Source organism: Pezoporus flaviventris, unplaced genomic scaffold, assembly GCF_033815535.1.
Source record: "Pezoporus flaviventris isolate CSIRO_AGI_PZ_B2104156 unplaced genomic scaffold, CSIRO_AGI_Pfla_v1 ptg000013l, whole genome shotgun sequence".
In the NCBI taxonomy this organism is placed as follows: domain Eukaryota; kingdom Metazoa; phylum Chordata; class Aves; order Psittaciformes; family Psittacidae; genus Pezoporus; species Pezoporus flaviventris.
This window is the reverse complement of record NW_026892561.1, coordinates 27,586,114-27,814,666: the sequence shown is the minus strand read 5'-3', so window position 1 is coordinate 27,814,666 and position 228,553 is coordinate 27,586,114. Positions and strand designations below refer to the sequence as shown.

Genomic DNA, 228,553 nt, shown 5'->3' with positions numbered 1-228,553 from the left:
CATCATCTTTTGTATTTGCCTTTTTATCTCTTTTTTTTTTTTCTGTACTTGAGGCATACTCCAGCATCTTTAGTTCTGCAGACAGCAAAGGCCTGTACACTATCATTTACTCAGTGGATGATGAATTTGACAGCCTAATCTTAACTTCTTAACAGCTGTGTTTATTTACTAAAGTAGTAAATTGTTTCCTCTAAAGCACAGAAGGGTTGGTTTGAACAAACTAACATCTCTGCAATTTGGTGAGATTTGGTACTCGCACATGCTTTCTCTTGAAACTATACATTTTTCTATCACCGAAGTATCTGAATTATAGGCAATCTTGGGATCCAATCTTTATTTTAATGACTGCTCTGGCTGCTGTATCGCACAGAGAAGGAAGGGTGGAAGTAGAGTAAATTGGCTTACAGGAAATGTAAGAACTTCTGTTCTGAATCTTACTAACTACATTTGCCCCCATTCCAAGACTTTCTGTTTCCTATTTGTAGTTTGGTTCAGATTACACAAGTCATTGCAGCACCACACTGCTCTTTTATCCTGTCTCCACACTTACACAAACTGGACACTGGATAGTTGCATGCAAGCAGCAATGCTCTAGGTCAGAAAAGACGTTAGGATACCCTAATGTGTCTCACACCTGCCCCCTGAAACTTAAACCCCAGCCCTATTAGCCCAGACCAGCTTGGGTTTTGAGTTTCTGGAAATGGCTTTCAATAAGAGGCGAGCCTTGCTGTGACTCCCTGCAGCAGCCTCTGAGCTGTTGGGCTTCCCATGGTGTCTGGCTTGCTCCATGATGCTGCATGCTCCTTCTCTTGCCCCAGGATTGTGACTGCTTAGGAGCCTGTGCAAAGCACAGCTACTGCCCTAACAGCGGGGAAAGGAAAGCAAAATCTTGCAGCTTATCATGAGCTAAGTATAGCTTTGCTGCAGCAAATCCAGCTAGAACAGCAGGTTTTGGAAGACGGTGGAGATGCACAAATCTAGTGGGAATACAGCACATCCTTCTTGTTCAGTGGACAGTTCAGTGATAAAACAATGCTAAAACCTCCTTTTCTAGTTTCCACTTTTCCTTGGGGGTATGGAAGCAGCTGAGAATACAGTACACACCCCCTCCACAACCAGTGGGACCGTTGGATCCTTAAAATCCCTCTCTCAATCAGGGCCGATAGAGGAGATGTCTTTTCTTCCGACTTACTTCCTCTGGTGCCAGCAGCAGGCAAACCAAGACCCCAGTAGGAAGGGTTCAAGTGGCTCCCCAGTACAGGAAAGAGCAGAGCGGGTCATAACCCAGAACTAGAAGTGATCTGCATACTGAAAGAACAGTTTATACCTCCCATGCCCCTCCTTTTTCTGTCATTCCCCACATACCCATAGACGAGAAAGCATTTGCTCAAGAATGCATCCAGATATCTTAGCACGTATCAGGCTTTTGCAGTGGGTGCAGGTAGATGTGGCAGCTGCACCCACCCTGCTGCTGGGTGATCCTACTGCCTCCACCTCTGCTGTTCCCTCCCCTATAAAAACCAGACAGTTTTTGCTGGGTCAGCAGGCTGAAGCAGCACAGAGATAGGAACCTTGTCTCTCCTTGTGGGAGATCTTAACTGCTCTTCTACCAAGGAACACACGCTGGATGCTGTCTTAGCTGGGATGGCGGGTGCCATGTAAGCAGTATGCCTGGAACTGGTTGCTCTGGTGGCCTGTCACAGGCTGTTTCACAGTGACCAGGGCTGCAGCCAGCTGTGACTGCTAAGCAGAGTACTTGAGAGACACTTGAGAGGTTTGATTCTTACAACTTGCGCTTTGTCCTTCAAAATTCCATTTCGATCGAAATGACTTGCACATGGTGTCAGTTGAGAATTACCTCTGCATGAGTTTGCAGATGTTTTGGGGTTTTCCAGTTTTAAAAGGCAATATGTGTTTAAAAGCTTTTTGTTTACAATAGATTTGGTTATTTTTGAAGCCCTGTGATGTCTATTTAAAAGAAGCTCCTTGGGAGACATGACAGCTATGTGGTCAGAAATCAGGAATATGTGGGTCTCCCTGAGACAGAAGCAGCTCTGACTGAAATATATTTTTATCACTTTAAAAAAGTGATACGTTTATTGCCTGAAAACGTATTTGATATAAAGCAGCAAAATTTCTCTCCTTCTTAGTACTCTTACCAAGCATATTAGCATATCACTGGAGCATTTCATGAATTCATTCTGTCTCAATGCAGGCACCATGTACATCTCCAGCCCTCAGGGCGCCCTTCCCCATTCTCATTGTTTCTGGAACATTTCTGTTGCAGTGTTGGTTTGGGAGGGTTGTCCCAGGTGGAAGCCATGGGCAGATACAATCCTCAGCCTGGTCTTTTGTCCTATTTTGGGGGAAATACAGAGTTTTATTTCTACCTCTGCTATAGACTTGCTTGGCAACTCTGGACAAAACTGTCACTAGCTGAAAACCAGGAAGGGGGAATAGTGCAAAGGCTTCTAGGAGAGAAAAAAGGTGTTTATGTAAAACTTCCAAGAACAATGGGGTCCCATCTTTTTTGGGACATCAGTAATGCAAACCCATTAATTACTGAGCCATTGTTCATATTTGTTATAGCAGAATTGCAAAACTAGGAGTCTTATTTCGTTTTCAGGGCCCCCCTTCCTCTCTCATGACCATATTTCTTACAAACAAGATTCTTGTTTCAGTATTCATTAGATTGTTTGTCAAGAAGAGCAGCTGGTGTTGATGAACTGATTAAGATGCACTGAAGAGGGTTCAGCTTAAACAAGAAAAGACACAATAACAGATTTCAAACATGCAAAAGGCTGCTGTGAACAATAAACAGCTTTGTTCTTTCCCCCACATTTAGTGTGGAAAAAATAGTAAGATTTTAACTGCAACAGAGAAGATACAGATTAGACAGAAGTGCTTTGACATTAAGGCTATCACAGTATTGGAAGAGGTAGCTCAAGACAGCCTTTAAGGCCAGACTGGCAGCTGTCTGTCAGAAACAGGTGCCTGCTGCCTGCATGCCTGCCGAGTTCTCTTTTAGACCTACAATTGCAGTCATTTCCCCTTGCCTCCCTAATTATTTGATGACCCCATTATTTTCAGACACTCCAAACCCAAAAGTATTCCATTTGGTCCTGCTTTTTAAAAAATCCTCCTAAAGTAGAAAGTTGAGAAGCTGGAGAGACAGAACCTCCAAATTCCTGTATCCATGCCTGTAAAGCGAGATCCAGCTGCAAACGATGCAGAAAGCCATGCAATGGGCTGATGTTCAAACTAACAGAGTACTATGGGCACATATTTCTTATCCTTATTATTTCTTATAATTGTTTCTTATTATTTCTTGTCCAATTCAGAGGCATAACTTACCTGCAATGAGAAAAGCATCTGCTGGAAACACCGAGTTGATTTATCCACCCAGCCAAGCAAACTGCAATAAGCCAGGAGATAAATAAATAAGTGGGTCAACAAGTATTTCACACTTGAGTGCTCTAGATAAGAAATCATATACCTAAGCCCCAAACTCAGAGGCATACCCACTGTCCAGAAACCAGCAACAAACGATACCTCTATTTAACTGACATTTCAAATTGGTACCAAACAGGAAATTTCCCCTTTTTTAACAACACATGGTGCAAAGTTACAATTTGTTTGCTATGAAAACTCTATTGAGCGATTTCTTGTAAAATTAGCTGCAGGAAATGAACTGAAATAGAATATCCAATAGAATAAAATAATAGAATATTTAATTCAGCACACACAGCAAGATTTACTGATTTGAGCATGAGATGGTAAACAATGCAATTGCAACAAATACACACGCTCCTTTGCCTTGGAACTGGCTTCTGGCTTCAAATTACTTACTGCTAGAAAGCAGTCTGTTGCCATCCACCTAATCAGCATCTGACTTTGCGGCAGTATTCAAACTGAAGATAGATGAGATGTGGCAATAGAAAGTGAAAGAACAGCAAAACTTTCAAAAAACAATTTAAAAAGTAAACTAAGCATCAGTAATTGCATTTTTTCACTATTTTCCTGAGGAAGGAATTCTCTATCTTAAAAATGATTCACTTCAAAGAAATTAAGGGATATATGTCAGAATCCACTGTGGCTCCCAATTTAAATATTAGGAATGCATGGTTATTAGATCGTAAGATCATACCTTCACAGAACAGTTTAGGTTGGAAGAGGACTTAAATACCATCTAGTTTCAACCCCCTGCCATGGGCAGGAACACCTTCCACTAGACCAGGTTGCTCCAAGCCCCATCCAACCTTGAACACTGCCAAGGATGGGGCAACCACAACTTCCTTGGGCAGTCTGTTCCAGTGCATTGCCACTCTCACAGTAAAGCACTTCTTCCCAATATCTAACCTAAATTCACCCTCTTTCAGTCTAAATTCTCCCTTGTCCTGACACTAAAAATGTCTTTTTCCATATTCACGGAATGTAAGGCCTCAATGCAGTTCAAGTGTAGCAGACATTACGCTCCTAGCAGCTTTTGTAATTGCAAATGACGCAGCACTGCAACTCTGTAAGCAAGAGAGAGATTTTAACGACCCAATGCAGCTTTGGAGAACCAACAGCCACATTCAGATGACTTACACCCTCCTTGTGCCTGGCATTTACTGCAGGTTGACCCTTACACCTTCAGATATTCTTGTCAATAGAAGACATTTGAAGCAGGGACAAAGGTAGCAATTAAACTAAATGGAGCCTGCAGATTTAATGTTTTCTATCAAGGCTGATAGAAAACATAAAGAATACCTTAGATTTGTTGTATGTGCACTTCAACACAGTGGAATGGGAAATACAATCCTTAATAGATGGATTTTTGTCAGAAAAAAACCCTCATCTCACCGACATTTCTTTTCAGAAGTGCTGCCCTAGGTCTGCTCATACTGAAGTAACTGGAAATTTCCCTTCAGCATCACTGCAAACAGTGGCCTTTCATTTTCTGACGGAAAAGGGAGAACACTCAATCTGAGCTGTCATCAGTGCAGTGAAGAAGTCTTGAAATGTTCAAGAACATGTAATTCAGAAAGCTCAAAATGCAGCTCTCTCAAGGTGAAAATCAGGGTTCTCTGCATATAGAGCATGTCAGAAAAATCTCTGTGGAAACAACAAAACATTCAGCTGAAATTACTTAACCTGTACTGAGACTTCTTGACATCTTGAAACTAAAACTTTGACTTGGTGTCAGAAGAATGACTCCAGGAGCTGCGCATTTTTGCATTCCATCTAGCAAGAAAATCTTTTTTATTCCTTCAAATAATCCTTTATGGTACCAATTTTCAGTTAGTCAGATAAATGCACACATAGCAACTCCTGGGTCAGCATTCCTTAAGAACAAATTGTACTAAGTGGGACATCATTGTTCTCTACAGAATGATCAATAACTTACTCCTGAATTATTATTCTGTTACAGCTGCTCTGTGCTGCCATCAGTGAACCAAAGATGCTGCTTAGACGGTCATTAAGTCATTTCCCTACAAGGTAGGGAACATGGATTTTATGAATCTGTGAGTTGCTAGAGAACTGCAAACCCCAGGTTGTCACAGCATGAGGGTAACTAACCTTTCACAGGGAATATTTGGGCAGTAATGGCATGAGGCACCTACCTGGGATCCTGTCCTCCTCCCAGGATGGAAGTAGGCATCATTACCGTACAAGCATAGTATCTGGGTACCACAACACTGTTCTGGGGTTCCTGCATCTCATGGTGGCCATATTCTGGAGGGCAACATTTCAGACACACAGATTTTTGTATCATGACATTAGTTAGTACAGTCTATCTCAAACCCATGAAATTGCTTCAATATTGCTCTCTCAAAATTCAAACGGCAATGGAGAAATACTCAAGTGAACTCAGACTTCAGGAGAAGGGAATCCAAGAGTGGTTTTACACTTGTAAAATACAGTCTTGCCTCTGTTTTCAATCCATTATAAACGCTTTCAACAGCAAGTTTCAACATACTAAAATTGATTTTGATAATATTATTGAAATAAGAAAGCTTACTACTTTTGAACATTTTATAGCAAATAAAAAACCTACATGAAAAAGCAGTATTTCACCATAAAGTTCAAGCGACATTAAAAATAAGCCATCCAGGCTCTCTCTCTTGGATTATGACATGACCCACAATTTTAAAGGAATTAAACCATCATTAAGTGTAGATGGATGCATGTTATGGCACGTGTCATCTAAATGCTTTCAAGTACCTGAAATACAGTAATGCAAATGACATTCCTTTGCATAATCAAACTGAATCACTCCATAAGAACAGATCTCTGATGTGACCACAGAGGAGCCTGCTCCCACACCTCTGATGCCTTCAGCTGGAGTGGAGCTGCAAGTATCACTAGACTCAGCTTTGCTTCCACAATTGCATGGGTAAAGAGAAGATGAAGCACATAAAATGCACACAGGAGAATTCAGTTCACCTAAATCAGATGCACAGCGGTAAATGGTGGCAGAGGATAGCTCCATTGTTTCAGAGGATCTATTGTGTGTGCACAAAGAGTACATAGCTATACAAGGTATTGTCTCCCACTGCTTCTTACATATCCTCGTAGGTGGAAATGTGCCAAACTAAATATTAAAACTGGTGTTTTAGTCAGTCACTTCTCCAGCTTGATCTGTAGATCTTCTGTACCAAGCATTTAAAGTTACTGGTATATAACATACAGGCAAGGTAATATCAAAATATATTTTATTCTGGACCTCTTTCAGATCTGATTCAAATTACAGTTGTCAAAGCAATACAATGCAAAGGGAAACTGCAACAGAAAATGTGCCTAGAAAGGATATAAGGGCCTTGGGGACAAATCATTGTGATGTAGAACCAAAATACATCATAAAGTGTAATTAACATGGTCCAGGACAGTATAGAACATCTATATCAGTCTTCTTTAGACAATAATCATGAAAACTGAACAATAAAAGTCCTTTAAACAAGTACAAAAAACTGTCATGGGCTGGTTTACACTTTTACAACAGTTGTAATTTAACTGGATAACTGAAGAAATGATGCAGACATTTTAATCCAGTGCTATAGGTAGGCTCACAGAATTAGACCCAAAGGATTTGTAACTCCAAATGAAACCATTACAACTACAATGTCAATGTCAGGAGAGAGAGAAAATTACTTCTGTATTCTAGAATTACTGTTCTGCACACTGCAGTCTGTTGGGGACAAGATTGCAAAAGTACACTGGACTAGCAACAACATGCAGACTGGTTTCTTGTATTTACCCACAAATGTCAAAAAACATTATGAAATAAAAATGAATGATTATTTAAAAAAAAAAACCAAAAACGTGCCTCAAGTTATTGTCAAGCTTCAAACTTAAAGGCTGAGAGAGTGAATTATGTACTCAAAACTACTGATCTGAAGCACTATTAACACTAAACCTGCAATCCACAAGAAAAGGCAGATTTTCCTGGTTCACCTGCCTTCCATCGGACTGACAGCAAAGACAGTCACACCTTCACAGAATGTGGTATTTCAGAGCTTCCCCTAGAAGGAGAGGCAAGGATTATGCCACTGCTCTCCCCCTACGGAACATGTTAGGGATCTTGATGGAGCTTTACTGCTGTCTCCCAAAGCCGTATTTGCTTCTAACATGCCACAATGTTGCTTCTGCTTTCTTCAGACTTCTGGAAGTGTGAAACTGCTCCCACAGGGTAATAGCTCTACAGGACTTTGTGAAGGGAGAAGCACTCATGCTTCTCAATGAAAAAGGAACACTGGGCTGAATCTGGCAGGCCCTGCTGTGGCAAAACGCTCACCTAAGCCAAGGGGAGTCCTGGCTCAAGCGAGATGGGGCTCTCTTTACCTATGCAGCACGCTGTGTGGTGTTACACAGACCCAACGCCTCCAATGCCGATTGTGGCAAGGTTTTCTCATGAGGTGAAAGACAGTGGCATTTCTGGTTATGTAAAGACTGGAAAAAATTGGGTCCCAAGGCTCCTCTTTGCTAAACAGACAAAAACATACAACCTCTTATTTACAAGCTGAAAACTCCAGTTTGCAATTTGTATGAAATTCCTTCATTCAGCAGAACTGAACGCATCAGCTGCTAAGACTGCTCTGTAGGCAAACTGGCACAACCGCCCTATGCCACCTACTATTCTTCCTAAACACAAAGAACACTGCGAAAGTGCAATGTCCCATTAAATACCCTAGCATGAGGTAAGCAGTGTAAGGAAAAAGGAGTGCTTTTCAAAATGAAATTTAATTAAAATTGGTAGAAATCTTTGGCCTTTCTCTCAAGATGCATTAAAGTGTCATGAAATCAAGAAACATGCTTCAAAATGCCATGTCATTCTAACTCTGGTAACTGTTACCTCCCTCCACCCAACCCAGAAAAAGAGGCACTTTTAGTGTTTCATATAAGATTTCCAATCATCTAGTAGACATGCTAAATAACCCTGCACAATTGTAGCCCCAGAATAAACCGAGTTTATCAACATTACAAAGAGTCTAAAAAAGCTTTTATGAGGACCTAGATATTCTCTTAACTACACTAAAAAGTCCACTGGTTGGGAATCTTTACATCAATTTAAAAATGCAAAAAAAGGTAAAGTAAAAATAGAAAAAGAGGAACTCTACAGAAACCTGGACCTAATTATGCAGAAATGAGAAATGGGATTCTGAGATGAATGCACAGAAAGACACAGAACTTGAGTACAGTTCATTTCTTATTCCATCATTAATTCTGAGCCCAGTTTTCCCCCTTCCTTTTATCCTCTATTTAGATGTTTGCCCATTAATGACTCGAACAGGAAAGAATAGGAACTATAACGTATGCAAAGGCTTATGCTCATGTTTGCCTATATATTTGGGAAACAGGCAAGACAGAATTACTCAGTATATAAGACTAAGCATGTGCATACATTCATACAAAGTCAGGGTCTCACTGGCATTTGGCGTACCCAATTTATAGGAACAATTTGGACAGTCCACCTCACTACTGAAGACGAGGTCGTTGTGCTATAAAAGATAAGAATTAATGTCATGGTTTGCTTTTTTTTTTCTTTTTGCTTCATGTAATCACAGAACCTAGCGCACCTTGCATGCATGCATTTAGCAATGTATAAAACAAGAGGCGAGAAGAGGTGTGAGCAGGAGCAGCACTGTGGCATGCTAGTAAAGGACAACAATAAAATGCCAATTGGCCAGATCCTTTGCTAGTGGAAACTGGCATCATTCCACTACTGTGGATTAACACCAGGTTGGGGGTCACTGCCTGCACATCCAGAGCACTCAAGTCAACAGATTTGACGTTCCTGCTGGACTGTGCTTCAAGCACCTGAAAACCCCGGACCTGTGAGACTGAAGCTCTTGTTTTTCCTATTTCTGAATACGTGATTCTATGCTTAAGCAACCAGAATTACAACCAAAACAGCTGATGATTGAGAAAGAGGAAAATGGCAATACCCTAAAACATGGCTGTGTGATTTTGCAGCTATGTCACAGAATTCCACAATTGTTTAGATTGGCTGAAAGAATCATCCAATAACTTGTATGAAAAAGAATAAATTGTCCATATTAAAATACAAAAGTACTATCAAGAATCACTTCTGACTTTCAAATTTAAATTCAGTGCAATTGACAAATGCATTGCTAAACGAAAAATGCAGCTTAAACATACTCAAAACATTTGTGTCTATTCCTGGGAGCACAGTTTAAAATTATTGCACAGATTTTTTTTTTTATTTTTTTTTTCATTAAATGACAGAGGTCAGCCACAGTCATGGACCTCCAGCAACAAAAGCAATATTTCAAGTGCCAGACACTCAATATATTAAATTACCTACATACTGTAACTCACAGGGTAATTGCTCTAAGCATTCGTAATATGTTCCAAACCCCTAAATATAGCTGGCACTGAATCACTGCAGATGACCATCTTTATGGATATGACTTTTCATTGGTTTTAAACGTTGTATATGATAGTATTATAATCCTGGGGTATATATAAAAGAATGTGTTTTCTTGACTTCTCTATACCACTGGCAAATTGCTACCCTACCTTAACCAAACTCAGACTTGCTTCAAGTCATATTTATTCCATGAAATAGCAGAAATCAATGCCTAAAGAACAATGGTTAAAATGTCAAAGCTGCATTACCTCAATTAAATCAATTTGTACCTAACTTGAAGGGAGGAAAAACCGAAACAAAACCAAAACAAATAGGTTAGAGACTAGCAATCATAAGCCACAAAATCATTTGTGATTGAAATAGTGTTATAAAACTGGTAACTTTGCAAAGCTCTGTAATATAAACCATTCCATAAGTAAAATTCCTGTGACATAAATTTGACAACCTCTCTTTTTATAAATTTACACTCTTGGAATCTTACGCAAGACATGATGCAACCTTTTCAACTACACGTACTTGTAAACACAACCTCATGCTATCATTTACAAATAAAATCACTATCAGTATACTTTTAATCACATGAGCAGAAAAAGGTTTGCCATATACATCTGTCATTGTAAGAAAAATACTTGATATTGTAAACAGAGTAAAAGACGCTATATAGTAGTGATTATTAAAAAAATAGCAGCTTACATCTACCCTATATTTGGAAAAAAATGTAGTCACAAGATACAATAAACTGCAGGACTGGAGCAGCAGGGGAATTAGTGCAAGTATTCATCTTTTAAATAAGCTGAATCACTGCTATTAAAATAAACTTGAAGCAAGTCCTCTGTTTAAGGTTTGTGGGGTTTTTTAAATCTAAGGTAGTAAACATTTTGCCTCTTAATGGCAGTGTTATCAAATATATGCCAAAGATTTTATTTTAATAAAGAAAATTACATGAGATACTTTTAATATTGGAGTTTGATTACAATTATACATCTAAGCTCCTACAAATAATGATGGGCAACTCTCAAAGAAGCTGTGGCATGAACCCTTGTCCAGAAAGATCTTAGACTCTGAAAAACAATCCCCCAGCTACACTTTGCTCCTTCTCACAATAGTGCACAGTTCAACCATACTTCGGCTATGGTCTGAAAGCCACAGAAGATGCATTTTTCCTTTTTTTTTTTCTTTTTTTTTTTTCCCCTGCATCCCTGTATTTTTCTTTTCTGTATTTTTGTGGCCTTCTACTCTTAAATTTGGCAGAATTATGTCTCAAATAAGAAACTACTGCATTTCAGCCATGTCACCAGAAAATAAAACATAGCATTACACCCATTACTGTCATACTTTGTAGATGAGCAGGACGTGAAACATCACGCCCTCAAGCAGGATTTTTTTCTTCTTCTTTTTTTATTTCTGTCTCCAAAATCCCTTTTCCACCCTCCCTCTGTTCACAAAATTGTGCTCTGGGAGCCACAAAATGTACCGAACAGCATCAGGTTCAATCTACCTCTTCAAAGAATGCACTAAATATCTTTCAAAGAAACACTTTTTTCCAAGGTAAAAAAAACATAAACAAGAAACTAATTCACTCCCTTACTTCATGCATCCGTAAACTTAACCAAAACAAAACAGAAAACCCAATGTTTAAAAGCAAAGAAAAAACTACTGCTGCAAATTTCTGTAAGTTCATTTTCTCTGTACACACAAATTGCTCAACTACTAAGAAGGAAAACAAAAATACCCCACAATCCATTGTCATAATGGATTTAAAGGGAGGAAGGGGTAATGAAGGCTGCCATTAATATCTCCTGAATTTGGTATGTATATGGGTCTGCTCTTGTATATGGTATTATTTCTCTCTCTCTCTCTTCTGTTTTTCATATCCAAAACCTTTAAATGTTATTTCGGGGCACAGCAGATTCCAGCACTTGGTGAACAGGATTCACAAGCTGTGACAAAACTCTGTCATCCTCTTCAGGGTGTCTTTTTATTATTTTTTCCCCTCTTTTTTTTTTTTTTATATACAGTATATGTATATATTTCTTTTACGTTTGGCTGTAGTGGACTGGCCATGGTTCAATTGGGACTATAGCAGTACATGGGTCAGGGACAGTCATTTTGGCTATGTACACATTCATAGTCGGTCCATGGCTTCCAACTAATAGCGCTATTTCCGTAGGTCTAATACACAAACCTGCAAGAAAAAAAACAGATACAGAAATTGCACATGGCACAATATTACATAATTATGCAATAATGTGTGAAGTATCAGAGCAAAACCTACAAAACAGATTGTGTAAGCTTAATCTTGTATCTATTAAAAACAGACTGGGCAGAAAAAAAAGTCACCAGGTGAACAATCTGTCTTACAGTCAGACCCAGGTACTGCTGCCTAATGAATTACTATAAGAACATTAACAACATCTTCTGTAAGTGGTTTGCCTGTTATTTGATATTAAGGAGCTGAGAACTTACTTGAATCTAGGCTATAAAATACAGTAAAATGAAATTAAAAATTTGTGGGTGAATCTAGAATTGATCAGAACAATTCTGAATAAACAGTTAATGGTACATAAATTCCAGCTTTTGTCTTCACAAAACCTTCACCAACTAGTGCTTCTAGTTCTGTCAGATATAGAAATCTACAAAAGCTATGCTTTTAGTCATCAAACAGTTCAAAAGTGCCTGTATTTGCTTAGTTGTTACCAGCTATAAATATATTTAAAACAGGAGAGAAGAAGGGCTTTTGCTAGTAAATATAAAACAAAATAAGCTGAACAGTTTTAGAAGAGCAGAAACTAAACGAAAGTAAGTCTGCTGCAAGTACAATCAGCCTCTTGGGACAAATTAACTGGAGGACTGGAAAGGTTTCACAGCATATATATAAAAGGGGCATCGGGAGAGAGTGATAATTAATTTCTACTCAGGGTATGCCTTGAGCTTTTTCTCTATGTATGATATTGCCTATACTTGCAGGACTAAAATGATATAAAAGACAAATCAAAATCAATTCTCTAGAATTTAACCTACCTAAAATCTAGAACTTCCTATTTTCTGTTCTTAACTGTAACAATGTGATCTTGCTTACCAGCATGGAGCATGCACAACAGGAGAATGCTTTGGCACATTTGTCAGGATACTGAGACTGAACTATACAAAGCTACCAGGATTGCCACTTACTGACATCTGTTAATTTAAGCTACAGAGCTTCAAAATATGATCCCTTTATGACTCTTATTTTATTTTAATTTTGCTTTTCCTTAGACTCTCTTCTCCTTTTTTTAAAAACCATGGCAAAAGAAGGAGGGGCAAGCAAAAAAGAAAAACCAAGCATTGTCCTTGTTTTGAAGAACTGCATGTTAATATCTTACTGCATTACTTTGTAGAACAATGTCAGAAGAGGAAGGAGGTGATGCTACAGTACACTAGTATCAGATGATAGGGGGTGCATTCACGATTAGTTAGACATGAATTAATATCCTGCTTTTTCTAAGCACAGTAAGCAGACTGGTATTTACATATAGCTCCTATCATTTTTAGTACCTTTAATGACGAGCATTCAGAAATTTGTACTTTGTTTTGCTGTACGTTTTGCTGAATGCAATGTAGAAGATATTTCATTCCTATTATGCACTGTAATAATATCTCCTACATTGAATATTTTCACTCAGAAAGATTAAAATTAATTTGTTTCCAGGCTACAATGAAAAGACCAGTCACACTGAATACATTTCCATAGTAAGCTCCCATAGGGACAGAAAGTCTAAATTAGAGGCATCTTCACCTTCTGAGATTTTTGGAGGATTTAGAACAGTAATGCATTAAGCTGGAATAAAGACATTCTCCTTATAACATTACTGAACTCTAACAGGCAAAATCTACAGGTGAGCTGACTGCATTCAAACTTCAGCTACAGAAGAAAATTTTGTCTCCATTGTTAGTCAAAAGATTTCCAGAAGATGCTGGTTGTTAGAATGTCAGCCAAGTCAAGCAACACTTACTGAACCATCTGAAGCACTTGCTCCAACTTTGTCTCCTGCTGCATTCCAGCAAACCTCAAAAATCCCTCCTGTTCCCCGGTAACTGTGAACTAGGGCGCCTGTCTAAAAAGGGACAAAACATGTAATTATTATAATGAATAAAATCCAAGCAAACAATTAAGATTTGTATAAAATGTAAAACTTTCCCACAGCTTTTAAAGGCTGAAATTCTCAGAGGAAATGATTCAGATGAGACTTGTGGATAATCTCAGCACTGTGTTAAAGGACACAACAAACAGTTATTGTACCTTGATCTCATGTTTGACAGGCAAAACTGGGGATGGCCATGACTACTTGAAATTACTAAGCCTCTTAAAAATTAATATCCAATTAATTCCCAGTAGCCAGAGATCACATGTTCTGATACAAAGGTCTTTAGACTTTCATTTGCAATCAGCCTTTTTTTATTTGCCGGTAGTAGTGTCCTTTCTTAGAATGTCACATTGTGTCATCATCTTCTCTCACTTTACATTCTCTTATTTTTAGTGAAATTCAATGAAATAGCTATCAGATTTGTATGTCTACACCTAGTCATCACTTTTCAAAGTGAAACTCTTATCAGGAGTTTAAAGTTCAGAGTTAACAAAGACAATTTTTGGGTGCAACATGCTATTGGAAACACTGTTGAATGTATTTTGTTGGAAGTGGTGTGGTTTTGGTTGGTTGTTGGGGGTTTTTTGTTTGTTTGGGTTGGGATTTTGTGGGGTTTGTTTTATTCTTGTTTTTATTTCTAAGTAAAGACAATGTAAATACAGTTATTGCTTCACCCTAGCCAAGAACTCAAAGAGATAAATTAAGTGTACATCCAGTAACAGAAATAACATTAGACCAAAGAGAAAGCGAAGCAGGGTGTTAGGAATGGCAAAGCAATTTGTGGCCAAAACATGGTGGAAGGGTGCTGATGGAAAAGACCAAAACACAAACTTCTAAACAGACAGAAGAGCTATACCTGTGTATTCCAGATGTGTACACATTTATCAAACGAGCCACTGGCCAGGTACCTGCCATCAGGACTGAAAGCTACACTGTACACAGGTTCTTGATGTTTTGTCAGAGTATGAATACAAATTCCTCTATCTACATCCCATAACCTAACAGTAGAATCAAAGGATGCACTGCCAAGGAAAAAACACAGATTAATTAACATCTTGATTTGACATATTTTTGTTACTAATACAAACACAATATGATAAAGTATCTTACATGCTTCAAAACATTCTGTGAACCTACATATATAAAGAGTGAAGTAAAAATTATGTTTAACAGGTATTTAAAATCAGGATTAAATACTACCTGGCTAACATAAGATTGGCATTTGGATTATTTGTTCCTGGTCCTGTAGGACTCCATTTGATAGTATAAATTTCTTTGTTGTGTGCTTGTAAATCGTGGACACAGCTGTCTTGTTTCATACTCCAGATCTACAATAAAAATGAAAGAGAACACAAAGAGACTTAGCACAATATTGTACTAAAATACTTTCTTCTTTATCATTTGCAGCTTTTAGGCCACTCAAAACATTTGCTATGACTATTGGGTTTCTTAAGTAATTATGACAAATATTATTCCAGTACCCTCCATTCTTTGAGTTGTAAGTACCTGATGGAGTTAATGAGTAATAAAGGTACTGTCTACAGAAAGCAATCTACAAGTGTTAACTTTCAAAACACCTTTTAAAAAAATGTTAACTTTCAAGCCTCTTGAAAAGTGCACGGATGAGAAAAGATGCTAAAATGAGAAGAGCAATGCGTATATATTCATGTCTGAATTGACAAGCATCACAGTCCTGTTTTAAATGAACTTTTTGCTACACAGACCGAGTGACATAAAGGCATAGGAAGTAAATGTTCTGCCTCTATACAAGCATTTTCCTGGCTTATTTGGATTTGCATTTCTAGGTGTTTGTTCACTACTTCACTCAGTTCCTTAGGAAAACAACTCTTTCATGATAACCTTTGATAAGCAAAATAACTTTATTCTATTAAGTGTTTACATTGCCACTACACAGGAGATTTTGGAAGGCTCTTGTACCTTTGCTAAATGTGAAACATCATATGGTAGCTAATCATCTAAATGCTTTTTTTTTTGATGATATCTGATTCAGTAGTGCTTGTAGCTCACCTTTTGCTCAAAAAAAATAAGAGAGGCATGTTTAAGCCCAACTGTATTTAAGATATAATTGAGGTGTATGTTTAAATGAATAATGCTCTTCAGAACTAGTGCCTCACTGAAGGGGAAGTTGATTTTCAATGTGCAGACAGAATAAAATTGTGTTTCCAGTTTAAATTGATGGGATCAAAATCTAGTGTCTCCAAAACTAGTAGAGATAGGAGTCCATATTAGCTGCCCTAGAGAGCATCAAGTTGGCATCACAAGAGAGAAAAATATATAAATCAGTCAATCAATCGTCTTCCATATGCTTCAAACCCTGACATTCATTGCTACTGCCATTGAGAAGTAAGTGGTCCACAAGAGATTAGTGATGTGTAAACTTATCTACAAACAATTAGTCTTCCAGATAATCCCAAATAAAAAAAATAAAATTCTTTCCAGTCTGGGCTGAATTCAAAAAAGCAACCAAGTGAATTGCCTGAGCCCACAAATAGTGACATGTTCCCAATTGTCACCTCTCTACCCACTGAGAAGCAGCAGCAACACCTTGAGCTCTAGACTAGAATTTATCTCACCTGAGTTTCAGCTGTCTAAGTATTAAATAGCTTGCTTAAGCTGGCTATTTTGACTCCATCCACTGCCAGTGGAGAACAACTGATGCTCTCAGGGGTTTACTCATCACACTTGACTTAGACACTTAACTTAGGAAAAGATGAATTATTTTCCAGTGGTTCTAGACACTCTGTGGACTAAAGATGTCTAGACATCAAGCTTTGTATTTAGATAAGGTGACTTCCATTGCAAAAGCCTGACCATGTGCCAGCAGAGGAGGGAACATCTGGCTACTCATTCAGCCATTCCCTATCTCTGATTAAACAATGGTGAGGTTGATGGAAATAACTGTCCCAAGGGCTACTAGCATGACAGCACTGTCAACATAAAATACAATATCCTGAAACTTGACCTAACATAGTGCTAAAACACCTACTAAATGTAAAGCAGTATGGGAGTAATAGGAAAGCATCTGTACCATGGAAACAGCACAGCCCTCTTAGGCATGAATCCTCTCATTTCTTCTAGTGTATCTAACCTGGTGGGATTCTTCTATGGTTCTCTAATGGATTTTGAAGTCATATGTGTAAGTTACAGTATGCTCTACGTTCATGAGTTTGCTTCAGTTCTACAAACAAGCATGTTGCTATGAATTATTTGGAGGAAAAGAACCCAGGACAATGGGCAACTAAAAACTTACATTGGGAGTAAAATTACACCCAAAGAACTCGAAAAAAACAAAAGAGAACTGTCTTTTTTTAAGACACAATATGCCAAAGATTTTAGCTTAGAAGAAGGGGAAAATAAAGGAAAACCAGGAAAAGGGCTAGTCACCCATTCTTGTATGTGGTACACAACTTGTATGCATTCCAACTCTTCCTTTTAACCAAAAGCAGCCATCAAGTGTGACAGTTTAATGATTAATGACCCAATTCTGTAAACAGCTAAAAGCACCTAATAAATCATGCCTCAAGTCTCAGGGTGGCAGCCTGTAACAAGTTCTCTGGACCAAAGCTTGGCTCTGATTAACAAGGATTTGCTAGGACTGCCTAACTTTGCTGTATTAAAAAAGAGCAAATATTAGACGACACAGCAAGAACAGTGGTACTGCTAGATTCCCCAAGTTAACGCTGGGCATTTCGGAGTCCTGCAAAGACAAGAGCCAGTACCAGAACTCCCGTTACCTTTAGAGTCATATCATCAGAGCAGGATGCTAGAAGATTACCAGTTGGATCCCATTTGATTGCGTTTACTTCATTCTAAAATTGAACAGTAAGAATAAGTTGGAGTCTTCACTTTCATTACAAATGACAGCTTACAAAAGATAAAGTTGAACAGTAGTTCGTATAACTTAATATTCTAACATTTAATTTTCATTCCTAGCTTTGCCTGCAATAACAACAACTGTTATTAAAGTTCATCATAGTATTAGCATCATTATCCCGTTCATGCTCTTACACAACACTGGCTGTGCATAACAAAGTCTTAAAGTATTTCTTCTTCTGAAGCTAATTTTTGCTATGCCATCCTGGCACTGGGAAAGAAAGCTATACATGGGAGTCAGAATTCTTCTAATAATGACAGAGACTACAGTTAACATATTACCTTAACTATAGCTACCTGCACATGGGTATCCACTGCCTGTTGCCACAGACCCACCATTACACGAGTGCTGTATACTAGCAAGTATATATGGCCCCCAATCTCTTATTAATAAAAATATATAGCACCCCCTAATTTTCAGTACTTACTGTGTGACCCTGGAAGGTTTTGATGGGCCTATCTTGTCCTAGTTTACAGACATGAATACACATGTCTGTACTGCAAGAGGCAAATGTGTTGTTACTCTGCCAATCGACATCTAATGCTGGTGCTAAAAGAAAAACAAAGATATTTAAAATTATAGTATGCATTCTGCAGGAGTCTGATTTACAAATTTAGCACAGACCACCTTAGAACAAATGCCAACAGGAAGCAATCGTTACTTTTACAGCAGTTCCAAAGATAATCAAACACTATGAACAGTGAGAAATGCAGTCAAAACCAGTCCTACACAAAGAAATTGAACAAAATTTAATAGAAGTCACTAAAACATGGAATATATCTGAAATGAAAAGTCACTAAAACATGGAATATATCTGAAATGAAACAGTCATACAGAAGACAGTATAACAGGACAACAAGATGTAGTTAAGTCACCTATGAATAAATCTCAAGAGTCAGCAATAGGAACAGGTTCCCACAACTTAACACATCATCATGCATGACCTTATCTCCACCAACAGCCTATGATTGTGCTGACAGATGGCAGCCAGTGAAAGGTAACCATTTATTTCCTTTCTTAATTCCAGCACTATAAGTTGTGGTAACTTGAAGCTTAATCGTGGGCAACATACTCCATTTGATCAGGCCAAGATATTTATGGCAGATAACACACAGAACTGCTTGGCATATATCAAGAATTGATGTTTTTGACTGTTGTCATACCACTGAAAATGTAGTGTGAGTGGAATAAAAAGTGAAAATGAGACGCATCCCTTGAAGGCCCTTCAATAATGTGTTCATCATCCTCTCCATTCTATTTACCAGCTGATTCTGGCAGGCTTGCACAGCATGCAGCCCACAGAGCAATTTGTCTGACCTCCTGAGGTGCTGCGCTCTTATCCCAGCTGGCCAATGAACAGCCTTTCAGCTGGTTTGCGGCCAAACAAATTGGGGGCAGCACAGCAGGCAGCACAGAACAATGGGATGCGGAGCTGGGATTATTATAGCAGGAAGATGACAAATGCAGTCCTCATCTGATAAACACAAATCCGTTTTGGCCCACCCACTTAATTTGTCTGCCACTGTACTACAAAAAGTCAGTAATATTTGGGTTCTCTCTTGACTTTCACAGAACTGTAATAAAATCATGAGCTACAAAATTATAAAATCAGAAAAATTCGACATTTACATTCTCAAAATTCCTAAGATTATTAATATAGGAGTCAGTATCCAAAGACTGCCTGTAAGACTTCAAAAGGGTGTAAATAATCACCATCAATGTCATTTATTTCATATTTTTAGATGATAATCCTGAATGATCAAAATCAAGACTTACCAGAATGAAAAGGAAACTGCTGCTTGGCTTCACCAGTGTGGGCATCCCAAATAATTGTGGTCTGTATTAAACAGATAAATAATAAACAAACTTATACAAATTGCTAATATCCCTGCAACTACCACCATTCACATGTATAAGACTACCTAGCCTACTTCCTATTGCCCATATCTGCTCCTATCCTCCCTATTATGTGTTTCTAGTGTTTTACCCAGTACTTAAGGAAATGGTAGTAGAGGTACAGACAGGAGTAGAAAATCTTAGTATAATGCAGTGTTAGAAAGGTGTTTAATCACATTTTGGGGTCTAGAGGGAAGAAGGGGATTGTGTTGGTTTTGATTTTTTATTTCATTTAATAAACAAAAATGAAACAGATTCATTTCACTGTGGAGTAATCCATTCCACACACCTATTTTAATTTCAAATACCTGCATATTCAAATTATAATTTCAAATACTCATTTCCTAAGGAGATCTTTACATAAACAGTCTCATACTTATGAATCTGAAAGATTTAGGGTTGAATTTTGTTCTGACTTGTTCTCTGCTAATACTTCTCATATCTTTCTGATGAAAGAAATTTTACATGACAAAATTAGTACTTTATAATCACTACATTATATGCCAATAATCCTGACCTACCTCAACAGTCAATGAGAATTTTGACACGGGAAGCATGAACACAAATTATTCATGGAAAAGCAGCATAAGGTTGGGTCAATCTTTTTTTGCTAATGCAGAATATTTCTCAAAGCATAATCTCAGTTGCTTTGTCCAAGTTTTAGTGACTGAAACAAGGCTTCTACCTCCTCCAGAATACCTCCACAAAGATCTAAAAATTGGCATAAGATATCACAGCTGCCAAAAGAAGAAAACCATCCTTTTTATGCTTTGAGACATTTACTTTTCCTTCCTTTGTGCCAGCACTAGCATTTATAAAGCTGGCACTAAAGTAAATCACATTAAATGTTTGCAGGAAAAAACTAATAAATAAAGGAGAAAATCTACTACTTTACAGTGACACTGCCAGTTTTATGTATTGTGGGCCTGTGGTTTTACTGAGCTTGTAGCTTGCCAGTCTCACTAAGAGAAAGCCTGTGTTTACTTCTGCACTTTAAAAGGGAAAACGAAACTCTCCTTACTGTTTGAATAGTCTGTTCTATCCTTTGAATTCATCTTAAGTCTATTCTTCATCACTAGGTGCTTTTCCTACCTTTCATAAAATTTCCCTCACTAACAAAGGCTTTGAATTTAAAGACCGTGCGAGTCTAAGTTTGTTTAGAGATATGAAATAAAACTGAGTTGTCAGTATATATTGACTTTTCTTATGTTACAGCTCTAACCTTTTTAATCATTGTCAGGCTTGACTGATACCCAGATCAGTGTCAAACTATTCCTTCAGTACAATTGCTTTTCTGCAGCTTTCATAAAGTGCTTCAACAAATTTTAGATGATTTGGTTTTACAAAGGTTTAATGTTCCTGCGTTCAATGCACTTACTTAGGCTAACCTAATTGGGAAGAGATCTAGGGACACTGAACTCTAATAAATTAAAATATCTCAATAAACTACTACATAACACAAGGATGCCTTACATTACAAGTTCTTTGTAAGCATATATTTACATCCCCTGCCTTTAGTTTCATTTACTTACTTTCTATTGCTTTGCTATTACGTTTACAATTAGATTATAAAGGTGAAGGAAAGAATTTTAACTTTACCAAAGATTATCTCACCTTGTCCACTCCTGCACTTAAAATGAAGTTTCCTTTCTTGTTCCATTTTAACGCAAATATAGGACCTTTATGTTGCCCTAAGGTGCTGGCAAGATTACCTGAAAATTTATATTGATATGAATACATTAAAAAAAATAAAAAACTATGCTGTGAGCCACAATACAGGAAAATATACTGGAAATGAAAACTACTTAACTTACCATCTTTAGTCCATATCCTTGCAAAGCCATCGTAAGACCCAGTTGCTAGAAGTGTACCTTCACTCTGTCAGCAAAAAGGTTATTTTACTTATTTTTACTATATGACACAAAGTAAATGCGCAAGATTTACTTACAATATTTATTCCACTGACTACAACTTACTAAAAAGTCCCCAAAACATAATACAAGAAATTACAATGCAACTCAAAAATAGAAATATTTCAGGAACTGTAGCAGACGATGCACAGTTGCTGTCACTTAAAATTTGACTGTGCAAAATTACAGACACCATTTTCTTGGAGTATTTTGAGCACTGCCATTTCTACTTACGTTCCAATCCAGCGATGTCACATCTTTGTTGCTGGGTACATCCTGCCCTCCTTCTCGTATACAGTGTCGAAGTACCAGCTGCGTAGAGCCGCTCGTGCTGTTTTCACTGAGGTTCCATATCCGTGCCGTTGAATCTCCAGATCTACAAAAAAGTTACTGAGAATATAACTCTCCCAATTAATTCAATTTTTAAAAGCACTATTTTTAGAGCAGCAAGCATTGTGGTATTTGACGTAGAGATTTTTAAGGCAGGTATTATTTTAACTTGTTACCATCAACATACAGAAGTATGCCAGTGAGCACTGATATTATGTACAAACATGGTTAATGCACATACCCTGAGGCCAAAAGGTCACTAACGGGATTCCAGGCACAAATGAATACTTCAGATTCATGGCCACGCAGCACCACTGCCTTGTTGGAAGGAATTTCAACATCACCATCTACTTCCATCATATCTGTATGATTATCTGCATTATGGGAAACAACAGCATAGAAAGGTGGATTTTAATATTTTGGGACAGTACACTGTAACTACTGTATGCTTCATATTCTTCCAGCATGAACATAACAATTAATTCACAATTTATGAAGAACAAAAGTTGACAAATCTGTAATGTTCCTTTTAGTACTATAAACAGATGGGATGTTTCAAAAAGGTGAGAAAGCTCTTAACCCTTTTAAACATCAGCATCTAAATGGATCTAATTTTGAAACTTTAAATTGATGCCAAAAGTTAATTCTTTGCTATGTGAAAAAATAAACGCTGATGTTGAAAGTATTGACAGTTTTTCAGGCACAATACTGCACAGTACAATATGTTACTAGTCTATGTTGTGCTTTAAAAATACGTTTATGACACATACATTTTCAAAATTCTCTCTTTTCACCAACTGCAGTCAAACAGGTTTTAAATCAACATCTCAGACACTTCATTTACAAAATGGCTTTAATTAATATAATAACATTTGGTGATATGGTAAACTGATAACAGAGCTTTTTAAACTGCATCGGCAATTACAGTGGAATTGTGGCAATACATAGCTTTCTGTGTGGAAGTGATGTTGAATCCATATTGTTCTGCAAAACGTACTGGAGGTAATTCAACTGACAAAACAGTTTTCTTGGCAGCTACCATCAATAATTTTCTTTTAAAATAAATTCACACTAGTGTAAATGCAAAATATAAAAAATGCTGAGGAGTTCACCTGCTCTGTATTCACTGTGGTTAAAGAAACCATTTCACATCTATTACTTAATTTAACATTAAGGGTTTCTGTTGCTGTTTGTATGCATGAGAGAACAGAAAAGGCTAAGAGAACATGCATATTTTAAAGAAAGAGCACCATATAAAAACCATTGCTTCAGCTTAAGAGAATCAGTGCCAGTATAATTTGCTGCAGCAGCCAGTAGGGGTTGCTGGAATCACATTTAAGGGTGGCTAAGATCTGAAATTTACACCTACTCTATCCAGTTCACAGTTAACAAGTAAATATTCCTTTGAGATTTTTAAATGAAAACATCAAAGTAAAGAGCTTATTTTTTTAAGACAAGGATTATTTTTCCAGTTTATTTATAATACAGAATAAGGAAAAAATATCTTCTGAAATCCAGCTGTAAAATGCAAAACTTGGATGTGGCTTGATACTAATATTCTCTCAAAAATATCTCTTTTCCCCATGTGCTTTTACAGCAAAAGCTGTAGCTTCTCTCAAAAATGTAATTCAATAACTTCCAGAACAATATTTTTAAAATCACATTTTAATGCCTGACCAGAACTTTTCTGTACTAAGCTTGATTGTAAGATATGTTCCTTTGACCGGTGATGACAAATCTTGTTTCAGGAATCACAATTAAAATGGAACCAATGAATAACCCAAACCTGCAAGCAGTTGCATTGAGTAATTATGAATAGTAAATCATGAAAACTGATACCCATACAGGAGACAAATGACACAGGATTTGTCTCAGCAGCCATGATGATCTCAGCTTGACAAGGAAGTCTGTCCTACAGAGAGCCAGTTACAGCTCTCCGATGCACAGGGTTAGCAGAACCCATCAGAAGTAAGTTTGCAGAGCTTCACAAGAAATGCTCAGTGTGGATTAGAAAACTCTTCTTATTCCTTGTAGAGCCAAAGCTGAGAAGATGCAATATTTAAAGAGCTGTCTCTGATTCCTCCCCTCTCTCCACACCCCTTTATGCAAAGGCTCTCAGAGAGTCCTGTGAAAAACCTTCAGATAATGAGAAAGAAGCAGTACTGGAAGCGATACTGGTCAAAGGAATATTGTGAATTAGTGAATTCAGAAGTCTGCATCTCCTCCTGCCGTATGTCAAACTGGGGACAGTCAAAGGTGAGACACCATCTGTTAAAAGTATCACCTGTGAAGAAGCATTCTCTGCAAGATGAAGTGTTACTAGTACCTCTACACATTTACCTCTCTCTACTAGCTCATAGTATGAGCCTGCACTATGACAAATGATAAGGAAATGATGTTAACATAGGTTAAGGTCATGTCTGTCTCAACTTACTTGCTATAGTATGTGCTCCATTCTCTTCTCCATTTGCAGTATTTTCTCCATTTTTTGCTGATCCCTGTTGGTTAGTTGCTGCTGCAGCTGCAGCAGCTGCTGCCTGCTGTTGTGCAAGTTTATCTCTGTAGGCCTGTTGTCTTGTCTGTACCACATCAGGCATTACTGCATCTATCAGTGAGAGAGACTCTATCGGCCTACCATCAAACAAGGTACCATCCTAAATAGCAGCAGAAGGAGAAGACAAAAAAACACAAGACCAAGTACAAATTAACATTATGGGAATAAATTCCAAGAAAAAAAAATTAATTTGAAGTTTTGATTTAATAGACTAATCCAGTTTACAAACGGTGATATTCCATCACTGTTGTGTTTAGGATTGGAATTTTAGTCTAAAGTCGCCACCATGAATATGCAAAAAAGGCACCGCAGGCCTCTGGCAGAACTTCTGGAGTCAAAAGTTACATGCTTCAAGTTTGCTAAGTAGTCTGCTAAAGCAAAATTTCTGTAAGCTCTCCATGAGTATGATTTCAAACACGAGTGGCCGCAACAAAATCTAATGGTTTGTTTGAAGAGCTGCCAAGCATTGCAAGCCTGGTCACTGGCTTGTGAAGTTATTCTATCTATTAGACTAATAGTTTCCATAAACATATTATCTGGAGAGTCGACTAGTTTTCTTCCTTTTTTTCAAACTGTGCTGGCATGCTTTCAAATAACAAGAAAGAATTTTATCCTGAAATGGACAAGACCCAGTTAAAAATACCATGATACATATGCTAGGGCTTTGTAAGGATCTATTTTTAGGAGCTAGAAGGATTACTTGCAATAAATACAGAGTCCCCTTCTATTCCAATCACTTGCTTTATTTTTCTGAGGCTTCCTAAGGGAAAGGATATGCTTCACTGGGACTGTGAAAACTACACATACACAGCAGATATAAAGGAGACTGGAAAGAGAGCAAAATTAGTAAAAAACCCACTTTCCTTCTGTAATATAACTGACATACAAATGCTGCTAACCTTCCAGGCATAAATGAGAATGGAAACTGAGGGTGAGGATCTACACCATCAGGCAGGAAGACACATAGCTTTCTGTACTGCTGGAATAACCACTTAAACATCAAATTTAATAGATCCTACTACAGATGAATTAGCCAGCAGAGGCAAACAAGTAAACTGGCATATACCTTCATCCTTCCTGCCACAAATTAACCCCCCCTCTCTTCTCTATCTGGAAACCTTGCCTTTGACCTCTCATTACTTCATTATAATGACACATCACCTAAATGAGAGGTGCATAGTGCTCTCCCACCTCCCTAGTGCAAGTCTACAAAAATAAAAATTAAGAGGTTACTTGTCTCAATGATTATCTTATCGCACTTGTATGGATTTACTAAAACAATATATTAGGGTAAAAACTCTACAGACAACGGACCTTTAAGCAATGAGCCAGAACACCATGCCTGGTGTTGTGTGGCTGCACTGGGCAGAACCCCTACCCAGTTATGTCAGTCCATTCTGGTTCCACCACTGGAGTCATGGTGAACACCAGCAGTAAGGAATCTGAAGTAAAAGTAAATAAATAGGATACAAGAAAGTTAAGAAAAAATACTAACATTCAAACTTACTGCAAGCAAGGACATAATGCTGCCGCAGGCAAAGCCTCCTTACCTCATTAATACTGACTTCTGCCTCTACATACTGCAGACCTTTCTGGATGATGGATATCAAAGCAGCTGGTGGCACCAGAGCACCATTTATATTAGACTGGCTGATATGGCTCTCTATACCAAAGGTAAATGCTGAATGGGAAAACCCTAAAGACAAGGCAAAGACATCATAATTGATTTATCGGCAATGCTACTTGCCACACCACTGCAGGATCTTCTGTTTACAAACCTATGCAAATTATACAAAGTTATAGCATGTTTATGAACTACAAAAAAACTCATCAAAACACCTCTGTTGTTTCTCTTGTTTTTAGCTTAAATGTACAAAAAAGAGAAAAACAAAGTTTATATATAAACACAGAAGTCATTAATTACAGTATCATTGGCAAAACATTTCTGAGTGACTAAATACAAAAACATAAAATGCACAATTTGCAATAGCATTTACATATACTTACATATTCTCAAACTATATATATGTATTGTATCACACACAACATATAATAAAATATCTCTCTCCAATACACCAAGACTCACTTGTTATTTACACTCACTGACTTGCTACCCATGAAAGTGAAATGGATCTGTATGCAGAACAGAATTCCATTCATGGTACAGTTCTGTCATAATTGTATATGTTTTGGCACTTTGAACTACATTAGTATTGTTCACTGATTAAGGAGCAAGAGTGCTGTGGTGCAGCACTCCTAGTGGCTTGCTATTTATTTGATCATCCTGAAAAGGAAAATTAAACCAAGAGAAAAATAGTTGTTTTAGCAAATTAACTTTACTGACACAGAATTTTTTTCTTAAACTCCTTTGATGTGCTTTTTTTTGTTTTGGTTTGGTTGTTATTTTTTTCTATCAGGTAACTGAGAAGCTGACTGCAAACTCAAACGATGATAAAGTAATTTTGTAAGTTTGGCTTCTGTAACAAAAGCAATAAGAACATGTAAGTTTTCAGTAAATTCAGGTGGAACAATGAGCTTCTGCTTTTTTCTGACAAGCAGAGACCGAAAAACTCTGCTGCCCACCATTGCTACTCATGCTGCTTTGTCTCAGTTTGAGAAATCCATGAGCAGTGGACATAAGCAGTGCGCAGATGTTACATCAGTCAAAAGCATTTTCAAGAACCCTGAAGCCACCCATCAATCACTGAACAAAACTAAGAAACAGTAGCTGTTGAAACAACAAGGTAACATATACATTAAAGCTGGTCCTTACATTGTTACCTTAAGATTGGGATTGGGGGGGGGAGGGGGGTTGCTTTAATATACTGGCTTTTTTTTTTTTATGTATTGCTAAGGTCATATTTCCTCCTGCCAACTGATAATTATTGCTTGTTCATTTCCTGGGGCATGCCCTGATTTCCAGCCAAATCCACCTGTTCTAAATGTAGGCTGCTTTAGGCAACTGGTATCATAGCTGTAAGTAAAAGATAATGTCTTTTACGTAGCTTCAAGACCAAAAAGCACTGCAAACCCCTCTGCAACCATATGGCTACATCTAGAAACCCAAATATGCAACACAAACTGCTAATCCAACAGGGTTTGGGAAGTTTTAAAAATAAACTGTCAAGGGAACACTACTGCATTCTATCTTGTATTTTCCAGACACAGTCAGTTTGGACAAATATGACAGGAAAAAAGTTCAAGTTTGACAGTATTCAACCATCTCTGGCTCTTATTCCCAAGAAGCAAGAAGCTTTGGCTAGCCTGATACTAAAGGACAAAATCCTCCAAGAAAGTCTCCTGCAGGGAGGAAGGATTTTCAGAACGCAGGAGTCACTCCTGTAAGAAAAATCTGTGATCTGTACTTCAAATGATACAAGTTACACCGGCACAGTTGCCACTTCTTCCTTTGAAATACAGAAACATCTGCCCTCCCCCAGTCACATTCGGGTAAAGAATTCAGCCATGTAAGAGCAGCTCACAGGAGCACCATCACTCCAAGACAGAACAGGAAAAAACAGTATTTTGATGGTCATCCTTTTTTCTTCTTCATGCAGCCCCAATGAAAATGGTGTGAAGTATCATCATCATCCTGCAGATAAGGGATCTCTAGGAAAGTGCATTTCTAGCAATCCTTAGTTGGTTGGTTGACTGCCATCTGAAGATTCCAAATGACTAAATCTTATTAAGTTACAAAAGGTAACTTGGCAGAAATTCATTCTCTTGTAGAGAAAAAACACTAAGAAACAGTTCAGACAGAAGCACATGCCTACTGGCAAAATAATTAAATGAGTCCACGTTTGCTAAAGCCAGTTGCAGATGAATACCAAGTAAATAATGCATTATTTAATGACCAAAATTGTAAGAACTCACCTGACTCTTGCAAGTATCTATATACCAGGAAGTTAACCTCATCACTGCTTATACTCATCTTTATTCCCAGTTAAACCATGAGGTCACGACAAAGGACACAACCCTGAAAACAAAGAAGTAGGTCAATTAAATATTTTTAATTCTTAATATGTATTTCTCAACAAACACTGTATTTATAAAGTAAGTAGCTCCCTGGCAGCATAAACAATGGTTTTATTTTATAATGCAAATAAGTCTAGTCATGAAAAAGTAATTTCTCTCACCACAACATAAAGGTCAGGAAATTAAATATTGAAGGGACAGATTCTCAAGTGACACAAATTGGTAAGGACTGGGGAACTATGCCGCTTAATACCAGTACTAAAAAGGCCTCATTTCATGGATTTTAAAAAAATAATCAAGTGAGTTTCATCTAATCAACAATACTGCTATAGAACACATTTTTCAAAATGTGGATTTCTCTCTACCTGTATAACAAAGACCTAGACCTTGGTTTCACATCGGTATCCAGACAAGTTCCCACTTTTACTTTCTCATCCTCTTCAACTTTTAGGTACTCCTGCTCTAGTAAAAAGGTGCAATATGGGTTGTACCATGTATCTGTTCAAAGAAAGCCCAGATAGTTCCACTAAAAATTTGAAAACATCTCAGCCATACACTTAGGCTTTGCAAAAGGAATTCTCAAAATTAGAAACAAACTTTAACCAGACCATTTTCAGTAACATTTCTCTAGGCTTTCAGTCAATGCTTTAAAATATGGATGGACATATACACACAATTTTCCCTTGATTTTATTAACAGTAAATATTCAGCATGACAAATACTGTATCAGATGACACATGCTTCTGGATGACAAATTTTCAAAATATGACGCAACAGCAGTCTTTAAAACACAAAAGATAGCAGAGACGGAAAACATTTTTTTCCTAGCTTTAAGCCTTATTTTTGAGAACATTCTCAAGACTTCTGACATTTGATAATCCTCATCTTTCTATGTCATCTAGTAAACAATAAAAATATCAGATCCACAACATAGTATGAAATAAGGTCCATCTCCTGTTCCTAGTATCCACCCAACACTTTTCATTAGTAGACCATCAAGGTTTTTACTCAGCCACCCACCACTATCACTTTCTCCTATGGAACTGCAGTCTGAGAAGATGAAGGACTTTCCTACTTTTATTTGACAGTTCAACCTGGAACTGATATAAAAAATGGGAACCACAGAACAGGTTTTCCTGTTCCATTTGAAATAAAAAGTTCTTGCTACGTGGCTGCATGGTCAAGCAACTCACCACTGTTCCCCAAAGTGGGAAACCAGTGAACACAGCAATAAGCAACAACTATGAGATTATGATTGAACGAGATTATGATTTTAGAAGGCATAAAAGGAAGAAATTCTTTACTGTGAGGGTGGTGAGGCACTCGAATGGGTTGCCCAGGGAAGTTGTGAACGCTCCATCCCTGGCAGTGTTCAAGGCCAGGTTGGACAGAGCCTTGGGTGGCATGGTTTAGTGGGAAGTGTTCCTGCCCATGGCAGGGGGGCTGGAACTAGATGATTTTAAGGTCCTTTCCAACCCTAACTATTCTACAATTCGCATTACAAGGCTGCCATACATATTCTTTCTAGGTACCTATTCCTAGCAAGATTTCCCAAGGGAATAGGAGAAAATGACCACACTCTCTTTCTTATCTTCTAACTTCTGAATTTTAACAGTCAATTGCAAACAAATTTGATAGTGGGAAGAGCCCTTCAAGATGTGACTTTCTACAAGTCCCATAATGTTGTAGAAGAAAGACACAATTAAACTCCTCGAGAATAAGAGAGGCTACAGGATGCATCTGGACATCAAAAGGAGTGTGTTTCGTCAAAACACACCAACACTGGTGAGTCAATGAGCGCATGGACACCCCCAAACCCATCACAGCCACGTGGCCACTTCCCAGCTAATAGCCAGGAGTAAGAGGGAGGGCAGCAAACACTGCCCGCTTTGTTTGGAGCAGGACCAGGAAAAGTAACACAGCCCAAGAGCTGCACAGGGAGGGCTCAGACCCAGTAGGGGCCGGTGGGAGAGCTAGGGTTATCCTGCAGGGAAAAATCAGGGGTTGTAAACGATGCTGGATGTTTTCACAGAAACCCAGGTTTCATGCTTACAAAGCAGTTTGAGCATACTGTGCTGCCAAAGGTAAGAAAGATGGGTTTAGTTGACTAAAGAAATAAATATAAATACAGAGCTACTTGAATCCATCTCATTTCTACATGAAAAAATAATTGATGAAGTGCAATAGCTTCTAGACAGTGCAACACAACTTGCAAAGAAAGGTGCTTTGATACTCTAGCCACCCCACCCCTCCACAGCCCCAGTGTTGTCTGACGTACAAGGTATACCTGCCAAACTACAACATACCTTGATGGCTTGTTTATTGAGCAGTGTGTGAAATGAATGTAATTTTTAGTCATTTCATGTATTAGCAACCGATTCTGCCATGTGCAGGACCAAACATTTTATTTAGCAATGTTTTCTTGTCACACCTGGCGTAAACTATCTTCAAGACTGCTTCTTAGAGAAGTTCTGTATGAAGAGAAACAATATTCTTCTTAGGAAGAAAAAAAGGTAACTGTATTTCAGAAGACTTGTAAAGAAGCCTTTTTATATTACATATGTGCACAAACAGTGTATTTCATAGATCTGTTACTGATTTTTGAAATCTTGCTGCATCATTGAAAAGGTAGATCAAAATGCAGAAATCAGATGAAAATGCCATTTGGTACACAGAGATGACCTGAGTTTTTAATATAAAATGGGCCCCCCCACTCAAAGCAGAATTGTGGAGATGCCACGTAATTTCACCCATTATGTAGCTGGATAGCTAAAAAGCTAACATTTTGCTTGTCTGTCAAAAGCGTTATTCAACCTGTCCAAGTCAAATGAGTACCACTTTTCAAGGCAAGCTCACAGTGTTTTCCAGAAGATGCTTTGGTAAGGCAAGGAGTACTGCCACATGCCGTCCTGCCCGGCTATCAAGAGGTGGCAGTGCAACACTGGCTTTGGTACCCTAAAGGCCAGAAAATAGAAATGTGGTCAATAAATACACAGCTTGCCTGATGAGGACATGAAACCAAAAAGGCCTCAAAGGCTCCAGTTTTTTACCACGATATTGCTTTATCCATTATTTTTTATGCATATTTAAATTTTGTGAAAATATTTCTGTATTTATCCCTCATCACAGGCCCAGTCATTCAGCCCTGGAGACAACCATCACTCAGCTATCACGCAGTCAAGGGAAGTGAGGAATTGCGAAGAGATCAAGCAAGCAACACCAAACCACCTTCCTGCCCATCCCGAAAGTAAACTATCACATTAAAGAGAAAATAGAGCAAAAATACAGATAGCAGAGGATACAATAATTATTTCTGCTTGACAAACTTTGAATTGATACCAGGCTTGATTCTGGCTGCTGGGCTTATGCTGCCAACCCTTGAAAGCAAGGGCTGAGCCAAATACCCCAACAAAGGGCTCTGCAACATAGCCACCTCCAGCCTCAGGACAGACTTTGCAGACAGATGAAGAAGCAGGTCGGAGCTGCATGAACCCCATCACATATTATGGGGAAGCTGCTGCTGCTTCTAGCCCTGGGAACCATGCTGCCTTCTTCTTCGTTCACAACTTCCTGGGATGTAACCAGCAGGAACAACCTGAGACCGTGGCAGCAAGAGGATGATGGAGAAATGGAGCAGAGGCAGGATGGGGAAGGGACCCACTGACCCCAAGGCCACCAGCCATGTTGCTCTCAGTGCTCAACACGCATAGCCTCCCCTTCATGCTGAAGTTACAACTTACCAAGGATGTCTGCCAAATTAAAAACAGTAATGGGAAAGAAAATAAAACCGCTAACCTATGAACCACGTGAACAACAGTTTCCCTAATGCCCCAACGCAGCCCCAGGCTTTGTTTGGGAGGTGACAGAGAAGATTTCTTCGTGGTGTCATGTAAATGGAAACATAAACACGAACAGAGGAGGAAAGGCTGAAAATAAGTAGAGAAGAAAAAAAAAAAATTTACCTTTATGTATGCACCCATGCATGTACACACTCCACGTACTAAAAAATCTACTTCATTAATGTTGGTTTATTTTCCCTAACTCCCCTATTTATATGTGCAATCAAGTACTTATTTTTGGTACTTAATAGATATTAATATTGCTTTTTATTTTAGATACAAGAACTAAATAACCAAAAGGACAGAAAAATAAGCCAAAAATAACTAGATGTGACACATGATTCCTATCAGTCTTAAATTTCTAGCCTAATTTGCAAAGCCCATTAAAAATATCTCATAATATCTCTATGCCCCAAATCCATCCTGAAAATAAAACAAGATCCTTGAGGACCTTTTTTCTGGCCCTTATAAAAATTCCAAGTCTTCATCCAAACATTCCATGAATTTACAGGAAACACAGAAAAGTATGATGCACCCACACTACTAGCTCCAAGCATGCTTTTAAAGGAAATCTCTCCCACTTGCCGCTACTTTTGTTTTGCACATTGGAGCAGTCACAGTGCATGTGAAGTAGATTCTTTATCAGTACAAGTAGGATTAAAACAAACAAGCAGAATTAAAACATGGGTTAAAAAAGGATGTGCACACAGGCTTACAAATCATACCCATATTGGTCTCAGGCTTCCAGTCCCTAGGACCACACCAGGATCGATATTAATTGCTCAAAACAGAGCCCACTTCCACACACCTCAGTCTCTCAATCCACACATGTCACTGCAACATTCAGCAATGCCACAGTGCCAATGAAACTGTATTACAGCATAGCTAACCCATCACCCTGTTCTCCCTCAGTCATCTGAAACCACTGATTATTTGTAGGATCCCCAGCCAAACCCAGCACAATCCCCTTCCTAAGCCTGTGGTTTGTAACACCACTGTTCAATTAGAATCAGCATAGTACCGAGATACTCCAGGTAATTTTTAATGTTGCAATAGAAAGTCTCTGAACTCCCAAAATTTATCAGGCATAAAACGTATCAGCCATAAAAGTCAATTGTCTATACAGATGCTGGCCTCAACATCTACTCAAGAACTAGATGTACCACAGGACAGAACAGACTAGATGCACGTCTCTGCTTTAGACAAACCAACCCACCCATTCCAACTCTGAATACATTTCAGAAATCCTACAAGAAGTCATTTAGAAACTATTTTTTTTCAAACGAAATGAAGTTTCTTGTCCCAAAGCCAACATACCAACTCTGACTTAGCTTCTTTAGATGCAGAGCAGTCCTGTGGAGAAGGACTTGGGGGTGCTGCTCAATGAGAAAATGAACATCAGCCGGCTTTAGTGTGCACTCGCAGCCCAGAAAGCCAACCATATCCTGGGCTCCATCAAAAGGAGCGTGACCAGCAGGTCGAAGGAGGTGATCCTGCCACTCTACTCTGCTCTTATGAGACCTCACCTGAAGTATTGTGTGCAGTTCTGGTGTCCTCAACATAAAAAGGACATGGAACTGTTGGAACAAGTCCAGAGGAGGGCCACGAGGATGATCAGGGGACTGGAGCACCTCCCGTATGAAGACGGGCTGAGAAAGTTGGGGCTGTTCAGCCTGGAGAAGAGAAGGCTGCGTGGAGATCTCATAGCAGCCTTCCAGTATCTGAAGGGGCCTATAGGGATGCTGGGGAGGGACTCTTCATTAGGGACTGTAGTGACAGGACAAGGGGTAACAGGTTAAAACTTAAACAGGGGAAGTTTAGATTGGATATAAGGAGGAAATTCTTTCCTGTTAGGGTGGTGAGGCACTGGAATAGGTTGCCCAGGGAGGTTGTGAATGCTCCATCCCTGGCAGTGTTCAAGACCGGGTTGGACAAAGCCTTGGGTGGCATGGTTTAGTGTGAGGTGTCCCTGCCCATGGCAGGGGGGTTGGAACTTGGAACTAGATGATCTTAAGGTCCTTTCCAACCCTAACCATTCTATAATACTATGATTCTATGATTCCACAGAGCAAAAATGCACCTATGTATTTCTATAATAAGCCTACTGTAACTCAGACACATAGGTGTCGCAGAGACTTCTCCATCCCTTGAGAACCATTCTACACTTTCATACCTGGGATAAAATTTACAAGTAAAATCCATTATAATGAGATTAGGTTGCACTATCACAAGCACTGGCTCTGCAGACTAATGGAAGCCCAACAGTACAAAAATGATTGCGTTTCTGACAAATTATTATTCTACTCTGCAAGCTCATGCTAGCTTTGTACTCTTCTTCCAGGTTCACGCCAAATGCTGGAGAACAGATGCCACCTGATATGGCTCTTGGCCTAATAGATGTTTTGTTTCTTTCTTTTTTTTTGTTTTTTTTTAAATAAACAAACCTGAACTAGCAGAAAAAGTTCGTACATCAGATTAGTGCCCTGTATCTCTCAATCATGGTTTTATAACATATAATAAATCTAACTGTAGCAAATCTATTATATCATCAAACAACAGCTTAAGAAAGTAATACTTCTGCAGTTTTAGGTGGGCTTTAACAGGTTCTAATTAGGTAGGATAACAGAAAAAACAGGCAGGCTGCTGTGAATCATACTTCTCTGAAACACACCAATCATTAGCTTGATATCAAATGTGGTAAGTTAAAGGGAACAGATAATGCTCTGGGCAGCTCTGAAAAATGTTCAGTGTTCAGATATAAACAGAAGTGTGGCTACAGAAACAGCAAATCCCCTACAACAGAAATTTTGCCGCTAGTCCTTTTATTTTTCCTTCTTTCACAAAAAATCCAGATAAATAAAAAAGCAAGTTACATGACCCAACCTCCCCAACCCCCTGAAATTGTGTACATGTTCTCTGGAAAGTTTTATTACAATTCTGCTTTACATCTGTATTACCTCTCTCAAAAATAAAAATGAAGTCCTGCACGTGATACACAATTCCTGTTCATTACACTTTGTAACTAACACTGGATCCCCTCAGCCTGGCAAATCTACCTGCCGAGTTGAACAGCTAAGTGCTTGCTGTCATGGTGACTCAGGAGACAGACAATACACCATAGCTCAGGAAAGTGCTGATAAAACTGCATCCAGGTTGATTAAGACTGTGAGGCAGCAATGCCAAGTCTGCTTGGATTTATCAAATCAGAGGTGCTGAATAAAGTGAAAAGGGTGCTATTTAAGTCCAGCCACTCAGACCAGGTGAACTCCTGGATGCGTGAGGTTTCAAAAGGACTTAATTTGGGTACCAAATCTACCAAGTGAGTACCTTACAGAAGTGGAGTTTTAAACCAGGACTCCACAAAACACTGCTGTTGGTGGCTGATGCTGTCCGAAAGCGTTCTCCAAAGACTCTTCCCAAGATGTGATGTGTCTACCCCAAATAGCTGCTGAACTCAGTAAGACTATATTCAAAGTAGAGTTATGCATAGCCCTTTAGAAATAGTTTATAAAAGAAAACTCGTAAAATAACTTGGTGGTTCCTGTATGCCAAGCAGACAGTGTATGACCAATGTTGTATGTCCTTCTGTGTAAGAATTTATTAGACATCCATTTCAATCAAAAGAACATTTTCTCATACTTTAAAAAGAAGGAAAAAAAAAAAGTTGAGTTTTCTTTAACCACTTCAACTGATTGCTCTAAACACTCCTATTTCACATCTTCACTTTAGAGATAAGGTGTGATACTGCATTGGGCACAATACAAATGAGCCTTTATTAAAGTTCTACTATCCGACAATCTGCAATTAGTTCTTTCTAACCTTCTGAATTTAAAGGAAAATGATTTTTAACTTAAATGTACAAGCTTTGCTGTAATATATCTCAAAATGAAAGTTATCTTATTTTCTGCATTTTTACCTATATCTAAATTGCTATTACTTAAATGTGCCTTTTTTTATTTTAAGATTCAATAATCTCTGTCAAAAGTGAACTTGCAAAAAAAATAAAAAAATAAAAAATCTGTACTTCTACCTAGTGAACCTTCTTACTGATTTCCCCAATGATCAAGCTTTACTAGTTTTCCTTCTAGCAATTTAAACTACAGGATGCTTCTCATTTTCTAAATACTACTTTGCTTTTAATCTCAAAATACAGCTCCATTTCCAAATACTAAAAAAAATACTTTTTCCTCTCCTCATCTGAATTGTTTTCCTTAGCTCAGGCGATAAATATTTGTATTCTGTACTTCAGCTTTAGTGACCCAATTTATGGCAACAGCCTCTGTCTTTCTGTGCCAATTTGAGAGTATGAAGCATACAAGATGACAAAGTCAGTCTGAAATTTTCTGAAGAACAAGAATTACAGCCCTGAAAGAAAGAAAAAAAAAAAAATTGCCCAAACCACCCAAAACCTTAGCTAAATATACTGCCTACTTATCTGAGTACTCAAGTCCCCAGAAATGCCAAGTGCAGTCCTGAGTACTATTACAAAATAAGCTGCAGATGAAGCCCATTTGTTAGTTTTGCCTAGAGCAAAGTAGTATTTAATTACTGAACTATGAATCTCCTCCCCAAAGTCATATGCTGCATGACCCAGGAGACCGGGATTCCGGATGTTTCTGTAGAGAAACAAGCCACAGTATATTCGGTATCATATTTCCAGGGCTATGGCTACAAAGCTGCAAAGTTCTATGCTTTCTAGAGTCTTCCTGGACAGCTATATGGTATTTTGCAGTGATTCCTGGCTGCCATATTCTGTAAATGCCTAAACTGACTAAAGAAGACTAAAGGATATTTCTGGTACCGACACTTTATTCAGCACTCTCTAGCTTCTTAAACATCTTTTTTATCTTGTTATAGTGCAACACAAAGAGAAATGAAGTGCTTAGGGGAGACATTTTTCTCCTTATTTCCTGTATTTGAATAGCAAATGGTTACTGTATATTAGTATTTTAAAGACCTTACAAAAGTTTGGGGAACAATGAAAACAGACATCTCTTTCCAGACACAACTCTTCTGCATGACAATTACAACCCTATTGAAATGGAGGTAGTAGGGATACATCTTTCTTGAGAAGCAAATATGCTGTTCCTCAAAATTTAAAAGACAAACCTATCTGCTCAGCACATGAACCCATATTCCAGTAAAATCACCAGCAGAAGAAAATCCTGCCTCAATTTTGACTACTTCATCAAAGCCACTCTTCCCCAAATTCCCACAAGATCCCAAGCCCAAGCATCGCATCTCATCTCACTCCCCTGGGGGCAGCTAAGGGGTCTGTAAGCAGAGCCTGTTAATCACAGACTCACTGATGCAGGCAAATTAGGATTAAATTAAAACTGTTCAAAAGTAGTAGTTAAAAAGCTAAATCACCACCCTCTTTCAATACTTGAATAATTTTTAGAGTGCTCCAGGAAATATAACCAAATGCTATGATATTCTCCTTAATAAAACACCTCATCCAGGCTAAAGGCATTTTGTTGGAAAGAAGGAAGCCACAGCTTGATGGGATGACCTACAGGGTTAGACTGTCCTACCTGCACAGAAGTTGGGCAGATGTCCACAGCAGAAAAACTGGAAATGCAACATTTGTGAAACTGATCAGAAACAGATAGCTTCTGATCGATGACCAGAATTAGCACAGCTACCTGGGAAAGCAGCAGTACAGGTTCAGCCAGTACTCATTATTTCACAAGATGTCCTGCAAAGTCAACATTCTAGGCTCTGTATGCTAAATATACTTAAGTCTGTAATGGAGAGGGAAATACCAAACAAATGCTTGTTGTTACTCCAGGGAGAGGCATCTGTTCCCCCAAAAGGAAGAATTTTCTTATTGGTGGGGTCATCAAAGAAACAGTGGCAATGTCAAGCAGGCTGTAGTTTCCATTCTTAGGTCATTAGAAAGTTGTCCCTTTAGACAGAATCCTTCAGGAACACCTAATTTAAAATTGTTAACTGGTGCTTAATAACTGGTGTTATTTATGTGCTAAAATAACGGCATACTAATATTCTCTGGACCTAGATACAGAATAACAGTAGGTTGCTGGAATCAAATACAAGAAAGACAAAAACTGGAAGAAGAATTATCGCTATGTTGTTTAAAATCCCATGCAATGTACCTCTTTGGCAAGCACCCAGTTCTAAGCATACAACTATATGACTTCTAATTTCCCATGCTGCATTAAAGCCTTAGCAAAAAAATTAATTATGGATGAATGTGGGAACACACCCATTAATCGTTGCTTGGATCAAACTGTGTAAAAATTTCAGAGAAAATAACGGATTGAGAAGAGCTCTTGAGTCAGTCAAAATGAGCCCTATCAAGAGCTTCTGCTGAGATTAAGGTAGGGGAGCAGCAATGTCCCAGAAATGCCTTCTATTTGTGACCATGCACCACTGAAAATAAGTATAAGAATTATGTTTTGAGCTTTCTGATCAAAAATGTGTAGAAATTAAACTGTTAAACAGAGTTAAAGATCGCCACACTGTGCTAAGTTTCTGCTCTTAGCTGATTTATTCTCATTTTCACTGCTGGAAAACCCGCCAAATAACACGGCCTGTAAGCCTGATCAAGAACATAGCATTTTTCCAATACATTGTTCCTGATGTTCCCACAATAGATCATTCAAGGCTCTAAGGGACTGCGTCAATTAAATTGAATGATGTCGTCGCCTGCTGGTACATAAATGCAAAGGCAAAGCTGAGGGGGTTTATTTTCAAAACAGGAGACATTGATCCTGTGACAATGTTCCATTACCCTGACTTTATTTCTGTTAGAGACAGTGATTACATCTACATCAATTGCTCTAGCTGATGGATACTGGTGCACTAACAGTGACACAGTTTTTCACTATGCTGCTGCTTCTGACCTGCATACTGATGGCTTACAAAAAATGATTCATTCTGAGCTTGGACTGATGCTACTTACTTATCAGTGGAAAACTACTGAAGATTGGGCAGACTTTCATAATTAGTCAGTTTTCAACTATTTGTGGTTTTGGCTTGGTTGGTATGTGTATTCTGGAAATCTCATTGTGGAACAGTGATTAGTGACCATGTAGCCTGGCCTGATTATGTTTGTTATGATTAAAAAGTTTATATTGCTACCTGATGGTAATAAAACAGCATAGGTAGTTTTATAAGCATCTGTGGAAAGATATCTCTGCACACCTACAATAGCATCTCTATTTTGACTGGGGACTTTTTCATACGGATGTATAGACTCTTCTTCCATTTCCCCATACCGTTACCCTTTTACAGTTTCTATCCACTGTACCTACCATCTTTCCCAAGCTGGTAATCCATCTTCTGGGCTTTCATCTCAATTTGACATACGATCTTCAGCCTGTGGTCACACACTTGCCCTGGTTTTCACCTCTTCACTATGCACTGCCTACATGTACTCTGCGCTCCTGAATTCATCTCTCCAACCACATTCAAGAGTGCTGCCTTTATCTGTACAACCTTCAGGCACTTCTTTTCTACATTCTTCTTTCACCACTTCTCCATTGCTACACAAGTTGCTAACATTTTGCACAAATAAACTCTGATGGTTGAAAAAAATTCAATTAATCTTTAGAACAGTGATTTCTATTCCAACTAAGCCCTGTTCATTTTATTTGTCCGTGTTTGTTTAGCCTTGTGCCCTCAGTCATGTCCTGAAGTGCTTGCAAGAGAAAGGCCTTTGCCAGACTCGCTTCAGTGTATTTACCACAATGGGTTCCCTCTTTCTTGGTTTGCAAGGTTTTTTAATGCTGCCATAACAACAACAAATTGAGGTTATACCTACATAGAATAACAGCACAGCGGAGGTTGGAGTTAGCAGCATCAGATCGAGTGCAGAAACCGGAACAGCAGCACGCCTGCCAGAGCCAACCAACATCTTCTCATGGCACCCCTCTGCACCATGCTAACACCTATAACTCACATTAAACACACGGCTGGGTACCTCTTTGGTGAAGCCCATTCCACACTGCACATCTGTAGTTTTTTCCATAACCAAAAGTAAGACAAAAAGACCCCAAGTCTTCCTCTGCAGTATGCCCTGGTGCTCACGAGGCTGAGCATGTGGGGAACCAAGCAGCCTCTGCCTAGGAGAACCAACTGCATTCAAATGAACAGCAATGAATTTTGGTAGAGTCTAAGTTTTTAAGCACTCTTTAGAGGCCACCACTGCCTCATGGCTTTGAATTGTGTCTTTTTGGTGAAATGAGAGGTTTTAATGTTTTATTAAGGTTGCTATCATTATTTAGGCAATTATCCTGAATTTCTGCATGTCTCTGGGACCTCATTTGTCTTTCCAGTGAACACCCTAAATCAAAACTAGGACCAAATGCACTTAGATCAGTCTGGCCACAGACAGCTACACGAACAGGACATTTTCCAACAAAGGGATCCACTCATTCACTTGCCCTGCCCTTGGCATATGAGCCTGAACACTCTCACCTCAGGTTTTTTAGCACCTACAAAGCTAGTATTAAGTGCAGATTTTATTTTCAGCACAGAAGTTGACAAAACTACCCTATAAATAATACTAACTATAGAAAAAGAGCAAGAGAAGCATTTCCTGCAGTGGAAGATCCAAGGGAAGGGGTTGCTCTCTGGGTGTGAGCATCTTCCCTAACTCCTACATTATTTTAGAAAAGATCTTGGATTGTCTGACACAGCACGTAACTTCTGTAGTGCTGGGGATATAAGCATGTGATTTGATTAGGGGGAAAAAAAAAAAAAAGAGACACAGTAACAAGGTGTTCTGTTCACAGAGCAGGTGAAGAGGGTTTGATCTATTCTAAACAGAAATAAACCTATCTTATTTCCCCATTGTTAAGCCTAGTCTTATATGGCTTTCCTGTGAGAAAAGAAGTTCTGGAATTATGTACTCTGACAGCATCTAGTTTGGGGATAACAAATAATTCTTCTGAAATTCCTATGTGAGCATAGGAAAGCTGCCATCTTTTTCCTAAGGCAGATGTTCTGTTGAATACTAACAGCTCCAAGTCTGCTGCTTCTGAAAAAATGAATGATGAAATGTAAAACCCCTGTGAGGAAATACCATCATGGGGTCAAAAAAAGAAACCCAAGCAACCTCACAAGACACAGAGATGATCCTTCAGTTGCAATTCATTACAATTTCAAGTCAAGAAAATATAAACTCTTAACAAGGAAGGATATCTCCAGTTTTAGTGGCCAGTAATCAAAGCACCTACATCAGAATTTGCTACTTACTGAAAAGAAGGCCATATATATTCATTTATTTTTTAATCTGGGATGAAGAAAAAGCAAACAGCACCCTTCAGATAGGGAAGGCAATGAATTAATTGTATTAAGAATGCAGGGGGTTGTTGTGATTTTTGTTTTTATTAAAAGCATCTGATTACTTCTGACTACTTGGGACAAGGCAAACTTAGTCATGAGTTACGGACTCACGGCAAACAGGTAGAATAGCACTTATAAATGTTAACAGTAGAAATGCTTTGTACTTTAGACATGGTTTTCTCTATTAACAGATATTAAACATGTGAGAATCTAACTGCAGTTGGTCAGCAGAACTTGGTATTGAAAATATGTGCTAACATTCATCATATTTAGTGCTTGTAGTTCTCTACAGCTATGAAAAATATCCTAAAGTCTCAAATAAATTTAATATAAACTGACAAGTTCTTTCTAGCCCCAAGATGTTCACCTCAAAAGATTTAAGGACACATAACTCCTGACTGTCTGCAGCATTATGCATGAACGGAGAGTTTTAAAGAAAGCTTAAGAAAGTTTACCCTCAGATTAAAAATTCAACTCCTTCCTTTACCCAAGCATTTTCACATCCAGCCCTGTTTACTAAAGCTGCCTGAAATGAGCCCGTGGGACTCTGCAGGTGAATAACCATTATGAGTTCAGGACCTTTACAAATAAAAATTAAAGGTCATCCCCCCCACACACACACGCACAAAACCAAAAGTAGACAACATGCTTCTGCAATTGGTCATATGAATGTAAAAAACCTGTGAATCTACATTAGGTATGTCTACTCCCACACACCTCACTATCCCTGCCTTATTAGATTGCCAATCTGCAAAATCAGGCATCCATTCTTTCCTTACAACTACTCTGATACCACCTACAACACAACTTTCTTTTATTCCCAAATAAAACCCAAATGCAACAACAGTATTAAAAAGGCAAACAACAGCTCTGAATCTTTGAAAGGTGTCTGAACATCTTTGCTCAAGAATAATCAAATTGCAGTGCCTGAACTTAAATGACAGAAACTAGTTACCAAACAAGATCAAGTGCAAAAAGGTTGTATGAAACCATTTTCACCCCAGCTTTTTTTTTTTTTAATTAAAGACTAATTAGCAGGAAGAAATTATTAAATCAGACCATACCTCACAAAAGAGATGTATTAATTAAGATTTAATGCTTACAAATTAATTTTAGAAAAAGGACGGGTAAAGTGGATCCAGGAATTAACCACTTACTTTGGCACCTAAAGATTTAACCTCAGATGGACTTTGAAATTGGGTAGCTAAATTTACCAGAAGCACCTAAATCACTTAGAAGCCTTATTGGAATTGACTTCTAACGAAGAGCAGGATGTGAAGTGTCTGCCTCTTCTAGCAAGTTGATGTGCCTCTCAAAACCCATGAAATAAATTAAAACACAAACACTGTCTGACAAACATGATTTCTGGTATGCAAAGAGTCAAAGCTGCTCTTATCTGCTCAATTTAAATCATGTATTACTCAAGTAAGAGTTTAATATCCATGATCTTAGCTCTCCTTAAGGAGACCAGGCACAGCCACTCCAGAACATGACTGATTGCAGCCACAGACAATATGTAATAATTCATTTGTCTTCAGTTGTGACACAGCGTGATCAAGTACTTGTCCTATTTTCTATTTACAACCTAAAATAACAAAAATGTGAGAGCAGTGTAAAATTCTCAATTCTTCTTTTATTGCCATATATACCAATCTGCAATACACATACAATCTGTTAAGATGTTATCAAAAAATAAAGCAACAACAACCCAAGCAACATCTCAGAGATGTTGTACCAGCCAATGCAGCTGGTCAAGCAGGTGTGTGCCTGAGGCAGCTCTGGAAATGAGCAGCCTAGAGGCAGGTTAAAAAGGGTGCTGGTATAGGTTGTAAGGGCAAAATACTGCTTTACTTCTACTGAAATAAATGACTGGGAAGATTGGGCATTCCCGGTCCACCGTTCTGTCATTGCTGGCCTCTCACGGCTGTCACTGCCTCTGCCACAAACTGTCCAGGAGGCAACGAGACAATAACCAAAGAATGAGAGAGGCAATGAATTGACTTGCATAACCCCTGCCTCAGATTCCACTGGACACTCAACTACACAAGAAGTTGAGCTGCAGACCTGAGACCCTTGCCAGGACAGAGGTAAACAAAACCACCTCTGCTATGTTAATTGCTTTCGATGTGGACATTCAATCACCGTATCTTTATCGTGCCTCCAAAGGTTTGTCTAGGCATTAAGCTGCTGCCCCTTCCTGCTTCCAGCAGCTGCTTTTTTTTTTTTCTCTAAATGAAGCTGTATCAAGGGTCTTTTGGCAGAATATTAAGAACAGCATATGTGCTGGGGCGATATGCCTGTAATACATGGAAGAGACATGCAATACAGTCATCATCCTTGATCAGATCTTCCATACCCTGCAATATATCCTTTTTTTTTTTTTTTTTACTGAGAGCTGTTCCAATATCTAAATCACCAAGAATAGTCTTTTACAGAATGCCCTGAAAAAAAAAAGCTTCTTTGCTTGCTAGCTGAAAATGGAATATTTTAACTCCATTGAGCTAACTAACTCGAACTAAGTGACTAAGGACAACTCTAAATGAATGCCAAGTTCTGATACTTCATCAGAGTTTAAGCCTACAAGCATATTTATACTACTGCGAAGAAAAAATTCCCAGAGCTCCAATGAACATGCCTGCCATAAGACAGCCCCAGACTGCTCCTGAACATTGTAGTCATCTGTATCTGTGGAAGCAACTGCACTGATGTTCTTAGAAGATTAAAGAAGCGTGATGTTCTTATTGCTAATTTAGCACTGTGCAGACAGTCTGACTAGTAAAAGAAACCTGAACACACCTGTAGAGGGATGTACAACGAGACTGAAAAAAAAGTATTAAAAGACAGTTTAAAAGAACACTATTTTTGTTTTTCTGTATAGAACATGGGATATAGAAAAGCTATACCGAGGCAGCCTGCTGTATATAAAGTTTCTGTTCTGGAGGGAAGCATCCTTTGAAGCTGTATGCAAATGCTTGCATGAATGCCTAGACACATGCATAAAACCCTTAAAATTTAAAACTGTTGGCTTTATACAGCAGAAGTAGAGTCTGCTGAAGAAACCCTTATCAAATGGGCTGAGAGTCACAAAGGATCCAATTAAGATAAGAAGTTCAAACCCAGGACATTTCCTCTTCTTTCTGACTGCTCAGGACAACATCAGACATCTGCTCTCACTAATTTTTTAATTAATGCCCTTTGAAGCAAACTATTCAAAACCTGAGGATACATCATCTGCGTAATAGGATAACTCCCTCTCCCCCACTAGAAGGGTCTATTTTGAATTAAACAGTCTTCTCTACTGGTGCAGCTGGAAAAATGATCATAGTTTTGTGTAGAGAAAAGTTTTGCTTAGTCAAGTTAAAACATCAGCAGATGGAAATACACCGTGTCTTATAACTGCAGGCTACCATTACATAGGCAGCTGCACTGAAATGGTCTTCAAATTGTCCCACAAATGACCTTTACTGTATCTTTTGCAGAATTAAGCAATCACAGGAACTAATTCTGCTAGTTCAGATTTAAACAAATTAGATAGGATGGCTTTTCACAAAAAGAAATGTGCCATATTAGGTTATCTTTACTTTACCTCAAACACCGGAATAACAGGTTCCACACATGGAAAATTCTGCTAACCCATTTCCAGTAATAGAAGCATTATTTGAAAATAAGGTAGAGAGGAAGAAGTCCATGACTTCTCCACATGACATTATACTTTAATAAGCACTGCACAAATTGCTCATAACATTCTGAAAAATTTTCAGCATTTCTCAGACTCCAAAGAGCTCCGATCATCTTTCTTTTCTTACAATATTTATAAAGCTGTGATGTCTTGTCTTTGCAGAATTGCCGTTTAACATTCTTGAGTAATGGTTCTCAAAACTTCACTATGCCATTTCTCTCACCTAAACCTGAAAGCTTATTTTCTTCCACTCCAAGATTTAGAAACTCTAATGTAAGCCTACATGCATGATTTGTGCATGCTCAAGGTATAATGTACCTACAGAGCAGGAAACCATATAATGTGAATAGTACAGTGCCCAAGCACTTTAGATAGACCAATCTAATGCAATGACAGCAGGGAAAATGGCTTCAGTCTTTACAGCAATTCACTTGCATCTTCAAATAGCACCTTTTGCTTCCCTAATTTATCAGCCTCCAGAGGCTCCTCAAGCAAGCCCCCCTCCCACCCAAATCTCCAACACAGAAAGACATACTACCAGCTTCTTAGGTTGAATAGAGAATCCCATTAAGAATTTCTTGCGAACCCCACCTCGTTTTTAGGAAACAGTAAAGAGCTTGTGAAAGTATACATAGATACTGATCAACCCAGAAGATTATTTAAACATATTCTAGTCCCATTGACTTCAATTGCTTAAGTGATTTGTTGGAGCAGAGCCAGTACAACAGTTACCTACAAGAGGAAGGACATAAAGTACAGTCAGCAATATCCTTCTCTACCTTGTGAGGGGTCTACTTGCAATATAAGGTTTGTTAAAACAAATTGCCTTTGAGTACCTTCTATAGACCTAAGATAGTACACTAATAGAGCTTGCCAAAAACCTTAAGGAAATGTGATTAAAAAAAAAAAAAGGAAGAAAAAAGAAAGAAAAGACATCTGCTACACCCACAAGACATTTGTTAAATTACAGTATATATTAAAGATTCTACAGATACAAATGTAATTATCAGTTATCCACTGCTGAAAGAACAAATACTCAATTGTGCTCTTGCAAAATACCTAAGCATGGCTGTCTATAGACTGGTTCAGAACCAATCTTGCCTTTATTAGAAAAAGTAACTCTGGCCATTTGGAGAAGAGACAAGAAAATACGCTTAAGGAAAGTGTGCAAAATCAAAAGAAACCATAGAGAGACTGCAGATACATACATTTAAAGAAAACAATCACAAAGTCGTACATTAAATTTAAGACAAGGAGACTAGTCACAGCTCATGGTCTGGGTATTTGCCCTCTGAACCACATATTCAAATTTTCCTTTAGGAAGCCAAGCTTTTAGTACTCGAAAATAAAAAAGGACTATGATCAAAACACAGTATTTCCCCCCCCCCCCCAATTTTTAAAACCTAATACACACTAAGGCAATAGTGACTCCACATTTCAAGCAGACAGTAAGACTTTTACAAGGTGCTTTGTCAAAAGGTCCATTTATTAATATCTCCATGCTGTGAATTGATGTGTTATACCACAACAACTCTCAACAAAATGAATATGGATTTACACCAGACAGTAACAGCTCCAAAAGGAGCTGTTAATGACCACTGAATAAAAGAATACTTAATGTAAAGATTCAGAGGACTGCAGAAACTGAAACCTAACAAATACTGTAAATGCATGTAATTGCAATTACTAATACTAAATTGTACCAAACTATCAGTCCACTTTTATGACAAATAAATAGATAAATCATTGAGTGTCCTTACCAGAACTACTCTCTGAAACCCCACAAAATTGTGATGTGGCAGCAGTACAGCCCTTGGTATTACACCACCTGTAACACAAACCATATTATGATAGTTTCTATCAATATTTATTTTAAAGGATGAAAAAAGGATAAAAGCTATTTTTCTACTAGTCTTTTTATTGAAAGCATTAAAACAACATTCAGTTTCCTACTGATTACAATACACACTTAGCTAAGAAAATAATTGAACAAAAATTAAAGACTATCTTTTGATTAGTTACATTAAATTTATGTAAAAAAAAAAAATAGAGGCACAGTTTCAACTCTACCCTCTTCTCATTCTTTTAGTTGAAAACAAAACCCTAGTACAGAATACAACAGTAGCTTTAAAGGAATTTCTGTTGGTTTTGGCTGCCCATATTGACAAAGGGGATCTTTATGAGAATTTCGACTAAAGTTTACAGATGGCTAAGTATTGATGCGGTAGCTTATTTTAATGTTAGCTAAAGTATAAAACTAAAATTCAATAGCCAGATTAAAAAAAAAAACCAACACAAAACACAAGGCTATGATCAAACCACCCAGCGTTTTCAAAACTGACCATTTTGGATCTGAATTTAACACCAACAAATTACAAAGAACATGTGATATGAAAAAATCCTTGAAATATCCTCATGGAATTAACTTCCACAAGCAACTTAAAAATTTAAACACTCCCTATGTGATAAGAACAATTACTGATCCTATATTTGTATAACAGTGATTATTCCTACCACCAATATTCATTACAGATTAAATCATTAAAGAGCAATTTTACATAAACTAAGGGATTAAGGAGAAATCTTTGAATGTAGAGGCACAGGAATGCTATCAGGGCACCCCAAGAAAAGAATCCACACATCAAGAGAAAGTATGGCCTGCTTCAAACAACATACTGGTAAAATATATAACCCTGCCCAAAATGAAGAGGATCATGAAAACAGCAAACTATTTCCTGAATACTGAACTCTAGCCACAAAGGCTCACAAAATACATTACAAATAAGACTGAAACATCCCAAACACCTCCTTAAAACAAGGACTAAGATCAGGGAAGGCAACACATGCCTAAATAGCACATAGCATTTCAGAATTTCCATTATCTTAAAAATAATCATTGACCTCTAAGAAACCTTTCGCTATTTAGTCTGTTACTAAGCTGAATAAGACTTGAAAATGTTTCTTCCTTGTTTTGATTGAGGAACTAGAGAGTATTTTGGTCAGCAATCCTTTTCCATGTTTAAATTCCAAAGAGATTCAAATAAACTTCTTCCTCATTCCTGCAGAGCCCCTGACAGCTGAGTGGACATTAGCCTCCAAAACTACAGGAAGTGTCCTAGGCAAGAAAAGGGAGAATGCCATGAAAACTGATGGCAATAGCCTCCACAACATATAAGGAAACTCAACATTTGTTTAATTAATATTTACATATTAATTGTTCCCCTTTTCAGAATGAGAGATATCAATACTACAACCTAGAGATGTGAGAAGTAAATGCTACATAGCATCAGGTGGAGATCATCAGTTTCCTCATAATAAAAGTCAGTTTATTCATTACTGCATTCCTGAGAAAAACACTCCAGTACCACCACCCTAGCTTTAAAGTGTTCTGGTCCTCCTCTTTAACACCACTTCCTCAGAGTAGCTCACAAGATAAGTGAAAAGGGCCTGACCCTGTATGAATGTAATTTTAGTTTTCTACTAGGCTATTATGTACTGTATTTCTATGAACCTAACTCTATATATCAACTGGTTTGATAAAATTTAATTAAAAAAAAATATCAGAAGCAAAATTTAACACACTTATACAATATTAACACTAAATGAATGATAGTGCAAAAGGCCATGGAAAGGCTATGCGGATCATGCTGGCTGAACAAACAAGAGGGAGCAATTTCAACAATTAAAACATAAAAGCTTCAAAGGATGTAAGTTTACACTAAATATTTTTCATTCATTTAAACTCTATTTCAAGCAAATAATTGATTTTGCCCCCAAAATGATGCCTAACAGGAGAAAGAACCAGAATGAGAGTGATGTAGCACACACCCCCCCCCCAAGAGAAGCTGCTGTAACAGGAATTTCTTTCCTCTCCACAACTCTCCACTGAGCATACACAAATACGCAACACACCCAAAACACCAGAAATTCATCATTACACTAGCCTCCCTATAACAGCAACAGGAAACCTGTTTACAGTTAACTAACTTGCCATGGGATGGAGAGAGCTGAGAGCTAAGCAAGAATTCAATGCACAGACAAACTTAACAGGTCTTTTAAGAATGACTGACAAAAGTAATTTGTCAAATGGATCCCAACTGCCATCTACTTCTGAAGACACTTACACCACATAATGTTACCATCAAAGAATCCACCAACTTAAATTCTTTTATCCTTCAAATTAATAAATAACATTTACGGCATGTGCCACAAAGAGTTACAGATTACATGTAAGGAATATGTTCACTTTTTTTTGTTTTAGTGACGTTAACAAAATTCGAAGCATGTAGGATAAAACCCTCACATTTAATTATATTTCTATCAGGCAATGTGATGAAATGAACAACATCACAGGGTGCCTACCTACAATCATAGGGTAGAATTTCCCTTACTACATCCAAACTTGAAACTTTCATTCTGTGGTAATGCTCTGGGTTGCTTCATAGTTACATGCTTAGTCTTTTATTTCTCTTTCTTACAAGATGCATGCCTATCTACACGTTTCAGAGAATCTGAAAAGAATCAAACTGCAAACCTGCAGTCTCATTAAAGGGAAAACAAAAACAAAAAAAAGTCAAGCAGGAGGGGAAGGGCTGAAAAGATTTACAAGCCTCAGGGAGACAACAAAACCAGATAACACTGCAAAGATGGGTTCTCAAAATCATCCACAACATTTTACATGACGCTAACTGGCAAGCTTAGCAATTGTATCTGTTACTAAAATGCTCACACTCCATATGAATTTGTGCATTGTGAGCATGGAATCTTTCCCTCTGCAGCTTAAAATATCTGTGTGTATGAAAATACACATTACTTTCCCATTTCAAAATTAATTACAGAGCAGGAACTTTATCATGCTACCACCAATACCTGTGATGATGTCACATTTACACATATCACACTTATTTTGGCACACACTAGAAATAGTGATGGCAAAATTAAAAAGATTCTGTGAAAATGTCACTCTTCTCCTTGTAGTACTAGATCGGTATCGGTGAGCTTGGAGGGCTGGATACCCGAGAAGGCCACACTGGATTCACCTGCCACTAGGGCATGCTCCTTGATCAGCACGCAGTCCTATTTACCCATTTTGTGGGTGCGTTTTTTTCCACAACCTTTTTCATTTTGCTAACTGTAAGAAACACAGGGAAGAGTGTGTCTTGTACTTCTCTAAATTAAAGGAATATAACTATTCAAAAGAGACTGACTTAATCTCTTAAAACCTTCCCATGCTTTTAGCCAGCAGTTTTCATTATAGATTCTTCTCTTCCATGACTTGTAACTGAAATCTTTACTACTATTAGACTGGGACTTCTTAAGTCAATGCAAGTTTTTAAAAATAATCAAAAATTTATTTCCAACAAACAAGTAACATTTCTTTCTTGAGTGACTGTCCAGGGTTTTTGCTTATTTTGATATTAAATCACATGTAGTTAGGGGAAAAAAGACAAAAAAGTAAATTATATGTTCATTAAAAAAGTACCGATGTGCATTTTATAAATTGAAAATTGGCCCATTAGGGAGATAGAAATTACCTACTTTTAGGAACTATTGTTTACTGCTGCCTTCCCCACCAGAACACCTATTAATGGTATTTGATGTTGTTTTCTTTCCATATTACTATAACAAAGGCTGCTACTAAGGCGATGAAATGTGCATGTAGAGAAAAAGAATTCAGTACAAACTGACATTATATAAAAATGTCTTTCTCTTGAACTTAAAGAAATGCATACATTTGGATCTTCAGAGAGCTCAAAGCATGAATAAGGCCTTATTTTCAGTCTGTCCTATGAGTGCAGCATAATTTCTGGTCTGCTTCTCATTCTTCATTTGCATAAACCCAAATGTTATCAGCGAGATATTTGATCTGCTTGCTACAACTTATTCCTTCTAATCCCTCTATTTCAAAGACCATCCAACCAACAAATGTCACCAGCAGAGAAACTGAAATCCAAGCAATGTGTTAACAAAATAAGGGTTGGTTCACATACAAAAAACATTTGCCTTCCCATTTTGACTCTGTAAACAGCACCACAGATCCCTTTTTTGCCACACCAGAGAAAAACACACACGCAACTAACAGGAGCAGCAGCTTAGAGAAAACCAAAGTCTTGGGTTGAAAAATTCATGTCAGCCTCTTAGAGCTGCTTTATGAAATGTAAGCAAATCTATTTAATTTTCAAGTAGGACTGCATTGATTGCTAAGTATTTTGTTATAATTTGAAGCTTACACACAGCACAACCAAACGTAACATCAGAAGTTAAACTGACAATAAAGCATTTATCGCATGCAAAGTTTAAGATTGCAACTCACTGAATAATACTTATGATCACAAAGTAAACATGATAAAAGTGGTATTTCCTTGATAATAGCAGACACAGTAATTTCAGAACACATCACAGAAGCAGACTCCAAAACTGCTAACAGCCCTAATCCCAATAAAAGAGACTCACCCATGAGAGAATCTGCTCAGATCCTGAAAAAAGTATGCATGGATTAAAATGCTACAGACAAGCAAAGCTTCAGCGTTATTGCATCTTCAAATGTTACTGTACTATTAAAACATTACTTGTTAGCAAAACGGTTATTTCAGGTTCTGAAAATGAAACTATGAAGTTTAAGATCTTTATCTGTAAAACATTACTGTTCTACCTTGACTACCTATAGGCAATATCAATTCCCCAAGTGAACGCATGTTTTCTCTTCCTTTTCCACTGTCATTTCCATAATTCATCTTTTAACGATTTAAGAAGTGCAGAGAGTATTTTCAGAGGACATTGATGGTGCTCAGAAAGTCGTATATTTGACTAGCTGCTGAGGGGCACACCAAGGAAGCACTACTGTGTACATCTGGATGAGCTTTGATGGTACATTGAGCGGACAGGTTTTTGAGCTTTATAGTGTTGGGTATTTGCAAACAGAAAGGTTCACCCACACTACAAACAGAACAAGCAGCCTTCATCTTTCCATTTACCCCCACTGAGTCAGTGCCACCATGTTCTCCCAGGAAAAAAGTGTGAGAGATGAAACACTGCAAGCAACTACAGCTAAGGACATTCAGAGATAAGGTCTGCACTTGCTGCTTTTGGACTGTGACAGGGGAAGAGACGATCTGCCAGGCAGTGACCATGTCTTGCAGGAGCCTCAGTTCCTTTGGAATAAATATCAAGTGGCACTTCTGGGATGGAGTCCACTTCAAACTGGACTTTAATTTGCTTGTCTATGCATGTTAAAGATAGTGGGACTTGGTCCTAAACTGGACCAAAAGCAGGTTACATCATAATTACGTCATACGTAATTAAAGTACGTACCACTAAAATACAGACTTGTCCATGTACACACAAGCATCATTTGACAGCCACAATACATCTCAAGCCTGCAGCTGGAACATAGCTCAGGACCTGAAACCGTAAGAAAGCTACAGAGTGAGTAGCCTGATTTCCAGAATTTAAATAGATTTTGCTTTCGCTTATAGCATTGCAGTAACACTTTACTAGAGGGAAAGACAGGTTCTTCTATTTCGAAGTTGCAATTCAATAGGTATATGGAGTCACAACACACATATCTCTTGCATACTCTCAGGAGACTCGAGTTAAACTCTTGGCTCAGGTTTGTAGTGAAAATAAACAGACAGCATTAATTTAGTCATGATTTTTTCATAAATTACATTGAAAAAAAACCCAAACCCAAAAGACTGAATGCTTCCATCAGACTAACAGCAAAAAAAAATGTGCCTGACAAGGTCTTTGAAGTAGCTCTTGTAATCTATCATCTATTTACTGAGACAAAAATCATCTTGGGACAGACAGATTCACAAAGTCAACCAAACAACTCAAACCAGGCTTACCAGGGCCTGCAGTCCTGCTCTATGGAAAAGACTTTGACAAGGAAATAGAAGTCTGGTTTTCTCCAATTTTGGAAGCACTGCAGCTGTGTATTGCTTAATAATTTAGTTTATTAAAGGCAACAACTGTCAAAATCTATACAAACTAATTTATCGTGCAGCAATTTTACATTATTGGAACTTTGTTATAATTTGACTAATGCATGCTATCGCTTTCTAACCATGCCTATAATTGGTTTCTTGGCTGTATAGGCCTAAAGACAGTAATTCTAAACATCTTCCAATTACACTAAAAATATGCATGTTTGCAGAAAGTTGCATTACTCAATTTTCAGACTCAAAGGGCTTTTAATAATATGAGACAAAAAAATACGTGCAAAAGGACACTAATTTTTGGTGCTTTTCTGAAAGTTATGTGTTTGTGTACAAAAATACCATCTTAAGACCTGTAAATGCTGAAGCAGCACATACTGAGATATTTATGCAACACCAGACAAACTAGAGGAAAAAAGTTCAAAAATCGATTCAGATGGAAGAATAGATTCCAAGTCAGTATCCAAACTAAACAAGAAATCCAGCCATTGAAAGCCCCAGATCTCAAAACTTAGGTAGGTGTGACAGTTACTCAGTAACTTGTTTACTTCCAACAAATGGGACTGTCTATTGCCATTGCCTGCAATTCTTCACAGGGCATTGGAAATTCCTTAAATGTGTTGGTAGATCAGCAGAAGTTCAAAATATGAGCACTTTGCACAGGAGTAGTATTTCCAGTGCACAGTGTTTGACAGACATTTTCACTGCAGTAGCAGGATTGGCATACAGGTTTTTAAGGCGTTTAAAGTGTTGTGGCTTGATATATTAATACTTTGCAAAAATGGTTTACTATTTTTGATAGAAAATATTAAGCGAGTAAATATTGCAAGGACAAGTGGGATTGCCCAGATGCAGACATGATTCTTAGCAGAAGAAAAACCTTTGGAAATGCCACCTGAAAGGAAAAAGAAGGTTTGTAAAATTATCTTTTTTTAAACTACTACAGAATCTTCAAATTTGTCTATAAATCTTGGCAGATTAAGTGTGCACCTTATGATGGATTCTCATGATTACAGTGAAATCAACAGAGCTACATTACATACAGGAAAACATGCAATAAGCACATGCATGAATATTATATTCCCAGAGTCTGGAACTAAAAACCAAGTACAGTCATGCAAGAAGAGTGAGAAAAATACACGAGGAAGGGTCAAAAGCTGCAAAACAACCCCATGACAGTCACTCCCAACATGCCTCAAGCTGATTGTGAAACGAGAGAAATCATGCTTCAAGGGCCCTGCAGAGTTTAAACATGGGCATCATTATCTGACTTCACAGACAACTCTCATCACCAGAGTAGGTGTGTGCTTTCGTGGTGTCAGTTCTTCCTTGGACCACTGTGAATTGGACAAACACTACCAGCTGAATTTTATCAATGGAGAATAACTGAACCTTAAGCAGTTGAAATGGCCTGGATCCCACGTAATGCCTCAAACACCAATCTCTCCAGCTAAGCTCTCTGTATCAGTAACACAACAAATTGTTTTGGGTTGGTTCTCTGCCCAGAGCTGTATCATGCACAGTGAAGTACGTAAGAGCCAAAAAAAAAAAAATCAAAAAAACCTTAAAATTGAAATCTTTGGATATCTGCAATAAAATGGAAGGAAGCCGCTTGCTGCACAGAGTCTGCATATCCACAGTTGTTTCTTTCATAACAATGACAATATAAACTACACTTAAACAAAGGCAGAGACACAGCTTTGGGCAGATAGGCAGAAGAAATAAAATACAAAGAGCTCATCAGTTTTGGAAGGACATTGGCAGTTGCCAGGAGAACTATGAAAGCTCAAAGCCCCGTGCTATGCTTCCTCTACCACTGATAACCATGCCCTCCAACAAGCAAACAGCTGTAGCATGCTGCCCTCCGAAGTACACCTGTGTGTTGTTAGATCTTTGGAACTAATATGGGCCTTTCCTCACACAACAGACGCAGAAGATGCAGCATGTGGTTGAAGGTACTGCTGATGCTTCCACTGACAGGCGAGTTTCACAGATAACAGCCTGCAGGGTTTTCATCCAGCAAACACCTTCTAGTACACAGCTTAAACCTCCTAAGGCAGCTAATTAAATGAATGACAAACTCTACAGATAGTGGGGAAACAATTTTTGTTTCCCTTGAGTTGAGCACTTATAGCAAAGTTACTTGCACAAGAGGGAAAAGATGCAAAGACAACACACACAAATTCTGCAGTCAGCAGTCACAGCCTGGAGTACCGCAGCACTCCTCTATCAAGTTCAGTGGAATGCATCTGAAAATGTTTGGGTATGTGACAAAACAAAGATTTAAAAATTATTAAGTATAATGCATCTCTCACATAATCCTCCTGCCTTATTATAAATTCATTTAAGAATTCATTAAAAGGACAAGGACAAGCATCACACATGCTTATTAAGTTACAGATGAGTATAACTGCAAGAACGAAGGCAGGAGGTAAGGTGAGTAGGTAGAAGAGATATGAACCTACATGGAAATTTGTCCCATCAGAGGAAACCAGAACATAACGTCTCTTTGGTATAGTAACATGTGCTATGAGAAGTGATGTGCACTTGAATGCACATTTTACTCTAATCCCAAGGGATCAAGCTTCTTTGACATGCTCCTTCTTATTTTATTCCTCTTCAGTTTGCCTATGAGCTACCCACTTCCACTGGATGCTTAAAAATTGCCCTATGTCTTAATTTACACACAGGAAAACATATAGTATTAATGCTGCTTTGACTCTCAAATTAAGGCAAGATGTAGACAATGCACTGTTGGCTTTCCTCTCAGGCCTTACGTCAGAAGCAAGGCTTTTCTTAAAACAGTTTAAGTGCCATTACTTTGAAAACATCATACTCAAAGTGATTTTGAGAAATATAACCAAATTACTTTTAAGCTTTTGATTCAAAGGCACATAAGCATGAATGTTACTAAAGCAAAAGTTTCAGAATTAAACATATATGCAAAGACGGCTACACAGTACAGATGAATGATATATACCTATAAATAAGTAGAAAAATAGACTTAAAATATCCACATAGCTATTAAGTTATTAATATTAGATCTCTGGTCTAGTTCCCTTCAAATTAGCCACCCACTAGCAAAATGTCAATTGCAAAACAAGAGACTATATTTATAGTACAACCTACTTGGGAATTTTGAAAGACATGTCAGCCACTGCTAAATTACAATACCCCTATTGTGCACCTTCCCAAATTAAAGCATAACTTTCATTATAGGCAACTATATGTACAGAAGTCGCATTAGTTTTTAATAGTTTTTATTACACCACATAAGCTGGTGCAAACGTTTTTCCATATAGACATCTACATAGAGAGAAAGAAAAAGTAGTACTAAGTTATTCATTGGTATGAAGCTGGGTCAGACGCTGGCAGAGCCATTATCTTAAATTGGTCCTGTGCAGCAGTGAGGCTGGGAGGAGCGAGTATCAAGGAGATCATAAGTAATTCTTGGATCCGATTTTATTATTTCCCATCCTGAGACTTTGATTGTCAGTACTACAAGTGATGCATCATGAAATGCAATACAACATACTACTCCATCTTTAAACTGTATTTATATGGAAGAGTCACCAGCAAAGGGGAAACAACTGCTCCTGGTGACTGCCAGCTCAGCAAGATGGAAAATGCACAGTATACATGGCTACCTACTGAAATGCAGAGGTCCCTCTATGGCCTCTCCGGCTTCTCTTCTATCATGGAGAAATCAAGTAGAGTACAATCAGCATGGGGCTCCTCTTCTCTGCACCTTTTGCAAACAATGTAATTCATGGACTCCTCTGGCAAAACTAGACCATGTTGGGGATTTCAAAGGAGGTTGAAAGTCACTGCAGAGAACTACATTTTTAAAGAATATGGCCTAATCCACTGAGTTTGCTTTTGGTTTGTGTTTTGTGATTTACCTTGAAACCAGTTGTCCTCCCCTTCTCTCTCCAGATGCCTGACACTCTCTGCAAAAAAAGCAGAAAAGAGTATCCTGCAGAGGTTCACTGAAGATGGAGAGCTGGCAGGAGAAACCCTGGCAATACACACTAAATTGCCTCAAGCCTTCTCCTGAGAGAGAAGTGCGACTCATTGCTTTGGGTATGTCTGCCACAGAGAGGAAACAGAAATAAGAGAACTACATAGAAACAGTTCTCTAAATAAACACTTAAGACTAAGGAACACCATCCCCTCAAGAGGTGACCTGTGCTCACATTTTGGTGGATAATAGTTTATTTTATAGTTTTAGGGCAGATTAATTTGGAACATTCAGAAAAGTCTGAAAGATAGACTTGAAGGGAAACAGTAACCACTGCTGCTTGTCTTTACTCTTGGTATAAAATCACTTCACTTTCCATCAGCTTGCAGAAGCACACTCTCCTAATAGCACATTTTACAGAACTTCCTTCTAGAGCTAGCTCTTATTCTTGTAAATAAATAGATAAAATCATATTCCTAGCCTTAAGATTTGGACAAAACCAGAGACCCTGTGCCAGCTGTTTAATTTCTTACATATTTATGCATACCAAAGTATTTGTACAAAGAAATCAACTTTAGCTGCAACTGATTTTGCATGTTGTCTATTTACCTTTAAATCCATCAGGACTGAAGAGAATACTGAATTATTAAGAACATCATTTGCTATCTGGTAACAGCATTGTCTATGTTTTTCTATTTCCTAAATTTTCATTTTATCTTAAAATTCACTTTAACACTGCAACTATTAAAAACTAGAGGATTCAAAATTGAGAAAAAGAAACAAGAGCTGGAAGAAGAAACAAAATACAAAGCCAGCTGGGATCCAAAGCCACTTTCATTACATGGGATATTTTTATATCCATTGTACAATTTATTTTTTCTAATAACTGTCACATTTAGCAGGAAAGCTAAAAGGTACTTAAAAAGGAGGTAAAAAAGATGAACACATCCCTATCCATCCCTTGCTGTGCTTTTGCTTTATATGTGCTGAAAACATTTAAACATTAAGGAGATTATCTCAAAATTGTCAGGATTAGGGTGGGCTTGACGAGCTAAGTGAAAGTCTCCACTATCAGTAATTTTCACTCAAACAGTGAATGCGGAGATCCACATATCTTATACCTATGAATAATAACAGGAGCCCAGCTATCAATAAGCAAATTTGCCTCTGTAGCTAGAACACTGCAATCAATCTCACACTGCCTGCTTTGTATCAAACCAGAATCAAGTCAAGAACTAGTTCCTATCTTTGATTTTTCTCCTATTCCAATAAGTTTAATGCAACAGCTTATCTTAAAACATGCAAAGAGTATCAGCAGAAGGAAAATACTATTTTCATTTTATAATTATGTTTTAGTTACACTTACCCTAGGCAAAGCTGGCATTACAGAGGGAAGGACATCTGATACAATTTTTAAGGTTTAATTAGTCTTAATAGAAATAGGGATAGAATTTTAGGTTTGGGTATGTTACGGACATGAAGGCAAGTGGTTTTCTGAGAAGTCCTGGCTCAGACAGACCACACAAAAATCCACAACAAAAATTTCTTCAAACCACAGAACAAGCCAATAACAGACACTTAACCCCTCCTGCTGGCAGATTAACACCCATTTCTACATGCTTTTTCTTCAGATGACTACTGCGTAACCCACAGGTTCCTTGCTGCTGCTGAGAGCTGCCTTCCACCAGACAAAACCACAGGCTTCATGGTCAATCTGGTCCATCTCCTGGTAAGAGTATTCCCCCTCAGAGAAACCAGGGAAGCTGCCTTTCCACTGACTTTAACAACATTAATCATTTAATATATTACCTGAATTGAAATTATTATAACTGAATATGCTATTAAATAACCACAGAAACAATAAGTACTCTGCCATCATATCCTTCACCTGAACTGCAATTAAGAGAGCCAAATCCGATGAAACTACGCAGTTAAGCAAGAAAAGCAGACACTGTTACTCACTTACGCAACCTCTGTGGATAAAGATCAGGGCAAAAGCCTGATTCAGGCTATGTAAGGCAGCCTGAGGTGGAAGAACGAGGCAGCATTGTCAAGTGATCATTGACTTGAACTTCGGCTCCTAAAGCTGCTAGACTCTTAAACATATAATTCAAAGTATATAAAAGTTATTTTCTGCCTCAGGTGAAGCAAACTCATCTGTCTATTCAGAAGAGCAACAACCAGATGAGAAGGAGGTTCACTGCAGATATGCCATAACATGTATTACTGAAAGGGAAAAAAGCTCATTTTGTCAAAAGAAAACTGAGAGCACTTGCAAGTAGTTAAAGGTTTGTAGGGCTTTCTAGACCCATTATACTTTACATTTATACATACAGAATATACTTTTGTTAGTGCCAGAAAAAGATAACTGCAGATCCTTTTTTTGTCCCTTTTTATACTGAGAGGGAAACTATTCAAGCGCTAGCTATCCTCACGCCGCAATTAAAACCTGACCCAATTTCTAGACATAAACAAGCTGCATTTTTCACAGAGTAGCCATATGTAACCAAGTTCATCCCTATTTACCATGCCCCTCAATTCCACTTGTAACATTGAAAGATCAGGAAAAAACCAAGGCTACTACAAATCAGTGCCTCAGAGGAAAATGAGCAGGTATGCATGCAGAGGAGTGGGTGGCAGCCCATGCAGCTGTGCTTTGATGACTTGTAAAGAAGAAAAAGCCAGACAAGTCTGTGTGCAGAGTTTATATCGCTTCTCTGCACTGCAAAACAGACAGCAAATGAATTACAGTGCTGCAAAGCCAGGATTATATAAAACCAAAAGAATTCTGGTAGTCACGAGCACTACTATCAGAGCACAAATCACAATATGCGCTGATACAAACTTTTGTAAAAACTCTGACCTTGTTATATACATTTGGATAAAATGGCACTATACAAAAAGAACTACAAAATACACACACAATTATGAAGCAACACAACAGATCACAGGGATTTTTTGCATTTTACTTAATTTTTCTATTCTGCTATTTCAGGTATTTCTCTTTTTGCTGAAGGAACCTTCTCTGCAATTAAAACTAGATATTATGAACATTACCGCTATTTATCTGTGGTAATAGCAGCATCCCAAGACCCTTTTTCCAAGATGGGGGCCCTATTATGCTAACATTGCACAAACATGTGAGACTTTGTTCCTGTGCTTGGAGAGATCATAATACAAGCAGTCAAGGTCAACAAGAAAAACCATAAAATGTCAACAACAACAAAATTTCCCTTATAGGACTTTGTTGTTTTATCTTAATACATGTTCTTCATACCACTTGCTACTCCTCTTACCAATCAAGGTGCTCCACATAGTCTGCACCACTGCTGCTGCTGCTTCTGTCTTCCTAGCACAACCCATAAAAAAAACACCTGCCTCTTCTGTGGGAGATAAAAACACCGAATTGTATTTAAAGATAATGAAAGTGCCAAGATGCAACATAGCTTTTCTAGTCATCCCTGAAAGTGTTAGCTGTTTCTGAGTTAGGATAAACACGATGTTAAATATTGCCATCTTCATCTACATTCAGTAGCTCCTCTGGGCAGTGAAATGAAGTACTTATAGCATTAAACAAGGATTAAGTGCTGGCCCTTGGTTTATACAAAACAAAAAAAACCAAAACAATAAATAGCTATGTAAGAAGTCTACTGGACATTTGGAAAAAAACCAATCTATATACAGCCTGTAGTGAGAGAATTTTTTAACTATATAGCAAGCAGCCTCCTACAGATAGGTCCTTGCTGAGCCCCAGTGAACACAGCAGAAATACAAGCACTGACCTAGCTTAGAACCTAGCGAGCAGGGAAGCATTCTGAGGGAACAGGCTGAGACAGGAAAGGAAGAAGGATCATGGGAACAGGCACTTTTCTGTTCTTGGCTCCCGCTGTTGGGAATGCCTTATTAAACAGCTGAAGCTCAAGAAATTTGCAGCCATTATCCCAGTGTGAGGCAAAATGTTACACATACGCTTCTGTCTAGGATTCTTTCTTCATTCAGCAAATATTTAGTAGATTTAAGTTTCCCAAAACAAATGATTTTCTAGGTGTTATTAAAAAAAAAAACAAAAAAACAACCATACAGCTCACCTAGATTGGGCTGCAAGTGACAGAGATGTACTTCCTACACTGAAGTCCACGCTTTGCGGATCCTACAGTCGCTTCTCCCATTGCAACTTTGCATAGCAGAAAGGAAGCAAAACCCTTTCTTCAAAATCCTTCGTTTGGGAGGATTTTTTCACCTATTTTTACAGAAACAATTGTCCTCCTCCCCCTTTCAATATATCCCTGCTTTTTGACAGCATCACTCTTTTCATTTAACCCAAGATGTCTATTAGGAAATTCTTCTAAGAATATATAGCAAGTAAAGGAACACTTTACCTTTTGACAAATCAACTGTATTTGAAGAATGTGTTTTACAAAGAAGTGTCTCCCCACCCAATTCTTCAACTCAGCTTCCCAATTACACACTCTTATCACAGGATTTTAACATACAAAAACAGAAGCACAGTATAACACAATGAATTTAAAAAACAAGATAGCCAAAAATTTCTCTTCAAACACCCTAAAACCACGCACATGGTAACAGCATACTCTCGTTTCTCAACCCTTACACAGTGCGCAGCAAGTTGCTTGTGTAAACAAGCCACAGTGTTACCTTCCAAATCTTCCTAAGTGACACTCAGGTCCTATAAACCATGCAAGGAAGGGCTACATACACCTCTCACTGGGCAGCCATGTTTCACTCACTTCTGTTCCAAACTGGCCCTTTTAGTTCAATTCTAGGCAATTTTCATGGGTGTAGCCAGCAGAGATAGGAGAGGCAAGGCTAGATTTATTGGTTTTTTTAATATGTAACTACTCCAACAAGCATTAGTTTTCCAGTGAAAGATTCCCAGGGAGGCAGCACTGTTCAAAACACAAACGACGTGCTGCCAGGGCAAGAGAATAAGGAAATCAGTGTATTATTCTGCAACCTAGATCTCCGAGCTCCTTCCCTACCCAGAGCACTGTGCCTACAAACCATTGTGGATTTTCCAGATTGTGGGTTTCCAGGTGAGTTATAAGTCACAAAAAAGTACATGAAACAATTAACTTTGCTAAAACTGCAATGCTTTTTCTTCAAAAGCAAGCACTGGGGTTCCTAACTTAGAGTCCTGCACAGTTGAAATCTTTTTTAAGTAGATGTCACCCGCTGCAGCTGTAACTTGGCACTTCTAGTAACCCTGATCAAACTCTGCCTTTGCTGCTGTTTCTCCACTCACGTATTGTGCAGAAGGTCCCAGATCAATCTTGGGGTAATAACATTAGGAATACTCAAAATTAGTATTTTTTTTCCATAGGTTTGCTATGTACAGATGTCACAAGTCCTCTTTGGAAGGCTTAACAAGTCACATACATAACACTCCTTTTCAAAGCATAACTCTAAAGATATTTACATAACAGACTGAACTGTTTTCCAAATCAGACAAAAATTAGTCTAAGAACTTTCAACATACTACTGAATTTGCTGAACTGTCATGTTCATATTCAGTATATTATTTTCTCCCAGGCAACATTTTTTTGTCCCATGTTCCTAAAAGGACGCAGTTTACTTCTATACACATCAAACTTGCTAATCTGTCAAAAGAACATAGCTGAGAGATGGCTGATGTTCTCTCCAGGTTACAAAAAATTAAGCTTTCTTATATTTCAAAACCAAGAATCTGTTATTCCGCAAACAAATTGTGCTTGCCAGAAAGACCATGGGACTCCCCTTTTGAGCACAGTTTGTGTAACATGAGTACATCTTAAAACTAGCGAGGATTTCTTGCCTCCCATTATATTTTGGGAAGCTTATCGAAAAATCTTACTCCCCTGGTGGATGAGATCTGATTTCTAATTTCCAACATGAATGTACTCCTTGCCAAGATGCACACATTTCTTCTCTTTCCAGTGCTGTCTTGAATCTAACTTAGAAAATAGTTACACTCATTTTTATCAACCCCACATGTATTTGGAGAAAGCAATCATATCCCCTCTCAGACTTCACTTTTACTGAGATAAACCAACCAATCTCACAGTTGGCCTCCTGAAAGACAGACTCAGCTCTGCCTTTGCCCTTTCCACAGTCCTCTTCTGCACCTACTCCACTTCATACTCACCTTTCTTGAACATGATTTATCAGAGTAGTTTGGTTTTATATACGGGGATTTATTGGTACTACCTTGCACATGAGCAGCATTAACACTCTCCTGTTCCTACTAGAAGTACCTCTTCACCTCACACATTTTATGACTACATTTTTCACAGCTTTGATTTTACTGGCTAACATACTGAGGTCTTCCTGTTCCTCCTCCATTTTCAAGTGATAAGCACCCAAGGTTAGGGTTAACTTACCATCTGTCCAGAGGTGCACAACCATGCATCCTATACTGCGAAATTTCAGTCCACTTTTCCTACTCAAGTCCTGCAGGCCATCCAGCTGTTCCTGTAGAATACTCATGTATACTGACAGCATCTCCCAACTATACACTACTGGCAAATTTTATTGCACACTCCTACTTTTGGTGCTGAATTCATTAGTGAATACATTAATATCAGCCCAAGACCAGTTCTTAAGACAACTAACTTCCTTTAGCCCCAGACATCCCCATGAGCAAAAATGATGTGACCTTCCTTTAACAGGCTCCTTATTCACCTCACAATTCTTCTACAACATCTCATTAGTATTTTAACAAATAATTTCCCACGTATTGCTGGAGCAAGCATCATACCACAGTCTAGACAGATTAGCTCCAGCACATTCTTTTGTCTGAAACCAAAACCAAACAACTTTATGAAAGAAAGAGAACATAGATGCTATACAGGTATCCATGAAGACCAAGTGCTTAAATCTTGTCTATTGTGATTATAAAAGTGTACACACACACACACTGCAGAGTAGTGACCCTTCCTCAGTTCCCTCTCAGTGCAAAACCAGAGTTCCCATGAACTCCAGACACTGAGACCTTAGGACCAGAGGATCGCAGTTATGTTACGCCATGTAACATTCACTTCTCTTCCAAATAAGCTACAATCCACATCTGACTGTGGATGACTGAAAAACAGTCCAATGGGAATTAGAAGCATTAACAGCAGCAGTCCAAGGGGTACTGTCAACCTCAGTAGGGTAATCCCTGTAACTGCCGTGACACAGTCCTATTGCAAGACAAAAATCAATAGTTTAGTTTGCATTCAGAGAAAAAGGAAATACACGGACCGCCACAGAGACAGTCAAAGCATGTTTGAATAACGCTAGGCCATGAGAAGATAACTATAATGAAAAAACTTGAGTCGGCTTTGGCAAAAACAACAGTGGTACAAAACTGGAGGGGTCAATGAAAGCAACTTGGCTCAACAGCCTATTCACCACAACTTCCACCTTGAGCCAAAACCTCAGACATGAAAGAGTCCTGATCTTTCATGACTGGGGTGGACTATCAACCACAACTCTAGTAAATTACAACAGCATAAGAAGCATCTTAGTAATAACCAGAATTGAACAATTCAGGACAAAAGGATTTTGGTTTTAGAAGTTCAATACAAAGAAAACTAGGAATTAGGGTAGCAGGAAGGTATGCCAACAATCTGTTCTACGCTGCGCTCACATTCACAAACTCAAACATACCAGTTATTTGCTTTTCCTAAAAATCATGAAATCTGTAGGAGACAAGGTGATCTTGCCTAGACATCTCTATAGAGCAGAGCATCACCTCAGGGATGCCAATACTAGGAAATAATAACTTGCATTGTATCTTCTATTTCAAACAAAACCCCAGCATCCCTAATGTATTTAACAGTCACCTCCTCACAGTGTTCCCTTCTGTTCAAATACCCTTACCTGCTCCTCCAGTTACTTCCCATTTCCCAGATGGTAGGTCTCTAGAAAAAAAGTCTTCTGCACCTCAGTCGCTTCTTAGTTAAATCCATTCTGACGGCTCATTAGTAGAATAATTTCTCAACTGTTGTAAGAATAGCTGTTATAAATTTGTTTTCTCTGTAAATCAGGCTCCATGCAACTAGGATGGGATTCCAGCCTTTTCAAATGCATTTTAATGTGAAATGCTGACATCAAGTCTTAAGTCCATTTGATTATTTTTCTGTTTATATTATTAGTAATCAGTTTTTCTGGCACTCTTTTCTGTTCCAGTTCAATCATTCAGTTGAATTACTTGAACTCCTGCTGAACTGCACCAAAAAAAGGAAAATTAACTAATGCCTCATTTGATCTTGTGACCATAAAACTTGTGTTTTCATCCCCTCTTTAACCTTTGACCATCTATTTTCCCCCTTAATATGTGTGTTATGTACCTGATAGTTTTAAATTTGTTCCATTTATTCATGAAAAAATAATCTGCTGACAGCTGATCTGCCCTCTATTCATTTTAACTACTGCTGGCTTAATTCTAAAATCTCATTAAGAAACAAACACTTAAAATCCTTTCTTCACAATTCTTATGTTACAGCTTTTTTTGTGTGTTTTGTTTTGTTTTGTTTTGTGATATAGCATATTATTTGACTTACTGTATGCTCTTTACCAGAAGTGCATGACTGTTTTCACAAAAAAATGTTGACTACGTTAATAGAGAAAACAAGCTTGCAAAAGAGTGAAATAGCTGTATTTTTAAAAGCTTTTTTGCCAGTTTATTACATTAACAAAGTCATCTCCTTTTCATATTGTTGGACTTGAATTTAATTTAATTTATGCTAGTGAATTAGTATTTAAAAAACAAAAAAAGACAGATGTCAAACACCTGAACACATGATAAAACATTCTTACAACACACGTAGACCATAATAAAATATAGCCCATCTACAGCCAAAATAAATTAAATGAAAGGGAAAGATTTCATTATCATTGAGTACAAGTGCTGCAACTGCAGCTCACATTTGACATCAATACCATTCATTTGTGTGACTCTATAGGTAATGGTCAGTATTAACTTCAGGAGGATCTAGATCCCTTGTCTTGAATAGCTTTTTAATATTTTTTATAAAATCACAATCAGAACACCACACATGACCTTCATTTACAAATACAGGTCCATTAACCCAGTGACTATCTTTATTTCTATTCCCATGGTGAACTAGAAGCTTGGTATGCAGGTGCAGGCTTCTAGATCTGGCATCCATGCTGACGGCCATGTCAACACAGGGTCTTTGGTGGCCAGGTCTCTGTTTCTCCAGAGTAACAGCAGTATATTCAGTGTCATTCTTCTCAGCCTACAGACATTCTGTTGCTCTGCAGCAATATTCATTATCTCCCAGCATCAATACCACTGAAACTAAGGGCAGCTTTTACTTTTGTTGACTTGAGCTACTAGCAACTTTCTGTTGACAAGAAGGAAACCAGGATCATGACCTGATGATACAAGTGACATATTAACATGGTTTTCTCCAGACAGTAACATTAACGTGCTCAGATACAAAACAGCCTGTCCTTGGGTTTTCTTCACAACATCCTACTTCACTCACACCTAATACCCAGTTTTGTTTTTTAAATTTGCAGCAAACCTAGTCATTGTCAAGAACATTTAACATTGTATTGCTAATTCTTTCATATAATAGAGCAGGAAAAGGGTTATTTCAGGTTATGCAACTTCACCATGGGCATATGGCAGTGAACCCACAGCAGAAACATAAAATCTCCCTCTCCTCTAAAGCAGATGGCATGCTGATCAAGTAAGATATAATCTAATGCTAGCTGTACTACTGCTGCTATTAACTAGTGAATCAAAACCAGTATAAAGCAGTAAAGACAAAAAACCCAAGGCAGGGGAGAGTGAAGGATAAGGAAGACAAGAAAACAAAACAAAACAAAACAAAACACACAAAAAAAGCTGTAACATAAGACAATGTATCATAGCAGGAACAGCCTCTTTTCAGGCACATTTATGATTTAAAACCTAGGAATGGCAATAGGCAAGGAATAGTTATGGCCTTTATTCTGTTTTAGAGGACATTTCCCAGATTTGAGATACTGGCCCACTTCCCTTTGCTTTTGTGATTGTGCTGCACTGGGCACCTGCCAGTGGCTAAATATCCCAGCTGCTTAGATAATTACATATTTATGATTCTGCTGAGAATTCTTAGTCAAAGCTTATTTCTGAACTGCAAAACGGTTACAGAATCAGCAGAGAAAGTTCTCTGGCAAATGCTCCCTCAAAGTAGAGCCACCACTTCTTAAAATTCTTAAGGACAGTAGCTATCCTTTCACTCAATTCATTCAGTAGTGAACTTTAATGCTACAAAAAAGAGGCAAGGGGTGTTTTCCTTCTGAACCAGAAAGTGATCTTACTGATGTGTTTAACTTGTTTTCTGCAAAGAAACAGAATTTAAAAAAAACTTGCAGAAAATGGATCAGAATGCAGAGGTACGTAAAATGTTTAATGCTTACCAAGTATCGCCCTGCCACACATTCTTTTTCTGTATCACACTATTAGCACTTTAACAAATATACCACTAGATCAGCTAATTCATGCTGATCCAATAAATAAACTTATGTATGAACGCTCTGACATATTTCTGAAAATTCAGCTGTAATCAGTTATTGGAGAAAACATGCTGCACTTCACCTTCCTTCACTGATAACAGCATCCACTGGTTTCAGAACAGTCCAAAATTTCATGCTGTCCCAAGAATTATACCTAGTTTTCCTTCACTTAACAGGCCTTTTTTGTTAAGCCTTTGCATCCTTCTGAGATTCTGAGGAAGGTTACAGTTGACTGGAAGAATGGGAAGGAGAACTTACACCAACTGAACACAATCACAGTCTTTATTAGTAGCCTATATCACAACATCATTTTATTTAAAAAAAAAATTGCCAACAGTTAGAATATATTTTTAAGTGGTAACTGATATTACACCCTATTTAGCTATCAGTTAACATATTGTACGTGATGCAAAAAATAAGCATCTTTTACTTACTTTTAAAATAGAAAAGCAAAGAAAAAGCAGAAGAGGAAGTGTAACGTCTATGGTTTACACCCCCTGCCCCCCCTTTTTTTTTCAGTACCAAGAAATGGAACTGACAATCATGATCAAAAATGCAAGGATCCTTTCTGATTCAAATATATGTATTGAACACGGGTAGCTAAGTTCTGTCTGGGAGAAGAACACAAACTGCTTTTTCAGGTCAACCTCTGGCCCACACTTTGTCTACATACATCAGAAAATAAAAACGTAATACAAACCTATAAAAGTCTTCTTTACTACAAACCAGATTAAGTTATTGTTACTTTGGGGATGATGAAGAATGTGTCTAGCTTGTCTCTTTAATTACATTCAAACTGTTCCATAGTTAATTAAGAGGTAATTGTTCAGAAATCTCTAGAATAATAAAATACAATAACTTACAGCACAAAAGCAGCCCTTAAAGAAAAGAGTGGGAAGTCTTTCACTTCACTACAAAAGTTGAGTATGTTTTACGATCACTGCAACAACTAGTATGCCCTTGAGACTATGCAATTCTGAATTTCTAACATAATTTGAAGGGGGAAAATTAGGACAAAATGCAGTAACATTTCAAGTACAGTCTTTCAGTATTTTAAAATTTTATGAAGTATAAGGACTAGGTTAATATGGAATGAGTCATGTTTTTAAGAGAAGCAGTAATACAGACCTATATTTTAAACCATAACTAAAACCATACTCTCAACTACTACAAAATAAAGATAAATCAGAGTACCTTTTATTTGGAAAAAGGTCAACAACAATAATGAAAACTCAGCAATAATAGAAAAGCCTGAGAGCATTGCTAGTTTCAGTTTTGGAAAGTCAAAATACCAGGCTAAGTGACCAGGTAAAGATGATGCCTTCTCACTCAACAAATTCATGCCCATCAGCTGAAATTCATCCCAAATCAATAGGCTATTAAATGACACATACACACAGTGCAGATCTTCTGATTTCAAAGTTATATTCGCTTTACTTAGTGCCAAATACATGCTAATTACATTTCACGCTGTGATGTCATCAAGACTCAACAGAATAACTTATTGCATTTCAAAGTAAGCAGTTACATCCAAGCAAACTCTCTTGGAGTCATTTTGCTCACAGGGTGAAGACAGTGGAGTTTTAAATAAATTATATCCTCACTCAGACCTTTGCATATTCTTTACATGCATGTCCACATGCCAATCAAAGGAACCCAGCTCAACTCTTAGATCCCAAATTGAGTTTTCAATATGGAAATACCATCTCTTTAATTTCTGTTCTGAGTACAGTGATCTAGAGATGCTTGAAATACAAAACTCAGGCTAGCACCTTATGCATTTATTTCTTAAGGCTAAGGCTGCAGTTACCATTCTTGTATATCTCAACTGTGACAACACAAGATACCACAACTGCTGAAAAAATATTTGATCAAAGCTGAAGCAGAAAGCTCCAGCCCTTCTCTTCAGACCTCACCTCTGCTTTCCATACGCACAAGTATCAGGAGGCGTTAAGTAAACCATAAAGACAGTCTGCAAATGCAAACTTCCAATAGTCTGTAACATTGAGTAATATTCCAGAAACAAAGTAAGATTGCATGAAGCAAACCGCTTTCCAAAGAAGCTAAGACTTTAGCTTCACTAGTGTTATGCTATCAAATGTGCTGAAGCAAAATACACCTGACATTACATAGAATTTTTATACTATTTTTTTCTCCAAGGAGAAGCTGTTAATCCTGAAACAAACTGCACAGAGCACCCAACTTGGGGCAACAGAGCACTCAGCTTGGCTACAGCTTGTCCTCAACAGGCTTTTGGCAAAAGAGGAAGCAAAATCAGTTGCCAACAGGACGAACTACGTTATTATCAAGTCACACTTCTCGCTTCAAAATTAACATGCTGCCTTACTTTCCGCAAGATAAAATCCAGATGCAAGGGTAATGTTTTAGTCATACAGAATAATGGTCTAGATGTTTCCTAAAAATTTAAAATAATCCACTTGTGTACTAAGAAGTAGTCATTCTAAAATATACTATTTGCAATACAAGTCAGCTTATGGTCTATTTGTGAGAAGGAACCACACCACCTCCAATCAGGTAAAAAGGTACTTACCATTGGCAGTGCATTGATATGTGGAAACTTTCCTTTCAGGTACCTCTTGCCACAGAAGGGTGATGCTGACAAGGCAACAGACAAAATAGGAAATGTTATTTACTATTTTGAAAATGGTGGTGTTAACACAATAAAACATTATCATGGCTCTTTTAGCCTACTCTGTTTAAGGAGCTGAGTGATTACCACTGAATTTGTACACAGCCCAGAGCAGCAGCAGCAATCAGGCCAAGAACAGCATGCAGAGCTGGGCTTTTGCATATATCCTGTCACTACCCACATCACACAAACTGCTCCCATGGGGAGCCTGAAACACAGATCTTTGAACAAATAAGTCTGTTGTAGGAATACTTTTACCACCAGACCTCTAGAGAGTCTTATCCATTCAGCAAGAGCACCAAACAGAACAACCTGCATATAAGGTTGTTCAGAAAAATCTTTGGGAAGTTAACTAGGCAAAGTAGGTAGCTTAGAGTATCTTCTGCCCATGTCAAATTTCTTCAGGAAATAAACCTCAGCTATCGACTTCTAAACACTCTAAAAATCCCCAGACAAAAGAGTCAACATTCCAGCGGTCTGACCTCCAAAATGGTTACATCCACTGTGTTCGTACCATGTACTGCGCTGAGTAACTTCATTTAGGTACACAGGTGCGTCTATGCACCTGGACAGTTACCAACTCCTGCAGTGACCTCAGTAATTAAAATAACCAGCTCACACTAGTTGCTGGTGAAATTTGACGATATGCACATTACAGAAATACTCCTACTGCAATATTCAAGAAAAATCTTTCCTGTGTTCAAAAAATTAACAAAAACATAAGTAATCAATCCATGCTCCTGCACATTTTTAGTAATTTTATTTACATATCAATAATTTCACGCACCTAACAGTTAAGTATAAGAAAACATATTTTGATGTCCAAATATGTGTTAACTCAATCTACTTCTTATTCAGTAATGACAAATTATTTTAATTCACACTAACATTTGACTTGTTGCTCTCCATGCAAATATTTGCCAGACTACTTTTCGTTAGGAAATAATCTAATTGCCAACTCATGAGAGCAGGAAGGGTGACAGATGGACATGGGTGACGAACGAAGTATTATCAGACTATTTTTAGATTAAACTATTTACAAAGCATCTGTAAACTGTGTTAAAAAACTTTGACTATGAGCACAGAATAACCATGGGGGTTTGGACTCATTATCTACACAAAGTTCTCACGTGTAATTTTCAAGCTCAACCAGCAGGAAATGGTTTATTATAAACCCATTTTTGGACTCAGCTGAAAAAAAAACCCAACAAAAAAGCTGCAGCAGTCAGGCTTATTCTATCCTTAGAATATCACCACACCACCAAGGCAGGTAGAAACGTAACCTTTGCAGCCCAAGTGAGAGACACTGCAGAGAATGAAGAAGAATGCAGGAATGCTGGGAATTGAAAGTATTTGCAAATATGCTCTTGTTTCCTTGCTTAGTTGTACTGGTGATGCAGAAATTATGTAAATAGGCTGAGGAAAACTCCACTCCTCAGTGGCACAGTTTCCTACGTGTAGCTACTCAAAAAGTTTGTTTTTTCCACAGCAAGAGTTGCAGACCAGTAGAGAAAGCTTTTACCACGTTGCTTGGAAGACCCCATAAAAAACATTATTTGCTTATAATAGAAGTTTTCCTTAATAACAGAACAAACCACCAACCGACCAGTGTTATTTTGAGAACAGTCTAAATCATTATAAAAGCTGTGCACAGAGAAAGTCAGAGGAGGGCCCTTCTGCCCCATTCTGAGTGTGACGCCTGGTTTGGGTTATTTCATTTGGGAAGGAACATGGCAAACATAAATAAAGGATGATTGCACAAACATAAACCATTTTCTTCAATGAAAAAAGGCTTTATTCACTATACACTGCCCAAACTGTTTCCTTCCAACACCTCTTTGCCCTTATGCAATCTTCTGAAACCTTTCCATGTGATCTGTAGAAGAGGCTTCTTGTCCTTCACTTTGTATTTAAACAGGTCAGTGACACAGAAAGAACCTGGAAGCAAAGACTCAAGAGAGCAGAGAATGACTGATTCATTCCTCACTCATGTTAATTGGTTGAGGGCTCCAGTTTTAAATAAGAGCGTTTGAAATGACACGTAAACATTTAGAAAACTCTGTGATGTCCTTCTTCAGGATCAAGTGCTGAGTACAAAGCTTTTTTTTGTTTCCAGATTTATCCTATTGGATTTTGCAATTTTAACATGTATCTTGAAACAATGCAGGTGACTGCTATAATTTAGTCATTTTTAGACTGTATCTCACCTTTACATATTGACCTGTTACAGTGATTTAAGCAGGTGCCCACGTGTAGTAACGGCTGCAGTATGTGATACCTAGATGCGATACCTAGAAATAATCCACCAGATGCTCTTGAACTGGATAAAGCACACCTGGAGACGCAGTAGTTTGTGAGTTTGGATCCTTCATCTTGGAGGGTCTGGGGGCTCACTGCTGACTGATACCTTCAACATCGACTAAATACTGTTCTGCTCGGATTTAACTAAGATTTTTGTCTGTCCTGACCCGCTCCCAGGCAGTCACCCAAAGCTCACCAGCTTTGGCCACACCGGGATTTTCTGCACAAGACTGACACATTTGATGCCCGTTTCTTCCCATGAGAGTGCACCCAGACAGCTCACTACAACACCCAACATCATCTCCTTGGAAAGAGCATTCCACTGCATTGCATAGAGGGCAGCAATGCCCAAAGACATACTCTTGAGAGCTGCTTGTATGCAGAGGTGGCAAAAAGGTCTGAGCAAACAGGTTGCACAAGACAGCAGTTCCCATCTGCAAGACCAAAACTAACATGCCAAACTAACCACCAAAAAAACAAATACCAACACATGTTGCTAGCACAGATTGGGCTGCTGTTATCAACCAAGTAATAATCACGCGGTACAGACAAAACCACAGATAGAAACAACGATGGCACCAGCAGCAAGAAATCTGCTTATAAACCCATAGCACAGATGTACACTAATGTTAGTCCTTACCTGTTTCCAAACACCATCAGTTCAATGCAAAGATCTCTCTAAAAGCTATTTGCAAAAATGTTTAGACATTTACTTAGAAAAACACCATCATTTATACTACTTTCTCCTATCTATCTGTTACACTGTGTTCATGCTAAGGCTAAAACAATGTTGTCTGCCTGAGTTCTGAGATGCTTTGGTTCCTCATGTGAACATGTGCACTCATGTTTTTCTTCTAATCCTCTTAGGATCACACTGTTTATACTACTTTCTGAGATTTTAGTGCTATTTGAGCTCTAACAACAAATTTAGTCATTAAATGTTGTGCTTTGTGAATTACAAAAGCCTTCTAAAGACACACTATCTTTTCTTCTAAATTATCCTCCAGTATCCTGCTTTTATCTGGATTCAGTATCTGGAAAGAGTGTCCCAATCAAAATAGAATTAAAAATAACTAAATCCTGGATATTCCCCTCAGTAACTAGGCTGCAAAAAGCATCAGACAATAGTTTTAAAAGCCTAAATTGAAAACTAATCACTCCATTGAATCCTTCCTTTCATTTGGTTAATAGGCATATACACAACTAACAGTGATTCTAGCACTGCAGTGCTTGGAACATAAACAGAGAAAATCAAAGTTATTTCTTTTAATCACGGTTCCACAGCAATGCATGGCAACTTCTTTAAAAACAATTCAGCACTTCTACAATAACATCTGCTTTTCAGATATTACAGAAAAGCTGAACTGAGACAAATACCAACTCACAAAAAAATAAAAAAAAAAACAAAAAACCAGGATAAACAAATACATATACAAGTGGAGGGGGAAAAATCATCACCGCACCTGAGATGCATTAAAAACTGTCATTAGCTGCAACTAGTTGGCAGCAATGGGGTTCCTGCTGAAAAAAAATAACATACACAGACTGCTCCAATACTCCACTCTGATGGAGGGGATATCACTGAGGGAATTTTACACCATTCAAAGTATCCAAGACCTGCCCAGAGACATATCCACCTATATTCCTAAAATCTATCTGAAATGTTTTTTCTCTATTGATCCAGAAAACTTTATTTTCTGATCTTCAGTCTGTCTTTAGGCCTTTCTTACTTCAGAAATATGGGAAAACATGACACTTTCTGGATGTTTCAAAGAAGAAACATTTAACTTATATATTTATACCACAGAAGAGCTGCACCAGCTTTCCACACCTCAGAAATACTCTTTCATATAGCAAGCACCTGTATTTCAATGGATTTATGTGAACCAGCTAGTAAAACAAAACAGGATATCTGAGGAGATAAAGAATAAGAACTAGGGAAGCAGACAACACTGTTCTGCAAAAAAGATTATCTGGATATAGGAACCACTCTTCAGAAGTGCACAGAAACAGGATTCGCTCTGCAAAGAGAAACACAGACCAGAGCAAAAGAAAATTGTAGTAGCTATATACAAGTTTAAACGCCAATTTCCATGGAAGTCAAAAATTGAGGCAATCACAGAAAATAGCTTGTAGCCTACTGAAAGGAAAGGGGAGGAAACCATCTTAGCCAGCTCTATTAAAAAACACTTAATGCACCAGAGAAATCTTGTCAATACCAATCAGCCGGTACCACTGGGGAAGGAGGGAGGCTGGGCTGGGCTGCAGCACAATTTCACTTGCAAGGCATTTAAGTGAAATTCACTGGTAAGTAAACCAATTTCCCAATTCCCACAAACTGAAAGTGAAGAGATCCTAGAGAATGAAGTCAAATCCAGCCTAGACTGGGGAGGACTATAAACAGTTATTCCTCAAAGCACTATGCGTTACGTGAAGGGGCTAGAGTAGTCACAAATCCCATCTTCACAGACTGCTACATCTAGGGTCAGGGCCCACCTATGTAAATTCAAGTACGGCAATCTGTGCTGCTTGTTCATTTTCTGAAAATAGTGGACATGATGACTAGTGGCATATTGATAATAATTGTAGCACAATAATAATTTTTTTGTGGTTTTATTCTACAAATGAGTCAGAAAATTAAATTCATGACTACAAGATTAATCAGAGAAAAGACTGAGAATAACAGCCTGTCAAAATACCTTCTTCCCTTTCCATGCTTCTGCTAACAGAGCCTTACATGTCTGTTTTTAGGTACTGAGAGCAAGATATTGATCTGCTTTGGGATTGGTGGTGGCGTGCAAAAGAATCAGTCTAGATTATGGCAAGCATCAGAAATCCTCACTGTGGGGCAAAAGCACAACTGCACTTCTTTCTTAAAGAGCTTAATTTATTGAATTCGTAAAAGTTGCCTCAAATGTGCCACGATTTGAGAGGTAGGATACACATTTTAATTAGACATCACACTGGGCTCAAAATGTTTAAGTAAGGAAATCTCAATAAATAACAAGAGGATATGACAACATTGCAGTATTTTCAGCCCTCACGAATGTAACAACCATTCAAGCCCTGTCCGGGTTTCCCCCGGTGTCAGTAAAACTGTCACCCTCTTTCTTGGGCAACCAGAGGTCAAATGGAGCGTTTTTTCAGAGTAAAGGCTCGACCTGCATTTCTGTCAAGCCAAATTACTGAGCCTTGGAGGACATTTAGACAATGTGGAGGGATCTGGGTTCTGCTGCCAGACAGCCTTTGCAGATAGTTTGACGCCAACAGCCTCAAGAAGTCCCGCTGTGGCCACTGACCCTGAATATCGTATACACCCAGTGCTGCTGAAGTTGTGGCCCTCTTCCTATCTGAGGACATGCTACAAAGGCTGGTTGCCTTCTGTCTGCCTCCTGCAGGAGTGCCTCACAGGATATTTGCCCTCGCAGCAAAGTACTGGTTTTAAAAACAGACACACACCAAAATGTTATAAAAATCTACCTTGTGATGTTGGGCATGTAAAATAGCACAGTCTGAAGAATTAGGATCTGAGAATTCTTTAGCCCTCGTAAGTTACTTCAAATACTTAAAAGCACTTAAAAATCCATAAGTATGGAAACATTTTTCTGAAAACTTAGTCATTCCAGAGGTCAAAAGTAAACTTTGTGGTGGAGCTTGGGCTCATGTACTCCAGATGTTCCTCAGATACAGCTCCCTAAAATAAGGTGTTTGTAACACATTCCAGACTCTTCTTAGAATTATTACTGCTATTTTGTGTAAAGCCAAAAAAAGACATAAGCCACTCATGCTGCCAAAAGAAAGGTGACACTCACTACCCTGAAATCACCTGTTAAATGTATCAAAGAATAATTAAGTATTTTATTCTAGAAATACTGCTCATCAAAAGCTGTGGCACTCGTGCTTACAGTCCCCTCTCATTTCCCTAGGAATTTTTCAAAACTGAGTGACATTTGGTGCATAACATACTAGTGCAGTATTCAGAAAAATTCCGTGTCTTGCTCACATTTTCACACAAACAACCAACACATTAAGCTCTTCCTATAAAGGTAAATCCTGTGATTGAGTGGCAGTCCAAGTTGCCCAATACCAAGCAACACAAAAGGAATTCTTCCCTTTTTCAAATCTCCACATCCTACCATCAGTAGACAACATCATCTTTCCTACAAACCCTCCTGTCTCTGCCCTTCCCATGCTCCACCATTTCTCTAACAGTGTAATTCTGCAGTGTTACATGAGGACTCTGATGCATAAGGAGTTAAAAAAACTACCTGGATAGGGCTGCCAATGTTCATGCACTGATTATCCAGCCATTCATGCTAAAGGGACAACTTACTCAAACACAGCAGCTACTGAACTGTGACAAACTGCAGACAAGGGTACAGGAAACAAGACTCTGCCTCTTCTTATCACAGCAAGCTTTCCAGGTTCATGAGCAGATAAGCTATCCCTGTAGCAGGTACTAAAAACTTAGAGGGCAGAGGGACGGCACACTCATTCCCAAATAAACTGCCTCTTGTCTGTAAGAGTTCAGAGGGTGTAGCTCACCTGAACACTTTGGCTTAGTTTTATTCTCAAGTCACATCCTAGCCAAAAGCTACCTGCTATTGCATGGGGAGAGCTGGGTATCCTCCCACCATCCCAGGTGGGTACTCTCACCACTTCCTTTTCCCTAAAAAATGTAAAAATAATAGCTTTGTATCACTCCCCCCAGCATCCACTGCAGGGTCAGAAGAGGACAGAACTGGCTCAAGAGCAGAAGAGAGTACACAGCCTTGAAAGGGAAAAAAATGCGGTAACAGCACTGCCATGTCGTCAAAATACACCTCTGTTTCCAAGGGTTGCATGGTGCCTTGGACAGCAATGGGAATCCCAGCAGAAAAATCTCAGAGCAAGCACGGAATGATGTACTAGTTGATATGAGTCATACCAGAAATAACACAGACACTAACTGTACTATTATATATATATATATATATGTATTATTCTATTGTCTTTTCAAACCATTTAGATACCAGAGCTGAGAAACTATGTCTGTCACACTGATTGACTAGGAAAATAATTGCATCAATATTAGACTTAAACATGGAGTAAGAGACACTGAAACCTATTCCAAAGAATAAGCAGCCTACACTACAGATAAACATGGCAAAATATTTACTTTAGCAGTATGGCCAAGGAAAGTAGAATTTATTAAATAAATGGATTAAAGTCATTAGTCATCAGTGGCATTAGACTAATCTAACTATGCCACTTTTTCTTCACCTGTTTTTTTCCTTGAAAAACAGGTCCTAAGCATGATCAAGGAAAACAAATATATTTGGTTCATCAATGACAGCATATTCAAAGGATTTAATTAGCATCAGGATATGAAGCCACAGAAGAGAAGACTTGCATAAAGACCATCACCAGGCTATGACTGATAATCTAACAGTGCCCTTACTCAAGTCTGCTGTAAGTAGTAAAGTGGGGCTTAGCTACATATATACAGTTAAACTATGTACCTCCCACACCCTACGTGGTCTACTCTGAAATAAGAAAAAAATACCCAAACTTTTCCTAAAACTGCTGTTCATTTTCTTAATTAACATTTCAATTATATTGGGCTTTCCTACTGTATGAAAGTGTTCTTCTTGTTGCAAATGGGTGGAAAAAAAAAAAAACACAACAAAAAAGAAACAAAAAACCTAAGTACACTTCATTTGTTGCCGAAATGTATGAAGTCAATATTTTTGTTTCATTGGAAATATTTTCTGTTGAGTTTCCTACAGTCATTGCAGCTATACAGCTCAATTTACAGCCCCTTTGAACTCCTGTATTACATATACAGAGCAATGCATAGCAGGTGTTTATCCTACAAGCAAATGGAAGTGTGATTAGATAACCTATTATATCACTTTGCAAACAGTTAAAAAAAAAAACAAACGAAAAAACTTGCTAATGTTAGTTCCCCAGCACCTTGTATTTTCCTTTACACAAGATGAAAGACTTTATCCAAACAAAATTGCAAGGGACCTGAATGATACCTGAAGACTGGCCATACTGGATCAGGCCAAAGGGCTCCCTTGCCCATTACCTTCTCTCCAGCAGTGACCCAAAGGCCAATAGCCAAAGGAAGAGCGAAAACGGCACCAACGCACCCTAGTCCCCTAAATAATCTCCTTGCCTCCAGCCATTTTTAACTCTGATAACTTTTCAGAGCACAATTTGTTTGGTCTCCATGTGTTTAGTAACCTCAAAGGAATTATCTTCTGTTAACATTTCAGTCCCTTAAACATTCAGCATTTACTTCTGGTAAGGAGTTTTACATGTCTGCTCCCTGCTCAGAAAAAGAAGAGCTTGTGTGTCTCTCTTTACAATTTTATATATACACGCTTTAAATACCTTATTGGCTTAACTTGATGTTTCTGTAAGAGAAAAGGAACCTCTGACCCCTATTCGCCCTCTCCATGACTCTCGTGTCTCCACAGAACTCAGTATGCCCCACTCCCGTGTTGTAATCTGTCCTTAACAAGCTGCTGTATGAAAGACCTACACATGGTCTCTATATTATGATTTGGTATGACAACTGCACACTTTACATGGGATTAAGTGAAGTCTCCCATGGCATTTCCAATCTTCCCGCCCTTTTTGATCTTTCTAGCACTACCACTTTGATACAGTGGTCACTCATACAGACCCACTTCTATGGACAATTTGTACAACACCCACAAGAAAAGAAAGGCACTTACACATTGTTATTGAAGGTGTTCACCTATTAAAGTATTCATCTAGGAATATGAAATGGGGAATTAAGCATCTAACATAGATTGGTAAATGTTAAAATAATGCCATTACATTTCAAGTCTATTTTTGAAAGAGCACTGGCCAGTATGTGCTCATCAGCATAAGCTCACACCTACAGAAGAACTGAGATTCTTACATATTAGTTTTTGTTCTGGAAACTATTAAATTCCAAATCTTATAACCACAGTAACCTGACTAATACTCTCCTCAGTGTCTCACCTTTCCACTTCTGTTCTTCACTAAAGCTCCCCGTAAACAGGGTTAATGGCATTTTGTTTTCTCTGCGACAGGCATGTCCTAATAGTATCTGTAAAGGATGTGTCAATGCTATCAAGAATGAAATGACTTTAAGCTTTCTTAAGAACTTTTCTGAAGAACTGAGACTACATTCACCATCTTCAAAAGTATCCCACAATAAATTTAGTTTTGTCAAGCATGTTATTTATCATTTTCAAAATCCATACAAAAAATGGAGCTAGTTACAACCCTCTGCATTAAATGTCTTTTTAATCTCAGCGAAAGTCTACTTGATAACTTGGAAAGCTGTTAATGGATCAGGCTTCAAGTACAAGTAACTAACATCTCCAGCCAGGTGAAGACACACAGCAATTGAACAGGAGCAGAAGTCAAGCGGAAGAAAATATCTCAGATTTAGCTAAATCTACTGAAGATGGTGTAGCTGGAAAAACATTTTAAATAACAAGGAAAAAACAAAATCATGCAGCTGAAGAACAGTTATGAGAAACAGTTTATGCTATGGGACTCCTGTTATTTTAAGCAAAAGCAGTAAGGACTCTGAAAGGAGTGATTCTGCCTAAGGAAATATCTAGTGTATGGCACTTGATCTAACGGGGCTTTTCCCTTCCTTTACTTTTTGATTCTTATCTTGATTGTTTCACACCAGGAATTTGAAATTGGCTGAGCTGCACATCCTGTAAATCTCGTTCAAACTAGAACAGGCTGAAGATAGGATTTTACCACTTGGGAATTCTGCCTTTGTGGTTGCCTGCAGAATTTTACACAACTGCTGTCAGGACTTCATGAAAAAGGTGATTTTGGGGCTCTTCCCATTTATTTTTTTTTAAGTCACCTCACATTTATCAGTGATCTACTAGACTGATCAGAGAAAGTAACAAAGACTCAAGTCCTCTAGTCTTGGTCTTTGATTTTCCAGCTTATTAAAGATATAAAATTTACTCACACCTTAAAGATACTTAGATGTAGGCCTGCTACATTTTGCTCCTTTCTTTTGTGATCATGCTAACACACACTCATTAAACAAGGAAACAAATGACAAATGCTCGGGTGAGGAATATCAAACACACACATTTGTCAAAAATACTCCACCTAGTAAAAGTATTTCCCCTGAGTGTCAGACATGTCAAATATTGGGGTCTGGTTCATCTCCAAACAGAACACTGTAGATATTATTTTAGTCACACCTACTCAAGGGCTTTCTTCCCCCCCTTTTTTTTAGCTTTTTTTTTTTTGCTGTGCTTTTCAAAGTCAGTGGCATGATTCTAAAATGGAACAGTATGAAGTATTTAGCACTAATAGACAGGCAAAGCCTATACAGTGCTATGTAATAAACGCACAGAACTTGACAGCCCAATAATGATGTATCTTCCATCTGCCCACAAGCAGTAGTAACAACCTAGGTTTACAAGCTGCTGCAATTCAGAAGAGACTGTTTACCAGATCAGATAAAAACAAGGTTCAATATATATATATTTTGTTGCATGACACTGTACAGCTGCAATCATTTATCAGAGTTTTTCTCGTGTCTTATCATTCTTATCACCACCAAAGGAATAAGCAAAATCTTGGAATTACAAAAATGCCTCAGACACTAGCATTTCTGACTCATTTAATACATCATAATTTTTTTTACACCGACTTTATCCAGAAATAAATCAACTTGCCATATTCTCATAGGAATACTACTACTAGAATGATTTTGACACCTTTATAGAGAAGTCTCATTTGACCCTCTTGGACTGCACGTGTAGCAGGCTGTGAGTGCACACCACAGTCACAGTGACTCTTCTGCTCCCACAAAAATAAGAAGGATGCCATTTTCCTACTTGCATTTGTAGCCTAAGCAACCCAAGTTTAACAGAAATTGGCACTATCTGTTCTTTTCTCAAGTTAAAATACTTTTATTATGGCATTTTTAACTAAATAATTTGTTAATGCAATGATTTAGAAAACATTACTAGTTTAACATTATTATGAACAAAAAGATCTTCCTGTAAAGTAGTAAAAATAAACTACATTCGTATTTCATAGCCTGCATACAAAAAGTTAATTTTTATTGCTTCAGTGTGTAAAGACTTTACTACAAAATTCTTAAGTGAGTTAGACAACTGCCAGTCCCCAAAGCAACACATGCCAAACACTTGCCAAAATTTGAAGATGTTAGCTGCATGGACAAGCCACAGACCACCCATGGCCCCACAGGGCAAAGATGAGTGTGGATGAAGGCATACAGCTACAGTGAAGTGCCAGAGAAGCAACAACAGCATAAAGTGTTTGCAATATATGCATTAACCTGATCTGTGAAGCCTCCCATCACTACACAGAATCCCACTGTCCCAGCACACACTATATAGCCATAAACGGTAAGATAAGGAAACAGACATGAATTCTAGCAACATGGCATAATGACACTCAGTATATGCACATATATGATGGAAAATGTAAATAGACATAGAGGTTTACTTCTTGGCTTGCAATTGTAACAAAGGTATCGGCTTTTCCCATCTGTTAGTGTGTAACAAAATTGCCAATAGGGCAATTAGATTTCACATGTAACTCTGTAAAAACCTCTCATGTGACACATTTTAGACAGAGAGACATACTGGCAAAATATTAAAGGCAACATTTGCATTTATTGTGATTAACAAACCAGAAAGATACTACTGAGGATTCAAATAGTCTGCTCATCCTTAGCTACCAGAAGACTTCACCTGGTGAGCTCAATTCAGCAGACATATCTGAAGCACTCCACGTAAACCCTCCTGTGGTGCAGTGTGACTCTGTTTTTTACTTTTTTTAATTAACCATTTCTCACTGCTATTAGCAATGACATAAATCAAGGTTAACGGATAGATATTTCCTAAGTCACCCAACAGATAGCTGCAGCACTGCCCTTACTATTGCCCCATCAGCTGAATGAAGTTACCAAGATTCAGACGGACTTCACTGTGGCTGCTCACAGCCTGGACACACGCTGGAATGCTTCCAATACCCCCTTCCAAAGGAAAGGTATAGATACTACCTAAGATAAGCAGCAGAGTTATTCACGGCCAGAGAGACCCAGAAAAAAAAAAAAGCAACAGAACTGAGGCATGGTGAACTTAAATATGCTGGTAAAGATACAGAGCACAGGCACTTTTCTGGTATCAGTTTGTGTTTAGAAGTAAGAAAGATTAAAACATCAAACCCTACAGATACCACACGGTAAATTTCAAACCCCGCTGCTTATTATTTTGTTCCAACTGGAACAAAACAAAAATAAATGACAATGCCCAAAGAAAACTGGAGCACAATAGCTCCAGCCCTGGCGCAGGCATGCTCCTCACAGCTGGGCTGCATCTCCTGCCCAGTACCACTGCTTCATCATGGCATGAGGAGAGTAGAAAAGAAGAAGAGGGAACACCACAGAAGTATTGCTGTTTGTTCTTTTTAAAAAGTACTATTTTTTCACCTTTGGAAAAAAATTCTATTAAAAACAACAAAAAAATCTTACTCTTTAATTGAAATTCTTCACTGTGTTTTGACAACACAACCCTGCTGCAGCATCCTTGGTATGTGCACTATTATTCTCTCAAAAAAAAAAAAACAAAGCTTTTGCAGTGATACAGTTCATCTTGGATCACATAATTTTAAGGTTGAAATTAAAAGACATTGGTTAATATCAACCGGATCTGATAGAAAAGACACAAATCCAGAAATCTCACTGATGCCCTAAAACATCTGTCCAAGTCAGATGGAGAGGAGGGATGTGTTCCGATACACACCACATGTCTTGTAAAAGCTCTTTGAGGGAATGGCAGCATTGATTCACACAGGAGATCCTTCCAGCATAGGAAATCCTTCAAAACTTTGGAACACAAGACCAGTTTACACTGGAATCACACGCTATTATTTCCATTTTCCATAGAGTAACTTACGGATTTCTAAATACAGGCAGAAAGAATTCATGATCCTCTTTCTCATGTCTCTGAAAAGTAATGATGGTCAGAGTACAACCCAGTACCAAACTATTTACAGGTTCAGAAATTGAAACTGGTACTTCAAACTAACAAAAACCACGCACACAGGCAATTCTCTCAGGAAAGTGCTTATTTGCGTACACAGCAATGCCTTACGCCAGGACTGCTGACCCCTACACTAACTCAAGGCCATGCTGCAGGCTGGCAGAGCTGAGCCCCAGCTGGGCAGCAAGCACTCTGGCCACGGTATTTCTATCTTAACCAGCTGCTAAAAATAAGTTTAGATTTTAATTTCAAATTCCATTTAAAATTTTGGCGACTTATGCCAAAATCTGATTTAAGCTACTATAATAATTTCAGACAAATTAAATATTCAAACAATACAGGAAGTTTTAAAGAAAGCTAAACCACCGATGGAACTGCTGGAAATCGGAGGCATAGCATTCACAAAAAAAAACATTTATTTATTTATTAAAAATGTTAAGTTCTTACACTGACACAGAAATGATTTTTAATATCCCAACCAGTTCAACTAGCTTACTTGTATGTACTCTGTACATTCAAAGATGGGATCTTTGAATCTGCCAATTATAAGATGACAACCCCCCACTAATTCTGAAATATCAAAGAACAAGATCAGTTAATTTCAGCACTCACAAAATAATACTTTTTCCTATTTTTAAATGCAAGAGTTTTCAGAAATAGTCCCTCTTTATCCAGTATACTGAAACAGTAAAATTTAGTGAAGACTTTGTGCATTAGATACCCGCTTCACCTAAATGACACTTTACACAGTAAACAAGAAACATGCATCAACTTGCAACTTCATAAAAAGTCCTGAAAACTTAAATAACCTGAAGGTTGCTATACGCTTTAAAAAAAAAAAGCAGAGCAAAGCAGTAAATCAGCCTGATTAGCAAAAGAAATACCAATTTTACTACAACTCACTGCTAGTAGCAAATCAAACATTTTAATAGATTGCAGCACAGCTATTTTCTTGATAAAGTTTGATTTCTCTAAATCCAAAACAAAATTACAATCAATTACTTCAAACAAGGGCTTCTGTGTGTTGATTAAATTGTTTTCACTTTGATCCACCCTGGGCCTAGCAGACATTTCTTCTGGTATTAAGTAGTCAAAGGTGTAAATTAAACCTTGAAAGACCTCCTTAAAACAACATCTATTATAAGCCTTGACATTCAAAGAGCAGTCAAAAATCTTTTTCTTTTGAAAGTATTGAAGTGGGGTAGCAAAGGTATGCAGCAATAGGCAGTCTCTTTCTAGATGTAAGTCACTGAAAACAGATCCAAAGAAATCCCTAGCAGGACAATCCCATATCCTGAGGTGGCCAGTGCTCCCTCAGAGCTAAAACAGCCAGCACCAACCAAACCATTAAGGGAGTTTAACTACTCCATTCTAACAGCCATGTGGCAGACCAGGAGCTCTCAGATGTTGGTATTCTGGTAAACTGTAACTTCTACGCTGCTGAACAAAACCCATCATTTATACAGTGACAGCATCTATTATAGTTATTTGTACCATGATGGCACTGGGGTTCCAACTGCAAATAAAATCCCCAATGTGCTAAGCAAAGATATAATATACCTGTAGTTTAAGGATAAAGCCAAATTCTGCAGAGATGTAACATAAGGAGCACAGAACCGCCCCAGTGAAGCGAACAGGGTAGCAAGAGGGATAACAGCAGGCAATGGGCACCGCACACTGCACAGAGATGAACTCTCAGAAAATGGGTGTGTAGCAAAGCTGCTTCGGCTTCTCAGGTTGGCCTGAACCCCTCCAATCCACCAGTACTGAGCACTGCTGACAAACACAGGTTTAGGCTCTGATGTAAAGGCAGCCAATCTCCAACCATCCAACACAGCAGGAAGGCCTAGAGACCACACAGAACCAAAAGAAAAGGGTCCTTACTGCCCTCCTGCGAGGCAACAGCAAGGCTGCATGCGTCAAGTCTATTGATTATAACATGTGAGAACTCCTGCTTGGATTGACATTGAAAAAGAAGAGAGATCTGTGATATCCTCTACACATTTGGAGAAATCAAATTAGCATTTTGAATAAAAAGAGCAGGAACTAAAAAGCGTAAAGTACCTGCAAACTCCATTCTCAAGTTCTCACATGTTGGAATTGCTCTTTCTCCTGTCCTGACAATGAACTTTCTAAATGAATTTGAATATATCTCACATTGTCAAATATCCACGATTTATAAGCCTGATCTCTTTTGTAGTAGATCAATTTTACAGCCTTATTTTCAGCGACTGATATTAACATGCCACGGATCACAAAATTAGAAATACAGAGGTCAATATCTGAGCACTACCAATAATTACAAAAAGCAGCCTTCATGTTTGGGGTTGTTCTTGTTTTCTTTTTCAAGTTTAGCTTTATAATTTAATTAGAATCATAGAATGGTTAGGGTTGGAAAGGACCTTAAGATCATCTAGTTCCAACCCCCCTGCCATGGGCAGGGACACCTCACACTAAACCATCTCACCCAAGGCCTCGTCCAACCTGGCCTTGAACACTGCCAGGGACGGAGCATTCACAACCTCCTTGGGCAACCCATTCCAGTGCCTCACCACCCTAACAGGAAAGAATTTCCTCCTTATATCCAGTCGAAACTTCCCATGTTTAAGTTTTAACCCGTTACCCCTTGTCCTATCACTACAGTCTCTAATGAAGAGTCCCTCCCCAGCATCCCTATAGGCCCCTTCAGATACTGGAAGGCTGCTATGAGGTCCCCATGCAGCCTTCTCTTCTCCAGGCTGAACAGCCCCAACTTTCTCAGCCTATCTTCATACAGGAGGTGCTCCAGTCCCCTGATCATCCTCGTGGCCCTTCTCTGGACTTGTTCCAACAGTTACATGTCCTTCTTATGTTGAGGACACCAGAACTGCACACAATACTCCAGGTGAGTTCTCAGAAGAGCAGAGTAAAGGGGCAGGATCACCTCCTTCGACCTGCTGATCATGCTCCTTTTGATGCAGTCCAGGATACGGTTGGCTTTCTGGACTGCAAGCGCACACTGCCTGCTCATGTTCATCTTCTCATCAACCAACACCCCCAAGTCCTTCTCCGCAGGGCTGCTCTGAATCTCTTCTTTGCCCAGCCTGTAGCTGCGCCTGGGATTGCTTCGACCCAGGTGTAGGACCTTGCACTTGGCGTGGTTAAACTTCATGAGGTTGGCATCAGCCCACCTCACAAGCATGTCAAGGTCCCTCTGGATGGCATTCCTTCCCTCCAGCGTATCAACCGAACCACACAGCTTGGTGTCACCGGCAAACTTGCTGAGGGTGCACTCAACCCCACTGTTCCTGTCAGCGACAAAGACGTTAAACAAGATCGGTCCCAACACCAACCCCTGAGGAACACCACTCGTTACTGGTCTCCAGCTAGACATTGAGACATTGACCACAACTCTTTGTATGCGGCCATCCAGCCAGTTCTTTATCCACCGAGTGGTCCATCCATCAAATTGATGTCTCTCCAATTTAGAGACAAGGATGTCGTGTGGGACAGTGTCGAATGCTTTACACAAGTCCAGGTAGATGACATCAACTGCTCTACCCCTGTCCATCAGTTCTGTAGCCCCATCATAAAAGGCCACCAAATTGGTCAGGCAGGATTTCCCCTTACTAATAAAACACTAAATTTTATGCAGACCATAGTAATCTGCAAGTAATTACACTGAGAAAGAAGAGAGTAAGAGGGCAATTGCCACATGAAGTCACCTATCTTAATCATACCTGCAATTATTTTTGTATTTGGTACTCATTCAAAACTAATCTTTTTGTACTTCACTTCAATAATTCATATGCAGCAGAGCTGTACTTGCTCTCACTTCTGCATGCGGGCACCCACCAAAATTTCACTTTCGATATCATAAAATCTCAACTCATTGGCAATTAATTTGTATATCTCAACTAGAAGCTTCTGTACAGTTCCAATCCTATATCCCTTCTAGAGCATCAGTAAGAAACACCAATGACTAGACCAAGAGCACTCATTTTAACTACAACGTCAGAAGACCAATGAAATTGCTCCCATTTGTATGGCAGAAAATAAGGAATCAATAATAATGTAAAATATATATTTTATATTTAAAAAAAAACACCAAAAAAAAAAAAACAAACAAAAACTGAGAAACTCTCTTCTGAATTTAGGTTTCACTGCATTAAACACTTCAAAAATCTAGAAAGACCGTGAAAGGCCAATACAACCACAAGATAGTAAGGTGCAGAAATCAATAAATATACCTTTCCTTTTTTTTTTTTAAATATGGTAAATTACATGGTAGCAAACACTGAGATAAATCAAATGGATCTTCATGTAAGAAACAAAACAGCTGATACATCAAGCCCTTCTAAACCTCCCATATTTTCAAATAGGGAATGCTGTGAAAAGAATGTATGACAGAGAAATTGTTTTCTAGGGGCATTCAGGTTTTTCTTTAATTTCAACTAAAAACTTTTATTAAAGGAGTGTGATCTCTAAGGATGTACCTTTAAAGAGCTTTCTGAGAATTTGCTTTGTATTGAGTATCACTGGTTGGGACGCCAAAGGAAGAGGACAGAACCCTCTGATCAGCAGATATAACCCTTTCACTAGTTTGGGAAGGATTCTACTTAAAGTCATTTTTAAAATCTTCATATTGTAGGATCAAAGCCTCATTTCAGATAATTTCTGGTTTGGAGACTTTAAGGATTCATGTTCTGCTAAGTCATTGCTTCTGTGAACCAACTGAGCTCAGACACTGGAGTTCCTCAAAAGAATGGGCACAGAAGGATCCAGCAAGATGTGCCTGGCATCTAATTGCCACTCTGGCTCCATCAACTTGATTCACTTTTATTCACTTCAATACCTGAGAGATTTCCAAACAAGGCAGAATGAATCCGCCAAACCCTGATGTACATCCACACCACAATGACACTCACTGGACTGAGTCTAAGAATGGGACACCATTTGGGAAGGCTAAGAAAACAACTCATTAGAGCAAGAGGATAAAAATCTTTTACTCCATGAACACTGATGTGCCATGTAATAGAAAAGGCTGTTAAACAAATATGATTGACTCCAAAGGAATATAGATAACATAAATTAACATATGCAGACAACTTATATGTCAAAACGGCAGGGGCTTGTCCCACAAAAATAAAGCAGCAAATGCAGAAAGACAGTTACTGACTGTGTTTTGATTTTAGCAACAGAAATTAAAAATAATCCAAAATTGAGGATGTAATTGCCAAAGGGAAAAAAACAAACACTACAGAAAAAGAATAATCGAGACTGAAGACAACAAAATTATCAAAGGCACCTGCTATCACAAGAATAGAAATGAGATCTTTAGAAGCCCTGAAGGACTCCTTACAGGAAAGGAACAGGAAAACCTAAAAAAATTGATCATTACAGATTTGATCATTTTAGCACACAAACAGAGATGTACTAGAGATGCTAGAAACTGCCAAAGGGAATAAAAACAAAAAGAGGGGGTGATGGGGTGGGAGGGGGGGTGTACTGTATTCATCTTGCCTGTACCATGCCAGAAGAACTCCCCGTCTTTGCCACCCGCATCCAGAGCCCTGCAACCTGTTGGTTCTGTGGCAGCTGCGTCACTCTCTCACTTCACAGCCACAGTGCTCCAGGAAAACAGACACCGGGGTGTAAACATCTCTGTGAGGCTAATGCATCATCTTCTAACAGATTTTCACTGATTGCTCTGTTGATGGCTTCTGCCCCAAGACAGCATTATTTAGTCAGAGCAGAAACACATCATATCAAAGCAAAGCACGAGTTACACTGTGTTTTTCCACTCTGACCAGAGAGCCATTCACGGTATCCTTCTCCTTCGCCAGTGAACGCACACTACAGAGTACTTCAGTTGCCATGCCCAGAATATAGGTTGATTAAACATACTGAATGCACTGACTTCTACAAATAAAACAGGTATATAAACCTAACAGTTTCTGTAACAATTTTACTTATATAACTTAAAGTTCCCATAGGAGGATCCTGTTTGATATTTGAACAATCTACTGTAGCTACCTGAGATACAGTGTAAAAATACTGTTTCAAAACAAACAAATTCTGTACATTTCTACTCATTTGCAATACGCTCAAAATGAGTAAGAAGTTCTAAGGCGAGGACTTTAATTTTGTTCATTCATACCCTGCATCTACCAGCTCCCTGAGTTCATGCAGCCCTTGATAATACATGAGCAGCCCTCTGGGTAGGGACAGAGAGAGTGCACATTACTTAAGCTGAAACTACATATGAGACACCTTTCCAGTTTTATTTTTAGCGCAACATATCGGTTGTAGAAAGTCTGTATTTTAACACTGAGAGGAATGTAATGGGAAAATCTATTTTAAGCATATAGTTCTAGCAGGTCATAAAGACTTTATCATTATCCTCCTTGGACAGTAATTGGCAATGCAAATACATGCTCTTCTCTCACTTTTTGTTTCACTGATGAGTTCTGAGGAAAGAGAAATGCTGTTCATCCAACATGCTGTTTATTTAATACTCAGCTTTTTTGAACACTTCTTATGCAAAGTGCAAATGTTGATGACCAATTATTATAGCTATCATAATTCAAGCTGAAATTTTACACTCCATAAACACATTATCCTGACCACTGCGTTGCACACTTGAAATATTCCAGTTGCAGCAACCCCAAAAAAATGAAAACACTGTGTTAGCTTTACAGTAAAATTCTGTGCTGATTATATGTACACAGAGGTTTTTCTTTCATAGCAGTAAAATGAATGAAGCACGCATATGCTGAATATTTTTCTATGCAGTGTACAAACGCACACATTCACACACTAAAACGTTCATGCACTTCAAATATTAAATAAAAATGAAAAATATTTATACTTCTCTGTAAACAAAAAGTTATTTCAAACATCAATGTTTTTAAAATTAAATTATCAGATAAAACAGAGAAGTCAAAGGAGAGCTGCTGCCATTTTTGTGGGAAAATTTCCTGCAAACTTCATCAGGCTGATGACAAGGAGAGCTAAGGCTTCCCTGAAACAACCAGTAGATCTTTGGGAGTAATCTCAAACTCCCTCACACTTAGTGGGTGGCCTAATACATCCCAAAATATAAGTCTATAATTAAATAAAAATTTGCAAACTTCAGTTTAGACTTTTTATGGGAACACCTAATGTACATGTAATAGGGGGTTAACACACATCCTGCATTACATTTCACTGACAAACCACAACTTTTCAAATCAAAATTTCAGGAAAATGCTCAGCATACAGTCTGACATTTAATGCTGCAGATAATAGTAAAAGGCTAAACAGGGGAAAAGTGTGCCTGTTGCTGAAGGAGGTGGATAATTTAGCGACAGCAGATGGAGATAAAGCTGAGGCTCATATAAGGGATTATTTGATACAACTGGATCCATGGCACCAGATGGGCTGTGTCCAAAGATGCAGAGAGCTAATGCCATAGCAAGGCCAGGTAGAGACCAAGAGGGTCCTCAATGACTGCAGGAAGGCAGATCTTGTGCCATCTTCAGGAAAAGGGAGAGAAGCAGGTGAAGGCAGTCAAGTGAAGTTCCCAATGACTGGAAAAAGGGAAATATAACCCCCATTTTCAAGAAGGGGAAAATGGATGACCCAGGGAATTACAGACCAGTCAGTCTCACCTCTGTGCCTGGCAAAATCTTGGAGCAGATTCTCCTGGAAGGCATGCTAAGGCACATGAAAAACAACAAGGTGCTTGGTGACAGCCAGCATGGCTTCACTAAGGGGAAATCCTGCCTGACCAATTTGGTGGCCTTCTATGATGGGGCTACAGAACTGATGGACAGGGGTAGAGCAGTTGATGTCATCTACCTGGACTTGTGTAAAGCGTTCCACACTGTCCCACACGACATCCTTGTCTCTAAATTGGAGAGACATCAATTTGATGGATGGACCACTCGGTGGATAAAGAACTGGCTGGATGGCTGCATGCAAAGAGTTGTGGTCAATGTCTCAATGTCTAGCTGGAGACCAGTAACGAGTGGTGTTCCTCAGGGGTCGGTGTTGGGACCGATCTTGTTTAATGTCTTTGTCGCTGACAGGAACAGTCGGATTGAGTGCGCCTTCAGCAGGTTTGCCGGTGACACCAAGCTGTGTGGTTCGGTTGATATGCTGGAGGGAAGGAATACCATCCAGAGGGACCTCGACATGCTTGTGAGGTGGGCTGATGCCAACCTCATGAAGTTTAGCCACGCCAAGTGCAAGGTCCTACACCTGGGTCGAAGCAACCCCAGGCACAGCTACAGGCTGGGCAAAGAAGAGATTCAGAGCAGCCCTGCGGAGAAGGACTTGGGGGTGTTGGTTGATGAGAAGATGAACATGAGCAGGCAGTGTGCGCTTGCAGTCCAGAAAGCCAACCGTATCCTGGGCTCCATCAAAAGGAGCGTGACCAGCAGGTCGAAGGAGGTGATCCTGCCCCTTTATTCTGCTCTTCTGAGAACTCACCTGGAGTATTGTGTGCAGTTCTGGTGTCCTCAACATAAGAAGGACATGGAACTGTTGGAACAAGTCCAGAGAAGGGCCACGAGGATGATCAGGGGACTGGAGCACCTCCTGTATGAAGACAGGCTGAGAAAGTTGGGGCTGTTCAGCCTGGAGAAGAGAAGGCTGCGCGGAGACCTCATAGCAGCCTTCCAGTATCTGAAGGGGGCCTATAGGGATGCTGGGGAGGGACTCTTCATTAGAGACTGTAGTGATAGGACAAGGGGTAACGGGTTAAAACTTAAGCATGGGAAGTTTCGACTGGATATAAGGAGGAAATTCTTTCCTGTTAGGGTGGTGAGGCACTGGAATGGGTTGCCCAAGGAGGTTGTGAATGCTCCGTCCCTGGCAGTGTTCAAGACCAGGTTGGACGAGGCCTTGGGTGAGATGGTTTAGTGTGAGGTATCCCTGCCCATGGCAGGGGGGTTGGAACTAGATGATCTTAAGGTCCTTTCCAACCCTAACTATTCTATGATTCTATAAGCAGATGCTATTACCTCAACTTTAGCTAGGCTTGGCACCATCTGCCACAATACTCATATAACCATTCTGGGATGTTGCCATCTGGATGAGAGACCACCACACAGGTGGAAACCTGGTGGAATGGCTGGGCTCCACAGGGAGTGATAAATGGGCTCTTCAGTTACTGACAAGAAGACCATAAAGATTATCAGAGGGCTACAGCACCCCTCCCATAGAAACAGGCTGAGAGCCCTGGACTTGTTCAGCCTGGAAAATGCCCTGGGAATGTGTTAAGAGCAGCCTTCAGGTACCTAAAGAGGCCAACAGTCTAAAGGGGCTAGAGAGGGACTTTTTGCAAGGGATGGGTGTAGTGATAAGACAAAGGATAATAGCTTTAAACTGACAGAGGGGAGATTTTTTGATTATATGTTAGGAAGAAAAGTTCTTCACAGTGAGAGTGGTGAGACAGAGGAACAGGTTTCCCAGAGAAGCTGTGGCTGCCCCATCCCTGGACATGTTCAAGGCCAAGTTGGATGGGGCTATGAGCAACCTGGTCTAGTGGAAGGTGTCCCTGCCTGTGGTAGGGGATGTGGAACTAGATGAGCTTTAAGGTCCCTTCCAACCCAAACCGTTCTACGATTCTATGATGACCTGAAGGCCAGTAACATGTGGGATACTGCAGCCATCCATCCATCCTGGGACCTGGCCTATTCAATGTCTCCATCAATCACTTCGAGAAAGCCAGGGAGTGCACTCTCATCAAGCTTGCAGGTAACACCAGTTTGGGGGCAACTAGCTGTTAGGCTTGAGGGCAGGGCTGCCATCTGAAAGGAGCAGGAACCCATGGCAGTTCAGCAAGGAAAAGTGCAGAGTGCTATCCCAGGAAGGGAAGAGCCCTTGCATCACCCCAGACTGGAACCCATGGCCAGGGAGAAGCTCTGAGAGCAGGAGAAAAGCCTGGGATCTTGGCAGGCAGCAAGCCGAGCACCAGCCAGCGGTGTTTTGTATTTGCTGGCCTCCTTGATCTTACAATGGTTTAGTCTGCCTCTTCACTGCCTTTAGAGTATTTGACTTTACAATTCTATTTCAGCAGTTCTTTTATAAAATAATGTAGACCAGCATGTCCATGTCCATCAAGTACTGCTGGCTGCAGACTTTTTGTTTCAAAAACATGCACTCTGTCCTTCAGAGAAAATTAGCACATTGAGCCTTCAGCAAAATAACTAAAAATTGTGATTCCTGTGTCTATAATTAACCCATGATTGGCATTTTAAGGGGCACATTCTACAGTGCATGCTGAAAAAGGAAATACTATGTGCACGAAAAAGTGCCACATGGTGACTGCAATGAGCATCTGTACTTGCTTGCCAAAGGAGTTCCTCAAATTTGTATTTAGCTCCAATTTCTCATCAAGCATGCTAAAAGTCAAGCAACTGCAAAGTCCTATAAATATAAGTGACTATTTGAATTTTCATTAATATGGTACTTAACACACAAAACCAAATGTATTTATTTCCTCAAGCAAAAATCTGACCGTGTTGAAGAGACAGCACATGCTCGCACACTTGCTTGGAACTGAGCAAACTGCTACACGTTTACAGCAAAAATACACACTGGGCATATGTCATAGGTAACTCGCAAACACACGATTGCTGTTTCTAACCCAATCCAAAGTAAATCTACCCAAGAAACATGTTCATATAGACACATTATTATATATACGTATACATGCACACACACACTTTTAAATTTTTCATATAGAAGCGCATGTTGAAAGCATGAAAACCCAAGTGTGCTGGGGACACAGTGATTCCTGCTTATCTTTGGATGGGAAACAGAACAGCAGCTGCACAAAGAGAAAGTTAGAGGTTAAACCGTGAGCAGCCGGAGGGAAGAAAATGAATCAAGAAACTTTAATGTCTTCCCAAGCTTGAACAGCAGCCCTACCTTCAACACATCCCATCTTGCTAATATTCAAAGTTATGTTACAAAATTCATCATAAAGTATACTGAAGTGACATATTTTAATCATATGAGCACAAGGCTTCTAAGATTTATGTAGATAAAAACTGAGTTCAGAGTTGTTAAAAGGAATTCTCTAAAAAATGAAGACACAAGCTGACATTAAAGCAGATTTAATTTGGCAGTGTTTCTATTTTGAAAATTTGAATTTTGAAATACCTGAAGAATTCTCCTCTTTTCTCTTTAGCTAAATATATGCTTAGTGTAAAATTTCTTCCCACAGAGAAACACAATCTCCAATATTAAAAAAAAAATCATAAACACTCACAAATTAAGGTTTCAAAAAAGAACCAGTGACATCTACCTGAGCAACACTTGGCAGATCACAACATACTCTCATATAATGATCATTTTGGAAGAAAAAAACTTAATTAAAGCATATACTTGGAATATTAGCTGAAAGGCTGACTTACACCACCATTGAATATCAATAGAAATCTTAACTAAGCCTGCGCAATCAGAACATCTGCTCCTTAAATAATTATGAAGAAAAGTGAGACTCATTCAGTTCTTGAAGTCTGTGTACATTCCAGGGCTCCTTGCAAATAGCAATAAAAAACAAAGGTATTCTTATTTTTAAAGTGGTTTTGTAGGGTTTTAGATACTGATCTTCAAAATGCTCAAGTACATAACATACAAGATTCAAAACATCAGTGCCGCTCATTAAAAAACCCACACATTTTCACTGGTCAATATGTCTCTATCTTTATATAGAATACAGATTTAACTAGGTTGTATCTAAACTTTACAATTCTTTATGCATAGCACTTCTAAACCTTGGCCTATTCAATACATACATACATACAACTTATGGATGGGAGTTCTTACCCAGACTTCCATTATCGAAAGCCTGAGCTTATGCTGATTATGGCAAAAGCAAGTCTGCCCTATTCTGATTCACTTAGAATCTTTCTGAAAAGATTACTATCTTTTGTCTTGCCATATCTCTTTGTACTTCTTCACCAGCTTCACCTTCTAATACCTCACACATAACACACTTAATAGGTTTCACTTTTAATAGCCAAGAAGGGCCTTTGCGCTTTGCTTATCACTGATTTGGTACCAAAGAGCTAACTTCAGCTACCTCCAAACGGCTAATGATGCACTTGCATTTTCTAACAAGCATCATCATGTTTTCTCACATAGGGCTCATTATGAGAGGTGCTCCCAAATTCACAAGTCTTCTTTGTATCCTTTTTCAAAAGTCTCTATTTCCATGTCACCTACAGAAACTGTGTGTTCAGTAGCTCCAGATGAATTTTTCTTCCATGAATATACACAATAGCTTTCTGAATTCACATACAGTTTCAGCATTACCATGTTCTGAGGCAAAAAATTCTGCAGGGATATTCTAGGAAAAAATACCTACCTGTGCTTACTTTGGACATCACTTTCTAGTTTTGTTTGATGCCTTTAGTATTAGTGTAACAACAATCACTCTCTGATTACCTTCACTATAACAGTCTCAATTTTACAAACCTCTCCCATCACCTTACTCAGCTGTTACCGGGCTTCCACAATACAAACTGCAGACTACTCACTCACTGTTTAATGAAACTCTTCCACTGCCGATTCTGACTGAAGAGATGACCTTACCTGTGAACCCAAGCAGACATTTCACCAAGTTTCTAGTGAAGACTTAAAAAGAAACAAGCTTGTTTTCTCATTAGCAGGACAGGCTTCTGGAATTGTTCTACCTCAAGGACATAAGATGCTGAGTCCAGTGTACAAAAAAACATGTCAGCCCTACTGATTTCTGCTGCCAGGAAAAGAGAGATGCTCCGTATTGCCCCTGGCAGCACAAGAGAAAGGACAGCGAGCATTACTGAAGCCTGTCAAATCCTCCCTCAGCTGCTATGGTTATTTGGTGCCCATACCTCATCTTATTACCATGAAAAAATAAAGAATTAGATTTTCTCTCACAGGTTGAACTTCACTGAGGGTGATGAGGTACCTGTGATGAACCAGAAACCTGCAGGGAAGCCACAGACCTGGCTCCCGTGCACTTTGGTAGCAGCTCTAACACACCTGCTGTTAGAGACTAACCTGCATCCTGGTCCAATTCCTTGTTCTGCAACAGCAGGAAAAAAGTTCCTGTTATAGGCAGCAAAAGGGAATGGCTATGTAAGGAAGTTCAACGTGCATGCCTCCATTAATCAACTACATGAGCAACTTCCCCATGACACCCACAGCAAGCACAGCAATAACGTCCTAAGAAATTCATATCTAAGTCAGGAAATCCACTTTTGGTACAGATTTGAAGTTGTCTGAGACACAAACTAATGCGAATTTGTAGTACTGGTTTTCTTTCCTTTGAGCATGAATCTATAAGAACCTTGGTAAACACACTGAAAGGTTTTATGGTTTCACTACTTTATATCTTTATATTCACTATTTTATATCCTTTTCTGAGATCTGTTTAAAGAACTACTGCCTACTGAATCACAGATATTTCCAAAGCTCTAGCCACATCAACCACTGTTATTTTTCAGTCTCTGAAAGAAGCAAGATACTAATTAACTATCGCATCAGGGAAAATAAACTCCATGCTGCCTCACTAAGTTAATACTGCACATCCAATAAAAATAATCATTTCAAAAATTATAAAATCATTCAAACAATTTTTATCTTTGACGTTTCTCTTACCACACTTAGCCATTTTTTCATGTTTCTCTTAACAAGGCTTGCATGAGATGACCTAGTTTATTTGCACTCCTCCAAAACTGTGAAGTAGAATGTGTTAACATAAACCAAATGGTCCCAGTCATTTTGAAACAAGCTTCTCCTCTGCCAGCCACTCACACTCTGCCACCTCTGTCTACTGCCTTGACATTTTCCAGCCATTTTTCCTCTCGGGCCTTTGCTGACATCTCCTTTGTTCTCAAATCTTGCTACCCCTAATACCAGATATCTCCATGCTTTTTTTCCTGGGCTGATGCAAATTGCTACTCTCTCTCAGGCCAAGCCTTGCAACCCCAAGCAGCTGGGTTCCACCTTACAACCAGTAGCTCTTTACCTCCAATGTCACCAAACATTGCAGTGTGGGCATCAGTAGCTCAAGACTTGTGAAGCCAACTGCTACTCACCAAGCACACAGTGGCTGGCTCTGCCTGCTGTTTAAATGAACACAGTTCTCTTTCCAGGGAGCACAACCCAGCAGACACCACAAGTTAACACCACTGCTTCCCATCATGTGCTCCTATCAGAACAATTGAATGCCCTGGGCATGTAAGAAAGCCCAGATAGGATTCAGTGCCAAAATACAGAGGACAGATCGGCATATCACCTATCCCACTGCTAAACAGAAAAGCAAGAGAGCCTTGTATACTGATTCCATTGAGGTATCAGTGCCATCCCTGGCATACAGTGTTACTCAGGTTACTATTTTCATCTTCGCTAAGGCAGTATCGATGGTAAGACAACAGCCAAAAAACTGCATGATACAATGGGCGGGAGGAGTGCTGTTGCCTAAAATAAAAAAATAAACAAGTAACAGCAGTGAGGAAAAGACCTTTAAAACTTCTGTACTGTTGTGGCACTGTTCTATTAAAAAAAAAAAAAAACAAGCCAAAAATATTAAACTACCTTGCAATAAACTGCCTGAAGCAAGCTATTTTCATGTTTCCTCTAGTTTAATGACTGCAGATTTCCACACTCCAAAGGCATACCTACAAGTGCCACAGCCACACAGGAGCAAACCTGTGTGTGCCTGTGGTAGGAGAATCAGCAGTAAACACTCACCCATTATGCACCAGCCTGAAGGACAGACTGAGAATTGATAGCAGAGGACCCAACAAGCAAATAAGAGTCCACCATTCGCACAAAATACATTTCTTTAAAAATCACCTAACTGCACATTTCTGTCAGAAATTTGCATCCAGATACCCAAAGCTATGTTGCCAGATTGAATTTCCACAAAAAAAGCCCAAAAGGAGCAGCTGTTCTCTCGCATACACCACATCTGACCAGAGCCTACCTCTTCTACACAGACAGCGTATCAGTTGTGTCATGCTTTTGCTGATTTCCAGGAAATAAGACAGTCAAAGCAGCACACTGCTCAGCCATTAGCATGAAAGTGGAGCCCTTGCTTAAATCTATTTTTAGAGGGTTTTTAGGTAGTTCAAGTAATTTATCTAATCTTACCATCAGACTAAAAACAGGATGGAGAATGAAGATGAGATTGTCATTTTTCCATTTGGCCATGTACTACAGGCAACTGTTGCAGGGAACTTGAACTGTAGTGTAGAGCTTTGGGGCTCTTAAACATGCACCCTCTGAAACTGTACAGCTGCCTACAGCTGTTTCTCAGGATAACTAGAAAAAAAACCCACCAAAGTCTCCTAAAGCCACTCAGAGCCCATCATTTCCAGGAACATGCAGCTCAATAAAATGCAACACAAAGTCACTGCTGATCAAGAACACAATATGCCTCATATCCAACTACACATTGCACTGCAAGACAGAATTCTGCCTAAGACCGTACCTGCACTAGACAGGAACCAGAAGTCACAAGCAAGGAAAACTAATTCAGTCCCTTCCACACAAACAACACACTTTGTGTGCTGGACGGAACAACTCAGAAATTCAAGAGTCTCTTCTGGTCACCACATTTCTCCACCTGATTCTCTTTTCTTAATTTGTTGGGTAAACTGACACCACCTTCCCCTGAGCCATAACTAGAAATTATAATTAACAAGATGATATAGGAGGAGAAATCTGGTCTCAATCAGTATTGATTGCTTGTGTTCCTGCTCGTTGAGAAAGAAAGTTAAACTTCATTCCGAATTTTGCACAAATAACTGCAATCACTCAGCATGGCCTCCTGAGAATTTTGCTTCCACTAGCATGATAAAAAAAAAAGTATTTCCTAAAAAATAAAAAAATAAAGGAACACTAACGAACGGGAGCCCAAACTGGCGGGTAACCAGGACAACACAAGATCATGTTGCAGGCTCTGAATCTGCACTGACTTCCATGCAGCTTATTCCTCACTTTTTAGGGGAAGACCACCAAAAGCCACTTGCCCTTGCACAGAATTATATCTGTGACCTCACATTCTTTGAAGGATCACAACTGTAATGTGCATAGGTCTGAAACTAGACACCTAAATGAAAAACATGCTATGACAATTATACGCATCTAATACAAAGCACCAGAAATTCTCTCCCACAAACACACGCACTCTTATTTTAATCACAAATACGTTGAAGCATGGTACTGCAACTGTCAATACAACAGTTTAACAGGTTGGAGGCCGCTTTAGCTCCCAAACAGAATTACATTTTTTGCCTTAAAATTTGACTATTTTGTCTAACTCAACAAGAATGAGGACAACAAGAAAGCCTTGTTTATCAAATATAAATGTATCAAAAATATCAAATAAAAATTGCCACCCCAACTTACTGTCTCCAGAACATACTCCAGAAACAGTCTCCTCTACAGGAGCAACTTTGTCTTACAGACTGCCTAAAATCCAGACAAATGGACAACCAATCTTGCACACTTCCTCTCTAATGGGAATATCACTAAAAATCAACTAGTCCATGCCTAACACTGAAACTACAGCATACTCTGTATACCCATGTTACCCAGCGTCATCTAGAAATTCATACGGTGAATATTTCCCTAGCTCTCAACAGTTTTCAATGAAATAATTAAAATGTTCTTCTCAACTGAGTTAACTTTGAGCAAACATATGCCAAAAAGTTACCCTTCCCTTCCCATTTGAAAGCTGTACACTGCACATTACTTAGGCAACCACCCTGCACCACTCATTCTCAACTAAAATATCCTGAAACTGGCTATTAAACAGACACACCCACTGCAATCCAAAGGACAAAAAGTAACTTCCTTCAATTGTGGTGCAGATGAAAGGTATTAGTAAGAAAACACTCAAATTACTGCTAGTAAATGAAAGTAAAATGTTCCACATATCCTTCAGCAACAACCCCCAGAAGATCAATCTTCACCGCCTTTACTTCAATAGTTTCTCACTCCAGGGCCATTCCCAAAGCCAATTTAATTCTTCCCACAAGCAGTCTTCCCTTCAGTGATACCTACCCTCTCCATACTTAAAATGTACGCCAGTTTGTATTTCTGTCAATTCCAGCCTGACCTGCTCACGAAACGTAAGAAACTCTTATCAGATTAGTCCACAAGCCACCCAAACTATTACGAGATTTTCCCTCAGTAAAGGCTGGGATCAAAGCCAATCATACTGTCAGCATCCTCTCGCAACAGAGGAAGTCAGTACAAGATGGGACTTCTCAGGCTATGAAGCCCATCTCATGACCACCAGCAATAAATGAAAACAGAAGCCCTTTCTCCTCTGGGAGCCACTCATTTTCATAAGAAGTGAAGTCTGATTTTAAAAGATTAGTGTTCTAGGTCATAGTCAGATCCGCACTTCAATACACGTAAAATGATTAATATCAGCTGAAGACATTATTTTGAGCTCCAAAAAAACATACCAATACAAGGAAACCGGACCTGGAGATACCAGAGAAAGGCTCAGATCTGGCTATAGTTTAATGTCTTGCCTATAACCAGGGTCCTAAAGAGCCCTTCTTACTCTTCTGTGTACCAAAATATAAGTAAGAGTTCTCTGCATAACTCAAACCCTAACTCAGCGCTCTGACTTTGGCTTCTTCCTCACTGAGCACAGGGGATCAGAGCTGCAGCCCTGCCCAACACCAAAGAGGAGTCAAAAAGCCTTCTGACCCCAGCAGAAATATAGATTTAAACCACATGAGGCCTTAAATGTAAGCAGCAACAGGAATAGTATTCTTTTCTTTAGATGTTACTAAAAATGCTCAAGATGGCATTACTAGAAAGGCAATCTGGGTCATGTTTCTAATGCAAGAGGTCACTCCAGTTGCTTGACCCAAGTTGTCGCTAAACTTCATGCTGAACACAGCAAAAGCAGGACGCAGGCAAACTCAGCCAAAAATCACACAGACTCCACATAGGAACAATGACGAGAGTCCAAGCATTTTAATTACATCACACTTATATTTCCATCCTATTTAAACAATCATTTGCACACAATTAATTTCAATATTTGCATGCCTATCATAGGAATTGAGAGATTTTATTAAAAGGTAAAAAAAATAGTATTTCAGACAAAGCAATTTTATAGGGACCTTGCAATGAATTAATTATAAGCCAATATAATGAACCAAAACATAAAAATTACTCCATAAATAATTAACTCCCTCAGTCTTCCCATGCCACCCACATTCCAGTAATCATACTGGCTCACTGAATACTACAATAATTTCCACCATCCAAATTGAGCAGAAAGAAAATTATTCCATTTGCACACATGCACCAGCAACTGTGACAGAACATCAAAGCACGCACCAGCAGTTAGAAAGTCACCCAGTTTCCCAGTGTGTTTGAGCAGCATTCAAAGCGTTACAATTTTTCCACCTAAAAATACACATTGTAAAAACGTATCTTTTGAAGAAGAAAAAAAAAAAAAAAAAAAAATCCATGAAAATTCAAGCTAGAACGACTCAGGGATCAAAAAATTCTTCTCCTGCTCTTCCTGTTCAAGTTGTTCACAACTAATTTTTATTATAAAAATATTTTATTATAAAATTTCTAACAGTAACCTTAAAAAAAAAGCCATCCCAGCAGTAAGGTCAGAACACAGAAACTGGGGGAGGCTCCACAGAGAATCTGGTTTGGTCTTACAGTTGTATTAAGCTGAACGGGTTGGCAGAACTGGCTGTTAAACTGGAAATGGATGAATAATGGGGTTTTATTGAGGAAAGTAAACATGAGAGAGGGAAGGGACAGGTGTTGAGTTAACATTACTGCCATCAAAACCAGTTTTGCTCAGGCACTAAGGAGGAGTTTGAATAGAAAACAGCACAGCATTATTTTGTTTTTGTTAAACAAGAAAAAAAAGTCCTGAATACAAATAACCAAACAAAGCAGTGGTAAGATTAAGAACTCCATCAAACTAGTCTGAAGTATACTTGATGTAAGTTCTAAGTTTCTTTTAATTTCAACCAACTTTGATATTAAAACCAGAAATACTGGCATCCATTTGTCTATGTGACACTTGCACCTTCTATTTTCCTCTTACTTCATTTGGTAAAACCACTGATCCTGCAGGAACATGTACTCAGTTACACAGAGGACACTATTACCTTGTCTAGGCCACCAGTGACCAGTTTTGATGGGAGATATTTCTGTCTGTATTTTTCAGTGAAAGCAGATTCATAACACTCTTCAATATATTGGGATTTTATTTGCTCATGTTTAACAGCTTGACAGCACAGACAGCTAATAAATTACCCTAATAAATTACTCTCTTATTTTTGGATTTAAATCTAAACTATGACTGGTTTCTTGGTAGCTTAAAACTGCACTACACAAAGAATACTTTTTTTGTTTTAATTTTGAGATGCATTCACTGTTAAAAAAACAGACAAACAAACAAAAAAACAAACAAAAAAACCAAAATCACACACATATACAAAATCAACCCTCCCCCCCCCCCCCCCCCCCAAAAAAAGACAACTCATGCTGCACCACAAGCATTAATGGTCTTTCAAGACCACATCTTGTAAATGTGTAAGGAAGACTCATAAAAGCCTTCTAGAACTTGGGAATCCCCCTATAACTGACCCAACAGTACAGGGAGCTCCACACTGTTTGGACAACATTTGCCATGCAGATGCAGATCTCACTACCACTCACCACCTAAAGGAACAGTGTAATTAATGGCCCAATGCAATGATTTCAGAAGTCATGTTTATTCTGCCATGCCACTTCAACAAGTGTAAGCAGATAAAAATCCTAAATCACTGAATATCATTACACAACTACCTCCTTGTGAAAATATATTCAAAAAACTCTAGCATCATTTCATTTCCTCTGCTTATTTCATTAACTTCACTTCTACCCATCATTCCACAACTGCCCTTCCTAGCCCCAGGATTTATTAACTTGAGTGAAAGTGATTCCAGTGTTTCTACTAAGGCAACACTTGGGAAATGTCTCGTATCTATTTTTATACTTCTCTAGAACTAGTAATAAACATGATTTTAGTATTGCCACATTATGTTTTTTAACGAGACCTCATTCCTTGTCTCTGTTTACCAGGAATTACGCTGGCCACAACTGAGTCCATATTTTTATACCACATGACAAGAGTTTGGAAGGCTGAAACTTTGGGTTATATGTGAGGGAATGCTTAACGGCTAGGGATTGGCCTTCTCCCTGAGTCTGTGGACAGCAAGGCTACTCAAGACATATACTGGAAGGTATCTAAGGGGAGGGAGACGCCTGGGGACGTATTAGGTGTGAACGCTCAGACTTCAGAGCTTATTTCCATTCATATCCCAGCCACAGTGACTTTCACAGGACTGTGCCAAAGACATTTGTCCAAGGCCGAGTGTGTGGCTCCTAGATGACGTCAGAAATCTGGGCAGCCAGCCAACTTCCTGTGGAAGGGATTTTAATATTGCTGAAGTTCAATCTAATTGTATTCATCATGTGATCACTTATATAAGGAGCCAGCAGCTTGCATAGGTAGCCTGTATTTTTTAATCTAATAAAAAATGTTTAGAAAATACAAAGAGATAAACAGAAATCATATTTAAATTTCATGCCTTCCTCTAAAGCCACTTATTGAAGAAAGAAACAGATGTTAGGCAAGAGGAATTCCATCCTTGCTCAACTGGGACTTAAGACAGCCTATGACGTAAAGCAGAGTATTTTCTCACCTGCAAATTTACAGTTGTTCCATACCCATAATTATACCTTAAAACATAAAGCCTTGCTCTTTCTACTCATGCTTCAAATAGGTTCTCACTGCCCCAAGGCTTTTCACAAAATTTGCTTGGTTTTTCCCCCTTGAGATCTTTCTCTCAAAACTTTTCTGTAACACACAAAAAACTCCATTCAACCAGCTAACAAGCCAAATTAATTTGAAGACGGTTATGTTATGGGTTACTGAAATGACCATTCCTCTACCCAGGCAGTATTACATCAGTACTTCCATGCACACTTTCATCTCTCTGCATTAATTGACCTACTGCTTCATTTTTTTTACTGAAGTTATAACTGCACACAGTCAAGCACAACTAAGCCCTGCTGTGTGTCCTGCACGCTGGTGGAGCCCTGTCCCACCAGCAGTAAGTAGTGCCACATCAGGAGGCAGTATTCTGTAATGCACTCATGATCATAAAGTAGTTCATTGTTAACAAGCAGAAATAGGAAGCTAGTGAAGTTCCTACCATGTTAAAGCAGGACACTGAACTGAATGTGTTCATGTAATCAGTGCTCAAGAGCATTCGGGGAATAACATGCTCCGAGATATGCCTTGAAACACAAGAGAAAGAAACAGAATTAATGCCACTCCTCCCCTTCCTGTATACTTTTTCAGCCCCAGTCTCCTCTTCCAGTCCTCCTAAAGGAAATACGCATTCACAACACCCAGTTCAAATTTCAGATTCTAGCAGAGTGTTTCCAAGGTCTTTGCTGTCCTTTCTGATCATGTCTCTCTCCCAAATAACAGCTCAGAAGTTCAGTGACAAACAACAACAGGAGAAGGACAATAGAAAAGGCTCTGTCCTTCAGCAATGCCTTTAGGATTCACCATATGTCTGAAGGACTGTACTAACCATAACAAGATTCCCTCTCTGTTCACTGCACTCTCATAACACTTCCTTGAAAATCTCCAGTTCGTTTCCACAAATTAAATTTGGACCATTCTCTAGAAGTGCAAATAAAGCAGACAAAAATTTAAATTTAATTAAACACACACATCCCTTGCAAAAAAAAAAAAAAAAGCAAACCAACACACTAAATAGAAAATAAAATAAAATAAAATTAAATTAAAACAAAATAGAAAACAAAATAAAAGATAAAATAAAAACCATACAAACAAAAAATGCCAATCTTTTTTTCCTCTGTGGTATTTTTTGCACAGAATGTATTTGCAGTAGTCTTAATCACCCATCACTATGAAGTATATTGTGCAACAAAGTCTTTGAAAGCATTCTCAAATTTTGGAGAAAATGAGTGGGAAATCTCCATTCATGTAAGCAATATATTAAGTTAGAGGTTTTTATTATACCAGCCAACATTTAGGAATTTCAAACCTTTCACCTTCATTAAAAAAGGTTTTGTCATCATTTATGTATGTCACAAATGCTCAGTAAACATTAAAACATTTTATTTCAAAGCTTATTCTGCTCTTTTTACACTTTTGTGTACCAGTTAGTGCTATTACGTCATTTAAGCTTTTAGTATGCTTTTACACACCACCTCTACAGTGATTCACTAGCTTGAACAGTCTGCTGTATTAGAAATGCAATAAGCAAGGTTGCCTGTGTCAGATTTGTGTTTTATGGAATAGCTTCACCTAACACAAAGAATAAAAAAAAAAGCCCAAAACAAAAGAAAAACAAAATTATCTCCACCCCTGACACAAAGGTCACATCTTTGCCAAACTTTAAGCACATGTTCTCAAACAGGAAACAAAGCTTTTCAAGAAAACTATTCCAGCTAATTTGTCAAGAAAAGCCAGTCTACTCAAGCCTTATCATCAAACATTTGAGCCTACTTACAAAAAAGTTGTGATCCAACTTCCCAAATTTTTCCCCACTGCAACCACATTTCCATTGGGAACATAACCCTAAGCATCACATAAACAACAGCATTTCTCTGAGGGCCATGACCCCTTGCAATTTCCTCTGCCCATCCTCCATCACCATCTCTCGCTAGAAAAGCCCTGAGACAGAGGCAGAGGGAGGGACAACCCTACACCCAGGAGACCCCAACATTCTCATTTCAACACACTGTGGAACAAAAAGTATTTTTCAGTCTTGTCAATGACTGCTGAGATTAGGCCCAAAGTCCCAGACAAAAGCAAACGAATTCAAAAAAAAAAAAAGATCAGGAATCCAGGTCTGCAATTCCGGATTGGCTTTCACTCGTGGAAAATACAAGCTGTGACAAGCCTTATTTTGGCATATTCGAACACAAACCACTACCTCTAGCTGAGCCCACCTCAAGCAACCTGCAGCTATTTTGGTGCTGCCAATACTCGTGCATGGAGTGGCCCGCACATACATTTATTGTGTGATTTTTCTGGTAAATTATTATCAGTGATTTCTATATAGTGGAACAACTCTTTATAATAGGTAGGAATAAACAGGGCCTTACAGGATTCCACATGATGGAAATAAGATACCAGGTCAAAACCCTGCACTTTTTAAAATACCTCTTGGCTAAATAAAATATTAAGAAAAAACAGACCACAAATATAACCTAAAAATCCTGAACCACCTCAGTGCAACAGTCACACAAAGGATGCTTCACATATAAACACAGAACAACAAGCATTTAAAAAATTGTCTAGTTTGGTTTCCAACTGATTTTATTAACCCACATTTTGCTTTTGACTTAGCATATTTAGGGAAAGAAAAAGGGTATTATGCAGAAAAAAAAATCATTTTTAGCAATTTATAACCACACAGATACACTCCTCTTAAAAGCAGGCCCAAGGCTGTATGCACAGATCTAACTCTGCTTTCTCTGCATGTGCATTATGCAATGCAATGTGATAAATATGTAACCATGCAGTCACACACTATATCACAAATAGGACACAGTACTCTTCTGTGACCCAAGAGAAGGCAGGCTACACCATGTTCTGTCTGTGATTTCCACACACCACACCCCCCATTCCATTTTTATAATGGTCCAGCACTTATTTTGCAGACTTTTATACCATCTCCTCTCTAAGGTATGTAAATAATTTAGTCAACAGTAATGCATTATGCAATTTATTTTCAGTCAACAGCACAGGCCTTGTTAGGTGCAATTCATGGGAAGAAGCAGTTAACTATGGTAATTCATCTGCAGACATAGGTGAGCAATTTCACTGTTATTCTGCTACCCTACTTAATATGCATATTCTGTATAAGAGCAGCTAAATGGCAACTTTTAAAACTGACATCCCAAGCCCTGATTCTCTAACAAGCTCTGAACCTGAGCTTTAAGGCACAGCTACAGTAAACACTGCTTCTGGGAGGCAAAGGAGTCGATTTACACAAAACAACTTGCAAGATCAGGGTTTAAGGTAGTCTACTGAATAGACCTCTACAAGATACTGGAGATAATTCTATGCTATTGTATTGCACTATTTGTGGAATGGTATGTGATCATATAATTAGAGATCATATAGTATATTCATACAAAGAATACTTTAGGGCTTCCCGGGGAGGGGGGAGGGGAGCTCTTTTAGAAAAGAAAATTACATTATCTGGAAATTCAGAGCTAATCTCAACAATTCAAAAACGCTACCAAAGAGCTTTTCCTTCGCAAATTCTAGAGGAATACATTTCAGATCTGATTTCTGCCTCAGGAAGAATTACTTACGAACAAAACCAGCTGAGGTTTTCAGCCATTTAGGAAAGTACATAGGAAAATAATCCAAAATATGCCAATATTTAAAAAAAAAAAGTGATTTCTAAACTGCAGGTATTTGAATGAACGACGGGAAGCAAAGACGGCATTTGGTTCTGAACCAACACTGAAAGAAGCACTATGGACAGGTACTAGAAAAATACCATCGGTTTGGTAGCTAAATCAGAGGAGAAGAGAAAATGAAGGGCAGGTCTCAACTACAGGCAGGAACAAGGCCATTTCCAGGAGAAGCACTGTGCTCCAGTACAGACTGGTTAGCACCTCTGTCTGGGGTAGACTCCAGCCTCTTCTGCTGACCAGAGCCGGAGGCCATCCAAACTGACAGTACACCCATCCCTGCAACACTTCCTTTGGGGTAGCTCAAGCAACAGCAACCTGACTCAGCACCTGCTTCCCTGGGGGTCTTGGCACATGGCTTTCCATAGCCTTGAAAGAAGAGCCCTTGATCTTGGGGCTCTTCTTCATTGCACCTTGCCTCTACCCTTCCATAGCCTGTCTGCAAGCTTCAGAAACTAACTGCTAAATGACCCAGCTTGTTTAACTTTTAAAAAAGCTTACAACTACAAAGGGGCAGCCTGCTGCCAGATCCCAGCCCTCCGAGTGAAATGAATTAGGCAGTGCAAAAATCACTGAAGCTCCACTTGCTTTGGAGAACAGGCTGCCCACTCAGCCAAGTTTGTCTGTGCAGTGCTCACCTTCAGCCATAAACCAAGCCTAGAAACTTGCGAATCTGCTTGAAGTCATAATAACTTTAGATAGTCACTGCTTTAATGATAGAAGGCGCAGAAATTTTATGTCTTGAAGGTCTCAGTGGAGCACAGGTCCAAGATGCATGTGCACAGACAGACACTCAGACAGTTTTAATTTTAACCTTATATGCTTTGATACAGCCACAGGACTAAAACATTAGTGGTCTCCAGCTTGTTTATGACTGACTACATATGCTAGACCGTGTTTTGACAAAACTCATAGCTAAAATAAAAACAGCGTTCAAACAGCACAAAACTTCATGAACCAAATAAACAACACACTGCAAATATTTAAGACTTCCAAGCAAAGGCTATTTCCATAAATTTCAACATTTAAACTGGCAACAAAGCATTTCAGACGCCAAAACAAATGACTGGCTGAAAAACACTACCTCATCGTCATCATTTTAAACAGTTCATTTTTCTGTTCTCCTGAAACATGCACTCAAACCGTAACTGGACGAATATATGTATCCTAGCTGTTTAAAACAAAAAAAATTTGCTTAGCCCAAGACTAGGAAACCATCAGCCCCGAAAATCAGCTTTGCAGAGCCTTAATGCATCTGAAAATGGTTTACTTGCTAAACATGACAAGCAAATTCCAAAATAAGGGGAAACCCTTTCCCTCAGCACACACACTAATATTCTTCTTTCCCGAAGGCTGGATCATTTCCAGAAAACCTGAAATGACTTCAATGGAGCGAAGATATATTTCTTACAAAGAAAATGCAGACTGCCTCAGAATACAAGAAAATGGTTCAACTAGAAAGGGCTTCTCTCAGCTTTTCTAAAAATACCCAAGGATCACACTTAAAAGTGATTATTTTTTTTTAACAATTAGGATTTGACTACGTCAACAGCTATGTCTGCTGATATGTATGTATCTATAGATATGTATTACACTAAACAGGAATTACACACTCTCTTTCTGGAGTCATTCCAAAAAACTGCAAACGCACTGTAAATTCACGCTTTTAACTTCCAGCTATGCTGCCCAGAGAGTGTAAATACATTCTTGTAAAGTTTAAGGGATTTATTAGAGTGCTAGCAAGATTTTCTTTTTAAATTAACCAGAGGATACTTCTCAGTGTGCAGTGATATAAAAAGCATGACTTATAATAGCAAAACCCAAGTGTACACAACTTTAAGTACTATTCCCAAACTGAAGAGATTTCCCGAAGTTAAAATGCTCTCTAAAATTTCATTTTCCAGCAGATGAAAAACATCCAAGCAACATACAAAAACAAAACAATGTAACAAGACACATGTGCTCATCAGGAACACAAGCATAACTGTGCTCATCAGGACTGCAACGTGCTTTAGGCAGCACCTACTCTGCCAGGGAAAACTCTTACCAGAAAGACACAACCTAAGTTAGGACTGTGCTTCTTGCATAAGCATTTCTCTTGACAACACCTGCAATGCTCTATCTGCCTGAGGCACACAGCTATGACAGGATAAATATCACTGGTCTCTAGAAAGGACATTAAAAAAAAAAACCAAAAAACAAACCAACACATTTTCATGCAAGCTCGTAAATTTGCTTAACTATAAATCTATACACAAGAATCATTTAGGAAGTTATTAAGGGAGACTTGCCCAAATGATACTGTAAGCACATAACAGAGACCATGTTACCACTTATGTCTACTTGACGTATAGACAAACCCAAGCAGTCAAGACAGTATCAGTAACAGTCACAGAAAGGCTCATGTCAGACTGGCTTCACTATTAGCTGGCCCACTGCAGTCTGCAAAGATTTTGCCTGATAGCAAAGATGACATAAGAAGTTCATGTCCCACCCTTACCTACTGCAGGTAGGTTCATTCCTAGGGATTAGCTACAGTTAACCACCACCTTTGTGGCAACAATGCAAGCATTTGGGGAGTCATGGTGTAAATTGGTTAAGCAAAACCAATAGTTGTTAATACCCCCCAACAAAACAGCAATGGGTTTTAACACAATTCTCACAGAGATGATGTTTGTAGGACCACTGTATCGGCATGGCAGAGGAGTCGGTAAACAATGGCAGATGACAGAAACTTTATTTCCAGACACAGTGGTTCACAGAGTTCCATCTGCAGCTTTTGCTGTGTCTCTATTTCACAGAGAGCAGGATCAACTCAGGGGTCCCACCGCACCAGCTCCCACCTCCACCACTGGGACAAGCAGCTGCCTGCATAGCTGCAGAAACCCAACCCTGAAGTGGCTCCACCAAAAAAATTCAGCCATTCCCTGCCCCAAAGAGCTGCCAGGGCCTAGAAGAAGTGCAGGCATCTTAAAACTTCATGTAAGGTTGCATTTCCACATCACTAAGGACACAAACATGCCTAAGTATATGAACAAAGTAGCTCAATTTCAACATCATTCTTCATTATGTGCAGACACTATCAGAAAATATTTCCAAAGTCAAGGACCACGTTTTGTCCAACATAAAGCTAGAAGAGAACCACAAACCTATGAAAATAGAATGAGCACTTGACTAAACTAAAAGCTCTTAAGCAAGTAGATGCTGAGAACTAAAACAAAAGCCACTTCACACTGCTACACAGCCTTTCACCAGAATACCTCAGAGCAATGAAGCGGTCTGAAAAAACTCCTACTAAGTATTAAATTACTGGTGCATGGGTAAATTTGTTAATCCATTTGCTAAGGTCACACAGTGGCCTAAATAGCAGATAATCCTGACATCAACTTTCTGTCCTAACCGTTATGTGGACAGAAAATCTTCAGTGAGGTAAACTAAAAATGAAGTAAACACAGTTATCTGATACATAAAGGTACATTAGGTGAACCCAGAAAAGCAAAACTGCAGGTAGCAGAGGTGTATCTCTGGGAATCCACTACAGATCTAGACAAGCATCTGAAAATTTAGTCAGAACTTATAACCAAAAAGTAATTCCATAATTCCCTCTACTCAAGTAGTCCCTGTGAAGGGACAAACTGCAACCATGCTCAATAAAGAAGTCTGAAAACCTTGAACAGTAACCCACAGGATATACTCTGTTACTGCACAGTACCCACAATAGTACACCAAAAGCTTGTCATTCATTCTGTATTGGATCTAAAGCAGTATTTTACAGACTGCCTCTAAGCCACCAAAACTGGGGAAGTCTTCTAATACCAGAGGGCAGACAGACGCACAGCTGACATTATGGACATGCAGTCAAGAATACTAGGACAGTTGCTACAAGCTTGAAAATTTCTACCAGCTTTAGCACCACTATATATGAAAGCATCCTAGTAATACCCGCTATGGATCTTTGAAAATGCAAGACCGTTTTGGTGAATGTTGTATTGGTATAAAATACACTGCAAGCACCAGTTTCTGAAGAAGCAAGACCATGAGTTGACAGAAGAGAGAAACTTATTCTAAGAATTAAAATACTGAACCAGACAATGAGCTGTATTAGCATTATTAAGATGTGCTAAAAACAACAACATAATAAAATCATCATAGGCCAGGAAGACTAATTGTTCTGTTCTTCCCTATGCAAAACCCCCAGCAATTTCAATGGGATTCTCCACAAGACACGGCTGGATGACTACATCCACAGACTCCACGTGCCAAGTTTGCTTCTGCAGTCAGTCTCTATTGCATCCATCTTAGTTACACTACGCATACACTACGCATATCCTGATTACAGGGATTTATAAACAGCAAGAGTAATCTAGAGGTGATTCACAAAACCATGACTTCAGTTGAGATAAGGTTCACTATTATCGTCTCCAGTGTCAACGGTTTTGCAGTAAAGAACTTACATTTATAAGACTTTCAAGCAAGTATCTTTTACTGACTTTCTCAAATGCACATCTTGCCTTCTCTCCATCCCAAGCATATCTATATCAAAGCCAGAATACTAGCCTGTTACTCCTAGGTTTCTCTGGGCAACAAGGCAGGAGACGATTTATGACGCATTAACCTCTTCCACTTATTTTCTTAGGTTCTGGACAACAAAACATGAAATAAAAATGGTGCTTAAACATCAAACAACAGAGTAGTTCACTTATTATGCAGTTTCTAGATGCAAACTCGTTAACGACAATCTTTCAATCCTGAAGTCATAATTCCGCACACTCATCTGTGCAGTGCAGGACAAAGGCGTCTGTGCGCACGTACCAGCTCGCAGTCTCAAAGCAGTGTTTGTTCACCCAGAACAATGGGGCATGTGACTTGTCAACACTACCCACAATAAAAACAATAAGATAAGGCTGCCACTGATTTCATGATGACTGACTTTGGTTTTGCAAATTTTAAGTCACAATGTCAATAAAAACGTATCTCATTAAAATCCCTTCTTTTAAAAGGCCCAAAGCTAACTTCACACTGCTGTGAGGTTTTCACTCAGACCTCCTCAGCTGTTTGCATTTGTACCAAACACACCAACTCCCCCCCAAAGCCTCCCTTTGATTTCATCAGTTGGACAGATCAATGTTTCATGCCTAAAGCCAAGACTATTTTTATCAAATTCAGGCACTGCCAAAACTTGGCCTCTCTGTTTCCTGCCCTGCACGCCTGTCCCAGCTACCCCTCTGCCCACAGGCAGGCCACTTGCTCACCTCTGGTGCCCCACTAGCTGCCAGCAGCGCAGCCTGCAAAATGAGACTTCCTCAGCAGTCCGGCAGGTTTTGTTCCACCGCAGACCACGATTGCCCCATCCAAATCCATCTAACCTCTCTGGTTCAAGAGGGCTACGTAGGATCAAGTTGTGTATGTAAACTTAACTGAAGTTAGCAGAAATGGGAAGACAGCAGAGACAACCCAGAGAACAGAAACAAAAAAGCACCAATTTGGTTTAAAGAACTGGTGAAAGAACTGATAGGGCAAGTTCAAAATGACAGTGAGAAGAGAGAAACCCCAGGAAAAAAAAAAGGGGTGGGGGAGATCAGAAAAATCAAATAAATCCTTAGGAAGGGATAATAATAAAATAATGCAAACAGTCAAGACTGAGACAAAACACCCCTGTATAGTACAAACAGTACAGTCGCACTATTTGTCTTTTAATTACACAGGGGAGGCTTAGGGGGTTATTTCAATCACACAGAACAGTAGCAGGCCCAACAGCACCAGACTAACAAATAAAGGTAGGCAGCAATAGACACACAGCAATATATCACAGTTCCAAACTTCCACCATTTACAGGAATATTAATGCAAGTGAAATCTGACTAACCTGAACTCTGAACACAAGTTTTTTTTGAAAAAAACAGTGTATTTCTTTCTTTTCACCTTGAAAAACTCTGTTCCACAAGTGGGTAGTTACAAACCACAGCTGAGAGAGTGGGAGGCACATTAAGCACGCAAATAAGATTTCATCTATTTTAACACCATCAGCTGCAGCTTCCTGGAGCTCTTCAGCAATATCCAGCGTACACAAGCCTTGCTGCTGTCACACCAGAGAACCTCAGGCTACATAATGGACACTCTCTTATCTGGATTCTGATGCTGCATTTCACATGCTCTCCGAGTCACTCATATGAAGTCATCTACAGAGTCAAAGAGTGAGTCAAAACACATCAGAAGTGTTTTCCCTGGCTACCTCTGAAAGTTTCCATCCCTTTATATTTTTTTAATTATTCTTAGCATTTCTGTCAATACACATGGGATCTTTAAAAGTCCAGCGTTGTGCCCAGTACATACAAGCAACCAGTATCTCCCTAGCACAGGACCCCAGCTATGTCCCAGACACCAGGACCATGAGGAGAGTGACTAATACTCAGCTTGGTGCCCACAGAACCACACAGAAAGCAGAGGGATATTTTTAAGACATAAGCAATGCCCACCTATTTTACCAGGAAGTAAGGAGGGCTGTGGTGCCCAGACACTTCAATGGGACAACCAAATGGCTGAGGAAGCTTCTTGTTTGTTTTCAATGGAACAGACTCTTCGAACTTACTTTCCAATGTATGTAGTGTTTACTATATGTTCTGCAAGAAAGAATTTTACAAAGGGCCTTGATGAACTGGAAATAAACAATCCACATCAAAATAACTTTGCATGTGTAGACAGTAGAGGAAGCAACTAACATGGACTTTGCCAACAGTAAAATAAACACACTGATATTTCTAATGTAATCAAAGGCCATTCAGAATCCGTCCTGGAAGACGGTCATAAAAATACAAAGCATTTTTCTTACAACTCAAATAGCTGTGACAAATATTTTCTATAATGGTGAAAGCTGTTGGGGAAAAAAAGAAGTTGGTTTCTATTAATCAGCTACATTTAGATATCCGTTCTTGCCATCAGATTAAGCTCACCAAAACTGCTTAGTAGGCTTCTTCATTGTATTTTGGTTTAAGTTTTATCGCAATTCAACATATTGAAGTTTCATACTCCTGACGTTTTTCATCTTACACAGTGCTAGAAATTTACAGTCTAAACAGGATACACCAGATAGTGAAATTCAATTGTGCATTTGAAATAAAGTGAAAAATCAGGCACCACAGCTGCATCAGCAAAACATTGACGCTACACAAGGTACGGACCCCACCTTTCTAAACCCCAGATCTGCTGCGTTAGCTGTGGGAACCAGCTAATCCATTGCTACACAAGGAATGTTTCTAGCACAATTTATTGCATGACAACACTAATAGATGGTTTGACAACACTGTTCCTCATTTTCCTCCATCCACATTTGCGCTAACTTTGCTTTGAAAGTACCTTAAAAAGTATTAAATCTGAACAAATGTAACCCCAAAAGTAAATGTTACAGATTCACAAATATCATTATGGCAGAAAGCCATACTTTTTACAAAGCACTTCCTAATTAAAATTTATCACTAACAGTCTGTATTTAAGAATGCATGTTTTTGTGTTAATATCCAAGCAAAAATTTCTGAACTAGAGAAGAATGTTGACATCCATACAAAAATTAGCTGTGATTCATTGTTTACCAGTTGTCTTCCCTTTACAGAACACCGCATGCTGAGGGACATATTGCCAAAATGAAAGCACCACCACTTCCTTTAACCTAATATGAGACAAATAAATACAATTCAACAGCCTCTAAATCTCACATGTCCCACTTTTTTGACCCAGATCTCTTATTAGTTCCCCCACAGTTCTGTGCCATATCAAAACTACTTTTCCCCACAAATTTAGACATAAACCAAAAGAGGTAAATCTCTCATAATTTCTGTGAGCTAAACAGACCTAGAAGCAGGAGGGTCAAGAGACAGACTCATCTCTGTTAAGACCAACTGGTATTTTAAGGTAAAATTTTCAGCCACACTTAACACTCTCCCCAAACGTTGCAACTAATGGCAAAAATTCTCAATTGTTCCAACAGGACTGTAAGTTGTACCAGTGGTACATGAAAAATATTTCAATATTTTTATTACTATTTTTACAAAGCAAAAGTGTATTTTCAAAAGTCACGCTGACACTCGAACATTAATCAGCCTGGCCAAAATATACAAAAGAACTATAAAACTTGTTATTCCTCAGCCAGCCTGGACAACTTCTTCCAGGACATCCAACTGTGTCTTCTTTGCCTGGTACTTTTAGGGTATCATCAGAGGACTGAAATTCACTTAGCATGGGCTTACAAGCAGGTGAATTCCCAGCTCAGTTTCCCTGTGACAGGTCACCTGTGTGAAGAGCTTGAACTTTACTGTTAACATCAAATGGATGCAACTTTTAGGATAAGTTATATTTAGGGCTCTAGACCTTGACAACTTGTGGTTTTAGAACTGGGCACATATTTAGCACTACATTTTCACAAACAGTAAATATTTGACTCTTAACTCATAACCTTGGGAAAATACTCCACAAATAGGCTGTACAGAGATCTTTTCTGCATGCTCTCAAGCCACCATGAGCAGGCACATAGCTGCATACAGAAGTTTCCAGAGTCGCTTTCACAGTGCCAATTCACAGAAATCTAACAGCACCCTGCTGTCAGTGGGGTTCAGTGGGAGGTCTGCACGCAGCTGGGGAAGCAAATGAATCATTCCCCAAACCACCAATGGGTTAAAAGGAGCACTAGCATTAGCGGCAGAGACAGCTGCTTGCCTGCCTTGCCAGGTTGGCAAAACTACTGCCCTGCTGAGGGGGAAGGGAAGGCCTTCTACTCACACCATACCAGCTAAAATTTCTAGTAACACACCTTCAGTAACCTGAAATAACTCTCGGGATGTTTGCATATGGCACATGGTTATAGAGAGTGTCTCTGTAATACACACACTGAATAGAGCTTGAAACTAATCTCAGATTAAAGAAAAAAAAAACAACAGCAAAAAAACACATAACTAACATAAATAAAGAAACATAAAACACATAACTGTTTTTTCCCTGCATGATTCTGAATTTTTACTGCTAGACATTACTAATAAACAAGATTGCTCCTTTGCAACATGGAGACTTACAACAATAAACACAAGGCAGAGTACACAACATAGCCTTTTACTAATACTACACCCTCACAGGAGTTTGCAACAGCAGCAAGCCACACACAAGCCCTGATTTTTAGAAATGGTAAGCACACACAGACTGTCAACTTCACATGTAACTCTAGGGGCCCAGCATCTTTGAAAATCTGACTATTAGTATCTTACTTTATAGATGTAGGTGCCCATTTATACTTTTCAGAAGAGTCGTATTTGCACCAAGCAGAACTACAGAACAAGTCCAAGGGCCTGCTATCCACTCCCACCACACCATGCTGCCCTGCTCTCTTGGAGCTGTGCAGGGTCACATAGCAGCACGATGGGCCACACGCACTTACATGTGGCCCACAACGAACCAGCTCAGTGCAACCAAGCTGACACCCAGTCTGCTTGCATTACTTATCATGAAAAAAGCTAAGTTGATTAGAAAGACCTTAGCATCTCTACATAGCACTGAATAACACTATATATACTTACATTCAAAGACAAAGAAAGGCCTCTTTGAAAGATGTCATGTACATGGCCGAAACAATTCATCATCACTTCATGGGTTCTTTCAGCAGGTTTTTCAGACAGCTACATCAATTCACCAAGAATTTTTCTTACTGTTTCTACAGGTGAGAAAACATTCTCAGAAGTCTTTCTAGCAATCAGCCCATCCAAGAAAGCAACTGAGCAGGGTAAGCTGCAACACCATCAATTTCACTCCTTGGCTAGCCAAGCCAGCCAGATCCCATGCGCCCAGCTGGTGCCTGCATTTTCCCCTGTGGTTACGCATCCTCCAGCTCAGCGACCACTTATTTCTTATCCAGGAAGAATTTTTTTAAGGCTCTGTATCAATATAAAAAGGAGAATCAAAAGGATGTCACAAAAAGCTATGTGGTGAAGTATTAAAAATCCATATTTTAAAGCTATGTATGGTTCTATAGATCCTTTAGAACCAACCAAAGGAAAAATCACCTTGAGCTCAAACACAGCCACAAAGACTTCAGGGCATTTTTGTATAAACAAATTCAGCCTTGTTTTCATTATGTGAAGGAAAAAAAGGGCCTTCTCATCTTGGATTAGATACCACAAGATAGAACCCTAATGAGGAGAAGTAGTTCACAGTTTTCACACAAACTGGCAGAGTGATTTCTATACCAGACTTCGGTACTTTTTCAGTCAATCTATCAACTCTCACGAAGTGACAGCTGTGCTGCCTCATCTTCGCTATTTCTTACCTCAAGTTAGCTAAGTCAGTCTCATATCAAATGATATTTCTTATTCCTCATTTCATTGTCATACTTTATCTTGGAGGAAACCAATTACAAGATGAATAAAGCAGTCTCCATCTACTCTGCTTGAGATCACTGGATGAACATTTTTCCAGTAAAGTCACTCTTCCCGTTAAGCTACTTTACAGAAATTAAGACCATCTAACTTCACACTGCAGCACTTAGAAAGCTGCATGTATTTGGGACACGGTAGCTTAATCAGTAGCAGGAAAATAGAAACAGTTTCTTCATCACCTGTTAATTTGAAGGAACTACATTAATGCTACAGTGCAACTCAAACACTGAGAAGAGGTATCAACCATAGTTCCTAATGAAAAACTTATGACACTTCTTCCCCTAGCACAAACACTTATATTTATATTTTTTAATGAGCATGCAATGAGCATATTCTCGCAGAAGGCACTTTTTGTAGGAACCAAACATGTATAATTATAGAGTGCGTGCACACACTTTCACTTCTCTCCAACCTGCATCTACTTGCATGAGCTGATGTTTAGGGTTTTAAATATAGTCATTGTGCATGTGTACGCATGCAGAAACACACACACAGGCCCCAAGGATGGTCAGTACCCATAACAGTATCACAATTCTCAATATAAACAACAGGAATTAGATTAAAAATTAGTTGTATGTCAGTATGATACAATTCAGTATCACAATATTACAGTACTGACAAAACACACTCCTGCGGTACACCCTATTCTTCCCCTCCTCTTCAAAGCAGACTGGACCACTTTTTGAACTCCCTATCCCAGTTCAGAAGGGGAAGAGCTGGTGGCAGGGTTGTGTCTGCCTCTCCATCAAGGTGTCAGAATTCACACGGGCACCACCATCCTGAGCAGCTATAGCGGGAATGAAAGAGACAGGCAAAGCATGCAAAAACTGGAGGGTGGTAGTTATCTCCTAGGACTCCAGATGAGAAGTGGGAACAGGATTAGTGAGGGAAAGGTATCCCAAAAGGTGCCATGCCTGCCACTGCCGCAGCTTTCCCCAAAACACTAAACAGTGCTGTGATAAAAAAGTATCAGTGTCACGAAAGAGTCACATCCTATTGCCCACTGCTAATACAAAACACACTTAACTTCTGTAAGCAACTTCAGACATCTGCAGAGCTTATTCACCTGAACTAGACCACTGATGTTCACAAAGTTGCGTGTGTTTCTCCACAGAACTTCCTGACTTCTGCACAATTACATCCTTGTAGGATGTGGGTCTTTACTGCCACTACAAAATTTATAACAGCAAACACATTCTGACTCAAATGTGAAGTTCATGTTAAATTAAATTGCAGAACCAAAATTGAGTTAGGTAAGATAACTCAGTTTGCTTTACATTATTCAGATTTTTTCTTCTTAACTAAAAAATATTACCTGAAAACAACATTCTCAGCAATTTTGACCATTTCGCTAATCCATCCAGAGCTTCTTTATGCTCAGGGCTGTAGTGCTTTTTAGCATCAAACTCTTTCATGATGGGAAAATGACTATGACGTACTGCTGTTGGGTGCTTAGTGCTTGTACCATGGCTCACAACTTCAAAGCATTACACAAATATCAATAATTACCATATATAGAGTAAAACTGAAAGAAGTATTCATATTAAAAAAAAAAAACTCACAGAGAAAAAAAAGAAGTCATAACTACCTGTTTGAAGAGGAAAAGAGCTTAAGCAATAGAATCTCCTGTAGTTATTGCATTGTTTATGCTACACACATGCATTATGGTCGTGGAAGTTTAAATGAACAAAATCATAAACTCTCACCTGGTCTTACAAAAAAATAAAAGCCCAAAAGCCAATCCCCAACTCCTTTCATACTCAGATTACATTTCCTTCCCCTTTCCTCGTGCAGTGAGAACTAAATATTTTCCAGGTGTTCTCAATAACAGTTTGGGAGGCATGCCACCAAGTTCCCAAGACACAGTACCACATGAACCCTGTTCTCATGGAGACAAATCCACCTTCCCCTAAGACAACTTCAGACCAACAGTGCACAGGCCCAGGTGATCTTAGGTAAATAATACACCACACAGCTATTCCACTAGATCTTAACCAAAAGCAAAGGGAAAAAAAAAAAATCACTAAAAAAAAACACAGAAAGTTTGCTGTGATCATTTACAGGGCACCACCTGCACCCTAAGCGCTATCACCAAAACAGTACAGCCTTCTAGTTCTATGACTAAGAGGAAAAAAACCCTTTCACAGCTCATCCACTAATACATATCCACTTGCTGAAATCCAAGGACACACAGAAGTTTCCAGGATTAGTCCTCAGTTGAAATATATTGTGAAAAAACAATTAATATACAAGATGTCCCAAGGAAGGCCCCAAATCCAGCATGAGTCTCACACAAACCAGCCTTCAGCTTGCTTGGAGTAAGAGGTCCCACAAAAGCCCTGTGCTACCGAAAGCTGCCGTCCAACTCAAAATCCAAACATCAACTTTGCAAATGGTGACCTCGCTCTCAAAGGGGTGCAAACCACTGCCCCAGCGAACACTCAAAGGGTAGAGCCTGCAGATACCAAAGGACCTTGTTAGCATGCTTAATCTGCTCAGACATTTATTTTAGCACCAGGATAGCAAAGAGTCCAAAATAATTGGTGGGTTGTTTTTTTTTTTGGCACAACAAAGACTTGGTTTCCTGATCATGCTTCTCATGCTTTAACAATAAAGAAGTAATATGTTTTGTGATCCCCTGTCCCCTCCATAAATCAGCTAAGTCTTTGATTTACACAGACAGGAAAGCAAGGAAGTTGAGCACACTGGAGAGTAGTAAAAACTTCACCAGAGAACTTCACTTTCCTACACAGCGACCTACAAACCAAACTTTCCTCCAGACTCACGTGTCATCCACAGCAATGAGGCTTTGCCACACAGCACATACAAAGTTTGCTTTTCGAGGATAAAGTAAAAAGACCAGCAAGTGGAGACTTTTATTCTGTCAGGCTGCCTTAAAAGGAAATTCGGTGATGAAAGATTAAATTCACCTGGAACAACACTATGTTTAACCCTTTCGGGAGTACAACAATAATAACAAGCCACATACTGAAGGACATATATCCTCTGCCAAGAAAACGTACACATTGTCCCAAATGAGCAAACCTACCTAGAAGATGCAATGCACGATTTGCACAGGGTTTCGGACAGGGATCAACCCAAGTAGAGCAGGCTTAAGTGAGGTGCCAAGAAGCTGATTTTTGTGCCCAACCCAGGCCTACTCCCTGCCACCACCACGGGGTATCTCACGGTCCGCCCTGAACTTCTCAAGTGAAACTGATCAGTAACTTGGCTGCTTCACCCCTGGGGGGGACACACACAGACATCAGGCACGGTCTGTGTTGCCTCTTTCCGCCAGCCCGCCCAAAAACGGCCGGGCCCCCACCCTGCTTTTCCTCCCCTTCCCCTCCCCCCCCAAGTAAATAAACGGGGAGGGGGAGGGGAAAGTGCTTTTCCACACAAAACTGGCTAAAAATAGGCCTCTCGCCATGGCTCCCGTGTGCCATTCGCTGCCCAGGCCGGTGTGTGTCCCCCGTTAAATCCTGTAACAAAAATGAAGCGGGATGGGGGAGGGGAGGCCAGCGGCGCGGAGAGGGGGAGGGGAAGAGGGGGTGCCGTTTGCTTAAAAAAAAACCAACATACTCCCAAAACCGAGCCCCGGGGCGCTCCCCCCCGCACCCCACAGCACTGATAAAGGAGAGGGGGCCGGGGGGGGGGGGGGGGGGGGCAGGGGCCGCGGCGAGCGTTAGGCTAGCGCCCATCCCCCGCCCGCCTCCAGCCGCCACAACGACAAACAGGGCGCCCGCCCCCCATTCCCCGGCCCGGCCCGGCCGCGGCCCTCTCCCGCGGCCCCCTCCCGGCCCGCGGGGATCGGCGGTGGGCAGCCCCGGTGCTTACCTTGCGAGCGGCGGCGGAGCGGCGGCTCCCCCCCTCCTTGGGAACGGAGGTACGAGCAATTCACCCTTGTTTGTCTCTCCTCCCGGTTTTTTTTTTATACAGCCATATATATATACATACACATCTCTGCCGCTGTGTGTGTGTGTGCGTGTGTACACACGTACGTGTATCGGTAATGTATATATTTTTTTTAGCTGAGGTGTCCACACCGAGAGGAGGAGGGAAAAAAAAGGGGGGGGGAGGGGGGGGAAACACAACCCCAAAACACCACCACACACACACAGGAGGAAGAAAAAAAAAAAATAAGCAGCGCGTAGTGCTGTGATATTCAATTATATCCGAGCCAGGGGCCGGGGGGAGGGGGAGGGTGGGGAGAGGGGGGGTTAGAGATTAAGTCCCGAGGAAGGAGGGAGGGGATAAAAAAAAAAAAAAAAGTAATATCTGTGTATGTGTGTGTGATTTAGATTGAGGAGGAATTGAGGCAGAATGTAAAAGCTGTTACTAAGGGAAGGAGCCAAGCGGCTCCGAGCAGCCAGCGGCCCTCAGACACTCCGCGCGGGGAGAAGGTGGCCAGCCGCACGGAAATGGGCGCCAGAGACAGCGCCGCCGCTGAGGGAAGGGAGGGAAGGGAAGGAGCCGGGAGGCGAGGCCAAGCGAGGGGGAGTGGGACCGGCCTGGTACGGCCGCACGGCTAAACAGACCCACCGCCCTGGCAGCGCGGGGGTCGACGGCCGGGGCGGGGGATCCCCTCCCTTTCTCCGTCCCCGCGCTCTGCGGCCAGGCGTCAGCGGCGGCCCGGCGTGCTTGAGGAGAGGCGGGCAGGGGGGAGCCCGCCCGGGCCCCGGCAGAAAGGGGAGTCAGCTCGGGCCTGCCGGTGGTGCGCGGCCCAGCAGCCGCCCGGGACCTGAGCCCGCTGCTCGGGGAGCCCTGAGGGAGCGAGGAAGGGCCGGCGGGCCCCGTGTGACCAGGCGGCGTGGCACAGCCATGGAGGTTTTTCGAGGAAAGCCATTAATTTGGCTCCGCTGCCAAAGGCGCTTGTGTAAATGCAGGATTTAACATGGTGGTTTACTTCTTTCTTTGTAGCGCGCTGCGGTTGACAATGGCAGCCGGCACTGGGGATCCAGCCCTGCTCGGGGTGCGGCGCGAAGCTTGTGCCTGGGCCCGTTATTGCGTCTACTCTGTAATTTTAGGTAATAAAAAATAATGCTCTACAGCAATAATGCTGTATCCTACCTGGGTGCTGTTCAGTTTTAGAATTGAAATGCTATTTATCGTTTGCATCACTTGTTCAATTTTTAAAGCAGGCTTTGTTAATCAAACCCATATACATCACTAGGCAATCCTTTCTCTCTTAAAATGTTTTTGAAATAACATTTCACGCTCTTGGGCATTGGTCCAGCGCTCTCATGTCCGGACACTGGCACCCATGCAGAGTCCCAGTGACTGCAAACCCTGCACACATCTGACATCAACATCAGATGTCATTCCTGCTTGTGCCAAAGGCTCCCTACATGCATAAGTCCAGGTCTGGTGCTGCCCAAATGGGGTTCCCATATCACTGTGTTTCTGCAGGACTTGCTTTTCCTGCAGCTGGCAAAACTGGAAAACAGATGGGCCACGTGAGCAGAGCTCAGCATTGCTGAAGAGTTATGCTAGTCATAAGGTCGCAGTATTGGAGTTAAGGATGGATTTTACTTTCAGCCTAAGGACTGGGACATAACCGTAGGCAGATTTCATCTACATGAGCCTCATGTCACAGTAGATGGGACCCCTTGACTCTACAAAGCCTCGATGAAAGCAGATGGGTGGGTCTCTGGGTATGGGATCATCTCACAGTGCTCGTGTTGTTCAGGGTCAGGCATTTTTCTCTTTCTTCTATGAAGAAGAGTATTTAAATACTTGGAGAAAACAGATTTATTTTTTTTTTCTACTGCAGAATCATTAAATTCTGAGAAAGCCTTGGGCTGCCTTCGTTGGAGAGGCCTGAGTTGTATGAGGAAACCAAAGTCTCTCCAGAAAGCCAGGGACCATATTTGTAATTGCAAACCAGTTGATACTCAGCATTTATTTCTGTAATGACCGTGATGGTCCAAATTGTCCACTTTCTCTTCCCAGTAGTGGTGTGTAAGTTGTCTGCTTTACATATGTAAAAAGGTGATAATTTTTGAAGACCAGTCCAATTCCAAAATTTGAACACTTTGCTGTACATTGGGAAATAGGGGCAAAAAAAATGGCAAGGGACTCATTAACCCTTCCTGCATTATAATCTCAGATCTGTCCATGCTTCTGAAGGAATTTAACCTCTTGATACTCTGATGGCTTTCTTTCCCAGGTAAAAGAAAACAAGCAGTAACAGTGGATGAGGGAAGGGGGGATGAGCATAGCCTAAGGCAGGAGGAAAGAAAATAAGAGACCTCTTGCAGGAGACTGGAGGCCTGAGGACGAGTATGGGAGGAGCTGTGAGAAGCCCAGGAAACAGGAACGGGAGGTGTAAATTTCAGAAAGCTTGTGTGAGAAAGGGAGGAGGGAGAACCCCTCACGTGTGTGCTGTTTGGCCCACAGGAACTACAAACACCGTCTTCCCGTCCACCTGCTGAGCAGCAACAGCGTGCAGAACTGAAGTCATGTGGCTGAAGGCTTCCACGGTCTGGTGTTCTCCAAATGTTCAGTCACGACTCTGGGGTGCCAGGCTCTTGTTTTTAATGTGATGATGTACTCAGCTGGGTGATTGATTACCCCAGTATACCTTCTGCTCTGTTGAATCCACAAAGTGCATTCTGGCAGATTTCTGCTTTAATAATTTTACACCATCGATTTGTTCTGGGTTTCCTTTCTTTATGGACACCCACAGGACTGCATGAAGGCCTCACTTTCTGCGATGAGCTTTAGGCTTTGTAGTTCTGTTGCCCAAAAAAGGTGGCTGGGCTCAAAGTTACCAGGAGCCACTTCCAGAGCATTCAGGAGGGAGGTTCTCACTTTCATAGGTTTCCAGGAACAAACGTTGGGTAACACAACACAGGGCAGTTGAACAGGTTATGGTTTATGGCAGGTGGTTCAGTGAGTGAGCTGTGCTTAGGGACTTGGCTTTGCCTTGATCTGGGAGAGGCACTTTTAAACAATAACTGTTACTACGTTTCCTTTTTACAGTGTCTCGTAGTAGTGAGAAAGACGGGACCAGTCCCTAACTTCTGGATGTAGAACTGGAACAGATGTGAGGTCTTGGTTCATCCGTGCATTTGCATAAAGGTATGCTTTTGGAGTGCTTGACCAGCCCAGCTGCTCATGTCCCATGGCTCTGTCATCCCAACTGCTGGAAAGGCTTCTCACAGCCATATTTGTAAGACAACAAAATAGTTGCAATTGTATCAGTGAGTGCTTAGCCTACAAAGCACATACAAGCAAATATTTGCAGTAACTGGACCAGTGTTTGTACAGCACCAAACACATTGCCCGGACTCCATAAATAATAATACTTGGCACTCATGGGGTGGTTTCCATTTTCAGAGCACTTTAGTCATAACCCTTGACACCTATATGGCCTTTTTCATCTTTACAAGAATTAATTAATCCTCACAATGTCCTGTGAGATAGGTATGTGCTGCAATAATAACAATTAATAATTCATGCCTTCTACTAAAAAATGACTTCAGGGATTAAAATGCTTCAGTAATACTTGTTTTTTTAATTATTAACATTTTCCAGCAAATAATAAAAGCCATGGTATTGTGTTAAATCTATATAATATATACCCATAAATCTTTTGCAGATCAGGGTGAGACTATAGGCCCAGTGAGAGGTACCAGTACATCAGCAGGAACTAAATGACTGACCAGAAAAGCCAGTTCAAGCCCAGTCCACCACACAGTCTAGGTGCAAGAATGAATCTTGCCCACACATGGCAGTGCGTAAATACCATTGAACCAGGAAGGCTCTGTTTCATTTTTAGCTCTTGTATATGCAGAGACTCCCTAGTTACATCATGAATTACAGGACCCCATCCTATACAAACATAGCACCAAGAGAACACGAGCGCTTGCTGGGTAAGAAATGGCAGTGACTCAGCACCACGTTGTGAAACAGGGAGAGCAGGGACAAGTCTGGCCAACACCAGGGCAAAGCCTTTTCCTTGTAAAAATTACCATACTGTCTTTGATATGCAGGCGAGCCCCAACTAAACTGATTTTAAACAAGCGGGACTTACACTCGGTTGACCTAAAGAGAAGAACTGGCAGGCTCCCATTGGGGAGCACCCTTGCACAGCGCAGAGGAGGGATCAGGGTGTTGGAGTCAGCCCCCTTCACGGATGTTCCCATTCCCTGCAAAGATGCTGTTTTCAGTTTGCATCCCCAAACGGATTCATGTAAGGCACCTTTAGACCTAATAATGCTGCCATGCCAGAAAACAGTGAGAAGGAGCAGACATTCACCCACACTCTAGCAATTTCCCCATGACTTACCCATGACTTCCCTGTGTCTATGAGCAATGAATTTGGACCGCTGAACAGTTAGGGCCAGTGGCCTTTGTACTCTAAGCGTTATTTTTTCCCTTACTATGAGGAAGATATCTAATTAAACAAAACAACTTCTAAATTATTTGCCCTTTTGTTGAGTATACCAAGAAAGGAAGTGGAAATTCGCCACTCTGAAGGGATTGGCTTTATTCTTTTTGCAGCTGCTGACAGTGGCTGCAGGAGAGGACATGCTGGGAAAGGGACTGGTTTCTGAGTAGGGAGCACCTTCTGCCAGTACCTTGGCATACAGATTCATCAATAATTGATCAGTGGACATGTGCTAAGAAATGTCTAACATTGGTGATTAATATGCCTGTAGCACTACTTTTTATCCATTGCTTTATACACACACAAATGCATTGTTGATCTCCATAAGGCAGAGAGGATTCAATCCCAAGACGATCATTTCATTGATGCACTTATCCAGATCCATCTTGGAAGTTTCTGCTTCCCAGAATAAACAGCAAAAGTGGAAGAACAGCACGACCAGGTGACTAGTCCCTCATTTGTAGACAGTTTATAAACAGTGTGATGCAAAGCCATGAAGACTAGTCCCTTATTCGTAGACAGTTGGTAAACAGTGTGATGCAAAGCCATGAAGCAGCTTTCAGAAATTTCAGGACACAAGTTATTCCACTTAAAGCACATTTAGTACAGCTGTAAATTGGTGGTGTTAAGACATGTGAACTAGTTAGCATCTCCCTGGTAAACAGAGCTTCAGCAGGGCACAGGCTCCTGGTCCTGGCTGTTCTACATAGGGGCAATTTCATGTTTCTAGTTTTTAAAAGCTACCAGCAAGCCTCACAAAATAGCAGAGCCTACAGATGACAAAGTTAAAAACTGCTGCTTTGGGATTGGGATATTTACCAAACAAAGCCATTGGCCTTATTGTTTTATTGCTGCCGACCTCCTGCCCGGAGCCCCAGTGTACCCTAAAGGCTTTAAGAGGGACACAAATGTGTGTGCGAATGTATCACACCAAGGCGCGCTTTCAGATCACTGCCAGAGGAACGTATTTTAAAAGAAAAGTGAAAGAAACAGGAGAATAGATGCCAGCTGCTTCAGCTCCCTTCAAGCAAGGGCTCCTGCACCTTGTCTTCCTGCAGGGGAAGGGCGACTCCCACTGGGGCACATTTTTCCCCTTTCTTTTATTTGGAGAGGAAAAAAAACGATGGGTTTGTTGCTGCAGTCCCAGGGCCTCCCTGCCCACAGCGGGCAGAGAATGCCACTGTCCCCCTGGGCTCCAGAAGCAATTCTGGCACAAGAGGGAGGACAAAGTGACAGTTGTCCCAGCTGGCACCACGAGTGTCTTGTTGAAAGCCCTGAATACCATCCCTTGCTACCCAGAATCTGGCCCCAGGAGGATGTGCGGATGTTTCTTACAATTGTGGAGAAGAAAAATGAGTGAACAACACAGAAAAATACTGATACAGATCTGACTCCTTAAAGCAACAGGGACTACCCCAGCAGGTTTAGTTATTGCAGGTGTGGAGCTGCAGTTTCAATGTGAACTGGGGTGGTTTCCTTGAGAGGCAATGTTCTGACCATGGATACCATGACAGCAGGCAGGCTGTTGTTAAACAACGTCTCTGCGAGCACACCCAGCAATGCAAGACCAGACTGCTTCAGAGTTCCTCTAGTCATTAGTTTAGAGACGTAGGAACAAATTAATTTTTGGCCTTTAATCACTCTCTAAGGAGTGTTTTATTTTTTGTTCTTGATGTTGCTAGTTGGATATGTAAATATCCACATTTCTTAAAATAGGGGGTGAAAAAAGGTACTTCTCAAACAGAAATACCGAAGAGGGCCTTGTTAAATCCATGATTATGGCAAAGCTTCCTTCACAGCAGGGTTGTAATTCAGATGTTACATCCTACAATGGCCAAGCAAATCCAAACGTGTTTTATTTTAACAAGGTTATGAAAAAGGGTGTGTGCCAGCTGCTATCGCACGCCTCTGAAATTTCAAGCAAGACATATCTGGCTCTCATATGAGATCAAACCGGATTATCTCACATTGCTAGGATGTGGTTGCAGAAATTCAGTATTGTGTCATTGTGATTCATAATACAATCTACTTTACTTGGTATAATTAAGTAAATAAAGGCACAAGTACAAAAAGGTATAATATTTGTTAGATATTTACCTTTATCTCTGTCACATACTATTCTAATACTTCCTGGCAGCCCAGGAATCCAGCCAGCTTGAAGAGGATTCCTTTTTTCTTGCCCATACTTAAAGCCCTGATTTTCTTTCATTGTACCTACATTGTTCTGGATTTTCATGTGAGTGGACAATGGAGCCAGGACTGTTTGCTCCCTCATCAGAGTCCTGAAAGACTCCTCATGTGGCCCTCAGCAAGCTGTTTATTATCAGGGCATGAGCTTCCATCTATAAAAAGAGAGGACTAATGCAGCTACTAATGATGATGATGATATTGTTAACACATAATTATCTATCTCACAAGAAAATTGGGAGGGTGAATTAGTGTTTATAAAGTATTTTAAAGATTATAATATTACTTATGTGAGGGCTATACTTTATGTCCTGAGGACAGCAGTTTTTGCAAACCACCTTCTAATTAGGTTTTGCTAATAAGAGTGTCAAAAAGGTTTAAAAAATAAAATATCAATAGGTACATTCAGGAATCACTGGGTTTTAGTCTTATTATAGTGTTAGTATCAGCTGCTTTCCTGTAGGTGGATATGCTATATCCACATCTACCAAGACCTTAAGCATTGTTTTCTGGCATATTAAATGTAAAAAGAACGAAGTACATGGTGGTGCCAAAGCACACCCTGTCCTATGTTATTAGGCAACTTACTCCAGTGATTAAATCCCTTAAAGTCAATAGAGGTTTTGCAGTTGTTTGGTTTGTTTTTTCTCCCACCCCGCTGGGCTAGGATTTCATCCTGGATCTCCAGCTTTGTTTTTCACTGCACATCACTGATGTGCTTAACACTCAATTAAAGCACACCCTGGATTTATTTTATACAATCCCTTAGCTGTGAAAGGGTGATTGTAGGTCCTAATCAGAAGGAGCTGACTCCAGCACAAGTCCAGCCAGAAGGATGACTTTGCTGGGGCCTCTCATATTTCCCTTTTTTTAGTCAATTATCTACATTTCATTCAACATCCATTTCTTTCAGTTTTATTCTTGAGGATTTCTGATAACATATCAAACTTCCCTAAGCAGGTTGTAATCTTCACCCCCTGCAATGCCCACCACAACATTAACTGTGAATGGCTACAGTAGATTAAGCAGCATACTACCACAAAACATTTTCCAATACAAGACCAAATTTTATGAGTTGTGTGAGTATCCTGTGTAACATCTCTAGCAGGCACATAAAACACTTCAGGGTATATACAGAAAGAGACATTTGACTGGGCAGACCAATGCATTAGAAATAGCTCTCAATCTTTCATAGTACCAGATGTGTACCATAATGTGAGACCAAAAGACACACACACACAAAAAAAGAGAGAGGGACAGGAAAAAAAACTCAAAGCACTTGGTAGAAGAATGAATTGAGAATTATTTCCTCAGCTGAGCCAATATATCCTACAACACGGCTTTCTGTGAGTCAGCCTTTTCGTGCCACCAAACTTAAAATAGCAAAAGTGTGATAACAGTAGGCTTGTTGAAAATAGAAATTTTTAAAGGATACAAAAAAAAAAAAGACTGACTTTTGGACTGGGAGAGTGGTGATGACCGTGCTGGTGATCTGCTGGGAAGTGATTACTGTAAGAATATATCAATTAATGCTAAAATATGTGACATTTATCTGAGATCATAAAACAGTGGTTTTATCCCAACCCCACCATCTCCTTTAATTTTGCTTACGCTTCTGAGAAGCCCTGAGCAGGCAGGGAGGAACCTCAGGCAAATTCCACACTGATTTCACATAGTTTGGGACAGCGCTTAATACATATACATAAAGAAGGAAGGAGAATGTTTCTAGAGGCAGAGTTAAACCAGGGAGGGACTAGCTATTATGCAGATTTGTTGGCCACATCCCAGCCTTTGGTGGTTCTTCAAGGGCTGTGCCTGCCAGAAACAGATTTAAAGCCTGAATGAAATGTGTCTCCCACCAAAGCCATCAGCTTCCCTATTTGCTTACATGATGTGCAGCACACACAGGTAGGGGAGTTCCCACTGAGAGCAAAGATCATGCGCCTGCTGGTAATTCTGCACCATCAGCTCAAAGCAATTAGCACGCAGAAGGGGTGGAGCTCCACCGTGGCGTGTATAAAAATTAAGATCATTATTAAAATGGACCCGAAAATTAAAAAGGCACCCCACGCACCCCAGCTTTTGGCAGAGCTGGGGTTGTCTCTTCCATTACTGGCTTAATGAAGTCTCCTCTGCAAACACCCTGTCCACCTCAGATTTCATCCGCTTGCTCACAGTCCCTGCATTGCCCTATATTTAGGTTCAAAATCTAACATTTGCCAACTTAATTGGACTTGGGGCATCTTACATAGAAGTGGCCCCATGGCATTTGTCTTTTAGTTTTCATTTCTTCTTACCAAACGCAGGTCCCGTTTTGCAAGGTACTGGGCAGAGACAGATGCACAGATGTGTAAAATAAGCAAACAAAGCCAAGGCAGACCGGCTTCACACAGCAGGTTACTTTTAAAGCTAAGAGCAAAATGTCCATCTCCTGAGCCTCATTGAGGGAGGCTCGCTCCCGCCAGGCTGTGTCTTGGCATTCAAACCCAGGATTTCTGTGCAAGCACCTTCCTCCACTGCTCAGGAATTTTTATTTTAAAAAGTCTACAAGGACATAAAAAACTTTTCATTTCCCACATCCTGTCATTAAGCAGCTGTACTCTGAACAATGAATGATGACAAACTAAAGCAACAGTTTTAACTGAAGCAGGATTACACTTGGCATCGCTATTTGTTTTGTGGCTTACTGGACAGCAAGACAAATGTGTACTTCTGCTATCCTTTTCCATTGCCAGCTCTGTCCCCTATTAATACATAATGGCATGACTGGAGGCAGCACCGTAGCCAAAGCAGCTGTAGGATGAGACCTGAAAAATCAAATGACATCTGGGCTAGCAAGGGCTGGGGGTCTGTGGTCTTGAACAGGACCTTTGGTTCTTCTTTGCTGGCATTGACCTGGGACTATCTGATGCTTTAGCAGGAATAAAGATTCACACAAGGCTTCTGGTCCATGGTGCTTTTGTATACATACAAGGCGATAGCTGTCCTGACCTGGGGGGAAATCGGCTCATCAGAGGATTATAACCAAAATCCTGCTCCACTCCACTCTACTGAGTAAGGAGAAAACATAACCAACCTGTGCCTGATTATCACACAGTACTTGCAGAGGTTTCAGTAATATCACACTTTGTGCATCCTCATAAGCCTTGCTGGTAATGATGATACATTGCTGTTAACAGCAATGCCATTTAGAAACTGGAGGTACAAAAATATCCACCAAGGATGCTGCCAGCTTTACACAAATTGATGTGAATGCATAATAACATTACTCTGCACCAACGTGGTACTTGTAAACCAAGAGGCTCAAATTGCTGCACCCATCAGGGCAGACAGCTCTCATCTAGGTAGGAAGCTGCCAAGGGACGGCAGTACATGTGCAGTGAGCGTGATCCTCGTAGAGGGGCTCAGCCCATTCTACAGAGTGGGTCACGACACAGGCAGGATCTTGCTCACACTTCCTCCTCCCTGAGCACAGCCCCAGGCTTGCATGATGGCACCCAGAACCCCTCGCTGGTATGCCAGCTCACAGCTGGGGGGGTGTGCTCTGCACATACAAAGTGACATTTAGCGGTTTCTGCTTGGAAACGTTCTCAGTTCCTTCTGGGCCATCCTTCTGTGCAAACATAAGACCCATTCAACCCGAGCTGCATCCGCAGGCAATCGGGAGTCAATGGGATCATTCATGTTCCAAAAACTGCGTGCACACTCAAGTTGTTCCTTTGGCAGTGGCCTGGGCTGACTCTGCTGTGTGCTTCCAGCCCCAATCACTTCAGCATTTGCACGTATTCCACCTCCCATGAGGTCCACAGGACTTCTGTAAACATAAATAATGATAGTATTATGGCCCTGTTTCAAGTCCGAGTTTGCAAATGGTGCTTATATTTATTACTGAGCATCTATTTATTCATCAAATGCATTAGAAAATCCATTAAAGAGGAAATTAGGGACCTAATGACCTACACCATCATTCGAACATGGTGTTTCAGATACAGGCATTGAATATAGTTCTGCACTTGCATTTCATCTCATCTGATGACTCACTCGAGGTGGGAAGCGTCATGATGAGACAGTGTTATTCACCCTCCCCACCAGTAATTGGTTGGCAGAAAAAGAGGCTGTGGGGTTGAGCGCAGCTGCCTTGCAGGCAGGAGAGGCAAGAGGGGCTGCACTGCAGGCAGGGTCAGGGCTGCTTACAGCCATTGCTGGGAACCAGCAGCCCCTGCAAAGGAAGGGACGGCATGGTTGGCTGTGGCATATGTCCATGTGCATGCATGTAGATAATATGTGTATTTAGAAAGAGGAGCAAACTGTAGCAGATCTGCCTCACAGCTCTGTTGGTCCTGCAGGCACAGCAGGGACAGTGAATTACCTCCATCTCTACAGGGAGTCACAATTCAAGGACAAAATGATGACAGTAAGTGGCACTTTGCTGTAGCCAGACCTGAGGTTTAAGCAGCAGCTTACCCTCAATCTTCAACAGCAGCTATGGGTTGGCTTGCCCCCAGCTCCTTCTGCCGTCACAGCACTACAGCAAGGGCAGGTTTTCTGATAGGACTTTCCATCCCAAATCTCTTTCAATGAGCTGACAGCAACCAGGCTTCCCAATCTTAAAATTTGCAGTAAGCTCCATAAATTGAGTGCCAGAGCTGTTGTATATATAAATCTGTAAGTGAACTGTGTCTTTGTGCTGCTCCATTTCATTAAACTGGCTGAACAATTCAGTAGTTAGTTTATACCTCCAGGCACTTGGGTCATCTCTGATTTTAACTCATCTCAGAGTTCGTGTTTGCAACGAATAGCTTTTCTCCCTGACAGGACAACAAAATACAGTAAACCATAAAATCTCCCCCAGTGAAATGGCTCCTACCAGCAAGGAGCAGGGATGGGGCTTCTCTTGTATCGCACTCCTCCCTTTGCTCGCATCCACATCCAGGGAGTGCTGCACCACCCCCCAAGTCTTCACCTTTAGTTTGGATTGACAGCAGAGACCAGGCCACAGTTTAGCTCCCCCAACACTGCTACATCCTTTATTCCCCTTCCAGAAGTATGACACAGCAAAGGTCTTTTCTTCCTTGGCTACACAACAGTGGCATTTGTTTCCTCCACACCCCAGCAAGGAAGATTTTGCAGCCTTTAAATGAACTGAAAAGATCTCCACCAGCAGCTCAGTTCAGCAGGTAAGAGCTTGTCACACATCAAATCCCCATCGCTTTCAACTGGGTCTGTGACAGTTTTGCAAGTGAATAACATATAGATGCAAACGATTTAAAGCTTTCTAATAAATGCTCTGTCCCATCCCCCCCCCCTTCATTGCACAGAGACAACACACAAGCTACATTATTCTAATTCCCTGCTAAGCTTTCTAGCTCCTTCTTACATCATACAATATAATCAGCCATTTGGCCCTGAGTCAGTATTTCCATGAAGCAGAGTCAGTGTAAAAAGCTTTCAAGGCACTCAAATTGTTTTTGCTTCTGTAATGCTTTAAAAATGCTATATCTTGGGACTGAAGAATATTCAGGGACAACACAGCATTTCTGGATGCCTTTCAGTTCTTGCATCAGAAATGCTGGCACTGAGAATGAAATTGTTCCCATATTTGAGCTTGGTACCAAAACATCAAGTTTTTGTTTGTGAAAGTTATAAAAACAAATGAATATAGACTTGAATACATTAATCAGAGAGAAATGGAAACAACTCAATAGGATTGTCTAGCAACCCCTGTACTTTATATAAACAATAATAGGTTGCTGTTTACCAATGGCCACATTCTGGGCCAGATGAAAGCAATTTAAATGGATATTCAGAACTCAAAGCAGTATTAGCACATGCCTGTATACTGACCAGCACCAGCTTTGTGTGCAGACACCACAGCTGTTGTTGTCTATAGTATGTCCAGGTACCCTATACGTAGACTATTCATAGAATGGGTTGGGTTGGAAAGGACCAACTCAAACCTGCCACAGGCAGGTACCGTCCATAAACCAGGTTGCTCAAACCCTGTCCAACCAGGCCAGGAACACTTCCAGCTTTCACCATTCCAGGGAGGCAGATGAGCACACTGCATGGCAGGGAGTGCAAGCAGGTGCTCAAGTACCCATACTGAGCCCACTGGGATGTGAGCAGCCAAGCATCAAAATGTCAGAGCCCATAGATGAAAGAATTCCTTTAGGGTATCTTTGAGGATCCCTTTAGGGATCCCCTTTCAGCTGGTCTGCAACAGTGTACTCTAGCTTTTCAGCAGGGATGTCTCAGCATCCTCTCCTTATCCATAATGACACTTAGAGGTGCCATCAAATACAGCATGGGGATGGGAGTGACACTTTGTCCATGTTACTTGACTACTAATAAATGCATTTGTCATCCCTGCTTCCTACACGTTATTCCTCACCACTGCCCAGGTTTATTTTGCTTTTTGAGGGGAGGAAATGCTGTCAGACCATCAGCAAGAAAAGTAGCACACAGGCTTTTTGGTGTGTTTATGTCCATTCCTTGCCGTCCTCTTTCTGTTTGTAGAAGCCATTGTGAAGCAAGAGTGCAATTTTTGCATTGGTTCCAAAGATTACATGACATCAGTCGTAGCCACTGACAGGTTTAAATGTCATCTGAGAAAAGAAGCAGCAAGAAAGGCTGTGTTTTGAATTTTAATGGGAGCAGGAGCTGATAAGATATTGCCGTTTTGGGATGCTTAGGGAAGTACCGGAAGATCTCTCTGCTCTGAAGTGATGCACGTAGTCAGTGGAAACTCTTTTCCAGAAAAATTGCGGAAAAATGGCAGAAATCTATACAGACAGGCCCGCTGTCCTGTGGAAAATGGTTTTGGTTGTTTTGTGTTTTTTTTTTCTCAAAAAAATTATTCCCTTTGCCCTCATGGTGAGAGCTCCTGAGCCCCACCTCATCCCCACTGAGGCACCATGACAGGAACATCTTAATTCCCATTTGAAAGGGTGTCACGGGGTGACACGGGATGTACAGCCCAGCCAACAAAACACTCCAGCAAGAAACTCCCCTTGGGGAAATTTCCCATCAGAATGCTAAGCTTTGAATTGAAAGGTTTTGCCCCCAAGCCTGCAAGTTTCAACTTTTCAATAACAACTGTACATTCTTTGGCTATTTTTCATGTAGGTCCAGTAGAAAGGACTGCTGATCATTTCCCTTTTTTTCCTGGGGTATGGGTGAGCCCCATGTCAGCTCTAAAAACCAAATGATAACCCCCCAGTTGACGTCTAATGAAACCTCTAAACTTTTTTGCTTGCTATTAGTAAACAATAAGTTTTATCTGCCTCTCACCATCTCAGTACTAAGGAAGAAGTTGAAAAGCTTTCTAAGAATTTCTTGAACCACCAGTGAAAACTAGCATTAGAGATAAAACTACAGTATCTGGAAATCAGAAAATAGCTTCTCTCCAGCTGTCTTATCAAGTAGCAGCACAGAGCTGTGAAGTGTACTTATTGTGCAGCAACTGAAGAAAAAAATTTGGGGAAAACACTGGAAGCACAAGGAATATTTTAGGCACCCAGTAATGTGTGCAGTTTGCATCTGAGAAATGGAAAAGAAAAAAAGAAAATAAATCCCTCAGATTATGTCAGAATCTCTCCATTATCAGAATCTAAAACTGGAAGAGTTGTATTTTTTCGTTATTTTAAGGAAATGCCTAACAAAGGCCACAGAAGAGCACTCGGCCATTTCCAGAGGAAGAGCAGGGACTGGCTGTGGTCCCTCTACCCAAGTGTCAATTGAGTGGCATAGCAATGTTTTCTCTGATAATTTCCACACAAACATCCACATCAGAGCAAACCTGAGAAGAGGCCAAGCTTCCATCCAACACCACTGACTTTGCACACACGAGTAAGCCATGATGCGTGTCTGTCCCCCAGCTCTCCTTGCCCAGAGCACTTGCCTGTAATGGTTTCCAGCTGCAATGGCCCTTGTCCAGCCAGCAGAGATTTTCTCAACCCCAGCTTGGCTCCTGGCCACTCCCTCCCTGGCCTTCAGCATTGCCTTCAATATTCACAGCCCTCTTACTCTCCTTCTTGCACTTTCCCAGAGTTACTATGGCTTTTTCCAAACTTAGCTCTGTTCTTATAGGACCCTTTCCTTCACCTGTGCAGGCCAGCACTGTACCCCAAACTTTGTACCCCAATCACTAGATAATGACTGAGACTGCAGAGATATGCTCAGATATGAAAGTATATGACTGCCCTGGGTTTGGCATCAGCTTTTCAGCCTGTGTGGCTGGAGATCTGCCCCATCCCATGTGTTTTGTTGCTTTTCTTAGCTGCACCTCATCACTGTGGCACTCTCCAACCAAAACCTGCTAAAAAAAAGCCCAGAAAGCAAGCTAACCCATGGGGAACCTGTCCCCTCCAGGGGACATGATGGTGACCACCTTAGGTGAGTGAGTGCACAGTGGGGGCTGCAGCACCCCTTCTGAACCAGGAGCCCCTCTACCTGACAGGTCTGGAGGCGCTCATGCAACCACCTATGAGGGCTGGTACCACCCCCAGCACACTCTTGAGGCAGCTCACACCAGGCAAAAAGGACTGTCTATGGATGCCTTGGATGCTCCTTCCTGAGCAGGAGAGGGAACCTACTCCCAATGCAGGCAGTCAGGCAGCAGAGCACAGACTGCCCGAGCGGGGGACACACTCATCATCTGAGAGCTGCCATCCACAGTAGATGTATGCTGTGGTATTGTCATATTTCCATAAAGAAGTACAGTCTCTGAATGTAAACCTCAACTTGGTTTTGCAATGAATTTAGGGGAAAATTTCCAGAGCTGCAATGACCCTATCTAGTTCCAGTGCAGTACACAGTCAGCCCAGCAGAGCCAGTTCAGTACCATAGGAACACTGCTGAGGGTCATCTGTACTGCACCACTTCAGTTCTTGTCCAAGGACGAAAACAGCCCCTGCCAAACACCAGCCAGCTCACTGGGAGAGGAGGCAGCTGGGACCAAGCCTGATGGTGAAAAGAAGCAACATTTATGCTTCCCCCATGTTTAATCCCAAAACAGAAGGATTTTGACCATTCCAACTCTACAGCTTTGGCTAGCAGATGTGAACCCTTCTAACGTAATAACAATAGGTGGGGTTTTGGTTTGGAGTTTGGTTTGTTTGTTTTTAAACCAGGCTTACTTTTTTGTCTTTAGTTATTTTTCTGGTCATTTCACCCCTGAGCTACTGAAAACGAGCTTGGGAAGGATAAATACTGGACTATAAGGATAAACCCACATTCAGCACTAACTGTGAACACATTATGAGAGAAGACAAAAAAAAAAAAAAAAAACCCAAGGGATCTCACAACTTGTAAAAGCTGTTTCCAAGTCCTGGCGGTCAAGATAAAAGGTTCAAGCTTGAGATGTAAGAGCAATCTGAGCCCAGGTCTACCCAGCATTTAGGAGGGAGGCTGAACTAAAACGGTGAAGGAATGCCAACCTGCATCAGCAGCAGCACAGAGGGAGGTGATGGCTCTGACCCTGCCATCCTTTCTCTTCCAGCTAGGTCAAACACAGATAGCTTTCAGCAGGGGTTTAAAACAAGGTTCAGTCTGAATGCATAGCAAGATGCCACAAGAGTTACCTTGGACCAGAGGGAGGTTTAGCATAAGGGTGGAAGGTGTAGCCAAGGACCATGGCAAGGCCTTTTTGGAAAACACTGGTATGAGCAAAGCTGTATTTGCTTTGCTGGGGTTAGTTTGGAGCTACAGTAGGATAAATGAGACCAAGATCTAGTTTAGTTGTTAAAGCAAATGTTATCTGACATTGACTTCAGTAGACTAATTCCAGATTTATACTACACTGAACCCAGAGCCAATGAACATGCAGTGCAATGATAATTATATAGAGAGCAATATAGAAAAACAAATCACTGTATTAAGAGAAACAAATAGGTCCTTGAGAAGTGCCATGTTTTTAAACTAGGCCACAGTAAATTGGGCTGGTCAGTGCCTATTAGAGCATTCTCACGTGCAGGCATTTGTTTTCTGTGTCTTAATTGTGTTGAGAAGCTCAGGCAGAAGAAAGAAAAAGCAATTAATCTTTCTCTTAATAGAATGGTGCATTTAAATAATAATAATAATGATTAAAAAATGCCAGACCAAATAAAAGCCACAGCAAAATCAAGGGAAAGGCAGATTCGAGCCAACACAACTTTCTCAGGCTCTCAGGGAGCATTTTCTGCTGCACTGCAGACCTTCCTTCTCTAATGCCTCCCTCCTCCAGTTTCCCTTGTCCACACAAAGCGAGAAGTTAAAGGTAAACATCTGTTTCTGCTTGCTAACCTTTCTTTTTTTTTTCCTTAGGAGACTCTTACTGCCGACAAGGGCACTGCACATATTTCACTCCGAAAGATCAAGTGAGGATAAAGGGAGTGGTTTCCTGCTCCTAAAAGCAGCCTGTGCCAGAACAGTAATGCTGTTTAAGCACGACTCTCCGTCATCGCCAGCATGAATGAAAAGCCAAGGCAGCCCTGGGACACAGTGAGCAAGATCTCTTATAAATCAGGATAGCAAGCTGACCTCTGGCTCTGACATCACCAAGCCACCATTTTTGGCCTGTTTGTCATCGCTTGATCCTCTGGGCATCGTCTCTGTGAGCCACGATGCAGAGAAGGGGTAGGGGCAGGAGGAATTCCCCTGAGAAATCACTCTTGCCCTGCACACATTAGAGCAGCAACTCCCCAGCCGGGTTGCATTCTGTCTGCTTGCTGTGGCCCATCACCCCAGGCTCTGGGTGACATTTTATTTAGCTTGTTTCAGAGGAGCAGGAAAAAAAGGCACAATCTTACATTTTCCAAAGCCCCTCAAGTCATATACCCTTTCCACCCATAGTTTTCACCTCCAGCAGTGAAGCATAGCAAGTACCCTAGGTTCCTGTGGCCTCTCTTTGCTTGGGCAGACCCTGTGCCTCCAGCTCATCGCCCTCCTTCCAATGCTGGGATGTGTGCCCGCCACCTCCAGCTGACCCAGCACACCCCTCACCCTCTGAAATGTTGGGAGAGATGAGATCATCCAGAGCAGCTTGTAAGACAAACATCCTGACAGCTCTTGCTAACATTTTCCACAGGTTTCTCATACTCCATTAGCTTCTGCTAGATAGTATCGCAAAGCAGCCGCCGTAATTACGTTCTTACAGACCCTCTACTTCTTTCCAAAGAGAGTCAAAATCACTGGCCCAGGGCAGCAAATGCACTCAGTAAACACATAGTCTTGGCAATCACTTATAACCTGGTTTTCTGACTATCTTTCTCTGCTCCTCCCACCTGTATGTATTTCTTAAAGAAAAAAAAACAAACCCTAATAAACAAAACCCAAACAAAACCATGGCCATCTCCCTTGTAAGGTTTGAGGCATAAATAGAAGGGCATAAAACAAAGATGTAACTCAACTAAAATCCGTCATCTCTATCGTTTGCCCACAGAGCTTGCCTGGACCTAAGCTTTAGCTAGAGTAATAACAGAGAAGTGATGGAAGTGAGAGAAGAAGGGCTTCCCTACACATACTGGGCTGAAAAGGGAAAGAGAAAAATGCAGAATGTGAGTCTTTCCTGGCAGGAGAAGCTCCTTGCTGCGAGGTCTGATGGAGAGGAAAGTCTGTGGAGAAGAGCAGTGGAAACCCTTTCACACCAGTGACTCTGGCATAGAGAAGAAGGCCCTTGCCACAGCTTGGGCAAAGCAGCTTCTCCTCCAACTCTGACCTCTGGAATGTTCAAGTCAAAGCTCTGCTTCATTTGGAGTCAGGGAGTTTCCCTGCCAAACCCAACAGATCCACAGTTCCATGTGCAATCACAGAAGGGCTCAGGCTGGGAAGGGATGCCCAAGCACCCTCCAGTCCAGCCCCATCAGAGCCAGGCCATTCACATCCCTGCTTCTGCCAAAGGATGCACAGGAGCTGCACTTCAGACAAGGCTTCCCAAAACATCCCACAGGAGTGCTTTACTCAGGCAAGGCAGTCTGAGGGCCTGAGCCTATTCTCAACGGGCAAGGTCTGGCTGGCTTCCATGGGGACCAGGAGGAAGGGTTGTTCTGGTCAGATCTGGTACACAAACTATTAAAGTAAGCCTTAACAGCATGCCCATCATCTTGGCCATCACTGTCAAGATATCTCCAGCTCCATCCTGGCCTCTAGCCATGCCATGCTTAAAGGCAGATGCAGAGCCACCTGTTTGCTCCACCTGCATCCAAAACAAGTAGTGCCACATCCCAAAGGACACAACTTCTGTTCTGCAATAAGGCATGCTCTGGCCACGTCCTTTCATAAGCAGGACTGTAATTTCAACACTTCCAGAGGCCCCCTACACACCTTCTTCCAGAGTAGATCACCAATAGTGGTACCACCGGACACTTCCCCTCCCATAGGCCAGGACCAGCACCTTTTCCTTGCCCCAGAGCAGCATCAGACCATGGCCCTAGCATCTGCATGTGCTTATGCTCCTGGGGGCAATAAAATGATGACTGTGGTGGGATGTTAATGGGCACATAAATAGTACCAATGGAGTCATCATTACTGGTGCCTCAGTTTAGGCAGGCATCACCAATATTTACAGTGGAGTACAGTGCTGGTTTTTAGCAGTGTTTGGGTTTAGGAGCCATTACATTATTGTGAAATATGCACACTGTTGGTGGATGCTTAAAGCTCTGCTACACAGTGGCATAAACTTAGTATTAATTTTGGCTCCATAGAGGAAATTGAAAATGGTGCCCTTGAAATCATTACACTGGCTGAAATTCAGCAACAGGGGAAAAGACAGCCTGGAGGGAAATAATAGAAAATTTACTACAGGCAGCTGAAAGACCTTGTGAGACTTGCTCAGCCCAGGCACAGAGGAGGATATTGGAGCAGCATGGTGAGATGTGGGTGGTTCTGGCATCAGAGCCCCAACACCACAGCTGCCCCTTCCTTAGCCCCAAGCTGGTAGAAAAGATGACTTTTTGTCTGTGAAGTATCATTTGCTCTAACTTTAGCCCTATTTATGTAACTTTATGGGGCTAAGGTACAACATTCCTGGAGGGACTAAGCTGAAGAAAAAGCCTGTTCCTACACCCCTAGAGTGGTATTCATGTCTGCCAGGGTCATTCTGCCCCTGCGTACTGTGCACAGGCAATACTTGAAAGGATGGTACCCAAGTCTTACAGATTATATCCTGAGAAGTGGTACATATGATGAATTCAACCATTTATCCAGTCATTCAGTACCCTGCATCTGCCAAACCACTATTGCTTACAGTGCCCAACACAGGCAGGGTTGTGTATCACCCTCTGCAAACCCAAAGGGAAATATGGCACATCCCAACTGCTGCATCACAAGCTTCTGCTGGTAAGAGACACAGATGGCAAAAATGAGTGTGCCTGCTTTTGTAAATGTATATATAAAAATAAAAAAGCCCACTTCAGCTGACATCCCAAAATATTGTCCCTGCTGACTGCATGTCCTGACCATTCTGGATAGAGCTGTGCAGAACCTGAGTGACCAATGCTGGTCTGTAGGTGCCAGGGATTTAAAGTCTATTTCAGTAAGCATCAGAAATGTGAACTTTATTGAACTGAGATAAATCCTTGGATCTCATCCACATAGAAAGGAAATACTCAGAATTCATCTGAGAGTTGACTCAGACCTGCCCTTTCAACCTCATATCCTGACATTACAACTTACCTATATAAAATAATAATAATAATAAAAAAACCTAAAACCTCTACTGGGGCTTCAGCAAGCAGCAGAACTGAGCCCAGAGCAAGAGGAAAAACAAAAACAAAAAAAAGCCAAAACCAAAGAAACCCAGAAAAACAAACCCTTGAATAGCACCATGGGAACAGCTGCTGGTGTGTGCTCTCCTTCTCTGGCTTAGGAGAGCAAAACCCTGCAGCTGGAGCAGAAGCGAGAACCCATCTCAACCTGGGCCCCACTAGGACAACAGGTCACAGGCATTAGCTGGGTGATGACAAAGCAGCTGTTCCCACTACCCCAAAGCCCGTGAGGAGCTGCAGGGATGGCTCCACAGCAGCAGCAGCAGGATCCCCAGTCCCCCCAGCTCATCCCCACAGCTGTGGAGGTGCAGCCCATGGAGTGATGCCAGCCCTGGGGGTGCAAGCCCCCACCAGGTTTTGGAGGAAAGCAGTGGATTTTCTTACTCTTTACAAGGATTTGCAGGAACAGAGGTCTGACTTGGCATGGCTCAGATTAGTTCTCATCTGAAGAAAACTGTGCTTGGCAACACAGCTGCCCTTTATTTAATGCAGACTGTGTGTGCTCCCCACTCCCAGTCTGAGCATAGCAAGCATTACCTCACCAACTGGATACAATTTCTCAGCTCCCTGACTTCAATAAAAATTCTAACACCTGCAAACTTTTTAAACAAATTATGTCCATCAGAGTAGAACCCCCCACACACACGTCAGCAGCCATGCATCTTGAAACCAAATCCTCTAGAAGACATCTGGTCCATGCTGGTGTCGTTATTACAAGGCTCCCCCCTGGTGCTAGTGGCAGAGAGCCCACGGACGTGCTCCACAATAGCCGCTCTGTAGCCCGGGCTCCCTCTGCCACACTGAGCTGCCTGGGAAGCTGATGGATTTGCTTTCAGGAGAGCCTTAAGACAAATAATAACTAAAAAAACCTCCTCTGTTTGTAAACATAAATAAAACAATGGAAAGCAAAGGGTGAATCCTGCAAGTGCCAGTGCTGAAGGGATGTTAGTACCTGAAGCCTTTATACCATGGAGTCTTTTATCACAGATACATGCACTGGGATACTAGGAAAAGTGTCCAGGCTGCAGAGGCTGTGGAGCAGGGAAGGAGAGGTCTTCAGCTTACATTCCTGGGTACAATCCTCTGCAAAAATGCTTTCCCTTCCCAACCCAGCAATAAAACAAGTGTATACTTAAGTTCTTGAGTAGCTGCTAACTAGGAATTGAGCGTTGGGTGTGTTGAGAGCAGCATGTTTTCACCAGACCTGAGGCCCAGGATTGCATAATTCAGGTATGTGCAAATAGATTTGCTAGAGTGGGTTCCAAGAAAAGGCTCTTCATCTAAAAACCCCCTTCTTTTCTTTTCAGCCAGACCTTTAAAGCACAATTCCCTTCCCAACAATAACATGAAAGAATGACAAAAGATGCCACAAACCCCCGCCTCTCCAAAGCCCTGCAGCAGAAGGGCCCACGTGCAAAACTCATGAGCAACCTTTGTTCTGGTGGCATTTCCAGCCCAGTCACTAGGTCAGAGAGAGCACACACAAGTTTAATTAAACATCCAGGCTGTCTAGTGTTGCTTTATTATCACCGGAACCTTCCCACTGCTTCTCTAGCAAGACCTGGGGCACATAATCCTGACAATGAATTAATAAGTTTTATCTTGGTTGATTGACCCAGACTTTGGAGCCATAGGAAAAAGAACAAGAGCTTAAAGTTCAGCAGAGCTCAGTGTCAAGCATCACTCCTAAATGACACCCCAGAGCTCAGCAGAAGCAGTTTGACTTTCCTTACTCAACGTCACCAGCAGCCTGTGCAAACCAAGCAAATGCTGCAATTAGTATCAGAGATAAACCAGATCCATTAGTAGATGGAAAGGGAACTCAATCTGTTTTACAAATGGAAATGAAGTAGCAGCTTCAATTATAGGATTTTTAAAAACATGCAATTTAGCAAAATGTTGATTTCCTTTTCGTTTACTTCGTTCTTTGTCTTTTAGATACTTCAGCTCAAGTAGCAGGCAGTATATTAACCAACCAGATTTTGGCAATGTATTTAATAATCAAGCTCAAATAAGTGCTCTTAGGAAATAATTTTATTTACAGTTCAGCTGGGGAAGAATATTAAAGCTTGAGTATTTGGGTAAAATTATTATCCTACAGTAATATATTTTGAAGGCATTTGGGCTGTAGATGTCTAGTACTAGTGAGTCAGAGCACAGTATTTGACCCTTCAGAAAATTCATCATCTGTTTAGGACACAGGGCAGGATTTGCCATCCAGCTTCACTCAGCCAGGGTGGGCAGCCACTGCCAGCAACAGTTCTAGTACCTCCGTAACCCACCCCATCCCCTAAGTCCCAGCAGGAAGGTTCCTGGCAGGCAACAGAATCATTCCTAAGCTACCAGACTCCCTCCTCCATACAGTTGCTTTACACATGGATATATTTTACCATTCTGCAGCAGGACTGGAGTTTGGAAACACTGCATGAAGATATTTTAGCATGCACATGCCTGTATAATAATTTTTTTTTTAATTGGTCCAGCCCACGTTACTGTTTAAATAATTGAAGGTGCTGAGCATTAAACATATTTTGCCATGCTTTCTCCATGGCACCTTTCCCACTCCAAAATGTCTGGAATCTGAACAGAGACTAAGCATTAACTAATTAAATTTCTCCAAACAAAGGTTAATTAGTGTGTTTATTTTGGATTATGTGTGTATTGAATTATTAAACACTATATGGTACTATAAAAAAAAAAAAGAAAAAAAAAGGCAGGATGAAGGGAGGAAACATTCCTGAGCCCAAGGAACAGTTTCTCTGGCTACCATGCAGCTACATTAACCATTTATTCACAATTTCAGCACTGTGCTTCTCCACCATCATCACCTGGGGGGATTGAAGGCTAAAAGCACAAGCCTTCCCCAGTCCACAAGGGAGGTCCAGCAGCCCTGAACTGTGACTATAGGAGATTCATGTCATTTTAGAAGGATGAATAGCATAGATGCAGGGAACCCATACTTGGCTCAGGATAACATTATACTAAACGCCTTATCCAACACACACACATGCTCCTTTTGTGGGCTGGTTTGCTGTGCCAGACACAGCAGCTGCCAAGGACAGGAGGTCCCTCACCCGGCCCTTTGGACAGGAGTGTCCTCTTCTTCCTCCATGCCCCCACCACACCCTTCCTTTTTGCTCCCAAGGTGGAAAGTTTGCAATATGCAGCCTATGTTCCAAATATTTCAGTTATACAATTATCTGTAGACCAAGATAATGACTGGAGTCCAAAAGCAAGACCACGCTAAAAGAAACAAGCTGGTAAAGATTCAGCCAGGTTCTAGTTCTCACCCTATAACGGTAGAATCAAACCACACAGGATATATGGATAAACCACTTGGAACGCATAAGAGGTAGGAAGATAAAAGCTACTACCAGTCACATTGCAATTACCTGACAGCACATAAATATACATACCTGCCCTGAAAGGAAGGCACAAGGGGCACTATTTTCAAAGAATAAGGGAATCTAAAAAGCTTTCTTCCTTTCTCAAGTTTACTGCATGGAGCAGTGTTTCCTATATGCTTGGCCTACAGCAATGGGAACAGCATCAGATTTATCTACTTTAAGCATTTCCAGCATGCTATCACGGTGGGTTTAAGATACATTTTATCTGAAGACTCTTGTGACAGCTGACATGAGAACCTTTCTTCATCACCAGAATAAGCCTTTGTATTTTAGCTTTCAATTCATTTTCTATACCAACAGAAGTCCTAAACTAGTTACAAAACATATCTCTTCTTTCAAAGCATCCTGCATTGCTACAGTGAACAATAACCAGCTTGACAGCCCAAATAGCAAAAGAAAAGTAAACTCACAGGCACTCCTCAAATGAGAGAATATTCCTGAGTTGCACTTATCCAGAACCCAGCCAATACCTATAGAAACTTCTCTCCTGCTGCCCCACATCAGTAGAATATCAGCTTCAATGTAATATTGGAGATGCAGTTTCCAAGGATGCTGTCAGACAAGCTTTGCTGGCACTTGCAAGGGGGATAAAAAGGACAGTTGGTTGAGGATGGGCATCAGAAGCAAAATTGGGTCAGTTCCTGGTTTGTCACCTTGTGATTGTCTTGTTGTGATTCCAGCAGTATCTGCAGGAGCAATCAGAGCTGCACCTGACACCTGCAGAAGAGGCAGAGGTAGCTTCAGCTGCTTGTTCTCACCCTGATGTCCTGTTCCTATCCCTCTAAGTCAGGATTCCTTGTCAGTCCTGAATCCCTGCCTAGACTGCCAGTTATTTGCCACCAGACTTTTTTTTTTATTATTCATTAGGAAGGCAAACCTAATTAAAGTTACTTTATTGAGGGACCTTATACCAACAGTTGCTTTAAAGAAGCAAATTGTTAAAGCCAAAACTCCTTTTTATTTTTAAACTCAAATATTTTTGTCCTGCTGTAGGAAGAAAAAATACATATCTTTGAATGATGGATATCTCAGAAATCTGATTTTATTCCCCTTTTCTCTTTTCCTAATGGTTTTATGTTTCACATTCATATCCTTTGGGAAAATGCCTGGGAAACTTTTCTGATGATATGTTGAAGGTCATCTACAGTAAATGTGAGACAAAGCGAACACAGATCTCAGGCTTTGCAAATGTTCATTATGTAAATTACAGGAGCTGTGAAGATGGAAATGAGGCATACAGATGCTGTTATGCACGAAAAAGCAGAGGGGAAACTTCAGATTTCCTTTCACTACAGAGGCAGTTGGTGTCTACAGGCACTCTCTTCCCTGTAGTATTTCTAGCATAAAAGGTCTCAGATTCTCTGTTATTTCAGAAATTACTAGCTCTGTGGTTCTCAGTGAAGGCCAAGGACTGGGACAGATCTTTAAACTCATCACACATCTGGAGAGAATTGAGGGCCAGATGCAGCTGCAACCTAGATGGGAGGAAATGGGGAGGGTGTCTGTGCAGGGCAACTGTGAATGCTTGTCTAGTATCTTTATTCCTGGGATTAGTCTTTTTGATTGCCCTTAGTCAAGACTAGTCCTGAGGAGGAATGTATCTGTGTTGTGAATTGCAGAGCAGAGATGCACAAGTGGAGGAGATAAAGATTCAGCACTTGATTTCATGCATCCTTGGGCATATCACTTGGAGGCCGTATTTTGAAAGATGTTAGAGATCAAAGGATGAAGAAAGATAACAGCTTCATTTTCAGATCTATTCCTGGGCATGTATTTCCTGAGCATTTCAATAGGAAATGAGTACCTTTGTGGGTTTTGTGTTGTTGGGTTTTTTTTCGGAGTTGGTTTTGTTTTTTGTTTTTTTTTTACTAAATGCCTTTGGGTAGCTGGTTTTATCATGAGAAGCCAACATATATTTAAATGGCATACCTTAACTTGCACTTTGTTTCAGTTTAACACCTGTAAAGAAAGGAGTGTGAATCTCCATTTCTTAGTCTTCTCCCAGGTCTTGCTCAGGTTTGAAGCACAATTCTACTCTAAGCAATAAAAACCGTTAAGAGATACTTTAGGCCTTATTTCAAGAAGTGGTGAGTACTCAGTAGGTAATTGGAGCTACTGGTGCTCAGCAGCCTTTTGAAACTCTCCTGCAGTGTTGCAAGTTCAGTTCTTCAATAATAAAGAAATCAAAAACTTGAGGCTGCTTTTGGTATTTTGGGCTTTAAAACTCCTTAGGGAAGCTGGAACACAGACATATTGACGATTGGGTGGAAGGACAATGCTGAGTCAGGTGCTCTCCCATCAGGGGACTGGCACTACCCAGGGCAGATGGAATGGGAAAGAAGGACTGAGAAGGACTGAAGGACTGAGCCTTCCCCCTCAGCCTCATTACAGATCTGCCCTGACCTGCAGGGAAGAAAAAAAAAAAGAAAAAAAAGAAGCAGAGTAACACTGAAGGGAAATTCCAACTCCCTGACCCTGGGACGACCTCATCCTTCATGTTAACAGAGCAGCAAACAGAAGAAAAATTATTAAATTGCCTCAAAATGAAAAAAAGAAACAAAGCAGATTTGTTGAGTCATCCAACAGTGCTCACGTCAAGATATTTTGTTAGCAACTGTGCTAAAAGAGTAAATGTAACATGTTCTGGTTTGGCTCTTCCTTTAACAGTGAGATTGATTTGCATTCATACATGAAAATCTGGTTTACAACAGGGTTATCCTGCCTCTTTCTTTCTTTCATTGCTTCCATCATGTATCTTGGCTAGAAAATCTGCTCTTGTGAACCCCCTACCACTAGACAAATCCTGGGCAGACCATTCCCCACCATGCACGTTTTCTTCAAGCACTTTATTTTTTTTCTGAAAGGCTGTTTTGAGAAACAGGAAGGTTTCGTCCTTGGCCACACTGAGCTCCTGCACGCACCACGCTGGGTGAGCGAAGCCTCACTCCCCAAGGAGGAACTCGTCCTCCACGAGTCCCAGGTTTCGTAACGCACATAGGAAACATCTTGCGCTGGCCTTGATTTATGCAGAAATGTTAGCTAATCTCTTTTATATAATCACCGATAGCTGCTTCTAAAGGCTAAGTCCCCAAAATGGAAGGAATGAATTAAAAGAGACAGATGTGGTTTGGCTGACTCTTTGTTCCAACAACGGCCTCAGAAATAACCTAGTTAGTTTGTGCTGATTTATGCAGGGTCAAATACGTTGCACACCCACCCAGAGAGGAACATACAGGTTATTTGCTGTTCAGCCCAGTTTCACAGGCTGATCCCACTCACACCAAAGCCACTGGAATTGCTCCAGGTTTATTTGGCTGAAATGCGATCAAAGTCTGGTCAAAAGTCGCACTAAGACTGGCTTTTCGCTTACCCTGGATCCCCTTGCTTAGCACCAGTGCAGGTTTTGGGAACTAAAGGCATACCTTTCCCACTCAAGAGCTGGCTGCCTCTGTTCAGCCAGAATGACTCAGGGAAGGCAAATCTCTGAAGTACCTTCTGCAGCATCTTCAGGTTCATACCCTGCACCCAGAGTACTGGTCAAGAGCCACTCTGAGGCTCAGTGATCCACTTGGCTGACGTGGTTACCAGTTGACCAGTCCACAGGCATAACGGCACCTGAAGGAGTAACGTATTCCAGCATGCCCAGACACTTGCGATGCACAGACCCATCAATCAAACATACATTCAGGGGTGGGCAGGGTGCGAACATGCCTGGTGAGAGACTCAAAATCCTGCTCCTGGGAGAGAAGATACAGTGTCTGCTCAGCCATCTTGCCTTCCCTGCTTAGAAATAGATGCCTCTTGTTTCAGGGACTGAGCCGTTGCCTGGCTCATGCACACTGACGAAAGACCCTCCTCTTAACTTTTTTCCCATGGAAAAATATTACTGAATAGGGCTGTGTTTACATTCCCTTCCTCCACCAAAGGCTTCCCTGCCATGGCTGACTTCAGGGGTAGCTGGAGCAGTCCCACAGGCTTTAGAGAATATTTTCTCATTTTATGTAAACTGAGCATTGGCTTTATAAAAAGGGAAAGATTTATGCTTGGCAAACATTTCCAAGGAGCCAGTATTTCCCCTTTACTTACTCGTGGCTTGTGAATAAAATCCTCACACAGCTGGTACCTCCACTAATGATCCCATTACAATATGTATTGAGCTGATACTCTGTGATATCTCATTGAGGTATTCATCCATGTCGGAAAGGATTTGTCCATAAAAACATCTCTCATACCGTCATAGGATGCTGCATTCATTCCTCCTTTCTCTGTCATCTGGTGCTGCCTAATCCCACTCACTGACATCAATCACAGGAGGAAAATAAGACAATTAGCTGGCAATTAATTAAATTATAAACTGTAAGGAAGAGCAGAATATTTGTAAACCTTAATAGCCTTATTAACATGCACATTACAAGCTAGTTGCACAATCTTATGGCTATGGATATCTTTATACATCCATGACATCACAGAGACCTTAATCACAGGGTAACCATTGTTCACCTCAAAGGGCTGCACAGCGGTTCAAGGAACCTGCTCGGCCAGCCTGAAGCCATGACCATACAGCTGCTTTACACCTCCCTGCCCATGGAAAGCGGGAGTAAAGATCACTGGAGTACATGCTATGCAGCAGCATCCCACCAGCTGTGGGTCCTGCAGTGTCCATGCTGTGATCAGGCTAGGAAGGTGTGGGTGATTCTCTGCAGACAAATGTTTTCTGCACAAAACAGGCATCTCACGGTGTGCATGGGCAGTGGGGAGCTCTACCCAGCCCCTAGCCTCTGTGATCCAGGCTATGAGTATATTGACCTGCAACAACTCAGAGACAGTCACTCGGTACAGGGCTGTCTCTGGGATGGATCAGGCACCTGATGGTCAGGAGTGGTGAGCCCTGGCTCCTTCCCCTGTTCCCTTCTCAGCTGGGCAGGCTGCTGGCTTTTCTGTCACAAGGACACACATGCATTGGGCTGGGGCTGAAGTCTGAAATGGCACTGGTGACAGTAACAATGGATTATCATTATATAATAGGTATGTAACATGGTTTTGGTTAAAGCAATTTCCTGCAGGACAAAGGGAAAGTAAGTGGGAAGAAAACGTCTCGGGTAAGGCACCCTCTGCAGAATTGCAGCAGCTGCTACAAGGCAATGGCACCGGGTCCGCCACTGAAGAACTGAGCTCAAAACTTAATGCACCCAATAATGGTGCCTGACCTTTGTTTAAAGGTCACAAGAGAGGAGGAAAAAACCCCAACCCAACCCAAACAATCCATGAGTGAGAGCATGAAGCTATATCCAGCCCCAAATGAGGTACCAGGACGCAATGGCATTGCAGTGGTCATGTTGCCACAGTATCACTGCATGGTCCTCAAGTCCCCTATGAACAACCCTCACACAAAACCCTCAAGGTATGCTCTTTCTTATCATGCTATTTCTATAATATTTTGCCTTGGAAAGGTGACTGAATCAGTCCCTCTAATACACACCAAATCCCTGACTTTCTCCTAGTCTATTTGTTCCAAATGAAGTACTTTATTGAAGTAGGAAAGTGACCTACTAAAGTAGGGAAATTAGAGTGTGGAAATGGAAAATGGAATTAGCTGTAAATCAGGTTTGCCTCCAGTGGCAGGTACTGCCCAGCTAGTCTCTGCCATCTTCCTTCTGTCAAACTCAGCTGCATCCCAAATCTCAGCCATGTTAACTCTGGTTCCAGTCCAGTGTTATTTCTGTAACATGTGAACTGGGATGACATGTACCCAGCCATTCATTTATTTGTGGAGTGTGGACTGCTGACCAATAGCCAAGTGCTAATAAAAGCAATGTTCTCTCTCCTGTGCCATTCTGTGCTAGCTACCGGAGACAGGCTGGACCTTCGGGCATACGGTGTTCACTGTGAGCAGATCTGGGGTCACCACCCAGCTGCAGCTTAAGGTTTTCATTCTTAATTCTAATGGAGCTGCATTGGCACATTGTTTTCTCCCCCAGTGCAGCTCTGTATTTAGCCAGGGATTCTGTCCTTGGCATATTTTTTTCAGCAAGATTGGTAGCTAATGCTGCTCTGCTGTCAGTATGCCTGGCTCCCTTGTCAATGCACAGCTTGTTCTTGGGATGCATGAGGCAGTCAGATGTGACAGAAGCTGAGAGGTTTCTTTCACAGCTAGGAAGGGAGAGAAGGGAGCCAAGCATTTCCATACCCACCCTAGGAGCTCTGGTCCCCATGAAGGGCTGGAATTCAATACTGACTGGTGCTGGGAACACCCACATTCAGTTAACCTGACTGCAGTGCTCGCTGAAGGATAATTGGCTCTGAGGAGACGTTACAGCAAGAAAAAATAAATTAATCAGACAATATGGGACATCAGACATTTTAAACATAACCCAGGGTGAAGTTCCAAGAACCTGTGATGACCAAGGGCCATGGCCAGATTCCCTAACCCCAGATCTCACACCTGGGGAAATTCCGACCTCTGTGGAATTGCCTGGGCTGGTGCTGGGACCAGTGAGATCAGAATCTGGCCCAGATTCTGATCTCACCCGCCAAATCACTTGGCCTCCTGCTGCATCCCATGCTGTAACTATCCATGATGTTGACACATTCAACTTGCCACTCATTTGTGGGACTAATTACACATTCGCATTTGTCTGTGCTCACTCGGCTCCTAGCAACTGCAGTCACAGTCCTAATTAAAATAATAGACTGAGATTGGTAACATTACTGATTTAACAGGAAATTAGAAGAGTTATGTTCGCAGAGCTTAGGTAATTGACACCAACAGCGCTTTTCTTGTAATGTGCATTCTGTGATTGATTTTGTTCCCCAGTCAGACCTAAAAGCAGCTTGAGAGCACATCCCACCATCAGATTACAGTAGAGAGGAATTAAATGACTATTACACCACTGCCTGCTCTAGAGCTGGCAGCTGTGGGCTTGAGCACAGCTCTGAACTTCCAAACCAAACATCAGACCTAAAATTGAAACCTAATGTAAAACAAAACATGTTCAGCACGATGTGTTCAGTTCCCCTTTTAAGAGCTACCCTGCAAGGTGCTCATCTGACAGCGCTCCTGCCCAGGAAGAGGGCTGCAGTTGGCAACTTGTGTGTCCTTGGTTGCCTCAAATACCAACTCCCTTAAAACAGGGCATGGCGTAAACATAACGTAGCTTCCTGCAGGCAGATGGAAAGGCTCTGGGCACACCACTGACTCTTCAATACAGAGGGAAACTCTGGTCATACCATGGTGGAGCTGAGAGCAGATGGTGATGGGCAATGTTCAAAGCTTTGCTGTGCTAAACCCACCCTGCAGTTTAATCCACACAAAGGAGTTCTGTGTGTGGTTAATACTGCAAGGCAGCCATGGGTGGCATGGTTTAGTGGGAGGTGTCCCTGCCCATGGCAGGGGGGGGTTGGAACTAGATGATCTGAAGGTCCTTTCCAACCCTAACTATTCTATGATTCTGTGATTCCCCTTCTGTAAGAAGGGGAATCAGATTTCTGGAGATGGTCCTGCTCATTCTCATGGTTATGTAAGTCAAAATGGGTCCATACTAGCTTCAGAAAGGTGAATCAGACTTTTTCTGTTGAAGAAACTTCTGACTCTACAATCTTCGTATTACCATGTTATTAATGAAGTAAATTCCAGCATTTTCAACAAAACAGGCTGTCTCAAGTGGTGTAATTGTCTCAAAAATGAGGTGGCCTGCTTCGGTGTCAGTAGTTGCAACTGGGGCTAGTATCTTCCTATCACCCCTCTTTGCAGAGGCTGGGACTGCAAGGGCAGATGGGTTTCTATTCTGACCTCCTGAACATCCCATCTCCTTCAATTCCCTCCAGTTACAGTATTGTGTTGTCCAATAAGTTCCCTCTATTGAGTCGTGCTGAGTAGTCAGTTCCTTTCAGAAAGACACGGCCCCATTTGAAGACACCAAAATGAAGAACCCATCTCTGCCCTTGGTAGTTTCATGCAACTGACAGTCATTTCCAAAAATGTTCTAGGCAACTCACATCCTTCTCTGGTACTTGAAGGCAGTCTATGATCACTACTAAGCATCTACAAACAGATGTTCCTGAAGATCACAGTCCTAAAAAAATGAGGAGAGGGAGACTGGACATTGCAGGGAACCTCAGGGGTGAGGACATGGTGGGTATTTGTAGGGTTCTACACAAGGCCACTGCTGCAAGCAGATGTGATACCTGATTTAGATACCCCCATACAACCTGCAACACATTTTGGGTGCCTGAAAACCATTTCATGGTTCAACCACTGATTTTCTGTGTCATGTTGCATGCAATGTTGACTAATAGCTTTCATATACCAAGAAATATTATTTCTATCTGTACATCTATAGATTAGATGCCATCTTTGGAAGCATACGTAACCACTGCCTGCTTCTGAAGAAATGCATGACCTGTAAATTATTGTGAAAACTGTGAATGAAATGCCAAAATTGCATCAAATGGCAAGAATATTAGTTACTTGATAGTCATAGGCTCTTGTGGGCTCCTTTCTATTTGTGGACTCAGAAATATGCTGGCAAAAAGAAAGTACACATGGTTTGGACTTTCTTGTCTGATACTAATCCCAGCACAACAGGGCTATAAAATGTTTTCATTAACATATATGTCTTCTACAGAGAGCTTCATGGAATAATACTGCCGAGAGAACTGCAATGTAGGAAATACCCATCCACAATTTATAAATCCTATCCATCTTGGCATGTCTCAGGGAGTATTATCAAGGCCCTGGAGAACTAGTGCAAATGCTACTCTTGCAGCTTGCATGGATAATTATTTATAAAAGTCTTAACTTTCCTTCTGCTGTCCCTGTGAACGATTATATCCAGGAGGCATTTGTTGTGTCTGTCTTGTTTGGCTCCAGCAGCTCCCAGAGGCATCGCACATGGGATGTTCTGGTAAAGCCCCTACCTTCCTGCTGGGCATAGACAAGAGGATTCGGCTATGCTGCACAGGTATTTCTCCCTGTGCTCTATCCTGTGAGAGCCAGTTTTCAGGTGGTAAATGACAGTCTAGGCTTTAATCACCTTGTGGGTGTACTGAAATGAATACTGGGGCATTTGCTTCTGGAGTGTTTCTGTACCCCACAATTTAAACCTCCCTGCTGTTATCAGATATTTGATCCTATAAATATTGGCCAAATGCTCAGAATGGATGCCTGCTGTTCATAATGACAGCATCGGGCTAGCCTAAAAATTAAGTGAGTGCCATCGTCTTCTCCCTGGGTCCCTAACTGAACTACACTGCTGCCTGTTATACCCCACCAACAGGGCAAACAGCTCTCAGTACAGGTGATTCCCACCTCCGTGAGGGCAGGCACCCTGCTTCCAATCCCGCCTCATGTAGAGTCAGTGTGGAAGCTCTGAGCCATTCAAATGGCCCAAGAAATTTACATTCTGCAAGTCTGGGTTCAGGTAGAAACCTCAGCTCCAGACTAAGATCCACCCATGCCTGACAATACCACTGCTCACAGCTGCTGCCACCAGCCACAGCTAGCTGGGCAGGAAAATACACCACTGGTAGTGACCAAGTGTTACAGGCAGAGACTGTTTCTTGCTTAACCCTTTGCTTTGATCCAAACTGAGCAGAATGTGCCCCAAACCCAGCACACCCTTTCCATGCCTCTTTCCCAAATACAAAACGCAGCTCATCTCAAGGAGCTTCCAACCTAGCTATGAGTTTATAGCATAGGAAGAGGCAGATGGGAAAATACAATGAGGCAATGCTATGTATGGAGCAGGGCACAGGGCACCTCAGCAGCCTCACTGCTGCAATAAATTGTGAGCCTCATAGCAAAGCCAAGTTGGAAACACATGAAAAAGCTTAAAATGACTTGTTGGAACACTGAAGAAGTAGGTAACACATTGTTTGATCCAGAATAAGAGCCAGTGCGGACACAGCACAACCGGCCAGGGAAGAGAGGACAAGATATGTACCTGTGCCGATAACCACAGACAAGGCGGTGAGGTGCACCAACGGTGGCGCAGGAGGTGGGACGGGCTGAGAAGGGTTTATCTTCAGCTGTGAACTTGGATGGAGTAGAGCAGGCTCAGGTGTGAGGTAAGGGAAACAGGCTGTCAGAGCAACCTGGCTGCCAGGAAGACACCAACCGCCTGAGCAGTCGTGGGGCAGGAACAGGGAAGAGGCCGCACTATAGAGACAATATATACTTATGTTCTAGGTGCAGCCTGGCAGATTAGGGTAGCATAAGGACGTTTATGGCTTGTCGGTGACTTCACTGCGTGACGCCGGCCCATAGTCCTGCTGGCAAGCTCCCCCGTTCGGACCCAACCGCCTCACGAACACGTTACTGTCCCACACGCGGCATTTATACCGAGGTTAAAGCCTCGCCGAGCGCCCGCCGCCATTTCACGGCCGGCCCCGGCCCCACCTGCCGCCCGCCCCGCCCCTCTCCTCCCCTCCCCTCCCCTCCCCCCTCCGCGGCTGCCGCGGCGGCGGCGGCTCACCCCTCCCCCGCCTTGTCCCGCGAGCCCATTTCCGCCTGGCCGGGCGCCGCGCGCCGGCCACCCCGCCCCCTCGCGGTGCTCAGTCATTCAAACCGGCACAGTCAATAACACGCTGACATCACCAGCGGCGCGCGGAGGGGGAGGGCTAGGGCTAGCGCCAGCGCCGCCGGGCTAGGGGACAGCCCTGAGGGGAGGCCGTTAAGGGGGGGAAACGGCTGCAGGGAGGACACGGAGGGAGACTCCTGAGGGGAAACTGCTGAGGCCACAGCCCTTCTCCCTGTGTGTCCATGGCCACCTGTCTGTGGCCTCCGGTGCTCACAGTCCTCTGTCAAAACTTCTCTCCGTTCAAACACTATCTCTGCCCCCCCCCCCCCCCCCCCCCCCCGCCACCAGCGTCCCCACAAAATAAAGCAAGGGAAGGAGGCTGCTGGTGGCGGTGGTGAGGCTGTTTCTGGGGGCTATGGAGCCTGCAGCCCCTCGTACGGGGGGTGCCGGGTCTATGGCAGCTCCCAGCAACTTGAACGAACCCATGGGGTACACTCCTGCGACTAACGGGAGGGACTGCAAGGCCGACAGCTCTCCACGTCAGTCGCTGTTCCTAAATACAGAGTCCATATTGTGCTTGTGTTGTCTGCTCTGCCTGAGTGTGGAGGGGGAGGGGAGGGCGGTATAAAGGCATCGTCAGGCTGTGTCTTCCCATTCCTATACCAAAGGGAGAATATAAATTTTATAGATCTTCTTCATAATTCATAGCTTGCTTGCGGAAAAAAAAAATCATAATAGCTTGGTGTGATATGTCAGACATCTATAATTCATGGCGCTGAGATCACACAACCACCATACAGTGGGAGTTCAGAGTGAGATGTTTGTAATTAATCTGTGAAAAGAGAAACAAAGGCAATAAACTGGGAGGGACAATAAATGATGGTCAGATCCTTCCACCCGCACTGACATGGAATAACACTCAGCCAGAAAGCTTGAATAACCCCTGGCTAAAATGAATAAAATTAGCCAAGAAGCATGGTAAACAGTAAGTTTATCACTGGATGATTCGTTACAAAGCAGATAGACATAGACCATACTGCCCTTTTGGGCAGCAAGGTGCCAAAAACAGTCGGACGGCCTAAACTTAAGCTAAGCTTAGATGGAGGTACGAGGAGGCAAGAGTGTTCAAGTCAGCTCTTGCTGCCAGGGAGGTGATGTAAGGGAGTACTGATGCCGGGCGGTGGGCACTGCAGGACACCCTCTGCCCTCATCCTGCAGGCTGGGGGACACCAGTGGGGGGAAGGCTGAGAAGCTTGTGATGCACTAGAAGCATTTGCATCAACCTTATTGACTCCAGCAGGACTGGGGCATATGCTGAAGTGCTTTGCTGAACCGGAAAGTTTCCTTGAATTGGAGCCTGAACGAGGGTTTGAACAATTTGTGCTACTAATTAAGATGGGATGCAGCAGTGGAATGAGCCAAAGTTGCTTCCTAATTGGAAACAGTGAGCTGGAAATCTCCAGAACCCCTTCCTCTTGCTATTGTCTATTTTCATCCTGGTGAAGCTAAAGCTGGTAACTGCGATGTGACAGCTTAAAAGCTCCCTGTGATTCCTCACAATAGGCAAACCATCTACACTGGTCTTCAAACGATACAGGGGGATCTTGTAAGACTGCATGGACAATCAAAGAAGGGGTAGAGAATAATTTCTTCTGAAGTGGATGCTACAAGGAAACTGAAAAAAGAAATCCTTGGCCTTCTGGGAGCTTGTCTAGTGCATGGCTTTAACCAAACCAAAAATAATGGTGCAGGGTCCATTGACAAAACTATGTGTCACAATTAAATCATTTCATCTAAGATAAACAAGCTATAGGGTAGAGGGGCATCGTAGTGAGTCAGGAGTGAGTCCAAATGGAAGCCCAGGCCTTGCTCCCAGGGAGTTGTGACAGTGCCAATGCACGGATGCTGGAGGCCAGAGGCATCCAGTGTTTTGTTTACTCATTTGTTACTCTCTCAAAAAATAATTGGTTTTCTTTTGTTGCTTGTTTGTTTGTTCGCCTGTTTGCATTCTTTGGATTCAATTTCTCTTGTAATATGGCCTTGATTTGCATTGCAAGGATCCGTGTTTATTTATTATAGAATCATGAAATGGCTTCGGTTGGAAGGGGTCTTTAAGATCATCTAGTTCCAACTCCTTCCACTAGACCAGGTTGCTCAATGCCCCGTCCAAACTGGCCTTGATGCCAGGGATGGGGCAGCCACAGCTTCTCTGGGAAACCTGTGCCAGGGTCTCACCACCTATGTGCAAGGCCTTATTTTATTAGTTTATTTATTTAAAAAATAAGCTGCTGGCCCTTGCAAAAGGACAATGGCTACATGGTGACAAGGAGAATCAGGAGCCTCAGCCCCAGTCTCCACAGCCTGTACCGCTTCCATCCCAGCCTGCACGATCCTGGTTGTTGCTGCTCTTTGCAGGCAGCTCCGAGCCTGAGGCATTGGGGTGCTTGCAGGGAGGTGCCTGTAGGCTCGATATAGTGTTAACGGTGAAATCCACAAAATCCCTGTTTATAGTCCCCATAGCATTTTTGGTCTAACGCAATTTGAATCTGGGCTCTGCGAGTCTCAGTGATGCCCCCTGGTGACATGGACCGAGGGGCGCCGCTGACAGCACACAGGTCCCCCCCAGTGGGGTCACGGTTGGTGGAAGTGTCGCACGGAGGGCACTTTTCCAGCTGTATAGGTCCTCAGGGGAAAGTAAGGAGAAATTGGGACTTTATCAGGTTCTCCAGCTTCTCAACTCAGCCTGCCAATCACTTTGTGTCGCTCAAGTCCCTGCAGAATCCTGGTGTTTTTCAGCATCTGGGAAATAGCTTAGGGGAACGCCTGAGCATCTGCTGCCTCCTACTGAAGTTCTGGGGAGTCAGGAAGAGGGGCCCTGTGACCTCAGATCAGGTGCCCTGATGAGCTGATACAGTTACCACGCAGCAGAACACTGGAATTAATGTTTTTGACCTTAACTGGCTCTAGCGTAGCCATGCAAAAAGTGTGCGATTGTGCTAATCTGCCCCAAAGGAGCGTGTGAGGCCCAATTCATTGTTGTGGGTATGGTGCTGAGAGCTCCTGGCACAAAAACCTTTTTCAAGTGCAGAGTATTTTCCTCTACATTTTGTTGGTTTTGCCTAGGAGCTGCCTGTGGCTGAGAAGAGCAGCCTGGTTACCTAACTCATGTCTGACAGTGGGACCTAGGCAGTGTTACACTTCACTTTGTTGTTATTTCTCCTGCAGTGTTTGTGTAACAATATTCTATAAGGGAAATTATACAGAAATCCCCATTATAAAAGGAAGAGTGGGCAAACAGGTGGAAGAATAAGACTCTGTCTTGACAATCTCTCTTCCTGACTGCAGCCCAGCATACACAACACAAGCTTGGGCTGAATTACCCCAAAATATCACATGTGAGTTTTCCCAGGATTTAATGACTGGGATCCACAGTGCCTGCACAGATCAGATCTAACAGTGAATAGCAAGAACCGCAGAGCAGTAGATGTGCTGGTCCAGTCCAAACCCAACAGCTAACATCTGTGCCTATCCACCTGTGCTTCATAGCAGGCTCAGTCTGAACATGTGCATTTAAGCTGTAGCAAAAGATTGTCTTCCTAGCCATATGTCTTAAACCCTTCAGAAAAGCCAAAACACTGGAATAGTCTCCCTGGCTGGACTGCCTGGAACCTTTGTGGCCGTGGTCTTCCTGTTCATTCCCAGCCTTCCCCTCACCTCACGTCCTGGTGGTGGGGGTGCCATCATGGCATGTCTTGGAGGTTTTGGTGGGAATTGTAAGGGCTACAGAAGAAAATGCGCTTGGCCACATCAAGGCGAGGGAGAAATCAAAAAATATTTTCACAGTCCTCTTTAAAAAAAAGAAAAAAAAAAAGGAAATAGGCAGGCAGAGAAAGCCAATCTGGGTGTATAAATAACCAGTAAATGGCAGGGTGTTCACCCTTCCCACACTGCGGATTACCTAACGCATTGCATTGCTCATTACAGCTCAAGATGGGGGAGCTGCCAGCAGAGCAGTGCCGTGCCTGATAACCAGAACAGCCCACAGTTTTGCAAGCTCGCATTCATGCTCTGAAACGTAAACAAGGCAGAGCCTCTTCCTCACCGCTGTGAAGGCAGTCACCCCATGTCCCAGGGGGCTGGAACAGCCCCCTGCATGAGATTAGCCAGGCCAAATCAAAGAATAGCAGACGTGTTGGAGTGGAATATGCAAACACATACAAAAAAATGGTTCAGGCTTCCACATTTTCTCAGGAATCAGATATATAAGAAGTGTAGGAATCCTCTCCCTTACCCAGGCAGTCAGGGCAGCGCAGGAAAGGCCATGGCAGAGAGCCATAAGCCCCAGCTTGGCCTTCTCTGGGGTGACGGAACACAGAGTTCACACCGCCTCTTGCTCATCAGACCTCCTGGTACACATCTGCTCAGCACCTTTTTCACCTCTGAGCTGAAAGCCTCCTCAAGTGCCTGCCTTCCCAGTAGGGTGGTGAATTAGGAGAGAGCCAGCAAATTGCTGCAATCAATAGTAGTAATAATGGCGCCGTTCATCCAACAGTCTCAAAGTGCTTGGCAAAACCAGACTGACATGCTTTCCTACCCACCTGGTGCAGCAAGTGAACAGTATTACACATTGCATAGTGGGTGAGTGAGATGTGTGGTGACACAGTGGCAGTCAGCAAATGGCATAGCGACCAAAGCCTGAGCAGCATCTGCTTATAATCACTTGTAATTTTGAGTTGGCCTCTGTGTTCAAATCAGTTGCTAGGCTTTTAATACTGCAATTCTTTAAACAGAAATAGGATGAAGGCAGGCACCTGTTTTTTTGTACCTGTCCCCTTCCTGCTCAGGACTCATATCCAGACTTCTCAGTTTAACCCTGTCTTTATGATGTGTTGAAATCAAAATGCTCATACGAACATCCTGAAACACTGGGGATTTTCAGCTCAGATCTGAACTTGAAGCTGTTCTCCCAGGCTTTTCAGCGCTTGCTATTTTTAGCTTCATGTCAAAAAGTCGAAGCAGCACGTGGTAAGATGTTATGACTCTTAAAATTACTGTAAAAATGTTCCAGGGAATGATACCAATTCATCAAAAGCAAGTTCGTTGCGTGAGATAACTCTATGGTCTTTGATGTTGTATTGAACTTGTGGGTCACTTAGTATTAATGTTACTGCAATTTCTTTAGCAATAACCCAGTGATTACAAAAGGGAAGTAGCCATTAATGTGGTAAAAGGCACACCTAAGCAAGGATGTTTACTCATGTAGACTGAGAAGGAGAGGATTAGACACTCTTCAAGATGTTTTCTGTAACTCTTTTTTATGATACTAAAGATAAGGATCTGTTCTACCTTCCCCCACAACCAGACGGAGTGTTGCAGTTGGAAAACAGTGCCCTGGCATTTGAAGTGAAGGATGTGAAGGCAGACATCAAGCAAAGAGACCTCTTTGTTGGCCATGAAGCCAAGACGATCTGCTTACAACACGCACAAAGGCTGTAAGATGACCTCTCGTTAACACCCAGACATATCAGGTGGGATCTGTGCTTCTGAGGCTTTCCTAGGAGTGTCTGTAAGAAGTTATAGATGGTTTCATGGCCCAGGGTGGCAGTGGCCCCAGGAAATGGAGGACAAGGGACCCCTTTCTTCATGGCATCTTTTCTCACCCGCTGGTTGCTGCCCCAAGCAGAGACGTCTTTAAGCTCACTGCCTGCGTGATTACTGCTGATGGGACTTCTATCAGTCAGTTCAGCTTCATTGTTTTGACACCGGGATACCCCAGGTTAGATTCCTGGTGCTTTTGACATGAGCAGGAAGACCTGTGCACAGCAGGAATGGGGAGATTCCCAGAAAGATGAGGAAATTGCAAAATGAGAGGAAATTGCCCTGTGATAGGTTAATGGGGAGAGGATTATAACGCTGGAAGCATCTTCCATAGCACCAAACAGAAGTGCACATCTCTGCAGTAAGATCCTCATCCTCCCAAACCTAGAGGCAGTGAGAAAATGTAATCAGCCACATCCACCATAATTCAGGCAGACTACACTTTATTATGTTTCATTTCTGCAAGGAGGTCTTCTGTTCCCCCTGTGAAAAGCTGCTGTACTTCACAAGGCCAAAAGTCTGGAGAATAGGCTATCTGGTAAGAGAAGCACACAAAACATAGTCAGGGACAAAGATCTGGACATCAGGAAAGAGAGCAGAGGGAGGTTAGCAGCCCAGTCACACCAGAGTTGACAGCAAAAGAGCCAGGGCTCTTTCCTTATAGAGGAGGATCTTGGGCATTCACTAGTGTGGGTTACCACAAAACCCTACCAGTCTTGGGCTGGTTAGGAAAGTGTAGTGCTACCTACACTCCATTATCAGCAGGGTGGGATGATTTATAGTCCCACATGTAGTTATAGCTTAATAATAACAATAAAGACAATTCTCAGGCATTCCAGCCCACTACACCCACATCACCTTTTTGCATTTGCTAAATTTGCTTCTGATTTACGGTCTCATAAGCAAGATGAAAATTAGTCACCTTAGTTTCTAGTTGGTCTGGAGCTAACAAAAAGATAAAAATAAGAGAGTAGTTTCCAAAAATGGCCTGGGTTTATCTCTGCCTGCTTTCAGAAGTGTCAATTTTAGGTTAGACTAGCTGTAAGTACAACTATCCCCATGGCTTTGTTGATAAATACTGAACTCCTGACATCCAACCTGGCAAGTTTTGTGAAGTTTCCTTGATGTAAACCTCCTCAATTTATTTTGTGCTGTGTAGTCATCTAGGTTTTTGGGACTGTTTCCTACAGGAGCACCCTTCTGTTCTTACTGTCATCTTTCTCACAATTTACTGCTAGGTTTCCCTAGTCCTTTGCTCATCAACACAGTTTTTCCAAGATGCTGAACCTCAGCCGTATACTTCACATTTAGTTCACAGGAGAGTTGAATCCTCAGGGACTGCTTACAGCCGTGCAGTTAAGTAGCTATCCTCAGCTATATTTTCACCTAGTTTGGATGCATGCTCCTGAGAAACCAGCAGAGTCTGAGAGCCCTTAGTCCTGGCCATTAAAGCAAACACTGCATCTGCTTCTCCTATCCACTTTGCGGGGCTTCATTTACCTACTGGGATTGATGTGGGGAAAGCAATTAAACATTTATAGCTCTGTAACCTCCTGGCATTTGCAAGTGGCAGCCTCCTGCTGACCTACACAGAGCATGACTTGGCTGCATTTTCTCTGTCGCCTTGCCGTGGTCCACAGCCTACTTACTCCCCAGCAGACCTGTCTGTGTCCCACACCATTTAAACAAGCCCCTTAAAGGCTTTGGGCAGGAGTCAGAGCAGTGTGGGCAAACATTAAGTGACATAGGGCTTTCAGCAGCCTAAATTAAGTTCAGTATGCTTCGTTTTGCTGTTGGGACACAGATAGGTATTTCCCAGTGCTTGATATCACTACAGGCAGCCTAAGCTTTGGTGCTTCTATGAAACCCTCCCTGAGGGGATGAAGGGGCTCTCAAGCCCCAGGGAGAGTAGGTTGGGTGGACTGCAAGTTTCTTGTGAATGCTGTACTCGAGGCTGCTAAGTGGGAGGTTTTTATAGGGGAAGAGAAAAGGACAGTGGTCTGTCTTTGGGTCATCATTGGATCACTGTTCCAAGTCATGATGCCTCTATTTTCTCCTGCAGGCATTAGAAGGGAGAACTCTTGGCCCTCAATCACCAGTACAGCTGGAGCAGGAGATCTAGATGTGCTAGTAAACATTTTGAAGACAGAAAATAAATCCATCCATCTCTGTAAGAAATGCTGCCCCCAAGAGAAATTTCTGATCATAAGCAAGGCTAAGTGCACAGGCACCAGCAAATTCACCACCAGCATTGATTATTTCATTATAAATTGCTCACTTGCTTTTTTACATTTGCTTCTGAACAGAAATGAAACACCAGCTACTGAAAATAACAACAGCTAATACACAACCAAAAACCTGACTTGCATATGAAAACACTGGGTTTTCCACAGGGGATTTCCCACTGTTTAAGCTCCTTTAAAGTAAGAGCTTCATTAAGATTAGAAAGACATACTGCCTTAGCTGCTGGATTTTACAGTGTGTGAAAAGGAAGACAACTGCTCAGAGGCTGATTGAGAAGAGCAATCTCAATATTAATGAACAGTCCTGCACTGACATTGTTGATTGATGGCAGAGATGAGGATGTAGATGGAGGAATCAGGGACTTTCCAAATTGTAAAATGGGGAAAAGAAACCAGTCTGTTCTACCAGGGCTGGAGCTATATAAGTCAGATGCCTTAGGATACTCAGCAGTGACCTCTTCAGTGACACTTAGGTCACAGGTGGCCTCCTTCTTGATCTGGAGTAGTTGTTTAGTGTAAAATATTGTGAAGGATCATTTCCTGAAAGTCTTTTGCACAAAGCTTGTGGGCCCCTACCTACATGGCAGTAGCTGATGTTCAGGCACCACCAGAAATGATTTTCCATCCTGGAACTGAGGGAGGACTGAGGAAAGGCAGGTGGACATTGGATGAGGAATATGAGAGTGGAGAATGAAGAATAGAGCAGAGAAGACACATTGGTCCTTGACCCCAGGAGTTAAGAGGGCCCAGGTAGCTCTAATCCCCCTGTGTCTGCTGCCTGATGGCTTTAACAGAGGCCAGCAGAAGACTTTCAATGACATAATGCAAGGCCCAGGAGTAGTAGGAAGAGGAGACAGGACTGATCCTGGAAGAGCTGCAGAGCTCTGTGGCTTTCTACAAGAGGGATGTAACCTTCTTCACCCTTGTGAAGTGAGCAGAGAAAAAGCTTTTTAGTATATTTGACTTTTTCTCAATATGAGACTAGTTGGACTCATTGGTTTCTTGGGTCTTCTCTGGTCTGTAAGGGAAGCTTCTCCAGGAGACCATAATTTGGCCCATTAATGCTTTTAATTTTCCTACATCCTGAGCTGAAGATAACTGGAAGAAAAAAGGTTGTGTGGTACTGTATGACTTAACAGCCATCTTCACATTGAAGCCAAGATGGGCAACTCTAATGGTACAGAAAAGACACTCCCACTGAGGAAGGACATTTCTATTTGCTGTCCCATGGCCTCTTCCCCCTGAGGGGAGCCATGTGCAGTTGCTGACAGCACATCTGCTGTGGGACTGATTTACACCATCTCATTCTCTGTTTATAGGGGTGATTCATCTTCAGAAACACTGGCTACTGGATGCTGTTAAAGGAATATTGCCCACGATGGCATGCTCTGGGGTTCATTCTAACCTTTGATTTTTTTGGTGACATCAAATGATGGGAGTGGTTTTTTATGATCACCTGTATTTATACATGCAAGCACAAGGATGGGCAGGTAGGTGGGAGAAAACTGTGTTTTATTCTGTATAGAGAAGGAAAACAGCTCCATGGAAAAACAAAGTAGGAGATAAAAAGGTAAGTATTTCCTTTGTCCCTAAGGCACAGTCAAAAAAAAAGCCATCTTCATTTTGCTCAGACACTAGTATAGCCTTGTATTTCCCACAGAACATATTTCCCCAAGATCAGTTTGCACGTATCAGGTTTTGCCCATGAATACTCATGAGACACAAATCAGTCTCTTTAATCCATGATTAGTATGTCACCCCACGCTCAGCAGTTGCATCATGATTTGGAGTTATTGTTGAATGGATGCTGTGCTATTTAATTGTTTTTTGCTTAGTGATCTGTTCACTCTGTTAATATTTAATTCTCTTTTTCCATCCCTCTTTCTACCCCCAGAAGGCCTGAAGAATAGGAAAACATCTTTCATTTTCTCAGGGCTCATGTGCTATTGTAAGAAGATACCTATTCATAATCTACTGTAGGTGATAATGATGATATACAGTCATAATGCTGGAATTCTTAAGTGGTTGCCAATGCTGCTTTATAGCTGAGAAAAAAAAAAAAAAAGACCTGATTTGAAGTAAAGCAGGTTAGCATGCTTTATTTGCCTTTTCCAGGGGTTTGGATAATGAACAAATTGCCATCTTTACATATCCTCTGCCAGATTCTGAACTGAGTGCTGCACACGAGCCTGAATGACAGTAAACAATGTGCTGCCTGGTGCTTTGCACTCTTTGCAGAGGTGAATTCATGAAAACAAATTAGACCTTTGATTGATCCTTCAAACAAAAAGAAAGGAAAACAGTAACATTAATTTAAACGAGCTCTAGCTGCATTGCATTTTTTATAGTGATCAATTTCTGGGCATTGTAAACAGCAGCTTTACATAATAAATAGCTGCATTATGTAATGCTAGTTAAATTTAGAAATGGTTATTTTATTACCTTTAGTGCACATAAAGTAGAGAGTGATAGGGCTGGAGCCCAAGAGCTGCCACTGTCTGAGGACTCAGAAAACAGCTGGGCCTGGCTGTGCACAGTGAAAATAAGACCCAGAGCCCAGTAAAGCAGCTTGGCTTGGGCTGGGTGTTCTGGGTTGCTGTCAAGCATTTTGGTGGGGGTGGCAGGGGTGGGCCCTGCTCCAAAACATGGTGTGCTCCAGAGCAAAACATCTCTGCACAGTAAGGATGGAAGATTTATTATGAAGGAATGAAATGTGCTACTTTTGTTCTCCCTGGTGTCCCTATAAAGCTTTTGTTTGACAGGCTAGGTTGGGTTCTGGTTAGCTACAGTCTCTTCTGTGTAGCTACTGGCTGCTTTGAAACCAGTTTTGTGCAGACTATAGATCAATTATCTTCCTGCTAGGGATGAACAGTGTTTTCCTTTTTCCTCTTCAATAGCATTCACTATTATCCTGGAGCATAGGAGCCCTTTCTTTTCGTTCCCAGCCACACACATACACAAATGGGTTACTGGAAGAAGGCTATGGAAGAATTCAAATTTGTTGCATTAATCTTCATAGCCTTATCCTCTTGCAGCCTGGTGCTGCTAACTTAGTGTTTGCTGTGCTACGCATTTACAATAGGCTGGAAAGACAAACCCTTTTGTTATAAATAATTATGAGATCTCAATCCAATAAACACACTGAAATGTGAGTTTGGAAAAATACAGCTGAAGAAGGAAAGTCCCATTGTGAAATCTTTTGCTGAGCAGAAATATTGTTGTTTGGATGTTTCACAATGCATGGGGTGCTCCAATGTGGGCAATGAAGGTACTTTAATTAGGACATCAGAGCTTAGGTCTTTCTGCTGCTTACTGTGGTTGGCACCCATTTACCAGTGGTCTGAAGTGCTGTTAGGGCTGTGGCTGGAGCCAAACTGCTGGTGGAGTTATGTGCTTTCTGTTGCCTGCACTCTGCGCTGCAATTATAGGGCTCTGAATTAAAAATTAATCTAAAGCATCATCAAGCTTGAGTAAAATTCAGATCTAGGTCATAATTTTACAAGGAAAGCCTCTAGGTTCTTAATGGACTGAACCAAAAATCCTGATTTGGAAGAACATCCAGCTTTTTTAAAACAGAGATTTGGACTGACATCAGGAGTATCTCTAATAACTGTATATTTGATTTTATTCAAATACTATTCACAGCTTTAGAATATATAAGAATCCTGCGCAGCATCTGTTTTACTTGGAAGTTTTTGGACTGTTGATCAGCATATAGCGACTTCAGAGAAATTGTTAAAAATTATTTAGCTGGGTCAATGTGAGAGACAAAGGATAAAAACCCCGTTTGAAAGCAAACTTTGCAAAAGCAGTAAATTTTATCAAAGGCTGACTGCTCTTGATTTACAAAGATGTTCCCAGTCCTGATTTCAATTAAAGAGAAATCCTCAGGCATTTCTGCCATTCGGCGCTGTTCTTTATTCCACATTGTTGCATATTGGGTAATAAACAAAACAAACAAAGACTGTGTTCTGCAATGAACTACATACTTCCTGTGCAGGCCCAGGGAAATCAATAGGACATAGTCTGGCCTTGGATTGCCTCAGTATCACTGTCAATAAGTCCCCCAGCTTTAGTGGAGTTTACATCTGTGTAAGTAAAAAATGAACACAACATATCTGTCTGTATATTCCCCTAAAAAAGAGAGAAAAAAAAATACTGTTGACTCCACTCCTTTATACAGAAGGAGAAATAAATAAATAGTTAGCTGGCATTGTAAACTCTGACTTATTTGTAAGGGCTCCCAAAATCATGAGGGTAATTTTAAAGAAAGCATGTTAAGCCAAGCTTTGCAGTCTTTTTCTTTGCTTTCTGCTTCTTGCATTTCTGCCTCCTGGTTCTCTCGCTGAGGTCTGCAGTTTACAAAGACCAAGACCTCATTTGTATGGTGGTGTCTGAGTCTCACATAACAGTACAACACCGAGCACTGGGTCTTTAAACAGCAATGATGATGATTGTAATAAAACCGATTCTTGATGATTTGGTTTTCTTTGCAAGTGCTGAATTAATGATTTCTTTCATCCTGCTTCTGGTAATATTTTAATAACTGTGAATAGTTTTCCTTCAGCAGGCAGTGCTGATGAGTGCTGAGGCTGAGCTTCAGGGACAGAATAGGTCTGTGCTTCCTTCCATTTGCCTCCTGCCCCACTGGCCTCTGGACCAGCAGTTGCACCTGGCACTGAGCAGGTGTTGCTGGTTCTCAGCTTAGGTGCTGAGCTCTTTGGATGTGGATGCAGCTTTCAAGCATACACAGCTGTTCTTTGCATCTTGCTTATGCATGAACATATTGCATGGATTTTGTGCTTGAAGGGGGAATTTGTTTTCCATTTATTAATAAAAGCAAAGGAAAAGGAAGTTAAGAGAGGGGTCTCTGTCACCCTGTGAGGTCAAAGGGACAAACCCCACGTGCAGTACCCTGCCTTGTGGGAGAAAGGAGGCTGAGAGTAGTGGTAAAAGCATCTCAGCAATGGCTGTGATTTCCCTGCAGCTCCACAACGACTGTGACAGAGTGAGAAGTCAAAGGGCCTCAAGGTGCCAGGGCTAAGTCCCTACCACCTCCACATCCTTATTGAAGGGTAAACAGGCAGCTTAGCTTATACCTCTGGCTTAACACTTTCCTGGAGTGACAAAATACTCAGATTTGAGACATTTTAATGTCTCCCTCTATTCCTGCTGTAACTGAGTCTTGTTTTTAAATAGATCAGTTCTTCATCCTCATTTAAAATAGCATAAATCAGGAGTTAATCTAGGCAAAGTGACCTGGCTGTACAGAAGCCTATGGAAATGCCCTTGCAGGAGATTGCAATCGGGCCTTGCACTCACAGAAAACACTCACTGCACTGGGAAAGAAAAATTGTGCTTGGGAGCTGTAAATATTATAATTCACCTTTTGACACAGGCTCTTTAGATCTCACATCCTCTGATACAGTCTGGCCACAGCTTGCCCAGTGTGTGCATGAGGCTCCATACGCCCTTTAATCCTTCCCATGTGCTTCTTTCCAAGTCATTGTTTGTATGCACACATTTAGTAATCACTCACTCTGACCATAAAACCTACAGGATTTTAAATTGAACTGAAGTCCCAAATGCTTTTAGAAGAATTTATGTTGCATAATTGTACTGGTTTGCCTGAAAATGAACAGTAATATATGGCTAAAATACTCTCCCAAGTGAATAACTTGGATCCTTGCTTTTGGCTTAGACCTTGCTTAGTTGCTGATGGTGCAACTTGTAATCTCTCCTCTAGATGCAGGGCAAACAGAAGAGTAACACACAGAGTAAAGTGCGTAAAACGAGAACACACAAGTTATTTGAAGCTTTTGGAGACACTAGATGCTTTCATTTATTCTGAATCAAGGCAACATTGGAGATTATGGGAAAGAAACCCAAGCCCCATCAGTATTACATGCTGGCCCATTTGTATGTGGAAGGTGTGGCTGGTTTTGTGTTGATTGGCAAAGCAACTGTGTGCCTGGTGGCTCCCCACCATGGAGGAGCCTGCAGACAGCACAGGACACAGCTGCACCAAGTAGGGTATGCGGACCTGGGGTGGATGGGTGCCCTGCAATGGTGTGGCTTCCCAAATTGCCACTACTGGCCTCATGAGTGGGCAGCTTTGGGTGTTTTGTAGTCCATGAAGGTTGTGGGCAAGTGCCTTGTGCCTGGATGTCCCATTACTAAGGGCTGTCCAAATAATCCTGCAGGTGGGCTGCGTCATCTGTACTGTAGAAATGCTTTTGCCACTGAGCCAGCAGTTTGTGTAGTTTTTTGCTGTCACTGTTCTCACTGCCATACTTTGTTTTCTGTAATCATGCTTTATGTCCAAGGATATCATCTGTTGGTAATTAAGACAATTTTTCAAGCAAGGCTCAAAAAGATACGTGAAAGCTTTACTTTGCAAATGTGACATTCAACCAGTGCTTAAATGTCCTTCAGCTGTGATGGTTAGTCCTCAGGAGTCCTAAACAGGTACAGGAAGGATCAAAGAGACCTCACTTAATGTTTTTCTGAAGATCTATGTTTGCTCAGTACATACGTAAACCAGTTTGCAGAAGTGGCTTTGCAGATTTGGTGATTTTGCCATTTTTCTGCTGTTTGTAGATTTGGGGATTTCCATTCCGAGCGTGCACTAAAACTGTGGCTGTTGCTTCATGTGAGCAGGCATTTGCAGAACATTGGCCTCAAGTGGATCTATCCTTCTTTCTGTCATTACCAGCTGGGCAGAGGACATCTAAGGGTTCATCGCTTATTGGAGCATGCATTGAAAGTGCAGTATATGCTCCAGTGTAACTTATGCACTTATGGCCAAGCAGCCCTGCAAGTGCCCTCCACCCTTCCTCTTTCTAAAACAGAAATACCAGGTATGAAGTTACCTTTGTGGAGCATACTCCAGTAGCAGGTCTGTCTTCCTTTCCAAGCAAAGCAAATGGGAGAGCAGCCTAATACCATCACTTTGCAATGAAAGAATATTAAAAATAGTGAAAAAAAGAGAATAAAAAGGTTAACTTCATGGCAAAGAATAAAATAAGAAACTTTTTTTTTTTTTTTCCTGTAGGCAGTGCCAAGCAACATCAGGGGACATATCAATTCATAGCAGCTGTGGGTAGCTATTTCTGTCTCAGACTTCAATAGTTTAATTGGAGAAGCATGGTAAAAGTTAACAGATCTGTGTCCAGCAAGGTTAATTCAGAGGTTACTGGATTATGATGCAAAGAAAATCAGCCAGTGTTTTTCTCTCTTGCTATTAAGAGTGTAAATGCATTACTGCTACCGGAAGGGTAGTCAGCTCTTCTCAGTCTGTGGTCTCCCACTGTGGAGGGAGTAACCTATGAAAAACTGGTTTCCTTTACAAACGTACCCTTCTCATTCAATGCCTACATAACCATAGTGTTGAAGGGGTGGTTGCTAATATCACAACTTGTGATCATGTTTTGCTAGAGTCATTCTTTTTTCTAAGTCCAATGAGTAATTTTTGTGCTGTTTAACTTTTTTTAAAAAGATGTTAAAACCGAAGGAGTTGTTAAAATGCTTTCAAGAAGTGTTTCTGCAAAAATGATTGTGATTTTTACTTCCACCTTGCCATGTCTCCTTTTGAAATTATTTGTATGGCTCTTCTATCCTGTAGCATTAGTGGCAATGGCAATGTGAGGCCACAAGGCTTTTTCCAGATTTCCAATTTGAATGCACCCAGCAGCCTAAAGGAGGAGGAAAAAACACATGCAGCAAGGAGACTTGCAAACAGCCCCAGAGGAAGGTGGAGGCAGAGGAGAATCTTTTGATTCCTAGCATAGTGCTTTGTCCTATCCAGGACTGTGTAGCCAGTTTGTACTGCCCAATATTGAAGTACGTTGTGAGAAATTATTTCATTTCCTGACTCTGCAAGTGTAACAGAGGGCTGCTGGCAGTGGTGAATTAGAAGTGAAATTAAAACTTTCCAGCTCAACAAACACTGTGAAATATTTCTTTCCATGCTTGAATGGCTGTCCAGTTTTATTGTTTATTACTTTTTATTATCTTAGAAAATAATGGAGTCTCAATAAAAATTAAATACTTTGATCTATCTTCCCTTTGGCTTTGAGAATTTCAGAAATTGTCTTCTGATTCAAAATGAAGCCACACTTGAAGATATCGGGCTCTGCATTGAGCTGGAAGATGCAGCCCCAGCAGCCCCATTTTGCAGTTCAAATTCAGTGCACTGAGTGGCTTTGCCTGGGATCTACTCCATAGCTCAAGCACAAATAAGAGAAGATGCCTTCAATCTTGCACTCACAGTGCAAGTCTGACTTGCGCTGCCTTGTGCTTGCTATAAGGAATATGAAGACCAGGTCATTAACTTAATATTGCTTGATCCTCTCAAGCTATATATAAACAGCCTGGTGGTTTCCTGTTGCAGCCTGCTCCAGCAGGATCTTGGTCTCCTAAGTGTCCAGGGAAAGGAAAAGGAGCTTGTTGCCAGACTGCATACCACTGCCTTTCTGCTGAAACCAGGGAGAGGAAAACTGGGGTGCAGCAAGGCCACACACCCAAACTTGCATGATCAGGATCCTTGTTGCATCCTGTGGCTGCAATACTGCATGGGACGTCAGTGCTGAGCTGTCATCTGCATCCAGGGAAGAGGCAGGAGAGGAGATCCCTGATTCTCCTGCCCTCACATAATGCAAAGGCAGCAAGTGGGGAAAAACATTTCTAGAGTCCTTTTCCTCTGACCATGAAAATACAGTCAGTTCTCCAGTTGTCACTGGTTAATCAACATCTTCCCCAGAGCAGAGGGGAAATGAGGATCTGACTCATGCCTCAGAGCCACATCCCCAAGCCTGGCATCCTCCAAGGAGAATGCTGCCCTTTCCTTGGGGCTGGTAAGTCCAAAGGCATGAAAATAGTAGGGTATTAGAGTTGCTGGCCTTAAAATGGACCTTCAAAACTATTTTCCTCAGACATTACCTTGACTGATTTTTATCTTTATTCTTGCCAACAAGCTTTCACTGGAATACTTGTGGAAAATAAACTCTGCCAAGCCATACGCAGAGCCAGCAGATTAATTTAAGACAAGCAAATATTTGTGGGAAAGTTTGTGTTTGTTCGCGCTATCCACCCAACACTATCATAACACCATTTTTCATGAGTACATAACTTTGCTGAGGTACCTTTCGGTCAAAGAGATAGATCTATTACTGTGCATTCATGTCCATGTTTTTCAGCTGTGAGGCATCAGTAGAAATTTTGGTATTTCCTCCAAGAAGAATTTGGGTTTGGCTCTGAACTTCACTTGAAGAGTTAACATTTCTGGAGCCATGACCTCAAAACCACAAATAGAAAGAAAAATAACATAAGATAAATGAGCACAAAGTTCTGGAAGCCCTAAAGAGTGGAAAACAAATCTCAGTATGTTTTGTAACCCATCCTCTAGAGTTAGAGAAAAAGGACATTTTAATAAAAGTGCACCCTAGGGCCCACAGAAATTTGTGTGATAAATCACAGACACACAACTGGATGTGGGATGAAGGTTGGGTCTGTATTCTTCCAGCTCTGAAAATACCTACCTAACCATCTGAGCAAGAAAGTTGGTATTGGCCAGTATCTAAGCCTCCCGGACCAGTTGCTGAACTCTACTACCACTCATTCCCATGAGCAATTCAGTAAGCCTTGAAGTATTGAAGTAAGCCTTTCTCATTGAAAATTACCTAAAGAAAAAAGAAATTTCTGCCAAATCAAGACACTTGGTTTGTGAAAAAGATCCAAGTGCATGACTCTGACCCCATCTCTAGGTTAATGCCCCTGTCCTGCTGCCCCTCCTGTGGCACTTTGTGGGCTGCTCTGACTGAATCAGAGCAGGGGGCCACCATGGGGGCTCATGGAAGACTTTGACTAAGTCAAAGCCATTTACTCCGACAGTCCTCCTTCTGCTCACAAAGTTTCATTTCTGTCTGATGTCCCTTTGTCATTTCCTACAAATACACTGTGACGAGAGGCTGTTATTCGGCTGTACACAAATAAAAGGATAGAAGAAACCAAAATTAGATCAGTGGAAAATGCCACACAAACACTTCCAAGTTTTTCCAAGTCAGAAAAGAGAGAGGGAAAAACCCAAGCAGCTGTGAAAATCAATCCTGATTTTCACAAGCTTAGGTAGAGGTACCCTAACATGGGAATCCCTAGACTTGCATGAAGAGCTTTAAAGTATTGATTTTATTATCTCTTAAGGGCTTAGAGCTCAGAAAGAGATGCTGCTTCTCTTTGAAGCTCCATGATGGAAAAAAAGAGTCCAAGAAACACTTCTCATGAAACATTCTGGCTCCTGTTTCTCTTCTTCTCAAATGAAGGTGTTCGGAGCTAAATAAAGTGGATGGGAAAGTGAGGGATGCCCATGCAATGCCAAGAGAGATGGAGCAAGGCTAGGGGTTCATAAATTGTTATGCCTTATGCCATGTGTGCCTATGTCACAGCTGTCACATGTGCTACTTGCTAACTTATCTGTAGGGTGATCACTGTACTGGGTTCCAATGCTGTATTGTTAAAAACTATTTTATGACCTAGGTATGTGTATACACCAAGATCTTTTGCTCTGGATTGGAGTCTTATGACTAGAAACAGGATCATGAATGGTGCATCTAACTGGAAGAAGCAGAGTGACACGAGCATCTGTGTTTCAAGATAATGCCTTTGTTAATGGAGAACAACACTACCTGAACATCGGCAGATGTTCTCAAGTTAAAAGGACCAATGAACAACACAACTAATTGGCTAATAGAGCTTTAAAAATTTGCTTAAGAAAAAAAAAAGAAGTGAGAAACCCCATCTGCTTGCCTACAAACTTGCAGTGCTTTACCTTAGCAATGCCACATGCTTTGCTTAGGGCTGATGGGGCTTGCGGTATCCTGTTGCAATAGGGTGAAAGCAAGGGGAGACACAAAAATAGGTCTTCTGCCCACAGTCCCACCCACGGAAAAGCACAAGTCACCCAGGAGCAGTTGCTTGCTGCATCGGTGGCTGCTGGAGCAGTGTTCTCTGCAGCTGTTAACCCACCAGCACCCTGGGACGCAGGCCTGGGTACAAGGACCATGCTCTTGTTAGTACCCAAACCTCCATGCAACAGAGGTTTTGCTTTACTCCAGGTTCAGCTGAAGCCATGTTTGCTCTGTCAGCTTGTGAGCTGGTCACCATTGCCCACCCTATAGTCACCTCTCAAGCAAGCTCAGGGTACAGGATGTTTTCCACACACACTCCCTGCTCCACTTTGGCCAAATCAGCTTCAAGTGAGGAGATGTGAGATTAACCACCTGCTTTCCCCCAGGCTGTGTACTGCCGTTCTTTCCCTGTGGTTTTAATAAAGTTTCCAAGCAGAAGAGGTCTTGCTCCATTCCCAAACCAAGTTTCTAGTGCTTTAGTTGTCACCTCTGTCCCATCAGATCCTCAGGGGGAGTTTCTGAGAGTAGAAAAACTGATGCTGAGACTGACAGAGCAGCAACCATTTGAGTTTCTCCATCCTACATATAAAACCTCAGCAAAGGCTGAAACCACTTTGCAATATAAGGTGTGTTGCCTCTTCTAAACCCCAAACCTGAGTCCCCAGAAGTAACATGTCTCTGGCCTCAGCCTCTTGTTCAGAGATTGATTGCAGGGCATCCCCCACCAAGTTCCAGGCAGAGCTGGATGTAGTTATGAATGGGGTGGTGTCACATGCATCTGACATCCAGGACTAAATTTGGTGGCCTGGGTGGATGTGCCAAGGCTTGTCTTTGGGAGTGAGTCCCATTTCCTCAGAAGTCACCCAATTTTGTGGTTCCCTCAGTGATACTTGGTAGCTCCAAGGATGGCATCCCAGGACCATCATCCCCCAATGCCGTGGTCCCACCATTATCCTCTTCTCCAGGCTGTGGTTGTACTTGCTGAAATTATAAGACACTGGATTACCCTAGCTCTGTTGAGTAAGCTCTATGGATATTTTTGTCTGTCCTTTTCAATTCCAGCTGAAGTCAGTGCCACAGGCAGATCTCTTAGTAGATTGCTTTTGTGATTTATGCACGTCCAGAAGAGTCCAAGGACCATTTATCTTCAAACCAGGAGAGAGATGAAAAGAGTCATGATAGTAAAATTTCCTGCAGAGCTAGATCTGAGCATCAAAGAGGGGAAGATGTCATTGTTTTACTAAGACAAGACGACGTGAGGCAGGTTTTAATGCTGGGGGATTTTTTTTACTGAATAATTTGCCTTAAGGAGAAAGTGAAGTTTGAAGAAATGAAAGGAGGGCAAATGAGCTTGGTGGGCACTGCTGGGAAGCACTCTCTGGGGAGTGGCAGAAGAAGTTGTGTCAAGCAGAGCCCAAGGGGACACGATTCTCCTGGGTTGGAGAGGCAGCACCAGGCAGGGTCAGGCTGTGGCTGCAGGGTGTCCTTATTGGGAGAGTGCCATTATGAGTCTGGGACAGGCATAACATCAGCCCATGGTGCCTGCAAGAAGCCATGTGCTCATGCTCATGCGACATGGGGTGTACTTGAGGTGCGCAGGTCTGCACAGCAGCATGACTGTGCCTAGCACAGAGAAAAAATAAAGTTCCTAGTCTCAGTGAGTCTGACTGCAAATATGGGAAACACCACTCAGATGCACTCCTTTGTGCTGCCATGGTTTGGCATGACAGCGGTGCATCTCTGCAACCAGCTCCTGGGCCAGGGGTTTGACGAAGCATCACCCTACCACAGCATCAGGTCCTGTGGAGCAGAGGAGCATCTTCTGCTCTTGCCCTGCCTTGGGTCTTACATCCAAAGCACAAATCTTGGGAAATGTGATCGCATCAGAGGGCTGGAAGGAAGCAGAATGAAGGAGGGGGCTGGGAAAAGGTCCGTTTACATTTGCAGCAGATGTTATCTAGAGGAGGAAAATACTTTTATTTCCCCTGTGGACTGCCAGTTGATTTTCATGTGGCAGGCACTAATGGAAAATAATAAAGCCCATTTTAGTTAGACTGTATCTAGAACACTTACAGGTCAAGCCAGTACTCAAAAGAGAGTTACAGAACATAACACATTAGCTTGTCCCCAGCGTCTACAGTTGCCAGGGGATTTTTACCATTTGAAATTGAATTTTACAGGTCAAGGCCTTTCATGGGTTTTAAAAAGCAGTGCATCTCTGTAAAGTTAGCATGAACATGGAGACAGTTACTGGGTGTAAGGATATACAACCTTTGTGTTTGTTAACAGTGAAAAAAAAAAACAAACCACCCAAAGGGGACTCATGGTGGGCAGTGTGATATGACTATAAACTCCAGAATATCCTCATTAATTATTATGACTCAAATTATTTGGTATTGTCTTCCTGCTGCTAAATCAAACCCACAAAATGCACAGGAGGTATCTTTCTCTGAAAATTAAGTCCTGTTGGTTTATAATATAAAATTCACTGATGACTGTAAAGGAAGCATGGTCATAAAAGCTCAAGTTTCTTAGAATGAGTCAGAAGTAGATAATTTGTTTAGGCAAGATTAACTTCAACATTCAGATAACCTCAAACATTTTCCATGTGGTTTTATACTTTGCAGAATAAATAAAGCGAGGACATGAGGTCTGTGCCTGAACTGCCACACACACGTGCACACACCCTGATGTCTATGTTTTCTTCTCCATCCCCTCCCCTTGCAGAGCCTCGTCCCCGCAATGCTCCCACCCTGCTGATTCAGGAAGGCTGTAAGAGGGCACGCAGCATTCGCACTTTGATTGCCCAAATCAGAGACAAGGGCCACCAAAATCCCCGCTTTGAGCATGCTGGAGGTTGAGGGTGGTCCACACACTGCCTCCATCCCCAGCAGCCCCAGCGATGAGGGTCTCCTGTGCCACAGTGCCCCAAAGCCAGGCATCCTCCATGGCATTCCTGCTGAGAACTGGAACTGATACTGATGACTTCATTATGACACCAAATCCACATGCCAGGCAGGTCAGGCATTGCTATCCCAGGCAACTATCTCAGCACTGCTGGTGGGGCTGCTGGGATGGCCAGGGTGATCTCCCAGGTGACAGAGGAAGCCTTGTTGCTGGACTCATTTCCATGACACTGCCTTTTCTGCCACAGCCAAACAGCTTCCTGCTGACTCACCACACTGATTGTGATCATAATTCATAACAGCAGAAGGCTCAGGCCCAGGCTGCAATCCTCCCCTCTCAGCTGGGCAGACCCTCATGAGAGAGGCCAGTGGACACAGCCCTGTTCCAAGGGGCTAAACTGGATCAACTCTCTTGTTTTGTCTTTCTTGCCAAGTCAGCAAGTATGCCAGTCGGCTAAACACATAAAATCACTATGCTTTGCTTTGCTTTCTTTCTTTATTTTTAACCCAAAGCTAAGTGTACATCTCAGGAGTAAAGTGTGTTATGTTCTTAGTACCTGATGGTAGCTGGGAAGTGCATATGCCACTCTGTTTCCCAGTAATATCCACTGAAGTCTGAAATCACTATCATTTCTACAGGTTTTTCCTATAATATAACTTTAGTAAAACCCCCTCTTAATAGCATGCTGTAGCTGTGCTAAATATTGACTGACTTTTTTGTCAAGCTGTTGGACAAGAATCTGAGACCAATTAATATTAAATCTGCTAATGTTTAGATAATGATAAAGATCTCCAGTTCCTCACGTTCATAATTAAAATGCCTCTTTTGTGCTGTATGAGGTACTTTGATGGACAGTAAGTGCCTTTGCAGAGAGGGTGGCAGCCTGAGCCCCTCCATGCAGGGGGAAAAGGTCCCAGGGAGGAGTAGCATAGGAGCTAGAAATAGCACTTTTATCTCCACATTGCCACCATGCAATGCTGCACAGTACTTGAAAACCCCATTGCTTTTCTTTTCCCCAATGTTTTATTATCCTAAAGCTTCTAAAACCTTCATTGTCCATGAGGGGAAAGATTGCCAAGTAAATTAAAGGGTATAAAATGTGGGGGAAGAAAAAAAGAGCAGTTTAAAAAGTATGTGAATGTAAGAAATAACAAAGTTCATGTCTGTAGGCTGCTTCTGCTGACTGGCCAATGCACACTCATTTCAGGGACCTGTGTTTCCCATGGGTCCACCAAGCACTCTGCAACACCACTGGCCAGGTTCTGCGGCTTTACCTGCAACAGCATTTTGATCATCCTCTTTTTAGATGGCAAAACAATCACACGGGCTATTCAGACCTGTGTTCCCAACTGTCGTGGTTTAAACAAGTTGCCTGACTGGGTTTAAACCACGACACCAACTGAAGGTGGTTTTCATGTTGAATCAAGCACTGAGCTCCATGTTTTGGACAAAGTCACTGCTGTGTCCAGCTGAGAAGTGGCAAGCAGAGAAGCTGCAGTCAGCACAAAGAGCTCAAAGGAAGGACCTGAACAACAAGATTCATTTGCCTGCTCCCTTGTGGTGGTGTTGCCCACACTGGAGCCGTGGTAGGTTACTGAAGGAAAAGGATCTCTGGGAAATGCAAAGGGTAATTGTGTAGTGGCAAGGAGAGATGAGCAAACCCATGGAGGAGAGTGACTTATGCAGAATGGAGTGAATCTTGCTCCTGTAGAATGCGGTGACTACAGACGTCTCTGTGTACCAGCCCACACCTCATATCAAGCACCAATGGGAACCACCTTGGGTGTATGTTGGGTGCAACTCTACCTAGTTGCCAATTCCATCTGGATTGCAAGCACAGGGATTTAACTGCCATGGAAGTTAAACATATGCAAGAACTTCAGGATCAGACACACTGATTTTTCCTCTGCTACTATGAGCCTGTTGCACAAGAATCCAGTGCAGAGCACAGACCTCCACTTTTTCCTTAGGTCCTCTCCCATGTGGGGTGTTTCTGCCTTCCATGCATCTGCTCCAGGAGCTTTACCACCTCTGCAGCCAGTACAGAGATGAAGGCAACCCTGAAATGATTTAAATGTTAGACTGGCTGAACTGCCCCAAGAAATTGCCTCTTTCTCTCTTCCCTGACAGTACATGGAGTGTCCTCGTGCAGCAGCACAATTTGGGTGCCAAAAACAGCATAACCAGGTCCCCGTGGGGTGTGCTGACCCATGCAGGATGGCATGCAGGGCAGGCTGCTGCGCAGCACTCAGCTCCCACTCCCATTCCCAGCTCAGGTATTTTACATCCATCTGATTCCCTTCATCATTAACTTTTTTTTAAAAGACTCTACTATTGGTGACTCCACAAAGGTCTTTGCAACATAATGAGAACTTTTCTAATGACTCAGAGATTTCTAAATTAAATGTAAAATGTTTGTTGCAGAGATGCACAGCCATACATTATGCATTACTGTTTTAATACAATAATGTAATTCTGGTAGAAATTATCCATGTGAGCTGCAATCAGTTTTAGCTACTACTCTTTGCATGCTTCACAATCTGGTCATTCAGCTGTGGAAAGTGCTTTTACTTGATTACTTATACTGTTGATAATCAATGTGGCTTTTGGCAGTGCCAGGATGTTATTTCACTCCCTGAAATTGCCAACACTATTTGTGGAGGGACCAGGCATAGCTGTGAATGCTCTGCCAAACCCCTGTGGCTTCACTCAACACCAAGGAATGCACAGACTCCAGCACACTCTTGAAGACTTGTTTTAGCAGAGTGGGTTTTCATGGGTTTCCACCAGCCCACCTCTCACGGTCCGGCAAACAGCATCATCCTCACTCTGGCTCCTGAATCACCCCGTGCAATGGCCCATGGCTATGGCCCCACTGGACTGGTGGAAATCACCATTTTTATAATGCACCCCCAAAATCCTGTACTCCCTTTGCTGGGTGGCCTTCAACAGTCACCCGTGTCATGTGGGGTTTGCTTTGTGCCAAGGCAGCAATGGGATGGTGGAGGTTTGCACTGTGCAGGACTGGAAAAAAAAAAAAAAAGAACAATATTTGATATGATAAGAAAAAATCTCAAAGGGGAGAGATGCTGAAATAATAAGTTCACAGTAGGGATGTGAAGAACTGGAGAGCATATATTCCCTGTGACTACATTTTGGTGGTTATTATACTACTATCTTTCTTCCTGAGTTTTGTCAGCCTGTGTTTCTGTATCAGAGAAGGATGCCTAAAATAACTGTGAGCTTAAATGTTGAGATAACCCCAGGGGCTCATACATTCCTGCATGCTTTGCCAAGCAAAGTGGGGTCCCCTCCACAGGCAGGACAGCAATGCCTCTCACACTCCTCACAGGAGCCCTTGTTGTTCACACCACCATGGCATGGGGCAACTCCAGCACAGGGACCAGCAGCCTGACGGAAACGCCTGTTCCAGCCCCCAGGGAGCTTGCAGACCTGTAGGTTGTAGCCCACAGACGAAAGGGTCCCCACACTGACCCCTGGTGCCATCCTACTCTCAGAATCCCTCTGATGTTAACTTGAGGAGTCAACCACGTAGGTGAGAGGGAAGGCTGGCAGTTGGCCACCACTGCCTGTAGCATAAGGGCATACAAATCAGTGCGAGGGCTGGCCCTCATAGCTACCAGCTCTAGCTGTGTTGGGCTGATTTATTTCACATGGGAGCAGCAGTAGCAGTTTACGCCTCCTCGTGCAGATTACAAGATAAATCTGGCTTTCAATGAGACCCACTGGTGACTGACACTGACAGAGCTTTTAAATCACCGCAGCTGCCTGGATATAGCCATGGGGCAGATTTGGCCCTGCAGGTCAGCTCTTTTTCTGGCTGGTGTAAATCAGCACAGCTTGGATTGAGATGTGGTGTCAGGTTTGAGCGCCACTCTCATTTTTACTTAAGTGTCTGTATGGTAATTCCAGCTCAGAGGGACACCTGAGGGCTGCAGCCCTTCTCTGCTTGAACTGCCAGCTTTTCCCATGCTAGGAACTACCTTTTACGGTGAAAGCTTTAAGTATTGACTAGAAGTCTCTTGGGGGTGCCACGTGGATGCTCCTTTTAAGACCCACTTCACACTGCCAAGGTCCATCCATACAAAGATAAATATCCTCCTCATCACTAATTTCAATTACTTGTATGCTCTAAAAACTTTCGCGCTGACTGTCTATACAGGCAGATTGCCAACTGGTAGAAGCTGGCTTGGTCTCCGTGAAATTGCCAACACTGCTCCTGGAGATAATCTGGTCTTGCCTGGATAAATTCTTCAGCATTAAGGTAGTGAGAACATCCAAACAGGAGATAAAAGTCCTCTCTGTGCTCTGACAGGCACCGATCCCTTCTGACACATGTCCCACTGCCATTAACAAGTTTGGTGTTGCTGCCAGCAGTGCGTTGCCATCGCAGCCAGGGATTATCCTTGTGCTCTTGTTGGTGGGACTGATTTCACCTTGTCATGAGCTTGCACCCAGAGCAGGATCAGACCTGCAGAGTGGGCAAGGGCACTTGCCTGCTCCATCTGTGGAGCTGATCCTTGGCCAAGCACTGCTGTGACACTGGGAGCATAAGCATGTGTGAATGTATCCTCTATCAGCATCATACCCAGACTGTAAGGTCATTTCTAGACAAGTTTTATCTGGACAAATTACACTATAGATGAAATAACCACACCAAAGTACAGTATGTTATAAAAACAACATCCTTTTGAAATTAATTGTGCTTTGCTTTTCTTAGCTTTTAGCATGGTCCAGGACACATCAGACTGTGTGGCAATGGTCCATGATCTGGGCCAGAGGAGGACAAAGCAAAACACCAACTCATTCCTCTGCCACTTGCAGCTGCTCCTTGTTGTGTCGAGAGCCTGATGGAGCCCTGGCTGGGCTCCCTCTGTTCATATTTCCATTTCTGCATGTTTCGCGTGGCTGATCGGTGGCCACAATTTTCAGTTCCATGCAGTGATGATTCAGTGTGAGTTACCCAGGGAAAGGTACGGGTTTGCTATGCCACTTGGTATCCACCCTCTTCCCAGCCTGCCACCAGCCTGTCAGAACGTATGTTTGGCTGTGGTGTGGACATACATCATGGGTGGAGTCATCATAGATGGTCAGTAAAGTCATCGCTAGTAAAATGGGTCCATGTAATTCTGAAGACATGTCATGAAACCCAAGACAAATAGACAGTAAGGGTGATATTTTTCATAGCTTCTATACATCTTCATGAAACAAAAGCTAAAGCCAAATAATGTTGTTGTTTGTTCTTGGCAAATTGCTCAGAGAGGCTGGCGATACTGAGTGCCTATACAAATATCCTGTGGGTTTGGGGTGTGTGAAGGTAGTTATTTATTTAGCCTTCATTCTGAGGAATTCATTTTGCCATACTTTAGATAAACATCCATTCAAAGCAGAATTTTTTATGATTGCAAATTATCTTTGTGGCTTACATGACCATCCTGATTAGGCCCCTGAGGACAGAGCATCAGCTGGTGCAACAGGACATCATGCCACTGATGAGCCTTGTGGCAATTAGAGCTACTTGCAAATTCATCTCTTCATGTAGCTTAGTAGCTAGATGGCACTGAAGGTATTTTGTGGCATCTACTCTCTCAGGTATGGCAAAGAGATGACTAATTTGCCTGTGAGTGGTAAATAATTGTGGAAATTAGTATTATTCATTTTTAGTGCTGTTGGACCAAATTCTGTCTGCTACTATCACTCATGTAGGTGTTGTGACTACAATAACATCTCAATGTGATAAGCAATTCAGACTATCCAGCCTGTCACATCCCAGCTCCATAGGCACTCGGTGGAAGAACTGGTGCTAACACATGTTAGTCACCTACTGCAGATGGTCTGAAGACAGCTAGAGACTCCACGTCAATATTGAGATACGGCAAACATGAGACGTGGAGCAATTTAAGAGGAGAAAAAGAGAAGATTGAAAAAGGCTGAGGGGAGAAGACATTGCCATTTCTGGGACTGTTTATAATTTGTGACTGACTTGGCACAGGGCTTTCATTCCTCACCGCAGAGGGGAGGTGCCAAACTTGGGAGCAGCTCTGGATTTCAGAGTCTCATGATTTCATCTCCTTGGCTGCTGGTACAGAACCTTGGTGCTCCAGGACCCTTATTTATTTTATGAGTCAGGCAGAAAGTTCTCAGTCACAATCACAAAATCATTACAGCTCAAACAATATGTTCAGTGATTCAAGACCATTTCTCACCCATGTTAGTGCTTCCTGTGCTGCTCCACTGACTCCACCACAGTTCTCTGAAGAGTTTCTCCAGCTTCAGAATTACCTTTTGGCACGGCTTCTGGCAAATGAAAATAGCTTCACTAATAATTTTATTTCCAGTTTGTTTCAATTATGCTTCCTTTCCAGTGGGAGTTAAGTGGTTGTTTTGGTCTCACTGGTTTGAGGCACGTAAAACTTGTATATAAGTTTGTGTATTAGAGGACTCTGCAGAGAAAAAGAGGAGTCATTGCCAACCAGTCTAGCACTGATTTGGGGAAGGAAAACTCACCCCAGCACCAGCACCACTGGGAGGCTGCAGGTCTCTGCATTAACATGTGTTGCTGCTTGGGGACCAGGCTGCAGTGCAGGTGGCTGAGGGGCTGCTGGGGTCCACCAGAGCAGCTCCTTGCTGTGTCTATGATGTCCCTTGCAATCACACCCCATGGCAAAACCCTGTACAAATGGCAAGTGCAACTAATGGGATATTTAGAAATGAGGTTTACCTCTGTTTCAGCCCAGACTGAGCTTTTTGGAGAGTACTTTAATCCCCGACCTGAGATCCCATTTCCCCCTCAGATGGGCAACTGGAGAGACTGTGGTGGGAGGAGGGAACAGGATTGCCTTTTCTTGATACCCTGCTGATTTGGAGAATATTTCAGAGCTACCTCAGTGGATCCAGCTGTCTGACAGGAGATCCTTCTGACCTACTTGGCTGTGCAGAGGAATAGCAGGAAGTAGGAAAAGGGTTAGATTGCTGCATAAAAGGAGCTGTGTATCTGGTTGACCTAATTTTGGTCTTTATTGCACTTTTTTATCTCCACTGGCTTCAGCAAAGGAATGCTGATTTGCACCAGAAGAAGCTGACCCAATTTCCATGACCTGCTGTCACCATGTACTGGGGCAGTGATGACTTTGCTATAATCCTCTGTCCCATTTTCCCTTAGTTCAGGTTTCTGCAGGAGCACAGAACCGCAGAAGCATGACAGATGCAAATGCGCATGCAGCCAAGCTGGGATGTGGGGCAGCAGGGCAGACACTTTGCAGATCGGTTGCTGTCACCCAAGTTTTCCTATCCTTAAAAATTCAGAGAGTCAGACCATAGCGAGAAACCCCTTCTCAGGGCTGCAAGTTAGCGCAAGTGTGGGCTTGGCTTGGATGGAGGATGCCCAGCCCCAGCTCACTGTAGCTCCATCCCCTCCCAGGACCCCACACCACCACCCCAGCTGGCGGTCCAGATACGATGCTGTATCTCCATGATGGTTAAGGACCGAGAGACATGAACATCCCCATATACAGGAATTACGTCCCCTCCCTCCTCCTGCACAGCAGCTTTGAAACCCTGTGAGAGCTGCATCAGAGGAGACTTGGTATTGAAGTTTGTTAATTAATATGCTACAGTTAACTGAAAGCTTTCTTCAGATCAAGTGAAATGGCTCCTTACCTTTTGCTGTGATTGAAGGAAGAGAAGACATTGCCGGTGGGTGCTGGCAGCATGGCAAGGATGAGCATGACAGAGCAGGCATCACTTTCAGCAGTGGCTGGTCACGAACTGCCCCTTCTGTAGTTGCATATAAACCATAGGAGATGAACCAGTACTGCTCAGATGTTGCTAATATCATCAGGCATCCTCTGATAAATGGGCAGGAGGGATCCAGCTAGAGCAGGGGCTAATTCTTTGGGACAGTTTCCTATGACTTTCAGTGAATAGCAGCATGAGGCTCCCAGTGGGCACTGTCGAGCAGCAGCAAAACCAGGAACATCTCCTGGCCCTTGCTTTTATCTAAAAACTGCCTAGTCAGACTGGTTAATTCAGGTTGGGTTCTTTGGATGCACTTGAATGAAAACACCTGTGAAAAATATTTGAGAGAGATAAACATGCCTTATTTTTGACTGTTAAAAATTTGAAACAGAGGCAATCCCAATAAAACAGAAAACAAAATTCTTGAAAGAAGGCATTCCAAGTAACTGGAAAAAATAAACAAGAAGCATTAAAAGCTGCTAGTTTTTCACTGCTCCACGACAGTCCTGGTTCTCCCCTTTTGAGTGCCCTCAGCCTCTCAGTCAGCTCCACAAACAGAAATCAGAAATCACCTAGTCTCAGCATAATTCCTTGTGTCAGTTTGGCCTTGGCTGGGATGACCAAGCAAGAACACAGGATCTGATGTTTCCTGATTAAACGGAGGCTTAGCTGTCTCAGGGTCATCAAGGGCTGACCAAGCTGGGCTGTCAGGGGTGAGGTTTCTGGCTTGGACAGCCTAGTCTTACAACTCCTTGTGTTGGTCTTGGTTTACAAACCTGGTGAGCTTCATTGTCTGCATTTTACATGGTTGGTCTGATCTCCAGCTGGAGATGTGACCACTCACAAACTAACTTGGAGCACAGTTTGGTGCCAGTCCAGCATGCTTCTCTCTGGCCATAAGACATTCCGCTGTGTACATGCAGGTCTCACAAGTACCTCGGGTCAGATCATCCTGCTTCCAGGACATATATGCCCAGTTTTAGAGGTCTAAGTGTGGGAGGAGAAATCCACTCCTCAACTGCTTCAAAACAGCCTGAAACCATCTCCATTTGCCCATTGCAGAAACACAGAAAAATGCAGAACTGTTGTCAGTGCTATCAAGATTCAGGTATAAAGAAAAAATCAGGCAAGGAACAAGAAATTCCTCTGTTTTCTGAGGCCCACACTTCAAGGAGGAAACCAAGCAGGCTTACGAGGGGCAGAGGAGTGGATGCTGCAGTGCAGCAATACTGGCTTACAAGATGTCCCTGTATTTCCCATCCACCTCCACTTCTTCTGGTTGACAAAGGTAGAGTTTTAAGTGTTTTGTCTAATACAGCTATGCAATGACAGCCTGGGGACCTTAAAATGCTGCTGTCCCCTGAAGAAACCCTGAGGAGTGCAGGAAACCGCACTCACACTGATCCCTTGAGGGGACAGCGATAAAATTAAGATTTAACAACAGCCCTTAATTGCTGGGTTTCTGCTCAACCCTGCCATTGGGGGTGAACATAAACAAAGGGAATTTCTGTCCTCCACACCTTGCCCAAATAAAACAGTCACTGGGGCTGGGCATACGCTGAGATTAGATTGCAGGAGTTTATTACTGCTGGCAGCAGCCTCACCAGCCCTGGAGTCCGTAAGAGCCCTAAAATATCTGCTTGGGGTTTCTGGAGCAGCTATGCATCCTTTTGGGGTTGGGTGCATTTTATGGCTATAATCAGATGCCTCCATTACTCATTTCTGCTCTTTCTACCCAAAATGTCTGACAAGTTCTGCTACAGGCAATATGTAAAAACCAGACCCTGAACTGTCAGATCACCCAAGTACTGCCTCATCTCTTGCCTCATCATTAATGAGTGATGGGGTTGTGCTGACAGACACTGACTGGCCCAGGAAGAGGGGGAAAGGAGGAGAGCTGAAGTGATAAACTCCTCAATTTGAAGTGACATTTTATGTGTTACTGGCTTCCCTGGCTCCAACAGCCTTTGAAGAGTTAAAAGAGAGTTAAAAGAGGAGGAAGACAAAAAAAATATCCTTCCTCCTGCCTGACTGTCAGATGTCTGGTCTGTACCATTTATTTTTAATAGAAATGTGACATGGTTTAATGTTCTGTCGATTAAATTAAACTGCAGGGATGATGTAGACAGAGCCTGAACTGAATCCCCTGGTGAAAAATGATCTGCCTGTCCCAGCAGTTTTCCTGGCCATTACCCTGCAGTGATGGATATGGACCAGCTGGGTACTGGATTGGGAAGGATGGGGGAAGTGCAGGATATGGCCTTTCCCCATCCCGGCACTGCTATTACTTTCCCTTCACGCAGGAAAAGTGCCGCAAGCAGAGTGGTCTGGGCGCAGTGTCAGCCTCCCAGCTCTCGTGTGGTGACATGGGAGGAACAAATGGGCACGAAAATTTGCCATGTTATTGAGGCAAAGTATTTGAGTTGACCTGGAGTGGTTGTCCTCTCTCGTATGTAATTTCTCTGGGAGTTTCGCAGGAATTCCTGAGGAAATTAGGGAATGGAAAACTTCTATCAATAGTAGGGGAGAAAAGCCAGGTTTGGTTTCTACATAGCATGTGGAAAAGCAGGATCTGGCTCCACACAGCCCAGATGGTAAGTGTTTCGGGAGGTCAGGCTTTACCTAAACATGGTGGGGTCATTCCAAAGGGCCCTGTGGATGGGAGAGCTCAAAACCCTGGTTCCAACAGCGCATCTCCAAATCCCTCAATGTACCAGCAGCACAGTGTGGTTGAGGCTACCCAGGTCCCTGTGCGCTGGGGTGTGCAGATGCATTGGGCATGTTCAGCAAGGGCTGTATCTGTATCTCCGCTGATGAAGACAAAAATGGTCTTCAGGGAGGACAAGCAGGCTTATTTCGTAAGCACTGAATCAACATGCAGGAAGCTCCTGCAGGACTGCCTGTATGGGAAAACATATAATCATTGCACAAGTAATCTTACTAATAGAATTAAAAAAATCCAAACATTTTGCATGAAAAATGACAGATGATCTGCAAATAAATAACCTCTCAACATAAACACACAAGAATTCATTGAGTGCTTTTTAAAAGCATTGGATTTGACTTAGCAGATCTTTTTCAGATGTCCCTCTCAAGCAAACCTAAACATCAAATAATAATTGTGTAAAAGTACTACTATAATAATAATGCTAAAAATGCATTATGCAGCTTTTCCTTTGATAAAGGTCTCTGTACTCATATGAAATGTTTATTGTCAATGCTTCCCCCCTGTATCTGAAGAAGAGAAACCAGCGCTTCTGGTTTCTGAACATTTCAGTGTGCGTGGCAGAGAACAGAGCCAATGGGGCATTATTTCTGATAGACTGATGTTATAAAACTATCCTTCATGTCCCTAGAAAGATTCTTTCTATTATTTATTTGAAATTAAAATCAACTCAGAAAATATTTCCTTTTTTATAACAGATTCAGCTAATGCTCTCTTTTCTTGTAATTTATATTAATAAGGATTGCTCTAATCTTTTAATGTATTTCAGTAGTTTCAGCAGGTTTATGGGATAAGATTGCTATTATTTACCTCAGTGACTGGTTTTATGGAACAACTGCAGCTTTCTGTGGAGATAGATCAAATGCTGAAATGAAGGAAAATAAAATATAACACTGGTTCTCACCACTCACGTAAGAAGCAGAAAAACAAAGAGGGCAAGAAGGACAGGAGATGTGTTTAAAACTTTAATATACAGGTCACTCTACTTAGAATGACTAAACTGGTGCTTTTTTATGTTATTTATAATGGGTCTGAACAAAACGTGAAGGAAGTCATGTCAAAGAGTGATCCAGGACAGTGTCCCAAGACAGGACCCCTCTGTCCTCATTCCCTGCTTCCCCACACTGTGATCTTGAGGGTACTCTGTTTTTTAGCTCTTACACTGCTGAACACAAATGTGCCTCCTGACCTGGGCTGGCCAAAGCCTCTTCAGAGACTGGAAAATAGTGAAGTTTTTTTCTCCTTTGGAATGATATAAAATTAAATCCCATGTTTTATAAAGGTGTTGCAGTTGGTGGAAAAGGCAGGCTGGTGCCAGGGACAGCCCATCCATCCCTGGCACAATGTGAATGGAGTGATGGGTACCAGCTCCTGCTCTGAACTGCTCCAGTGCTGGAGCTCCAGAAACAGTCAGGGATCCCATCCAAAGTCCCATGAAATCAAGGGGCTCCTCTTAGCTTCAAAGCCAGGAAATACATTCTTAAAAGCTGAAGCCAGTTTTATAAACACTTAGGCCTAAATCTGGAAACCTCTAAAAATGTGATTTTTTAATTTTGTTTTCATTATATGATAATTGGAAACATGTGTGCCCAGCTTCCACTGCATCTTGGAAGCATCTGCCCTAAGACCAACAAGCCCTGCTGCTTGCTGGGCTGGAAACTCCCCAGATCTCCACAAACATGCAAAAAGAGAAGCCTAAGAGCCAGTGGGGTGAACATGAGGGTTTCGGGAGAAGCAGCCTCTGGTTTATGCCTTTAAAGATGACAGTTGCAAAGGTTTTCAGATACCAAAGGATTTGGAAATGGAATTATCATAACAATTAATGACACATGAAGAGATGATCAGAGGAATGTGATCTCTTCTTTCTCTGTTTGAAGATTTTCTGTTGGCAAAATATGATAGCTTTATTTATCTTCTGTCAGAAAGGGATTATATTTTTTCTTGCAATAAAAAAGGTCTGCAGTGATTTCTCAGGGTATTTCAGGTATATGAGATGAGTCATGATGGGTCTGATACATAACACTTGTTCTTCCTGAACGGTGAAGTAGAACTGCACTGCAGAGTGCAGACCAAGGATAAACACATTGGAACTTCTAAATATTATTGAGATTTTAAATTCAAAACTTCATATTGGGAAAATGTGGAATAATCCAGGCAATTTTCCTTCCAAACAATGACCCTCATTTTTAAGCCAACTTGAAACTGGTTGAGATTATTCAAAGTCTCAATTCTGAGGAAAGAATTCAGTGCTTTGTTCGTTTGTACCAGATATATTTGTTTTGATACACCAAAATGCAGAAGTATTAATGGCAATCAAATACACAAAGAATTCATTGAAAAAACAAGCTGTGTACTTACCCAACATAGTTGCAATCGTTTCCTGTGTTACCCTTGCAAAATAAATACTCAGAGCTAACCCTTTTGAGGGATTGCTACAGACACCACAAAGGAAATTTAACAGCAACTTGGAAGTTTTTTTTGTTTATGATGTTATTCCTTAGGCACTTAAAAGAAGAGATTGTTTTTCTTGTACAGAAGCACTAAGACAAAGATGGGATGCAAGTAATTTTGTATTCAGACGACTGTCATCGTTTCCCCTCACACAGCTGTAAGATTTGTGCCTTTGGCACCTATTACTCTTGATAACCATACATTTCTGAAGCTATTTTTCAGCAGTGAGCTTACCATCTTCAAAATTAGTCACTGCAGAAAAATCCATGTAGTGGCAGGGATGATAAAATAAAATCATCATGAGAGGGGATGAAAAACTTAACAGCCTGAATTCAGGTCAAGAGTAGCACTGATTATTTTGAGAGAAGTCCTATACTTATAAATCCTTGGCAGTGCCATCAACTTACTTTGTATGAGGCAGTGAAATTAACATTTTCTTTTAGGCGAAGCCCCCATCCTGAAATAAAATGCCGGCCTGTAGATTTAGCACATGTACGTACAATGGGTCTGTGTGCTGCTGTTGTAACTCAAGCAACCATTTGCAAATTCGGGTGTTCCTGCTCCTGCTCTGCAAAACCTGGCTGCCGGTCATGTCAGTGCCTGCGCTGAGCCCTGCAGGGCGGGTTGCTTTGATGTGATCAGATAAATCAGAGAGCTGAGGTATGCCTACTCTCCCCTGAGCTTTATTTCACTGTGGGGCACATCCTCCCGGGCCTGCCCAGGGCTCCAGCCAGCCCTGCTCTCACTGAGCGCTTCCCCAGAGGGACGGTTTCACAACAGGTTGAAGTTCACACTGAGGAAAGGTTTCTTGGTGTGCTGCCACATTGGCTTTTGCTTCACTCAACAGCGGCCACCTCTTTCCCCTTGGACATTCCGCTCTTTAAAAGCAGTTAGTGCAACTCCTGCGTTAATGCAGTCCTCCTCCCACTATGGCCAAGCCCCTCTGCCTGAGCACCTCACAATCTTTCTTGTTCCTCCCTAATTCTGCCCAGTCTGTCAGCACATCTAAGCTCATAAGATGCCCAGGAAACAGCAATGGTATTTCCAAAGCTGTCTGTGGGATTTGGATGCCTCATTTCTCTTTTCTTTTTGTTGGCATTAAAATCTCCAAGAGAACTCTGAAAGCCTCAGCCTGTGGCTTTGATGGAAAGGGGTGTGGGTGGAGGAAGCACCCAGCCCACATGAAGAAGGAGACGTTGTTTCTCTAAGCTCTGCTCAGAGCCACCTTGGGGTGGCCATTCCATGCCGGGGCATGTGGGAAAAGTTCCCCACACTCCTGGGAATGAAAGTCAGAGGAAAGAGGGCATTGCCATGCTTACATCAATTGCCATATTCACATCAGTCCTTCCCATTACTACACTATGCGTATGACACTTTTTTAGGGTATTTGCTGGTAGCTTAAAAGCCCTTAAACCTTAGAGTTACCTTTGCTTAAAAACATGGTGATAAGTCACATTTCTCCATACAAACCTATTCAGAGCCAGAGTCCTCCCCTGTGTAAATTCTAATTTCCATAGGCAAGGGCTGGTCACAAGCTGTAATTAGAGCTGGCTGGGGAACAACGGGTTTGTTACATGGCAGCTTCTGAGGTTTCAAAATCTGTTTATGTTCTGCAGAGGAAATGAAATCAAAGCGTTTCCAGTGTGAGATGGGAGTCTGTCAAAATGTCCATGTTCTGAGCAGAGACATCCTCTTTTCGCTGCAGGTCCTTCCCCTGCCCTCCTCACCGCGGTCAGGGCAAAGGGTGTGTGTGCAGCCGGGAACAATTACAGGGTGGATACGTCTGGGTGCCAAATGCATCGGTACTCAAAGCAACCCATGTGTTTTGATAAAAATAGATGAAGTTGAGAACACCACTACCGCTCTTGCCTGAAATGTTCAGCTAATACGCTGACCCACTAATGGATTGCACCAGCACCCTTGTGGGGCAGGAATGACCTAAATGGACCTGCTCTTCTTCTGTTCTGTATGTCTGTCTAGAAAGACCTTAAAAATCTGGGGTTTTCTTCCTAAGGTCTAGCAAAGACTTTAAAAATACCTGCTCTGTGGGGATATTAAAGGCCCGATGGCATACTTGGCAGGAGCAGATGTCTGCCCAGGAATCGCTGGCACTTCCTCTCCTGCCCCATGTGTTTGCTGACCGCCTGCACCTCCACTGCTGTCTGTCCCAGAAAGGCTCAGTGCAGCTGCATGTTCAGCGTGTAGCTCACAAAGTGCTTTGTGATCCTTTCTGTGAAAGTTCCTAATCAATTATAGCTGGAGAGTTTAGTCCTAGCATCATCATGTTGAAGAAGGTTTCTTTGACATTCAAAGAAGGACTTGAACTAGCAGATATTGATAGTCCCTGACCTTGGAGCAGTTTGAGAAATAGCACCTTTCTATTGCTATGAATGCAGGGAGACTTTATCAAAAGCCCTGTAGACCCCATGTTGGGGTCTCTGCAGCTGGAACAATGCACTGGAAGACATGCCAGCCAAAATTTTCCCCAGTTGGGTAATATAATTTTATAAAACTTGCAAGTTTTTCAAAGCTTTGGACAAATTTGTGATCTTCCAGATCAACTAAAATCTAAAAGATTTTGAAATAGCCATTAGAGTGACATAAGAGGAGACCACAGTTGCCAGCCTTACCCAGCTAGATGTAAGCAGCTCCCTTCCCAGCCTCCTACACCTAAAGACATTTCTACTCTGATCTCAGATAACATGAGCCATTGCCTACAGTGAACAAGAAAATGGTTTCAAATGGAGTCCTGCTTTCATGTACCAGCCCCTTGTGCTACTGGTTGATGAAGACCACCGCAATGAGGCTGACTTCCTCCCCGAGATCTGCCAGATCCTGTGAACTGCAATAAGACAAATGCAGTGGCACATGCAGGCAAAGAAGGACTTGCCTGGTGTTGACATCAGAAATCTCATATTACTGCTAAGCTGGGAGATGAGGAGCTGCTGTTTGAGGTTTAAACACAGTACTTCTGCAACTAATATGTGCCCCAAAAGTCATTATTCTTTCCAAATAATGTAGCCCCTTGCTTTGCAGTGGGGCAGCCAGGAAGTTTACAATAAAGAACACAAACCATTCTCCTCTGCCAGATAATGCATCATCACATGTTTAACCACTTTAGCACGTGGAGGAAACCCAAAGGCTGCCTTTCCCATGTGAGAATACTTGGGTTCATTAATAGAATACAAAATACACAGGAAATGGGGAAATCGCAGTGCAGTGAGATTAAACTGCTACTTCCAGCTCTGTGGATGGCAACGGCAGCTGAGTGAGGGCTACAGCCCACTTTGGAGCCCAAGCCATAGCTTCCTTCAGAGCTGGGGCTGATTTAATTTGATGAAAAGAAAGAGTACCTGGCTGGTTACATACCAGCTGACCCTCTGTGGTCCTGCATGCAGATGGTGCCCGGCTGCTGCAGGAGGTGGCAGGGACCCTGGGCAGCTCAGTGGCCCTTTGAGGGGGTTGAGTTGTGCAGCCATTTAGGGCAGGTTTCAGAAGCCCATGCACAAATAGCGTGTCCCCTCCAAAGGCATTTCTCCAGCAATCTCTTCAAGAGGAAATGTTTAGAGGTGGTACCGAAAATGCTGCCTCCTGATTTTCCCAAACCAGCCTCTGAGTCAAGGAATAGCCCTGGCTGATGTCCCATGAACTGGGATTTTTGCAAGGGAAACCTCTGTGCTTCTCAGTTGTTCAGGTCCCCCCCCTTCATCAGTGATAAAGGACTAACCCCATAAGTGGGGTCTGAAGTCTTTTTAAATCAGAAACCTTGGGTTTCTGGACAAATTATGTCCTCTGACTCTTCAGGAAATAGGATGCACAGAGTAACATCAATGTGCAAAGTTCAGTGATAATAGTCAGTCGAATGCTGCTGTGAACTGCAATGGTTGCAGCATGCAAACTGGTGCATCCTCAGAGAGCCAGGTAAGACCATCACTGGTTCCTGGGGTGCTTCCATAAAATAAAATCATTCCTTCCACGCTTAAAATAGCATAATCTAGATGAGGAAGGTAGGCAAACTTTTCCAAAAAGTCATTTGTCTTCTTATCACTCCATTCATTGCTTTCAACAGGGATGTTTGAGAATTCCCTTAACCCACAATTAGCAGTTTTTATGACTAAGGTTCTTTTCTTTTTTAGAACATTTTGAACCTGAAAGGTCTGTTTAATTAATTTTCACAAAATGGCGAGTCTGACACCAAAGCAAAGGAGCAAAGTGAAGAGGAGAGATGTAAAAATGTGTAGACCCAGCAAAGGACAGAGCTGCTTGGCAGGATGAGGTGCTTGGTTGATCTGTGCAAGGCTGGGGGTATGAGGAATGCCAAAGGGCACAGTGCTATCTGGCATTCCCAATCACTGCCTGGCAAACACACCCGTAAGCTCATGGAGGCTGACCTGTGCCCACTCTCTTCCCTAAGTGCCTCAAAGCTACAGAGAAGGCTGGCACTACTGTCAGGGTGCTGATGGGCTGCTGCGTCTCAATGAGAAAGAGCAGATGAATGAATGAATGAATACACTCAGAAAGTATGGGGTGATACTTGCTTTTCTTTGCCTCTCTAGTCCCCTCTTCTCAGAGGAGTTGATGACTTCCAGCTCCACTGCATTGCTAACATCCCCAGCAGCCCCAGTGACATCAGCGACACTTCTGCAGCAAAATGCAATTTGATGCAACAAAGAGGCAAAACATCCATATCCAGAGTGTGTCCATACTGGCTATTATTGCAGTACTAATGACAGTGGGTTAGCTATCAAGAGAAAGGAGTGTAGTAACTTTAACAAGGGCATTAGCTTCCTAATACCCTGAGTGCCTGCCTTAGTATGCTTCAGACTTAAAAAGCCTTTCTCTGAATAGCTCTCTGGTGGTTGTATCACAGACAGAAAATAGCTTTGAGGGAGGAAGATGGATTTCTTTTGCATGTAGACACAAGCGTGTATGTATCACCCTGAGTTTGTCATGCCCTGACTCTCAGCTGTCAGCCTGGCTGGCGCTGGGAGCAGCAGCTATTGCTGGGCACTTCCCCAGGCACTGGCCAAACCAGAGTGACAAGTCACAGCACTATGGGGTGGCAAAACAAGCTGGATGATATGATCATGGCTTTGATCCATGAGTTAGAGGTGACAGAGGGAAATCAAAGGCTGAGAACAGGAAAACCTCTTTGCCAAGAAAGCATGTGGAGCTGGAAGTCATTACTGACACTTCTGCAGCAAAACGCAATTCAAAGCTATGAAGAGGTAAAAAACCCGGATACAGAGTGTGTCCGTACTGGCCTGTAATCTTCACTTTGCCATGAGCAAGCCATTATTTTTGAACAACACCACCATGTGGAGACAGGTCCCAGCTCTTCTACTCCATAAACCCCTCAGAATGAACCAGTGCATGCAGAACTCGGGACCATCCCTCCATAACAACTATGCACCATCAACATGCTCCTTCCAGAGACAGGTGGAGAACACGATCCAACAAGTCCGTGAAGGACCTGTGTTTTCTAAAAGAAGAGTCAAAACATTGGCAGTATGCAAATAGCAGAGAGGACACACAGCAACTGCTGGATGATGGGACCTGTTGGAACTGTAAGTCAACCGGAAATGTTGTGCTCTGTTTCATCTGGTGGCGTTTGGTCCATTTAGCTTAATTGCAAATAAATGCAAAGCAGAAAGAATGGGTTGCAGTTATTGTTGGAGCTGGTAAAACATTTTGTGTGAAGAGAGGGTTGGTCTTCAACCATCCAAGTAAAACCCATTGCCGAAACAATAAAGCTTAAAAGATGAGCAAATTGCTGTTTATGGGCTGTTCCAGTTCCATACCACTCAGGACAAAGCCAGGGCTGAACACATGACCAAATTTGCTGCCTAACTCATTAGAAAAACAAGCCTAGTGCAGGATTTGAGCCATTTAAAATCATTCACTCAGAGCACAGAGGAAAGACCAGAGCAGCAATGACGGAACAGTATTAGTGGGAGCATTATCAGTCCAGATCTGCAAATGCCGATGCAGGCAAAACACATGCGAAGGATGTAGCATTAATGCAACCAGCTTGAGGCAGCCTGAAGAAAGAATCCAGATAGCACTATGTGCCAACCAGCCCACCTCAGGCTGGGGAAGAAGAGCGTTTCCCTGTCTGTGTTCTTTCTGATTCCTGGCCCAGCATGGTCTGGAAGACATTTTATTGTCACCCTTCTGTGTGCTGAGCAGCTGGACCAGATTTCACAAACTCAAGCTAGTTTGGGGAATGCAATGCCTCGTTGGCATGTGGCTATTCAAGCTGGTGCTTATTATGTTGCTCATATTAAAATGCTATGAAAACAGGCATTGTGCATTGAGAGGCTGAGCAAACCTTGTTATACAGTAATTACACAATCAGTATATAATCTAATTTCAGTGGCTGGGGTGTGGAAGGAAGTTTTGGTTCCTAGATGCTCATGGGGTCTCTACAATGAAATATGTGTATAGACATATTTACAACCAGCGGCAATAAAAATTCTGAACAATGCTAACTATATTGGGCTTCTGTGATGTCAGAGCAACTTACAAAAGACCCACACAGCTGGTTAGGCTCAAAAAGACTCTTCTACTCAATAGTGAGACTTTCTGCAATTGAAATGCTGTACAATTAACAGCCCCTTCTGGAACAGGGCAGGAAAGAGCTTTCAAAACCATGAAGGGGTTTTTCAGGGGATTTTTTTTGCGATTTTTTTGAAGCTTTTTCCTGAATTTGAGCGGAAGCCAAAGCTTTTCAAAGCTTTTATAAAACAAACAAGCAAAACCAAATCCTCTCTCTACCCTCCCAGTGAGAGGAACACCCTGGAAGAGCAAATCGCCCTTTACTAAGATGCTTTCCTGACAGGCAGAACAAGAACTGGAATGTGGGTTTCTTGACAACCCGTTTTTTCACGCCCCTGATGGTCAGCATGGTTTGAACTCAGTTGTTTGCTGCAGCAGAGCACAAATTTTTCTGGGGGAGTATCTTATAGTTTGAGCCTGCTGAGAAACTCTTTCCAAGGAAAGTTCAATCGGGATGGGTGTGTTCCTATGAAAAGTCTGACTTTCCCTGTATCTGCAATTTTTACAAAACAGCATTCACGAAAAAGCAACTTTAGTCTTCCTTTCTATGGACACACAGTCCTGTGGCTCCATGGAGCAGAAACTTAGTCAGAGAGGAGTCCAGGATTTCTTCTATTTGATGGGCCAAATTATTTGCTGGTATAAATAGACTGAACTCTGCTCAGTGAGACGGTGGCTATTTATGCCAATAGAGGACTTGGCCTGCAGTCACGACCCCTTTCTGTTTTTAAACCACAAAGAGACATGACCTTAACTGTGCAGATGCAGGTTCAGACCTCAGCTACCATCACTTTCTAGGCATGCATGGCTACTTTGGTCAGTGGTCCCACTTGCTGCTTCAGCCTGCACCCCAGAGACACCAGGGGAGGACAAGGGGATACGGAACAGCCCCAGGTTTGGAGAGCCCACTGACATCCCCATTCTCTGCTGGGTCTCAGGAGAAGAGCTGTCTGATGTTGCAGCCTGGATCAACCCAGCAAAGCCTGGAGGAGACAGGAGTAGATTTAGACAGGATCTATACACAGGGCTGTGGACACACATCCTGGCTTGGCTTTGCACATCACAGACGTTCATGGAAACTCCATAGAAAGGACTTTCTTGGGTACTCTTCCTTCTGCACCACCTGCCCCAAACTGCTGCGGTTTGTAGTTCTCCATTCCTTCCTCAGCCACCCCACAACTGCTCCCTCCACATGCACTTGCAGAAATTGCTGGCCACTGCTTTTTCTTTTCCCCTCCTGGAGATGCAGAACTTCTCTGGTCTCTTGGCAGGGCATCCCAGAGGACTGAAAAGCAGGGAGCCGTGATGTGTCACCTCCACACACAGGCTATGGCCAGGGGATCAGGGCTGTGCCCCCCCACTTTGTGCAGATCTCTCACAGAGGTGGTTGAATTTCACAAGGGGAGCTTAGAAGGGCTGCACATCTGTGTGGGGTAAGCATCAGGGGTGCAGGTTTGGGCAGCCCATGGAGACCGAGCAGGATTTCTCCAACTCATAAACATGCCCTTTAAAAGCTAATTGACTTACACATCTGTTTTTTACAGAGCGTTTTAAAATGGCAGCCCCTGACCCTAAAAAAAAATGAACCAACACACAAAAGAATTCAATAAATCATTAAAGCACTGCATCCACAAGCACAGCCATAGCTAAACCTTCAGCTTCTGAGTTTTTGGGTACAGGAAAGCCAGAGGTTACCATTGCCAATCACCTAAACACTGCAAACTCTGGCCAGTGATTGCCAGTTTGAACTGGCTTCCTGACTCTCACCTGCGGCAAATTGCTTTTGCTGCTGCCCCTGCAAATGTGTGCAGGGAAAGCTTACCTGGGCAGGGACTGCTGGCCACACCGCCCCCCACACACCCTCCCTGACCTCATTTTAGGTCCATTTTTTTGGTAAAATAGAACTCCTGCAGTCATGCTGGCTGTGCGTGTGCACTTCTAGCTGCCTGTCTGTCTGCCCTGAATGAGTTCTGCTTCCCCCAGTCCAGCACAGCACTTGCTCTGGTGTTGCTTCCCACACAGGGCACACAGCCTGGCAAGAGAAGAGATTTCCACTCTCATTCTCCTTTTTTCTTGTGTGACATTTTTACTTCCTACAAAATTGTATATGCCCTCTGGACAAGTTAGAAGATCAACAGTACATGAAGGAGTGGGATCAATTCACGGAGAGGTGGCTGGCAGTGGTTTATTACATCTTTTATCTTTTTTGCTGGGAGATCATTTGCCAAAACATTAAAGGGAAAATCAAGTAAATGGGATGACCAGCAACCAAAAATTGCCTCTTTCTTCACAAATTGATGTGATGACAATGGTATTTTGAATAAAGTAATAAAAAAATAGATGTCTCCTTTTGAAGTCTGATCGCAGTTACCCCAATAGCCCACTAATTTACTGTAGCAATTCAAGCCACCACGTTCACATATATCACCAAAAACCTGGACAGGGCTCCCATGGCAACTTGTCTGACAACAGACCATATATGTGCACCCTGTGCCTGCTTGCCAGAACACAAACCTCCAACCTTTTCTCTGCTTGCACCGCAAGATCAAGACTATTAAAGAATATTGTCCATCTACATGCAGGCAGTGTTACAGTGCTTCTTGCACCTTACATTTGCATCCACTTTCACCTCCTTTTACACCAGTACACTCCAGAAGGCAAGTAAGAATAAAGCTCTGTTTCCAAAAAAACCTTCCAAAATGAGAGATGTTGCCAGTTTTTATCAAGTAATAATATCCAGGAGCACTGAGCTGTCAAAGCACAAGATGTGCTGAACTGGGCTGGGAATAACTCTGAAATCACCAAAAAATACTGCAAATCCCAGGGAAAGAAACCCTTAGAGCTCCAGGAGGGACATCAAGCTTGCTGTCTTTTCCTCTTTTTTAACCTTACTTGAGCTGCCTGTGACTGGCAAGAGCATCATCTTCTGCTCGAACCTATCTGGATTCAGGACATACAAGCCAGAGAATGATCCAAAGCCTGTCAGTTATCAGCAGACAGGCGATGATAACACACTTGAAACAGGCCCAACATTTAAAAACTCTTGCTATAAAAAGGCAAAAGATTATTCAATCACAGAAAACAGCAGTGCAAGTCCTATTAGAGCTGGGTCACCATGTTTTCACTGGGAGTTGTATCTTCTGCTTTTGCTCCATCATCTACTACTCACATGACTCCACTTAGCAACCATATCTGATTAGGCTTGTTTATGTGCGAGGTGCTATTATTTTGTGTTTGAATTAGTGCCTCCTTTTTTTTCCCTTTCCAAAAATACAGCTGAATTATCTCCTTTCACCCAGAGCTTGGGTGCCTGGTTATTCCCCTTTTGCATGGTGAAGCTGAGCATCCTCACTGTTTTATGGCTGGAATGGGAAGAAACAAAACTCATTTTCATGCAAATCCCCACAGTCTATCAGACATCATAGTTGTCAAGCAGGTCATTAGAGGCCTACTGTGTAAAATGAAGATTAATAATCAGACCTGAAGAAATAATTTGCAACAAATAATTTATCCAACGAGTTTAGATTTTTTTCTCCTTGTAGAGTTTCTGAGAGCAGATTGTTATTTCACCAGGGCTGGCCATCATTTGAAATGTTTTTAACTCATTACACTCATTGTGATTGATTCTGATGTTTCAGTATTACTTTTCTGAGCTAGATGGTTAGCCAATGTTGATGTGGGACTTATCCCCTGGCTCAGGCATCACAATGTGGCTGAAATGAATAAACTCCAGTATAAGCTTAAAAAGTACATTCCCTGAACACTCAATTTGTGCTTCTGCTAACATCACAAGAGTAATTTGGGAATTTTCAACTAAAATACGTGTATCTAGTAAAAAAATGTATCTGAAAAATCTAAAATTTTACTCGAGCAAATATCACATTAGGCAAAAAGAGCCTCCAGCCATAGGGTATCATGCAAGTCTTGTGAATGAGTATCACCAAAAACGAGAAAAAAAAAGAGTTCATCCTGTGGGGGGAAAGGAAACAAACGTATCTGGCTGCTAATGTCCCAAAGGGCCCTATAGGACCCTAGACACATCCATTACATATGTAATTGTAATGTAACTGAAAATGAAAACTTAGTCACATGAAATAGTATTTAGCAAAATCTGATCAGTTCACTACAACGGAAAATGTCAAAACATGGATTTTGGATAACTTTGATTAACCATTTTTGTTCAACCTGTGACACATCCTGTTACGTTGCCTCATAACGTTCATCTTATTGAGCTTGAAAAGAGAAACTGAAATTTTCTATTGATTTTAATCCTGTTACAAAAGTCAATTTCTATAGACATTAATTCCAATATGATGCACTCTATGGACATTTGAAGAAAGGTGGAGCACAAAGAAAGAAGCAAAATTCACCGAGTGAATTAATTCCAGCATCCAAGCACATTATCGCTGGAAACCATTTGTAATATTCACCATCTTTATTAATAACATGGGACAAAATCACACGTGTGGCTGATACTACAAAATCCTGGATTTCAAAGGAGTAGCTTCATTTTCAGCTCTGCTAATGAAAAATATGGAGAACAGTCCTGGGGGGCTTAAGAGCATTTCAGTGAATTAAGAAAGACAATTTGTACCAGACTCTTCAATCCCATCTGCTTCGTATCTGGAGCACTTGGTGTTCCCTGCGCTGACTCACTCATCTTTGTGTTTGCAGGCAGGAGAAGCAGCGTCAACACCGAGGAGGGGTGGGAGATGGAGAGGTATTCAGCAGGAAAGGGAGGGGGAAAAAAAGCAGTGAACACTCAGAGCTTGCTTGTGTAGTCTAAAAAGCTTCCAGGGCAAAGCAGGCAAGATTGATAATGCTGCTGAGAGGGGAAAGCTGGATGGGGAGAAGTAGTGAAGTGTTTTGCTTTGTGGCTCCTCCAGGGACCTTCTACCCATCCACCACAAGCCCCAGGGAAATCAGGGGAAGGTTGTAGGAACCAGAGATTCTCCCAGAAATCAGGTATTTCGGAGCATGGCTGCTGGGCAGCAGGTGCATTTACAGCTTCCTTGCCTACAGTCTTGACTAAGAACACCCAAAACTTTGTTTGCAGTCACCAAAACTAAAGATGACTTCATGACAACCACAGGAATCACGTGGAAGAGGAGATGGCCTGGGATAAAAGGAGGTCTGGGGTTGATCAGCATTTGTGCTGACTGAATAGCACCAGTGATGAGGGAACTTGGTGGCCCTGGGGAGGGCGAACCAAGCAGCATTAAGGGACACTGGCTGCATTCCCAGCTTGGCCACCAGTACTGTGTGCCACCCTAGATAAGTCTCATTTCCATCTGTAAACTGGGAATAACTGCTCTTCTTCAAGGGGTGCTTTGAGTTCCCTTGAAAGGCATTTTACGTAAGACCTAACCTGCTATTTTGGTATGCATAGATAAAAAGCAAGCATAGAAAGGAGCCCAAATCAACACCCAAACCAAGGAAAATCTTATCCTAGGCATACCAGCCCAACTCTTTCACTGAGTTTCTCTCTCTCACATGCAACACAAGCGCAGCCCAAACAATATTTGACTCTGTGTCAGCCCAGTTGGACCTGCAACTTCTGTGTGGGTTTGAAGTGAGGCGAAAATGGGCTCGACCACCTTTGCAGTGGAGGCCATCCCCCCTAACCACATCCCTGTGGGAACAAAGCCTTTCACAGAGCTGCATCACCCCTGGGTAGACAATAGCAGCGTGGCTGCAAGCGCAGCACTTCACTGTTTAAATACATTTTCCCCCCGAGTGAGCATAGGTTTGAAAAAATAAAACACCAAAAAAAACCACTGAAGAGAAAACCGACCTTATTCAAAAGCTGGCTGAACTCAGTGGGAAGACTCCCTATGAATTTCAATGAGCTTCAGCGGGCCTGTGGGGCCAGATTAATGTAAGAGCTGAGAGGAAGATTTCCAGGTGCTCCCCACACCCAGGGCCAGATTTTTAAGACGACTCAGCACTGATGTGTTTTGCCCTCCAGCTCGGCAGTGTGTTTACAGCCAGGCAGCCTGGCAATGGCAAGGAAACCCTGGCTGCCCAAGATATACATTTCTAGAGGAGATTATATAGCTTTCCATCCATGGGAGAAGAGATGCCGTACAACTCATCCCAGATGTATCCGGCTGGCTGAGGCACGCACCAGCACTGCCAGGGCCGACACCAGAGCAGGGGTTGCCTCCCCAGACAGGCTTGTGATGTCTTGTTGTGGTCAAGCCCAGACTGCACCACCACCACCACCAATAACAACTGGGGATGGGATGGAGGGGGCAGAGAGCATCTCTGAGGGAGACCTGGCCTCCTTTGCAGGAATACAGGCAGGTGGATGTGAATCAGCGCACAAAGCTGCGGCCCCTTGGCATGGGCAACTCGGCTCTTGTGCCGACAAGAAATTCTTCCCTGTCTTCTTTGTCCTCTCTGCAGAGTCTGGACCAGTACGAAGGACCCAGGGGTACATCCTTGAGCTACAAAGATTTCCACTCTCAGGAGTCTCAGCATATTCCCATTCTCGTGTGGCCAGACCCCATGAACACTAAGGAAAGAGCAGCAGTTGTTCTTAATACTGCAGTTACTCTTGTTCTTGTGGTGGATGGGGTTTCATCACCATGTCTGGTTTCAGCTGGCATTAAAACAAGAGTGAATGCCACTAAAATCTCTTCAAACCACTGCTGGGTCTATAAGCAGGAAGCAAGGGAGGCTGGGAAGGCAGTGACATTTACAGGGGATTTTATACAGCTGAGAGGTATTTAACCCTTTCTCCTATCAAGTTATTAAAAGAAATATATATGTATTTGAGAGAGGTGAGAGACCAGAAAAACAAATCAGGCCTGATTGTTCTAATTACCAAAAGCACAGTAACTCAGTTAAGGTCTATGAAGAAAGAGGATTCACCTTCTCCTCCCAGAGACATGCTTGTGTGCCTGCAACAGTGCTCATTATTTTAATGGGGACCCGAATTTGAATTGCAATCCGGTTCTCCGTGCTGCTTTGAACTGAATACAGCTGGTATCTTGCAGCAGCTGCTGCCATGGGAATCTCGCTGATGAGAGCAGGATCTGTCTCAAACCGACTCCAGATCTAACACCTAACCGGGTGTCAGCCTGACCACGCAAGCCCTGGCACCATCTCATTGAAGACCTAAATGCTGCCTTTGCAACCTCTCCCAGTGCTTTTATCCTGCAGCTGAAGTTTTTAATGAATCCCTAGAATTTATTTATGGGTTTATTAAGACAACCTGGTAAGACTCAAGGTTGCTGCAAAGATACCAGTGTATTGCAATACGCAGCCACCCCAGACCCCAGCACTGAGTCTTAAATACCTAAAGACATTCTTGCCAGCATTATTTCTCTACTGTTTTTTTTTTAAATGCTGAACTGTATGTTTAGAATACACAGCTGTCTTTGTTCAGAATAAACCAAAAATAGCAGATTTTCCTCTGCTTAGCTGGGTGTTAAATTATTTACATTTCAAAACCCATAAGTAGAAACAATGACTGTATTTCCAGAGCCTGCTCCTGCTGTCAAATATCCTTTTCTCTTCTGCAACCTAATTTAGACTTCCTTTTTAGAGTTGCAGTTTAGCTCCATTTTCAATTATATTAGAGGAACCAAAATTTCAGGCCATTATCTCATCATTTCCATGAATAGCAAGAGATGTTCTCTGTGAAGGCAGACATAGCTCTTGTGGTGCTTGCACAGGCACTGGCCCATAACTGGGGATTCTCAGACACAGAGGGAAAGAGAGGAGGCTTCAGCCCCCATGGTCCCTTCGGGTTTGGACCATGCAAAGATGCTTTGCTTCGCCTATGCAACCCCTGTGAGGGTGCCCTTGTCCCCTCCAGCAGCAGTGGGGAGTCTCTCCAGGGAGATGTGGTGGCAGAGGGCACTGCCAGGGTGGCTTGTGGCTTGTCCTCCCTGTGTCCCTTTTCTGGGGCCACCGATGAGTGTGGTACTCCCAGGGGTGCTTGTGCTGTTTGGACATCGAGTCTGGCTGGGAGGATACGGCCACTAAAGTAAACCCAGAGGAAACCACACTGCCATGGAAGGCACTGAAAGCCCAGGCAGAAACCCCAAGTTATGACAAGATGCTGCATCCTGAGATGCTTCTTGCAGTCAGGGCTGCAATATTAAACTCAGTGCCTGGAGATCAGCCTAGGTCAACAAAACTGATTTGATAGGGGTGCAAGTTGGGACCTGAACAAGAAGTCTCAAATATCACACAGTTTCACTGTGCTGCTTCTCTGAAGGGCTGGCTGAGCCTCAGCATTTCTTTACTAACCCCCAAACTCCCCTCGGCATCTCCCCACTTCCTGCTTGCCCCTGCCAGGTGCTTTGCACTGCCATTGCGAAAGCCCTTGAAAAAGTGCCAGCCACATTTGCCCTGTTCCTGGTTAAATCCCCATGTGTGTTACGGACATGGTGACGGCCTACCCAAAAGGCAATGGGAGCTGAGCAGCAACATGAACGCTCTCACCAGGGTCTTTTTCTGCATCACCAAAACTTAATTGTATCTGTTTCTGTTTAGCAGACCAGCTTCCCAGTGGTGCATACTCTTCTTGGACACTTATAAAAGGAATATTCTGCATCTAACTTGAGTCTCAGCATTGCCAGACCATGTGATTTTATTACCAATCTTCTGATATTTGGAATTTTTCATAAAGCTGCAGCTCTTGCATGCAAGCAATTAAGTCAGACTCTCAGCTTTCACTGAGAAAGGAGAGGAAGTTTCTAGTTCTCATGTTTTGGAAAAGCTGGAAAATGTGCCTAAAGGCATAGACTCCAAAAGGCACGTTAAAAGAACCAATATGTTTTCTTTCTTTTTAAAACAATTGTGATTTAGGGACAGGAATGGGGGGCTTGATTCATGATTTATAGGTTCTGTGCCTGGCAGCTCTCCAGTCTCAATGACAGCTCCATGCAGATGGATCTGGGGCTTTTTGAGAGCTGCTCAGTGGTTTTCACCTGATTCCCTGACGCACTTCTAAACAAAACCCCCAGGAAAATCTATATAAAACTTATTCTACAGAAGGCACAACTTAAAACTAGCATGTGACATCTTATAACCTAGCTAGATCTGAAATGTCATGCATTTAGATTTGAATGGGAGACACCACCACTCTGCCAACTTGCTGAACACCACGTTTATCTGGGGTGGGTGGCACTGAAGGTTTGAAAAAAACAGTTTCTGTGTGTATTTTGGAGCGCTCAGAGCTGGGATTGACTCTCCTTTAAACCTGTGTAGTATTTTGCATCACCCCATGTTATTTCTTAACCTCGCAGGGTTGCTGTTCCCCACTAGAACAGGAGAAACACCCTGCTCCCATGGCTTTACTCCACAGAGGCTGTTCCCAGGGGTTTGGCTGAGCCAAAGGCAGCTGAAATCCATGCAAACACCAAGTCCAGTGGGTCCCAACTCCTCCTGCGGATGCAGCTCTCTTTTCCAAACAATTACAGATGACAAGATGTGAATAGGTATTAACACCTTTATTGCCTCATAATATCAAATGCACAGTAAATATCCTAATAAAAAGTTGTTCCTCAAAAAGGCAGCGCTGCTGTCAGGCTTAATGCTGTACCCAGTACACGTGTGCTGCGCACACTTGTGCTTGTTTTGAGAAGAAACACCCATCCCACTTCATGAGCTAAAAGACTGTGAAACGCTACCACACCACACTGGCCCTGAGTTACGGGAGCACTATAGGTGCCAGTTAATATCTGTGAATTACAAACACCCTATCAGGGAGGCTGGGGCTGAGATTTCTATAATGGGTGAGAAAACTTGAGATGCTTTTCTTGCAGAGTGCAGGATCATATTAGGGAGAATTTGGCCCTGAATTGTTGAGCAAACTCCAATGTGTGGGCATTGTTCAGAAGGAGCATCCCATCCGCATCTCCCCAGCAATGGGGCAAGAGTTATTCCCACTCCCCTTCCCTCTCACCTCACGTTATTTCACTTTAGTGAAAACCTGCTGTAGGCAGCTGCAAGCAAAACAAAACCCCACCAAGGCTCATCTACCACCAAGCATCTGTGAACAGAGAGCTTGTCTTTGCTATCGGACACATAAACTGGAACAGTGGCACAGCCAGAGTGTAACTGGTGTAACCAAGAGGATACTGCTGCATGGCCAAAACTGGCACTGCTGGGGAAGGCGATGTAAACAGCTCCACCTTAAACTGCAGAGAGCACCTTAAGCTTCCTCCTGGCCTCCTGCCACCGAAACTGCTCCAGGCTGAGCTTTAATCAGAAGGAAGCTTGTGCTTTGCACACAGTGGGGGAAGGGGTAGCCAGAAGGACATTTCTCCATTGATTTTTTAATTTTAAAAGTTTATTTCTTGGGTGGTGCGGTTTGGGGTTGGTTTTTTTTCCCTTCACACAATAAATTTCAAATTGATTTTGCAATCCTGCCTCCCCCATCCTTGTACTCTCCCTCTCAAATGTAATTGAGATGAGAGGTTTCATTTGTCCTCCTGGCATCCCCTGGTCCCCTGTCATGCTCTCTGAAGAGAGTTTCCACAGCTGGGCCCTGGGCAGCAACAGACTTGGGGGCAGCTCTATCCAAGGACCCCTGGTGGGATCAAGAATTCATTTCCTTCCTGGGGGTTCCTCAGATGGAGTCTGAATGCCTTTTGCAAAGCACCCGCAGCTCCCCCAGCCCTGGGCTGTGTCCCCAGTCCACGGCTCAGCCCTCCCTCCAGCCCAGCTGGTGAGTCTATTTTTCACCAGGCATTTCCTGCTAATCAGACCATTAGTCCTTGCGCTGATTAACCAGCTAGTTCTCAATTTAATTAAAACATAGGCTTTTTTGAACAGCCAGAGGTTTCAATCATTTTACTTGTATCATTCCAGATCTGATTGGCATTAGCCACAAGTATCAGGGGGAAACTGAAGCAGTTAACCCTTTCCATTGCTGAGGGAGGCTGCGGATTGCTGTAACGCTGCTTTGCACCAGAGCCTAAAGATCTTGAAACACATTTATCTTGACTTTCACAGGCTTGCTCTGTTTTATTCAAATACAGTGCAAAAAATATGCCACCAAGGAAGCCTAGCACAAAACCAGCATCAATATGCAGAGAAAGCAGTGTAGGGCCAGATCCTGATCACAGAGCAAAGCAGATTTTGTGGGTTAGGTTAGGTTTCTCTGCCTGAGCAGGGTTCACTTGGTCCTGCCAGTGGTGTTGTCAGTGCTCCTGTGTGCAGCCCACAAGCAAGCACCCGAGCAGGTTTGTGTACTGCTGCAGCCTGGAGGAGGCTTTGCAGGTCACACCATAGTTTTAAGCTGTTGCAAGGTGGGAGACCCCCGCAGCCAAGCAGGAGTTCACAGCAGGGAGAGACGCGATCTGTCACAGTTAACCCTGAGCAATGTGTGTACGATGACGGAAGTGTTCCAAAGTTTGTTTTGCAGTGAAAACAGCAAGCATTTGGATCACCTGGGGGTGCCTGCTTATACCCAGCCGTGCTCATGAGATACAGGAGGAGGATGCTGAGCATGAGCTGGCTGGCAGCACTATGACCCCTGAACCCAGCTCTGCTGAAGGCATGGAGCATCGGCCCTGCATGCTGCAAAGAAATGTGGGACAGGGTTTTTTTTTAAGTAAGGCTTTGGTATCTCATTACCAACCTCAAAAATATTTGGCTATAACTCGCTTTTGAGGTTTGGCCTATGTCCAGGGGCTCCAGCAAGGGAAAAGTCAAAGCTAAATAAACGAGTTCAAGTTCAAACCTCTCCAGCCCCGGCCGTGGGGCTTTTTCTTGCCATCACAGCCCGGGATGCCTGGGGTGCTGGGAGAGCCCTTCTACAGAGAAACTGCTGCACCAAAGGTTTTGGAAGGTATTTTCCATAGGCAGCTAATGGCCCATCTTTCATCTTGCAAAAAGCACAAGCTAATAATTTGCTCCTCTGCATTTCCCTGTGATGGCAAGCTGCACGCCTTAGGAGTTATTTCTTTCCTCCCCACCTGACCATGTTTCCCACGGCCCATGGGAACACAGCCCGCTCCTTGACGCATGTTTTATTCCCTGCTAGCATGGAGTAAATGGGCACTTCGTAAAACATCTTCCGCTTTGCTTCTGCTTTGTTTCCTGTTGGAGGGTCACAGCAGTTTGTGCTCAGAGGCAGCCGCAGGCCTGCCCTGCTCCCCTCCTCGCACTCATGGTTAAGCCCTCCCTGTGCACTACCCTGAGCACAGAGACACCCTTGCAGAGATGTGAGATAACCTTCAATCGCTCCCACAGCCCTGACCCTGGGCAAGCCTTTCTTAAGCATCAACAGCATAAAGGCCTTTGCTCTCTGCTGTGCGTGCTGCAGTGAGGGTGAGGCCTCGTCCTGCACCTTCTTCACCCAGCATTGTGGTGGTTACAAACACACCCTGCAGAGTTTAGGAAGTTGTACAGCCTCCTGCTTTCAGATATTGCTTCCATCAGGAATAGTTTCCTATCAGCCTTCCCAAGCACACTCACATGCTGGAGAAGATCTGCCTGAAACCTCTCAGATGGGATCATGTTCGGTCCCAGTGGGAATATCCATGTGGCAGTTGTGGTCAGTGCCTCTTACCCTGGCGCTGGGGATGGCTGGCACTGGAGGTGGCACAGCCCCAGCTCTCCGCTTACATTTTGGCCATCCCCTGGGAGCTCTAACAGGATGGTCAGGGTGGTTCAGGTCTGCAACTTATGTTTTCCATCAGTAAAATTTCCTCACCTTTTGCACGAACACAAACCACACCATAGTTTGCATGCGTATTTGTGTGTGCAACAGCAGTCTGTGCTCATACAGTCACACACCACTGCTGTTGGCTCTGCAACAATGCCCACTCTGTAACTGGTGTTACAGAGAGGAACCTGCCAGCCATCGCATCTCTTTCTGCATGGAGACATGATGCTGCTGCCTGGCTTTTGGAATGATTGCCCAAACTGGTGCCTAGGACTTGCTGATGGAGAAGCTACCTCACACAAGGTGTGCATGGATATTCTCACACCAGCAGGCAAGCAAATTGTTTTGAAGGGAGATAACTAAGGGAGACATTGGCTCTCTGTGCTGGTAGTACATTTTTCTGCTCGAATTGCTGTAACATCAGCCAAATAAGGAGGGATTGCAAGTGATCATAAAAGCAAGGGAACTCCTAGGGTTCAACATGCCGGGAATATCAACCTACTCTGGAAAAATACAAAAAATGCTGTTGATTCTTTCCTGCAGCCCTGACATATAAATCAGGTAACTAACCTGACCTGTAATTGTTTCTCCAAGAGACCAGCTGAGACATGACAAATGGGTCTTTCAACATACCAGGGCTGATTACTAAAAGTGCTATGGGAATAGCTCAGAGCCTCACAGTTACGTTATGAAAAACCCAAAGATGCCGCTTTAGGCAGAACACACACTGTTGGAAAGTCCTTGGGTCCTGTCTGCCTGGCTGCAGAGGAGCTGTGCAGGGAGCCCTCGGCACAGCAGGACGGGCAATACTCAGGTGATTTTAAGAAAAACGCTTATCCTTAAGAAAAGGATTTTGGACTGTTCTTTGTTTAAAGGATGCGGTTCAGGTTTTTTGGGTGGGTCTTTGCTGGTCATCAACATGGACATGGCATGCACCACTGGCTCCTGGGGTGGATGAAGGCAAATTCCCCCTCTGCAGGGCCAGGAGCTGCTGCACCCACGAGTCAAACCTCCCCACCCCCTGAAGTCATGCCGTCAGTACCGCTACTGACAAAAGTGGCTTTCCAGGCATGCAAAAAGAAATTATTTCATTGCCATCATGCTGGATTTTTGGCATGATGACAGAGCTCGGAGCAAGGCAGCTCCTGCACCCCCTGCCGCTGCTGAGTCACTCATGAGAAATATTGGGTTCAGCACTCACTGGGGAGGGGCAGACAGATAATTCTTATTTGAACTATCCACTATTTGCGTTAAGGCCATAAAGCCTGTATGTGTGCCCCAAAGCCTGAGCTGTGAAGTGGCCAAGACCCAGTCAAGGAGGTAGTTGCGGGGTCTTGCTAGGGGAGAAAGGAGATTTAAACTTGCTCTTTGACTTGAATGCAACAACTTGCAGCATACACGTTCCCCATTAAAACAAAGGCACTGGCAACACAGTTTAGTTGGGACTCTGTGGGTGAGCATGGCCATGGTCAGGACTGGGGGAAGATCTTGCAGCTCTCGTAGCAAGAGGAGTTAAGAGATTTTCACCTAGTGCTTGCTCACACCTATGAACAGCTCAGACATTTGGGGCTGGCATCACTTGAGTTCACATGTGCCTGCTCAACTTTCCTACCTGCCCTGCTTCCTTGAGGGTACCTGCCTGCACCTGTGCAAAACTTGCCATCACCTGCCTAGTCCCCTCCACAGCCATATCCTTCACCTACATTTTGGCTGAGTGGGAAAAGTCTGAGCCAGCCTCCAGGTATCAGCATCTCCCATCCTGCTCGAGGGTGCAGGTCCAGACAAGGCAGTGGTCCCAATGCTGTGTGTTTCCAGGAGGAATTTTTCCCAGCAGAATTGTGCAGGCTCAGCTAACAGCTTCTATTCCTCTCCCATCTGCTCAAGCCATTTCAGTCTTTGAGTTTCAACATGCAATTTCACAAGATGTGGCTTTGTTTCAAAGGGTGACCAAACTGCAAATCAGCTCCTTCAAATGCTCAGTCATGCACTCTACATTAAGCAATTAAACTGAGCAATAAATATCGCTTTGTTGTGAACAAGCCTCTATTTCCTTTCCTATTTTAATAACAATAATGGTCAAACTTCTGTTTAAGAAGCAGTTTCTGGTTCTATTAGGAAACGTGCCAGCCTATTCAAAGAGACACAAGATTTGTACAGGGAGTTAATAGCTTTTATTAAGCCAAATTATATAATTAGTAAAAAAACAGTCAAGCTTTGAGGCACACAAGTCCTTCTTCAGGTCTGGGGAGAGGCAATGGCTCCTGGCAGCTGCAAAACAGATGAAAGTTGGGTGTTGCTCAAGACCTGGTCTCTTTGATCAATGCTGCTCTGCCTGGGGCATGGCGTCTGCACAGGAACAGGCACTGGCTCCCTTGCCTGGGCTGTGTTTAAGGAGGACAGCTCTGGTTTGGGTAATGTGCATCCCCAGGTTACACTGAACACCACCCAGGGTTAAGTGTATTTTTATTTGCAAGTTTGAGTTTATTTTACAGCTTTTGGGAGGACCTCTTGACCTACAGCAGCCACCTCTCACTTAGCATTGTGGCCATATGAACAAAAGCCTGTGTTAAATACACACTAGCCCCAAATGGCCCATGTCTCCTGTTGTATACAGAGTGCCCACAGGCTTTTTGAAATGTAATTTTCTGAACATCTGATAGGGGCACATGGGATTCCCACAGCTTCTCCTGGCACAGCCTTTGCTTCATCTTTCAGACTGGAAAGCTCTCGGGACAGGGACCATGGTTTTAATTATGCACAGCTTCCAGCTGAGCAAAACCATCAGTCCCTATTAAGTGAATAAATAATTAGTTCAGCACAACTCATTCCTGGCTCAAACCCATTGCTGAAGTATTCATAGGTCATGGCATATTTATAAGCATAACTTACGTAAGATACGTGCATTGGACAACCCTTCAGCAAAGATGTCAACTTAGCCTCCAAATCCCGTGATATGTTTTGGTGGCCCATGCTTCAATTTGTTAGTGACACACAACCACCATCACCCACCACTGCAGACGCACAGGACCATGCCACTGAACCCCAGATGAGGGTGTTCCAGTATGTTCTTCAAAGACCGGGAGGAGAGTCAGGTGAAGCTGCTGACATCTCACAGCACAGCTGGCCTGGGACAGTTCTCAGCAAAAATTAAATGCAGGATCAACCCCTCTTCATTTAGGTGTCAGGTCCCACAAAAATATATGGCTCTAGACTACTCCTAGAACCTACACCATGCAGGATTAACACCTGAGCTGGCCAGGCACTGGGGAGATCTCCATGCCTATGTCTCTTCACAGCTCTGTTAACATGCATAGGAGACTTCTAAAGTTGAATTACCAGCAAGTGTTGATTGGGGTGTGTCTCCACATCCCCTTTTTATGCTAGTCACTAATTTCCAGAAGAGTAAGAGCTAAATGGGAAGATGATAATTAGAGGTGGAAAAAACCCACAAGTCTCAGTAGAAAAACATAGATGACAGGGTGGAATGCAGGATTCCCCCTTGTTTTTACTTTATGCATGCAAGCTCCCAAACTATGTTTGCGATCAGACCTTGGAGTAATAAATAGACAAACTGCCCCACTCCCATGAGGACTCATGCCCTGTGGGTTAAAGGTTTTTGCCTCTCACATTCAGCTCTAGAGAACAACTGACACTTTTGGCACACAGCCACTGTGGTGTTGTTGGATGCTCTTTCTGGCTGGGTCCCAGATCTTCATCTCCCATGATGATGTCTCCTGCCACAGATCAGCCTCTCTGTGCTGGCAGTAGCTTTCCATCAGGTAAAAGAGCTGCCAGCCCCCTCCTCCAGCATGATGTTCCCTATTTTATATCCCTCTGAAGCTTTGGAGCAGCTGTTTCAGATCACTGTCAGCCAAAGTCTCCGTGCCCAGACACACTGGCCATCACTCCATGTGTGTAACTAGATTGGTGATCACAAACTTTATAGACAGATACCACATTATGTATATTTTATCTATGAGGTTACACAGAAGATCCACTTCATACCCTCCAACACCACCAAATGCTACATGCTGTGTATTAGGCACAGGATTGTTCAAAGGAAAAAGGCTAAAAATCACAACAAACATTCACTGCACAGACATGAGAGAAGTCTCAGGACCCACATAGTTAGGAATCTTTTTGGGTAAAAAGGCAGAGATTATTACAGGAAATCTGAGAACAATGCTTGACTATTTAAGGACAACAGCGTTTCCTTTCTGAACATCAGCATTAGTTATTTGTTTTGGAGTCCAGCCAGATACCATTTGATGTGTGCTGTCCTGTTAAGGTGGAAAGGTATTTGCAAGAGCTTTCTCAGTGTTACCAAAACATAATTGGCCTACATCTCTATTCATGTGCATTAATGTCCTGTAAACAAATTGTCCACAATTGTCAGAAGATGATATGGATACCAGAAACAAAGGAATTCATAAAGCTTCAGAACCCTTGAAAAAACACCCACTGGGTACAATTAAAATCAAATGCCACAGATTACTAGCAGCTGGGAAGGTGCTGTCTGACCACTTTTGCTTTGTCCTAACACTCTTTTCAAGCCACTGAGCAGTGGCCATTGAGAAAGAGGCAGGACATAAATGAGCTTTTGCAATAGTGTGATGTCTTTATGCTCAGCTATGGAAAAGGTGCCTTTTCTAGCCCTGCTCTTTCCTGAGCAGAGCTGCAATCAGCCTCCACACCAACCTGACCACTGATTTCTGATTTTCTCTACCACATCATCAGATTTCAAAGCAACAGCCAGAGCTAACCACGAACTGCTTCAAAGGCTTCATTACCATCTATTCTACAAGGAATGTTTAAGCCTAAGGATGGGAACAGGAATGTCATTCCTGTGTTCATGAGTTAATACTGCTCCTCCCTCATTTCTGAGAACATCTGCAAGTCCCCACAGACTAAGCAATGAGAAATAATGTCATACCAGCAGCACAAAATTTCTTATGCTTTACCTCCAACCTCACCCAGTACATAAATTTGCACCACCCCATCATAAAAACAGGTCAAAAAGCTCAAGATGCAGGTGACAAGTCACAGACTAGTCATTAGCATTAGGTTCCACAGGCCTCAGTAATTCACAGGAAAGGACAGGGCAAACTCCCTTTGCATAAACAGTTGAAGATTATTTCCAAACATTAACCACAGCAGCAGAAATCGCAACTGCTTTGACAATCACATGCAACACAAAAAGTCCAAGCTTTTTTCTGCAAATCAAGTTCCAATATAATAAACAATTTAACCCTTTCTATTAACCAGAAGTCAAGAAGCCATAGCAATTAGGCTAGAAAAGGGGAAATAGATTAAGCCAAAATAGCAATAGCGCATTTGGACAGCACTGCAGAAACAACAAAAAATTGGCTGGATTTCAGTGTCTGGTTGCATTACAGCTCTAGGGCAGGTCCTACAATACAGTCCTTATACAATACAATCTTCACATAGGAACTGGATTCTGCCCACTCATCCCATCTGCTTTTCTTTCTGCAAACAGCGGTAGCAGGGGCAATCTGTGGGCCAGATAAAGTTGTCTTGGTGCTTATTCCATTAGAAGCAAGGCAATTTTCTTTTTTTTTAATTAAAACAAAAATCCCTGCCTCAAACCAAGCACACATGCCCATGTGCTAAATAGCTTATACTGCCCTGCAACTACATCCATTCCTTATGTCATCAGCACTGACATAGCTTGCTCAAGGCCCTCAGTAACAAAGTGCAAAAAAGGCATTAAAAATACAGGCCACTTCCCTGACTGACAAAGGATTGGTTTTAGTGAAAGTGAGGGGAAAAGGGGATGTTTCTTTCTTCTGCCTAAATAATGGAAAGACTCAGCAGGGCAGCCTACAGCACTGGCCATAACTGCTTCCTCCAGACAGCCCCCATAGCCCCCAGTCTGGGGAACTTGTCAGTTTTGTCTTTGTTTCCAGATTGCCTGATCTGGGAACAGGTATCCCACAGCTTGCACTGCTCTGACCTTGATTTATGAGGACCCAAGATCCCCAATTAAAAAGTCAGACGTCCTGAAGCAATACTAGCACTTCTTTTCAGCAAACTTTCTTAGTCACCCATTAGGGACAGCAAACTGTTAATGAGTCTCCTGCTGCTTTTCCATGCAGCCTTGTGGTTGGAGCCCTTAATTCAGTTCAAGTGTGCTACCTCACTGGGTTTCTTTCCTTATTTCTCCTAGTTTGTGGTCTTCTGAGGCACATTTTTGTTCTGAAGACTAGACACAGTTTGATAAATTAATCTGAAGACACAGTTACATTGAAAATTACATTCTTCCTCATAGCCATAGTCTTTAAAAGTTTACCTGTACCTGTTTGTGTAAAGAACCCGAGCTACTGCAGAGCATTGTCCCTCTGGTGCTATCCTCCATTTCACCTTCATGTTGGATAGCTCTTCATCCAAGGACTCAGGAATATAAAGACTGCTCTATGGCACCAACACTCAACTTGCTTGAGGCTAAACCTCAACACAAGACATTTTCCTTGTGTTATTCAACATGCTGTCCCTGAGGGTGATTGGTGCCCTCACACAGACCCATCCCTTCCCCACAATCCTTCTCTCTGGGCAGGCTTGCTGCTGGTGGGGTTACCAAAACCCCCCAAGGACACATTGAGAGCTAGGAACCTTGGCACTACAGCCTGTGTCAGACCCAAACAGATGACAAAACCCACCTAGCCCTTGTGCTTCCTTGCCTTAGCAAGAAAAGAAAGCAGGCATACAAAGTACATTAATGCCCCTAAAAGCAAAATTTGGCAGCATTTCCTTAAGCAAAAGCTCAAAGAGCCTTAATTCAAATAGAACACAAGAAAGAAAAAAAAAGGAGAGAAGACCTCTACTAGTGACCCTCAGCCCTTTTATAGGAGAAGCCTGATCTGCCCTAATTCTCCTCAGCTGAGCTGGAGGCTGCAAACTATCTGCACCTGGAAACCAGAGCCTTCTGCATGTTACTGCTTAGGAGAAGACTGGGCTTCATGTGATGGTGAAGCTTGAAGGGGACCACTGTGTGTCTGGTGTCTCTGCAGCTCTGCTGAATTACAAAGTGCAAGATGGAATTGTGTTTTTTGTTTTGTTTTATTCCTATTATTGTTTTAGGGAGCTGCAGTTGCATTCCTGGGGCAGAGTCTGCTTCTCAGATTGGCTAACTGTAGGTTAGGCTTTCAATTGGTTTATGCCTTGTTTTCCTAGGGTGGTTAGCTAGCTAACACAGAAAAGAGAAAAAGCATTTAAACAATATATATTATCTTGTATCAAGACCTTTCCAAGAATTTTAGCTCAGAGCCTAAAGGAAGGCCCCTCGTTCATGTGGGAAAAGCACAAAGCAGCAAGTAAAGTGCAGTTGTACTCATTGGGAGTTGAGGACTGGGGTTTTGGATGTGTTTTTAAATTATTTTGTGGGAACTTTAGATGTTATTATATACTGAGTAACTCATAGGCTTGTATGTGTCCTCACAACAGTCCTAAGAAATAAGGAAATATTTACTAACCTTACCCTCAGAAAACTGAAGCACAGAGACGTGTGAGGGCTTGTTAATGGGAAATACAGAGCACCAACATGCCCACAGTGGAGCAACCTGCAGGAGAGCCATAAATGACTGCTGTCCCCCAAGGTGCCCCTGCAGCTGCCTGATGTTGGCTAAAATGCAGCTCTTTTCCCAATAACTGAGGCTCTCTAGCATTGGCTCAAACTACAGTTTTAAACCAGAGCTTCAGACCTGTCCTATGAAAGGCTAAGTCTCTCTGATAGGGTGCACCAGGCCCTCTATTTCACCCATTTTCATGTGGGACAGCCCTCTGACTACAGAAATGCTGGGTTTGCAAATACTTTTTTCCTAAATGCCGAACAGCTTTGGGGTAACGTGCCTCTACTTGGATAAGATGCTTAGAACTGTGTTCAGGAACATTAAAGCAAAACCAAGCCTAAATGCAGTAGATGTCTCATGAGAAATACCATGACACAAGTTGTAATCACCCAGCTTCTGCTGCACTGTGCTATCAGACATGAGAATAAACAGCAGAGAAAAGCACTCCTGTGGCACAGCAGTTGTTGGCTTCCATATATAGCCTCGTGGCAGCCCAGCCATCCCAAGTGCTTAAGCCTGCTCTTAAGCCTTGCTCTATTCCTGCAAGGGCTCAGGAATGCCTGTATTCCCCTGGGACCCAGATCTTTGCAGGAGCTGAGCATCTTTACGAATGAGCCCACTGCTGGCACTACCCCACATCACTGCAGACAGATTGAGGTGGATCACCCACACCTGGTGGTGATGTAGAGTATACAAAGCCTGTGTGATGCCTGAACCGAACCCTCACTCACAGCAAATTTAAGAAATGGGAGATCGTGACAATGTGTCATCTTACCTTTTGTAGACCTGTGCGATATAATTATCACTGCCAAAGATCCTGCTTACTTAGTGGCTCAGTAATAGATGAGGTGCAACAGATCTTGGAGCAAATGATTATATTTAAGTGGGAAGTTAGAAAGTGGAAGGGAGGAGAAGAAAAAAAACTCAGGATCCTATCACGTCTCCTCTTAGCTTTTGACTTGGCCCCTCTGAATGTTTCCAAAACAGCAGGAGTACAACTTGGCTGTAAATCTGTATTATGTAATGGCAATTTCTTGGATTCCTCTCACTTTAAGGTTTAGCAACAGGAGGAAAAAACCCCATATATAGCAACGTGGGGGGAGGGATGTTAGGATGATGCTGAATCCCTTTGAGCTATTAATGGAGAATTGCATAACTGCTGCCATGGGGTTGCTAGGTTTTACCACGTCCCTGCACTGTGTTAAATATTCACAGTACTTGTACTTTCAGCGGTATTGCTGCTGCTGCCAAGCCTGGATGTGGCCCTGCCAATCCCAGCCGCTGGCCGGGTTTCCATGGAGCCGATGGCACCCCTTCTCTTCATTCACAATGAAATCCTCCCAGTGCTTGGCTAAATCTACTGCTGAAAATGAGGCATGTACAAACGAAGTAAAGCAGTTTATCAGCATTTGCTCCATGTCTCGTGGATGTGCTTGCTTCGTCTTAAAAAAAGCAAGGTTTAGAAATGAAACCTATTTTGGCTTGCCTGGCAGATCTGCAGAGCTGCATGGTGCTTTTAACCCTCATGTCACCAGCTCTGAAGTTGCTACCTGTGTGGCTGGATTACTTTCAAGACTTAGAGAAGGCTTATAAGAAAGACGGGGACAGACTTTTTAGCAGGGCCTGTTGCGGTAGGACAAGGGGTAACGATTTTAAACTAAATGAAGGGAGATTTAGACTAGATTCTTCCTTATGGAAGAAATTTTTTTGCAGAGGGTGAAAAACTGGCACAGGTTGTCCAGAGAGGTGGAAGATGTCCTGTTATCCCTGGAATCATTCAAGGTCAGGCTGAAGGGGGCTCTGAGCAGCCTGGTCTAGTTGGATGTCCATGCTCATTCCAAGGGGGTTGGACTAGATGACCTTTAAATATCCCTTCCAACCCAAACCATAGTATGATTCCCCATTCCTTCTCTTCATCTACCTTAATCTATTTCCTGGCTTAAATCACACTGTAAAATCTTATAGAATAGATATGAAAAAATAAACACAGTGTCTCCAAAACTGTGGATTTGCCTTCTTTTCCCCCAGTAACACAACTCTTATCAAAACCTTTCAAATTTACATTTAAAGCACCTTAATGGAGTTAATGGTGCAGATTTTCAATATATTGTCTTCATGGGACCAGTTTATGTCTGTGCTGAGCCCAGTTTTCATCCATGCTGTAAGCTGAGAGGCTTTGCTTGCTGTTACTTTTTGGAACAGGGCAGCACTAAATGCTAGAGATCTGCATAATTCAATATGCATGTGAGCTCAAACAGCTTTTCTTTTTTTTATGCCTCTAATTAGGCTAAGTAGGGTGTTGGATTCAAGTGCTAATTAGAAATGACCACTCTAACATACATTAGGATATTTTGGGCTGTGTGCTGTTTGCATATTCAGGTTCCAGCTCCTGCTGTCGGTCTGTGTGAGTAATGAGATGAATCCATCCACCCAATCCCTTTTAACCTGTGACATTACTCTATTTCCTTTTTGTTTTGACAGATACACCATGTCTAATAAAATGTGTCTCTAGCAGTGGGAATAAGCGTGCGTAGGACATGGCGTTATCCCTGGCAAAAGGGGGAAGGGAGTGTTTGGCAGTGAAAGGCAGGGGCTGGCAGTCAGGACTTTTCCAGCTCTCTAAAATAATGATGTGATTATCCCCTGTTCATCCAGCACTGAGGAGGGTGTCCCTGGGAGTACCCTGGGGGGAATTTAGGCTCATAGGTTCACAGGGTAATATGGGTTGAAAAGCATCTCAGGAGGTCTGAAGCCCCACTTGGAGTAGGGTCATGGAGGAAGGCAGACCAGGGTTTACCCAGCTAGGTCCTGCAACCCTCCAAGGACCTGGACAGCCCAGCCTTTCTGGGTAAACATCACACTGCTCCTGACCAGCTTCTTCACTGTGGTTTTAGATGTATGAAACAAAGAACCTAGGAACTTGATGCCCTCCTGGCAGATATTTCCACTTTTTGTGGTGAGTGGATCCTGTAAGCCTACAGGCAGGCTTGGAAGGATACAGAAGTCTTTCTTACAATTGCTTTGCTTGTGTGAGGACTTCTGGTCCCGTGCAAATGGGGAGTAGTAGCTCAGATGTGCTGTTGAGGGGTAGTGTCAGAATCAGTCATGAGTGGTAATGGAGAAGCTGAGCCAGGGGAGATGGCCTCTGCTTTCTTCCTCCTCCACTGGAGCCATCAAAAGGCAGGACAGGGACCAGCTTGTGATGTTCATAGATGCATTAATTTCTAATGAAGTGGCTTGGTAGGAATAGATTTGCAAAAATATGCGCTCTGAGAGCTTGACTTGAGGGATACTGAGAATACAACACCTACAGGTAAGCTAAAGGGGCTGGAGGGCTCTTGGCACTTTCTGAGATGAAGCAAAACAGGAATGAGAACACTTCATGTCACTTGTGCAAATAGTGGCTGCTTGAAATAGCCAATTAATGAAAACAATAACAGCCTCTGCTTTCTAAATCTACCCTGTGGGATACAAACAAGGGCAAGGCCAACGGTTATGGCTTGGCAGCACTGGCGTAAGTGTGCTCATACAGTGGGGCCCAGACACAAAGAGGGATGCAAACAGGGTCCTATGCACTGCCTGATGGATGACACCCCTGGAGCTTGTCCAGAGCATTCCTCATCATCCCATCACGATTCACCCCAAAGAGGTCTATCTGCAGTGCTGGGGTTCACTTGTACTCATTATAATATGGGCTATTCAAGGCAAATGCCTTTTGTGACCTGTGATGCCCAGTGCTGGAAGGCAGAACACCCCTTGCTCCCTGATGCCTGCTGGGGAGTTGCTGCTAGGAAGTGTATGGACATGGGGTCCAAATCCATCCCCTCCCACTCGGAAAGGATGCAGATGCTCTCAGGCCTATTCAGGGTCACAGAAGAAGTCCTCGTCTGCTTTTCATACCACTGCCAAAGCTGAATGAGGTTCATTTTCCTGTCCCTGGGAAGAGATGGCTGGGCTGGGGACCCCACATTTCCCACCATGGCAGTGCAGGCTGGCAGCCTGAGTGAGCAGCCAAGCTGTAGTTGTGAGAGAAGGAAATGTTTTGAAAGCTGTGTTAACTAATGTAACACTAAGCTGCATGCTCTCCTTATTCTGGTCAAGGACTGTTGGGTTTCAAAATTTGTCAGCTATTACACATGTTACATGCCAGACCAGTCTGGGATTGACTGAAGCATTCACATATGTGACCGTCCTCACACACCACAGGGACAAAGTCATCCTAACCCTGTTACAGTTCTGCAGGTGCAGCACATCCCTGCACAGCTGGGCACCAGCACCCTGTCCCTGCAGCCCTGCCAGGGTCACCATGCCTTTCTATCAGTGGATATGTCATCCTTAGATATTTGCAGCATCCTTAAGTTGAATGGGAGACATGTTATAGCAAAGCATGGCTTTACTACCTGAACTAAGTGGTTGAAGCTGGGGATAGGAAGGGACAGGGAGGGCACAGAGGCCCTGGTCAAGGTGCGGGGTGGGATGTGGCTGGTGTCAGTGCCTTGCGCGGGAGCTCAAATGAGCTTTCCAAGGAGACCCACATGAGCAGACAGCCACATGCTAGCTCAGCAGTTTGGAAGCTTTTGAGAGACTCCTTCCAAGCACAGGGCTCAGCACAAACTGTCCATCCTCGGTTTTTTAACTAACCCTTGGGAATCATTAAACTTGCCCATCACCAGGTGGGAGGGCCAGGCTGGCTGCCTGGCTGCCTGGCAGACAGAGGGGCTTCAAGCCCTAAAGATGTGTCCTTGCTGTGGCTGCCTCCTGCACATTCCCAGGGGTGTGCAGGGACCACATTGAAAAAGAGCCATGAAAAACATAGCTCCACTTGCCAGCCTGCAGCTGAGAGAGGGGGAAAACCAGGCACCTCCACTCCTGCAAAGGCTTTCGCATGGTACTGAAAGCAGCAACATAATTTACCACCTGCTTTCATGCCCAGGCCTCCTCGCTGAAGCCGCTCACAATGGCTGTATTTTCCCAGACAGGGCTGTCAGTGCTGCAGCCAGCAACAGCCTGAGCTGATGGCTCATTTTGCATTCACCTCTTCAGGTCCTGAGACCTCCTTGAGTTGCAGCCTCTTCCCCTGGCTCCAACACAGCTGACCAGTGGCTCCAATGATGTTTCTGACCTGCTCTGGCCTGTTCTCAGGAAACAAAAGATGTTGTTCAGGTGTTTAATGATGCCTTAATGAACATTCCAACTTTAGCTACTCTCTCTTCAGGCTGATTCCTCTTGGCTTGGTCTAGTTATCATGTTACAACATTAAGAATCTTCACTGAAAATTCGTAAAGGTTTGAGCAGTGCTGGGTTGTGTGCATCTGAGGTCAAAACACGAACAGGCTGCACCTTGCCTGAAGTCCCAAAGCAAAAGGTTGGTTTTGAAGCTGTTATAAATGCAAGCTGGTCTAGGTCCAGTGTTTGCTTGGCTTCAATTCAGATTCATTCCTGAAGTCAAACTGAACTTCCAGCCCTCAGGTACATTTACAGGGGATGAACATGGACATATCTATAGCTTAACAGAGCCATAATTTCTGCCTGAATGCTTTATTATTTGAAAATCGTAAATAAGGTGAAGTGAAAAGGACAAGCCCCTTTAATCTATGAGTGCTGTGCTAAATGGTGGTGGTAAATCTCTGCTGGCTCTGTGGCAGGTATAGCTGATTTGCACTCCCAAAATGGCCATGATTTTATCGCTCAAACCACACCGAAGTTGTGGAGATCAGCTTTCTGAGAAAAAAACCCAAACCTACTCTTGGCCAGGCTTGGATGGGAATAGTCAGCAAGGCATTCAAAGAGACTGACTGGGTGTGTTCAGCCATTCCAATGAAGGAAGTGTCCACCCTGCACTGACCCTGAACTTTGTCAGGCTCCCTTCTTATCTCCTCCATTGCACTTCTTATCACTCCTGATCTGTTTATTGCTCTGCTTTGCATGCTTTTCTAGCCTGGTAGATAAGGCTGTTTCAAGGCTGGTGTGTTCAGCTATCCCTGAAAAAGATCCTACCCCCAGCACCATGGAGGCTGTCCATGCCAACAGCCCCGTAGGCAGCCCCACTCGCCTCCAGCACAGAGATGCTTGAAAAGTATTTTGATGAATTATATACAGCAAAGTGCAATCTTCCAACTCACACATTTATGCAAGATGCTCACACTGCTGCCAGAGGACAGTGGTTGCTTGAAACCATCCAGGTTGTGTGTATGTGTGTCTAACCAAAGGGCGGTCTACAGGCTGGCAGGCACTCTGTTGGTGGTAGGGCTCTTCTTTCAGACTGGATTTCAACCACAGTCAGGATAGAATAGAACCTGAGTAGTGCATACAGGTTCAAATACCCTTTCTGTTTGAGGGATTAATGTTTATCATTTTGTAGAGAGAATATCTCACACATGGCGCTTTAGTATGTTTGGTTTGCAAAGCACCTTGGGGTACTTTTCCACAAAAGGCACTACATTGAATTTTCTCATGATGTTGCATTATTTTGTATAAACTACAAATTGCTGCTGATCTGCTTGTCTCTGATATGCACATGTATTCAAAGTTTAATTTGTATACATCCCAGCCCCCCTGAGAGCTGGGGAAAGCAGGGAGACCCTCTGGGAACTGTCAGTCAATAAAAATACCTTCTGTAAAGGTTTTTCCCTCTGTCCATCCCTGAATGTCTCTAACTGAGAAGTCCGAGCAGAGGAAAACTCCACCCCTACATGGAAAAAGCAGAAAAAAAACCACCTCAATCTCCTTAGAAAAAGAAATTCATGTTATTCAGGAAGAAATTCTTTCCTCCTTTCAGTCCCATTGGAGTTTTCTGTAAGGCAATCAATGAGTAATAACCAACTTTAAAAAAAAGTCCCTTGTTGCTGTTATATGTACCACATTGCACATTCCAACCTCAAACCGGGTGACTTAAGAAGCTGCGGAAAAAGAGAAGAAGAAAAATTATTGACTCTGATGAGGATGCTCATGCACTTGCCCACAAGGCAATTATGTTCCCTGCAGGGGGGATGCTGGGGAGATGCATTTATGGGTGTAACATCATAGTGTCTCTGCTAGAAACTCCAGTCCCCAGCATAGCATGGGAACCATTAGCACTGCGGTCCCTCACTGCTGTGGGACCTGATGGCCAGGGAGCTATCCTTCAGTGCTAGACCCAACAGGGGGGTACATGGCATCCAGAGAAAACGATCCTTTAAAGAACTGCACAAAGTTTAAAGGAAATACTAAATCTGGGGTTCTTCTTTATCCCTTGCAATATTTTTTTTTCCATGAATGTGAAGCCTGGAGAAATGTTTTTGAATGAGATTGATGTCTTACAAGAAAAAAGTTCTGGTCTCCCAAGAGAGAGATAAAATAGTTGACGACATGGCTAAAAATCTCCTCCCCTGTTCTGCCAGGGTTGCAAGCATGACTGGGCTCAGAAAAAAGAGATGGAGGAAAGGAAACCTGAAACACAGACTTTTTGAGGTGGTCGAGGTGCATACTCCTCCTTGCAGAGCTGAAAACACAGGTGTCCCAATTACTCCAGGATTCACTGTATTTTTAAATATTTTCCAAACCCTTAGAAAACTCAGTATTTTGCTCCACAAGTTTTTGGTTTTCCATTTTCAGCCACTTTTAAAAAAACACCTCAGACTCATTTCTGGAGCTGGTGGCTCAGAGGTTTCTTTTCAGTTCATTGCTGGCCATTAAGGGTGACAAACTGAGTGTGTTTGAAGGGGAAGAAAACCCACGTTGTGGTTATTGAGGGCCAGAGTTGGTGACTAGCTTCCAATCACACAGAAGAAATACGTGCAACTGCTTGTTCAGGACATTATTTCCTGGGTACCTGGCTTGTAGGTATGGTTAAGAACTAGTAAATCTGAGGAAATCTTAAATTAAGGAACCAAAATGTGCCTGCAAACATTTCTGCCTATCATTTTTCAACTGTAATAATGGCAGCCCTGTTAAAACGAGGATGAAGAATTGGTCCTACGTCAATAACCTGTATTAATGATGCTAGAGAAAACTGGGAAGTCATCAAAAGGCCCTGTTCTCTATTTAATTCTCTTCCCAGCTCATTATGGATTATCACATTTTGTCTAGTTAGTGGCGTGACTGTGGAAATAGAAAAACTATTTCCCTTCTTATCTAAAAGATGAATGAGGCGCATATAATTGGCTTAAATTATCATTTAGAAGTGAGCTCCAGTGATGCAGGTTTTTTTTCATTTTGTTTTTTGTCCTAAGTTGAAGTCCTGTGCCATGGTAAACTGCTGGCTTACTCCTCTGGTTGTTTTCTGTCCTCAGCACCCACGTGCTTGGCCAAAAGCAATATGTTTATGAAGGGCTGAGGTATGCTTTTCCAGAAAGATCAGCTGAAATTACCCAGCAGGCTGAGCTGATCACCAGGGTGTAAATTACCTCCAATGCAAACAACAGCTGAATGACCCTAGCGCACCCAGAAAGTCACATCCACACTTGCCTTGGACGCAGACCTCATCCCACCACACCAAACCCTACCTGAGCTGTAGCCACACCTACAAAGAATTCTTCACTGTGACTGTGGTGAGGCCCTGGCACAGGTTGCCCAGAGAAGTCGTGGTTGCCCCATCCTTGGCAGTGTTCAAGGCCAGGTTGGATGGTTGAGCAATCTGATCTAGTGGAAGGTGTCCATGCCCAAGGCAGAGGGCTGGAACTAAATGATCCTTAAAGTCCCTTCAGTCCCAAGCCATTCAACAATTCTATGATTCTATGCTTTACGAGTCCCAGAAATATTACATGAGCTCCAGGCAACCTGGACTCTCACCTCATGGAGTGTGCTGGAAAAGGACGAGGGATTTGAAATCAATATTTTTCTTTTCAATACCAAGACAGATTAAAAATACCAAGGGAAGAGGAGGTGACAACACCAGATGGCTTTTCTTTCCCCAAATTAGTCTCCAAAGTGTTGGAGGTGCTCTAAACCAAGCACTTTCTATTGGGATGCTAGACCTTGGTTACAACTGCATCAATTCATGGGGATCACTCAGTCGCACATGTTTGGGCCCATGATACCTGTGTTTTGGTGCCTAAAAGCATCTGCCAAAAAGTCCAGCAGCCATGCCGATGGAGTTTTCAGTCCTGCTTGTGTTGTCAGTGCGTTTCCTCAGGCCTCAGAAGACACTGGACAACAATGGCCATTGGAAAGCATAAAACATTGGAAAAAGCCCCAGCAACTTGGAAAGGGTCATTTTTTCCCTCCTATGCTCCCTTATATCTTTATTCAAAGAGAAAATAGTGTCTGAAAAAATGGGAAAGAGTATTGGTTCACCTTGATTTTCACAGATTGAAAAAAAGAGAAGTGGAAAGGAAACAGGATGCTTTCCCTTTGTTTTATATTATTGGAGTTTCATTATTTTCTAAGTATTTTGCTCAAAACTTATTTTTAAGAGCTCCAAAATAATAATTGCTGAAATTCCATTTTTTACATACAAAGCGTCATTGGCAAAATTTCTCCCACAGCAGTCAGGTGGAGCAGCAGAATTTGATGGACCATGGCAATTCAAAGGACAGACTGTCCGGGTTGCAGATCTCTTGGCCCAAATTGCCTCTGTTGTGTTCCTCTGTTGCCTGACGAGGTGTTCTCAAGATATCACAAAATGCTGCTCTCTTTGTGCAAAAGTCTTGTAAGATTTCTTGCATAGGTTCACTAAAATAAGAAAAAGAGCCAAAAAGGAAGTAAAAAAAAATAAAAAAACCAGAAAAATTACAGAACTTTTCTCTTCAAATTACCTCTGTGGTGGAAAAATGTCACAGAAGACTTAATATTCCAGAAATAGCAGCCAGCTCTGTGAGCTGTGAGTAAATGTAGACCCAAGTGAGATCAGGATCAAGCCTAATTTGTTCATGGTTATATTAAATTCACAAAAATATTTGCCATTTTTCTGGATCCAAGCCCCAAATTGCACTTTTAATATCCAGAAATGCGCCGGTGAACAATCCATTATGTTGTCCTCCCACAATTATTATTTTTCAATACGACAGGGAGATGACAGGAGACTGTGGCTCCAGGTTGTGAATGAGCAGTGGGAACAGATGGGTTTGTGAGAAGCAGCAATCCTGCGCTCCTGCTAAAGACACTACAAACAGGAACCCCTACTAACATGCCCTGAAAATATAGATCAGTGGAATTGTCCCTTAACAGAGGATTTCACAACAGTTTCCAGGAAGCATCAATATCTATGTAGTAAGGAAATGGAGCTGCAGATGCTAAAGTACTTACTGCACTTTTTTTTTTTTAATATGGGCACAGCT

At 41.8% G+C, this 228,553-nt stretch overlaps 1 protein-coding gene and 3 long non-coding RNA genes across 15 annotated transcripts; 1 reads left to right on the top strand and 3 right to left on the bottom strand.

Annotated features, from left to right (window-relative positions):
- Positions 1-6,681: 6,681 nt before the first annotated feature.
- Positions 6,682-122,741, bottom strand: TBL1XR1 (TBL1X/Y related 1). 12 transcript variants are annotated; one of them, XM_061452494.1, is made up of 19 exons: positions 122,526-122,741; positions 70,350-70,414; positions 48,290-48,503; positions 47,149-47,216; positions 28,924-29,056; positions 28,457-28,559; positions 26,134-26,279; positions 24,464-24,683; positions 22,271-22,403; positions 21,934-22,075; positions 21,604-21,667; positions 21,404-21,501; positions 19,670-19,730; positions 18,321-18,442; positions 17,754-17,828; positions 15,199-15,326; positions 14,855-15,020; positions 13,867-13,968; positions 6,682-12,059 (listed from the first exon to the last, which is right to left on the bottom strand). In XM_061452494.1, the coding sequence occupies exons 6-19, from the start codon at positions 28,512-28,514 to the stop codon at positions 12,033-12,035; spliced, it is 1,542 nt and encodes a 513-aa protein (XP_061308478.1). In that variant the 5' UTR covers positions 28,515-28,559; positions 28,924-29,056; positions 47,149-47,216; positions 48,290-48,503; positions 70,350-70,414; positions 122,526-122,741; the 3' UTR covers positions 6,682-12,032. The 12 variants fall into 12 exon arrangements, with proteins under 12 accessions (XP_061308478.1, XP_061308476.1, XP_061308477.1 ...); XM_061452492.1 differs by lacking the exon at positions 28,924-29,056; XM_061452493.1 differs by lacking the exon at positions 48,290-48,503.
- A 655-nt stretch (positions 122,742-123,396) lies between these two features.
- Positions 123,397-126,730, top strand: LOC133268811 (uncharacterized). The gene is made up of 3 exons (XR_009743178.1): positions 123,397-123,564; positions 125,673-125,771; positions 126,292-126,730. It is a non-coding gene; the product is annotated as an uncharacterized LOC133268811 (long non-coding RNA).
- Positions 126,731-182,465: 55,735 nt separating this feature from the next.
- Positions 182,466-186,715, bottom strand: LOC133268201 (uncharacterized). The gene is made up of 2 exons (XR_009742988.1): positions 186,269-186,715; positions 182,466-184,227 (listed from the first exon to the last, which is right to left on the bottom strand). It is a non-coding gene; the product is annotated as an uncharacterized LOC133268201 (long non-coding RNA).
- Positions 186,716-212,912: 26,197 nt separating this feature from the next.
- LOC133268200 (uncharacterized) lies at positions 212,913-217,506 on the bottom strand. Its single transcript, XR_009742987.1, has 3 exons — positions 217,389-217,506; positions 217,028-217,179; positions 212,913-212,979 (listed from the first exon to the last, which is right to left on the bottom strand). It is a non-coding gene; the product is annotated as an uncharacterized LOC133268200 (long non-coding RNA).
- Positions 217,507-228,553: the final 11,047 nt, after the last annotated feature.

Coding starts and splice junctions, on each gene's coding strand:
- TBL1XR1 (XM_061452494.1), bottom strand. CDS start 28,514: ATGAGTATAAGCAGTGATGAGGTTAACTTCCTGGTATATAGATACTTG. Junction 24,684..26,133: donor CAGAAGTCAGTATTAATGAG/GTAAGGAGGCTT, acceptor GCTGCTATTTAG/GATGGTACCTTGTTTGATGG. Junction 21,502..21,603: donor AAGGATATGGACTAAAGATG/GTAAGTTAAGTA, acceptor ATAAATTTTCAG/GTAATCTTGCCAGCACCTTA.